Here is a 288,358-nt window from a genome sequence, read left to right on the forward strand (position 1 = left end):
AATCACTTAATTTATATGTGGGCTTATGGTCTATCAGTAAACTTTTTTTTTGGTAGTATTAATGAAGTTATGATATTTTCTATTAAAATATTTCAAATAAAATCAATCATTTACAGTGAAGCTTCTTGTGGTTAGAGAAATTAATGATAGTATCCCTGTATCTTAAACCATTCCTAACAATACTGAATTACAAAGTTTTATCTGATCACCGCTGTGCCAGATATAGAAACCATATTTATTTATTTTGAAACATTTGGTATCCTTTTTCCAAAAAAACGTACATATTACAATTTTTTATCCTAGATAAAACTTTTTACCAAAGCTTTGAGTGTTACAAAATAAGTGTCATCAAATGATCTTGTGTCATAAAGTGAATTTATGAAGAATGTTTACCTAGGTATCACAGATCGAATAGAATATGGACTTTCAACAACAACAACAAAAAACTAAAAGAAATAGGTTATTTTTTTTTATTTTCCTTTTCCTACGTCAATGTTTTTCAATGTGATATCCCACTCGAGAATATTGTTATGCTGTGAATGACGAGACACATTCAACCATCTTGTGTACTTGTAAGTTGGTACACTATTCTAGTCATCTAGATTTCATTTATATGGCACTCATGGGTGGAATTTATAGAGGATTAGATGGTATTTTTTGTAGAAAATTACACGCATATGTTTCCCTTGTAGAATAATAAATATAAATTTTGTAATTTAGTCGATAATGTTTGTAAACTTGTAATGTTATATGTTGTGTGCATTTCCATAGAAGCTTCGGAAAGCTTAATACAGATAAAAGAAAATTGGAAAGTTTTTAGGATAAATCTATATGTATTTTGTTTGGAAGATAAGACAAGTCACTAAGGATTCATTTGAAAAACGCTTTGGAAGATTATAATTGGAAACCTTCTTATTTGAATCGATCCATTCATTGTATTCAATTTAAAAAAAATTTGATTCCAAGAACTATGTGTTCGATAAGAATAAAATAAATAAAATTATCTTTGCATCTCTGCTTTTTCTGCCTTTGACATTTTCATTGAAAATGTCTTCAAAAATATGCAAAATGTGAAAACATGGTTGGAAACTAGAGGAAAGAAGGAAAGCATAGTTTAAAATGATCACACGGCCATATTATACCTAGAAAAATGAGGCTCTTTCTTATGGATAAAATTGTTAACGTTTTGAAATATTTCTTATAAAACAATTTATTTTAATGGTAAACTTTGATTACTTCCCATTAAAAACTATTTTAGTGGCTGAATGCAAAAGATTTTTGAATTTTATTTTAGTAATTTTCAAAAACAACTTTGGAATTAAAAGCTTACTTTTGAAATAGTTTTTTTACTAATTTTCACTTTATAAAATGTAAAATAATCCAACTTAACCTTTTATAATGTTTTAGAATAGATCAAGTTCAACTATCGTGCCTACATGTAAAGTTGAAGGTTTAATTTTCATTAAATATATACTATATAGAGTTTTTATATTCTATAGAAAGTCTATACATGATTGAAGGTACAAGTGAATATGCCTTCTTGCTTCGGTAGACAATTTCAAGCGTGTCAGAAAGTACGGAGAGTATTTTCATTTTCCCTTCTGATCTATTCACAATTTAAATTTTCACAGGACCAGTAAAAAGATCACTGAACCTCTGTGTATTTATCATATTAGTATACTTATGAATATTTCTACCTTCAATGTTTCTCGAACCACCCATCCATTTACATTGTGTTTATTGTTATATTTTAAATCCATTGTAATATGATAACTGAATTTTAATTAAAAGTTAAAACATTCATAGAAGATATATTTTGTATGTGATAGTATGGTGGTCGAGGGAAGGGGAGAAGGTTATACCGTTCCATCAACACTAAAACCAAAACAACATTAACATTTTGAGGAGTACAGAAAGGTATTTTGGTGACTCGTATAGTATATTGTATGTACTAAAGATTGGGGTCGTTTCTGATAAGAAACTGATAGATTTTCGGAAACCTCGGTGTTTTCTTAAAGGCTCACATTTTTGAGTTGGCAACACTATTTAGTTGATAATTGATTTGATAGTGAGCAGTTGCTTTGTGTTTAGTTTGGTTTGGCATTTCATGTGAATCTAAAAGTATAATGTGAATGGACTCACGCTAGAGCAATGCTTTCAAATAGTGGAAATTTTGAAATTTGAGTTGGATTTTTCGATAAAATTGTTAAAATTTCTCGTAATGAATTTGATAATTGTCCTTCAAGACCGTGCGATCTGATCCGTTGTTTATTTTCTTTGAGGATATGTTACCCGTCTTCGATGAAAATTACCCGTCTTCGATGATAAATCAGAGACGGTTGAACACTTGGAGCCTATTAAAATCCAGGCCGATTCAAATCTTCCGAATAATGGACCCCGACTGTTAAAGTCGGGAAAAAACCGACTTGTTTCTTTTTTTCTGGAATTGATAGTCGGGTTTTTAATTTTTTTAATTGTTTATTTTATTTGATGTTGTTACATCTTGTAGATATGGTTTCATTTCCTTGTTAGTAGATATTTTATCTATCGTGCGATACGATGATCGCAAAGAGGATATGGTTTTTAGTATTGTGTGTTGTGTAAGTTAGGTAAGAGATATTATGTGATGACCTCCTATGGTTTTATTATTATTTGTATATATTAACAATTTACACATTTATATCTAATTATTATTTTAACATACCTACATACATGTACATACACACAATGCGAAACTGTCGTACCTTAGATCTCAATTTAAACTTATACAGGGTGTTCTGTTATTGATAGCAGAAAATTATACCAGTAAATTAAGCTGACGAAGACAAATGGAAAAGCTCTTTATCAAATTTCGATCTGAGGCCTGATTGTGGAGATGTAGCTATGGCTTGGATGTAGCTTGAATTAATAGGTGTCTAATTAGAAAACTCATTTCTTTGAATGCAAAAACATATATTTTGGACAAAAAATACAAACTTTCAGATTAAAAAATGCTCTTGCATATTCTCAAAATTAATGGCAAGCTGAATCGATTTAAAAAAGTTTTAATTTCCTATGTAACCTAAATGTCGGATTTTTGGATCTATTCCACGTTTTTGTTACCCAAATCATAACGTGCGATAAGGAGCATAGTTCCAACAATGTGGGCAATCATTATTTCAGTTGCTTGCCTTATAGGAAATAAATCTTATTTTTATTTAATTGCTATCTCATAGATATATTCCATGAAACTGGTATGATGCATTTATCATCAAGGTACAACACTAGCCCTACATGTATAAAGTTGTATCCGTATTTTTCGTTCCGTTGAAATTTCACATGTAAACATTTATGTCCGTTTTATTTTGTTGTAGTTGATATGGAAAATTTTCTCTCAGCATCCATATCGTTCCGTTAGTTCTCATACATACAAACAGAATGTGTACACAGATTTTATTCACTTGGGTGGAGACTGTTTACGGATATTAAATAGTAGAATCAAGAAGCAAACATATAAATGCGTTCGTTATTTTTGCTGGAGTAAAATGTTTTACAGGTTGAATACGAATTTAAAATAAACAAATGAAAACAAACAATTGATTCAGTTAACTGTTTAAATACCATGTATAGACAGTATTGATTACACTGTCACATTACACATATACTTGTCACACATACATAACTGATACCCCCATATAATACATACTATGCAATTTACGCCTAATTTGCGCCCTCACGGGTAAACAGTGATGCTTATGAAAAAATGTTTCAAAAAAAAGTTTTAAACTTTTGTTCTATCTTTAACGGTTTACAAGATGGGTCCTACGGACCCAAGACCCGACCTATGTTGCTCATTTGCGAACTCGGCCTCACTTTTTACATCCTGAGTACGCTGTAAAAATTTCTGCTTGATATCTTTGTTCGTTTTTGAGTTATGGTGTCCACAGACGGGCGGACGGACGGAAGGACAACCGAAAATGGACTAATTAGGTGATTTTATGAACATCTATACCAAAATTTTGTTTGTAGCATCAATATTTTTAAACGTTACAAACTTGTAACTAAACTTAGTATACCTTGCATATTACATATATGCATGGTATAAAATTTCATTCAGTAAATTCATGTGCAATAAAATACGTGAATCCAATTAAAAATTGCTTTTTTTACATTTTAAAATGGAATATTTGTTTGTGTGAATGAGTGTCCTCTGGGCGACAATGGCTCGATGCAAATTATTTCAATTTGAATAGATGAGAGAATTATGATGGACTTTATTTCACTTTTTAACTACAGCCATTACTGTTCCGATTATAAACGGTATCTCAAAATTAATGCGACATTTAAACTACATTATTTACATCATCTGTGTTACAAAAAAGTGTGGAAAAAAGACTGATAGATTAGAATTTTACATCATAAAATGTGAAAACAGAGATAATTTAACACCGATTATAATAATACATCCGCGGTCTAAAGCTCCTTATCCCAGACCTTTTAACTTCTGCCGAGTTTATTAGCTTTTGGGAAAACTGTTTCGAACAAACATTCTGTACCTTCTCTATCATTTAGTATATCATTTTCTTCTTCTCTATCATTTAGAAACAGGTACAAATATATAAAGAGAACAATTTTAACCTGGCTCATTTTTTCCGAAAAATCTGGCTATGAAGATGAAAATTCGCTCTTATAAAATGTAAAGAGTGTCCGAAAATTAGCGCAAAATTTTCAGAATAGCATATCCGGTAAAATTTATAGCATATACATGGTAGAATTCTAATATCTTCGTGATATAAGTTTTTTTTGTCGAAATTATCCTACCACTTTAAAAATAAAGTACTTAAATAGTGATGATATAGATCTGAATTTTCTTCGACGAGGTGTGTTCTCTTTTAAATCCTGAACTAAAAAATGGGCTTTTCATCTCATATGATGTGCTTGACCATAATGTATTTTGAACCTTCAGTTCAGTTCACATCAGGCCTTACAACTATAATCATTTTAGATAACTATCATTAGATATAAATGTTGATACTTTTTTCTTGTATTTCTATTATTTTGGTAATGGAACAAGTTACTAAAATGGAACATATAGTTTTTATTTTGTGGATTTTATTACATTTTTTTATATTATGAAATTTGTTATTAACTAAATTGTTTCCTATTTTGTTTCTTTTTTATAACAATTGTATGATAATTTCAATATTTTAGGAGGTTGTTTTTTTGGCAATATATTATTAAAATTGAGTTTATAGTCTTTTGGCGAACATTCTTATCTAGAAAACCGCTGTTCTTTGTAAATTTTTTTCCACTATTGAATATGTAAGAAGATTCTTAAAAAAGTTATAAAGTTTCACGCCAATGAAACAATGATTTCACACCCCCTTTTGTCTCATGTTTTAAAGATATTTTTTATTCTTTTTTCTCATTTTTCCGATTAAAAGAAAAGTTTAAATCGCATGTAATAATTTAATGCGCTTTAGGGAAGAATGAATGTGCATGGTCCAATTAATCAATTTGTAAAATGATTTGATGCATTAAAATCACGTGGGAGTTATATCCATTGAAATTTATTCCATTTTACTATCCTTATCTGTCCTTGTTGTACATTATTGTATGACATTATTAATTAGAACATTTACATAATAATTATTATGCAAATTGAAACCCGTTGATAAATCGAACCGATCGTTCAATGCTTGTAAAAATCAGATAATTCTACAAATTGTGCTAATTACTGTCAAGAATTTTTAATATAATCGAAGATCCATCATTTGATGAACAGAGACGACTATAGTTAGAGTATTGATGATTGAAGCGATATCTATATTATCATATTTATAAGCCTCACTTAGTAGTTACGTGATACTGTAAAGCCAAAAATAACTCCTTACTTGACTACAAAACATGTGTTTGGTTAATATATATCTACCATGCCCCCCAATTTAATGCTCCCCCCCCCATAACTTTTCTTCAATTATTTTAATCGAATTAATGTGGCGTTATTCCACTTGATCAAAGTAAACCTTTCACTGTGTTGATCATGGACAAATTCTTATTAAACATATAAATACGATAGTAATAGCTCCTAAAGAATCTGAATTGATGTTTTCTCTTCGATTCCTTACTCAGAACAGAGGATGTTCGCGATAGCTACATGGAATATGCATAGAGTAATAGATTACCGATCAATAAACCAATAAATTTATCTATAGTCATTAAACTGAAATTATATATCCGAAATATTTATTATTATGAACATATTAATAAATTGAGAACATATCAATATTGAATACCTATTAATATATTAAAAATTACGTTGAATGTTCCATGTGCGATATTTTATATCTTTTAATAAGAAGGTTACCATCTACTCGTCAAATAAGATGGTTTTGTATTTCTTTCGTTTCTAACTACTCTAGAAATGGCTGGGGGGTATCATTCCTCTCATACGATTTTTCGGAAATGCCGACGTCTCGGAAACGAATCTCGAATCCATTCTGAATACATTTCTATCAGTAATCATCGCAAAGTCAAAGCTGTAGATTCTGCGTAAATTTTGAGCCAAAATTACTTTACTTAAAGATGTTCATTTATATTGGTATTTGTTTAAAATAAATTATTGTTTGTTTTTCACGAGTGAATGGAGACAATAGTATCTGTTACTCCCTTTTGGATCGGCATTTGGCTCTCGGAATGCGATAGTTATGAAACACGCCACAGGGTGGACCTGTTTTTAAGCATCGTTAAGTTTTCAACTAATAATAAATATATCTCATATAATTATAATTATTGATTTTAAATGTTTGTTTTTTGAATTTTGAAAATATTAAAATTTATGTTCATAAATTATACATTGATCGTGCAATAATTATCGTCATATCAATTATTTGAATGGAAATAATAATTAATAATGATAATTAGAGTATTGTTGTTGTTGTTTTTCTGTTTATGGAACACAAATTTTATTTTATGGGACCCATATTTTTTAATATATCAATAATTTTATTCATTGGTTTTTATAGATTAAAACAATAATTGTATAAATTTATTCTAAAACTATAGATTTTTGGGGAAATTATTATTTTAATAGTTATTATATTATTTTAATAGTTATTATAGTTTATCTTTTAATTGCTTTGGGGGGAAAATATTAGATTTAAAATACATTTTCAAATGTATGAGTTGCAAGTAATGGGAATGTTCTCATTGACCGAGCAGATAAGTAAAGTTGGTTTTTGAAAATCTTTAGTAGTATGCAACATATGAACGTTTAAAATTCCTAATTAAACAAAGAGAAAAATATATTTTAGTGACGTTATTGCACGGTATTATCATAGAAGCTAAAAATAAAACTTAATTTTGCTAAAAGGAGTTGGGCAAATCTTTGCATGCTTATAACTTCTCAGTTTTTCAGTTTTTTAATCAACATATAAAATTTGACATATAAAATTTACATGTAAAGAATTGGCGTCGATTTTATTGCCCCTGCCCATGACTACGCACACAACGAATACATTGCCTCGATGCCCGATTAATTAACCTTAAATAACATAATATTGGTTTATTGTAATAAAACAAACATTTTAAGTGTAAATGTTTTACATAATTTTGAAGTGTGAACATACCACTAGACTCTACACTAGAGTGATATAATAATCAATCAATTTGATCAACAATAAACAGCGTAAATATTTTGTTTTATATTATAAAATAAACATGACCATGTTTACACCCATGATTATCAATGAAAATATTGTCCATATAGTGTGCTGATCACTTATAATCCTTATCTACACGATGTTCAAACTTTCGATTCACAGAAAAATTGTAAATTTTCATTAATTTAAATTTTAGGACTACTAAGTTAATGACTTAAGGTGTTTCCCTACAATATTGTAAAAAAGTTTTGGTTTATTGCACGGTTCATACACATAAACCAAATACATGCTTTGTAGTCAAATAATGTGTTATTTTTAGTTTTACAGTACCACGCAACTACAAAAATATAAACTATATTGTGTGCAATTGCTGCTTATAAATTTGATAATATAGATATCTCTCCTCAATCATCAATTCTCTAACTATAGTCGTCTCTGTTCATCGAATGATTCATCTTCGATGAACTCATAATTAAATTAAAATTTTGTTTTTATATCATCGGCAACCTTATACTTTTAAGGTATTATTATAAACTACAAGACTGTTTAAATATTTGAGATATTTTTTTATCACACTCTCTAGATTTTTTGATATAGAAATATCCAATTAAAAAGGATAACCTATGTGATTCATAATTTTTTCAACCAACTTTGAACGATAAAATAATAATAAAAACCCTGATGACCTAAGAAATTTTGTGAGTTTTGGAAATTTTGTTAATAAAAAAAATAATGTATTTGTAAAGTTTTATTGAAATAACTAGTATTATTCAATCCTTGCATATCTCCTTTACATAACTATACTGGTAGTAAAACAATGGACCAAGGAGCTTTCTTTTTCAAAGTTTTTGTTTACATTTCGGACCTTAAATATATCAAGAAAAAGAAACCTGCTTAAAAAATGTACTTTCAAACTTTTTAAGTCTGATCTCTTTTGTAATAAAGTTAACCAGATTAACAAAGTTTTTTTAATCAGACTGAGTACCTACTACGATTTATAAAAAATTTGTACACACTGTATAAAATTTTCAACGACCATTTTATTAAACTAATAAAAATAATTAAATGTACACATAAACAATTATTCATTTTACAGTTTGACGTAAAATAATAAAACAACAAAATAACGTTGACGTTTTATGTCATAAGCAACACCTTTGTTTGTTTTAATAAACTTGTTTTTTTTATTAAAATATGTGTTCTAATAAAAATTCATATTATAATGGATGACGAAGTAAATGTTTTGTTGTTACAAAGATATGATTTTTACACCTGTGCTAAAATGCTACAAAAAAATGATGAGAAATTGTTCCATCAATACTGTGTTAGTTTTATGTTATAACACCAAAATTATAAAATGAGTGATATAAGTTGGGTTAGGGGACAGCGTACAATTGTTATTCCTGAAAGAAGACGTCTCCTCATTAGGAGCCAAAATTCTTGCACCATTTATATCTGTTTACGAACAGCAAATATTTCCTAACTGCATTTTCGAAACAACCTCAAAGATAGAGAGTCTTCTCATTGCAAGAACTGAGCAACGGCAGAGAAAATGAGCCATCGGTTCTTCCTTCTCTAGATTAACCGTTCAGAATTCATGAGTCGCAGAGCAAGGGCCTTGTAGTAGCCTGTACAATATTATACGTATAGAAGACCTCGGAAGGAAAGTATAATAATATTTTCGGAACGTCTTGATTTGTACCCCGACGAGGTCTATCTTGCAGTACCAAAAATATCTTCGTTGCTCTTCCAACGTTATATTTCTCTTTCTTAGAAAGCCTTCATTCCAAAATTGCTCGAAATTCATCACAACTGAATCGCTCGCAGCACTTTCATCTTTAAACTAATATTTGCAATAAATCATTCGTTTAATCTTAAATATGAAAAATTTTCAATTGTTTACATGTAAACAATATAGTAAATGTCAAATTAAATTTATTGAAAAATAACAGTTAATTAAACTTATTGCATTCGAAGTTAATATACATAATTATTTATTTAAATTTGTTAGAAAATAATATTAAATTTTCAATGTAAAACATATATACAATCCACAGATTTAGTCCATTCATACATAAAGTAGTATGTCGCTACTATGTTAACTCCCTGACATAAAACAAAAGCACGCAGCGAATTGAGCACTGCGGAAGGGAGGTAATATTTTCGAAATATCTCCAATAATTGAACTCCGACGATGACTATCTTGCAATACCGAAAGCACGTTCTTTCCACTTCCTTCCCGCTTCTCACTTATCTGAAATACCTTGCTATACGAAAAGGATACACCTGAATGTAAAATAATTCCTTAATTCCGATTACTTTGTATAATTCCTAGTTAGCTTGCGTCTCTAGAACACACCAATATCGGGTGTGAATTGTACCTTTCCGATAGCTCATTCGGAGAAAAATCTTATTAATTCAGTTAGTGGGATTTAACAAAGAAAATTATATCCAATGTTTAAAGAAAACTGCAAATCTGTGGCAGATTAGAAGTGTAAAATTACTATTTTTTGGAACGAAGAGATTCCTAAAAGATTTATCAAATATCTAATGTTTTAAAATTGAACATTGAAGTTATTGATTTTCCTTTCTTGAAAGAAATAGTGAACTAAACTATCGAGTCTTGTTCTTCTCTGCATATTAAAGCTCGTACATGCTCCGGATAGTAACATATACGTGAATAACCTCAATAATAGATTTTTCCAACTCATTGAGTAATTATGATGCAATATGAATATAATTTTTCCTACCCTATTGTAAATTAGTTTTAAAACTTATTCCTTCGTTGCATACATTTTATTATGTAATAGCTTTATACATTATTTACTTAATGTAACTATAAGTGTATGTATGCGTTTCAAATATATATTAATGACCGGAAGTGCATGAACTGTAACAATAATTCATTTATATAATCAATGTCACCATAACTATAATTTTCTTTCATATCAATTTGCATAAATTATTACACTTGGTAATTTTTAATTCATGTGATTCTTTCTTCTAAGTGTTTTTTCTTATCAAATAATATAGGTCAGGGCAAATCTGTTACGGTTTTCTTTCACTAACTTCCTAATATATACACAGGGAAATGTAAAATTATTTTTTAAAGTTTTAGGATGTGATAGTTTGAATTCATGTTACTTGAAATTTAATTCATTGAAAATTGGTTGATTTTTGAAATATCTAAGTTCTTTATGAACTGTTATGGTCTGTTTGGTCACTTTTTGAGAAATAAAACATTCCAGTATTCCAGTATTCCAGTATTAATAAACTTGTCTTTATTAATCTTTCAATTATTTTTGCTAGCCCCACCCTGAGGAACAATTAATCAAGTTTCAAGCTTTATAATCATACCAAAATTAAGAACTTTGCATCATAAAAACGAAAAACTTTTTTTGGTAAAAACACTTTTGCCATATTAATCTTTCAATTGGCAGACAAAAGAATCATAGCTTTTGTTCGCTTTGTTATGGGCTCATGATCTAGTGTGATTGTAAAAGCTTTGAAAATTATTGCGTCTGTTTTTAACCCCCGAACCAAAAAAAGGAGTGTTATATGTTTGACCGCTGTGTGTCTGTTTGTGGCATCGCCTAAACGGATGAACCGGTTTGAACTTTTTTTTTCCTATGAAAAGTAATTTAATATGGAGTGTTCTTAGCTATGTTTCAAGTGCGAGCTCATGGTTCCGTACCAGGAACAACTCAAAAATAGGCGATGATCCTTAAAATCGATTCACGGAACCCTTAATTGCACTAGCTTTGAACACTTTCCATTAAATAACCTTTCAAACAAAACCAAAAAAAATCAAAGTCGGTTCATCTTAGGCGCGACGATGCCACAGACAGACAGACACACACACATAATGGTACAACTTATAACACCCCTTTTTTTTAGTTCGGAGGTTAAAAAGAGACAATAATATAGAGTCAGAATTGATATCAAAGTGATAGATAAGCCGAAATGCTTCGACAACAAACCTACAAAACTGTAATTGTTTTAAAGTTTGAAACCAAACTATAGTTATACATAGTTATTGAAATAAATACCACAATACTCGAAATAAAATTGTATATTAAGAAATTCTTTTTAAAAAATACAATTAAAAAACATACAACGGACTTACATGTCGCTGAAATTTATTAAACAACGTTTTTGGCCGTGGAGCCAATTCATATAAGGACGAATTCTTGTTGACTTCGAGTTGCGACATAGTTATTGAAATAAGTACCACGATACTCGAATTAAAATTATATATTAAGAAATTCTATGGTATAACGAACATATTCTATGTATAACGGACTTACAGCGACATGTAAGTCCGTTGTATGTTTTTTAATTTTATTTTTCAAATAGAATTTCTTAACATACAATTTTATTTCGAGTATCGTGGTATTTATTTCAATAACTATGTCGAAATTCGAAGTCAACAAGAATTCATCCTTATATAGTTATACACTTAAGATGTTAAGAAAGACATAATGCGGTAACTAACAATATCGTATAACACTATTGAATTTGGGCACTAAAATGACGTAGATGACGACACGCTATAATATCATTCTTGAATACAATATTATTATATATTATTATAATATTATATTATATAATATTATATGTTGTGTCAGTGTGTCATAGACTGAATCATGTACTAATAATATTGTAACATGATTAGGTATGTATTGAGAGAAATAATAGAAGTGACATGTACGTATGTACCCACTAATACATATATAATATATTTTGAATACAATTGATTTAATGGAATGTCAAGTTGGATCAAAGACATTCTAATCAAACATTAGTGTTTAATGAGAATAATATGTGCATTATTAGTATTAAATCTATATAACATGCAATCTAACTTATATATAATTTGTTATATTTATACACTTATTTGTATCGAATCATAATCATGAAATATTAAAATTTACTCTGTTTGCTATTTTATGTCAAATGTGAATGAAACAAGTAATTAAAAACGATATGGAACCCTATAAACTCGCACTTGAAAGGTATCTAACTACCTTTTTTCAAACTGAACCGATTTTGAGGATTATCGTCTGTATTTTATGGTTGTCCCGGAAACGGAGCACTAAACTCGCATCTTAAACATAGCTTAGAACACCCCCCCTCCTTTTAATAACCTTTCAAACGAAAAAAAAATCAAAACCATACCATCCGTTTAGGCGTTACGATGCCACAGGCAGATACACAGTCAGACAGACACACATAGCATTCCAATTTATAAAACCCCTTTTTTGGTTCGGGGGTTAAAACTAGAATCACAAAAGATGACAGATTTAGAGAATCCAAGCAAAAGAATAGAAGTTCTATGTACTTTTTAAACTGGATCAATTCAATAACAAAACAAATGAAAACAAACAATTGACTGAGTTCATTGTTGAAATACCATGTATAGACAGTGTTGATTACGGAATCGTTTTTCACGTCATGTAAGTAAAGAGAGATAGCCAGCCTTACATACATGTCACACACACACAAGACTGATATTCCCATATAATATATACTATACAATATTACCTAATTTCCACCCACACGGGTAAACAGTGATGTTTTCGAAAAATGTTTCTAACAAAAGTTGTTAATAAGGAACATCTCTTACATTTAAACTTTTGTTCTATCTCTAACGGTTTACAAGATGGATCTTACGGACCCAAGACCCAATTGATCTATGCTGCTCATTTACGAACTCGACCTCACTTTTAACGACCTGGGCACGCTATAAAAATTTCAACTTGATGTCTTTTTTCGTTTTTTAGTTATCGTGATGACAGACGGACCGACAGACAGGCGTACAACCGGAAAAGGACTAATTAGGTGATTTTATGAACACCTGTACCAAAATTTGGTTCATAGCATTAGTATTTTAAAGCGTTATAAACTTGGGACTAAACTTAGTATACTTTGATATATTTCATATGGACGGTATAACAAATCAAAGTCCGTATTCTTCATCGAAACTTACTTTCTTCGCATTCCTGCATAAGTTTTAAAACTCTGGTAGACTGATAGGTTTTACAACTCTGTCTTGTCTACGATTATCTTAATTTAAGGGAATTTGATCGAAAATTTGTAAAAGTAAGTCATAGTAATATTGGTTCAAAACAATTTATCATCTAAACCATCAATAAAATAGACAAAATCTACAACTCTCCTCAGTCTAGCAAACAGCTTGGTAATATAAGAACAGCTTTTCATTAAATAATTATTTTTCAGCAGTATTAAATTGTCATTAAACTCTGATTCAAAATATAAAATATGTTTCGTGTCATATAAAAATTAATATATAATGAAAATACGTTTATATGGGACAACTTGTTTTTCATAAATCATTAATCAAATTATTAATAATGCCTTGAACTTGTTATAAGTCCTTATTATAACAATTATATTTTATTCAGGCTATAATACACCAAAATAAACAGGGAATTTATTGTTTAAAATAAATAATAATAATCATATTTCATTATTAAAAATTAGTTTTTTAATTTTTTTTTTTAGAATTTTTTTAATAACTTTTAATGAATAATGTCTTTTCTAAAAATTGTATGTAATAAATCCTATGTTTTTTTATTATTTAAAAAAAATATAAATTAACTGTTGTGTCCTATTTTTGTGAGATATTGGAAGAGGAATACTATCGAACACCGAAATATACAAAACTAACAGTTTATCAAAAGGTGCTCCCCCCCTGTAGTTGTGGAAAATAAATGTTGATGGAAAATAATTTCATAGTCGTCGTTTATTCCAGCGATGAATCAATTACTCCGATCCTGACTCAAATCAACTGTTGGTATTTTTTCTAAAATTAATTCTAGCCTACTCCGAAAAATTTCTCACAACGTATGGAATGAGATATTTACAATCAAAATGTGCATAATTAAAATGCTGGAGGTATGCCGAGTATTAAACAAGTGAAATTTATAAAATTTTAAACACCCCCGACAAATTTTTCGAGTACGGAACCCTCGCACTTGTAAAATAGATATAAACACTCTCCGTTAAATTTCCTTTCAATCGAAATCAAAAAAATTAAAATCTGTACATCCGTTTAGGCGCTACGATGCCACAGACACAAAAAGCGTTCAAACTTATAACACCGCCTTTTTTAGTTCGGGGGTTAAAAATAGATACTTTTCTATATATCTCGAAAATGGTTGTTTGCATTTTTTGGTTACAAAGAAAACGATTTTGGCCGTTCTTGCCAAAATATAAACACAATAAACAATTTTTAATACACTTGTGTGTGGGTGTAATGAATCGAGATATGTTATAGAAGAGACAATGTCTGCGTATTGTACACTGTTGTCACAAATAGTGCACGAATATAAGAGCATGTTTTTCTGGGCTTGACTATTACGAGTGAATTATCTTAAGAACATTTTTTCTTGCAATCAGTACTTTTTTTACACTGTGTATAAGGGTTAAAAACATGGGCAACCTTTTTGAGTAACAATTAGCTTTAGTAACCGTTAGTGAACTGAATTCTGAAACGAATATTCAGATAAATAAAAAAAATTTATTGATGCATCTCGTCAGTAAATGGAATATTAAACATTGGTCATAAAACCGGACGTGACTATATCTCATAAACACCTCTTTGAAAGTCACACCCCGTTCAGAGTACTATGGTAGATAGATATATTTACGTATGTCAACTGAATACTTTTTTCTCTTATTTTCTGTGCATAAAAATAATGTTTTTTTTTATTGCTATTCTATATGTATGACAGTTCGTAACCTAGTAGACTAGCTCTAACTAAGCCATACAGCTAGAGAAGAGATATTACGCCAAACTATAGTATTTCATTTTAATTTATGTCACCATGTTTAAAAATAAAACGAAATATAGTGAGCATATTTAACTTTTTTATGTAGAAAGTTATCGCTCTTGCCCTGAAAACAAGCTATCCATTAATAAAATGGAAATATTTGTGCGGTGGGTGCCACTTATAAGAGCATAAATTTACCAAACTGTAGATAACGTTAAAAAAATGACAATTTCTTAAAAATTTCTTTCATTAAAATCATAAGGGCATAATTTTTCGACGGTTCCAAATAACCGCTCTACTGATGTAAAATTTAGTTTTGTATCATCAATGAGATTTATTTTATACAATTGTTTGAAAATAATTGGTTTTTAAAAAATTTGCGTCCTCGGCGACCGACTTGGTCACTCGCTGTGACTATCATTTTCCGCCATTTATAATGTAATTTTGTAATTTTTTAATAGATTCCATACTTGCAACAAATGTCTTGAAATTTCGTATTAAGAAGAAATCGACTCTAGAAAGCAATTAATAGTTTTCTAACTAGAAATAGTGATTGATCTGGCTTCTCAGGGTAATATTCATCACATAGTTTATTTTTTAATACATTTATATATGGGTAGATAAATGTGAATTCAACCTTATAAAAAAATTATTTATAGATTGTTGGGTGGAGCAAAATAATGTTGTTCATTCATAATTTAATTAACACATCAATTAATTTACTATAGCGTACAATTTTTTATATTTTAAAGCCTATATTCGTAAATCGATTTATAGTTTTAACTTTTATTTATTGCTTAGTAAATAAAACATAAATACACAATGAACAAATCGGAAAAGCTTTATACGGTTCTGCTTCAAAATCAAGAGAAATATTAACTATTAAGTGATGTTTCGATCGAAAAGCGTTACAAACTTGGGACTAAACTTAGTATACCTTGCATATTACAATATGCATTGTATAAAATGGATATTTATGTAAAAATAATTTGACAATCATTTATACAAACTCCTTTTAATTACATTTTTATTTCTTTTAATTATTGGTTTTGTATTTGAGAAAAGGAAAAATATTTAAAAATAATAATAATAAATGAAATTTTTGAAAAAATATTTTTCCTCCTTTATTTAAAAAAATTGCTTTTAAAATATATTTATTCTATTAATTATAGGGGAAAATTATTAAATATTACTAACATATAGTTATATTAAGTATAAAATGTCAAACTGTTGAACACACTGCACTGGTTGGTTACATAAAGTGACAGATAATTTCAGGGTTATTAATACCATGCGGTTATTAATACCATTTCTTAAAAATATGTTTAAGTTTCCAAAATGGAAAATTATTTTCCAAAAAGAAAACATCTTAAATTACATTAAAAAAAACATCTTAAATGACGGGTGAATATGTATTTTATTTTGAGCAACGACTCTCAATCAAATTGAATTTATAATAAACCATTATTTAAAAAACATTTCATGAATAATAAAAATAGTTTTTTTATGACCAAAAATAAAAATACAAAAAAAAAATTATTTTATAGCGGAAAATATAAATTTTTATTACAGATATAATTAATAATTTTCATATATTTTTTGTACAACAGTTAAAAATATATTTACATATAAAAAAAAACAAAAATATATTTATTAAAAAACATGCAATAAATTTTAATTATTATAATTATTAAAAAATATAATAAAAATTTAAAAAACATTGTAACGAAATTTTTTTTTAAAAAGTGATATATTTAAATAAATAAAATTTAAAAATGGCGTGGGGTTATTGGAGTGCAACAACAATTCAGGATCGTGGTAGATCACCACGACGTGCAACACAAAATCAATATCAGTATCATCAAAATACAATTGTATCAAATGTGCCAGTGATTGAAGATAGACCGTCAATGAGTTCTCCATCCGGTGTAAATAGTAATAATAATTCAATGGATCCAGAAGATCAAACGCCTATTTATTCAAGAAGAGCGTCTTTAGAGGTAAATAAATATTCAGTATCCTTTAACTTTGATAAAATAGACGTTTAAATGACAAACATATTCAAAAAATTTCAAACAACAACAAATTTTAAGGTAAATTTTGTTAACAAATTTTAAGGTAAATTTTGTTGCTACAGATGGTGAAATTTTTCGAAACTGATACATGTCGAAAATGACATTCATTAAGTATCAACACCGATACTTAACAAACGTTCTTACCCTGGTACTTAAGGTAGTACGAGCGCCAAGGCAAGTTTAGATTTGTGGTTGAAATTGTACCTTATTTTCAACTTTGATGATGAATATTGTTATAACTTCATGAATGTAGACGAAAAATAAGAATAAAATTCTTCGATATCTGCCCTGTTTTTCGAAATATCGAAAGCGAAATAGTTTTAATTTGTGTCCCCACTACGGTGCTCATACATCCTTAATTAGTTGGGCAGAACTTCATATTATAAAAAAGATTTTTTATCCAAAATTGCTCTGGCGTTCATACATTCTGAAAAAATTTCAGTTTTCAATTTTGCACTGAAATAACACTCCTAGACAGTTGATAAGAATATAAAATTTTATTGAATTGTTCCTCGAAAACGACCTCTCAGTAAAATATGCAAAAACAATATGTTTTTATGAACATTGAACTCTGAACTCTGGTCAGACAGTTACATGAACGCTTTTTTGATATTAAATTACAGAGGTCTTTCTTCAATGAAAAACTTTCTTGTGAAACGAAATCTATCGAATAACCATTACTTCAATTTACATAGAAAAACAAATTTTATTCTTTAGAATATACAAAGTATATAAGAGAAAGGTTTTAAAAAGAAAAACAATTTTTCTAACATTAAATAAACATTGAAAATTTTTCAAATTTATATTCTCTAAAATAGATTATTAAGCGTTTTACATTATGTGTAGTTTAAAAGGAAAAAATAGCTAGTTTAACACTTTTTTTTTCCATCGTTTTATATTGCCTGTAGATTTATATATCAGGTTTCGTAGTAACAGACCATTCAACGAGTATATTGATTCGGCCAAAAATTTTCGTGAAATAGTTGGGTAATACGTGTAAATAAAGTTTTTTTGTAATTTGTGGATCACAATTAGCATACCAAATTCTTTAAAATTAAAAACAAATATTTTAATATTTTCACATTTTTTCCACGAATACTTCATTTTTATTTAATTCGAACAAATTCATTAAAATTAAAAACTAATAACTTTTTATTAACACAGTTTTTCTACGAATAATTCAAGTTTTTGTTAATTTGAATCCACTGATTCTGATTTCTGATTCATGCAACCATAATGTGCTACTGCGAAGTGTGGCAGGATAAAGCTAGTTTTTAGATTGTCATGAATAAATACGCGTTATTGAATGGACCACAAACATCCTCTTATCTTTATCTACTGAATCATAATCCTTTTTCTTTCATTATATCAAAAAATAAAATTTTCATCTTATCTCAGTTACTAACGTCATTGGGGATACATTTTGTTCAGTCATGTATATACGAACGCAGAAAAAAAGAACAGTATCAGGACAAAAAAAGGATGAGCTCTGAATACATTATTTAGTATATACAGGGTGGGTCATTTTAATCTATAATGGCTAATAACTCTTTTTGTAGTTAGCCAATAAAAAAAATAACTTAAACAAAAATTTTTGAGTTTGATGGGCGTTTTTTCTTTCGATCAAATGCAATAATGACATATTTTTATGTTACATTTCCTACGAAAGCTGACGTTTTTCGAAAAAAATTGTTTAAATGAAAAATGTTTGTTTTTTATGACGATCAACTTTCTAATTTAAAGTGTTATTCCATCTCTTACATTTTAAGATATAAATTGGCTATTAAAGAAACCCGAACAACTAGATCCAATCTGTTGTCAAAATATGATGTCAGTCATCAAACTCTGCAAATTTTGCTTAAGTTATTTTTTGATTTGTTAACTACAAAACGAGATATTAGCCATTGTAGATTAAAGTGACCCACCCTGTATTCATACTATATTTATATACTTTTTCAATAGTTGAACTTATTACGTCATGACACGCGTAGTTTTATTTGAGAGACAAGATGAACACTGATATGTGTTATAAGATAAGTGAAAATTTATTACAATGTACTCTTTTATATGTTACAGAATTTTATTAAATTCGCTAACTATTTGTATGGTTCTGTAAAAGGTTTTTCCATTGCGGTTTTATTATATATTTTGATATATAAAACTAATGTGAAAAATACGCCAACAACGATGTGTTATAAAGTTTTTATATGTTCAGAACAGCATTAGGAAAGTACATAAATTTGTATTATCTTAAAATATAAATAATATAAGTATATACGAAATAATTTACACAAATTTTTGAAATAGTAGGTACTATATGGGAATGTATGTGTGACATGTATGTATGTGTGAAAAAAACAAACGACTACGTAATCAACACAGTCTATACATGATATTTCAACAGTTAACTCAGTCAATTGTTTCTTTTCACTTGTTATTAGTTTAGATTTTGACAGTGATTTGGCTTATTTGATTGGTTGAAAATGATTAAACTCCTTTTTAGAGCTAATTTGATTGGTTGAAAATAAATTATCCCACGCAAAATAAGTGGGATAATTGTTTCGTATCTCACGGGCGTAGATAAAAATAATTAATTAGATGAATCAGAACCTAGTTTTGCTTTAATCAGAACCTAATAACCACGAATTTCTAGTTAATTTAATGAATAGATTCATAATATCTGTGTATAAATTATTCTCTTTGATGAAATAAAATCAATAAAGATACATAATTAACTAACTAATTAATAGAATTTATGATATGTTAGTTAATAGGTATCCTACGCATTGCTACCAAAGGCATTGCTCTAGGTAAGCGAATTAGTAGTCATATATAATTATCATACAATTACAATATAAAATATCTGTGTGGACTGTTTAGTTCTGTTATCACAGAGTTAATTAAAATATGTTTGTCATTTAAAAGCTTATTTTAGAGAGGTAAATAATAAAAGCATTGTTCACTAATTAAAAAGTCTCGTTTGTTTTCTATTTAAATTTTCAAAAATATACAGTGACTTTGAGGAAAATACTAATGAACGTCGAACGTTGAATTAACGTCTAAAAATCCTTCAAAAAATTCCTACGTATAGCGTGACTAAGATTATCGTATAATAAATTTTCGATCCGATTACAGGATAGCCAGAAATTCGAAAAAATTAAACTATTTACGAGCAAAATATTTTTCACTGTTTACAATGTTATTCAATTTTGTTAATTTTCTATCAAAATTTAAGAACAAGTATTCCGAGTTTTTATAAAGCTTTTTACCAAATTTCGATCTGACACTTAATTTCCAAGATAATTTACCAAATCAATTAATAAATTTATCCAATGACAGAACGCTTAGAAATAGAATGTTATGTTTATCGTGCTGGTTCGTTGCATTTAATTATCAAATTATCTGTTTTTTTTAATTTTTATGAAACCCTACTCAGTAAATGATATGGTATGTAATAAAACACAGGTTACTGAGTTGGGTTTAATAAAAATTTAAAAAAGTGAGATAGATAATATGATAATTAAATGCATTGGTATAAATTGGATATCCTTATACTTTTCTAAGTGCACTGTCATTGAATGAATTTATCTCGGAAATTAGATCTTAGATCGAGATTTGATAAATAACTTTTTCGTTCTTCTTTATAAGCTTAGTTTAGAAGTTAATACTATATACTCTTCGAGGCATATGTTTTTGTTGCCGAACTATCAGAAACAATTTAAAATTATTGAATATTTTTAACTCTTTTAAATTTTATTTAAAACTATAATTCACATCAGTTTAATCCAATATTGTTTTAAAAATTAATTTTCATCGAATATCAATCAACAAAAATAACAATTTATCATACACCTATTTTTTGTTTCTTCAAATATTATAAATAAACTGAATGTAACCAAAATGACATGAGATAAAATAATTTATTGAGGTATAATTAATTATCGTTATGTTTGAATTATCATTATTTCTTTTTTCTTTTTTTTAATAAAATAAATAAATAATATCGGTTTTGTATTTTTTTTATTTACATATTTTTTTTTTATATTTCACTTGGATTGTTTTTTAATTTAATTATAAATTGTTTTTGCGATGTAAATATTGAGTGTACCTAAAATCAGTTTTCAATAGCAAATTAGGAGTACAGCGAAAAAACAAAGCGTATCCATAGTTGCCATTGCAAACAAAGAGGGTTACTTTTGCCTCGAAGAACATATAGAAAAGTTTTCTTTTTCGAAGCAGCCACCGTTTTGTTGGTTCTGCCATGCTCACTTAAAAACAAAAAAGTTCCAAGTGACAATGAGGACCTGAATTTGTAAGAATATGAAAATATTTTGACGGACATGTGAAGAAGTTAGAAGTTAACATAAAGTTCTTAAATGGTGAAGTCAGGTTAAAAGTCTGAAAAATATAAAGGGAAGGAATTCTTCGAGACAAGACTATCATTATTTTACAATCAAATAGCTTCGTATTAGCCTAGGGCATTGCTAATTTAATACCAGTACATCTTGATACCATTCTGAAACACTATACAAATTTTCATGTACCATACCTTTCCGAGAAAGTTCTTCAAAAAATATTTTTATTCTCAATTTTTAAATCATATTCATACAAGCAGGTATCTTATTCAAAGGAAAGCATTTAAAATTTTCATATTAAATGATATTGGAAGTATTTGACGATGTTTATTTTTCATCATGTACGCAGGAAAATGAAAACTTGTTTTTTGCTTGTTAATAAAATTAAAACTAAAATGTTTTTCTTTACTCGGACGTTTTTATTTCATTAGTGTTTTTCTCATGTCACAAACATACGTTTCTGTTTTTTAAATAAATCCACTAAATTGTTTTTTTTTCTTTATCCTGAACAAACATTCGAGACTTTTTAAAATAAATAATGAATAAAAGGTACAGGGTGATTCATTAAAACAAAAATATTCATAATTTTTTTTTAATTGGACTAGATTTTTTATTAGTTTATAAACATAAGGCAAGGCAGATTAAAGATTAACTTATTCCGACTTGACGAAATCATTCGTGAGAGATTCGGCGTGATTTTTACTACACTCTGTTTATCACCTGCCCTTATTGCTACATACTAATACTCCAAGGATGTACGAACAAATTTGGCAAGCTAGATAAATTATACCCTAAAAAAGACATTTTTTGCATTTTCACAGCTGAACTGGTGCTAAAAACCTCGAAAGTCGAAAAACGGCTTTTTGCATTTATATAAAAAAAAAAAGCAATCAATCAGTTTTTCTTTTTTTTTTTCTTTTTAATAAATGTTTCTGCACCAGCTGGAAAAATGCAAAAATTCGAAAGCAAGTTTGATTCTTGGAATATTTCAAATTTGATTACGCATCCTGTACTTTAAAAAATATATACAAACTCTAATAATATATGACTGATCACAGTCAGATACTGGTTTACCATTTGCACGGCGCCCTTCATTGGAACTATTGGGTAGCGGTGGACCACAAGGATCACTTGCGGCCGTACTATGTGGTGGCCGACCACATTCTAGTGCGGGCGGTGGTGGAGGTGGTGGTTCATTGTCAGCGGGTAGCACACTAACACGTCGTTCATCCAGTCGTCATGGACCACATTCCTCGGCCGCATCATCAACAGCGGAATACGCTGTACCACATAGTACATCCCATTCGTACCATCATTATCATGGTGGTGCGGGAGGTGCTGGTGGTGGTGGTCTGTATGGTGAATGTACACATCATCAACAGCATCGTGCTAGTGTTGGTGATCTATCCGCATCAGATGATGAAGATAGTGAACCTGGATACGCGTCAGGTATTTCTTGGGGTATTTATATTTGATTGATGTACTTTTTTTTGTTAATTGTTGTGTTTAGTTTGTTTGGATGTTTGTTTGTTTGTCTATATATGGTTAGTATTAGGTATGTGCTTTGATGTTACTTTTGGAAAAACTTTCTATTAATTGCTTTTGTTCAAATTACGCCCAAATTGTTTTTTTTTCTCTGAAAGGGATCCGTAGAAATCGAGCATAAAAATCATTATGATAAGGTTACCACAAATGAAGTGGATCGCCATAACTATCAGAAACGTGAATCAACAGTTTAGGTAAAGTTGAACGTAAATTAAATTTGGTTTACTTAATTAAACTGTTATCAAAAGCCAACCATGACAAATCAGTCAATTGTTAGAACTTTGCAACAAAACTTTCAACAACCATGTATCGAATTTATTGAACATTATTTTTACTTTGATTTTTTTCAAGAATTAAGGAGGTATCCAAGGATTGAATAATACTTGGGATATAAAATAAAAATAAAACTTAATAAATACATTTTTTGATTAACAAAGTTTCCAAAAATCACAAGAAATTCCTAGGATATCGGGCTTTTTATTATTATTTTATCGTTCAAAGCTGGCTGAAAAAATAATTAATCATATTGGTTATCCTTTTCAATTGGATATTTCTATATCAAAAAATCTAGAGAGTGTGATAAAAACCAATCAAAATATTTAGACAATATTGTAGTTTATAATATTACCATAAAAATATAAAGTTAGAGTATTGATGATTGAAGAGCGATATTTATATTATCAAATCTATAAACAGCTCACAATATACTATATATTTTTGTAATTGCGTGGTATTGTAAAGCTAAAAATGACTCATTACTTGAGTACAAAGCATGTCTTTGGTTTATATGTATGTACCGTGCAATAAACCAAAACTTGTAACAACATTGTAAGCTTTCAATAACCTTTAATAAAGAATTCTTCATTTTTCATAATGATACCCAAAATATAACTAATAACCCAATAATTATCAAACAAAAGAAGTTCTTCAAACACTTGGACTTCCTAAAATATGACATAATCCAACAAAGAATTCCTCCACGATATATTTGTGCAAAATAAGAATTTACTGACTGCCTAACGGTATATGTTACGGCCAGTACACACGAAAATTTAGCAAGTCTTACTCTCTGGCAACAATTAGGATAGAAACCACCATCGTAAACTTTCGAACCATGTTCCATAAAGCTATGTGTCAAGCTTAACAATTTGTTTTTCTATGTGTTATTTCTACTTCTATCATCACCATTCGAGTAAGTTATTTTTTTTTCGCACAATACAACGATACCAATTGGATTGGTTGCTTGGTTGGTTTCTTTTCTTCAACTTGACTGTTGATTGTATTTTATGGTTACAAGAAAATAATTGGCACTTATTATTAACGTTCAACTTTTTTTTTCTTTTGTGTTAATATTGATAATTAATTGTCTTGATGACGTACACACAAATGAATTCTTCTTATTCTTCTACGATATTTATTAATTAAAAATGTTTTTCTTCCTATGGTTATTTTTTTCTCTTTTTATATCGAAATTTTGTTCAATTTCTATGTTAACTGAAGGAATTTTCTTTTATTGGAAACACACATATTTTGAATTCATTTCTTTTTTACGAAAAACGTGATCTCAATTAGTTGAAAAAATAAGATGGGTTTACATTTAAAATTGTTTTTTTTTTATGTATTGTCGTATCGATTGAGATGAAAGACATTTTTTTTATTCATTGAGGGAAAAGAGAAAATCTGAAGCATATTTCAAGATTTGACCATTGATCTCGGCTGCGTAGATGATCCCATGTGGGTGTTTTTTAGAAGTTCATATCTTTCAGTTAGTCACACTCTTTTGTGTGATAACCAATTTGACAGCAAACACTGGCTCTGTGTTTAGTTTACCTTGGGAGTTCATAATGAATAGACCACGCCCTGAGTAACGCCTACAAATTTTTTATTTTTATGAAGTATTTTTAGGAACGTTTATGAAATGTTTAATGCAACAAAGTTCCTTGACGCGACTTTCCATGAGAAGCATACTGGCATAAACCGTCACGTAACAATGTACATATGCCTTGTGTGTGTGTGTGTCCGTATAATCACCGGCAACCACGATCTGTTCACCTACTTTTTATTATTTTTATTTATTATAGTACGAAATTGGCTAAATTTGTGTACTATAATTATGTCCGCCTGAGAACACTGCCTTTTGACACCAACTAAATCTATTACTGTTCTGTCAAACGAACATCAATTTATAAATGTTAATATTTATTAAATTATTAAAACTAATTAGTTTATAACTTTATTTAGGTGAGCAATCAAAAACAGGTATTCTATGGGTATTTATTTAACGTATACATCTGTTTCAGTACAGCTTCGTAAGGATCTTCGTTCTTAACGGGGATCTCACGACCGAAATCTTTTTTAATTTCATGTAATTGTCTTCTTTGGCTTCCAAGATCGTGAGATATGATCCGTTAGATCATTTTCTTAAGGGATATGAAAAGTCATTTTAAATCCAACCGAAATTATATATAAACATTAATGGCATAAAATTTTCTTTCCAATAAAGATAGTTTTATTGACATTTAAAGTGTTTTTCTTTGTTTAATTTGAATTTAAAAGTTAGAACTGTTAGAATATTCAAACAAACGAACAGATAAACAAATTTATGTTTACGATAAATATGTTGTAATTGTAGTGTAGTGAACAGATGGTGGAAACGCAGTTAAATTATGTAACAAACGTATTCTTTATATGTGCTATGACTTTATATGCTCTTCCACCATATTTGTTAAATTTACTTTTTCGTGTTCAATATTGAGTATTTTAAAACTAAATCGATGTTTTTTTAAGCAACATGCGCGTTGTCAACGATACTGATATTAAAAAAAATGTTTTTCATTTAAATTAATTTTTTTCTCGGCTGATGTTTGACAAAAATATATTAAAAATTTTTTAATAAAATAATATTTTCAACAAGAAAGGAATATTAAAAAAAAATTACAAATGTGTTTAATCAACAAATTTTATCAATCGATGTATCAAACTAAACGAATGGTAAAAACAAAATTCATTTTTGTGACCTATAAACTTGATTGAATTGAACAAGTCATGGATGAAGTATCACAGATTATTATTATATGATGATGAAAATTCCAACCGTATTCGATTCATTTCGTTCTGTTCAGTCGAAATCCATTGTGTATTATATATAATATGTATATGTAGAAAAAAATCCCTTTTTTGTAATATTTATATCGCTAATCATTCAAATAACTTGTGGTCTGTCAATTTTTTAATATCATTTCAATATAAAAATAATAATAATATTCGATAATTCGTCGAAAATTGTTTTTATTTTTAATATTTTGACTTAATCAACATGGCGTGAATAAATCTTTTGTATTTAAAATAATAGGAACAATTATATCGTTTTTAATTTACATATGATCCTTTAACTGTGACTTCGCTTGCGTGAATGTGTACGCTTTTTCAATAGATTTAAAAGTAAAGACAAAATTTGCATTACAGTTTATTGACTACGAGTTCAAGCTTAGAAAATTAAAATGATGGAGAAAAGGGTATAATCGCAGTGCTTCAAATTCAATTGTAACTTGAAACATTATTTTCTGGAAAACCGTTTCCCTTTATCAATTTTTTTTTCTACCAATGAAATTTAATAGGATTCTTTAAAAAATTATAAAGTGTCACGCCAATTAGAGAATGATTTCACGCCAATTAGAGAATGATTTCACGCCAATCAAAAATATGGATAGAACAGTTTTAAGGCTTTTATGTCTGTTATGAGACATCGAAAATTTTCATATTACTACGAACAAGAAAGTACAAAGGAAGGGATTGAAAACTTATTATAAAAATCTTAAATGCAAAACTGCACCAACATACAGCTAAAGTGAAGGGCGTCACGCTAAACCTAATCATGCTCAAAACCAAGAAAAATTCAATACAATAGATTTTCAGTTTATATAAGATTATAATCTTATAATTTTCTGGTTCTGAAATTCGTTTCAATTGAATTATTTTTATGTGATATTTCATGGATATTTGTTTATTTAGATCTAATTGCGTTTAATCGTAAATAATCACGATTCTTCCACACAATGTATTTGAACAAAAGCAATTAATTTATCATATTTTCATGTAATTTCATAAAAGTTTCATATATCTCCTCATACAAATCATATTCTTGCACATTCATTCATCTAATCACAACTAATTAAAAATTTTTTTTTTTTCTTTTATTACAAATTATTTTTTAATTATTTAAATTATTTGAATTGTTTTTAAATAGTTTTTATTTTATTTAAATATTATTTGATCTTTTTGTTTAATTATTTATTTAAATGTGAGTGGGTTGTATTATTTTGTCATTTTAAAAACAAAAATTTTTTTTTTTATTTACTAAAATTATGTTTAATTTTATTTTATTGTTTTTAATTTTATGCGATTATGTTAAACATTTTTATCTATCATGTTTATAGTTTAGTACAGAGCAACCCAAAACTATTGCATTCGAGTGAAAGAGAAGATAAAATATAAGATTGAAATTAGTCAAAGGCAATTTATATTTTAACAACCATAATTGCAGATATATTCCAATCATCTTAGGATTTCACTTTGGAATGTCACGGAATAAGCTGAATTTTTTTACAAATTCTGCTTGTCGAATACCATAGTTTTGGTATACTCTGGTATATACTTTTGGTATAGTTGGCGTTACATGTTTTTATGTTTATTTTTCAAAATTTAATCTTTGAAACCAACATATAATTTACCGTAAAGACTTTCATACTCTTTTTAAGTATAAAAGACGTTTATTCTTCAATATTACATGGCTTAATTTACTCAAAGCTTTTATTTTATTAGAGGTTAAGTATTAAACGCTTTGACACGGCTTTTTCAAACTCATTAGCAAAAATTTCTTTATCAAAAAGAAAATACCCTATGTACAGTTTTTGGAGTGTATGTAAATATTTTCCACAATTGTTTAGGAAAAGCTTTGTTGAAAATAATGTATAATTTTAATTTTGAATATTTCTAGAAGCTTTTAAAAATTATTCATCTTCATATAAAAAGTCATGTAGAAAATAAATATATCTCTATTTAAACAGTTACTCTGATATTAATATCATACTGAGACCGTATATCGTTATTAATATTTGCATATGTTAAAAGCATATATATCTACGTTTTAGATACATATTTTTTACTATAACAAGTGAAAACAAACAATTGACTGAGTTAATTGTTGAAATACCATGTATAGACAGTGTTGATGACGCAATCGTTTGTTTTTCGACGTCACGTAAATAAAAAAAGATATCCACTTTTAAACATTAATACGTATATTAATACATACTATAAATTTTGCACCTATATAACGCCCTGTTTTGTAAACAGTGATGTTTACAAAAAAATGTTTTAAACAAAGGTTGTTTACTTTTTTATAAGGAACATTTTTTACTTTTAAACATTTATTCGATCTCTATATTTACTCATTTATGAACTCGACCTCACTTTTTACGTCCTGAGTACGCCATAAAAATTTCGTCTTGATATCCCTTTTTGTTTTTGAGTTATCGTGTTGACAAACAGACGGGCAGACGGACAGACAATCAGAAATGGACTAATTAGGTGATTCTATGAACACCTATACCAAATTTTTTTTCGTAGCATCAATATTTTTAAGCGTTACAAACTTGCAATTAAACTTAATATACTATGTATATTTCATATATACATGGTATAAAAAGTTGTGATACTAAAAGCTTCCATTTATCACACAAGATATGCTACTTTATATGTTTACTTTTGCTACTTTTAAATGTTAGGTACATGTATGTACCTAACATTTTTAAAATGAAAATGTCCAAACTGATAGTCAAAGATTAAAGTATATCTGTCATAACTGTCTAAGTTCGAAATAATAGTAAATGGTATAAACTTATTTGGACATTGTCCAAAAAATGTTTTTATTTATAATAATTTATCCCACCAGTAAACCGACTTTACAATTTTTTTTCACAATTAGATATATTACTAACTAAAAATTCGTTGGGAAAAACTTGGAAAGTTAAAAATGCTTTCGAAAAAGAAAAAACCACGTTTTTACTTGAACGTCTCGATTTATACCATTTACAATGTGTAGGCAAAGATAAATATCTCAAAATTACACATTTCTACCCAAAGTGGTCAAACTCGCCTTTAATCGAGGGTAGGTAAAGGGCTATGCTTGAGGTTAGGGTAACGGTTGAACTAGAGACTTGACTCTGATACTTATCTAGCCACCATGGCAACTGCTTGATGCTTGATTCCATTTAACAGATAAACACAAATCGAAAATTCGGTCTTCGATGATCTTACTTAATATATTCTATCTACATTTTTTTCGTGAATACCTAAATTTAATGTAAAGGTTATCTAGTAGATGGCTGAAATGGTAATATAAATGAAACTCATGTGTTCCATTCACGTTGATTCTAATTAAGTTAAATTTTTAATAATAGTAAAAAACTAAATTTATGTACCTAATAACATGCTTTAATGAGTATATCGAAGACTAATCCTGTGCTTAGTTATATATAATATGCATACATTTTTTAGTTAATTTTTTTTTTTACTAATTTTAATATATAGAAAGTTAAAAAAACAAATCACATTTTGATTCCTCGAAAATAAAAAGTAACAAAAACATTGAAATTTGTTAAAAATGAAATCATAAAGGAGTACCAGTGTCTAAGAACCACGGATTCTATTGATGTTGTACAAATTGTTACCGGAGATATGGACTCTAAATATAAAGGCTATATAGAGTGTCTCTTACCTGGAAACATCACTATTACATATTGATATGACAATTCATCAATATTTCTACTTCCACGAACAATAATGTTGATAATGGTTCAATACTGACAATATAAATCTTTCAAAAGACACTTAATTGTAAATGAAGTAGACTTTGAGGTTTTAAACTCTAAAGAAGTTAGAAAATACAAAGCAAAAAAAAAATCGTATTTTAATTTCATAATTGAGTATAATTTTTTTTCTCAAAAAAATATTGACATGGTATTAAATCAACTTTCTTGTATACAAATAAATATTATGTTTATAAATTACAAACAGTATGGTCCACAGAAATGTTCCCAACATGCGGTTCCACAATATAAAATTCATTCTATATTTAACTATCATATTAGTCAATTGAACGTGTTGTTGGAATAAACAATAATTGCACAAATATTTTTAAAAAAATGGTATGTGAATAGTCACAAATAAAATCATTTTCGTCATCATTGAAATATTTTTAAACTCGTTTTTTACGGTCTAACATTTTTATGAGACAATTTTAAGTGATGCGGATATTGATATTATATTGAATTTAAAATCAATTTTATAAAATTTAATTTCCTGTTCTTTCACTGATCTGATATAATGTTGTAAATATTTCATTTTATATAATAACTATATCGAATCGAAGTCAGTCTGTACGAAGTAGTAATATACTACACAGTCTTTTTATAACGCTTTGTACTTCTAGACGTGTAATTCTAGAATTTCTTTTATACTTCTTGGCGTATCTAGATTTTTATTTTGCTAATCGAGCAAAACTTTTATCATTTGTGTAATGACCCGAAAATTTTGACAAAAAAAGAACCATCTTAAAAAAATGAAGTTTCTATTTTTTTATTAAATTATATTAATAAATTTGTAAGAATCAAGAAACTAGTTGGTTTGAAATGATCGTCTTAACAACTAATTTAAAAAGTTATTTTTTGTACCACTATTCGAAACCAATGCGAAAATAATGTCAAATAATATAAACTTATGAAAATATTAATTTCATATCCTATATAACAATTTTTTACTCTGTCCTAATAATTATTTAAATTCAACACAAAAATGTCAATAAAGTTTAAAAATTTCATTAAATTTTCAATAGCTAATATTTTTGCTTGTCATTTGAATATCATAAATATGTATGAATACATTTGCAATTTCCCACATATCAACAGTGTTATGACGTGTGAGTTTGTATTATTGACATCAACAGTTATTTATTTTATTCTAATTTAGATCGACAAAGCAAATATAAAAATAAACAAACTTCCCTTTTTTGACTATGATGAGCGGGTTATTATTTTTAGTAGGTTTTATGGAACATCTAACAAATAAATATTATTTTTCGAGTCGAGAAATGTTTTTCCTTTTCAAGAACTTTTCTCAAGGGCAGATCTTTGTCATAGTTTAACACATGCATGCACTTAGATTTTTAAGTGGTGTATATCCGTGGAATACTCATTCTATCGACCTTTACCATAGACGTATTAAACCGTTGAAACATTCTTCTTTGTGATATAAATAATTATTACAAATTGGTGTCGATAATATAAAAATTTTACAATTTTAAAAATAGAAATAGAACGTCATTGGATGTTATTTCTAAATCATCAACATATTTAAATATAATCGTAATCTATATTGATTATATAATAATTTATTCAGCTATAAATACCACAATTATTTATATATTTAAGAAGATATTGTTCAAGTAACTACATAAAATAACTAACATGCGGTAGAATCTGAATTAAATAAGGTAGATAACTTTAACAATAGATATATGATAATTTATTTATAAAATGTTGTACTAGATGCGAGATTTGAATAAATTATTTTATTAATAGACTTAAAGGTACTTCGATATAGTAGGTGTAGACATCTTTGTGAATACGATGGTGACTACGGTATACCAGGCATGGGTAAACGTGGCTTAGAGAAGTCCCAAATTTAGTAGGATTACATACTTTGTTTATCGAAATTGGATAAAATTTGACTATGATAGAGCAAAATTAAATTTTTTGAATTCTGATGACTTCATGAAGTTCAAAAATTTGATTTTTTTGATAACACAGGCAAATTTGATCCGATTTTTCCAGAATTTTTTTTGAAACCCACTAACATTGGGTCATTCTTTTCAGCTGTAATGTCAGTTTTTCGCTACCTATCACTTATGCGCTTAATTTCGGGACCACGACTCCGTATTCTTGAAACCCATTAGAGCTAGGTTAATTTTGATCCCAAATTTGAAAAGTATGACCCAAATTTAGTAGGATTACATACTTTGTTTATCGAAATTGGATAAAATTTGAATATGATAGAGCAAAATTAAATTTTTTGAATTCTGGTGACGTCATAAAGTTCAAAAATTTGATTTTTTTGATCACACAGGCAAATTTGATCCGATTTTTCTAGAATTTTTTTTGATACCCACTAATTTTGGGTCATTCTTATCAGCTGTAATGTCAGTTTTTCGCTATCTATCACTTATGCGCTTCATTCCGGGACCACGACTCCACATTCTTGAAACCCATAAGAGCTAGGTTAATTTTGATCACAAATTTGAAAAGTATGACCCAAATTTAGTAGGATTACATACTTTATTTATTGAAATTGGATAAAATTTGACTATGATAGAGCAAAATTAAATTTTTTGAATTCTGATGACGTCATAAAGTTCAAAAATTTGATTTTTTTGATAACACAGGCAAATTTGATCCGATTTTTCTAGAATTTTTTTTGATACCCACTAATTTTGGGTCATTCTTTTCAGCTGTAATGTCAGTTTTTCGCTATCTATCACTTATGCGCTTAATTCCGGGACCACGACTCCACATTCTTGAAACCCATTAGAGCTAGGTTAATTTTGATCACAAATTTGAAAAGTATGACCCAAATTTAGTAGGATTACATACTTTGTTTATCGAAATTGGATAAAATTTGAATATGATAGAGCAAAATTAAATTTTTTGAATTCTGATGACGTCATAAAGTTCAAAAATTCCATTTTTTTGATAACACAGGCATATTTCATCCGATTTTATTGGAATTTTTTTTGAACCCCACTAATTTTGGGTCATTCTTTTCAGCTGTAATGTCAGTTTTTCGCTACCTATCACTTATGTGCTTAATTCCGGGACCACGACTCCACATTCTTGAAACCCATTAGAGCTAGGTTAATTTTGATCACAAATTTGAAAAGTATGACCCAAATTTAGTAGGATTACATACTTTGTTTATCGAAATTGGATAAAATTTGACTATGATAGAGCAAAATTAAATTTTTTGAATTCTGATGACGTCATAAAGTTCAAAAATTTGATTTTTTTGATAACACAGGCTAATTTGATCCGATTTTAATGGAATTTTTTTTGAAACCCACAAATTTTGGGTCATTCTTTTAAGCTGTAATGTCAGTTTTTCGCTACCTATCACTTATGCGCTTAATTCCGGGACCACGACTCCGTATTCTTGAAACCCATTAGAGCTAGGTTAATTTTGATCCCAAATTTGAAAAGTATGACCCAAATTTAGTAGGATTACATACTTTGTTTATCGAAATTGGATAAAATTTGAATATGATAGAGCAAAATTAAATTTTTTGAATTCTGATGACGTCATAAAGTTCAAAAATTCCATTTTTTTGATAACACAGGCAAGTTTCATCCGATTTCATTGGAATTTTTTTTGAAACCCACTAATTTTGGCACATTATTTTCACCTGTGGTGACAATTTTTCGCTACCTATAACTTTTGTGTTTCATTCCGGGACCAGGAAAAATTCTTATTAGAGCTAGATTAGTTTTGATCACAACTATGAACTTTTGTGCTTCTGAGAATTTGATACTTTATCATTTGTATAAATTTAAAAAGTTTATCAATTAAATGTACTCTTTAAGGTAAAATGACACGATTATGGCGACTCCCCAATTTTTCCTAAACTCTTATGTTAAATATTATCAGTAAACGAATTTACCATTGATACTTGGTAATATGTCATGATTATAAATTCGTCTAAATCATGATTATAAATTCGTCTCCGTAGAATTTAAAAAAATATTAAAAATATTACACACTTAAATAATATCATTTTTGTTTAATATATTCAACAACTAAATGAAATAAAAAAAACATATTTATGAAAAAAATAAAATAATTTGCATTCGTATAAATGCAAATGAATATAAAATTTTATTCAAGAATTATAAGATTTTCATTAAGTATTTCTTGTATATTTTTCCAGAGGCCATTTCTCTATTTTCTTTGTAATTTTTATCATAATAATAATAATAATAATAATAAAACGTCTATTTATTTAAATACGTTTTCTGAAAAGATAAAATAAAATATTATTATTTATAAGGGAAAGAATAAGAAAAGTAAGTAAGAGTGGCGTTGCGTTGGCGGAACGAGTTAGATATTATAATTTTATAAAATCTTAAAAAACGATATCTTTCGTACAACAAATATATAATATTATAATAATAACAATTTGCATATAGCTGCCAGTTTCATATTGAGCTAAAGATATGATGTTATTCACAAAAATTTTATATTTCTTACCGAATACGTTAATATAACCTAATAGAACTGTGATCGGTTTAGAAATTGGACCATTATTAAGCAGAAAATCGATCAAGACAAACAAAGGAGTTCGGTCAATTTAAGGCCGTTTTACTCAGAAGCTTTGCTAACCTAATCATTACACATCTTTATCCTATTTTCCAAATTTTTGGCTTGTTTTTTTAATAATGCTTATAACATCATTCCTTTGTATCAAAAACTGGGTAGCCTGAACTTATCACGTTGTACACCGTGATATTGTGGCTGTGGGGTTATCCTCGCTAGTCTCCCAATCTGCGTCTCCTAAGGCACTTTAATAGTCTCATGTTCACTAATCAAATTTGAGCCTTATTCAAATGAAAGTCCCTATATATATATATATATAATCAATATAAAAGTAAGGATGTTTGTATGTTTGTTTATTTGTTTGTTTGATACGCTTTCACGCAAAAACTACTGAATTGATTTGAATAAAATTTGAAAATAATATTGCTCATACATAATAATAACACATGAGCTATAATTTATACAGGGTGAAGGAGGTATAATCAATGGACATCTGGTCAACCAAGGTTATCAGACATACTTCTTACATTTTATACATTTATCTGTGTAAAAAATCGAAGAAGTGTGTATTTTTGATTATTACTTATTCATTGAAAAGAATAGTGGGCGAAGCCGAGGATAAAAGGTAGTTTTTTAAGTTTTTTCTCCCTACCGTTCTCAATTATATCGATCATGGCTTCAATTTCCACGAATAAATTACGATCTGGGCAAAGTAATTTGCGATAAATTGTTTAGCAGAAAGTCTACAAGGAACATTGTCTAGAGAAAATCGAGTTGTTTCTTTTTGATCGCCTATCAGTGTAAATAATTTTATTAAAATTTATTCATAATCACAATTTGAAAGATCTTCCTTTATTATCCATCATATCATTTGTGATGAGTTTTCAGTATATAAAATGAAAATGGAAATAGAATAGTTTAATCGTGATTATTATTATTACCCAGAAGTCGAAATGCCAACTAAATTATTAAAATTAATTCCTAGATCTATTTTATATTCCCTTGATTTTTGAAATTTATGAATTTTTATAATTGATGCTATTCCTTTCTATAATATACTTCTACCTTTTCTGATATACTCAATGAATTATGACTATTTTACAATTTGAAAAATTGAAAACTGTGCATATCTTTTAGCTGCGTAAAACAATCCCTTCAAGCATATGAAACCAAGCTATGAAGCAGTGGTTTTTACTTTTAAGCCGAGGGTTTTAACATAGTCATAACGAAGCTACATAATGTAGTTTTGGTCTGTCAGAACGATAAATAACGAAGTCCTATGGACTATTATAATTTTTATAAAATGTATGAAGAGAGATAGATTATTTCATTAATATTGATCGTTTAATATAAAAAAATACATTAACACACAATATAAATATTTTATTTAGAACAATATTTTTGCATGTCGCTTTTAATTAATTAAATGTTATTTAATAATTGAAATATTTTTATTACTCACAAGTGTTTTTTTAATATTTTATTTTTATTTTTTTTCAGGTAAGCATCAAATACTTTCATTTATCTGATCGACAATGAAAATTTTATTGTAAGTGGATTGAAAATTTTTTTTTTATTATTAATTTATTTCCATTTTTTAATTATGGATAATTTTTAAATACGTTTTTAATTAAAATTAGATAAAAGTATGTATCGGGAAATTCCATTCGAAGAGCTAAAGTGATTTTGTTTGTATCCTGATATTAAAACATTTTTTTTATGAAATAGAAAAACTATACTTTCTAAGCAGCCAAATACTTGAATTTAGGTATTGAGTTGATTCAACCTTATTTTAACTTTGATGATAAATTTTGTTATAACTTCATGAATGCAGACGAAAAATGTGAGTAAAATTTTTCAATATCTGATTTGGTTTTCGAAATTTCGAAAGGTAAATAACTAAACAAAATTTTCAATTTTCGATATTTTGAAAATTACTTCAGATATCAAAAAATTTTATTCTTTCTTTTCGTTTTATATTGTCAAGTTATAACATAATTCATCATCAAAATTGAAAAATATCTTTTTTAAATTTGTGTCAACACTACCGTGCCCATACACTCTTAATTAGTCGGGACCAATGGGATTTTTTTGTTTTCAATAATTGATTAAGATTTTAACTTAAATTTAAGTGGGGTTTTTTTTTTTTATTTCCACCGACTAGTGTTGGTTTTTATACATGAGACGAATATTATATATGAATACATTTGAAGTCATTTATTTATTTAAAAAATCGTGCTACTCAACTTAGAGTTTATTTAGACATACTCAAAATTTTATATAAAACAAAAATTGATCTGGCGCTCGTAAAGTCTTAAAGTATATTTGTGTAAGAAATTGAAAAACTTCTCTAAACAGTATTTCATTACTTTAAAATTTCATAGAATAAATATTACGAAAACTAAATCGAAATTCTTACAAAATTGATCATGATAAGAGAGATAGAACAAAATTTTCTTCTAAACAAATATTATAAGAAAATAATTGAAAATAGTATAGAAAAACTAAAGAAAATATCATCAGTTTCATTACATACGATATACGATCTTTGGTGTACGTACAAATAGAAAAGTATTCTTCTTTTTCTTCGATATATATTTTCAATATTTGTATGTATATAGTGAGTGACTCGAGGGACGTTTACATTCGGTAAACGTGTATAGTATGTGTATGTTACTACTCAATAGTAATAACATATTTGTGAGTAAAATAACAGATGATTGAACTATAAAAATTCGATGTTTATGTTGGTAGGTTGGTAACTCGTTGCTATATTCAGTATTTTTAAATCATAGATATTAATATATTGTATAGAATATTTAAAATTGCATTTGTAGTTTAAGATATTTCGATACCGTTAAAATTTAAAATTTTATTTATCAGTTAATCATCCTTTTATATAACTTTTGTGAAAAATTCATATCAATTTTCTGTACGGTTTATGAGAAATTAACAATTAAAGTCAGTGTTTTTAGAAAAAGAGATTTCTTATAAACCGCACAAAGAATCGATATAAAATTTCCCGAAAAACATATACAAAGATTATCAATTGATAAATACAATTTTAATTTTTTTGTCTCATTTTTATTTTCACACTTTATCAAACAGAATTCACTTGTTTTACCATTCTAAGTGTTATTACATTATATGTGAATCGGATGTAATGTTATAGGGAAAATACATAGAATGGTTTTAAGTTTTGAGTTTATTTTTGACTGAGATCGGATTTTCATTTTTATGCACAGTTTTTAGTAAGTTTTTAATTTTGGTATGGTTATGAGATGCTTAATTTGCGCGGTTCTGCTTCGAACTTCTGTTTTGGATAGATTCTGTTGGAAAGATTGTAAAACGATGGATATAAAAGAATGAATTTAGTCGATTTCATATTTTTTAATGCAAATTATTATTTTTAAACGGAAAAGGAAAAGTGTAAAAATCCATCCTTGAATTCAATAGCTTTTGAAATCAACTTAATTTATTGAACATTTAATAACTAATAAAACTTCTATGCTAGTCTATAAAATTCTCTAAAATATTATCAGTATATTTCTTTTGAGAAACCGGAATATATATCACACTTTCAAACGTCCAACTTAAAAATATACCAATATATTGACATATCTCGTAGATAGAAGAATTTTTATCTTTAATATATGTTTGTAAAAGGTAAATGTTGTAAGCTTCCTGTTCTAGGAAGAAATTTGTGATCGACATAACATATACTTTTTTTTTTCTAAAGTATATAAAGTAGATAAAATTATTTGCTATTTTACCATGTTTCCATGTTTTTATTTACTCGCTTTCTTGTATGTCTGGCCGGGTGGAATTTTGTAATTGATTTTAAACTATCTTCTCGATGAGGCAGAGACTTTTGGTACATTGGTACTAGTACATCCTTAAACGTTGCAACATTAGACCTTGTGTGTGTTTTATTGTAAAAATTATTGTATACCATATTATAGAATCTTATCTTAATACGAAAAAAAAAAGTATAGAATCCACGTGTCGAACTTATAATCAAATAAATAAGTTATGTGTGAGATATAAATAAAATACAAGCTGAAGCTAGGTATTGCCGAAATGATCCATTTTACGACTGTATCGAAAAAATCGAGCTTAAGTCCATTGGTAAATAAAATCAACGTTGCTTTCCAGTATACAAACATCGTTCGTACGCTTTTATTGTTCTAAAAAATAGACAATAATAATTTCTAAGAGTCACTCATAAATGACAAATTACAAAAGCTTGAGGCGCTCAGTTTAAAATATCAAAGACGCTTCGGTTCTTATCCCGCTTTGTTTGGAGCACCATTTTATATAAATTTTGATTTTGCAAGTAATTTCGATTATTACGAATTTTTGTAATTGAAAATAATAGGTACCCTAATATTTTACATGCTTGATTAAGTAATTCACATATTTTGTAATAAATGTATTTTATAATAATTGGTATTAGATTAATAAATATGATTGTGTACATTAATACTCTAAAACTATACGAAATATTTTACGTATGTTCCAAATCTAAAATCTAACTATAATGATAATATTTTAATTGTAGAAATATTATATTATATACATTTATGTGCCTCAATATATTTACAGCAAAACCTAATTTTCTTAATTCATGAGCTACATGTATAAGTCATTGTGTATTTACAATTAAAATAAAGCAAAACAAGGGAAAATTGTAGAATTTTAAAAACACTCGATATAAAAAAGGGTGGAGCTACCATCTAAACTTCATATTCTTTTTTTTTTTTTTATAAACATCACTGTTACCCGTGAGGTAGCAAATTAGACATGCTATAGTATGTCAATGAAAATTAGCTATTAAATGCGACTTAAAAATATGTCATTATTTTTAACCAAAAGTACAATTATCGATAAACTTAAAGCGTAGTTTCTTTAGATTAAATGCAATAATGACAAATTTTTAAGTTGCATTTCTTCTGAAAACTAGCGTTTTTCAAAAAAATGTTTTAAACAAAAATTGTTACTTTTATGAAGATCAATTTCTAATTTAAAGTGTTATTCTATCTCATACCGTTAAGAATACAAATTGGCAATTAAAACAACTCAAAGAACTGGATCCAATACGATATCAGAACATGATGCCTCCCATGAAACTCTACAACTTTTTTTAAAGTTATTTTTGGACTGGTTAATTACAAAACAAGCTACTAGCCATTGTAGATTAAAATAACCCATCCTGTATGTATTGATACACTGTCTTAGTATTTTACACTGTTGTCACAAATAGTTCACTAATATAAGAGTACCTATTTTTTTATGGAATTGACTACTGAAGATTATACTAGCTTATGTTAAACCAAATAAGAACACAAAGATTAAGAAGATGACTACTTAAGCTCATCCAAATAACAATACAAGAGATCGGACAAACCATCTTGAATACTGACCAATATATGTTGGCACAATAAACGATTTTCACTGTAATGCATCTACTCTGTCTCCAACATTATTTGAAATTGAAGAGGACTGCATATGGATAATATATAAACCAACTCACAAAATATAAACATATAGATAATTGATAAAGTTTGGGTTTATTATTATACTTAACTATTATTATAGCGTATATAGATTATATCACATACATATAATACACGAACGATATCGTTGGTACCTTTATATACTACATTGTAGATATATATTGGGGAAAAACTACTACTACTCTAAAAGTCAGACCTATTTCAATTTAGATGTTACTACTTATTATTTTGAGAAGAAACTTTTACTTCATTTGTATATTGTATGTTAAATGTATATACAGAATGTACCAGAAATATTATGTGCTATAATAGAAAATGTTGTTTTTAGCCCGTCAGCACTCTCGTTATCCGTCACAGCAAACTTTAGTTGCGTGATGAGATATTTGCTCACACGTTCTGCACATGCGTCAAATATTTCCGCGCGTTAAACATTCTTTAATTTTGTAAATCATAACCTCTACATAATTTTATATCAATTTATTATTTAATACACTAACTAATTAACAAGTTAAATTTAAAAAGAGCCTTCTCCAAACTGAACCAATTTTGAAGATCATTGCCTATTTTTTAGTTGTTCCGGGTACAGACCCCTAAACTCGCACTTGAAACATAGCTAAGAATGTCCGTTATCCCACATTTTACAGAATGTAATAACATTTTGAGTAGGTGTTAAGAATAGCTGTCCGCTTAAGAATTGCTAAATGTTGAATTTAAAATAAAAATAAAAAGTTAAAAATGAAATTTTATTTTGAAATATTTAGCGTTATTTCTTCGACACATAGTACACAATACATGGCTGGTACTAAAGGAATAAAATGGATTAGCCTTATTGGAATTTAATCAAATTACTATACAGTTCTGAAATTGAATAAAATGAAATTACCTCAAGATTTGATTTCATCTTGATTATTTTCATTATCAAAAACCTTTTTCAATTTTTTCTGCAAACTGTTTGTTTCACGATTATACATTTCTAAAAGAATTGGTTTTAAAAGCACGATGATTTGTATTCAAGACTTAAATTATTTATTGCATGGTTATATTTAAAATTGACGGATATCGGTTTTTAGGAAAAACGGGATACCCTTCACAATTTTGAAAGTAAACAACTCGTTTTCCAAGTGTCGAATATTTCAAGAACGAATAACCATTAATTATAAAGTCCACGCAATTAGAAGCGGCAAAGATCTCTTGAATAAAAACTTCTGATAATCGCGTGAATTTTCTGTTAGGTTAGACAACAAAATTAACCTCTTCAACAATTTCCAGAGGTGTATTTATTTAAGTATGACATTCAAACGGACATTTATCCTTAAAAGAAAGCATATTAATGTAATACACTCTGTAAGATAGTATGTAGTTTAGTAGTTTAGTAGATTTCGGTGGAGTATTTTGAAAATAAGAAGTTTAAAATGTAGTAGCAGTATTATATAAAAGATAGTATCACATTTATATATATTTGGTATGCAATAGTACACAAAAGTTGTATAGAAGTTTCCTTGAAACTATTATTTATACATAACTGTACTGTGCTTGCTGTCTCTTCGATTAAACTGCTACACACACACCATCAGACCGCAAGGTAGTGACAGATTTATGTGACTAATTTTTTCGTTGTGCCACGGAACGTACTGATTAGTGTTTCAGTGTTGAAAAAAAACTTTTTGACGTTTCCGCTTGTATGACCCATATGTCTAAGCCCTAATTATTACGCATCGAACATTCGAATTAAATGTTTGAAATAAAACTTCTTTAGTCACGCTTGACTTGGGGTGTAAACTGGAGAACAACAATATAACAACATCAATGTCATACTATATGACATTCATACTATATAAAATATTATTATCTACACAGAGACCCAGTAGCTTAGAGGTAGAACAGTGGACTCCGAAACCAGAGACCTGCGTTCGAAACCAGCTCATAGTTATTAAAAAGATCAACTTATCGAATTTTTTATTTTAATTTAATATCTTGTAAGATGGCACGGAAATCCTTGTGTGCGTCTTCGACTCAAAAACGAGGCAAAAAAACGAGAAAATCGGACACCTTGACTTACCTTCATCTAACGGTCTGTATGTATATATCGGCATAGTCACAGTATAGTTTATAATAAAACTTTTGTTTATGAGCATACTTTGTTATCGTATTGCGTTTAAATTACAGTATTACTTTGTTCGAAATCGAATACATTGAAAATATTGTATTGTTTTTGGTTTAGTAAATAACATACAAAGTAAACTTTGATTGAAAATAATAATTATTATACTATGAAACTTTATATTTAAAGTTATAATACTTGATATCGCTAATTATTTTCATTAGCAATTTACGCTTTAAGGTAAATTTAGTTCATATAATATTTACGCCTTATAAATGTTTTTGAAAATAGAGACTTTCATATTTTTATCTTGATGAGACATTCTTATAACCCGGCGATCGAAAATGTTATACGCGAGTACCAGTACCCTTTGATTTCATATTCGAACTAAATAAATGTTACACAAATTTTCACGATGCTTCAAATATTTACAGTCAAATATTAAATACCGATTTGACTAAAACCTCATTACTAGAGTTAAAAATAAATATATTTACAAATTTTAATACTAGTCTCGGATAGTAATAAAATACTATTAACTCGAAAAAAAATTCAAACATATAACTATAAATGATTTAAATATAAAAACTGTACTAATACAGAGTCTTTGGAAAAATATTGCTACAATTTTATTGATCACAATGTAGATAATCGAAGCTCAAGAATCAAAGCAAGATTAAAGTCTCAAAGGTGCAAGAATTAAAACTTTATCGTTTATAAAATAATGACTTCTTGAAAATTTATTTGTCCTTAAAAGCTCGCATTGTTTTTCACAAAAATCGATATTTTTTGTGGTTTTACTTCCATTAATTTAATTAATGGTTGTTATGGGCTGGTATTGTGCATGAAAGAGATGTGCTCAGCCTTTGAAGCCAGCCTCTCTTTGACGACCTATCCGACCTAAAGTCCGTCGACATCAAAGCTCTCCTGCTGTTCTTACAGCTCCAAATGGTTCATGGAATAGTGGCCGAGGATGGGTCAACTCTTTTTTCGGTATTACAATGGACCCTATGGTCTAAGTGTGTCTCACCCCAGATCAGCCACTCTAACCTAACCTAACGTAACCTACATTTAAACCTTACAAAGTAAAATTAAACCTTAAAGAAAATTTACTAATGTCGCTAATGTTTTCTGTAAACTATGCAGTTGAGCCACTGACTCGCCTTATATTATTTCAGTATCTTTTTCCGTACTTCCGGTATAAAACAGGAAAATATTTACAAAATATTATTTGTAAAATACGACATGCCGTTTGTATTATATAAATAAATACATATAAAATGTTTGGGTAAAAAATTCACAATAACTTTACGTGACTTTATATAATATTAAAAAGTATTTTAAGTATAGTTTTAGTTGAAACAAGTATTATAAATGAATAGTTTTTTTATATTCAAATATTCTTTTTTTGTTACAATAAAAATTTTTCTAAAATTGAAAAATGTTTTCAAAATACTTAACATTGTTACACGTTAATTTCAATTGTTCATATTTTTGTTATACTAATTTAGGTCATGAACTGTTTAAGTAATATTTATTTGTTATTAGCTTTTTCACGCGGTTTCGCTCGCAATATGTACCATTATCACGAGCATTTCAATTAATTCACTCAATGATTCATTTAGAGAACGTTTTTTACCTAAAAATTTATTCTTAGACTATCTCGAACATAGCAAAGACGATGCCACTGGTTGAAATACGATTCAAGAGATCCGAATCCGAAACCGATAAAATTAAGATGGTCGTATCTTGAAAGCTATTAGTTGTACGATGTTTTAAACGCATTTTCTGTTATTTTGGGGTCAAAAATATCTTAGAAATTGATTTTTATCCAAATTGGAGGCGAAAAATTTTTTTCGATTTTTTTGAATTTTTCTAAGGGGTACCCCTTAATAAAATCGTAAAAATTCGAAAAAATTATTTTGAATCCAATATTAACAAAAACATGGTTTTTAACTAATTCGAACCCAGCGAAAACAACCCCGCTGTTAAAAATACGATACAGTTGATGATTTTCGAGATATGAGCTTCATAGAGATCGAATCCGAAATCGAGAAAATTAAAATGGTCATATCTTGAAAGCTTTAAGTTGTACGATGTTTTAAACGCATGTTCTGTTATTTTGGGGTCAAAAATACCTTAGAAATTGATTTTCATCCAAATTGGATGCGAAAAATTTTTTGCGATTTTTTTGAAATTTTCTAAGGGGTACCCCTTAATAAAATCGTAAAAATTCGAAAAAATTATTTTGAATCCAATATTAACAAAAACATGGTTTTTAACTAATTCGAACCCAACGAAAACAACCCCGATATTTAAAATACGATACAGTTGATGATTTTCGAGATATGAGCTTCATAGAGATCGAATCCGAAATCGAGAAAATTAAAATGGACATATCTTGAAAGCTTTAAGTTGTACGATGTTTTAAACGCATTTTCTGTTATTTTGGGGTCAAAAATACTTTAGAAATTGATTTTCATCCAAATTGAAGGCGAAAAATTGTTTTCGATTTTTTTGAATTTTTCTAAGGGGTACCCCTTAATAAAATCGTAAAAATTCGAAAAAATTATTTTTAATCCAATATTAACAAAAACATGGTTTTTAACTAATTCGAACCCAACGAAAACAACCCCGATATTTAAAATACGATACAATTGATAGTTTTCAAGATATGAGCTTCATAGAGATCGAATCCGAAATCGAGAAAATTCAGATGGTCATGTCTTGAAAGCTTTAAGTTGTACGATGTTTAAAACGCATTTTCTGTTATTTTGGGGTCAAAAATACCTTAGAAATTGATTTTCATCCAAATTGGAGGCAAAAATTTGTTTCGATTTTTAAATTTTTCTAAGGGGTACCCCTTAATAAAATCGTAAAAATTCGAAAAAATTATTTTGAATCCAATATTAACAAAAACATGGTTTTTAACTAATTCGAACCCAGCGAAAACAACCCCGCTGTTTAAAATACGATACAATTGATGATTTTCGAGATATGAGCTTCATAGAGATCGTTTCAATTGATAATTTTCGGAATATTAGATATTTTGAATATCATTCAAAAGCACATTCCATATTTCGATGAGGGAAACTGAGTTAGCAATAGGACAAGAATTTTTCATATGCACTTGTTAAGATGTTTATTTAAAAAAAATTTATTTTAGAGATTTCACTCAAAAACTAGATCATTGATTTTGATGAAACTCTTAACGTTTTCAATAAAGGGTAACCGGCTTAAGTTAATCTACACAAACTTTATTATTACACAAAAATAAATTATTTATGTAGTTCACAAATTTGTTTTCGTTAGCTATCCAGAAATAAACTAAAATTACCATAATTTAAAACAAAATTTTTGTTTCATAATAAAACATAAAGTATTTTTTGCACGGTATATATTAAGTTTCAAATTATTATTGAAATTTACATTAACATATCGAAAAAATCATGAATTTTAAAATAAATTTTCCAACAAATATTAAATTACTGCTAGTAATTATTTTTTATGCAAAATAACACAGTGGCCATGCATAAAGTGTTTTTATATAATACTAGCTGTACCCCACTACATTTCGCTGTGGGACATTAGGGTTGCATGGAAATAGGTTAGAAGAATCTAGTAAATATAAAATTTAATACATTCTCTGTAAAAGAGCTCACAACTTTTTTAAACGTCTGAATTGATTTTCATGTAACTTACAGTTTTTTAATGTAATGTTCGAACTTCACATATATTCGTTGTGTGCGTAGTCATGGCAGGGACAATAAAATCGATGCCAGCGCTTTAAGTGAAAAATTTTGTAGTTAAAGGGGGCTGTTATGACTAATTTGCAATTCTTTACATGTTAATGTAATAGAAATGTCAAATTAAAATTATTGAAGAACACGAATTAATTAAACTTAATGCATTAAAAATTGTGAAAATAAGAAATCAAATTGAACAAATATTATTTTTCAAATATAAATTATCATAATTATTTATTTAAATTCGTGAGACAAGAATATTAAATTTTAAATGTAAGTCTTAAATGCAATCCATACAATTATATATGCATACATACAATTCTATAATTAAAGTAGTGTATCGTTACCATGGAAACGAAACTCACGCACAGAGCGAATAGCTTTATAAACATTGTTTCAAATTTTTCATACAATGACAAAATATACTTTCGATTTATAAAGAGACATTCTTAACATACTGCTTGCGAGAATAATAATTAGAAGAAAACATTAACAACTTCGATCTGTATTTGTCTAAAATTATTTACGTAGGATATCCATAAACAAAATTTCAACCCCACTTGCATCCCCAGGGGGTTAAAAATAGATGAAAATCACCCTCGAAACAGGTTATATATCGTTTAAAAATTTGAACTCAATCAATTCAGAACTTTTTGAGTTCATAAACAATACACAAACGGACATAACATTTTTATATAGATAGATTCTACACCAAAAATAGCATATAAATAAATTAATGATAGAATATGTAGTTTTTCACATGAATTAGGACATTAATTTATGGCACAATTATTTTAAAATTTTTATATTTTATGTAATAACAGCAACCAACAACAACAACATTTTAAATAAATTGTTTATGTACATTAAACAGAACATAGAAAATGTATAGAATACAGAAAACTTCAACTGTAATTTATATAACAATAACATAGTTCTATTCGAGTGAAATATATCACCATTTAATAATTTAATGTATTTTTAATATACAAAATGTATTATGTAATAATAGTGTACAGTTAGTATTATGTAATAATAGTGTAGAGTGTTATGTAAGAAGCAGATGTGTCACCCAGGAAAATCTACCATTGTAGCCTAATATTAGGAAATATTCCTCCTGATAAGTAAAACTAGAGAACAAATTCAGACCATAGGATTTCTTATAACACGTTAAGAGTTTAAATGAAACGTGCTGGAATGTGTGTTGTGGGTGTTTAAAAAATTGTCCGACTGTTATTTTAGGTGGCGTCCATACTAGGGAATCAAACGGGGTAACTTTAGGCCCAGTACATGAAAATTTATAAAAATTAAAATGGCGAGATTTTATAAATGTTTATTTTTATAAGACATACCTAAATATCAAGTAACCAACTTTCTTTTTCGGAAATCCTAAATGATAAACGATATTTGTAACAACCGAATCCATTTACGAATACTTGCTCATAGAAAATTTTTACTAAAAAAAATGTAATTTAAGAAGCTTCAAGCATCGGTTTTGTATCTTTATTTACGTTTGTAGTGAAATGAAAAGGCCATATCTATTTTAAATTTAAAATATTAACGATAGTCACTTTACATAAAAGTGAAAAATGTTTCATTGTAGAATTTGTTGTTATAAAAAAATGAATGAGAAAATCCTAGTTAAAATAATACATATTTATGTACTTATTGTTTTCATTAAAAAAAGCGGATTCCTGCTTTAAAACTGTGATTTGAAAACTATCTTAGAATGGCACTCAATCTTTAAAACGGGTTAATATTTACTGAAAGAAGACAGATTTTTGAAAATATCAATTGTGAGGATATTGGGCGATTTACCTTCTTCTGTTCTTTCGATTGTCAGACAAAATGATTTTTACAATTTTATTAAATTATATTCATATTGGAATATGGTCCTCAGACTTCCTGAAAAGGAATTTTCCGACGATAAGAATAATCGTAAAGAAAAAAGGTAGTAGAAGACTACAAGCCCATGGCGTCAGTTTTACGCTGTACAGGTAAGAATTTCGCCGTCATAGGTACAAATTGGAAGTTGCGATGAAGTATTTTTGTACGGCTTTTACAATAGGCTGTACGGAAGGCTTTACGAAAAAAGTGCCGTCCAAAAGTAGCGGTGCGGAAGTTGAAAAAAATTTTTGATTTCCTTTCAATTTCCTAAGCTCTACTTGATTTATTTCTGTATGACATTTATGTAATTCGTTTCGAATACTTATGTAGAGTTAGTTTCCAGCAACATCATACATATTTTATCGTGCAGAGGGAGACACCAAGTGGTGTTACATTCAATTCTCACCTGTACCGTGTAAAACTGACGCCATGACACTTAAAAATTCTTTTACATATAGGAGCACCTTCTTAACATGATTGCTGGTCGATCATTTCAACCGAACATTTTTAACATGGGCTTGTAGTCTATAAGATCTGTGATTTATGTCCTTAAAACTAAAAAAAAATTTTTTTAACTTTTTCGTAAAAATTATATATACTTATCGTATGTGGATGGAAATCGTTCCTTCTATTTCGGAATAGGCATTTTTGAAAAAGAAATTTCTTAATGTTTCTAAATTCATTTTTCATATAATCCGCTCTTATGTAATAAATAACCATATATTATGCTTTGAGGATATATATATATTGTTATCATTATTATGATTATGAAAAATATGTGGGCATGTTAGAGAATGAATTGTTATTATTTGCTGTGTTTACGAGAATTGTTAAAATAACAACAATTTGTTTTATAGAAATACACACAAAAAAATTCACTTTGTTTTTATTTGCTTCTCTCCAGATAGATGGATATTCATATCAAAAATATATGTTTTTTTTTTATTTGCTTTATTCTCTATAAACATTTTTGTTTCCATTGTTTTATGAAAAATTACTATTCTAAGGGTTTTCGAGATAAAAAAAAAAAAAAAACGATCGATACTAATGTTTAGACAATGTTGTTAAAATAGTGGAAGCGCAAAGCAGTTCGAGTATTCCAAATTAAAGCGCGGGATATAATAAACCAAGACATTCCAAGAAATTGTGTAGTCGACGAGCTTGCTGGAAATGGTACAATGCTGTCGAACAGAAGCATCCGGGAGTTACGTTCGTGAACTGCAAGCTGCACTTTAAAGAGCATATCTTAATAAGGGCTAATCTTAGATGGAGGTACGTACTTGTGGTACGACAAAACAAATATGGTCTGTGTACAATAGTTCCGAGGATCTTGTATCGTTTCTAAGGGCCTCTATTCGTTATTGCTGCTATTACAGGACACTGGGCGACAGGCATGCTGAACGCTTGGGTCTGACAGAGTTTCACGACTATTGCAGGAGCTACCACAGTGTGGAGGACGAGGAGATTTCTTCTCTTTTCTGTCACTATCCAGCTCTTGACATGGTGGGCTTATTTGAGCCAGCCTGTCTTTGACGACCTCTCTGACCTAAAATACATTGACGTCAGGAACATCCTGCTGTTCTTAAACAGCTCAAAATGATTCATGGAGTAGTGGTCGGTGATGGGCAAACCCTTTTTTGGTATCACAACGGAACCCATGATCTAAATGAGTCCCACTCCAGGACAGCCACTCTAACCTAACCTAAACCAAGACTCCGTAAAGTTTTGTACAAACCTTTATCATACAAATTATTTTTTATAAATACAAAATTTGATGTGTATCAGGCCTAACTGTTTTTAGCAAGCTTCGAAGCTACTAAATATATTTCCCCAGACCCAAAAACACTAGTAACAATAAAAAACTTTATCAATAATTTTCAATTGCATCTATTATGTTATTAATTAAATTCTTTTTTGGTATTTGTAAAAACGATATCAATAATATGACGCCGTTGAAACTCATCCAATGTTGAAATAAAAAGTGATTAAATTAGTTTACTTGTTGTTTGAATAAAATGTAATTGATATTGTTTATAGAATTTCATGAAATGTCCAATGTCCTTTTCTTCAGAAAATTAGTACTCTTTAAGGAGATATGCAAGGATCGAATAATACTAGGGATTTCAATAAAACTTTATAAATACATTTTTTATTAAGAAAGTTTATAAAAATCACAAAAAATTCCTAGATCATCGGGCTTTTTATTCGAGCTGAAAAAATGATAAATCATATATTTTACCCTTTTCAATTGGATATAGAAATATCAAAATATCTAAGGAGTGTGGTAAAAAACTATCTAAAATATTAAGACAATCTTGTAGTTTATAATAATACCATAAAAGTATAAGGTTGTCGGTGATATAACAACAAAACTTCAATTTAATCGAAGATCCATCATTTGATGAACAGAGATGACTATAGTTAGAGTATTAATGATTGAAGAGAAATATCTTTATTATCAAATTTATAAGCAGCACTTGCACACAATATATTATATATTTTTGTTTTGTTGCGTGGTTTTGTAAAGCTAAGAATAACTCATTAATTGACCTCAAAGCATGCATTTGGTTGATATGTATGTACCGTGGTGCAATAAACCAAAACTTTTTTACAATACTGTAGGTTTACAATCAGCTTAAGTCCTGTGTGTAAGATGTGTCAAAAAGATGTACAGGTAGAATTTTAAGACCGTCTAGACTGCATGAAAATTTTTATTTCGAGCCAACCGATGAATTCAACTTGTTTCATCAAGAAATAAAATTTAATTTAGGTTAAAAACATTTACATCAATACAGTTTTTCAAATACAGCAAACCGTATTTTCATTATATATCCATATATTCATATCCCATTTATAAATTAATTATTATTTTACATAATTGAACTATATTCAAAAGTGTTGTATATTTCAATTTCAAAATAAATACAAAATTTTTAGTTCAATTAAAAAATACAAAAAAACCTATTTACACTTTATACGCAAACTGATGTTTTTATTATGATGAAAGATTTAAATTTATACTGAATTGCACAATTTTTTTTCATCCAATTTTTAATAGATATTTATTACTAATAATTCGAAATATGGAATTTTCACGTACCTGGATATAGATTTTTAATATTCGTTTTTCCAAGAAATTTTTAACAGATGAAGAACAATTGAATTGGTTATTTTAAATGAGATATAGTCCATTTTTAATCTACCCGACTCTAATGTATCAGCAACGGGCATCTCGTTCTTTCGAGTCTGATATTATGTAGAATAATTTTTGCATCCACCACAGTGGACAGTTCTACCAACTACTAGGCAGATCTACCAACTTTAGGTATCTTTTTCATATCTACTACCTCTCAAGAAAACCAGTTTTAAGCCAACTTTTAGTCAAAATTTGTTGAAAACTGCCTACTTTTTAAATCATATCTGGCCCACCTGGTCCTGGTCTGGAAACACTGGTTCTCCAATTAATTTCAAGCTTGTCGTGTAGTTAAAAATTCGTTGCTCTCTCAATAAGAAATCCGCGGTGTGATTATTTGAGAAGTGGCAGCAAACACCATGCAGTTAATCCATATAAATGTATTCAATAAACTATTCTATCAGATACTATTCATTACTTTCGAACTGTTATTATTTGGATGGCTATTGGTACAAAAGAGCGAGGTGAAGGGTAGATCAACAAGGATAAACGAAACATTTGAGGGAGTAGGTTCTTTATTAATAGAACCATGAAATAATCTTGCCGAAGTATAATTTGAATATTTACTATTTGAAATCAACAATTTTTCTATCAAAAAGTATACACAAATTCATCAATTTATATATGCATTATGTAATGGCTATTACAATAAATGTTTGCCAGTACACAATTACTGTAATTTTGGCATCAATATGATCGAAGTCATTATTAATTAGAAACTATGTTGATTATAAACAAACATATTATCAATATTTATTAATGGTTATTACTGATATACACTACTAGGTATCTGTTTTCATACTGTATATAAAGAGTCATACGAGAGAGATAAAATATGTCAGAATAACGTAATGTGTCATTCATAAACTATGTCAAACTAAATTTCGCCATTATTAACCCCTCTAACCTTTTTCCATACTCTTCGACAACCTATAAATATACCATCATGAATTCAACCCCCCCCCCCATCCCGCATAGATATTTTATTTCGATTAATAGTACTTTAAACTGTGGAAAAATTAGTATTTTTCCTTGATGATCTGCGAACGTCACATTTCCTTAAACACCAACCTCCTCTCCCTAACAGTCAACCTTAGTAGCTCATTTGGCTAAAATGTATCGGATTCGATTCCTGCCTTTACAACAAGAAATTAATTTAATTAAAATTTGTGAAGGGCTGGTGTAGTGCATGGTTTATGCAGGAAGGAGATATACACAGCCTCTCAAAATAACTGAGGAGCTGATAAATGAAATTTTCACCAGAAAAGGTGAACACAGGTATCTCATTAGGCCATATGGCCTTAGTGTGTCTCTTGTGGGTGGGCAGTCCATTAAACAAATAAAAAAAATCAAACAAGATCAAACGTATGATGTCACTTTGTTTAATTAGGAATTTTAAACGGTCATAACTTGCATACTAGTAAAGATTTTTTAAAACTTCACTTTTCTATTCTTGAAATGAGAATTCTTCATCTGAAGTGATAAAAAAAATTTAGTCCGATCCCCTATTATCAAGTTGTCGCCCACTATACTTTAAATACTTAATCACTCTGTTGGGTTATTATATGTACTCATTTGATAATAATGAAAGGAGGGATGATGATAAAAATGAAAATTAAAGTGCTTTTGAAATGATTTTCTAAACCAATTTTATTTATTTTTCTATGTTTTTTTAATTCCAAATTAATATTTTGCATATAGTACACAATTTGTGAGCTCCGTCAGCACACCCAAATGCGAATTTTCATAAAATGCTGATTGAAATCGTTTGTCCATCATTTTCCCACGAAAATTTTGTTTGAACAAAACTTTTATGAAATATGTGTATATTTTCATCAACGTATATGACTTAAAGTGATTGTAAACCTACAGTATTGTAAACTAGTTTTGGTTTATTACACGGTACATGCAAATAAACCAAATACATGCTTTGTAGTCAAATAATGTGTTATTTTTAGCTTTACAATACCACGCAACTACAAAAATATATAATATATTGTGTGCAAGTGAGACTTATAAATTTGATCATATAGATATCGCTCTTCAATCATCAATACTCTAACTTTAATCGTATCTGTTCATCAAATGATGGATCTTCGATGACCTCATAATTAAACAAACTAAAATTTGGTTTTTGTATCATCAACAACCTTATATTTTTATGGTATTATTATAAACTACAAGATTTTCTAAATATTTTACATAGTTTTTTTATTACACTCTCTAGATTTTTTGATATAGAAATATCCAATTGAAAAGGATAACCTATATGATTCATCATTTTTTCAGCCAACTTTGAACGATAAAAAAATAATAAAAAACCCGTTGACCTAGGAATTTTTTGTGATTTTTGGAAACTTTGTTAATCAAAAAATGTATTTATAAAGTTTTATTGAAAACTCTAGTATTATTCAATCCTTGCATATCCCCTTAAAGTGCAATTTCCATCAGAACTTCGATTTCATACAACTTTTTTGCAATAATTAGTTATTACATAAACCTTCCATCAAACATCAATTAAATATTCATCAGTGTAAGTCTAATAAACATGTACCTACACACATATTACGTTGACGGTTTGATATACACTTTTATAAACGTTAATAAGTTTACTTGTCAATTATATAACAAAATTTCATTATAAAACTACTGTTAATGGTAGCAGAAAGTGTGGTTACGTTTACATTACGTTACATTCGGTCGTTAACTTTTACTTAACTTAAAATATGTGTGCTATTATTATTTTAACTTTAATATAAAGTACATCATACAATATTTTATATACATCATATTATGGCTTTTAGTTTACGACGTACCTACGTATTGGCGTGTGTGTTTGGAAAAGTAATTAGTTTTCCAGCTACGATACATCTACTCTAGCTAGCGTTTTTAACAAGAACGTTCATATTTGATGAACAACCTCTTGTTTACGACAACAGAAATACAAATCATCAATAGATAAAACAATTTCCAATGTTTGTTATTTTTTGTTTCTAAGGAATCAAAATTATGATTTTAAACCAAATTTTTTTTTGACAAAATTGGAAAGATCATATATAAGTTTTATAACAAGTTACAGACAGTTTAAAAGCTAAACTTTGCAAAAGAGAAACGAAAACGCCCGACAAAATATATATTCGTAAAAGATCGTGTGACGTCATAATGTTAATTAATAATTGTATACAGTGTATACTATTCAATTAACATTATTACGTCACAACGATGTTTTACGAAAATTTTTTTTGTCGGGAAAAATAAAAACAGTTTTGTTATAAAACTTGATATTTTTGATCTTTCCATTTTTGTCAACAACAAAAATTTGGGTTCAATATCTCATCTTTGGTTCAATTTTGAATACTTGGAAACAAAAAATAACAAACATCATTCTTATATATAAATTTTTTTTTCCACCAACGATTCTTCAAAAAATTATAGTTTCACGTCAATCAAAAATTTGTACATAAGAGCCTTAAATGAGTGATAATTTCGCATCAGACAACTAGTATCTATTAGTATTCTTAAAATTGCATATTTCAGAGCCACTTACCCCTAGACTGCTTCTAGGTACTCTATAAATGTTATTTTTAGGTGCGAATAAAACAACATTTATTATATAATATGGATGCATGCACATACATTCAACCACAATTCATATCATAGTCGGGTTCGTGACGACAAATTACTATTTTATATTATTTAAAAGTAGTAAAAAAAAGAAATAATCTGTTACACGGTAATCATTAAACGATTTTTATAAAATATGAATTAAATTTTTTAATCTCCACCTATTTTTTTTTTTAAATAAATTTAACCTGATTTTAATATTTTTATTTATTATAACTTTTTAATCTCGTATATCGAATTGACGTGCGAATTAAAAATATTATAGATTTAAAAAAAAAAAAATTTATTGCATTTATAAAAACATGTAGGCAAAGTAATAACATAATTGTGAGAACGAATCCGTCTGTCATCACGATTACTCAGAAACGAAAAAAGATATGAAACTGAAATATAGCGTGCTTAGGACGTAAAAAGTGAGGTCGAGTTCGTAAATGAGCAACATAGATCGGTTAGGTCTTGAATCCGTAGGACCCATCTCATAAACCGTTAGAGATAGAACAAAAGCTTAAATGTAAAAAATATTCCTTATTAAAAAAATAACCAACTTTTGTTTGAAACATTTTTTCGTAAATATCTCTGTTTACCCGTGAGAGTGCAAATTATGCGCAAATTGTATAATATGTATCATATGGGTATATCAGTTATATGTGTGTGACATGTATGTACGTGTAATGTGACAGAGTAATCAACACTGTCTATACATGGTATTTCAACAATTAACTCAGTCAATTGATTGTTTTCACTTGTTTAAATAGGTGACTTTATTATTTTTGATATCTACCTCATGCAAAGACTGTTCTACATATTTAAATATTTCGGCGTAAAGTAGCGATGATTTTATTTCTACACTTATTCAAATAAATACCGTTGATGTATTTCTAAAATATATTTTATTATTCTAAAGACTATTTACGTTGTTTGTTTGTTTTTTAGTCACTAATTTAGAAACAATCCATTTATTTTATACACGTAACTATGAACGAGTATGGTTTTTAATTAAATAAAAACTTTTCAAATTGGTTCAAAGTCTCTATATGTACACAGTCTGTGTTAGACGAGAAAGTCGAAGGTACCACGTATTACCCACTAACAAACTAATTCAATAAAAACAGTGGCCCCAAAACAGTCAATTAAATATGAATATACCGTATGTTAATCTGACTTTTTTCCATACAAATCTCTACAAAATACAGAATTTGGTTCTGTACTATAGAAAATACTCGATCGATCGACAAATGATCCAGATTTTTGGATATCGATAAATCGCAGTATATAAGGTAAAGTTGAACCCTATAAACGCAAAAAGGGGTTCATTTGATGATTGATTAGATATCAGTTGCTCACTTTATAGTAGTACAGTTTGCCACTCAATAATTCATTTTACCATGTATATGAAATATACCAAGGTATACTAAGTTTAGTCCCAAGTTTGTAACTCTTAAAAATATTGATACTATGAACAAAATTTTGGTATAAGTGTTCATAAAATCACCTAATTAGTCCATTTCCGGTTGTCTGTCTGTCAGTCTGTCATCACGATTACTCAAAAATGAAAACAGAGAAATTTTTATAGCGTGCTAAGGACGTAAAATGTTTAAAAGTAAAAAATGTTCCTTTAAAAAAAATAAACAACTTTTGTTTGAAACAAAACGTATATGTTGTAATGTGATAGATTTAGATATGCGTGTAATGTGATAGAGTAATCAACACTGTCTATACATGGTATTTCAATAATCGACTCATTCAATTGTTTGTTTTCACTTGTTTTTAACTAAAATACATTTGAGTTTAAACATCCCGGTATATAATGTTATTTCAACTGATGAAAGTTAAAGTTTTTAAAACCATAAAATAGTGAAAAGTTTTATTAGAAAAGTGCACAAACAAAATAGGATATGTGCCATCCAAACAAAACCAACTCGACGCTAGTTTAAATGAACTAACTGTTAGAAATATTGTTAAACTAGCTGTAAAAAGTTAATGAATATTTCATGTTTTTATTATTAATGTAAAATTAAAAAAAAAATTACATTATTTTTATTACCGTCACATAATTGACTTCGAAAATTATAAAATTAAAAAAAAAAATTTAATGAAATTTTATTAAACAATATTTAGTTCAAAAAACGGGTCAGGACTTTGATTCTGATGTCAATTTCACCAAATGTTGGAATTCTTTCGAACAATTTTTTCAGTTTACTCTTTTCTTTCTCTTTTTTGCTGAAATCTGGTAGTTGTTTTTATATGCTTGATAAATGAGGTATCGTCCTTGGCTCTCCTACGATTAAAATTTAGGTTGTAAACTAGATGGATCTAGTTTGATACCAATTGTTTCCTTGATTATTTGCTTTTTATAGAAAAATTGGTGGTAAGAGACTGATGGTTTGCAACCAGCCACATTTTTATGGAAAGACCTTTATTAATTAGTTTTATGGTTGGGAAACACAAACTTTTGTTAAACGGTTCGCCTGGCCTTGAAGTTTTTTAAGGAAATTTCAGAATAATCTTTCTAAAGTCTGGTTTGTTTTCGAAAATCTACATTCAATATTTTTATATTTTCTTTTTATAGAAACTAGCTTTGTTATTGAAAAATATTTCGAACAGCTCGTGGTTTTTTCATTAGAAACAACTTTCTTATTTAAATTTTTCTTCTATGACTTACCACTAAAAAGTGAGAGGTCCTTTTTCTGTGAAAAAGTTAGAACTTATACAGCCTCACTAGTTCGACCATCGAGCCACCGAGTTTTTTTAGTTTGAGTGCTAAACCAGGCCTAAATCCTGTGCCAGGATTGACCTTGACTTATTTTTATATGTATGATTTTAGTCAAACTTGCACGTGGAGCTCGGATGATAGTTTTTTTGATCATTTTATTACCATGCAGTCACAAATATGCCATCTGAGAGAGCATATAAAACCTTGACAAAATTACCACTCAAATGTTAACTGTCTCTTAATTCAATTAGAAAAATCCAGAAAACTTTTCTTCATTAAGAATAATGTACGCATTTAGAAGTATTCGATAGTACTGGCTCATTAATTCAATTAATATCACTCGCATTCTCTCCATACCCCAAAAAGTAGACAAGTTTTTCTTTTCTTTACATCATTTCATTTAATAGCCTCTCCTTGAATACACGCAATACAAGAAAAACACATCGCTACTTACATTAGTGTTATTTATTTATAAACATTGTTAGACCAATGAAGAAGAACTTTTTCATCCCCTTCACACGATATAACAAGGCATTTAGAAACATAACATTGATTAATGATGACGGATACAACGAAAAAAAACTGAAAGTGGTTAACGTTCGCCTAATATTTATGGACAACAATTGTACACACTCTCAGTCGTCATGTTCGAGGAGGACCATTATAGTAAATTCTAGCTTTAAAGAACCATAAACATACGAATATACATTTAGGTATAGGGGTTGAAAATATATTGAACTAGAAGCCAAACCCGGCGTTGGTCGGGTTAAATTTCTAGTACCAGAACACTCTAAAGTGTTTAGTTGTATATCACTTCAAAGTTAGAAACATTTTCAAAATTTAATTTCATTAATATCCTTTCCATTTACTCTCGCTTTGGTTTCTTTTTGGATTCTAACTCTGTGGTTTTTCAGAAAAGACTGACTCAAGTCGCTGAGAGAGCTTCCTTGTGTACCCTGAGATTGTTCTAGAGGCTTCTGGTAAAAAGAATGTTCGAGAAAAGGGTTTTATTCTATTCAATTAGCTTCTATTGTCCTTTTTCTTGTTAGAAAATCGTTTAATTTAATAAGTTTTATATCCAAATTCGTTTCCCAGAATTTATTCTAAAATATCTCATTGCTTCAGCAATTCTTTAGCAATTTTTCCCTTGAGTCAACCTAAACTGAATGTATAACACATCACCTTGAATGTTTTCCAAACTCTCGTTATTAAAAAGATATTCGTTCTTTATTAACCCATCAACTGTAAAGCAATCCATTCCTGTTTTTCTTCAGTTTCTTTGTTACATAACATACACACACACATCCAAAATTTCAGTGGTGTGAGAGAATGGTCCATGGTTGAAAGTGGTTTGCTTATAACATCAAATACATTAACTTCTTATATAATATTATAAATTTTTTATGTTTCTATATCATCCATCCATTCACTAAATATAAATTACATTTGAATTGAAATTTATGTTGTATTTCATTTCTAAATAATTGAATTTTTAGTGATCTAGAAGAAAGCACATTTAAAAAAAGAAGATTTCAAAACCTCACTTGATAAACATCTCTGTTTTAAAAGAGATATAAATATTGTTTATAACAAGTAAATAATTATTAAAATTCCCTGTATATACTGAGTTATCAATATTTCATCTTATATTCATCATAAATTGCCTAGCGCTGGAATAGCAGTTCAATCCTCTTGACATTTGCAACTTGACATTTGCGTGTAAGTATGTGAGTATGTGAATGTGTGAAAAGGGGCGCGTGTAAGTGCATTGGATCAATAAATTTGTACCTGATGCAACAAAAGTGCCTGTTACTCCTGGGACACCCTGTATAAGTATCTATTTATCGCACCATCAGTACATCGAAAATGGAGTATGTAAGCAATCTTTATTTTCTAACATGAAAAATTTCCATCGAAAATATTTTCAATACAAGAATCTTTTATTGAAAATTCATTTTTTCGTTTTTTTTTTTTTTTTTTTTTTTTTTTTATATTCAGAAAATTCAATACATAAATAATGTTATTCGAATATAATGTTGAATTGTTATCGAAAAACTTTTATCCTTCTATATCTTGTACAGTGTGTTCAAGAAATTTTTGAATTACCTTCGAATATAATCCGCTTGCTTCGGCATATAAAGATTTAAATTTTTGTCACGATCTTATCGAAATTTATAATAATTCACATTGAAAGTGTTTGATAAGTGGGATTCGATTGTTCCTGGAAATAGACTGATCATTGTTCCAAAATTTTTGTTTCTATTTATAAAGGACCCCGTAATATTAGATAGAAAAATTGCTTTGTGTGAAACTTTTCCTAACTCACCCAAAAAAGTCCTTTAGATAATTCTGATCAAAAACTTTCACGGCCACAAAACTTTTTTCTAGTAATTTTCGAGCTACGACTAATCAAAGCTACGCATACGTTATAGTTATATAGCCAGTAGCTCGAAAACTACTCGTTTACAAATTTTGTAGGTATGAGAGCTTTTGATCAGAACCACCCCAAGAACATTTTTGAGTGGGTTAGAAAAAGTTTCATAGAAAACCATTTTCCTATCTCATATTACGAGGTCCTTTCAGGTGTAACCTAATAAATCCATTCATTTATGAGTACAATAGTTTTGTCAATCAATAAAACCAGTTGAATTCTAACCACACTATTCATCTTAAGCCACCCTGCACATCTCTTTATATAAAGTAATAGATATTAAACTAGTAATCCTACCACCTATTATTAGAAAGGTTGCCTACAAGGTTATGTTATATTAATGTTTCTATCAACTCGCTTTCTTCTCATAAAAATGTTTATGGCATATTTTTATAAACCTTCAATTTATTCTGCATTCTTCATTGACCTCTGATTCGATAATAATATCTTCCTTATAATTTTTCACATTTTCATTTATGAAGTCTGCACATCGTGATTTTTCTGTGTGAAAACAGATGGCGACATAAAACTTAAATTACAAACTCGACATTTATTTAATGCAATAAAAAGCATAGTTATTATTTATTTACAATCTTTAAATAAAACTTTTCAGTTTATTTTTTTTTCTTCATTTTCTCTCATCACACACATACAAAAGAAAAATCTACACCATATTTTCAATAAAGAGCTTTTATGCTGTAATTAAATTTTTATCGTCAAATGCATTCATATTGAAAAAATTGTGTGTGAAAATTCTAAATAAGAAAATAATAATGTATTCAATATTAGATGAGTCTGCTGGTTTATTGTTCAGTTTTCTTTGTTTTCTTAGAAACTTTTCTTTATTATTATTCCAAAATATGTTAATTTTTTTTCTTGCTGTCTTGTTATTGTTACTCTATTGTTAATGTTACTTGGAAATTAGTGATCTGAATGAAATAAAAAAGTAAAAAAAGAATGTTTCGTTTTGTTTTGAGAAAAACAATAGAATCATTGGCAAAAATTTTAATTCGGAGTCGATCGCAGAATTTTTACCCTGTAAATTTTATGTAAATTCTCAATTTTTATTTTTTTTAATTTAAAATTTCGATTTTTAACTCGATATGGCACAGCAAAAATATTGATTGGAAAAACATTTTTCTTTAAATTAGTTGGGCCGTCACAAGACAAGTTAGCAACTAATTTATATTCGTTTAATTTAATTCTAAGTTATTAATAAAATTGTCGCCCTATTAGCTCAGTTGGCTAAGGAATGACAAATTCCGTCCGCGTTATGCTTAGGGTAGCGAGTTGTGATGGGCTGGTGTAGTACATGGTATATTCATGAAGGAGGTGCACTCAGCATCTGGTATTGAGGAGCTGATAAATGAAATTATCAGCAGAAAGATGTTAAAACACATATATGGTATCACAATGGCCTCTATAGCCTAAGTGTGTCCTTCATGGACAGCCAATATAACCTAACCTAACCTTACCTATGAATAAAATTAATGTTATGAATAAAATTATGGATAAAAATAATATTTCTTATGAGAAACATTTTTGGCATTGAAAGTATACCAAAAATTAAATTTTTCTCTATAATTAACAATTTGTTCTATCTATGTAAAATTTATAAATTTACATTATTTCATGCTCACTGAGTATTACCATTATTCTAGAGGTTTATAAAGAGCCTCATTAAATTATGTTGAATTTTTCGATATGAAAATAATAAATTCTGGGAATTGTTTTATATTCTAAACAATAAAATAGAAAATTAAATTTTATGCATGAAAATTCATTCTAAAAGTAGGTACTTATCATACAGTGTTATTGTCATGAATAAAATTAATTTACTCAAAGTTTAATTAATACAAATTAATTCGTTAATTTAATAATAATAAAATTATTAAATACAAACATAAGTTTCTCGTAAGCTCGTGAATTCATAATTATACACAAAAACATTTTCATTCGCATCTTCACATCTTCTTCAGAAGATAGAGATAGATGATTCCTTTTTAACAACAACTATTCTCTATAGTTATTGTTCACAAGTTATTATTTTCCACAAAATTTTCCAACCATTTTACACATGTATACCAAAATGATGGTATACTATATAATTATTTTATATTGAAATAATAGCTTAGAAAATATTTTAAACAGCGTTTGGCAAAAATTGAAAGTGGAATTTTTATTTGTAAAAAGTTTTTATCATAAGTCTAGGATCAGGGTTCATTTTTGCAACCCACTTTAGAAAAAATGAGACAAATTCGAAAGTTGTATGTCAAATTTGAGACAATTTACTGCGTCTTATCTTTTTTTCAAATTTGTGCCCTTTTTAAAATGTTGCTAAAATGGACCCTGTGTCCATTTTTTTTTTTGTAATATTTTGTATTAATTTTGTTTTTTTTTTTTTGTTACAGGTGAGTTTTCGTTCAAACTATTTCTAAAAAATATAATTATCTGGTAAGATACACAATTTTTTTTCCTTCCAATTTCAGTAGAAAAACTATTTATTATAAAGAAAAGCATCTTTGAGATTGATATTATTATACTGGAAATATTTCATATCGACGAAAATGATATTAAGATCGTAGTTTTCGTAGCAATCCTATCTCTTTAAGAGTTCATCGGGTCTAAAAAACGAAAATTGAACTTTCTTCTTAGAATGTTATCTTCTATATTTTTCGATTTTATTCACGACTAGAAAAAAAGTTGTTTTGAAAACTTCTAAAATGCTTTCAGAAACACTTTGTATCAATCCAAAATGTTTTGCGTTATTCTACAATAAATAAATGTTGATAATAGAGAGAGAGATGATGATAATAGTGAGAGGGATAGTCATATCATTCTAATAAAACACCTTTTATTACATATCGTTTGTTGCTTTGTGCTCTTCAACTTTGTTGCTGTCACATTTCAGAGTGATAAAAGTGTATTTATTATAAATGCTAAAGTAATACTAGCTTTACAGTGTGTTCTAAAACTTTTGGATTATTTGAGCAGAGAGATATAAAAGATCAAATTCCAAGCCGAAAGTTTCTTTGCAATTTTTAAATAAACTATTAAGAAGCTATGTTAAGTTAAAATAAGTACAATTTTGGAATAAGGCATTTTCGAAATCATCTTTCATTTTATTTGAATTTATATATAAAGTATTTAAAAAAATATTTGGCCTCCTGATATTACAATTCTTTTCGAAAAATTTAAGTCCCGTATCATTTCTCTAGACCTTTCCTAATCCTGGGAATTGGTCGATTTAAAAGAGTGATTTTCTTTTCTTGTTTTTTTCAAAAATGCACGTTTTGTTACTCAGCCGAATAACCAATGAAATCGTATCCAGTCATTCGATAAGGTTTTTTTATTCTCTACAACTTTCTCCTTTAACTTGTTTTTGTAGATTTTGTGTTGGTTCTGTGCCAGCTGGAAAAATGCCAAAAACGCTATCTTTCTTTGAATGTTTTGTTCTACACGGCAAAATTTTTTGCTTCTCGATAATTTTTTTTTTTTTTTTTTTTTGTAAATTTCCTAAAATTTTATCACCTTGTTTTCCTAATACGTCTCATTTTGGCCCACCCGGTATCTACAATAAACTTTTGATAATAATCATAATAGTGTTTTTGTTAGAAAATGTGTTATAACAACAACAGTTCAAAACATCTTTCAAAATTCACACGCTGTAGATACACCTTAGCGATGGAAAATTAATGGAAAAGATACAAAGGTGTGAAGTTAAAAGATTGTTATTTTAACAGTATGTGTCAGGATAGTCAAATTTGTTTTTGACATATAAAACACCTTTTGACAAACTTTATTTTTGAATTGATGTTAGTGATACATCTACTTTGATAAAACAAAAATCAGCTAAATTAATTTTGGAAACTATTATCTCACTTCAGAGTATGAAATCTTTAATTGATGTTTGCTTTTAGTTAAAATTTTTAACAGTTTTAATTAAAAAATTTAAAGAAACTTCCGGCATAAAATCAAGTGTAATCGATTCGCTTGTGGAATCGTTGCTCCTAAACGGATGAATTGATTTTAATTTTTTTTTTATTGGATAGTATTTGATCAACAGTATTCTTAGCTAAGTTTCAAATAAATCTACTCAGCTGTCTACACAACGGAATCCTAAACTCGCACTTGAAACATAAGTAAGATCCCTCTCGATCAAATCAACTTTCAAACAACAAAATCAAGCCAAAATTGATTCACCGGTTTAGGAGCATCGTACACAGATGCTCATACACATTAATTTTATAACACTTCCCTTTTTAAGCGGAGGTTAAAACTAATGGATTTGACAAGAAAAGATATAGGGATAGATTGAGAGAGTGACAAAAGTAAGTCACTCATGTTCCTGTTTTTGTCTTGAAGTGTACTAAAAATACTTTGTTATTTGCGAGTGAATTATAGACTTCAAACTTACTTGACCATTCACAGACCATAAGCAAAATGTATGTGTGGACTTTGCGGTATCTTCTTTCATATTCGATATTGGACACTTTTGTTAACCCCAGAAAATTGCCTTGTTTCCTTAGAAAATAAGGCGATTATTTTATGTCTTCTATCACTTGTAACATACTGTATATACGCAAAACTATATTTTTATTGGCTTAATGTAAAGTATAAAGCTTCTAAGAGCATTTTATGTTATCGTCAACCATCGCCGTAACTATAGTAAGTAAGTAACGTTTGAAGAAAATCTGTTTAATCTAAATATAGTAACTTATTTAAACACAATTTAAAAGAATATTGTTAAAAATAACAAGACATCATCCAACCTCTCATTTAAAAATAAATGCTGTTGCGGTTTTTACAAAACATTTATTTCGTTTTTTTTAAATGAACACAAACATTATTTTATTGTCTTTAAACTGCTTACCATGTCGTTTTTTCATTTTAATGGGCTTTTATTTATACATTTATATACATTGTTTTCGAATACTTACTAACGAATACTAGACCGTAAGCCTATAATAAAGCGAAACTTTGATTATTACTTCGGTACTTTTTGATGTACCATTTTCCGCTAATAATTATTGGGTGAATGAGTCCATAAACAAGAAAAGAAAGAATACAGTAGATTGCAGGCAAGGTATACAAATGAGTCGGACTTCGCTCTTCGGAATTTTATAGACTACTACAGCTAATTCCATAATATAGACCGACAACTAAGGTTTTGACTCGAAGGTAACCGTCGAATTAATGAAAATGAAAATTTTCAGATTTTTATTTGTTTGTCGATTATTTTAAAAGAAAATTATTTAGAACACATGTGCAAAAAATTCAAAAACTCGGTAGCTGTCGAAAAGGTTAAAAATTTTTTTTTATTTCTTGCTTGTTTTTCACGTCTTGTTTGGTCAATCAAAAAACTTTACATATACGACAGACAAACAAGCATCGTCAAAAATATGAAAATAAAAACCTCGATTTCCATAAATCGACACTCGAGGAGCAACAGTTTAAACTTTCATTTCATTATTACCAAATCTACCTTCGCCAATCCTGATAATGATATGATCAAATTAACTTTTTGAATAATTTAATTCTGAGTTCGGAGAAAAAAATTGAATTTAGTAGATCATTATGATACAAATTGAAGAAACCAAAATCCAACATTTTTTGATGGTCGGAAGGGGTCCAAAAAAAATGGTAAAGTGGCCTAATCCGGTCTTTCGCGTCAGACACCGTCGGATTGAGTTAAAAATAAAAAAGTGTTTAATAAGCTTACGCGCCGTAAAAAGGCGAAAAGAATGAGCTGAGAATGAACCCGATTGGTCCATCGATGCCCCCACAAATTGCAAAAAACCATCGATTTTGCTCGAAATTTCAAAACTTCATAGCTCTTGTTGTTTTAAAGATTCAAAGCTGAGATTTAAATGGATTGTAGCTTTTGTACCCATGAAGTATCACACACAATTTCAGCAAGATCGAATGTATACTTTTTGCAAACCGCAGCTGAATGCAAAAAACAGGGCTTTTGTAAAATGGCCCTAAAAAAGTTGTGGTGCGGTAACGCGCTATTTTTTTTACGCGATCATATGCTTCAATAGCTAAAGTAATACCTACTAAAGTGTCAACCTCTCATCTTAAGTAAAAGTTACTAAAATATTAATTTTAAATTACTATTATTTTAAATTATAACATTAAAAATAGGATGGGAGTAATGGGAGCAATTATTAAGACTATAATGTCACATAACTTCTGTCTCTTAATAATTGCTCCCATTACTTCCATCCTATTTTTAATGTTATAATTTAAAATAATAGTAATTTAAAATTAATATTTTAGTAACTTTTACTAAAGATGAGAGGTTGGCACTTTAGTAGGTATTACTTTAACTATTGAAGCATATGCTCGCGTAAAAAAAATAGCGCGTTACCGCACCACAACTTTTTTAGGGCCATTTTACAAAAGTCCTGTTTTTTGCATTCAGCTGCGGTTTGCAAAAAGTATATATTCGATCTTGCTGAAATTGTGTGTGATACTTCATGGGTACAAAAGCTACAATCCATTTAAATCTCAGCTTTGAATCTTTAAAACAACAAGAGCTATGAAGTTTTGAAATTTCGAGCAAAATCGATGGTTTTTTGCAATTTGTGGGGACATCGATGGACCAATCGGGTTCATTCTCAGCTCATTCTTTTCGCCTTTTTACGGCGCGTAAGCTTATTAAACACTTTTTTATTTTTAACTCAATCCGACGGTGTCTGACGCGAAAGACCGGATTAGGCCACTTTACCATTTTTTTTGGACCCCTTCCGACCATCAAAAAATGTTGGATTTTAGTTTCTTCAATTTGTATCATAATGATCTACTAAATTCAATTTTTTTCTCCGAACTCAGAATTATCTAAAAAATGACGCCATTTTTTTTTTATTTGATCACACTATAAACAGCAAAACATAGTCATGAAAATTTTGCTTCATATAGGCTCACGATCTATAACGATGCTTGGCTGTATAAAATAATGTTTTCTAATTAAATTAATATCATTGGATTTAAATAAAAAAGTTTTTTTTTTTCTTTTTTTTTCATTTTGTTGTATTTTTGTAATATTTTTTGTGTTTTATTTTTTATATAAAAGTAATCACAAAAATAGGCTTTCTTTCATTAATTAAGTGAAATATATTTTTTTGTTTATTTATAAAAATATAAACCAAAGAATTCATGCCAGTTACTGACATGTTTTAACGAATTCTATTTTGTTCTTTTCGATGAATAATTTTTGTTTACTTATTAATTAGTGAGCATTTATTTATTTACATGTAAAAAATCAAGTTTATTTTAAAAGAATTGTTCTGAAGAAACTTTTTAAAATAAAATTAATGCTTTTACTCTGAAAAATTGAAAATAATATTTTATAATGTTTTTTTTTTAAGTTTTGTATGTATGTTCGTGTTTCTTTGGTCTCAAACTTTTCAGAGCTGAATTAAGTCATATAGATTGATATAACGTGTAACGTCTGGTTTAAATCAAGAGTTGAAACAGGGCGGAAATAGATCTTCTTTTGGCAAACAGATCAAGAGGAATTTTAAAACGGTTTTTCGTATTACGGCTTAAATTAGACTATCATGACTTGATCTATATCAGTTTTTTTTTTATACAAGATTAAAGTTTTATTAAATATTACACCACAATATCACTTAATTTTCAGAAGTCCTAACAATTAAAATCAAGTATTTTTTTATTACACTCAACTCAGTATATAAAGAGTTCTTAAGCAATGAATTCTGTAGAATGTTATATTTATTTTTCTAAACTTTACAAATAACTTAACATTATATTAATATTAATTATTAGTTTCGCAATTTACAACTATCTTGAAATACTTCAGAATCAGAATATGAAATTAAACTCAATATTTGCTTTTAATTATAAAGCACTTTCATAACTTAATTTTCAAATTATACGATGTGTTGTTTATTATAAATTCTAATATCATAAACAAGGGTTGACATTTGAGATTTTGGAAAATTTCGTCGTTTTCTTTAAATGAAGAAATGCCACTATTTTAGTTTATGTGCTAGCAAAATTCAAAAACTGTTTTCAAAATTGTATGTAAAATAGATTATAAATTTCACTTATTATTCGGCTAGCCATTTGTAAAGCTTTTATTGCGTCGAACTAAGAAATAAAGCCTTCAAAGGGCGGGTATTCGATCCTAAGTAAGTGAGTGTATGCAAGCATTCGAGATTTCCCTTCTAAACTTTCAGAGTGATTTTGTTAGAACTTGGGGAACTTAGACGAAAATTTTTCGTTATATACCATAGTTTTCAAAATATGAATGCCTTGAAATTTAGAGGAAATTTCTGAAAGAAACATATACTTTTAACATAAATAAAGTTCCTTTTATTATAATTTTCTTTATAGAAAAATACTTGTCATGTTTTTAACTAATGAATATTATTTTTCCAATGCATTCTAAAAAATTAGCCTTGTTCAAAATCACCGTAGTTTCACATTCATTTTATTTTATCGATATTTTAAAATTATATTTCGAAATTAATGAAGAAAAGTTATTAATTTGCTATTCTAATTGATACTATGCTATTTTTGTTGACTATCCTAGTTATTTATGAAATGATTGACTACAATTGTTACTTTACTAAGTAAGCAGCATTAAGAGTTTAAAATTATATGTAATAACATTACAATACCTCATCTTCTACACACCTCCATCTTACATTACTTTACAATATTATAACTTTTAGTTTATTTTGTAGCCACATTATAAAACTATGTATACAGAAGTATTAATGCTGTCGCGAAAGACGAGGGAAATCAAAAGATTTGAAAATAACTAGAAGCAAAACGATTATAAGCATCCTGTCTTTCAATTATTATTAACCAAGGCAGAAGTCCCTTTATATTGAAACTTCACTCCCTTTATATTGAAACACAGTTTACATATTTAAACCTATCGAGAAAATATAATAATTTCTTTCTGTCAGATATTTTCCCATGAATATTTTTTTCTTGATTCAAGAAAGCCACAAGATTTTTTAACGTTTTCGAGCTACGAGTGATTAAAGCTACGAATATATTCTAGTTTTAGTATATGACTAGGAAAATGACTTTCTGTGAAACTGTTTTAAGCCACCCTCAAAATATTCTTCTGATGTTTTTGATCAAAAACTCTCATGGCCACAAAACTTTTTAACGACTAGTTTTCGAGCTACGGGCGATCAAAGCTACGCATGTATTATATTTATTGCTCCTATATGACTAGGAAAATGTCTTTTTGTGAAACTTTGCCAACCCGCCCCCAAAATGCTCTCACAGCCACAAAAATTTTTAGCGGGTAGTTTTCGAGCTACTCTTTCAAGCAAAATTGCAGAAACTAGGTGACGATATTTTTCAATTTTCGAAAATCATATAAAATAAGAGAGATGCCTATCTTGTCTTGCCTTATCTTGCGGCATCAATATAATAAGCATTATATTATATAACTAAAAGCGTTAACGACATAAGTTATTATTATAATGTATATGTAAAGTAACAATGGTTTTAGAAGAAAATAAGACTGTAAATTTCTATCCTAACCAAATGTCTTGCTTATTTCCTCTTAACTTGCTGCTTATGCTTTTGCTCATTAAATGCTAAGATGTTTCGTTACAATTCCACTATTCACTGTTCATTTACAGTCAAACTTTTTTCTTTTCTAAGCAGACGACATAGTTTTGTAATTCAATTCAAGTATCATTTAAATAAATTAGTTTAATAAATATGGTGGAAGCGCAAATAAATCAAATAAATATATATTTCACTATAAGAATGTATATGTTATATATTTTAATTGCGCTTCCACCATGTATTTATTAATTTTAAAGAGATTGTAATGTTATGAAGTAATGCAAAATAATCAATGAGGTGCCGGAACAATAATTTTTTAGTTGGAAATATGTGTCCGAAAATGGTCTTCTTTTTAGCTTAATACATATTTAAATCTTACACATTATTTTGTACTATATGTAGTCGAATTTTCAAAACAATGTATCGAAAAATTGGTGTTCATATGTTTTATGTTTTTTTTGGTGCAAATTTTTGTTATCAGTTTTTTTCTACCTTGAAAGATTGTTAGAGAGAGAATAAAACTTTTGGAAATTTTTACAGATACAGCAATAAAAGTTTACATAACAAAATATCAAATTAAGTGGGGAAATTCAAAAAACTTTCTAACGTCCGTCTGTCCGGATGGTAAACGTTTCCAGAAATACTTTGTTTATTCAAAATGCTTACTTTGACGTAGTTTTTAACACTTAAATCATAAAGAGGGGCTGTTATAAGTTTGACTGCTATGTGTGTGTGTGTGTCTGTCTGTCTATCTGTTTGCTTGTCTGCGTCATCGTAGTGCTTAAAGGGATGCACCGATTTTGATTTTTTTTGTGTTGTTTGAAAGGTAATTTAATGGAGAGTGTTCTTACCTATGTTTCCAATACAAGATTAGGGTTCCGTATCCGAAAAAACTAAAAAATAGTCTATGATTTTCAAAATCGGTTCAGCTTGGATAAGGCTTTAAGGAATAAGGTAATTTAATAAAGAGTGCTTAGATAAGTATCAAGTCATAGTTATAACGAGATAAATCTATTTATAGCGGTTTTACTGTAATTTTCCATTGTATATATTATATAGCTTGTTACACTTTAATGCATAAAGAACGCTTAACATTTTCAGTTATAGGTGGGTATATAGATTTGCCTTCTGGTTAGAAGGTACATTATAATACAATACCGTCGGTATGTTCTTTTTGTACAAAAGTGTAAATACATGATTTACACTAAATATTCTAATTATCCTTTTTTACTTACACTTAGTGTATTACACCATGCAAAAAAGAACAAAATTATATATATATATAACAACATTTGAATACAATGTTCTAAATTGTATTGTAATATCTTCAAACCTCTTAATACATTTTATACTGCGGTTACTTAAACGTGAAATAAACTAACGTCGTTTTTCTCACACAACATATTTTAACTCTTTCTACTCTACTATTAGTCGAAAGCATAGATCGTGAGCCCAAAGTAAACGAAATTTTTTATGAATATTTTTGTTTGACTTATGTTAAAATTAATTTTGGTAAAAAAGTTGGATTCAATTACGTTAAGACTTCATGTCGAGTATCTAATTCATGGCAATAAAACGGCTCTATTGAAAACTAGCGACCCGGACTCTACACGGCTGTAATGCTCATACTAAATATTCTACAGAATGTCTTTGTATACAAAATGTGTTTATTTACGACAGCTTATTAGAAAATTTCAGTGTTTGTCTTCTATATTATGCATTAATTTTACAAATAAACCTCCCTCTTAAATCACTCTATCTATTAAAAGAAACCGCATCAAAATCCATTGCGTAGCTTGAAAGATCTAAGCATACATAGGGATAAACAGCGGAAAGCGACTTTGTTTGATAGTAGGTAGTGAAGTTATTTACAACACAATATGTGAACAAAATTGATAGGAAGTTTGCAAATATCAAAAGTAGAAAATGCGACTCACTGTATATTTACTCTCCAAAATGCTTACAAAAAGAATCTTCGCAACATTGTGGGTTTACGGTCTTCCAAGTTCAAAACGTCGTCTACATTGACATATTATTAAGTTCTATAGTATATAATATGAAGTAAGCTTATTACATGCAGTTTGTGTATATTTAAATTATTTTATGCGATAATTATAATGCAATTATTTCAAAGTTTTTTTTCCAACTTAACTAGTTCTTAAATTGTTGTGTAATCTTCTGAAATTAAACAAGTTTATCATGTTTTTAATTGTCTTTTTTTAAGGGAGGATAATGTGTTTAATGTAACATAAGAAAGCATATTTAAACTAACTACATTTATAATTTTTCCTAGAAATTCAGGGGAAAAACTAGTTTAATTTTTATACCATGTATATATGAAATATATCAAGGTATACTAAGTTTAGTTCCAAGTTTTGGTATTCGCACCGTGTGTGAGTTTTATTGGAGGCGTTTCCATGGTAACGATACACTACTTTAATTATAGAATTGTATGGATGCATATATAATTGTAGGGATTGTATTTATGACTTACATTGAAAATTTAATATTATTGCCTCGCAAATTTAAATAAATAATTATAATAATTTACATTTGAAAAATAATATTTATGCAATTTGATTTCTTATTTTCACAATTTTTAATGCATTAATTTTAAATAATTAGTCTTTTTTAATAGTTTTAATTTGACATTTTCTATAACACTGGAAGCGCTGGTATCGATTTTATTGCCCATACCATGACTACGCACACAAAAAATAGGTGTTCATTAAATCACTTTAATAGTCCATTTTCGGTTATCCGTCCGTCTGTCCATCCCTTCGTAAAGACGATAACTAAAAAACATAAAGAGATATCAAACTGAAATTTTTATTATTCAAATAATTATTGTAGATTATACAATTCTTGAGATTGAAGAGTTCATTAATTTTAATACAAACAATTTTTTTCTATACAAATAAAGAAAACTTCGTGTTCGAAATCCCATTCAAAAACGCTATTCTCTAATTTATTATACTAAAAAAAAATAAAAATATTATATTTAATCGTGAGTGGCTGGCTCTCTCTCCGTCCATATCTAGGTTTTGTTGTTGATTTCGTCAACGAGTTTATCCTATACGCTATTCAATGTTTTTTATTTCTTTAGAATCTAAAAGTTATAAGAATTTTTCTTTTCAAATAGCATCATAAGTTTTATTATATATTTATGTATTTATATTTACTCCAGTTATCTTGTTTTTTCTGTACAATTCATTCTTTTCATCAAATGTATAAATATCTGTCTTAAGTGTAGAAAAGGAGCATGGGAGTGAAGGTTAGTTAATGTTTATCTAAAGAAAAAAGCAGTTGTATACATTCACCAATGATTAATAGGTTAAGTACTATTGGCTGTCTACGAAAGACACACTTAGGCTGTCGAGCCAATTGTGATACCATATGATGTGTTTAACTACCTTTTCCGCTGTTAATTTCATTGATCCGCTCCTCAACTATTTATGAGGCAGATTTCACCTTTAGACACTACACCAGCCCATCACAACTATTAATTAAATTTTGAACGGAATTGGTTACGCCTTAACCAACTAGGGCTGACACCAACGATTAATATATTAGGTAATTTCTAGTATCTCGATAACCGATACCAAAACAAAAGCCTGAATTTTCAGTTAATAGTATTTGATATGTCTTCTGTCAGAACCATTTTTCGGGTTAGAAATTGACGTTTAAAATTAAAATCATAAATTTTTTATCACGTCAATAATATATAATGATGACATTGTATGATACTATTCAATAACTCAAAATTAAAATATAAATTAGTCCAAGCAAAATAGCAATTGGTTATTAGTGTACTTTCTTCAAATTCTACTAAGAGCAGTTTCTTAACATAAAATTAAGACTTTTTGGGCTTTTGATGTATATATCTTAAATACCGAATACTAAATATGTAGTCCAATTATTATTTTAAACCACAAAAGACCAGTAAAAGCCTCTACAAGGGTTTTTAAGGACTTGTTGCTACATGAATTAATCTATTTTGTTGTTTTTGTTTATTTGAAAGGAAATTTAACAGGGAGTGTTATACTTAGCTACATTTCAAATGTGATTTTAGGATTCCATACCGGAAACAACTAAAAAAATGATAATCTTCAAAACCGGTTCAGTTTAGGGAAAACTAAACAGGAAAAATGTAATTAAATGAGTGTCTCTAGCTATGTTTCAGGTGCGTATCCGAAACATTTGTCGAGGATTTTAAAATTTTGTAAATTTCACTTGTATTGATAATTAATTCCGATCAAATTGTCTTATTTGCATAGACTAAACGTTTTAATATATTCAAAAGAACTAATTAATATAACATATCACACAAAAATAAATATTAAAACCATGATTCGAGAGCATAGCCATTATTTATAGAGGTATTTTCAATTAATTAATTTTGCGAATATATTTTAATGTTGGATTATTATATTATATTAATAAAATACACGCATTCACTCAATACATACGCTTTACACATAATGAATGATAAGGTCTATACAAATATTGTACATAAAATCATTTTATACAGGGTGTAATAAATTTTATTTCAATTCTTTATCATAAGTAATATTTAACTATGCCAAGAAAATTTTCTTTAAATCTGTGTATAATTGAATGATTTAAAATTAATAACATAAACAAAAGAATTCACAGATTGCAAACGTTATTTACGCATAGTGTGATATGTTCGTAATGTAGAAATGTTCAAATTATGAAAAAATAAATTTAAAAAAGATTAAGAGTTGTGTTTGCACACACGGTAGGAACTATACCTTTCTTACCTGGGTACATTATAAATGTAGCGCTTACATTTTTTATTTACAAGATATTTTTCTGAAAATTTAAGGTATTAATTTTGGAAGTCAATTACTTGTTTGATTCTTTAAAGAATTCGATTTTATAGCTGTTTTTAATTTTGTATGAAATTATTGTAGTATTAGTTTAAAAAAGACATACTTCTGATTTAGTAGTCAACCTAATATCTGAGTACATTACGTTTGGTTTGAGTAGAATATTTATTATGACATAAAATAAAAATTACATTGTACTTACTTTAAATTATCTCTGTTTTCTTTAACTTCTGATAAGTTTTTATTTTTTTAAATGATAAAACATAAAATTTTTGCAAAAAATACAAATTGACAGTTGTAAAAAATTTCTTGCATTTTCTTAAAAGTCATGGCAACCTGAATCGATTGAAAATTTTTTAGTTTCCTACGTAATCTAGATGTCGGTTTTTGGTATATATTATTTTGGTTTTTACTCCCAACCAGCAAACAAATTTAGTCGAATTTCTAATAAGTTTAATAAAAGCTTCAAGTGCGAGTTTGGAAAAATTGGCCACGGTCTTCAAAATGCTTAAAGGAAAAATGTTATTTAATGGAGAATGTACTCATATATGTTTCAAGTGCGATTTTTGGGTTTCGTAACTGAAAATTTTCACAGTGATTTTTTTATATTTTGTAACTTTCCCTTGTCGTAAGTTTTTGTACACTCCTGATGTTTGTTATTTCAAAGAAAACGCTGATCAATATTATTTCTGTATATATGAGTTATATCCCCATAATCAACACACACCCAGTATTGAACCATAATGCTATAATAGATATATAATTCGTAATTATTAATTAATTCCGAGATATATAATTTATTATACAATAATGAATGCTGTACATTTTATAAAATAATATGTGCAAACACAGCAGCAAATCTAGCATATATAAAACGTATCATATGATATAGGCACCCATATTTCATATAATAATAATTATATAATTCATATTAGGTATTTATTTGTATTAAAATATTATTTATTCATGTTAACTGTGTATGATTTTGTTTAAAATTAAAATTTGGTTCAAATCATATTATTGTATTATATTTTATTAAATTTGTATGAAATTGGTAGTGGCTAGCTTATTAGTAAAATATTAATGATTTCAATATGTTATATAATGAATAAACTATAATATTGTTTTCTAAAATTAGCCGAGATGCTTAAAAGATTAATTCATAATTATTATAATTAGATTAGATATTGTCTGATTAAATAGTGTTTAAAATGAAAGCCGTTGAGTTTCCGATTAAGAAAATTTATAATTCTTTTTTATGAAGCACTTATTATGGAAGAGGTACTGAAATCAGTATATTTTCACTCTGAAATTTTTTTTTTTAATTTGCTGTATCACATCCAAATTATATCCAATTTTGTTAAACCAAGTATGGAATTCCACTAAATTTGGGACACTCTTTTCAAATTTGGGTCCAACTAAACCTATCTCTATCAGGTCTCTAGAAAGTGTGGTTATGGATGCAAAATTTAGCACAAAGGAAAGTAAGCGAAAAATTAACATTACAGATAAAAAGCTTGACTCAAAATTAGTGGGTTTCAAAAACAATTCCATTCAGATCGGATAAAATTTGGCTGTGTTATCAATAAAATCGATTTTTTGAACTTAATGACGTCATCAAAATTCAAAAAGTTTAAATTTGGTGTACCACATCCAAATTATATCCAGTTTTGATAAACCATGCATGGAATTCCACTAATTTTGGGTCACACTTTTTAAATTTGTGGTCAAATTAAACCTATTTTTATCAGGTCTCAAGAAAGTGTGGCCATGGACGCTAAATATAGCACAAAGGTGAACTTTAGCGAAAAACTAACATCATAGCTGAAAAGTTTGACCCAAAATTAGCGGGAATCAAAAAAAATTCACTTCAGTTCGGATAAAATTTGGTTGTGTTATCAATAAAATCGATTTTTTAAACTTAATGACGACATCAAAACCTCAAAATTTCAATTTGCACTATCACCTACAAAATATATATAATTTTGATATATCAATGATAGAACCACACTAAATTTGGGTCACATTTTTTAAATTTATGATCAAATTAAACCTGACTTTATCATGTCTCAAGAAAGTTTAAGAAAGAACATATATTTTATCTTCCAATATAAAACTGAGTTGTTGTATTTATTTTAAAATTAACATAAAATTAAACAAACCAGCATGACTGCTTTAGGTTTGGATTAATTAAAACAATATTAAATAAAATGAAAAGAAAATTATTTTAAAATGAAAAGTTAAATCGTTGTATTAATTAAACATTTTGTTATTTATTGAAAACAGAAATAAAATCGATACGTATCAATAGCACTAGAAGTCCATATCTTGGTAATAATAGGGAGGTAAATACTTCAGTCGTAAAATATCAATACAGAAATATATGTATATTCAATTCAACTTTTCTAGTTCAAGTTTTTAATTAAAAATACTGTAAGTATGTATTACATTCGAGATAATGGTATTCGCTCCGTGTATGGGTTTTATTTTATTGAGCTACCATAGTAACGGCACACTACTTTATTAATATAATTGTATGATAGACATTAAAGTCCATGGATTGTATATAATGTTTTACAATGAAAATTTTATACTATTTTCGAACAAGTTTACATTTGAAAAATATTAGTTATGAAATTTCTTTTACTTTCGTTAGGTTAACTTCATTCGTACTCAGTAAATTAAAAAATCGTTACATAAGTGGGTAAAATTTTGCATTCTGAATTGAGAACTATCTTTATTTTGAATATTCAAAATTAGTTTAATTAGCAATTTTCCAGTAGCCATAGTAAAACTGCTTAAATAGAAAAGTACCATTTTTGGGCCATTAAAACTTGTATTTTAACTTGATTTTAAGTATTAAATAAACAAAATCAAATGATATTTTTTTTTTAAAAACCTTTACGATAAGTGTTTCAAAATCATCTGTCTGGCTTCTTGAATTATAAAATGAAAAACTTTTTTCTTTCAAAAAAAATCTTAAAAAGAAAAATAAATTCGATTATAAAAGAAAATTTATTTTGAAAATTAAAAGCATCTAAAGAGTATATTAAAAGATTATTTTTTCAAATAATATCCCGTTTTTTATATATATATATACAAATGAAAGTAATTTAAATTACGAAAAGAGAGATTAAATTAAACAGAGATAGCAAAATGGTAACTAAAACATGTACCAATTTAATAAATAGAAAAAAAAGCGGCGGATTAAAATAAAAAAGAAAACTTTTTTCATATTTACTTTTTATTTCAAGTTAAATAATATAAAGAAAATCTGACGCGAACAAAATCATAAACATAAAAATATGTTTTTGGGGTATTTTCACATCATAGGTTTCAATGTATAGCGTGCACTTAAACCGTAAAAATCCAATGGAAAATCAACACCGATTTTTCATCGGATCTAGCAAACTTAAATATTTTATTTTATACTTATTGTAATCTTAAGGAGGTAAATGAAGTTGGACTCTAAAGGAAGTCTAAAACAATTCTGAAAATTGTAGGGGGAGGAGTGACTTTCTAAAGTAGGCATATTTAACATTGGATGATGGGAAAACGATCGGAAAAGCTTAATAAATTATTGAAAACAACAAAAACCGTAAAAAGCCCGTTGTGTCCGACTAATTAAGGATGTATGAGCACGGTAGTCGGGACACAAATATAAAAATTATATATTTTCAAATTTAATGGTGAATTATGTTATAACTTGAAAATATAAGACGAAAAGTAAGAATACAATTTTTCGATATCTGGAGTGATTTTCAAAACATCGAAAAATGAAAATTTTGTTTAATTATTTAGCTTTCGATATTTCGTACCTAGTAGATTTCGAAAAATTTTATTCCTATTTTTCGTCTTAGTTTGAAAGTTGAAAATAAGGTACAAATTTCAACCACAAATCTAAACTTGGCTTGGCGCTCGTACTAACTTAGCATAGAGGTTAAAAAAAGTTTATTTTGTTGTTGATATTTTAAGATTGTTAATGTTAATGTCAAAATGTCACTTTTGTATGACATAAATAAATATATTTCTTTTTTTTTTATAATTTTCATGCACGAATCTATTAAAGTAAAGTATATCGTATCGGTTGAATGAAAGGAAAATATCACTGTCATAATGTTTTTAATACATGAATTGGTAAAAGTGAATTTTTTGATTGATTTTTCAACGATATTTTTTTCAATTACTTGAGTAATTTATTTTTAAAGTGGTTTGTTTTTGTTTTTAGGGTTCAGTAGAATAGGGTATTATCGTCAGTCAAAAATAAATCATGAAATTTGAAAAAAGTTAAATTTTATGTAAAAATATACTTAAATATTCTGATTTCGAGTCATAAAAGCAGTTTTCTTTTAAAATATTAAAATTAAACATCGTAATTTTTAAACTGTATATCACGTGACCTAATACGCGGGTAAGCTCTGCTGTGATGTCATAGCGGTATCAGTCATAAACCATCAGTTAGTTCAGTGTAGACAGCTGTATAATATATACATAGATAATTAGGATTTGTATTTATTATAATCAGATGTCTCTGAATATATCTGTCAAAATGATTTGTGTTATTTCGTATAGTGGTACCCATATTACGTCATCAAATTGGATGCCCGCGTTTTTGACAGTTTAAAAAAGGTTTAAAATTTAATTTAAGTTTTTGGCAAGAAAGCGTGTCTATTTTTCCGAAATAAATTTTTGATGGCTTTTTATTAGCAAAATCAACATTTTGAAGTACTTTTTCAAAAATAGTGGAATACCCTATTGTCGATGACTTATTTCTCAGTAATTAATAATAATACTGTTTAAATTGCTCACCCAACTATTAAATGAACACGATTTTTGTATTTTTCGGGTCAAACTTGCACTATGTATCAAGTTTAATCAAATTCTGAGTTAGGTGAAATGATAGGCGTTACCCTAATAACCCCGCCTCTCAAATTTTTGAAAATGATCTCTCAAAGTAAACAAAATGAAGTTTGCCCTAGACCATATGCTTTTGATAAAATAGATATGTTTTCTCGTAGAAATAGAAAAGGTCAGATAATATAATTTACATTTTGTGTTTTATCAATGTTAATATTGATTAACGTTACGTAATTTTCTGGTAAAAGATAACGGAAATGTCAAACAATATAATACTTTCATACTAATTACAGTTTGAAACAACCCAACCAACTCAGTTCACTCACAGTCAGCCAATAATGATGGCGACACCCAGGGAGTGGAGTTTAGTATATGTTATCTATTCGTATAATATTATTATATGGACTTTTCTTTTTATGCATTTTCATTTATTGTACGGTGTGATTTGTTACAGTTAATGTAGAATATTCTTACTGAACAACATAATTATATTTCTACAGAAAATAAATTGGCCGTACATTAGTCGGTGTGGTACTAAAATCGTGTGAGTGTGACCCCTGTAGTCCACACGATTAACTTCCCAGAGGTAACTAGTTCGCGACTAATCCAGGCGAACAAATCCAAACGAACATACGAACATACGCACATACGTACACACACACACGATTTTTCCACACAAAATTCTAATTTTCTATGAATCCATAAACAAAAGAATTTAAACAAATCTCGTTTATTTTGTTCCAAATTAACTTGTTTGAAAAAATACCAAAATGCTTAACGTGAATTATTTACAAAAACAATCACTAAAAGAAATAAAAACAATTAAACCAATTTATGTTATAAATTATAACCCCTTTATAATTCCGGTATGGCAAATGTATACCAAGAGCCAAGCGTGCCAAATTTTGGTCGTAAATTAACACTTACTCAATGCAAGTTGAATGTCTGCAAATGGTGGCTTAGAAAGTTATACCAGCTTTCATATAACAGAAATTCGTTCGTTTCAGAAATATCTGACTTAAAAATTATCATTGGTATTATATTTTGAGCAGCGTTAAAGGAATTTCTATCGGAATAAAAGAGAGCGCAATATCTTAAAGAAAGATAAGGCAGCTTAATAATAGTCCAATAAATTTTCCCTAGCTTGATTTGGCCAAATTTGCCAGACTTGGCTCTTGTTATAATAACTAATATTTATTCCATACAACACTCAAAATATAAATCATCCAGTAATAAATATACGACTGACGACCATTGAAGAAAAAGTATACTGAACGAACTAATTATCGTTAATTTCTGTGCTGACATAAAACACCACTGTGTTGTTTTTTTTCATTTAATGTTTGTAAGCTCTGAACTTTTTATGGCTGAGTGAGAAAGAAGAAAAGTATAGTGAAGTTGTGTAGTATATGTTTGTTTGAAAAGACTTCTTTGGACATTTGTAGTTAATATGTAAAATCATTATATGCACACAAAAAATTCATTTTACAGAATGATACAAAGAATTGGGTGTCGTATTTAGAACGTAAAATAATAACAAATTTTGGTTCCTCATTTTCTCGCTTGGTATCTTGAGATGAAAAGTATTGTAATGTTTACCAAAGGGAAAACATAAAAAAACTTTTCTCAACATTCCTCAAGTTTTAAGCTTTATAAGCATATTAAAATTAAGAACTGTGCATAACTGCAAATGAAAAACTTTTTTTTGGTAAAAACCCTGACATTGGTAGTTATTTTCTCATAAACCGTACAGAGATATGAATTTAATTTACATAAGACGTATTAAAGGATGATTAATTGATAATTCAAATTTTTGGTATCATTTTAATTTTTACGGTATCGAAATACCTTAATCAGTTGAGCTGCAGCAAAATCTGAATAAACTTTTTTTTTTGAAAGTCATTACCACGCTATGAATTTGCACATATAATTATTTATTTCTTATTGATGAAAACGTGAAATTTTTCGAGATGTGTCTTTATCGAGATTAATTACTTGAACAATTTGAAACCATTAATTTGGGACACTCTATAAGCATACATACACGTTTAAAAGTATTTTGTTATGTTATCAGAAGCAACATCTGTTTATCGTTTCATATCACTAGAGTACAAACTATTAGAGCATGCATGCAAAATTTTCGTAATAAAAGAATGTAAGTATGTATGTATGTATGTATGTATGTATGTATGTATGCTAGAAGCTACTACATATTATTACATAAATGAAAATTTAAATACTTTTCATGTATACACTATTTTTGTAAATTAAGTTTTATTAAAATATTTTATGAGCATATTTTGTAAATATTTATTAAATATACGAGAATAAAAAAACTTAAAGATTGAACGATAAAAGATTAAGTTTTCATGTTCTAAAAACTTAAATTACCCTTGACTGCTTATTTTTATTATCAAAACCGGACTATTTATTGTTTGGAAGAAAAAAGTTTTTTTTAATATTCTGGAAATAAAAAGTTTTACACAATATTTGGTTAATTTGGGTAATTTAATCCAATGGCCAACCAAATCAGACTTATTAGAAAGCTTCCTTATTAGGGATATTTTTGAATAATGAGGTTTACCTCCACGAATACTCCAGGTACTAAATTCAACGGTACATAAATATAAACCAAATACATGCTTTGTAGTCAATTAATGTGTTATTTTTAGCTTTACAATACCACGCAACTAAACAAAAATATAATATATATTGTGTGCAAATGCTGTTTATAAATTTGATAATATAGATATCGCTCTTCAATCATCAATACTCTAGTTGTAGTCGTCTCTGTTCATCGATTGACAGATCTTCGATGAACTCATAGTTAAATAAAAATTTTGATTTTATATCAGCGACAACTATATTTATTTTTATATTATTATAAACTACAAGATTGTCTGAATATTTTAGATAGTTTTTTATCACACTCTCTAGATTTATATAGAAATATCCTATTGAAATGGATAACCTATATGATTCATAATTTTTTCAGCCAACTTTGAACGATAAAATAATAATAAAAAGCCCGATGACCTAGGAATTTTTTGTGATTTTTGGAAACTTTGTTAATCAAAAAATGTATTCATAAAGTTTTATTGAAATAACTAGTATTATTCAATCCTTGCATATCTCCATAAGTAGACAGTGCGCAAAGTTTTGTTTTTACTATTTATCTCGCAATTTTCACGTTTTTTCTCCACACAAGCGCCTTTCTTGTGCCTTAACGTAAATATTAAAACAAAATTTAACCGAATTTTTCGAGCCATTTTTGAGTTTTTTGCTTAGCAACACATTTTACGATTTGCATTTTTATTTATATAATATAATTGAATATCGACTTATTTGCATTACATCATGTACTCTGTTAAACCTATGTAAATAACAATATATCCTACATTATTTACTTAAGTAGATGTAAAATTTCCTTCTATATTTTAAACCAATATAGAACCTATTTGTTTTAAATAATGTATTGTAATAAATTCAATCGACCATTGTCATTAATTTAGTAGAAAATGTATTTAATGTTGACTAGAATTAGTTCAATATACGTGTCCATATAATAAACAAGTGAGTGAAATATACGTACATTGATTGTGGATATATTTCAATAAACGCATAAATACACAGTTAGTGGTTTCAAACTGTTTGAGCGATCTCTCAAACATTAAAACTAGATATACAAAACACTAAAATTCAAGTTAATTTCAATTTTGCGCATACAAATTTTATATCGGGTGCTCTTTTTATACCATGTATATATGTAATATATATCAAGGTATACTAAGTTTAGTCCCAAGTTTGTAACGCGTAAAAATATTGATGCTAGGAACAAAATTTTGGTATAGTTGTTCATAACATCCCCTAATTAGTCCATTCTCGGTTGTCCGACCGCCTGTGAACACGATAACTCAAAAACGAAAAAAGATATCAAGCTGAAATGTTTACAGCGTACTCAGGACGTAAAAAGTGAGGTCGATTTCGTAAACAAGCAACATAGGTCAACTGGGTTTTGGTTCCGTAGGACCTATCTTGTAAACCTTTAGAGCTAGAACAAAAGTTTAAATGTAAAAAAATGTTCCCTTTCAAAAAAATAAACAACTTTTGTTTGAAACATTTTTATCTTAAACATCACTGTTTACCCGTGAGGGCGAAAATCAGGTGCAAACTGTATACTAGGTATTATTTGAGAATATCAGTTATGTATGTGTGACATGTATGTATGTGTAATGTGATAGAGTAATCAACACTGTCTATATATGGTATTTTAACAATTAACTCAGTCAATTGTTTGTTTTTACTTGTTAATATAACATCAGCAAAACAGTGGAGACCTCTAAATGGCAAAGATTTAAAAACTTCGAGCGAAAATATGGGAGTTAATCTCGCCAAATCCTATTATCACTTGAAATCCTGAAATCTTTCAATGCCAAGATGTATCATAACATGGAGCAAGCCGTGAAAATTAGGACTGTTAAAAGTGAATCCTTGCAGTTCTGTTAGTAGTTATCTACGCTTATTTAAACTTGAATTAGCTTTGGCTGCTGAGACTGAGCAACTTTAAGGCTTAAAAGTCCCATTTCGATATGTATTTCACTGATTATTTGAGCCCCTAAAGACTGCAAACCGAAATAAGAGAAAGTTCAGTTCATTCTTGAGACTTTAAATTCTTTTTCGGGTGTGACACAAGGATTAAACTAATCGAGTAAATAATTCCAAATTGATTGTTTATATTTTTGTTAGTATAATTTTACAATAAAATCTTTTTGTTTTAAACTGATCCCATTAGTATAATTAAAAATAATTATAATACTTTTCATACACAATAAATTATCAAAAATAAATCGTACCCTCTGAAAAAGAAAGGTTCAACTTTTCTCTCTGTAAGCCCATAATAATTCTATGATACATTCAGACATTATATGTCGTAGGTACAGTTAAAATGCTTTATAGACAAATACTTTAGATAATTTCGAGAAACGTTTTAAAAACATTTTACATCGTAAAATATTATGAATTATTCTCAAACTTTCTGAAACTGGTGAGTTCCGGTAGTCCCTAATATGACTATATCATATCTCGCTGCTTAGTAAATCTTTAAATCTCAAATTTTGAAGATACAGCCTCTTGAATTCCAACTTTTTGAATTCGAAATTGTGAATATTATTAATTACACTTTAATTACCATTCATTAATAAATAATTTATAATGAAAGAACATAGTTCTTACCGGTTTCCCCACGACACTTCTCGTTTTTTTTTTTTTTTATTTGTTTTATATTTAGGTAAATTTAACAGTTCTGAGCAGCTTATTTTAAAATAGTTGAATATTATAAAAAACATATCTCCGAACTTTGAGGTGGCAACCCTAGCAATGTGGCTTCGAAACAAAGGAATTTCAATTAAGGGTAGTTATGTGCGTTTAGGACAATTTCCACTGTATTCTTTGTTATACAGTCAATATGTGTCGTACATATATCATACAAAATATAAACCTCAAATTTAATACCAACTAAATAATATCCTAAAGTCTGTACAAACATAAAGTCAGTCAGTCAGTCAGAGTCAGTTGTACCAACCAAAACTAACCAAATATAACAACACAACACTCTAGAATTGAATTGACTGAATTCTTCCAGCCTTGTTTGCTGAGCCGCCTGCCTCATCATGTCTGCCTCTATGTACCTCTTGTGTTGGGTTTATAGTAAATGTTTGTACATATTATATAATTTTACTTGATACTAATCCAGAATCCAACATTTCTGTTATTGGATGAGGAGTGCTCACTTCAAGTGGGTGTTTGTGTTTACAAAATGGTCTGTGAAAATTGGTATTCATATTATATTTTACATTTAAAGGGTTTAAGTGGTAGTGCGTGTTATCTATAATTGTTTGTCTGTGATTCTGAAAAACAATTAGGTTTTCCAGAAATGGTTGATTTGAAAATTTAATAAATATTTAAGGTAATACAATCGCCAAGACAAGTTTAAACTTGTGGCTGAAATTATTTGTAACTTATTTTCCACTTTGATGATGAATTTTGTGAATGAAGACGATAAATATGAATTCAATTTTTCGATATCTGCCTTGGTTTTCGAAATACCGAAAGCTAAATAATTAAACAAAATTTTCAATTTTTGCTTTTCGTCTTATATTGTCAAGTTTTAACATAATTCACCATCAAAATTGAACCCACCGACTAGTTTTGGAGAAATCTATGAAAATATATCATTCATCTACCGTTTTCCCGGAAGACCGATCTTAAATATGCCTACTTTTGAAGACTTAGTCCAACTCTCGTACATCCTTAACAAACTCCTTAACAAGATTTGGCTTTCGACTTGGTTTCGCTCCTCAGTCTCTGAGCTGAATAAGCTTGGAAGTTTTCACCACTGGTAAGGAATGAGACCAATGAATTTTATTATGTACAAAGAACTGTAATGATTACATTCAATGGATTAAAAAGTAATATTTGACAATGAAACAAAGATATCATACTTCATCAATTTTAATCTAATAGTTAAGCCACTTTTCGGAAAACAAAATTAAATTTTCTTATATTTTAGAATACTAGCTCGACCCGTGGAGAATTCCGCACTGCGGTATCCGTGGCTAAAAACAGTGATGAAAATTAACAGTAACTTACTTTTATTTATTTATAGGCAATTTTATTACAGATATGATATGCAAATTACATAATGAACAAATTACATAATGAACTGTTCTTTCCTAAGCGGTACATTTTTAGACCGTGAGTCAATTTTTCGTCAGTAGCCAACACGTAAGCTTGAAAATGAGTGGTAAATCATAGAGTTTGATATCGCGTTCTTATGCATAAAACAAAGATAACAACACAGTAGTTTTGTATACTGTATAGCAAGCACATGGCCAGGCAGAGTTTGGTGCTTCTATTGACAGCGATCATACCACATAAAAGACAAGGCCTTGAATAAAGCGTGATCACTGTCAATAGACACACCAAACCTGTCTGGCTATGTGATATCTGTATAAACACTATTGTCTTATTTTCTTTGTATTATCTATTAGACCGTCCATAAAATTATTCGTACGTCCTATATATTATAAATGGCTAACGAGATGATCCTTGAAGGATAAAAAGCCTATCTATTCAATTGTCAAAATCACCTTAATAGAACACTCAGTACAATTACTGTCCATATAATAGTAATAAACATTAGTAGTATAAATGCTTTGGTAACAGAAGTAACATTTTATTATACAACATAGGTATATTCCTCCTATTGTGATGTTGTATACACAACACAAAATAATTCCAGCCCAGCTACGTACGTACTACTACCTACTACTAAACTGGATGAACTGGAACACAGGTGCAATGTTCTGGTTACTACACATTATGTAATTAAACAAAACATGTTTCAAATACTTCAAATTTAATGTTTTCTACAGTCACTAGTGATTCATAAAAAAAAAAAGTTTATGTACATATGTGATATGTGTGCGCTGTTTTTTTTTTTTTTTTTTTTTGAAAAATGTTTTAAATAAATGTCGTCTCGTTCTAAATACGGGAGGCGAATAAACCGTATGAGTTGGGTTTCTTTTTTAAATAAAAATTTTACCTTCATACAGCGACAATATTTATCTCTATAAATAAAATGCATAAAGGTTTAATAACACAGGCAATTTTGATCCGATCTTATTGGAATTTTTTTTGAAACCCACTAATTTTGGATCATTCTTTTCAGCTGAGATGTCAGTTTTTCGCTAGTTATCACTTAAGTGCTTAATTCCGGGACCAGACCTCCACATTCTTGAAACCGAATAGAGCTAGGTTAATTTTGATCATAAATTTGAAAAATATGGCCCAAATTTAGTAGAATTACATACTTGGTTTATCAAAATTGGATAAAATTTCGATGTAATAGAGCAAAATTAAATATTTTGATTTTTGATGACGTCATCAAGTTCGAAAATTCGATTTTTTTAATAACACAGGCAATTTTGATCCGATCTTATTGGAATTTTTTTTGAAATCCACTAATTTTGGGTCATTCTTTTCAGCTGTGATGTCAGTTTTTCGCTAGTTATCACTTATGTGCTTAATTCCGGGACCAGACCTCCACATTCTTGAAATCTAATAGAGCTAGATTAATTTTGATCATAAATTTGAAAAATATGGTCCAAATTTAGTAGGATTACATACTTTGTTTATCAAAATTGGATACAATTTCGATGTAATAGAGCAAAATTAAATATTTTGAATTTTGATGACGTCATCAAGTTCAAATTTCGATTTTTTTAATAATACAGGCAATTTTGATCCGATCTTATTGGAATTTTTTTTGAAACCCACTAATTTTGGGTCATTCTTTTCAGTTGTGATGTCAGTTTTTCGCTAGTTATCACTTATGTGCTTAATTTTGGGATCAGGCCTCCACATTCTTGAAACCTAATAGAGCTAGGTTAATTTTGATCATAAATTTGAAAAATATGGCCCAATTTTAGTAGAATTACATACTTGGTTTATCAAAATTGGATAAAATTTCGATGTAATAGAGCAAAATGAAATATTTTGAATTTTGATGACGTCATCAAGTTCAAAAATTCGATTTTTTTAAATAACACAGGCAATTTTGATCCAATCTTATTGGAATTTTTTTTTGAGACCCACTAATTTTGGGCCATTCTTTTCAGCTGTGATGTCAGTTTTTCGCTAGTTATCAATTATGTGCTTAATTCCGAAACCAGACCTCCACATTCTTGAAACCTATTAGTGCTAGGTATATTTTGACCACAAATTTGAAAAGTATGGCCCAAATTTAGTAGAATTACATACTTGGTTTATCAAAATTGGATAAAATTTCGATGTAATAGAGCAAAATTAAATATTTTGAATTTTGATGACGTCATCAAGTTCAAAAATTCGATTTTTTTAAATAACACAGGCAATTTTGATCCGATCTTATTGGAATTTTTTTTGAAAACCACTAATTTTGGGTCATTCTTTTCAGCTGTGATGTCAGTTTTTTGCTAGTTATCACTTATGTGCTTAATTCCGGGACCAGACCTCCACATTCTTGACTACTACCGTGGAAGCTAGAGTTGTTTTGTAAAAAATATTGATGTATTTCTGCTCTAAAAACAACGTTCTTGAGTTTGAGCATTTCCAAAGAAATATATCAATTTTATCAATTCCCATACCTTCGACAATTTCATACAAAAGTTTATTTCTTTTTTCGAACTTGATGATAGATGCTTCTAACCTTGAACAAATAAATTACACTAATTTCACTATAAACATCCCTTACACATAAAAGTGTGTAATAAATTTTCCACTACCGTTAAAATACGGACTTAGAGAATGCCCATATCATACGATGAAAATACATTTTATTGACACGATGCCAAAAGCTGATAAACAAAAACCATAGGGAAAATTTATGAAGTTATGTTTGTAGGTCCAGTGTGTGTTAGTGTGTCCTTCATCCATGCCAATAAAATAACATCGAGTTTTATCATCATCTCTTTTCAATTCATCATCAACTAGAACAGCACCAGCATGTGTTGAGACAGAAAGATGAACTAATAAATATTATTACAATCAAAAGAAAGTGTATAAAAAAAGAGATCAATTCATTCATTCTGATAAGGAAGGAACGGGGTCGGGGGGTGTGCATAGATATGAAACAATACGAATGAGAATTGATAATACCACCAGGAGGTAGATAGATGTATGATTCTCCAATTCAATATATTAATATTTTAACCCACTTTATAATCGTGTATATCCTCGGATATTCGATCCCATGTCCTCGGATATTCGATCCAAAATATACGCTACATGAAAGTTTCGTACGGCTTTAGGTTTTTTTCTGACATAAAATAACCAAAAAAACCGACTCGAAATTATGTTGCCAGAATTACTATGGGTTCAATTTTTGAATATACCTGCCCCCCCCCCTACGGTGACAGTCAAGTGTCGAAAAGACTCTTGATGATTTTTCCTGTGAAGTTCACCGTTTTTAAGTGATTCACAGTTTAATGATTGGAAAAAGCTTTTCAAAATCTTCATTGAACATCATTTAGAAAGTTATACAGAGTAATTACAGATTATTCGATTCTAAAGCCTCAATTTTTGATTCTTAAAAATTGTTTAATCCTTGAGACACAAGTAAGAATAAAAAGGGCAATGATTTAAAAGAACACAGTTGAATTTTAAACGGGTTTTCAATTAGTTTTATACGTTCTATTTAGTTCTTTGAGAAAATTTCGTATAACAATAGAAACGTTTTGTTCCACATTGTTAAAAAGAGGAGGTTTTCTTTTTTTTTCTCAATATTTCTAAAGCGTTTTTCTTTATGTTGTCGTTTTTTGTTTGTATTGAATATTATTCGAAATTTTTTTAGAAACTGACAGAAAAAGAATGAATTGTTATCTAACATACAGACAAAAAATGTTCCAAGGCTATAATAAAATCTAAATACATTACAAATTTAATCAACAACAGTATTCGAGCTGTCTAATGTCTGTTTAATTATTTGAGAAGATACCTATCATTTGCTAATTTCCCAAGCCATGATATACTGTGCCCCAAAAATAACATTGTATTTATTTTGAAAATTCTTTATTTATTCTTCCAAATCAGTTTCGTCCCCTTCAAAGTAATCCCCTCCCAATGCAATGCATTTATGCCAACGGATTTTCCAATCTTCGAAACACTGGTTGTAGTCACTTTCCGGGTGTGGTGTAAAAACCATGAATTGTTTTTCCACAATTCTGACCTTTTTTGGCGGATAGCGTTACGCAAATGACACATAACGTTCAAATAATATTCCAAGAGGTCTAAAGATTACGAATTGGTATCAAAGATTATCTATGCGCTCATAGTTTGTCTTATTTAGTGTTACCTTTGAAAATAGGATGACCAGGTGAGATAATTTTGTCACCCTTTCTTTGCTGCCTAATCACATCTCTTCATCAGGGAAATCAGAATCTTTGAAATTGATGTTAATATTTTCTAGCATCAATAAATTCACTATCGTCATACGACAATACCTTACCACTTCTATAAAATATTCATGTTTTAACACATTATCTTGGAAAAACATATCAATTTTCGTAATATTACAAGCACTCAAAATTATTTGATGAGAATGATTGACATTTGTATGTTAAAATATTTGAAGGGTTTATACTATATATATAATATATTATAAAATTTACAAAGACCTTCTCAAACATTATTATACTCAAACAAAAAGAGATTTTACTTTATCGAACAAAACTATTTCAATCTATTATCATCCTTTTTAAATGTTAATTAAATATCCATGATAGTTTATCATTTTCTGTGTGGGTATGTATTATTATATAATGTAAACCATATCATTATCATCCAGAGTAGGTGTTATCAATACTAATTCGTATATAGATCAGACGCCGTAAAACGGGACAGATCAAAATGACACATTTATGATGAAAGAACTTCATATAAATTAACTGTACAAATTAAGGGGGTATTCTGGTGCAAGTCTAAATTTTAGGCATTTTTCAACTCAAGATGAAATTATGTGAAAAACATATTTTCATATGATCTTTTATAACAATTTACAAGAGACAAAAAAAAATCAAAAATTCTTCGAATTACAGATCAGTAGAAAAACGCGTTTTAAGTTAGAGAAAGTAACTCGTATAATAATATTACTCACTTTGGATTAATCGGCGATCCCAGATCCATACATTGGACCTTCTTCTTCTTCGTATGCAACGTCCTTTCAAAGTTATTTCTACTAACAGAGCTGTTTTGCCTTCTTTTGAAGCAGCAAAAGCTCGCAGTTCAGAGCGATCAATTTGAACTTCGTTAGCGGAAAATCCGCTGTATCTCCGAAAATAATTCCAATTTTAAAAAATCTCATTTATGACAAATTCTTATGGGTCTAACCTTTAAAAAATGCAATCGAAAAAATCGATTTTTCAAATTTCTAGACCAGAAAGCCTTAAAACCTTAAAACCTATATTGAATTTATGTGATTGCAAAGAATATTTTGTGGACCCTCCTGGACTCACTGGCATACGGACATGCACAAGCACGCTTAAGTGAATTTAAACCACTGAAATTGTCTTTTTTTTTTATAAATCAAGTTATTTTCTTAGAAATCAGATCTTATTAAAACTCTCTTACCTCTTGTATCCCTCATGTATATCGTCTACATAATAGCGACGTAGAAACCTCGGAATTTCCGACAATCCAATCCAAAAAACGAGAATCACCTACAATTCACCTTTTATCATAATTTCAAGAAATTAGTTGAAAGCCAAAATCAATAATGAACACGAAATTTTAACAAAAATCCAAAATCAATTATCCTTCCATGGGACAAATTTTCCAAGCGATTTTTGCGGTAATTCATTTTGCGTCTTGTCTAACACTGTATTTATTACATGTAGGCATAGAAAATGGTCGTGTCGATCCGATCCCTTTTACAAGGGTAAACGTGTGAAATAGAGAAATTTACAGATGAGATATTCATTGAACAGTGAATAAATTTTCTATTGTAAATATATATGCGAATTATATATAGGAAAATGTGACTATGTTTGCACTATCATATACACAATCGGTAAATTGAGAGTGTATAGTTTTAGTAAGCAAAATTGATATGGGTTAGTGCTAATATAGTGAAACCAAAATATAGTTTAAATACAATTAAAAGTGGGACGTATCATTACTATTAAAATATTACAGATTATCCCTAATATAAGGCTTTAAAAATTATCCCATTGTAAAACGAAACACCGAATTCCGCCTGGCTCGATTTCTGCAAGATCTGCACGAATTTGTGAGAGATTACATATTGTTCATTTAACCATTGTTGGAACATTGTGAAATAACCTCAATCATTTTATTATCTAACTTTGAACGATAAAATAATAATAAAAAGCCCGATGACCTAGGAATTTTTTGTGATTTTTGGAAACTTTGTTAATCAATAAATGTATTTATAAAGTATTATTGAAATCCCTAGTTTTATTCAATCCTTGTATATCTCCTTAATTTTTACAAGCAAATAAAAATAGACAATAACATAGGTTAGGTTAGGTTATATTGGCTGTCGACAAGGGTCACACTTAGGCTATAGAGCCCATTGTTATACCATATATGTGTTTTACCACCTTTTTCACTGATAATTTCATTTATCAGCTCCTCAATTTCAGAGGCTGAGTGCACCTCCTTCATGCATATACGATGCACTACACCAGCCCATCACAACTATTTATTAATTTTGTTGCGACGGCGGGAATCGAACCCGCTACCCTAAGCATACCACGGACGGAGTTGGTTACGCCTTAACCAACTGAGTTAATAGGGCGACAATAACATAGTTTTACTGTAAATAAATTCATTCGATGATAGTATACTGACTTTAGTTCGAATGTTTATCTATCTTTACACATAGAAAGTCGAATGTATGTTTTCTACACAAATATTTCACAAAACTTCCTTCTTATCTTCAATACGTACTTTACTATCTTTTTCTTATTTTTCACTTACTTTATATTTTCATCTCATTTCAATGAAAACTCGAACCATTTTCTATGACTTGTGATTGTGTAGAATAATAAATATTTGTATGGAGAAGAAATTTGTTACAACTTGAATCTTATAATTTTCTTCTTTTTTTTTAAGTGACGTTCTTTTTTAACGTCAATTTTCAAGTATGCTTTTGTTTGGGAAACTCTTGTGAAAGTGATGTATTATAGTTTGAATTTAAATTTTGTTGAATTTATAACATTGTCTTTTAATTGACAATTTTATTTTAACATTTTCCACCACTTTCTGTATTAATATTTAAACAATTTAAAAACAAAAAGTATGTTGCATTTAAAATAAGTGCTACAGATTACGCGCCTGGCTGAAAGAGCGATTTTTTGTACCCCTCGAAAGATTTTTTTATCTACAATTTTAATAAAACTCAGTGTATAAGGTATTTTCACCCAAAAAGTACAAAAATTGGGTGCATTTGATGACTGGTCGAATAGTTTTTGAGATACGGACTAAAATCGATCCAAATATAGCAATATCTCAGAAACTCTGTATCCAATCATTAAATTAACCTGATTTTTATACTTTTTGGATCAAAACTATCCCATCCACCAAGTGTCATCAAATTCCAAAACAAAAATTTTTTTGCGATTTTCTCGATTTATCCCTTAAAAAAACTTGCAAAATATCGAGAAATTTTTTCATCTCCAATTTTGATAAAACTCAGCATATAACGTTGACCCAAAAAGTACAAAAATTGGGTGCATTTGAAAATTTGAATGTACATAACCAAGATTGCAAGACCGAGACTAATTTTGCACTTACCACCATTGAGCTGTTTTTGCGTAATTGAATAACAAACATACAAACTTTCACATTTATAATATCAGTAGGATTTGCTTGTAAATACAATACGAATTAAGTGACCGTATTTATTATAGTGACGCTTTTCATTTGTTTAATGACAATATACCATGGTTACACTTTTTTTTTACATGAGTAATGTTGTTAAAAAAAGTTATTCAATTATATGATTTTGACAGAATTGTTGTTTATTTCATATAAATAATTTTCTATACAACAAAAACATTTTTCTATACAAAATTCTCTGATCCACACCACCTTACAACACTCAAACCTTGGCTCCTGTCAACCAACCAACCGACCAACTAACTAACTAAACAATTCACCGACATCACACATTTTTCTATACAAATAATAATGGTTTTTTTTTCGGAAAAAAAAAGCAGGGAAAAATCATACATAATTCAATTTAAAATTCAATTATTTATATTTTCACCATAAAGCATTATTATTATAATTCTGAATGTGGAAAATTTACAACTATAGTGAAAGACAAATAAAGTCAGATTCAAGATCTAGTACCAGTGGACACTTCGATAAATCATTTGATTAAACCCAAAATTGGGAGATTGGTATCAAAGCCGTGTTCCCGCCAATAGAGGTTGATATAACTGATCTTGTTACTTTTTTTTCTGTGTAGATGAAGAATTTTAACCCGTCAATAGTCGCGTCAACCGTTGATTCACCATATTTCTTTCACAACTTTTTTTGACTTATTGAATACGACATATATTAAACTAACAAAAGTACACGAACAGGCCCGAATTTTTTTTGCTTACACCTGTGATGAGAGAAATTTTTACAATTTCTGAAGGACTTACAAATTGGGAGATTGGTATCATGGTCGTATTTCCGAAAGCCGATGTTGATCTTACTTTTCACTTGAGTGTATATTTTGCTTAGTAGGTTCTTTAGATTTTTGTTCTCTGTAAAGAAAGTATTTTAGACACGAAAAAATTCAGTATTAATCTTTCAAGGGAAAAATTGCTGAATTCGTGTTGACTAAGTTCAACATTGCGCACGTATATCTCGCATAACTCAAAAACTATTCGCCGTAAAATATTGAAATTTTGAATTATGGACTGTTGCATTTTGTTTCTCCGTCTACAGTTGACTATTCCTGAAGTCATGTTTTATGAACATCCGCAGTTTTTTTTTTATTTTAGCTGTTTTAATGACATCATATTTGATCCTTACTGTACTCTTTTTATCCTTTTTAATACCACATTAATTATTTTGTATAACAAAGTTGTGTTTTTCATGTGATATATTTTTTTCAAAAAAATTTTGTGTATTTTATTTTTTATTTTTGAAGTGTTAAATTATATTTTTTATCGTGGCTCATAAACAAATTATCGTTTGTATAGATGATGTATACGATAGAAATAAAAGGCGAAGGGGTGCCGTATACAAAATACAAAAATGTAAAAACTTCTTTTGTAGGTAATATTTAATCATATTAACCCCGAAAATATAGACTTATGCATTGTATCGAATGTCAATAGATAGAAAAGACTATGTGTTATAAATCCGGTTTTTAATCTGTAGGACACGTATGTTTTAGGAATATCTATTTGTTTCTCACTTCAATTCCACAATTTGTTTGATCAGGATATTTAATATGACATTACATAAAATTTCCTTATACTTACATTAAATTATCTCTATTATATTAATCTTCTAAAAATTCTAATAGTTTTTTAACTCTTAACTCTTTTTTTTTTGAATGAACAAACATAAATTTTGGACCAAAAATACAAATTGAGAGATTGTAAAATATTTTTACATCTTCTCAAACTTCATTGCAAGCTGAATCGATTAAAAAAGTTTTAAATTCTTTGGTAACCTACATGTCGAATTTTAGGGTCCATTTTATTTGTTGCACTTTTTTGTTATTACCTCTCAACCAGCATAGTTCCAAAATTAAATAATAATGGAGAGGAGTTATGACCTTAGTGATGGGTCTCTGTTTCTCGCGAGCTTTTTTTATTTATTTATATACTTTATTATAATTTGTATATTATTATACCCATGCGTATACCACCTAAATTGTGATAATGGTAAACAAAAAAACTAGACGAGAAGTATTTTATATAATTTTTTAGTCACGAAGGAATAATTTAATCGTCAAAGAAGGATTAAATATTGTGTACACCTGTATTATTTATTAAATAAAATGTTTGCTTTATCCTGTTGTAGCGTTTAGGGATGGGCGAATTATGTTTGTGATGTTTTAATTTAACAAGATCAGAACAAAAAAATTTGTTATTGTTGTAATTTTAAATCACTTTGAAGATCAACATGTTTTTTGGTAATACTGCAAAAAAGAGCTATTCACACGATAGTTTATTCCAATGCAACGTGCGTTGAAATTGGTGTTTGTGTGATCATAGCCTTGTACTTTACAGTAAGTTTATCTATTTCAAAAGTTTATATAATAAAACACATTGCGGTATTTATTGTATGATCTTCAGATTTTTATAAAAAGTCGTAATTTCACATAATACGTTTACCATTATGTAAACATTTTAATATTATAAAACTAGTTGGTGCCCGCAACTTTTATATTTGTCTTCGTCTCTCTTATTCGCCTACGATTTCGTCTCTTTTTACCTCTCTTACCGGGGTCAAGAATTCAATTATTGTTATTATTTTCTAGGTCTATACAGCTCTATGGTATTATCTCTATAGTATAAATGTAATTTTTTTCGAAGTTTGTCAGGTCAAACAAGTGACTTGTTTATAAAATCGACAAAAAAAACGATTTTTAACCTCCGAACTAAAAAAAGGGATGTTATAAGTTTGACCGCTATGTGTGTGTGTGTCTGTCTGTCTATAGCATCGTAGCGCCTAAACGGGTGAATCAATTTTAATTTTATTGCTTTTGGTTGAAAGGTAATTTAATGAAGAGTGTTCTTAGCTATGTTTCAAGTACGAATTTAGGATTTCGTACCCGAAAAAACTAAAAATTTGCGATGATCTTCCAGATCGACTCAGTTTGGAAAAGGCTTTAAGGAAAAAGGCAATTTAATGGAGAATGTTCTTAGATATGTTTCAAATGCAAGTTTAGGGTTCCGTAGCCGAAAAATTTGTCGGGGGTTTTTTAAATTTTGTAAATTTCACTTGTATTTACTTTTTGTTTTTTCTGCAAAAGTGATATTTTTTAAAAACTGTATTAATGAGCAAATTTCCAATATTTTCATAAATTTATACGATTCGATTTTAAAGCAAAATATCAGGTAAATTGTGCTGACGAATTTTTCTCAGATTTATGAAATCATAGTAACATTAAATCATACTAGAAAGAAAATATTTCCAAAGAAAAACCATTTCACGATTGAAATACTACTTTTAGTATTTTTCAAATTATAAACGCACATAATAAAAGCGCTGTTTGATTTTATAATATTCTAGATTAAATTTTTCGAAAATTCATATAAAATAATTAGTCTATTTAAGAAATGAACAATGTATTCCTGACGGACTAAACAATATCATAACTATGTTCTATGTTTCAATAGATCTATCTACACTTGCTTGTAATATTATAGAGTAAATATTTACATTTTATATGCAGCAATACTTTACTTTATATGTATGAACAAAAAATTACAATTTTCTCTACATAATCTTATCTCTATTATAATAGAATTAATTATCTTTTGTGTTATCATAATTCAGTGGCGTATAAACAGTTTTAATTTATATCGAGAAAATTTTTGAAATATTATTCATATTGAAATTTAAAACTTCAGCATGTTGAAATTTTTATATTCATTACATTTTAAGCTCTTCTTCAAGCAAACTTAAAGGTATTTTAAATTGCAGTAAATAAAAAATATATGTTTTTTAGATGCATGTATTTATTAGCTTGATCTTTGTATGTTGAAGAGCTTCATGTGTCGTGCGAAAGAGGAGTAAAGGGTTCAATGAAATGCAAAACTGAATTAAAGGAGTTCGGCCATTGCATAACAACAATTTTTTTATTGACTTTTTTATATAAATTTTTAAGAGTTAGTTATTAAAAACTTTTAAAATTAATTTTAATTTTTCTTTTGTTTCAGGTGAGTTTTCTTTCTATATATTGATCCCTTGTTAAGGTAATTAAATATTTTTCATTTCTTTCAAATTTAGTATTATTTTTTGTACATGGTACAGCTTTTGCGATAAATGTAATTTTGACCCAAACAGTAGAAAAATCGGGTGCATTTTATAACTGGTATCGCTTAAAAAAATTGCAAAAAATCGAGAAATTTTTTGTACCTCCAATTTCGATAAAACTCAGTATATAAGGTAATTTTGACCCAAAAAGTACAAAAATTGGGTGCATTTGATGACTGGTCGAATAGTTTTTGAGATACGGACTAAAATCGATCCAAATATTGCGATATCTCAGAAACTCTGCATCCAATCATTAAATTAACCTGATTTTTATCATTTTTGGATCAAAATAGCCCTTTCCGCCGAGTTTCATCAAATTCCAAAACAAAAATTTTTTTTTGCATTTTTCTTGATTTTTTCGAAGGGGTACCCCTTAAAAAAATTGCAAAAAATCGAGAAATTTTTTGTATCTCCAATTTCGATAAAACTCAGTATATAAGGTAATTTTGACCCAAAAAGTACAAAAATCGGGTGCATTTGATGACTGGTCGAATAGTTTTTGAGATACGGACTAAAATCGATCCAAATATTGCGATATCTCAGAAACTCTGCATCCAATCATTAAATTAACGTAATTTTTATAATTTTTGGATCAAAATTACCCCTTTCACCGAGTTTCATCAAATTCCAAATCAAAAATTTTTTTTGCGTTTTTCTCGATTTTTTCGAAGGGGTACCCCTTAAAAAAATTGCAAAAAATCGAGAAATTTTTTGTATCTCCAATTTCGATAAAACTCAGTATATAAGGTAATTTTGATCCAAAAAGTACAAAAATCGGGTGCATTTGATGACTGGTCGAATAGTTTTTGAGATACGGACTAAAATCGATCCAAATATTGCGATATCTCAGAAACTCTGCATCCAATCATTAAATTAACCTGATTTTTATCATTTTTTGGATCAAAATTATCCCTTCCACCGAGTTTCATCAAATTCCAAAACAATATTTTTTTTTGCGTTTTTCTCGATTTTTTCAAAAGGGTACGTACGCCTTAAAAAAATGGCAAAAAATCGAGCAATTTTATTTATTTCCAATTTCGATAAAATTCATTATATAAGGCAATTTTGACCCGAAAAGTACAAAAATCGGAGGCATTTGATGACTGGTCGAATAGTTCCTTTTTTCAATATTCAAAAGAGTAGACTGTATTCTTTTCCTATAAATCTCTTCTGTATTTCTGACATAAAATTTTTTCAGTTAAAATCGCCCGTTTTAAAATTAAAATATCAAAATACTTAAGTTAGTACGTCTTTGTTTCTCATTACAAAACAATTAACTCCGCCTTTAACACATATTTTCTCTCTAAAAATACAAACATGTATTTTTCACTTCCCCATAAAACATAGACAATAAAAACAAAAAAGGTTTTTTTTCTACTGTCTTTGCACACAAAATATTATGTTATTTAAAATATGTGTTTGAAAATTTAACCTATATTATTTAACCCGAATGTTTTTCTAAAAATAAGACATAAAAAAAATAAAACATCTCTTAATAAATATTGCAATATCTGTAACAACAACGTCAGTCGGTACGGTATATTTTTAGAAAATATAATATTTTTAATAATAATTTCTATATATCTCTCTCATGTAAAAGTATGGTTTTTATTATATTAAGTTTTAAATAAAATATTAGTGATTTATTATCAGTTCGTTTGGTTTAAGTGGGTGAGTTTTATCGGATATGTATGTATGTTAACTGGGTTCTTTTATTTTTTACTTTGCCTGAGTGAAAAGTAAGATTGTTAATTGTTTTATTTTATTAATACAATGAAATGATGATTTAACCCAGGCATGGGCAAATGTGACTCAGAGAAGTCCCTTAAACTTCTGTAACTGAATAATGAGCAAAACAGCGACAACCTAACAGGTGTCAACCAATAATACGAGTAACACAGGGAGAGAGCTTTTTTTTTTCTACCAATCTCATTTACTATTAGAGAAACTGAGATAGGTAAAAGAGTCGTATACACATCTCACTTCCTCCTCTATGAGCAAGTTTATGGCACTCAATAAAGTTATAACAATGGAGACTTCGACTTAAAATAACTCGCCCATGCCTGATTTAACCTCTAAATAAGATGTAACAACAGCTTTTACGAATAGTCGTGTATGCATGACTCATAGAAGTAATTATTTTTTACTTTTTAGTACAATAAAAGCTTGTCCCCATCATTTTTTATTTAAATTTTGTTTTTTAAACTAAAAAAAGGTATGTATATTAAATATTTTGGAAGCGTTGAGAAATCAGATCATGCTTACCATAAAAATGACATTCGATTTAAATACGTTATTCTTTTTCTTCTCAGCAAACCTTTTCATTTGATACCCATGTCCTGGGAGTGCATAAAAAATGACTAGCCCACCATCTTGGATTAAGAATCACGTCAACCATGCATCCAAATTTTCAGCTCATTCGGTTGACGATAACTGCATTAAAATTTTATGGCAAGATTTAACACGAGCATACATTGCAAGTTAAATAAAAGCTTGCAGAAATCGGTTTTTTGCAAATATTTCACTTCCTATTTAGCAAATCGTGTATGAGCCATTTGTAGGCATTTTTTTATATATCTTAATGTATTATTTGCCTTGAAAGTGTACCCCACCTTCCCAAATCCATTCGTTGAAATTTGTATGAAAATAAAAAATCAGTTGTTACAAGTGTTTTCTTGTTAAATAAAACCCCGGTTACATTTCACATTCACTAGGAAATTTGGAAAATTACAAAAAAAATTTTTTTTCAGAAAGTCATTGCTCATTGCCTCTTGCTGATGAGTAGGCCGAAAATTTCCAAATAGAAGACATTTTTTCAAATACGTTTGTATTTTGAATAAAGGAATATTTAATAATTAATAAAAAGAAAGCCGAGTACGCCGAAACACCGAAGTTTGTACCGAGAACGTTGGATTTTCAAAAAACGTATTTCAAACAAATATTTTTGGTATTTTCACGAGTATTTTAAATGATCTTATGTTCGTTTGTTAAGACACCTAAATGTTCGAAAACTGTTACAGATAATACAAAATGTTCAATACAAACAACTAGCTGGATTCGACAGGAATCCAAAAAAAATGCTTCAGAGCTACACAGAATTGTTTCCGGACTTGTATCTAATAGTGGCATGAAATATTTCAAAAACTTTAAATTCAAAATTGTCTGAAATTATCGACATCTCATTTAATCCGTATTTTGATAGGATTAAAAGTAATTCAAGTAACTGAATACCCAGATTACATACACCCTTTTTTATCAATAACCATATTCCCTCCTACATCTAAAACCATCTATAATGGTTTTTTTTATAAAAAGTTTTTAATAAAATTATATTTTCATAAATTTGAAATATGGATTGATATTATTCAAATAGAAAAATAGTGTGAAAAAGTTTTTTTTATGTTTGTTTGTGTAAAAGCTTATTTATTTATTCTGTTAACGTTGCTTTTCATCGGAAAATTTTTTCATATATTTGAAAATGATATCGATGGTATTTAAGGTACACTATCATCGTTCGTATATGGTAAAGCTTTTCACTACTACCTGTCTGGTAATAAAGTTCAATTTAAAAGATATTGGAAAAATATACGTAACATTTACCGGATGTCACCACCCCTTTCAAAAGTGAAATTAATTTTTGTCTGATAACAATAAAGAAAAATTAAACGTAAAGTATAAAATAAGATAAAAATAGATTCAACCCTAAATCTAGCCTGCTCATACATCCCTTATATGGAAACTTGGTTTGTGTTCTTTTCTATGCCATTGCTTATATGTTTATTTTCTATTAAAAACTTTTTGAACCGGCTCAGTTGCCGAGTGAGTTAAGGCGTCTTTCGAATCATGCGGGCATGTGGGCATGCATCCAGGCAGAGGCAGTGTGAACAAATTGGTACTTAAGAACGAAGTAACCGACTCCACCCACATCATAAAATTCATTGTATATTCGGATGTAGTTTAAAAAATAAATAAAGATAAAAAATAATGGTGGATGGTCTGATATAGACTTGGTCTGAGAAACAGAGGTTAAACCCCATTATTCCAAGTGAAAATTATCAAAAACTTCCAAAATATGTTTTTGATATTTCTCCATAACTGCAATGTATTTTATATCGATTTTCAATGATTTTTTCTTAAAAATTTTCATGGATACCAAATTTTAACCACAGGTTCTTAAGGTAAAAGTCTATATTGACTCTAGGTAAAAGTCTATAAAAAAATTTTGAGCCTCTGAATTAAACATTGTTGGCATGCTTATACATCCTTAAAAGTTTATATTTTATAAGTGTTATACCCATCGAAATCATGAAAAGAAAGTATGCATATCCTGGGTAGGAATTTCAACTAATTATAACAATATTTCCACCCAAACTACTGAAATCGAGTTTTATGTTCATGTACGACGAATAACACTCTGTTTGACGTCACAACACAATTTGACTGACATTAAGTAAAATAAATACCGTTTAGTTATTTTCGTTTTCTATATAACTATAATTTACGATGTTTTTCACTTCAACTAACATAATCTAAGATTGTTTGACAATTTTTATATAACAAAAATCTTTGTCTTTTATTACCTACACTATGTATGTACCTACGATCGAATTTTTCATCATTCTTTCGTATCATGTTTTTTGTTTTACGAAAATACTTTGAAAAACTATTTGTTGTAATAAACAAAAATCATTTCAAAATGCCTTTCATGACATAAATCTGTTAAAATTTAAGAGAAGAATTTTAATTTTATAATAAATAATATCATTACTTTTCTCGAAATAAAGTTAGGTTAGGTTAGGTTAGAGTGGCTGTCCTGGGGTGGGACACACTTAGACCATAGGGTCCGTTGTGATACCGTAAAAGGGTTGGCCCATCCCCGGCCACTACTTCATGAACCATTTGGAGCTGTTTAAGAACAGCCGGAGGACTTTGACGTCGACTGACTTTAGGTCGGAGAGGTCGTTAAAGAGAGGCTGGCTCAGGTAAGTCCATCTCCTCATGACAAGAGAAGGTGAGACATTATCTCCTTCTCTTCATCACCGTGTGCTCCTGCAGTAGTCGTGATACACTGCCATTCCTAAGCAAGTTATAATAAAGTCAAAATAAAGTTATTTAAGAGTCAAATCAAAATCAAAATCTTCCGAAATAGCTTTTTCAAACATTTATGTTTATGAATAGAAACTTTTCAAATTAATAAAAATTTAAGTCCAAAAGAAAGCAAAAACTTCACTTTTTTTTGTTTAACTATAAAAATTTGTTATAAATAATTAATGCTACAATTACCGCATGAATCCTCAAAATCCATTAGAGTACCACAATTCCAGCCTCGCTAAAACCTCTCCGTGTAGCCTACCGTAGCCTTTACTATGATCTCCCACTGGTACTGGCATAAAATAATTATCTTTAAAATTTTTAAAACATCAAAGTAGAATTTTCTTGCATTATACTGAAGTAAATATAATAATTTAATTTTTCTTCGTAGCACGATAATTTAATGAATGTCTTTCAAAACATTTATTGCGTGTAATTTATAAATAAATAAGCATTTATATTTATAAATTATTTGAAAACCTCGTTGCAACTCGTGCAAGATTCGACTCATTTATTTAACTCCATATAGAATGAACTTGTCTTCCCCTCTTTGCATCTCTTCAAATTGCCTTCTTAAAATTGGATATAGAAGAATACTTTAGTTACTAAGCAAAACATCTTCGTTTATACAAAATAACAATTCTTTTGACGTTTAATTATATACTTTCTAGGAAAAATGGAACTTTCTAGGATAGTTTTATACAGATGACATTGTATACAGAATGTTTGATTAACATCTAGGCATATGAATATAACGAGTATGACAGAATACATGCGTTAAGCAATGCATCTAAGTGAGAGGTATTATATACATGTGTTGAAGCTTCGATATGCGTTGAGGTAGTTGTAAGAAGCTTGGAGAGTGGAAGTTTCTGTGTTGAATAGATGAACTACAATAGATAAGCCACGATACAAGTCACTTTTGCAATTTCATATAATACCTATATAATACCTCTTACTTAGATGCATTGCTTCATGCATTTACTCTGTCATACTCGTGATATTTATATGCTTAGATGTAAATCGAACATCGTTAAATTAAAATCGGTTGATCCGTTTAGGCGCTACGATGCCACAGACAGACAAACACACAGACACACACACACACACAGCGGTCAAACTTATAATACCCCCTTTTTTTTAGTTCGGGGGTTATAAATCCTGATGATGCTTCTAATGAATGACTAATTTCAAAATTTGATTCATTAACTAAAACAAACAGGGACTGAATCTAAAAAAAAGTCACTAAAACATGTTACCCACCTATCTGTTGTCTATTTTCACTGATAACTAAAATTTAATTTTTATTTATTAATAATCTTTACATAATATTGATAATAAATAAACTGATATCAATAAATTCATAAATACATTTATTAATTTTGCTGTAATCATAATCGAACCGCAATATATAAAAACTATTTTAAAATTGAACATTAAACTAAATGATGTGAAAAGTTTTAATTTATGACAAAAAAATTCAACAAAAATTTTAGTGATTTAAGTATAGAAAAAATCGAATTTAGTGTAATATTTTGTTAATATTGAGTGTACGAAGTGTATTTTTTGATAATGTGTACTTTAAATTACTTGTGTTAAGGATTATTATTTATTAATAATCAATTTTTATAATGGGAACATGGACTGAAGTATATCAGGCAATTATGTTTTACGGATATCCTGCATTACCGTCCTTTGATATTTTTGGTTCGTATATATAAATGACACATGCATTCTTTATACGTGGATATTATATTTATCAATATTATTTTTTGAGATAAAATTTTACATTTTAATAACAGTTATCAAAAAATTGTAGATTTCTTAAAAATGGTAAAAAGAGGCCCCGTCATGTGTTAAAGTACTATAATTTAACATTGTATTTAGTATACTTGATAAATTTCAATGTTAAATCCACAAAATAACTATCTGTCAGGAAAAAATTCTTCAACCAAAACTTGTTTGTTTATAATGAACATTTCTTACAATTAGATTGAACCTTTTGTTCTATCTCTAACGGTTTACAAAAAACCCAATTGAGCTATGGTGCTCATTTACGAACTCGATCTCAATTTTTACGATGTGAGAACGCTTTAAAAATTTCAACTTGATATCTTTTATCGTTTTTGAGTAATCATGATGACAGACGGACAACCGGAAATGGACTAATGGTGGTTTTATGAACACCTATACCAAAATTTTGTTCATAGCATCAATATTTTAAAGCGTTAGAAACTTGAAACAAAACTTAATATACCTTGATATATTTCATATACATGATATAATTATTCCATTCGTTGTTGAGATATAATAACACAAAATTAAACAATTTTTGTTGTTGAACGGAGTATTGTGGTTGTGGCAGAAACAACTAAAATACAAATATTTCAAACAACTGATCCAACACGGTCTTGTGTATGTGAAGCAGTTGTGTGGTATAGTATTTATTTAAAATTATACCACGTTTCACAACTAGTTTATAATATACTTTTACCGCGCATGTAATCCAAAACTTTTAAACAATATTGATGAAAGTAGCAAGTAGTCCTTATTTTCTCCTATGCATTTTTAAGAAATTGCTGTCAAAATTTTACATGCCATAATATTGTCAATAATATATCTCGATGTTTGGAAAAATTATATATGGTAGATTTTCAATTGGGTTTTACATAATTTAAAATATTTACACAACGATATTACGTATTCATGGATAATAGAGTTAACAACGAAATAAAATATTTATTTATATTTATTTTTTATCGTAAAAATAAACCAATTTAAATATTCGTATTTGATCTACTGATAACCATAAATAATATATAATTTTTAAATTTCAACAGTTTTCTATAGTATTCTACTAACGAAACGATTATTGGGTTATTTTATACAAGGGACTCCTGACGCTATTCAAGAAGATTGTTGGAAATATTTCAATAACCGTTCAGAATGTTTAATAATCCACTTTGCTGGGTAATTTCAACTTTTCAAACAAAGACTACCGCGTTATAACACTCACTTTTTTGTCCTTACTCTTTTTTTGTTCACAATTTTATGACTTTTGATTTTTTGGTACAAAACCTTAATTTTTTTGAAAATAAAATTTACTCCATGATACTCGCTGATTATTCATCTTTCTATAGGTGAATTAATTTTTAAAATCGGTTTAGTAGTTAATTAAAAAATGACGTATTATCGTACAAACTATCATCCCTTTTTCACCAAAAAAATGGCATCCCCTATTTAATTCCCTATTTGATCAAGCTTCAAACAAACTTTCAATCGTCATTTTTACCCCTTTAAGGGATGAATTTCCAAATATTTAGTCTTGTTTGTGCAAAATTGTATGTTCCTAGATCCAGTGGTTTCAGCTATGCGTTGATCCATTAGTCAGATTATCGATCATCGTACGATTATTAAATATTTGAAGGACCGAGCTTTGCTCGGTATTTTTTTAGTTAAAAAAACACAAATTTTATCACTAATACAAGAACCGTTTAAAACTCCACATAAATACCAATTTGAATGTCCCGGTAATGCACTTTATTTCGTTAACTACGATATACACCAATAGATGTCAGCAAGAGTCATATTTTGCAGTGTGTGTTTCAGTTTTTCATAAAAAAAATGGATAAAACGACGTTGAAACCTAGCTAGATTGACTTTTCGTCCCAAAAAACCCCTGCATACTCATTTTCATGAAAATCGTTGGAGCCATTTCCAAGATCGTTATATATAAATACAAGAATTGCTCGTTTAAATATATAAAATAATGTTTATGATACAGTTTGAGGGTCAAAACGACTTCTTAGCGGATAAAACGACCGCTAACTTACCGCGAAATATGTTTTATGTATCAATTTTTTTCAAATAAAATCATCTCTTGCTACTTTATTTCACCTCATTTCATACTCATTTTACTCCTACCAAATTTTCGTTAAAAGAACTTCAAAGTATTTGAATCGTTCCAGAAAATAAATATAAATTCAAATATCGGTAAATATAATTTGCAAAGAAAATAATATTTACATTATTATAAATAAACTCATGCAATATTACAACATATACTTACAAATACTTCCACATTCACACACATGACTGACATATCGCGTACACCCCCTGTTGTGCTTTTATACCGGGGAAAATTATGTAATAAAAAGTATCGTTTTTTTTTTTTTATTTTATATATAATATGAAAGAGATATAATATGTAAACATTTACGTTTGCTGTTTGAAAAACGTACTTAAAAAAAATAAAAATGCCGACAATCAAAAAATATTCACAAACCATTCACGCGTCAATGTTTAAACACAGGAAGAGCCCACTTGAGTTTTTTTTTTAATGGCAGAATTTAAGGTTATTCGATTAGTATAAATAGCAGTAAAAATGATCACATTTTGATCACCTTGATCACAATAAGCCCAACCCCTGGGCCTGGGAGTGTATCACGACTAATGCAGGAGCTGTCACAGTAGAGAGGGTAGGAGACAAAGTCTTATCTACTTTGTCACTGCCCAGCTCTTGTCATGAGGAGATAGACTTACTATCCAGCCTCTCTTTAACGACCTCTCCGACCTAAAGTCCGTCGGCGTCAAAGCTCCTCTGCTGTTCTTAAACAGCTCCAAATGGTTCATGGAGTAGTAGCAATGGGCCAGCCCTTTTTCGGTATCACAACGGACCCTATGATCTAAGCGTGTCCCACCCTAGGATAGCCTTTCTAACCTAACCTACACAGCACCTTGTGGAATAACTGACGATTTGTTTTTGACACTTAACGATATTTTTAGAGTAATTTATTATATTTGCGTCACACAAAGTTCCTAGTTTACGATAGCTTTTGTATCTGATATCATTGAATAACCTTAAACGCAGAGAAAAAAAATTTTTAATACAAAAACTTTGTTATTTTTTTGTCTTATTTTTTCTTTTCGTAATAAAAATAACGTTCTGCGTTAGAAGTCAAATATAATATGAATAGCAGAAAAATAAAGCATACACACAGAAAAAAAAAGCTAGAAGCTGTTAATTAAAAAAGTTTCGCATAGATTATTATTGTTTTCCGTTGAATAGAGTGTAAAAGCGAAAAAAAAGCTCTATGCGAATGAAATCTCCTCTCATCTTTTTTTTTTTTTTTTTTGTACGAAAACTTTATAAAATACAACTTATTTTATTCATTTCTATATACATTTTAATGGGATTTCGTTCCCTATTATCACTTTTTCACACAATTAAACTTTTTGATCACATGTATAGAGGATTTTCTTTGATATGGAAAAGTTTAAACAATATATATTATGTATATATGGCTCCGGTTTTATTTTTCACGTACCCTTATCAGTCATCTTTTCGTACCTTGCCACTCAAAATTAAATATGTTTTAAAAGTTTATAGTTTTTAATTTTGATTTAAATGAGTTTTTAGGTAATCTGATCTTTGCCAAAAAAGTTGTTCCTACTAAATCAGATGTTTAGAAAATACGATTTAAACAGGATGCTCAAAAATTATATCAGAGAAGAGGTAGACAGATTGTGAAGTTTTAAGTAGAAAAATCATTAAGCATGTTTCAATCTGTGTAAGGTATACGAATTTTAGTCCCAAGTTTGTAACGCTTAAAAATATTGATATTACGAACAAAATTTTGATATAGATGTTCGTAAAATCACCTAATTAGTGCATTTACGGGTGTCCGTCTGTCTGTCGCCCGTAAACACAATAAATCAAAAACGAAAAAGGTATGTGAAAAAAAGCTGAAATTTTTATAGCGTGCTTGTAACTTAAAGATTGAGGTAAGTCCGTAGGACCCCTCTTGTAAATCGTTAGAGGTTCAAATGTAAAAATTATTCCTTATAAAGACATAAACAACTTTTTTTTGAAACATTTTTTTCGTAAACATCACACGTGAAGGTACAAATAAGGTTAGAAACATTATATAGTATGTATACAGATATGTTAATATTTCAAATTTATACGTTACACATATTATGTATGGGTTTGTTTGTTTATAGCATATAGTATATCCACTGAGGAGATGAGAAAAAAGATACTCTTATTACATTGTGTTAAAGAGTGGCTATCTTTCTTTACTTATATGACGTAAACAAACAAACGATTGCGTAATCAAAATGGTGTTTACATGGTATTTCAACAATAAACCCATTCAATTGTTTGTTCTCACTTGTTTTATACTATAATTTATTTTTACGCGAAAAGTGAAATATACTTTTAAAATCTCTAAATGAAACAAAAGGAAACACGTGTCATTAAGATATTTTATATATATTTTGGTAAAGAAAATCTATGTATTACATTCATTTTCAGCTGTTTATTAAGTTAATAAAACATTCAGAGATTTGTGTTTTCCATACATATTACAATTTCAAGAACGGAAAAATTTCAAAGATGTCATTATAATAGACATTCAGTACCAAACAAGTATTAAAGTATATGTAGTACTTTGAATGTAGAGTATCACATTACTATGAATGTGCAGGGTTTGATTGTCAATTTTAACTTTGTTGACAAAATAATCTCGAACAAGTTCGCAGATAGAAACAAATTTTTGTAAAAAATTTGTGTACTATATGAACAGCAATAGTGCGCATACTTAATGTTTTTTAACTCAAATGTATAAACGCGAGGTATTCCCGTAATCAATCTTCTGTATTCCCGTATCAAAGTCTTATACTCTAAATATAGTCCTTTCTGTTCAACAATGAAATTTAATAACTTTGAGTAATTATATCGCAAGAATGAATCGGTCAATTATTTTGGTATGAATGTTCAGTTAGTTTTTTGAAAATATCTTAAATCTAGTTTTTTTTTTTTATAAAATGAAAAAAATTGTTAAAAACTATAAAAAAAAAAACCTCTCCTTTGCTCCCCATGTTAATTATCCGAGCTTTAATTAAATTTATCTCGAATTCGAGACGGTCAATTGACTTCAAATTGTTATGGTAATTGTATTATTATATTTCTAATAAGTATACACAAATTTAGAATTAGAGGATCAATAACTCAAACTTTTTTTAACGTTGAAGCTCGTATTCAAAGTTAAATCGGGGTTAAATTTGATTATTAAATATGATTCTATTTTTCTTCCTACCGATTCGGCTAACTCGGTTTTTTTTTCGATTACTAGGATTGTATGGAAAAGAACATAAAGAATAATGCATTAGAATGTATGTACTTAACCGAGACTGTACACACAGCATTAAACAAGTGTTATTGTGAAACCATTGCGTTTTTAGAACCATAAAAATGAATCATATTAGATATATATACAAATAAACAATATTATTTTTGACTGTTTAGCGACAGCAATGTAGAAAGTGCGTATTTCCAATAATCGGGTGTTTCAATTAACGAGAACCTACTGTATACACGATTCCATTCTCGTTGAAATCCATTCACAATCGTAGGTTATTTGCCCAGCCCTGACAATGTGACATGCAGGAGTATTACATAGCGATAAGAACGTCACATATATAGTTTCAGTTTCTTTATATGTGTATTTAAGTTATATACCATTATTCCTTTATCTATATCATCTTCTACAGTTTTCCTCCATTTTCTTTTCAATATGTGTGTTTGTATGTGAATGAAACACATCATTCTAATGTCATTCACTTAATCCTTTTTACTTGAGAATATGAGAACATACACTTAACGAACAGGAAACGTGTAGGTATTAGTTTGTTAATTTTTACTTATGTTCGAAAACATAACGATCGCTCTCACAAAATGGGGGTAGTTTTTCCTGTGTATAAGCTGACATGTGATTAAATTAATAGGTTAGATTGTAGTCTTTATTCTTTTTATTTGCGAAAATCTGAATCTTACGAATTAAATAAGGAATTGGACTAATTTCTAGAAACATAAAGTTTATATTATATGAAACGAGAAACTCGTTGAGGGTTAATTTCCGATTCAAATTGCCTTACTTTTCTGAATTTTTTATATGCATAAAAAGGATGTCTTACTACAAAAACAATTTCTTTAATTTTAATAAATGGTCAAATTGTCGTTTTATGCTTTGAAGATAAGTATTCGACTGGTTAAGAACCAAAAAAATATTTACTTGCTATAAAAAATTATTTACTTGCTACCATGAAATTCTTGTATCTAGTACTTTTTTTCAGTGTGCCGAAAACAAAATAATTCTAGTTTTATGTTTCTCCCAAATAGATAGATCACGCCCCTGTGATCAATTTGACGCCCCTGTGATCAGGCTGACTGGTCAATCGAGTGGTTGAACCCATTTTAAATTTGATAGAACTTTAATTTACGATCTATTTATAATTTTCCCCTGACACAACCTACATTCTTGTGCTGACTAAATTAAATCTGAACCAGTATATAACTAAATAATTCAAATGTTGAAATCTATCCAATTAATAATGGTATCTTAATTTAAATAATTAATTTAAGGATAACAATTTTTAATTTCTGTTTAAAAAAACTTTCTTTGAGTGTCAGATCAACCTTAAAATTAATCCGTAACACTTAAACGTATAGCAAAAGTAATTGAAAATATTGATACAAATTTGTCCTCTGTTAAAATATACTTTTATTGAAAGTGAACAAATTGAAACATTTTCCTCTTCAAATTTGTCTAAGAGTTTTTCTTTTCATTGCGATGTAATATTACCTTCATTTATTTAAATGAAATTCATCAATAGAGAGTATCACCAATTTATACAACAACAAAAAAAGCCCCCAAAACATGTTCTATTATTCATTCAATACTTTTTATAAAGCAATTGAAATTTATACATTTTGTCCTGAATATCAAATTTGCTTACATAATAGATTGATTTTCAAATAAAGAAATGGATCATCTTATGAAGAAAATTGGGAATTCCTAATAGACCTTTCGTTTTTATACCGAAATATATTTTATGGAATTACATAAAAAATATTGCCTAATTTGAATATATGGTAAGGGTCACAGGGATAATATAGGCATTAAACTAGCGTACATTTTGTGGACTTTTTGTGGGCCATACAAATATTTTGACTTGAATAATTCCAAAATATACACTACCTTTATTCGCTCCGAGCGTGAATTTCGTTTCCATGACAACGATACACTACTTTAATTATAGAATTAATGGATGCATATATAATTGTGTGGATTGCATTGAAAACTTACATTTAAAATTTAATATTCTTGTTTCACAAATTTAAATAAATAATTACGATAATTAACATTTGAAAAATAATATTTGTACAATTTGATTTCTTATTTTCACAATTTTTAATGCATTAAGTTTAATTAATTAGTGTTTTTCAATCATTTTAATTTGACAGTTTCTATATCATTAACATGTAAAGAATTGCAAATTAGTCATAACAGCCCACTTTATCTCCAAAATTTTTCACTTAAAGCGCTGGCATCGATTTTATTATCCCTACCATGACTACGCACACAACGAATACGTTATAGTCAAATTATATTCGATATTTTTTGCCCTGATAGGTTAGGTTAGAGTGGTTGTCCTGAGGTGGGGCACACTTAGATCATTGGATCCGTTGTGATACCGAAAAAGGGTTGGCCCATCCCCGGCCAATACTCCATGAACAATTTCAAGGTGTTTAAGAACAGTAGGAATGCTTTGAGACGTCGACGGACTTTAGGTCGGAGAGCTCGTCAAAGAGAGACTGGCTCAAGTAAGTCCATCTTTTTCATGGCAAGAGCTGGGCAGTGACAGAGAAGGTGAGACATTGTCTTCTCCTCCTCACCACTGTGACAGCTCTTGCAGTAGTCGTGATTAATAAGACACTAATATTTAACGGCCCATTAAGTTTGATTCTAACGGACTCATTATCCAAAATGTTTTTCGATCCAAAAAATCTAACAAAAAACATTTACAGATTACGTACTACTTGTTTAATATAAATACAAACCCAAACACTGTTTTGTATACGTATTTTTTTTTCTATCTAAAAACTTTTAAATCTAAAATACAAACTTTGTGGAAATATTTTACATTTCAGTACCTGCTTACGCAGCACCTCCTAATACGAAAAACTTTGTTTTAAATATTTAACGTTATCTGTTTATTAAACAAAACTGTCGAGGTATTATCTTTCTTGTTGTTCATCGACTTCAAAACTAGAAGGAAGTTCTAGATTCTATTTATGTTTGTATGGTATAATTAGAATTAAAATAAGAGCAGGACATTGATTCTGACACCACTCACAATAATTGTTAATTTGATTTGATTCCTTTAATCGAAATTTCTAGCCTATTACCCTAATTTTCATTTGTTTTTACTTCGGTATATAAATAATTTTTCTTTAATCTGATTTCTTAACGATAATGATGGCTAAATCCTTTTTCTTTACATTTCTCGACTTTTTTTCCCAGCTTTTATTATTGCCTTCATGCAGATATACGAAAAAGTCATTTCGTAATTACGATTGTTTTAGTAAATATTTAACGACCTTTCCTTTTACGTCGGTTATATTTTTTTCCCAAAAATTCCTGTTATTTGTTTTGTTTTTTTTTTTTAACTAAATATGTTGTTGCGTAAGTTTTAGTTAACATAAAAAGAAAAACTTTATAATATCATCAATAAAGATATTAACTTCACAGTTGGTAGTAAAAATATTAGTTTTATACGCCCAAGTAAAAGTTATGAAAAACATAGTATCATAAATATAAATTAATTGGACATATTCTACGTACCGGTCCGTTAATTTTGACAGTACCTTTTTAACCATCCAATAAATTTTTTGGATTTATATTTCCAAATTGTTTTAATATATTTTTGTGGTTTAACTGTATGCTTCTCTTGTAACAATCGTAAATTTACTTCAAATAATTTAATCGAAAAAAATATTACAAATTTGTAAAATAAAAAGATAGGTCACGCGTTTATTGCATGTCTAGATTTTTTAATTAGATTTTTCTTACAAACACATAATATATACATGAAAAATAATCAATAAAATGTCTACAAGTCGTAAATGGGATACAAAATACTTAAATTTAATTAAAAAGTTTTATAAATTATAGTCTGGTTAATTATAACTTAAATATTGTTGAAAAAGAAGACGTATTACAAAAAGTTAAAAAAGTTCTTTTGTTTTTTAAATGGTGTTTTAAAATTTACAAAATCTCAACCATTTTGTATATAGCATGCATGTATATTATTTTAGTTTTTACAAATCACGTGAAAAGTAATATTGTTCGATAGACCAAAATTGAGCCAATTAAGACTTTCCGAAAATCTGGTGGCAATTATTTGATTTTGCATTTCCTACTGCAATGCCCAATATATCAACCTTTCTGATAATCCCTTATAATTTTTATGTAACTTTTGTCTGTGAAGCATCTAAAATGAGGAGCTTTATATTATACAAAAAAAAAACTATTGAGTTGCCCAACTGAAATTGATTCTCCTTGTCTTAAATCCCTGATCAATTAAAGACTAATTTTATTCAGTGAAACATGGAAACCTGTTGTCCACTTGCTTTTATAGTGAAAGATAGGTATCAAGCCAAAGACGAACTCTTGTTTGGTGAGTTACGAAATACCTTAATAGGTAGCTGGTTGTTTGCGCAAGAGACATACTACAGGCGAAAATATGTCTAACCACAAGACACTCTCTTGACAGGACACTATCTGTTGAACTATTAACTTCATAACATGGAGATCTCTGATGATCCCACTTGTAGGGTCTGTATGGAGAATTATGAAATCTACAGATTGCCATATTCAGAATGTTCTGGATCGATACTTTCGATTCATCTATCCTGGGAGGAGAACGGCGGAAAACCTGCGTGCTTTCTGTGTGGCGTCTGGCCTCGACAGAATCCTATAGCTTCATCTGATTAAAATAGCATATTTTATATGAAAACGCCTCACCTTCGGGAGACAGATTATTCTCAAGGAGCGCAAAAAGGCCCTTTGGTCTAGGAGCTAGGAACTCATTTGCGGTACGTTTTTTATTTTTTTTTTTAATTATTATTTATAATATTACATACGTATGATCATTATTAAGGTATTTTTTCCCTACAATCCAGTATACAATTGTTGGCCTATTAGTTATTACCCACTTTATACGTATTTACATAGATATTAAACTGCACTGCGTAGATACAATTCAAGTTTTTACTGCTTACTGTAGTGTATACTACTACAATTAATATTAAAAGTTTTGAAGATTTCTTAAGATTTTGCTTAAATCATGAAGGTTATAGGAAGGAGAACGATCGCTATAGAAAATATTGTCCCCGAAATATGGATAAAATAAGTGAGGCGCTGCGACCGCTAAGTAGTATCAATAAAAGCGGGCTGTTGTGCGCTAATTTGAGATGATATATCAATTTGTACATTATGCAACTAACTTCATCTACTTGTACTCATAAACAGCTAACTTCGCAGATACTACTTCTTGATGACAGCGCGGCTGGTGGCTGAAAAGTGAACTATAAATTCTACAAATTTTCAGGGACAGGCGCGCTAATGCTTTAACACGTAGCGATCGTTCTCCTTCTTTATAATCTTCATGGCTTAAATGATGAACTACATTAACCTAGTTTTTTTAATATAGTAAATGTTCTTTTTATTAATTAATGTGTGGTTGCTCATTTTTTATTAAACACCCTATATAATAACATTTAATTTACACGATAACACATTTAATTACGCACGTTTACACAACATATATATATAGGAGGTGAAACTAATATTTTATATAATGTTGTGTGTACACATAATAATAATATATTTTGTCTTGCTTATAATCTTAACTTTTAAACTCACACACTAAATATTTAAACATAAATTTATTTTCAACTTCCGTGTTATATAAAAGGAACTAACAAACTATAGAACCTACGGTACAAGTACAAGTTTGAATGTAGATAGTAGGTAGTAGGTACACGGGTACTCTCGTACACGTATATTTTAGTATTGTTTAGGGAAATTATATAACAAAGATGAATAGGAAATGGTGACATTTTGAATATATATTTGTGTATCTGTGAGTAGTATCAACAGTTAGTTGTGTGTTTGTTGTACTTAGATACTTGTATTATTGAATGGTTAGGTGTGTCGTACAAAATTTTTAATCCTGGGATTTTACTGCCAACTTTTAGTTTGATTCCATTTATTCTAGGATATGGCACGTATTTCTGTCGCGTGGTAAATTAGCTCCTGAGTCGATTTGGGCATTTTCATGGTAGGGCGGCTATTTTCGAGATAGAGGGGAAGTGGGAAATAAAATGAGAAAAAATTAACTAACGACCGCACAAATATTACGTAATGCTAGCAGACATATCCCTCCTTTCCTTCCGGACTAATATCAATCAAACCATGTTACCCTTTTTCGAACGTTTGAGAGGACGGGGGGGGGGGGGGGAATGTCTGCTAGCAGTATGTAACGTTTATGCGATCACTAGGAAGCTCTTCTTTGGTGAGAGCTTCTTTGGTAAAAGGCTGAAATTTTTCTCTAAGGTGGTTGTTACCTTTCGTTTTCAAGGCAAATTAAATCAAAAACCTTTTATTTCTCGTATATCACCAGATTTTATTGAAAAGTAAACTAAATCAAAGTTGATATTACTTGAAACTCAATTATTTGTACCATCAATATTTCACAAACTCTCTTTATATATTTATGTACATAAAATATAGAGATACCTAATAAAAGTTTCTAGAAAGTTCTAAATGTTAACTGCAAATAACACCTGTGCATCTCTAACATCGATTGAATTTACTGTATTATTGTAGAGTTTAGTAAATACCAAGTGTCCCATTTTAATATATTACCGCCAATATTTCATGATTGTTTTAAATCAACGTTTTAAAACACCTTTACGAAAGTTTTTTTCTGAGTAACTTAAATGTAACCTTGACCTTCAGATCAATAAATGTGATCTCCTTTTCATACCTGGTGAAATTTTTTCTTCAAAACGTTGCTTCTTTTAAGGAAAAAAAACTTAGTTCTCTATAAATTTTCTTATACAACTCACTTAAGGACAGATCATTTACGGATGATATTGACACTTAAGAAACAAATTCCACCAGAATTTAACAAAAAGTTAAGCTAATTTCATTTTCCTCAATCTGTTTTTATTTTTGTTAGACTAGGAAAGAAGTTTACTTATGCAAGAAACGGTTATTTCTATACTAATCGAGGCTATAATTGTAGATCTAGGATAATCTTGTGGAAAACTCAATGACATTGTTTACGAAATTAAAACTTTCCAGATAAAATATTTGCGAGACACCTAGTATTTCTAAACCTTCCTACAAACAGTCTATACAAGATTTGTTTGTTTGGCTCTGATAAATCTTCACCCTTTCTATAAAATACGTTAAGAAAGTTAGGTGTCGGACATTCTTTTTATTGTTTGCTGAACGTCCTTACAATTACTTTGTAAATCGATACATACAATACTTCTACTCTACTCAGTCAGACTCAATTTATTCGAAGTATTATTATTTTCTGAATAATAATAATAAAAGTAACTCGTCGAATAAAATCTGTTATTGTCTTCTTTTTTTAAAGTCGAATTCAATTCAATCTTCTTCAAGACATTTACATCGATTTGATCCTAAGTGTAAAAGTATTTGTTTATGAAAGTGTAACCAAAATTTGTTTGTAGCTAAAATCAAAAACTTTTTTAATTTCTTAGAAAAGAATTTCGTAATTCATGAAACTTATAGAATTTTGAAGTAAACATGTTTGTGGTTTTACACTTTTTTCTCAAAAATTAATAACCGCAAAGCGTTGTACATTGAATTGTAAGAATAATTCAGTACCTTAAGTTGCCCTACACTTATACATTTTCATATCAACTTTGATGATATTATACTCCGGTAGAAATGCATACAAGATGTAAGTTATAGACGACAAGTCGATATAGACGCCGAGCTTTCTTAAAACTTAGCGCATAAAGACGCCGAGCTTTCTTAAAACTTAGCGCATAACTTCCTACAACTAAGTATTCTTACTTAATACCACTTTTGATATAGTCATATTTAGTCCTTGAGCAGGAAGATTTATTTAGATTTCGTAGGAAGTAAAAACTACGAGATTTTCTGAAGGCATTTGAGGGTATGTTGAAAAACATACCGTATAAAAGTTCTTAATTTTTTATTATCTACAACTTATCTACATAATTATCTACATAAATGGTAGGAGGCCATTTTTCACAATAAATTGCAAAAGAAAAACGGTTTTAGCTCAACCTCTATTTCATCATTTCTAAGAGTTTCGAGTTTAATTGGTTTTTACTGTATTACTTACACCCCAAACTAACCTTTTCACCTAGTTTCTGCAAGCTGCGTCAACTTTTGTCGCTACAATCGATTGTTTACAAGTTACAGGGATTTAAACAATTAAATTGTTAATAACTTTTTTTTGTTCCACTTTTCGAAAAATCTTAGCACAGCTACTTAAAAAAACTGCCTTTTTTTGGTAAGTTTTCGTCTTAAACGGCTCCACGATGGATTTTGGATGTTCAACGTTTCTGAGACTACGCCTGCTCTACGAGTTTTTTTTCGATGAATATGTTCGCCTAAACACTTCCGACTGTGTTAAAACTGTGAGTTTTTTCTCTCCTTAAGAATTTTTTTATTACTTTTAGCATCCTAGACCGGCAATTATTACCCCGCCGTACTCTTTGTCCCGGCAATTTATTGCAAGTAAAAGATCACATCTTTCAATGCTTGTGAAATATTTTTCTTTGCATACGAGTTTCGAAAGGCGATTTTAAAGTTTGCCCAACCTGATGATTACTTTGTAGCAACAAACATAGTTTGAAAGATTTGAACCGTACAAATTATTCAAACTTATTTGTTTAAACAATTACCCATTGTTCAGTACGTAGAATATCAATTTGAACATAGAAAGTTTCTCAAACAATTCTTGCAACACAACTAATTAATTTAAACCATAATCAAAGTTAAATAGATAAATTATTCCTTACTAAATATATTTTGTGTGTTTATAACCGCACATAATATATATTGAAATTAAATTATAAACACAAATATCAAATATCCGTTACTGTTGTCTTCTTGTTGAAGGATGACATGTTTGATAATGTAAGTAAGTGTAAGGGTAGAGAGTTCAGTACTGGAAGGACAGAATTATTTCTAAAGTAAACCGTAAAACTAAATTTGTGTATAAACCTTGTACAAAACAGAATCTAATTCATAAACTCTATTTAGTAGTAATTTTGGTAAACATTGTTCATATATTAATTATATTGCTTTTGTGTTGTTATTCAACCAAAGTTGTAGAATTTGGTATATTGTTGTACAGTTGGATCGTAAGATTATGACAGGTTATGATGCATTTTTCGCTTCTATTTTGGATGGCCTGTGTAAAATATCTTTGACTAGTATGGGAGGGGAAGCATTTCTAAGACATTTCTTAAGTTTTCTGGTGGCTAGGTTAGTTGAAGACTTCTGAAGCGTACTTTTTTATCAAAGGAATTACAATCGATCAGACTAGTCACAGTCTCATATAATGCGATATAACTTGACGTGGCTTTTGCGGATAGGAAACTATCATACTATCACACGGCCCATTAAGATATCTGAAGACGCACCGCGCCCTACAGAAAGATCAATTTAGAGCTGTTCAAGAGAAACATTTCCCATAGACTGGTCTCAACAGTGGACGACCCTAGCCCTGTCTTCTTATAGCGGAGGCTGGGCAGTGAAAGAGGAAATGCATCGTTTTCTTTTCACTACAACATTTCCTGCAGTAGTCGAGGTGTTCTGTTAGACGTAAGCGTTTAGTATATCTGTCTTCCAGCCAGTGTCTTGTAACAGCTGCTACTATTTTGCATATAGAGGAGACTTTTGGAAAAGATGTTTTCCAAACGTCTCGCGATTTTGTTTTGCTCTGCCAAAAGGGTTGCAAAAAAGGTATTATTTTCTAAGAAATCATGCCAGTTTTCTTCTACTAAAAAATGTATCCTTATTTTAGTGTGAACTGAAGGAATTCAGTTCCCCCTTAATCAAGGAAAAAGTGAGGCATTCAAATGCGTCACTATCTTACGATCTAGATGTGTAGTGCATGGTGTCTTGTATGTTTATATGTATTATAAATGTTTTAGTTTGGTTTAAGGAGATGAGTATGTTCACAGATACTGGTTGGATAGAGGATTCTAAAACTAACGAAGGGAAAATTTAAAGCCAATTCTGGCATGTTCTAGCATGTATGCAGAAACCAAAAAATACGATGTTGATTCTTTATGCCACTCATAAAACACTTAAATATTTAAGCCAACCTAGTTAAGAATTATACTCCATTTAAATTGGGAGACCACGTTGCGCTCTGTTTGTTTATTTAAAGGTAATAGGGGATAATTCTGATGTTAAATTGGCCATATTACTCATAAAAATGTAAAACTAGACCGTGACAAAGAAAAACTTCGTTTGAAACAAATTTTAATCTGTTAGAAATAATAATATTTTCGATATAACCTTCAATATTTGAAGAACTCATTGTAAATATGCTTACATGACGGTTTAGCCATATAGAATATATACCCATTGTATTAATAAAACCATATTCTCCATCTTATAATTAAACCTTGATATTTAAACGTAGTGTTTAAATTAAATAATTCCATTCTGTAACTAGACAGACACATACATACAACACACACAATCCTTAAGAATTGTTCTAACGATGTCTTTGTATCTTGGCCGTAAAATGTCAACAATAGTGTAGAAGAAACAACACTTTAATTACCATAAAATATTATTCTTTATATGCTGCATACGATTTGGAAAATATGTACACAAAAAGCATATTAATTAGCTGAGGACTGGATGAATACTATCAGGATGAGGGCACTATTTTTGTTCTTTATGAGCAGTATTTTTCATTGTATTTCACAAGTCACTGTTGTGTAATCTTATTACCGGTTGTTAACTTTGAATATAAATAAATACCAGTTATTTTTCATTTTTACTAACAGTATGTTCCTAATTTAAAAGCATAGCAAGAAAAATAGTTTGAACTACCAAAGTTTTCTTTATAATTTTATAAAATTATTGTTAGTTTACAAAAACCGCGTAGAATAAAATAAAAAATTTGTTAAATTTTTCAATTTTATCATTCTGAGTTAAATTTCAAAAAGCTGAAATAACAAGCCGTTATATTTCTCATATATCAACGAAACTTTCTTCGAATATGAATGCAAATTCGTTCATGGCAGGTTTTATGATCTAATTAAGACCCTCAACAAGGCATAGGCCAAATTTACGACGGTTGTGAAGGTAAATACAATACCGTCACAATCTTAAGTAAATTTTCGAAATATAATGAAGTGAATAAATTTTATTACCATGAGGAATCGAAAATCTCGTACTTAACTCACACTTTACGAATTCAATACGAAGGAGTTTCGTTTTAAAGAATGCTTTTCATTTTGGCATCGAAAAAATATGTGACCTTTATTTATATTTGGTCAGAGATTTATAGTTTTTAAATTTTAATCTTAAATAATTTAAATATTAATTTTGTTTCTTTTTTGTTTCAGGTGAGTTTTCAACGGAATTTTGTTTTCAAATTGTCGTTTGTAAAATCTTAGAACTTTTAAATATGCAGTTTAATGTAAGTTACTTTTTTTTTGTCATAAATTATTCGATTAAACCTGAACGTAACGTTTAACTATTATATTTAGTTCGAATCGAACGTAGATTACGCTTATAATTTAATTGATTAAATTAAATTATTACGATCTTTCATTTCATGTACCCAATTGAAGTAAAATACTTTTAATCTGATCTGATTTTCTTTAAATTTTTGTTAATTTCTAACATCATAAATTGAAATTTCAATCTTTGATCTTCATACAACCTCAATTCCTTTTAAGTTTTGAATAAACATCATATACAGAATGTTCGATTTACATCTAGGCATATAAATATCACGAATATGACAGAATACATGCGTTAAGCAATCCATCTAAGTGAGAGATATTTTATACATGTGTTGAAGCTTTGATATGCGTTGAGATAGTTGTAAGACGCTTGGAGAGTGGGAGTTTATTAGTTGAATAGATGAACTTCAACAGATAAGCCACGATACAAGTCACTTTTACAATTTCATATAACACCTATAATACCTCTTACTTAGATGCATTGCTTAACGCATGTACTCGGTCATACTCGTGATATTTATATGCCTAGATGTAAATCGAACATTCTGTATATGAGATTAACCTTGTTTAGAGATTATATATACCCAAAAAACCATATTTAAAGATATTAATGAAAACTATACTAAAACTTGGATATGATGGGACTATTTAAATTAAATATTCTAGAAATTCTAAACTCAGATGAAACATTTCATTAATTTTCATAGAATATTTGATTACATAAAAGAATTATTGTAACCTGGGAAACCAGTAATGGATTTCTTACTACATAAATAAAAGAGGCATGTAGAGTAGATGAGGCGTCCTGATTCATTTTTGATATTTTTAATTGAGCACCTCAAGCTTTTACAAATAGTCGGATATGAGTGACTCATAGATAAAATTATTTTTTACTTTTTAGTACAATAAAAACTTGTCCCTTAAAAAGTATTTTTATTATAATTTTTATTTTTATAAATAAAAATTTCCGGTTTTTAATGGATAATCTGTTGAAATGCCTATCATTTAAATGCTTATTATTACGAGTTGTCAATTTTCAAGTGGAATTGAAACATATTCAAGTTGTATCGAAAAAAGGGCGTTACATATGTAGATGAAAAAGGTTTAATAAAGATGGGTTCATTCTATTTTATATGTGGAAAAAAATTTATCAAGAGTTCTTGACTTTTGCCTGACTATTTAAATGGTTGGTAAAGTTGGTAGAATGATCACTTGCTGTTATACTGGTTTATTTTTCATTCGAATTGTATAAATAAACCATCGTTGTATAGATTTTTACTCTAAAGTTCGATGAAGTTTATTCAACTTTTTTTATTAAAAATTCTATGAAAAGTTTTATTAAAAATTTATATAATATGTATATTTTTTCAAAATTAAAATTATGATTTTTTTATTATTCGATGAAGGTACGTTATGGGATGTTCGTTCAAATAATGTGACGCCTTCCAAGTTCAAGCTTTAAATACAACCAACCATATTTTAAAGAGTTACAAAAATGGAATATTTTACCTATTAAAAAAGTCTCTCCAATTATTTAAACATTTTAATTCTAAAATTGAAAACTATGGTAGTATCAGTACAATCTTAATTAATTAAAACTTGTTAAAAATATAAGATCGATAATTATCTGACACCAGATGCAAGGGAATTTGAAACGAATAAAGCTTCTTTTTTTTTTAATTAAACCACAAATTATTCATTTTATAACTCCCATAAATTTTTTTTTTTTATGAAGTAAACATACATAATAATACATTTAATAGTCCAAAGATATATTCGCACCGTGCGTGAATTTTATTCGAGGCGTTTCCATGGTAACGATACACTAATTATAGATTCATATATAATTGTATGGATTGCATTTATATGACTTTAATATTATTGTCTCACAAATTTAAATAAATTATTATGGTAATTAACATTTGAAAAATAATATTTGTGCAATTTGATTTCTTATTTTCACAATTTTTAATACATTAAGTTTATTTAATCGATTTTATTGTCCCTACCATGGCTACGCACACAACGACTAGTAAAGTTTCCATATATTGTAAGAACAAAACATAAAAAAAAGGAAATTTTAGTGAATATGATGTGTATGTCTAAAAAAAATAAAATCAGATTTTTCTTTTTATTTCGGTCATAAAATTTCCTTCATACATTTTTTTTTAAACATATGTATTTGAAATATACACAAAAATAGCATCAAACTATTTTGTTGTACTGAAAACAAAATGTTATAAATCATTTGAGGAAAAAACACTGACAAAATTTGTTGAGAAGAACTCAAATGACTTCTGTGCCCAAAAAATAAGTTGACATTGTATTTATTTTGAAAATTATTTATTTATTCTTCCAAATCAATTTCATCCCCTTCAAAGTAATCCCCTCCCGATGCAATGCACTTATGACAACGGATTTTCCAATCTTTGAAACACTGGTTGTAGTCACTTTCCGGGATTGCCTTCAGTTCCGTCTTCTCTGCGGCTTGAACCTCCTCTATCGTATCAAAACGATGTCTCCGGAGCGGTCTTTTAAGTTTGCTGAGCAGTCAAAAGTCGCACAGCGCCAGATCAGGTTAATACGGTGGTTGCGGAACGATATGGGTTGAGTTTTTGACGAAATGATCATGAATTATGAGTGCAGTATGGTATGGTGCATTATCGTAGTGTAAAAACCATGAATTATCTGTCCACAATTCCGGCCTTTTTAGGCGGGTAGCGTTACGCAAATGACGCATAACGATCAAATAATATTCCTTGTTGACTGTTTGGCCGGGCGGAAGGATTTCATAATGCACAACAATCGCGCGCAGTTTAAAATCAAATATCACCTTATTTTTTGGACACAGTATTATATTATCAGAACAGAAATTATATTACATGAATTTCCAGAAAAATTAATATTAATCGTAATAGTGCGCAGGTCTACGCCCATAAACTTACTGATTAAATCACCGTTGAGACTTTGGTTACGTATTCTTTATGTCCTGGAGGACATCATCTTGCATAAAAAGTTATGGTAGAAGGATTTTCTTTTCCACTGGGAAAAGTTTTGATTGTGCATGAAATTAAAATTATGAAAATATATGTAAACATATGAAAATCATTTCATCAGCCTCTGAAAATAAAGATTTGTTGGTTTTCAATGAACATTTTCCATGTTAGACTTAACATGGAAGTTAAAAAACAAAAGATTTAACATTTGGTTCTAGATTTTTACTCTCCGATGTCGTTTTTGTTTTGCTTGAGTCTGCTGCTATGAATGATAAATTGACTTTAAAAGAGTTACAACCATGGTATGGTGTATAACTTACTATATATGCCCCAAACCCAACATTTCTGGAATACCATCACCAACCAGTTTAAATTTTAGTACACAAACTTAAATTATATATATTTTACAAATGAATGGTAATAGTATATGTTATTCCCTGTAGATTTACAGGACGTTATTAATTTTAATCTAATTATATAGTCATGGAACTTGTAACTTCTCAACTCTCTTGAAACGTCTAAGTGAAGAAGAAGGCATTTGTATATAATCTATATTCTCACTAACATTTAGGGTTCCTTATCTGAGTTAGACAGAATATGTATTGTTGCTATAAAAACGATGACGAATTCCAAAATAGCCGCTAAATCAACTTAAATAAAAATTTTGATCATTATATAGAGTGTTTTTTTTTTAACTTGACATATACGTGAAACTCGAAAAGCAAGTTTAATCGAGGAAAACGCTTAATTGTAACGGAAAATGTAAGTTTAAAAGGCACACATCTTATACAAGTATTGACTTCGATCTAAGTTTTCAGGTTCAATTAAAATCTCGCTATAATGCATAACTGGTAAACATCAGAAATTGCTACCAAAAATCTACCTTTTTGGGCGTTTCTGCATTCAATTTGAACAAAAACAAAGCGCTTTTATTCAAATTTTTTTCGGAGAGTGTTTAGATTCCGAAGAAACAATTACACGAAATAACAATTGTGATATGAGAAAACAATTTTGGTGAAACACGTAAAAACCAAAATGTTTCTTCTTTAATCAGTAACTACTTTCTAATTAAAAGTGTTCGTCTGTCTATTACCAGTTATGGAGTCGAGTGAGCTTTTCATTGAGCCTGAAAACCTAGGTCATTTACAAAATACATAGTTTTATATTTTTTGACGGTGGTATCGACTCCTTCGTATGCGAGTTCGATTCGCACTTGACTGGTTTTATTATTGGTTAATTGAGATAAATTTCATTATATTTTTACATCAAAATTTTTTCCTGGTTTAATGTAATCTATTTTTGTCTGTATCAATTTATTAAAAAAGAATCGAACTTCATTGAATCGGTAATAAAAAATATTTATATATAAAACATTTTTGGAAGATATATTTAATCAGTGAATTTATAGATTTCACGAAAATTTTATCCAAACACTATATTCTATAAAAACATAATTTACAAAATTTTAAAAATACCCGTTGTAAAACAGTAAACATTTTTGCGTCGAATGTTAAAAATTGTTCGATTCGTGTTTTGCTCGGTGAAAATTATAAGATATAGGAATTTAATTCTTTTAATCTCTTGAAGGCTGTGTCAATTTTATCATTTATCAGATTTACAGGAATTGGCGATATTCAAAAAGCTGATTTTTATGAAACATTTCTATGAGCAATTGCAGTAAAATCATCCTTTAACTTTAAACAAACTCGCTCTAATTTCTTTTCCAACTTCGCTCTAATAATTTTTTCAAGTAGGATAGATTTTTCCCTTTGATTTTCTTAACATTTGAAAATTATGAAATAGATAAATTTTTTTGGACACTCATTACTAATGGAATTACTTGATGTTTCATCACGGGGTAACTATTTAAAGAATCCATGAATCCATCTTGTTCAAGTTTCATTAGAATTCTATAAAATTTTACTTTATTTAAGAATAATTCATTCATAAACTCGAAATCGAATTTTTAGTTGAAACTGTTTCTAAAGAATATTCTTAGACATGTGGTTATTGGACTAAAAGATCAAAAAAGTAAATAAATTTCTGTAGCTTAAAAAAATATATATATCATAAGAATAAAGATGTTGTTTTCGATATAAACAGATAATTCTACTGGAAGAACGATTTCGAAGATGAAAGTTATTTATTTATATTTTTTGTGTATTTTATTTATTAAGTTAAAGATTATACGGTATTTTTTTATATTATTCCAGGTAGGGTAAAGAACTGTGTGATTTTGAAAATGCTGTTAAATTTTCAAAATTATTTTTTTACAATTTTAAGAAACTACACAAAAAAGACATTTTAAGAAAATTACTTAATTTGTATTTTAAAGTGAATTAAATGTAAATGACATAATTACGATTAACTACAACTAGCTGAATTCAAACTCCAGTAAGATGCCGCCCATTCAGATATACGCCCACGCAGAATAAGAACTACCTATTTTCAGTGTCATTCTTTCAGTACCTCTAATTTTGGTGATTGGTAATTCTGATACAATTTCTCTCTCTATCTCCTGATACTCTTCTTTTCTGGTAAATTCAAAAGTAAAAGTTGCAAGTTGCTAGATTCGACAAATTTATTTAACTTAATTAAGTTTTTCAGTTTAAATCACAACTTAAATCAAAACTTAAATCAAAACTTAAAAATTCAGTTTATGGAATTTTCTTAAAATCCTTTTTAAATGTATTCTAAGATGATAAAAAATAATTTCAGAAAATTGATGAATTTTTGTTTTGCAGATTAGTATGCGCTTTCAAAATCGCACATCTCTCTGTCACAGCATAACATTATAGAAACAACTATATCTTCTTACTATCGTAGTTGAAGCTCTAAGCTTTGTATTTTATAATGCAGACGTTATATACAACGGTGATACACGTTGATCAAATCTGCAAACATGTCGTTTTTTTGGGGGTAAAAAGAATATAGTCGTTATCTAAGATATATTCCTAATAGGATTCACTAGAGATTGAGTCAGTTCTTCTCTTTTGTCAAGGACTTTCATGTAAAGTAAGGCTAAATGTGAGGTTAATTCACACTCTCACGGAGTGTTCTCTCTAGGTATACTCGTCAAAGTTTAGTGTAGTGGTGAAGCACTCACTATAATACGATCGCGAGCCGCTTTTCGTGGCCAACTCAGGTCGACGAAAACGATCTATGGTTTTCAGGGTATTTTTTTCTTCTGAAAAAACAAATCAATTTTCATTTAACTTTATGCGGTTAGGATACACTTTTTTCCGGTTTACTTCAACCCCACCCTCCTCCAAAACCGCCGACAAGTTTTGTCTGTCACTATTTTTCCCGATTTATAAAAATGGATACTTTGACTTACCATTGCTTCCAGACGGTTAGGGTCCACTTTTTTCCCAGATTTTACACACTCCCCTCTATCTCCGTTCAAATGGCCGTTCTGCCATGTATTTGTCCTATGATAGAAGGATTCTTTCCCGCGTCGAAACGAACCCATTTTTTAATCCATGCAAAAAATCAACCTAAATTATGTTTGTTCTTGTCTTCAAAACTTATATCAACTTTAGGTTTAGCATCTATTTCCCAGTGTGGTGCTTATGAGCGTTTGTGTGAGAAATCGTTTCTTCTTAACTAAAAAAACATTATTGTTTTTTATATTTATGTTTCCGGGTATCGTATCACATCGCCTGGATGTTTTTAGTGTATAATATGTGCTTTACCAGAAGTAAAGTATCCTGATTCCTTTTTTTTTACTCATCATAATATGAAAATAATCGTTAGGAAAGTTTTATTTTCAAATAATGTGTAAAATTTTGTTTACAAAAAAGTGTAACTATAAAAAAAAATATAATTTTTTGTATAGACAAAAAGTTATAAAGCTTTTCACATTAAGCGCATTCTTAAAATATGTTTGTACAGAGTGTCTTGGAATAACCGTTTCTAGTTTTAAAGAACAATTTTATTTTTTAAAGGTATCTCGTCTACAGGTAGTAATGACGCACGAGTGCGGAAAATTTTAGAACGAAACTTTCGTTGCGTTGTCTTAAGGGGCCATTGAAGATTCTGGAAACCTTAAAGTTTCAAAATACTCTCTGCACATTTTGGAGGACGCAAATTCTGTTTTTGCCCGATCGACTTAAAATCAGTCTACATAATTCCTGTTATTTTAGTCAAAAGTAGCCAGAATGATTTTTTTTAAAGTAAGCCGGTTAAGATATTGCAGCCTAAATTTTTTTTAATCAAATTTTTCGTCGTAATTCTAAGCGGTACAAACATGGAACAGAAATGAATAGGTATCATTTAAATGGTTTTGAGAAGTAGAAATATCGAATATTATTGTGAAAGAGATATTAAATCTTTCATTTCTGAAAACTATAAACACTTTTTCCAACACATCCTGTAAGATAGAACATTAAAACAGGATGTAATTATATTAATGATTCTATCCTATAATTAATATAAATAAGCTTTATTCATTTATTGTTGGATATAAATTTTGTGTAATTATTTTTTATATTACTGTAAGGGGTGGCTTTTGTGCTGATAGGATTATATTTATTATGAGAGGAAAAAGGTGGAGATACCAGTAGAGTGATGATGCGTGATATGAAAATATAATAAGGAGGGAAATCAAAAATTGTATAATTTTTAATTAGTAAACATTAACGTTAAAAAAATATTACATTTGTTTATTAATGTTATTTAAAAATACGTAATTTTTTATTATGAAATATTATTATTGATTTTTTTAGCTTTACTGTCTGTAATAAAATTCTTGGAAAAAAATTGGAATGTCTGTTAAAATTTTGTCTACCAAAAATTGTATAATTTAATTAAATCCCAAGGCATATTTCCTCTTTGATGTTTCCACAAATGGATTCTTTTTTATCCATGTATTTTTGAACATGCGCCTACTTTAAAACATTCTAAAACCTTTGAAGCTTCTCACCGATTACCACCTACCGATAGATAATTCGTTTGAAAAAATTGTTTGATGATTCCATGATTCTCTTTCTAAGAGAATTGTCTAACCTGCATACTACTAGTATGTAGCCCAATTAGAATCGACCTTCACCCATCTGTTTACCGAATGAAAGTTATTTTTTATGAAATATAAAATGTTAACAAATATCCCTGTAATGGGTTGCCTAAAAAAATGTGGTCCAGACTACTTTTAGTGAAAATATCAAGAGTAAAATTTTTTGAAATTTTTCAGACTTGAATATCTAACGAATATTGATCTACTCGAAAGTAAAAGCCATAAAGAATATGCAGCAGCTATGCTGTCTGCCTCTTTTCATTCACTATTTTCGCATTTATACAAGTTGTGAATAGTAATTACGTTCATCTGTTAATTCATTGCCTCACATATATAAATAAAGATAATTTTATTGCAAATACGGTGCTATATGATTGTCCACAAAATATCAGTCAAAAAATAAAGTTTACAAGCTTTCCAAGTTTTGATATTTTTATTAAAAGTTGTCTGGACCATATTTTTTAAGGCAACCCACAACAGGGATATTTGTAAATATTTTACATTTCATAAAAAATAACTTTCATTCGGTAAACAGATGGGTGAAGGTCGACCTTAATTCGGATCTTGTACTATACCAATCTCGCTTATTATCAAGGAGGAACAAGGATTAACTTCCACTCTAAACGTGAGACAAGGTAATACATGGTTATGGAGAAAAGTTCGTAAAAGTATTTGAATTTAATAATATTTAAAGATTTTTTTTAAGTGAACACACAAAGTTCGAGACAATGGACATTACTTATTTTTAGAATACAAGGCTACCAAACATACAGTTGCTCTAATACTTCAATATTAATAAATTATTTTTTTTTAAACAGTTAGTTATGATATTAATGCAGTATTATAAATTTTATAATTTTATTGTAGTGTTTGGAAGTTACAAATAATTTATTAAATATATATTTTATGATAAATTATTGTTCATTTCAGAAAATCTAATTGAATAGAAAATGCAATCTATAATATATAACTACAGCTTTGGACAATGTATAAAATTATTATACAGGATAGTAAAATTGAAACAAAATTGAAAATATAATTAGGACAAAGCAAACAGTATGAACTTTTTTGAGATGAATAAGTTCTTTGAGATTCATGAAAAATATAAATATCGAAATTATTAACCCAACAAAAATAACACATAGGTATACCATGTCTTAACGATTTCGTAATCAGTAAGTTTTGTAGGCTTGGGTTTATGGTATATCAGCATTTGCACTGAAAATAACAAAGCGATATTATTCACGTTACCTCCACCATTTCATTACATTTTATCATTAATAATTATACCAAGTGTTCAGTTTACATTTAGGCATAAGCCAGTATGACAGAACACATGCGTTAAGCAATGCATTTAAGAAAGAGGGGTTATAGACATGTGTTGAAGTTTCGATACACGTTGAGTTAGTTGTAAGACGCTTGGAGTTGTAAGACATACTTTTGCAATTTCATATAACATCTATATTACCTCTTACTTAGACACATTGCTTAACGCATGTACTTTGTCATACTCGTGGTAGACATCTATGCCTAAATGTAAGCTGAATATTGAATCTACACGTATATCCCTCATAAAATTTGTATAAATAATATTATAATAATCAAACCAAACCGCATTGAAGTAAATAACCATTGCTATCTGTGTATAATATTAATATAATAATAATATTATTATTTTAGTAGCAGTGAATATAAGTAACTACTTATATATTATAGATGTATTATATAACATTCATATATAATGCATATAAATAAGATACAAGTTGAACCCGAATTACTAATTATGATTAGGAACTTATTATACTTGACTATTGTGAATAATAAACTTCTAATAATATTCCAAATCAAGATAGTTTGATTTTATGTTGACACTGAATTTCGAAAAAAAATCTTTTTTACATCCTAAATTTGTATAATATTTTATAACACATGTATGCCATATTTTATTATTTAAGGCTTTAGTTTAAAACTTTGGAATAACTGGCCTTCGACCTCTGCCTTAGCTGGATCCTGCGACAATGGAACTCGGTGTGCTCGCATATAGCTCTAATAAATACCTATTCTCAATACCTGAATAATAATAAATAATACCTCAATACTGTTCAGAATTCTTAAAAAATATGGTGGAAGCGCAAATAAATACATTTGAATAGTAATATATAATGTAATATATAACTTATATGCGTTTCCACCATTTATTTCATGAGTTTTAATTTTTATTGCGGACCTCTCAAAAACATTTTGTAGTTTCTAGATCTTGCAGGCAAAAGTATTATTGAATCGTTTATGCATTTCTGGTAAACTCTGTACATATATATTTATATTATGTATCTGGTTTGATGGTACCATAGATTGACTCATGCCGCAGTCGGATTCCATTGTGCAAAGCTCGACAAGTATAAATATTTCTTTAAACGTATATACTCGATAGAGAACGTCGCACGTTCGGGTCTGGTTGTTAGGTGAGACAGATTTGTATGTGCATTAATATATCAGTGATATGCAATACATGCAAAATAGATGATAGTATTTACTAACTAATATAGGTATTATAATATATACTACTGGCATATACATAGCTTAGATTATTATTGTATTAACTTAATGGGTACGTTTTACATTAGTGTTTGAAGCGGTGTAGCGGTGTAGTTTCACTATCCCGAGTAGTGAAAATTACTACTCGGGATAAATTTTTGAAACTATGTTGCTTATCGCATTTGTTTGCTGGTTGGGAGTTAAAACTAACAAAACTGCAACCACACCAAAAATCGATATCTAGGTTACCTAGGAAACTAAGACTTATTCAATCGATTCAGGTGGCCATGAATTTTGAGAAAATCCAAAAATCTTTTTATAACTGTGACTGTGTATTATTGTTTAAATTTTATTTTATTATTTTAAAAAATTGACTTGTGAAAGTTATCAGAAGTTAAAGAAAATAGAGATAATACAATGTAATATATACAAGTAAGTACAATGATAATACAAGTAAGAACAATGCAATTTTTATCTTATGTCATAATAAATATCCTAATAAAACCAATACGTAATGTACTCACATATTGGGTTGACTACCAAATCAGAAGTATGTCTTCTTTATTTTATGAACACCATGAATGAAGGAGGAATTTTATTTTCATAAAAGATTAGTAATAGAGAACAATTTAGGTAATGTATATTTAGGAATAAAATCATATTTATATCAAATTTTTTTGCATTCATTATAATGAGTAAATTCCTAAATTATAATGAGTAAAAACAATCCTATATTGTTGTGTACCATTAAATATATCCCATAGGAAGTAGAAGAGAATTGAAAACAACAATGCAGTGTACTTTTAATGTTATATTGCTGATATTCTAACCTCAATATGTAATATACATACATTTATGTAGTATATATGTATAATGTATGTATATTATGTAGGTAATATTATCTATATATGATTCTTCCTCATTACTGAAATTTAGTTTAATATGGTAATTAGGTATACATATCTTTATATAATGTATTTCTACCTACCTACAAAGTGTAATAAAGAGCTATTTAATTAGCTTTCGTTTGTGAATTCAAATTCAGAGCTAAGTAAAACTGAAAACGGGTTGTAAAACTTTTAAAGAAGTAATATTCTAATTTTTTTTTAATATTTTGTTGACAATTGTACCCCTTTGCAAGATTTTACCTTACCCCCTTCAGACAAAAGAAATTTTTAGCTCAAGAATTAAGTACAGGAAAAAGTCTTAGGAGTACTTTTTACTTCCTAGAACATAGTAAAAGAACTATTATAAGTTGAGCTTTTGACAGAAATGTGTATTTTTGTCTCTGTATCAGGCAAACCTTCCTCTTTTAACGGTAAAATGTTGAAATTTAGAATTTAAGACTGTTATAAAATATAGTTGTGCACCTCGCGAAAATTGTCCCTTTTCAGATTTCAACATATATTTGACTACCCTCGAATTCATGTACTAGATTAGGAAGTAATTGTACAATTTGTTCATTTTTGCTTAATATCTTTTTTAATCTATCTCTATTTATTGTATATGTGAAAGTGAGGTTGTTTGTTTGTTAGTGACACTTTCACGCAAAAACTACTGAATGAATTTTATTGAAATTCTACTATAATATAGCTCATATATCAGACTAACTCTTGAGCTATAATTTATAATGATGTATTTTTAAAAAAAATTAATTAATATTATATATAGTCTGACATTTTGCTGCACCATCTATGAGCATCATTTTGAACAATAAATTAAAGATTTCTGTAAAAATGGTAATGTACAAATGGTAAAAATACAATTCATGCCCATCTGTTTTGATATACCAAAAGAATTATGACTATTTTTACATTAAATTTAAGAAAACTGAAAACTATACATATATCTTACCTGTGTTTAAGAATTCTTAGCCCTATCTTGAATGTTATGACAGGGGGATAAGTGAGAGCTAGAGAGGTGAAGGCTATATATATTACGGTGGTCTTTACCAGCCGGGTTTTAAGCTAGTAATTACATACTACTAACTATTTTTTCAATTTTAAAAATTTTCATGTTTAAATGAAATGTAATACAAACCTTCATTTCAAAATCAACACCTTTCATGTCATTAAATGAAAAATTACTTTGTATAAAAAAAAATTACTTCGGTTTACAAAAAAAATACTGGGAATGTTCGTTTAAAAGTTATCAATCATGTTGATGGAAGAATATAAGTAGATGTATTAGATATTATTGACAGAAATCAATATTTATTATCCTTAATATTTACGATATACTTTTTAGTAAATAAAAAGAATATAAACACGTACCACACATGTAACAAACATAAGTTGTTTACTACTTTTTTTTAATGATACTTTTTACTATTAAAAAGCTTTATTCTGAAACTTCTTAAAAAATAAGTTTGATAATTTTTACAATTTCTTCCCATTCTTTATTAGAATTCACCAAAGAAAAAACACAGTGGATCATGTTCGTGATGCAATAAGTGTTAAATATAAAGTCTTTGAAGAATATAAACTTTCATATTTATGCTTGTGGTATGTAAGTCGCCGTGTTATGTGTTTAATATTGTTAATTTTAGCTCACTTTATGTGCAGCTTGTATTTTAAAAAGATTTTCACACACTCTGAAATTGCTGACAGTAATGAACTCAAACCTATTTGGTCAAAAATTTAATAACTAAAAAGTCTATATTTTTTTAAAATAGAAATTACTTCTTACATCCTGTAAAATAACTATTAAAGAAATTCAGAGTCTAAAATATTCTGATTAGTGATTCAAATTTTATCGTTTTCAAAGATTTTAAAATGTTTTTTATTCAAATTCATATAACGAACAAAAGAATTTTAATAACAATCAATTAAAATGTTATGTTCCTTAATTTTCCACTTTTTTAACCAAAAATACTTTGGGAATGGGACCGTTTTTATTTTATGTAAAATAAACTTGACATAATCAATCAAACATTTAATAAAACATTACACAAAAACAGAAAACGTTTGATATTTAAATAGGATATGTACAGGCAAGCTCTCCGGGAATGATAGAGACTGCAAAGTTATTTTGCTCATCGATATCATAAACCCTAACATAAAATAAAAAATAGAAAACTTAGGATAGAGAAAAAAAGGGGGATCGTTTTTCTCTCTGATAAACTTGTCAAAATTGATGTTCGCCGTGTGCTTAAATCAATGGTTTTGAATGTTATTAACATAGTTTTTTACAAAAATTATTCATTTTGCCCGGCACATCCATCTTAATCGGTACTAACCAAAATATGAAACAATACAAAAAAAAAATACCGCATTATGATATTTAAATTAATTTTGGAAAAATGTTTACAATGATTTAAAAGTACATATATTATATTTTCCATCACATTTTCTATATACATTTTTTTATTCTCTGTAAAAAGACTTGTATACTCTATTAAATACAATATGTCTCAGGAAGATAACATCAGATATAAAGACTTGGACTTTTTGGCCATAGATTGTACACTAGTTTAAGGTAATATAAAAATCAGGTATTTTAATCATTCATGCGGTTGCGCCGCCACGAGTGTGTCCAGCGTTCTAACAAAATATTTGCTAGTTTTTGTGAAAGGAAACGCTTCACTAACGAAAATTTTCTTATGTAGGAAGCTGTCTAAGGAAACATGAATGATGCGCTATTTATTAGAAAAAGTTTTTGTTTCACAAAAATACAAAGCGCTTCCATGTCTATGATTATTAACAACTTTACAACCTATCCTGTAACATTCTGTCTACCTCTACGGGAAGAGGTTATTCTGGACATTTGCCAATATATATGTTTTAGTGTTTACTGACCGAAAACTTTTATATATCTTTTCGTGTATGTTTGTAAGTTTTTAAATAAATGAAACAAATATTCAACAAACAGTAAACTTAACCAACTTTTTTAACTATAAACGGAGAAAAAATTGTTTTCTCTAGGTCACATACACACATACATACATACTACCTACAAATAAATCCAACTTACAAAGATTAATATGGAGACTAGTTTCAACCTTATTAGAGTTAACATCTATTTGTGAAATAAATAAAAGTGACATAACAATCAAAATTATTAATTATTAAAAACATATTTTTATACAACTAAAATAAATACTTAAAATACTAGTTTGAGTTCAACTAACACATTCTGCTCACCAATGGTGAGTAGAAAGACATATGTGAAAGATCTAATATTAATATCGTGTAAAAAATATATATATTGCATTCATCTCCATAATGTCTAATCATATCCAAACAAACACCCAATCTACATCAACAACATCCACCATGAATAATCAACAAACAACATCACAAAATAAAATATCATACGCCAGGACCGTATCAAAAAATTTTATCCCCACTTATCCAAAAAAAGATCAAGCTATTGTAATTAATGCAATTGAGAATACACCTTTAGAAGAGTATATAAACGTACTAAGCCAACATATAAACCCCAACAAAATATTATACATTTCCAGAATATCAGGAAACCGAATATGTATATATCTGAAATCCAAACAAGACGCGAACCATCTAACGGAAAATATAAAATCAATTAAAATAAACAATACAATTATAACAATAAAAAGCTACGTCACACCATCTCATCGTTTAGTTCTATGGGTACTACCTACGATGCCGAATAACATTATCTTAAATAAACTGGAATCACTAGGCATAAAACCGCTATCAAGCATATACAATATCTCTGCTGGATTTAACAATCCGAACCTAAACCATATTCAAACATTCAGGCGTTTTCTATTCATAAGTGCAGACCATCCTGAAATCCCTCAAACATTAGAAATATCTTATGAAAATGAAACATACAATATTTACACATCAATTGATGAGATTAGATGCGCGAACTGCAACAAATTCGGACATACAACCGAATCATGCAAAAAACCTAAACCCCACGTAGAAGACAGCACTGTAAACTTAAATAATCAAAATTCAAACGTTAATACACCACAAACAAATGACACAACTAATATACAACAAATAGAAATTAATACACAACAACCTACAACACCCAACAACACTGATTTACAAATACAAACTAACACTACTTCACCAAAAAGTATTTCAAATGAAATGAACAAAAAAAGACTACATTCTAGTAGTCATGATTCAGAAACCGATACTAAATCTTTCCCTGAAATAATATCTATTCCCCAAAAAAAACAATCAATCGAACAACACAATAAATTATTAACAAAATCTCAACAATCTACAACACATGAGACAGAATTACAACTAACTACACCATCACCTCTGAAATCAGTTCAACCCTCAAAATCCGATACATGCCCAGAAACACAATCAACAGAATCCAACATCGCTACAAATTATACAAAAACAAACAAAAAACATACACTATTGGAAAACATAGAAATGTTTAAGCAACCAATGCTGAACGAACCCAGCAAATACATTTTGGACTATGAAACTTTTAAAAATTTTATCACAGACACCCACACCAAACAAAAAATAGCCTCAATTGTAAAAAAGTACAATACAAACCCAGAGCATATAATAAACTTAATCGACACACTGTACACATTTACACCGAAAAATCGATCTGTAAAAATGGCGATGACAAAATTAAAAAACAGACTACTAAAAATTAATGACAATTCGACTGACTCGGACAGCTCCACCTAACAGCGAAAAATGTCATACACAGCTAACGGTGAAACATATTCTTCTAGATTGCACTAAATATCAACAAATAAGAAATGAAGTAAATCTTCCAAATCATCTTCAACAGCTTCTTGGAGACAGCCAACACAACATCAAACTGCTACACAAATTCTTAAAAAAATCAAATCTTATTAACAAAATATAAAAGTAAAAAGTAATATCTGGACTTACCTATAATTATAGCCAATAATAGACAATTTCAAATACATACCAAATCATGTAAATAAATAGATTCTAAGTTTATATTTTACACTGTGTAATGACCATGATGTTAACACAGTATAAAAAAAAAAAAAAAAAAAAAAAAAAAAAAAGATTAATATAAAAATTTTTCTTTTCTTGAGAAATTGTTATTAAAAGTTGTGTAAGGTTTTTTTTTTCAATTATTTTTTAAAGGTTAATGTGCGCCTTAAAGCCCTTTTCAAAAAATGTAAGTGAAAAAGCTATAGTATTATATTTTATACGAAATATTCTGTTAATATAGTTACCTCACTACAACTACAATACCTTAACCAGAGTCATTTCTGTTCAACAATAAAATTGATTAACTTTGTATTATTATATTCCAACAAGGAAACGATCAATAATTTTGGTCTTTATTTTTTTAAACTCAGAACAAATACATCAATTTTCCGTTCGTGTTTGAAAATTTCTGACAAATTTTTTTCTAGAATTAAAAATCTTGTCGAAAACACAATCTCTATTATGATCTCCGTGTAAATGATCCGATTATATAAGTTCGACACGGTCAGTCGACTTCAAATTTTTATGGTAATTATATTATCCTTAATAATTACAAACCAAATTTAGAATTTTCTGATAATATGCCCATTACAACCACATTAAGGTTTTATATAAGGTGAAATATGAAAGGAAAGCAAATTTATTGTATTCATATAAATGATCAAATATTGTTAAGTGTAAATTGGCAAATATAATAACAATAATATTTCTATAAGTAAAATTTATGAGACTGGTTCTACCACTTTAAAACGATATGAAATGAAAATTTATTTGCTATCTCTATCACACTTATCAATATTTCAATATAAATAAATCAAATTTAAATGTCATTATTATTAGAAAAGTATATAATTTGATTTATATATTCGTATTCAAAAACGTTATTTAAACATAACTAGATATACCTATATATCCATATTTCTCTTTCTTCCCTGACCCCTCTCATTTATTTCGTTGGTTGTTTGAAGTATTTATTATTTCGTTGAATGTTCGACATTCTTGCGTTGGAAGTTAAACTTCCACCTAAAAGAGTAGGCTTGCATGGAATATTTTCACCAATACATTAAATTAAAGTCTTTGAATAAGTGTGGAATAGTAGTTTAATGCAAGTGAAATTTATAAAATCTTAAAAATCCCCGACAAACGGCTACGAATCCCTAAACTCGCACTGGAAACACAGCTAAGAACACTGTCCATTAAATCTCTTTTCAAACGGTACAATACAAATCGGTTCATTCGTTTAGACGCTACAATGAGGCAAATGGGGTTTTCGGGAGTTGAAAATACAAGAGTGTAAGAAATTAAGAAAGTGAATAAACAAACATTTAGCTTATTTCAAAATATGATAAGAAGTGTTTTTCAAAATATCTTTAGAATCGATCCAAAATAAAAGGTTTTCGTCCAGAATTTTAAGCGTTATCACAACCAATCGTTAAATGAACACCATCAAGTTTTCTTCGAATTCGGTAGTTTTTAGGCGTGTCAAAATATCGTATCGTAAAGAGCAGTTGATTTTAGATCAACTCTCGAAAACAATTGTTTTTTGGGAAAAATGACCACAACTTTGAGCCTCTCCCGAACCTCTTGCTTAGAATTTTTTTTCCAAATAACATCAATAACAAAATTTGGAAAATTTCGATAAAAGTGAAAAATGTCATCCCAATAATGGATGATTCATTTTACCGTGTTTTTTGAGTGAATTAAGATTTTTGAACTTACATTCGAAATGCAAAATTCAATATAGCTCGAGAAAGATCGTCCACTGGATGATTGGGAGAAGAGTTTATGAATAACATAATCGTTTCGACATTTCTTCAGGATCGTTCCGAAATGAAAACGTTGCTGGGAGAAAAAAGGAGCGCAATTTTATATCTCGGTTTTACTTATTTTTACAAATTTCTCACCCCGATTCATTCTTGTTACTTATAACCAGAAAGATCGTAGGTATAACAAAACTATAAAATTGAATATTCAACGTGTTTTTTGTCTCATCATTTAATTTTTTTTTTTAAATCAATCGTAGTAATTTCAATACACAGATACAATATCTACACCGACAATAAATACTGTTTTTTATTATCTCATTTATTTTATTACAGCCATAAATGATTTTCTAAGTGATTGATAAAATTAACTTCGAAAGATAGATACGATTTATTATATTCGAGTTTCATATATAATACATAATATATTTTTTATACGATTTTTATGTTTCAAATTACATTAATTGGTTCACATATATTATTTTACCTCTGCATACAATGCTATAGTCGTATCATTTCGGCTGGTCCATTTATTTGTAAACACACGTTAAACAACTTTTTTTCAACAAGTGTCATCCTGATTTTCCCATCGCTTCCACTATATTTGATATACATTAATCTATAATGGATAATTGCTCGTTTTGTACCAATCAAAAAATAACTTTTAGAGTTTGATGGAGAAGACATCATGTTCGGATATCAGATTGGACCAAGTTCTTCGGGTTGCTATAATAGCCAATTAAGATTCTAAACGGGACACTTTCTCATAAAAAACTAACTATTCAAGCTCGTTCAAGCTACTACAGATAGTCTCATGTATGAGTGACTCGAACAAAATTGTTTTCTACTTTTTAGGCCAAGAAAAGCTTGCCCTTTAAAAAGTAATTTTTTAGTTAAATTTTTATTTACAATCTATTTTGGTTTCATTATCTTACTATCTGATTCAATTTACCAATAAGTTTGATTCTGCATTAAATCTGCATAAAAAAGTTTACATATGAAAATTTCCAACTAGATTTTTCTTCATAATCAATGAAAATATTTGGTTACTAGATCACTATGCTATATATTCTCCATCATTTAGTACACATGTTTAGCATAATGAGATCCAACAAAACAACATACTTACATTTAAATTGTCTATATCACCGTATCACGTATTTACGTACTGCTGAATGTTGTTTTGGGTAAAATTTGTTGGCAAGCTATAGCACATACTATTCTTGTTTGTGTTGGAATGAGACAGACAACATTCGGTGTAAATCTTGTTTGAATATTAACAAGGCGTATTCCGTAGTACATGTTAAGTACACAATCACTATTACATTTAAATTATTTTGTTGAATATCCGATGTTGGATACCTTCGGATACCATATCCTACAAATTTTAAGATCGAACTTGTTGAAATTTTTGTAACTATGTTCCTTATCGAACGATATTTGTTTGCTGGTTGGAAGTTAAAACCAAAAAATCTGCAACAGGCACCAAAACCCGACATCTAGGTTACCTAGGAAACTAAAACTTTTTCAGTCGATCCAGGTTGCCATGAATTTTGAGAAAATGCAAAAATATTTTTATAACTGTCAATTTGTATTTTTTGTCAAAATTTTATGTTTTATAATTTTAAAAAATTGAGTTGTTAAAGTTATCAGAAGTTAAAGAAAACATTTTCCACATAAGTGGAAAAAGTAAGAAGACTATCGTTAATTTAACAACGGGTTTCCCTTCTCGTATTCATAATATACGACTACAGAAAACAAGCTTTAGTTTAGATAATGATGCCTATAACATCATATAATCATCATATCAAACCGAAAATTTCCTCAATAACCTACTAGGACAGATGCCAAAATTATCTTTAAAAACTGCTTTATACAATTTTTATCTATAAAGTGATTTACGTTGTTTTTAAAAAAAAAAAAAGTCTTGTGTCTATGCGACATATTTCCGTGCTTTCCATTCTTAAATTGGCACAAAAAATTTAGATACTATTCATGATTATAACAAAGTGGTTAAAAATTGAAACCATCTTAAATTAACCTAAAAGTATATTTTTTTCTAAACACATTGCTAGCGAATATTTTCGATAAAATTTTTTTTAAATATGCATTCTGATAGCTCTTTAAGAATAAATCTAAAATCTTCACGAACACGAAAACTTCAAGCTTTAGGACTTGAGATATGGTATCTAAAATGCAAGCAAAGGCAATAAAACTGAAATGTCGTAATAAACCCATCTCATTCTCTAAGCTCTTGCCGACAAACTACTGCTTTTTCTGTTTCTTAGAAAACTTACAGTGAAGATGTCGAAAATTTAATTCCAATGCATACTTGTTTATGTTTTCATTCGGAGGCGTTTTGAAAACGTTATCCCCTTCCCAAGGATTTCTATATAACGCAAAATATCAACGCCTCTTAAAAAGTATTAACTGGCAGTGAAATAAGGCAACAGTGCAACAAGGCTTTTAAAGGAACTGCCACAATGAGCAAGGAAGAAGAAACAATGAGTCGTCATATTCTTTAACATTGTCCATCTCTTGTCGACCTCGAAAACTTGACGACTTCTTGGAGTCGAAGTTTGTCGACATCAAATCTCTTCGACTCCTTGTGAGGCGATCTTTGGTTATCACGATGGATTTTATGATCTAAGTGTGTTCCTGGACAGCAACTAAAACCAAGCCTATCCATGACATATTTAAAAATTTTTACGAGCCATGCGGTATGTAAATGAAATGTCAGCTTGGCTAAGATAAGGGTTCAAACAGCAACCAAATGTCGTAAATCTTCATAATTTTTTTTACGTCATAATTTATGAATTGAATTTCAATCTTGTGTTTGGTGTTATGTTTTTTATATATAAGTCTAGGGCCATACGTAGTATTTGACAATTATATCAGAACTGCAAGTTCAAACAAAACATAATCCATACTATCAAGAAGCAAAAAATTTGGTCTGGTGGAAGAAAAAATTCTAAAAAAGATTACGCTGTTTGCATTTTTTCAGCTGGTGCAGAACATAACCTAAAAAAATCGAAAAAAATTTTCGCATTTATAAAAATAAAAAGTGATAAAAGAAATTTTTTGTCGCCGCACATGAAAACACAATCATTTACGAAGAATTTAAGCCCCGGATCGTTTCTCTAAGGCAACTCAAACCTGGGCAATGATTGATTTTCCAAAAATGCTCGTTTTCTACTCGTCAGGTAGCCTTTTGTGTTAATTACTAAAAGTTATAATAAAGATTGAACCGTTTACAGCAAAAACAGAAAACGTCCAGTGTCATTAGGTAGATTTTTCTATTCTCTAAAAGTTTCTCGCACCAGCTGGAAACATTAAAAAAAAAGCTATCTTTCTTAAAATTTCTTGCAACAAACTCTCAAATTTCCAACCATTCTAAAATGACTATCAAATATAACGCTTGAAGCTCTAGACCAATAATGTGATTACTTCTTAGGTGATGTTAGTACTCTTGTTGTTGTGGTTTCAAAAAGGCAACCACAACGAATTAATAATGTAACAAAAACAAATGATATTTTCCTGATGAACAAAAACTCGCATGGATAACCAACCACCTCTGTGTATACTAACTACTATTTAGAATATAATATCGAGTTGACTGATGTCGAAAATGAACGAACTATGGTGGCGCCGGGTCAAGGTCAGGTCAGGGTTATATCAGACGGGGCGTGTCAACTATCGCCTACATGCATGTATACTGTGTGAGTGTGTTTATTATCATCGTGGTGTGCGCCTACATAGAGGATTATCTATCCTAGTGTATTCCTATAATATGGTTGGTGGTGACTACCTCCTTCGATAACTATTCACTTTATGGAAAGTTATTGTCTTCACATCGAAAGTCGAAATAGAAAATTTTGTAATATCGTGTCTTTTTTATTTCTTAACAAAAAAGTATCGTAAAACAAAACCCAGTTTTTAACCCCCAACTAAAAAAAGGGGTAGGTGCTATAAGTTTGACCGCTGTGTGTGTGTGTGTGTCTGCTTGTCTGTGTTGTTTTGTTTGAAAAGTAATTTAATGGAGCATGTTCTTAGCTATGTTTCATCATAGATTTATATTAACTTTTTTCCTCAGTTTAGGATTGTACTCTGTACTCTAGAGTACAATGGGCAAACGTGGCTAAGAGAAGCCACTAAGACTTCTGTAACTAACATACGAGTAAGACAGTGATACGCTAACCAGTGTCAGCCAATAATACGAGTAAGACATAGAGACAACATTTTTTTTCTACCTATCTCATTACTATTAGAGAAACGTAGATAGGTGAAGAATCGTATACCTGTCTCGCTCCCTCCGCCTCTATGAGCAATGCGGACTTGCATAAAGAGACACACAATAAACTTTATGGCACACAATAAACTTATAACAATGGTAACTTTGACGTAAAATAACTCGCCTGCTCTAGAGTTCATATCCACCACGTATTAGTACTTATTGTGGTGTCATGAGGTGGTGTGAACATTATTCAGAAATAAGTACAAGCACTCAACAACAACGAAACAATAATAACACCTTGAATGAAAACGTTTATGACATCATATAAGAATACAGTACTTGTCGTAATCTTATTATTTGATATAGAGACAGACGGCTGGATGGCGAACGAATCTCTTTCTATTATATAATTTTAAAATATGTTCTCTTTGCTAGGAAAAAGGTGTTGCTTCTTTTTGTTGCCAGCCGTATTACATTTCGTTAATATATTTCAGCTTTGTTATAAATACTACTTAATCAGTTTAATAATAGTGAATAGTTTTACACCTATATAATAATAATGGGGTTTAACCTCCGTTTCTCTGGCTTATGCCTATAACAGAGGCCACCCGCATCATTATTTGTTAATCTTTATTTATTTAACTACATTCGTATATATACAATTACATTTTATGATGTGGGTGGAATCGGTTACTTCGTTCTTATCCAAGCGACGACAATGTGATCAATTCTACCGCCTCCATTAATTATAATTTGTTCACACTGCCGCTGCTTGAATTCGAACCCGCAACTTCCCAGTGAGTAGCCAAACGATCAAAGACAACTGAGCCTTAGACCGCTCGACCACCGAGCCGGCTTAATTATATTAATAGGTGTAAAGAGGAGGGGCTTAAAGGGCTTAAAAGAAGGCAGTTTCAGTTTTCGACTAACATGAGGCAAATTTCAGTGTGATGATTATTTCAAGAGATACAGGATTTTAAATATGGATGTGTCAATATTTTTTGCTTGGGAATATCTTGGTCCAAAAGGCTCGTACGGGAATTTTTTATTTCTCCTTTTCCAGAAAAGTAAACAATCTTTCGAGTAGTCTTAACAAATTTGTTGTAAAATTTTGGTTCGCTTGTAAACTTCAATTTTAGCAACCTTCCAACCCTTCGTACAAAGTAGGAAGGGGTGATACAAATTTTTGAGGATTAACTGATTCCAAAAGTTTTTAAATGAGCTTTTGCGGATTTAAATTGGATTATTTTTCGCAAAGATGGAATTGTTTGAAATCATCGTAAAAGTTTGTGTTTTTAAAATTGTTTTTAAATAATTTTGATGAGAATAATTCAAGGCGAGATATAGAGTCTTCTAATAAAATATTTTCAGGACACTCCATATATATAGTCAATTCACAGTATATATTTCTTATATTTGATTTCAATTCAAAAACACAATAATAGTACAAGTAAAATAGTTTTATTATATCAAAAACATTTAAATTACAAAACTGTTGACCCGTATATTTTAAATAAATGTTCAATTCCATTCCATTCCTATAGTCTATTGATTATATTACTTACTTTGTACTTGTGTGTACTCACTTACTATTATTATAAGTTTAACAACAGAAGAGATGCTAGCTTTAGCAGTGTACACTTGAATGCATTCGAACTATAAACTCACAATTATATGTTCATAAAGCTAGAATACCAAACAAGAAGAAAATACTATCAAATTAATTGTGATATGCCCATTGGCTTTATATTAATTATGTAAAATTATTGTAACCAGTCTGGTTAACAAATTCCAATTGGTGAAATATAGAAATAATGGTCGTTTAAATACGTGCGATGATAGTGCCAGAAGCATTTTTCAGTACATAAATAATTGCAAAAGTTATAAACAATTAAAGATGAAAAAAAAGGTATTTCTTTTTTCGCCAATACTTCATAAAATATTACTATTTAAGAAATTTAAAAAAAGCTTCTATGAGCGGAGGAGATTTCCAATAAAAAACTACCACTCCCGGAAGTCTATCTCCATTATTTATAATTTTAATTTAACGCTTAAAATAGGTTCTTTGGTTTTGCGTCATTTTTAGATTGTTGTAATATCGCCAAGAACGAGTATCTCACACTAAATAAATTTTTAGGATATTAAATATTAATTTAAAAATTTAATCCAATTAGTCTACAGAACGGATGACAAAAATACGTTGTTATAGAACAAAACAAGCCAAGAAACATAGCGTTTTTTGTCTACGGCTAAATTAACCGAAAAAATTCGCAAAAATAAAAAAACGGTTTTTTACGATTAAAAAAAGAAGTTGACGTGCAATGCAAAAAAATTAAATGGGGATCTCAAAAGATCCCCAAAAAAAAACCTATCGATGGACGTCTGGTAAGTCCGATTTGGATGCGTAGGTGTCGAGAAAATTTGAAAAAATAATCGAAAATAGTCGTTTTTACATTTGATTATAACGTTTTTTCTTTTTCGATTTTAAAGTTAATATTTAGTGAAGTTATGAGTAATAGGTTCACAAATCTTTAGTTTTTTTTTTGGCAAAAAATTTTGAAAATTTTACTAATTTTCGCAATTTTTTTAAAAAGGACACCTTTTATAAAAACTTTCCTCTTGGTCGTGGGACAACGGTAAAATTATGTACAAAAATTTTATATTTTAAAACAATTTCGAAAATGCCTCGAAAACTACTCATTAAATCGGCCTTTACGATAATTACAGAGTGATCCATTAGGTTTTTCGCATACATATTACATTGTGCATAGTAAATTTCTCTTTTCTTTTATTTTCATTCCTGTATTTTTACAAATGGACACATAATACATAAACCACAAAAACAGACTAAAACTAGATCATATTTGCCTTGATAACTATGACATGTTTATATTCGAACACATTTAATTCTATGTTGAACATAGAAAGTGTGAAATCAAACAAAAGGAATATATGATACCAACCACATCTTATTCTATAAAGGTGGTAAAAGATGTCATTAATATACAAACATGTCGTTATCATACGAGGATAGGATGTTAGAATTAATAATGGGTAATTATGAATGATTTTACAAATTGGAATGCATCCTTATGTGGATTGGCGAAAACATTTGCTTCATAAAGAACTGAGTTGATAGACTTTGAACTCTCCTTAAAGCCATTAAGATTTATATAATTATAAAATTACGAAAAATAATAAATAATCGTGTTTTGTATTTTCCGCTTTTTTGTCTGCTTTCCTCTTGTATTTCGATCGGTAGAAATTTTGTATTTATAAATTAATATAATTACCGTTGAGATAAAGTAATGAAAACCGCAGGACGTAAGTAAATACGGTAGTTGCCTGATGCCGAATTTGACTTGATATCATGACAAAATTTGAAAGTGAAATTAAAATTGATTAAAAATGAAGAAGTTATAAGCTTTTAGCAAAACAAAGTTGGTGATATCGGACAATGACGCCACCCACTAACCTTCACTTTTCTGCCCGTGTATTAAGAATTCTTCACCTGAAATGATAAAAAAAATAACCAACAAGCCTATTGGTCAGGAGTTCCGTAAATTATCCCCTACATACACAAAAAAAAAAATCAATAATTTTTATTCCCTGATTATATTCTTGTAATTAGAATCATTTATTTGAACCCATCGCAATTAAATGCTAATAGTTAACAACTACTGTTACACACATACATACATTTTCACAAAACAAATAGAAGGTGTGGTTGCAAACTAATTTAGCACGTCCGCGAGATAATAGACGCGCAAATCTCACAATGATTCGTTCGTTTGGTATGGTCGATGCACAATGTATAATGAGGTTTTGGTTTTCTATATATACGTATAAAGTACCTACATATTATATCTAGTCTTTCGTATCCAAATAATATCTATGAATAATTTTCTTCAATATTCCATGCTCGATGTCCTGTTAGAGCCTTCTTAAATTAATACAACTTTGGGTTGCAAAGCAGTATTTTAACATTAATTTGTCATTAAAAATGATAATCAAATAATGCAAATAACCACGGCAATCGATTGGTTGCAAAGTAGTTTCTAACTGGTTTGTTTTGCTAAAAGGAGATAGATAGTCAACCTTTGAATGCAATCTTTGATTGCTTATAACTTATTCGTTTTTTAATCAATTTTAATTTCACTTTGAAATTTTGTCATGGTATCAAGTCAAGTTTTACATTTTAATGGGTAATATAGCCAAATCGACATCAGGATTATCCCTTATTAGAAGGAAACGTAAAGGCAGATCCTCTGGCACTATGCAGTTCTTGCTATGAGAAGACTTACAAACATTAGTAGATCATTCTTTGATTATCAATTCGAGTTTTCTCTGATGTACTTAAACAGCTTGAAATAGTTCAACGAGTAATTGCTACTTCGCGGATATTCGCTGCCTTAAATACAGTTTTTATAATGGAAACTTTGCTGATATTCGTCTAAAATCTTTAGTCAACGTTTTCACTCATTGCCAGTTACTTTATTATTTTCGATTTAACAACAATTCAATCAATTATCCCCCTCCCTCAACTATGAAAATTCATAAAAGATAAACGTATATATTTTCTCACCTCCGTGCGGAAACGGTCAACTTACTGCCCACTGTGTCAAAGTGAAAAAAGAAGAAAGTTGTCACTTTCCGCATCCGTCGTACACACTTCGGGAGCAAGTAAAGAATGTCTCAAAGGGCGAGGGCCTCGGGCGATTGTGTAATATAATTTTACATTTTTTCGGTGGGTTTACTATCATCTCATTTTTATATATTGTATTTGTATGTTTTACCATAATTACTGTACTATGTATATATACTATAACTAGCGTTAGACAATGCCGCTAGGTGAATAGTCTACATGCATATGCATATCTCATAAAATTTCATCTCATTTTCATTTAATGAGATGAAATAATAAGAAAAATAGAGACTGTACAATGTTCAGATTAGCAATGATTTTATACCGTGCAGATTAGTAACTATTATCATCGTTAATTATTCTTCTACAAGACACCTTCGAATTTATAAATCCGAGCAAAAAGTCCCAGCTCGTATTTTACGGTACGAAGAAGTGGCTATTATTTGTTAGGGTTCTGTACCCGAAGGGTAACCAACGGATTCCTATTACTAAGATTCTGTCCGTCTGTAAGCTTATTTGGTAAGGAGCAAAAATTTTTTTCCAATTTTACTTATTTTATTTGTACTTCCCTATTCCTCAATTTCGAAAATTGTCGCTCTGCCATAAACCTATGTGTCCTATGAGAGAAAAAGGCCGCACATCAATTCAAACTCAGGAGCTTAGTTACCACACGGCAGAAACTTAGGGTTCATATAATTTTTGACGTGCCATATCTTACACAATATTTTGCCAATTAATTATCTTGCACTAAATATATTTATCCTCTAAATTTAATTTACTTCATCAATCAATAATGATAATGGTAATTAACATTATATCATCATCATAGATATGTTCGCTGTTTGTTGCTTTGTTTGCTATTAATTCTTATTCCGTATACACTCTCTGTATATTAATTGAAAATTTGAAATATTTTAGTTAATGACACCATAATAATAGGTCTTCCATTAAGAGTGTTTAATAAGTTGGATATGAGTTGGATTTGGACGGTATCATCTATGATATTGTTTGTGTTTATTTTTAAGGACACTGGATCCTTACGTTTCGCTGACGTGCGATATTGTCTGATTGATTTAATATTTGTTACCAAGTATGAATAGTCAACTTACATTTACGATTTGAGATAAATCACGTTATAGACAGTTAGCTGAAACTGAGCATTCGTTTTGAAAAAAGTTTGCATCATGCGTTGCTCCATGAGTTTTGGCCAATATTAACTATACATGACGCTAACCAGTGACTGTCTATAGACAACTGTTATAGACAGTTAGCTGAAACTGAGCATTCGTTTTGAAAAAACTTTGCATCATGCGTTGCTCCATGAGTTTTGGCCAATATTAACTACATGACACTAACCAGTGACTGCCCCCATTTGTCTGATCATACGAATCACACAAAATGGCCTAAAATACAATTTTCAAGTAAAAAAAAAAATTAATAATATCTCCCACATAAGTCATTGAATTTAAGTTTAAACTTTAGACACTCTTTATGGAAAACAATTTATAATACAGTATTAAACATTTTATTGAAAGATGATTATGACTGATGGCCCATATATTATTATATGTATATATTGTTAATTAACTTGATTAAAATATTTGGAACTTAATTATATTTTACATTAAATGGGAAAACATATTAACAAATTACTACTCATTTCTATGGTAAGCCTCAAAAGTCTCGCATTAGAAAAACACAGTAATGTAGAGGTGTAACTAATATAAAATGACTGTGCGTTAAACTTTAACAACTTAACCTCCTCAACTTTCAATGATTCAAAAATCAGAAGTGATTTGAAATAGAAAACAAATAAGTCAACTTTAAACAGTACAAATGAAAGTTTTATTTGTATTTTACATGAAAACAAAAGCACATTTTGCTTGCCTTTTGATCAGTAAACTTTGTCTTCATATAATTAGATACCAATATCAAAAAACCTGAAAGATGGTCCAAGATACATTATCAGCAAGTTACTACACTTTACCCTATAATAAATAATTCATATTATATTTTGATTAATTCTGTGATTATTTATTTAAAATTTGTTTATTTGTAAAGTATTCCATCATAAAACACGATATGGTAATGTATTCTAACATAATGATGATGTAAATATTATTAAATCAGTAAGATTAAATTATCTTGTATTTCTCTTTTTGTTATTGTTATTTGATGCTAATTTAATTACCATCCACTTCACTTCTTTTCACCTAGCAACAATACAACGTGTTTTATTCTTACTTTTATACATTTTATTAACCCCCGAATCAAAAAAAGGGATATTATAAGATAGATCACTATGTGTGTGTGTGTCTATCTGTCTGTCAGTGGCATCGTAGCGCCTAAACGGATGTACCGATTCTGATTTTTTTTGTTTTGTTTGAACGGTAATTTAATGGAGAGTGTTCTTAGCTATGTTTCAAGTGCGAAGAGCGAGTTTGGGATTCCGTACCCGAAACAACTAAAAAATAGGCCATGATAATCAAAATTGGTTCAGTTTGGAGAAGGCTCTAAGGAAAAAGAATGTTCTTAGATATGTTTCATGTACAAGTTTGAGGTTCCGCACCCGAAAAATTTGTCGGGTATTTTTAAAGTTTTGTAAATTTTACTTGTATGATGTACTTGTACATCATTGATTCAGAAATTCCAAAACTCAAAATGCATGCAAATTGTGTAATAATGTATTTGAAGCTATGTATTCTATCAAGAAATTTTTTCAGTAAAAACCTTTTCGTAAATGTTTCAAAATAAAAACTAGCTTAAACTATTCAGCTCTCAAAACAACAGGAAATGTTTTCGATTAGTTTTTAGTCATCAAAGCAAACTGGTGAGAACACCGAGAAAAATTAAAAGAGCATCATGAAACCCATTAGGATTCACCCAACAGAAGAGGTTGTGATGACACTTTTAAAATGAGTAATTAAAACAACTTTAAAATGAGTAAATGATTTAGTTCCTCAAAATTAATTAAAATATTAATAAGATAAGTATATTAATAATCTCTTAAAGAAATGAATACCACTTTCGTACCTGTTTTGGCTACTATTCCGAAACCTTTCTAATTTTTGATTCTCACATATCAAAAACGAAATACTAGAGATTTTATTTTGCTTGTCTGCTTCTAAACGGAAATTTGGCAATTTCTTTTATAAGCAGCAAGGCTTATTCTTAAACAGAAAATGTATATTTAGTCATGTCGCAAAATTTTCGATATTTTTTGTAACTGCATGTTATTAATAACACTTTAAAATATAATATTTAATCTTTAAATTCTTCTCATGAGCCTAAATAAGTAGGTATTATCTAGACATGCATCTTAAGAATTATATCACCTCAGTATGACAATCTGGAACTAAAAAAAATTAAAAATTAATAAATTGAAGAGAAACATTTTTCAATATTTTTTTTTTAAAAATACTTATAGATTTTATTATATATGTTTATAACGTTATGTTTTTTAAAGTATTACTATAATCGCATGGAATATGTGAGTGCGATTATTTATTTAATACAAAAAAAAAATTTAACTCTCCTCTACCATTCCGTTTTTACGCGTTTTATTTTTTTATTATCTTTTTTGTGTAGGATGTTTCATGAGAAATATCACTCGGATTTCAAAAATTGATCTTGTTCGATATTATTCAGCTTCCTAAGGATGTCAAGACAACGTGTACACAAATTTTTACTTGTTGAAAATAACTTCAAAAAATGTACGCCGGATATGACTATTAAGAAAATCATTTTCCCTTGCGTCAAGTAAAGCCATAGTAAAAGGTTTAAATTTTTTTCATCAGTCGCTGAATATATAGATGGATTGAGAATAGGGAATAATCCTGATGTCGAATTATCCATATTACCCATAAAAATGTAAAAATGTAAAACAAGATTTAATACCATGACAAAATTTGTAAGTGAAATTAAAATTGATTAAAAAACGAAGAAGTTATAAGCAATCAAAGATTGCATTTACAGGTTTTCCATCTTCTTTTAGCAAAACAAAGTTTTATATGTAATCTCTAGGGCGTTACCCGTATGACGTCACTAGTAATAGATTGGCTGATAAGTCCCCGGTCTGACACATAGATGGCGTCGCTAGTATTAAATGCATATTATTTTTATATAGTACCAACCTTCAAATGATTCGTGTCAAAATTTGACGTCTGTAAGTCAATTAGTTTGTGAGATAGAGCGTCTTTTGTGAAGCAACTTTTGTTATTGTGAAAAAAATGGAAAAAATGGAATTTCGTGTTTTGATAAAATACTGTTTTCTGAAGGGAAAAAATACAGAGTCCGGAAACTCATTATCAAGCCAAGTTTTTGCTTCCACTGTATTTTTTCCCTTCAGAAAACAGTATTTTATCAAAACACGAAATTCCTTTTTTTCCATTTTTTTCACAATAACAAAAGTTGCTTCACAAAAGACGCTCTATCTCACAAACTAATTGACTTACAGACGTCAAATTTTGACACGAATCATTTGAAGGTTGGTACTATATAAAAATAATATGCATTTAATACTAGCGACGCCATTTATGTGTCAGACCGGGGACTTATCAGCCAACCTGTTATGTATCTTCCTCTTTGTTTAATTAGGAATTTTAAACGTTTTTATCTTGCATACTAGTAAAGATTTTTCAAAATCGACTTCACTTTTCTATTCGTGATGTAAGAATTCTTCATCTGAAGTAATAAAAAAAATTTTGTCCGATCCCCTATTATATTAATCTTAACGGCCTGGAAACTGTCCGTGCAATTTCCTCAAACAATATCTACTGGAACACATTGTACATTTATTTACGTCAAATAAAAAACGCTTATAGCAAGTACATAAATACACACACTTTGGAGATTAAATTTATATTATAAAAAAAAAATATTTTTTTGACAGGGTATCCCGCAAAATTAATGCAGAGTGTATTTCTTGACTATTGTCTATATTAGCAGCTGTAAATTTCCAAAGTTGTCGATATTTAACATGTAAAGGATAGGAATCCATACTATTTAGACGACATTTTTCAAAATATCTAGTTCACGTTTTTGCTATAAAAAGTAACTTTGCAAGCAAAACTATATATATGTAAATAAGTAAATTAAAAAAGTGCTTTGAGCCTAAATAGAAATTCACTGTTTAGTTTACGAAAAAACAATAAACAAAGATTACTTTTTGGCGAATTTTTAGTCTAAACCAAAAGTGAACTGTATTCGTGAGACACCCTCTTTGTATAGACAAATTACACTCAGGAATAAAAAACACCTCTAGACATTATTTTTTGTATAATGTAATTGATTTTATTTTTTTGCGTACATAGTGCCTACTTACATGAAAATAAAGTAAAAAAAGCGAAAGAAAATTGAATTATATATACGATAATGTATTTTTTTAATTTTAATTTTATTTATTATATATTTTTAAGTGTAGGCTTTGTATTTACTTTTAAAAAATGTTAAATTGTTTTTGGAAAAATTTGATATTAACTTTGATTTTCTTTTTTGTTACAGTTTTTCCAAATGTTCCAGCCGCACCAGGAATGCCCTGTCAGGGTGAAGATAGTAAGTTCAATTTTTGATTATATACTTGTCTATTTTATAAGTCTGTTTTAATTCGAATGTTTAAAGTCTCAATCAGTAGAGAAGGACATTCATTTTTGAAACCTTGAATCCAAGATCCAAGGATACCGAAGCATACTGGCCCTAGAGAATGTTATAGTCTAGGGACCCCGGTATGTGTTAATCCGGCACTGAGTAACAATAATTAATATAAATTATTTAAATCACAAATGTATGTAATAAATAAACTACTCGTTTGTTCGCTCGTAATTGAGCAAACACGATTTGATTGACCACACACATACAGTTATACAGAACCAGATATCACATCCATATATAAATTGTAACATGAACCCTTTAAATAAAATAACGGTATACGTATAAATCTAAATGAGTTATTAATTACTAATTGAATGTGAATTAGATAAACATGTTTAGTTTAAATTCATATGTGTAGTTTATTTTTAATATTTGTAGCATTCCAAAGCCAAAGGAGGTTTAACCCACTGTAGGCCGGTATGCACACAGGAGTGTGAATAGAAATAACAATTACCATTAAAAATTATCCTTCTTATTCACAATAATGTCCCTAATGGCTTGAAAAAATATACCCAAATAAAAGTAGTTCCCCTTAAGAAAATTTTAAAAACTCGAAACAAAAATTTGACCTTGACGAAAACGTTGCCACAAGCGAAGATCTTTCTCAAATTTTCTAATAAGTCTTTGTAGTAACCATCTTTATGTCGACAAAATTGTAATATGATATTTGAAAATTTTATGCAGAGAACTGGAATGTTTTAAATATAGAAAATCAATTTTAATAAATGTTTCGATTCTATATAATGATGTATATGCCATAAATGCATAGAACATCTATTTATCCTACTATTTATGCAATCTATTTCTGATCTATTTGTGTTTACAGATGTAAATGAATTATTGTTTGAATATTATAAACGAATAGTAACTTATTTCGATCCATTTAATTTCCATGATATGAAAATCAAACATTCTTTATTAAAATCTAATTAATTTCGACTTTCGTAATCATTTGTCTGACTAAAAATGATATTCCTATATGATATTATAATTTTATCGCGCAAGAGGGGGGATATACGAATTCAATTTTCTTTTACAGAACCGGATATCTCAAAAAGTGTTACTTTTCATTATATTTTATTAATTTTAAAGTCCCTGTTCAAGAAACAATAATCTTTTCTGAAAGAGGTTTAATAAATGACGATACATCGCAATATTTCAAACATAGTTTATTTAATTTGCTTCATTTTATATTAAGAATTAAAACTATCAATTTTCTGGAAACTGTACAAAAATTTTATAAGAAAACAATTTTTGTACTACTTTAAAATTCGTTCGAAAGTTTTATATGGTACACTTTGTAAGGTTCAATCAATCACGATGAATTTTATGAAATAACAATAAATAATGATAATATTGCATAACAATATTTATTTATTTCATAAATAAGTTTTACTAGCTGGACAAAATATTTATTATTTTTAAACAAATTAATCAAATAACATTTAACTCAAAATTATAATTTGAGTTAATAAAATTATGTTAAAATGGATTTCTTTTATATATAAAATGCAACATTTATCATGTTTCGGTGAGACATTTCATTCAAAATGCCAACATTTTTCTTTGCAATTCCAAATAAGGCTATAATGAATATTTTTATAGTGTTCAATTATAAATGGCCGAAATAAAGTTAGCTTCACAATAAATCACTACAAACACTAATAATTTTATTTCAGAATATCTTTTCGAATTCGCTGAATACGAATTTAGAATTACTATTTATCCTAAAATGATCAAAAAATCGAAAAATTGAGTATCAACAACTTCGTACTTTTGTTTCTAACCAAAGTAAGTACTCTTTTCATCCTCAGAGAGACCTAGGTTCCTTTAAATTTTGGAGGATACATCCGAACGTCATATTCAGAATGTATAGCTTCTAAAATAACCATTAACCGTTTTCGAGATATTGGATAAGATATGTCTATTAAAATATCAGCTGACGCATTATCACAGGGGGTTTAAAAATTATACACACCTAGGACTGCTTCACTTTTTCAAACCAAAAATTTAGTTGCCGTGAATCGAGTACTGTAAAAAAAATCTACATTTGGCAAGAAAAGGCACTCACTTTTTCATTAAATAAACTTTCAAATTCGTATTCAGCGATCCAGGAAGTTTTAGAATAGATATTTTAATTTTGGTTTGTTTTTGTTTTCAGGGAGTATTTATAGACGTGGAGCACGACGATGGCGTAAATTATATCGTGTGAATGGGCATATATTTCAAGCGAAACGATTCAACCGACGGGCATTTTGTGCATTCTGTCAAGACCGTATTTGGGGGCTGGGTCGACAAGGTTTCAAATGTATACAATGCAAATTGCTTGTCCATAAAAAATGTCACAAACTCGTGCAAAAACCGTGTACAAACGAACAAATCGAGCCAATCGTTCGTGACGAACATAATGGTGAAGCTCAATCCACGTTGGGCACACCGAACACAGAATTACTCCCAGATTTAAAAGAATTCCCAGCACCACCGCCAGATATTACCGGCGAATCGGTTGCGGTTGAAGATCCATCCAAACAGAACGACAGTGAATTGGAACCGGGGACACAACGACAATATTCCTTAATTGATTTCGATTTAATTCGGGTGATTGGACGTGGCAGCTATGCGAAAGTATTAATGGTTGAATTGAAGAAAACACGACGAATCTATGCTATGAAAGTGATAAAGAAAGCGTTGGTCACTGACGATGAGGATATTGATTGGGTACAAACGGAGAAACATGTTTTTGAGACAGCATCAAATCATCCATTTTTAGTTGGTTTACATTCGTGTTTCCAAACACCAAGTCGCTTGTTTTTTGTTATTGAATTTGTACGAGGTGGTGATTTAATGTTTCACATGCAACGGCAACGACGTTTACCTGAAGAACATGCACGATTTTATGCTGCGGAAATTAGTTTAGCATTGAATTTTCTCCATGATAAAGGAATTATTTATAGAGATTTAAAATTGGATAACGTATTATTGGATCACGAAGGACATATTAAATTGACAGATTATGGTACGTTTTCAATACTTTTTTTTATCCTAATCGCAAGTAGGAGAAAGTGTCCTAATAATCCCATTAAGAAAAAATTTATAAGGATCATTTTACTATGAGTCATCATTATATAACACTTTCCCCTACTGAATGACCTTAGACATATGTAATTTCCTAAGCAGTGGCCGATATGGATTTATCAAGCACTGTCTCTAAGAGAATTCTCGCCACGATATCAATAATCACAGAACTCTAGGTCTCAGTTCTGAATTTAGCAAAGGTGTTAATGCTCCTAAGAATATATGACTCCTTATCTTAAAAACTAAATCATTTCATTTGTCTTCCCCTGTAGAAACCACTCATTTTTAACTGTTCTCACTTTATTGAATTTTTTGTTTTTAGGAATGTGCAAAGAAGGTATTCGACCTGGTGATACAACATCCACATTTTGTGGTACACCTAATTATATTGCACCAGAAATATTACGAGGTGAAGATTATGGTTTTAGTGTAGATTGGTGGGCTTTAGGTGTATTATTATATGAAATGTTAGCGGGTCGATCACCGTTTGATATAGCTGGTGCCTCAGAAAATCCTGATCAAAATACTGAAGATTATTTATTCCAGGTAATTATCGATAAAAAAATTAATTATTACATTTACGTATTAAATTTGTACGCATTTTCCAGGTTATATTAGAAAAAACTATTCGAATTCCAAGATCACTAAGTGTAAAAGCAGCTTCAGTACTTAAGGGCTTCCTTAATAAAAATCCAGCCGATCGTCTAGGATGTCATAGAGAAAAAGCATTTATGGATATTGTAAATCATCCGTTCTTCAAATCCGTTGATTGGGAAATGGTACGTTTAATTAATTTTCAAAACATTTTTCTTATATTATCACATAAAAAAACAAAACAATTTTTACTTTTGTTTTTAAACCAATAAAAAAAATCAAAAATTATTTGAGCTTGGAAAACTTGTTGTAGTTACGTCAAAAGCAGGTACCTCCACCATACATGCCTATTGAGGAAGAAGTTAAAGATGATACACTGTTAATAGTGAAGAATTTTGACCCACAATTTACACGTGAACCAGTCGAATTAACTCCAGATGATCCGTAAGTTGCTCCACATAAATATAATATGGGAGCAACAACCCAAAACAAAAACTTTCCTGCTCGGCTTCTATTTATACAAATTTAAAGCAATATTACATTTTTTGAACTTACATATAGTTGCTTGCTTTCGTTTAGAGTGAAAGAGCATCGTTTTTTTGTTTCCATCCAATTTTTGTTCATTTTTTTTACAAATTCTAAAATTTTATATGAACGATATTTTAGTGAGAGTAATTTTTATGTGTCAATCTTTTTAAACAACCTATATAACTATTAATAATGGGCTCATTCAGTTTAATTAAGATTATTCTGACGCATCATCAAAGATGTCTACAAATTGCAAATTAAATCTGACCACGAATGGCTCATTTTTGGATTCTGCATATTATGAAACAAAAAATCTCAAATTTTGAGAAGAGTGGAAAATAAAGATTGAGACATGAAAATTGAGTAAATCGCTAAAACAAAAGAAAAATAGAATATTAGCAAGCATCCTAATGCTATAGCATGGCTTTTTATATTTTTTATTATAGCTAGAGCAGAAGCAGGTAACACCTCCATACAAACCAAAAATGGATTCTGATCGAGATTTATCAAACTTCCCACCTGAGTTTACTGATGAACCTGTGCATCTTACCCCGGATGATCCGTATGTATTAATTAGTTTAACAAATTTTATTTTATTTTTTTACAAATATAGGTATTCAAAATTTCGAAAAATGTTCAATTTATTTAAAACAACAAATATACACTTTTGGTTTGATTAAAAAAGTCAATGCCGAATTACTTTTAAAGTTTTTTCGATTTTTTTGGAAACTTTGAATTCGGCATTGATTTAATTTATTTTCGTACACTTTCCATTATTTTTACCTTAGCTGCTTAGAATTTCAAATTTGTTTGCTAAACGTTCCTATTTTTTCCAATTCTTTTTTTATAATTTTACTCACAGATGGGGTTTTTTTACCAGAAACAAATCTACCATAAGGTATTCCCCCTCGAATCCAAAAAACAATAATTATGAATTTTAGCAAAATTTAACATAAAATTATTTTTTCGTTCGACTTCTGTGAAATCTAATCAGAAGGAACATATTTTTGATTTGAAATATTCATGTATGTCTTATCTTATATGACGCAAAAGTACAGGTGTAACGATAAAAAACACTAAATGGCAGATCCCTCCGTGGCTAAATAAAAATTCACTTTCAAAAAACGGTTATTACAAAGATTCTAAATTTTCTGAATTAAACCCTCTCTGCATTTGAATACAAGGTGTCCAAAACTATCTCATTAAAAACATATAGAGCCGATAGAGATGTAGAGGATCAAAATTCTAAGAAGAAAATTTCTTTGCAAACAAAGCTAATAAGCACAGAGTTAAACGAAGCCCTTCAAAGAATAATTTCACTTAAATTGTTTTTTATTTTGGAGATATGCATCGGTAAATGCACATAAACTTGGCCCAGCTCTAATGAAATCGACCAAAAATTTGTAATCTATGAAAAATATGCTTAAAGGCAATTCATAATAATCGATAAATTCTCAAAATTACAAGAGATAATAAACGAAACTCTATCTCGTTGAGGATACATCGATTTCAAAAACTACGCAGGAACTATCTTCTTAGATGTTTTTCCTTTATATCACTCAGCGCCTGTAGTGCGATAATTTTAGGACACTTTTAATTAAATTTAATGAAAATTTTAAGGAATAATTACAATATTATTTTTAATATTTCAGGCGAGTAATTGAAAAGATCGATCAGTCAGAATTCGAAGGATTTGAATATGTAAATCCATTATTAATGTCATTGGAGGATTGTGTGTGACAACACGCCTGTCCGCTACATTATCGTGGTCCTCCAGGTGCTCCACCACCACCATTTATAACAACTCCTTTATCAACACCATCATCAATTACACCATCATATTTAGTTCAATCAAATTCACCACCATATATGACACCGATAACACCGCACAATATGGCCCCCTCATTTGCAGCAACACCGTTAAATCCACCATCAGTGTCACCGCTAATGGCACCTCCTATGTTTGATACACCCTTACCGCCACCACCGCCAGCACCCAATTTTCCGGACGATGGTCCCGATTACGATGATGTTACAGATGATATGAGTGTCTTGCAAATAGATGTCAAACCTCCACGTACATTGTTGCAACATATGTTTTGCCTTCCTCTAAACTAATTCAAATTGTTTAAAAAAAATATATTAAAAAATTTAGATAACAAAAAAAATGATACTTCTCAAATACTTCGAAAAAAAAAAGAAAAGCCATTTTCCTATATAAAATATAAATTTTTGTTAAGTTTTACTTTTTATAAATAATGTTATTCCAAGGCACAGTAAGTTCTAAGCTGAAATTCTTAAATATTGAAGCTAGCAAAGTTGCAGGTTACTGTTTTGAAGCAAACTTTGCTTATTCAATTTTTTAAACCCCTTAAATCAAACATAAGTCCGTTATTTCTAGACTCAAACGAGGATTCGGAAAGAAATGGTCCAGGAATTTACTGCATTATGTATTAAGAAAAATTAAGACCCAAAGACAAAAAAATGTAGCTCATTTGATGAGTACTTTTCTAGATATCTCTAGAATCACGCAAAACAAAAGCATTTCGAACAGGATTTTAGGTGATATCTCAAAAACTACCCACTTAATCGTTAAATCCATCAGATTCTTGTATTTTTTAGGTCAAAATTACTCTATTTAGCAAGTTTCATCCAATTCCGAAACAAAAAAACTTTTAGTGATTTTCTCAAGTTTTACAAAGGGGTACGTACTCCTTAAGAAAATTGAATAAAGTTAGAAAAGTTTGTTGTTCTCAATTTTGATAAAAATCATGTTCTAGTGTAATTTTGACCCAAAAAATTCAAAAATCAAATCCATTTGACAATTTTGCGTGTAGTTTCTGAAATTTTTCCAAAAAACTTATACGAAGGGTAATATCCCGGAGCAATTCGTCAATATCTAGTAGACAACGAAAAAAACTAGAAAGTTGGAGCAAAAAACCTACAAAATTATTAGATTCTAATTTAAAATGTATATTGCCCTTTCAAAAAATTTTCTGTATCTCAATTCTAATTTTAAGAACAGTTTAACCATCTGATCCACTTATCGTTATTACGATTGTAACCAACGTTGTCTCGGTTGCTACGACGAAGTCCTAAGTGGATCAGTAAACCATTCAGCATAGAACTTAACTGCACCTTTGTTCCAAAGTAGAGAGGAGATATTTAATGCAAGAACGCTGTGTAGCATTGTTTTGTTTCATTTATCTGTTATTCTTTTGTAAGCAATTTTAAAAAGAATCTAAAAGAAAATATTTTTCATTGTCTTAGATAGATAGCATATCAAAACAAAAAACTAACCTAATTAAAAATATTGCACTAAGCGAAAACAAAAAAAACCTACTATGGTTTACATAATATAACAGAAAATATTGTTAAAAAAATCATAGATTTAACCCTAATACTAGAAAAAAAACCGAGATGGATGAGTTTTTTGATAATCATCCTGTTTAAAAATAAGGTTTGGTAAGTATTTTTTATTGTATAATGGTACTAAAATATTGTAAGAGCGAATTTTATGTGAAGTTGTGGAATATTTTTATATTATGTTATCATTCCGAAATATGGGTCGGGAAGCACGGCTTAATTTTGCCCATCACATGTCCGTGGGCAAAAATTATCCAAGGGAGAGGGGCTCAAATTTTTATTCACCACGTTAGGTCATAAAGTAAATGTCAATAAAAACAAGAAACTCTTTTTTCGAGTAAGAGATCATTTTATTACGTCCAAAATATGATATTCAGTCACTATTTTTCTAGTTAAATCTGAAGAAAAAACTACAAAACTCCGTGCGCATTGATCTCTACACCGCGATGTAAATTGGGCGTAGCTAAACCACTTAGTCGATCTTCAGACATTTTCGATCTTATGAGACGATGCTAAGTTGAAAAGGGACGTTCATTCGTTGCTATTAGCACAGGCAAAACTTTCAGAACGCAAAGCATTTTGTGGACATTTGGAAACGCATCTTCATTTCGAATATCGAGTACTTTGAGTGAATTTTTGACGTCCTGACCATCAATGCATTTTCGATTATTCAAAAATGGATCCTGTAAATGTGTTAGAAACAAATTGATGTACAGTATTTGCGTGTCGTGCGCACGGGCATAACCTATCCTATATATTTTGATATTTTCGACTAAATGCTATGCGTTGATTTTTAGATTATTATCAAAAATTTACCTTTTAGGTTCTAAACTTAAGAAAATGTATTAATAACACTCAATCAACTCGTAAATAAAAGTTGAATAGTGTGACTTTGATTATAATTGTCCTATTTCTGGCTCTAGATATCCTAGATCTAGATTATTTGATTTTACGGCGCCGAATAAATTTCTTTTTCGTTGGTGCTAAATCTTCCACATAATTATATAAAATTCGCTCATTAAAACAAAACACAATCTGTCAATTAATCAATGTTATTTATACAGAAAATAAAGTGTGCTATCTACGGTACAAAGATGGTACCCCCGTCTCATGTCATTCCATAAACACATTCCATGGATACCTTTAATTAGTCTTTTAATTTATATTATGTACATCATAGCTGAAGTAAAAATAACAAAAAATCTTTGCCTATATAAAAAAAAAGACACTTTAAAATATATTTAACAAAAAACAAAGAAAATTTAATAATTGAAAATTATTAAAACGAAAAAAAAAATTACATAAAAATTAATAAAATAATAATTTTATATAATTGAAAAAAATACAATCGATATGAAAGAAAAAAAATGATATTTTCTAACTTTCTAATGTTAATTTGATTTTTCTCCCTTCCATAAATTACCATACAAAGTATTTTGTCATTTTTTTGTACTCCCCGTGTTAGTCGGATCAATGAAGATGGTTATTTCTGAATTATCAAGAACGCTATTTAAGTTAAAAAAGAGTTATTATTCGAAATGAGAGTATTACGACTAGCATTAAAATAGATTTTTGCAAAGTAAAATTTCATTGCATCTTCGAAACGTCACTTTTATTAAAATCCCAACGTTCAAGATTGAGAAATTTTCGTATTACTTCGTCTAATGGTCTTCGGGTCCCCAGTCTCAAAATAATGTTTAAGACATTTAACATCCCCATATATCGGTAACCAATTTTTCCCAGAAAAGATAAAATTTCGACATATGGTGTGCTAGATGGCTCGAGATCGCTCTGTTTGATTACCGAGCGCTTTATCGGCCAAGAAGCAGGCATTTGTATTAATAAAAACGTTCAGTATTTGATTATCCGGAAGAATTAAGACCTTATCCAAGCATTCTCATAAAATAAGCGTGAGAGAATCTCTCTACCAGCCGTTCTGAAGGGTTAAACAAATATTTTATCAGTTGTAATATTTTCTAACTCGAAGAATATCTTGTAATAAACACTACTTTCGGAAATTCGTAACAAAATCGCTGGTGTTCTTCGAAAATTAAACAAATTGTTTGATGAATTTCATAACTTCATTGATTCTAAACTATGTGTCATCAGTATTGAACTATTTTTGTGTATTTACCAATATTTAATTTAATTTGTAAGTTTAAAATAACGCAGCTACTTTTTTAATTATTATATTTCATCATTTTGTAATAATTTATTCTGTCAATCATTTTTTTATAATAATTTTGTTTGTAAAAGTATTATTCCTAGATAAAAAAATTCCAAAATAGTACAAGAAAAATTGGTTTATTCTGGAAAATAACAAATTATTTTCAATTGAAGTTTTATTTAATGCTAACATTTAGTCTATTGTTAAATGCTAATTTTATAATAATCAGGTAGTGACAAACCCTTGGTAATCGCAGAATATTGGATCGATTCAATTTTATTGCTTTCACCGTAATGATGTTTCATTGCTGGATATTTAAGCGTGTATCTTCAAGCAGACAAGTTGTTATTCCGACCGGCCTTTGTCTCTTCTCTCGCTTGGTAATCAAGAACAGTCCTAACACCTATTTTTCTCTACATTAGTGTTCAAATCCGAAAATTATTTCTTGGGACCCAGAAAAAAAATTAAAATTGATTGGTAAGTTGAAGATGACATTCATATAAGAAGATAATTGAATCATTTTATCGGACATTCAAGAGAGCCGAGTGTCTGTCATCCAAAACTCAGAAAATTGTAATTTCCAGGGTGTTGGACGAAGAACAGGTTTGGCGTTTTTTCGAATGTCAAACAAAATGATTTTTAAATTTTTTATTCAGTATCTTTTTATTTAAATAGCATCATTAACCGATATTCATCAATTTTAAGCTTGTAATAACAAATTTTCCGAGCTTCTTGAAGAAAAAGTCTCCGAATATGAAAATTTCCGGGCAGGTTAAAGTTATTAAGCACGACCTAGACGATACGAATTATTATCCTTATATTCTTAAATCCTAGAAAAAATGTGTATTAATTTCAAATGAAAAGTAATTTTTTCTTCCGGAATAACCTTAATTTTGATCAATTTTTCTGGTACTTAAAGCAAATATGTATATTTAGAAGTATATAAAAAAAAGTATATTCAAAAATAATATATTTCTCTTCAAAAAAAACAAACTACTCCTAAAAAAACTAAACTACTGTTCTTATTGATAAGGGACGTTGTATAAAATAAATAAAAAACTTAAATTTTTATATTATCAAAACTACTAAAGTAAAAAATCACACACACAGCGCTGCAGTGCTTTAAAGCCACATTTTTTCTGAAATATACTTATTAACTACCTTAAAAATAACTTGATATACAATTTCTTGAAAATTTAAACAAAAATAAATTAAAAAAAAACTATACATATTTAAGCTTTCAAAAAAATACAAAAATTAATTCCAAAATAAATAGGTTTATATACTTTATTTTTATGTAGCTAATTATTGTAATCTTTATAATAAAATATAAGCTGATCTATTATTATTATTAAACTATATTTAAAATAAATTTGGTGTTTTTATTATAGTAATTTTATTATTTTCAGAAATTCATAGTTCGTGAGCATAATTTGATAGAAACTAAAGAAATTCTTGTCGGACAGTCATTTTTATGTAGTTTTCATATTTTTGTGAAGAGGTATGTATATTACATTATTGTAAAAGGTATGTATATTACATTATTGATAAATTTAATATGTCCAAGGTAGAGTAGTGGCTAGCTCAGGCGCCTCCGGTTAAGGAATACGTCGGTTCGTATCTAGCATTGCTCGGATTATTTTTTAACAAAAATTGATTTTATACTGTATAAAATAATCATTATTATTCATTCATATTTATTTAAGGTGAAATATGTACAAATATATAAAATAAAATAAAATATCCTTTTTATCAATTTTTATGGTTTAATTATTATTATTTAATATTATACCTACCTTTATCTATTATCCTTTACATAGATTTCAGGAATATCAAACAGAACCTACATTTTTAATAAAATATAACTACAATTATTCATTTATAGGTAAGTTTATTGGAAAGAGGTAAGTAAAGCGAAATACGGAATGAGTAAGTTTAATAAGAAAGGTGAGATAAAGAAAATAAGTACTAAGTTTAAGAAAACAAATTTATATTACATTATTGATTTACAAAATATGTCATTGGTGGAGTAGTGGTTAGCTCTGTCGCCTCCGATTATAGAGTACCTCGGTTCGCATATAGCATTGTTGCGAATAATTTTTTTTAAGATTGCTTTATGACTAACATAATTACTTTTTTCCTTTTTTTGTGAAATAACATGTTCTCCTATTTCAAAATCTTATAAAAATTTCATTTAACTTAATAAATTTTAGCATTTACAACAAAAAAGCAACTTTAGCTCCGCGATCTTAGCACCTCATGTGCGGAATTTCGATTGACCAATTATATCATCTGAAAGGTCAGAAATTGGTCATAAAAGGTCAGTTGGTCTCATTAATTGGTCAGCATCAGAAAATTTTTTATTAAAGATTGAAAAAACTCGATCTATGCGCGATCGGGAAGCATTCGCTGATAATTGGTCAGCTAATATAAATAATTGGTCAGTTTAATTTTATATTCAAAAAATAATATAATTTCGAAAAAATTTTCAATTTTTTCAACATTTGTACTAGGAGAACATAAGTGGGAATTAGTAGTTCCTGATAAGGAGAAAGATGAGTAAGTGTTTTCACCCCGAAAGTCTAAAATTTTATTTTGGCAGAAAGTTATTGGTCTGCCCACTAGTGGTCACACTCACCAAACACGGGTGTGCAGACCACTAACTTTCTGACTTACGAGGTGACAACAATTACCTTACTATCAGGTACTACTTATTCCGTTCGCCCATGATGTTCTCCTAGTAGAAATGTGAAAAAAATTGAAGTTTTTGAACGAAAAAAAACTAATTTTTTCATCATTTGTACTAGGCAAACATGTTGTGGTGGAAATTTGAAAAAAAAATGAAAATAAAAATCATAATTTGCTTAAAAGATTTAATGAACTTTTTTTAATATATGTCCTCACCTAGTTTCGAACCAAGGGATTATTTATTCGAAGTCAGATACGCTAACCATTATACCATTAGGGCTCTGTTATTCGTATTAATAAATAATTATATTGATATTTTCGACTTTCTTAAATTATAACAAAAAGTAAAACTCATTTTCGGAAAATTTTGAGTAGTATTATTACAAAAAAAAAAATGGCAAACGAAATACTTACCTATCGTGAAGTTCGAAATACTCACCTATTTTTAACTGAAATAATATTGTATAGCTACAGAGAGATGGGGAAAAATAAAATAAAAACAGGGTTTGAGTTTTCAACTTTATTTAAATGAAATCAAAATACATAAAAACTATTTACGAATTACTTGCACATAATTCCATATAGTTAATTTCATCTCACCATTATTATTCATTCATATTTATTTTAGGTGAAATATGTACAAATATGTGAATATAATAAAATATCCTTTTTATCAATTTTTCTGGTTTAATTACTAATATTCTATATTTTTTCCTACCTATATTCTATATCTTTTATCTTTTGCATCGATTTCATCGATAGCACCAACATCGAAATTAATTTTAGTTCAACAGGTTTACCATAGATGGCACTGTCACCGAAATTAATAGTCAGTTCAACAGGATTACCATAGATGGCATTACAATCGAAATTAATAGTTAGTTCAACAGGTTTACTATAGATTCACTGTCACCGAAATTAATAGTCAGTTCAATAGGATTATCATAGATGGCATTACAATCGAAATTAATAGTTACTTCAACAAGTTTACCATAGATGTCACTTCTGTCGAAATTAAAAGTTAGTTCAATATGTTTACCATAGATGGCACGTGATGTATTTTGCTACCTGGTTTGCTACGTGATGTATAATGTTATAATTAACTTATTACTTACCTTTACTTAATAATTTTGTTCTGAAAGAAAAAATGGGTTAGAAAAAATATATATATAATTTAAATTGTAAAAAGAGTGGAAAATTCGCACCAGGGTACGAACCATCATACCTTGGTTTCATAGGCAAGTGCCATACCCACACAGCTACCTGGCCTATATATATGTAACGATATATTTAACTTAATAGTTACTTATCTTTACTAAATAATAGAATAATTAATAAAGAATATGTATGATCTTTAAAGAATGAGACATTTATGATTATTTAAATTCCCACCTCCTGACAGAATTGTGATTTATGACATATGTATAACTGACGTTATTTATAGCAATGGGGCGGGTTATATATATAATTTAAACTAAAAAAAGAGTAGGAAATTTTTAACATCATGAAAAATTTAATTTAAAAGTAAAAATGATAACCACACCAGTATAAGACCCAGCGTACCTTCGTTTCACAGGCAAGTGCTATACCCACACAGCCAGCCAGCTTATTGATAAATACACAATTAAATTAATACTTACCTTTACTAAATAATTAATTTATAATTTTGTCTGAAACAAAAAATAGGATAGGAAATTTAAAAAATAAAAGAAAATGAAAAATATATAACGATTTTTATTTATTTATAAAAAAAAAATGTTTTTTAGCTTAATATTATGGGTCCTGAAGGGGTATATTTTAACAAAATACATAATACAGCCCACATAAATGCTCTTTTTAATTTGAATAGCTGAAAAGTAAGATTTATAAAGGTGTTTTAAAAAAATATATACATAAATGGTAATTTTTCATTTTATTTATTAAAAATAAGAAAATAATAATGATATAAATATTATTTTTAGCACTAAATTATTTTATGGAATGTTTGTTACGTAAAAACAACCGAGAAAATGTTTATTATTTTCACAATTTTTCTCAATATAATGTGGCAATTTGAATTCAATGGAAGAAATTTAAAAAAAAAAAAATATTTTATTCAGTTTACTCGTAAATTTTAATCAAAAAAAGACTGTATCAAATTAAGGGATCAGCTTCATTTAGACGTACAGTAACGGTTTTATTGATGTGGAAGACACATGTTGTGGTCTATGACATTAAAGAAAATGTGGCTTCTTTTTGTTTTGACTCAACGTCAGAGTTTTACATCGCTTGAAGAATTATGTTGCTGAACCCTAATGCTTATCTATTTAGAAGAGTATCCATACATCAATTTTAAAAAAGGTTTAAAAACTGACACTTTCGCAATGAGCCATATTTTTCCGGGGAATAATTATGATGATAAATATGCCTCAAGTATAAAAACTGTTTTATATCTACGAAAATTCTTTTAAATATGGTGTTCTATTTCACGCGTCTCTTAAAAGGCAATAGTTTTACTCTCCTAATAGATAAACGTTAGTATAAAAATAGATGATTAAAGATTTTCAGTACCTACATGGTATTTTAACATAAAATTGATAAGGCCAGAAAATTTAAGTTTGTTTCATAACATGTAGTAAGACAGATCAGTAAATATAGAGCTGCAAAAATTTTGTATTCAGTCTTTTTTTTAGGTTCGATAATTTCCATACAAATGTCAAGTTTACAAAATAATTAATCTTTATTTATGAAAAAAAATAATATATATATAATTTAGAAAAAAAATACAATTGTGGGTTGTTCGATTTTAACAAATATTTCTAGAACACCCCGGAAAATAATACAATTTATTCAGGAGAAAAATATACATCTTTTATTTGTGCATGTCTATTGTTTATTGGTTAAGTAGGATGAGCCTAAAATCTCTTAAAACAAAAAGAAAAAAAAAGGTTGTCGAAAACAATCTCGTTTTGGATTTAATTTTAAACTCATCCTTATAAAAAAGGCTTTTTTAAAATCAATACAATATCTTTGAGTTATCTTTATTCACGATTAAGGTTTTAAAAACCTTCATGCGAACGCAATTTCTTGCATTGGATTTAAAAGAACCTTTAAAAATAGGAATCAAAGCAATATATATAAAAAGAAAATTTACAAAAATTTATTCAAAATTTTGATTTATTTGACTAAAGTAATTGGACTTGAATGAATTTTAGCACAAAAATTAATTGATCAAAATTTCTTGTCAACAAAAAACACATGCAATTTTGAAAATTAATTAATCAAAAAAAAAAAAAATTGTTTATTTCTATTTAAATCACAATATTTTTAAATTCTTACGATTAAAAAAAAAAGCACATTATTTTATTAGAATTTTTTTTTAATTAAACAAATTATTTTTAAATACACATTTTTTTATTGTCACATTAAAATATAAAAAATTGAAAATTCAAATTTATACCCATCTAAGCAGGAAGTGCAAGAAGTTACTTATTATAAAGGTAGTTGTTCTCTGAAATCATTAATACTAAAATTTCGCCGGATCGCCCTTTTTTCGTAGAAGAAATCAAAACTCCCGCTCTGAAATGGATGTCACATATTACGTCTCATGATCCAATATCATGAATTAATATTTATACACCGCATGTATCAAATTTTTAGGAACCCGAGTCAAATAATTGTTTCTCGATTTTAATTCGAGAAAAAATGGACAAAAACATTAACAAAATAAAAGCTACAAAAAAACTTCTTTTAACAAATTCGCCCCAATTTCAAGCATTTTTTAGGGAACGTGATTATTTAACAATTTTTTATGCAGATCAGATTATCTAGGTTTGGCGTGTCCGAAGAAAATTCTCTATAAATTCAAGAGAATTAATTGTTCGCAGAACAAATACCTTAAATTTGATTCATTTAAAAAATAATAATTAATAATCATTGTTTTATTATTAGATGAAAAATTTGAAAATTCAAAATTTTCGTTTTCATTTAAGGAGGGAGGAAGTTATAGAATAAGTTCTTTATTTTTCTTTTTTAATTTAAATAAATTCACACTTTATCACTAATAATTGGAAGGTTCAAGACCTTAAAAGTTATATCACAAACGCAGTTTTTTTTTTAAGAAAATAATATAAAAGCTATTTTTTTACTGTGAACGATAATATTTCAAGCGCCATGATTTAATACCTAGAAGAAATTCGACAAAAAATTATTCTTAAAAAATTAGGGTGGCTCTGTATATTTTCACTGTGTAATCTTTGCGCATTGGAATTGAGCAACTGAAGTCCAAAATCTTACGAAAAAATCGATTTTTATTTTTTTTCAGGCAAATAACATTCCAAAATAGGAGAATTAAGGCGTCGTTGTAGTTAAATAGGAGACAGCTTCGCGCAAAAAGGTTGGTTAGCATTCATAATTTATGGGTCTTTGAAACAAGAGCAGAACTTGACTATCCTATATTTTTAGGTTTAAAATTTGTGAGGCTGATTTCAAGGTAGTGTCTTTTGTCTCTACGAATATTTTCAAAGCCGGATATTTCTTCAGAGTCACAATTTCCATTTTCCAAGATGTCGTTTTGTTAAAAGTATGAAATGATTTTTGAATGCTTTACTCGATTATTCCCTTCTCAAATTTCAAATTAAAAATTTTCGTAGAGGACAAAGTTCTTAGACACCTTGACAGAACCTTCTCAAATTTCCAGTCGTTCTGAAATAACTGACAAATAATAAGCCCGGTAATAAAAATGTTTATGGAGTGCTTTTCCTTATTGAAAGTATTTCGCCTAAGAAAATTAAAATTGAGCATAAAGTTGAAAGGGTTCCTAATTTAATGACTATGGAAGAAGAACCCAAAAAAATTTAATAAATCATGGAGCTTCTTTTCTCTTAACAAAATTGTTATCAAATATCACTTTATATAAATTATTATATCAACAAATATTATTTAAAAAAATTAATTAAGACAATATAATAACCTAAAAAATTCAATTCACCATTAATTAACATGAAATTAATTATAAATTCCACCCCTGGGTGTGCGGTAAGCCTTAATTTATTGTGGCGGAATTAATATATTAATACAAATACTTCTTTCTAAAGCCTTGAACAAAATAATGTTATAAGCTAAAAATATTATTTAAATTAATTAGATAAAATAGAAATTTTGGGAGGGAAAATCAGTCAGATAAGTTTAAAAAAAAATTAGCTGCAGTATAATTTTTAGGTCGATGAAACCTGCACTTGGAAGTATTAGGCATAATTCAATAAATATCTTGCCGCCATTTAGAAATATGCTCCCTAAAATAAAATGGCCTGAGCCTATCTCTACGATTAAACAATAATACAGGGGATCATCAAAATCGAAAAAATCATAAAATATGTTTCCAATTTGAATAAAAATCATTCTGTTGTATACATTCCAAGTTTTTTTTCCGATAGTTCTCCATTTTGTGGCCACTTTGTAATAGGGGGGGCAAGAAATCAGATTTTATTTCAAGTATTTTTTAATTCGCCGATGCACAAGATTTGCATAATACTTGAATGGAAAGTTCTCCAAACTTGAAATGAAAAATAAGAAAAGTTAAAATTGATGTTCAAGGAAACAAAAAACAATTTTCATCTTGATGAAAATTAATATCCTAATAAAAAATTTTTTGGTAACTTTTGAATTGAAATCCTATAAAGAATCCATTTTAAAAACAGCCTGTTGATTAAAATAATGCCCAAAAACAATACCTTAAAAAAATTTATATACAAGAACAATGCTTTTCTAAAAAAATTCGTTTAAAAATTTTGTTCAAGGCTTTAAATAATATTTCAAAAAAAATTATTAAAATAAAGACTAGCTCTTACCAGAAGCTAAAATATAATAATTAATAAAGTACGCTACAAAAATAGCAAAAAAAAACAACACCTTTTTTCTTCTAGCACAAATGAGAAAAAATTAAGCTGAAAAAATAATATAATACTTTTCTTTTTCAAAAAATGGAAATATTTCTGTGTAGAAATCTGTTAACTGCTCACATAAACTGAAATTCGATCACTTCGAACGACATTTTTATATTTAACAAATAAAAAAACAAACAATTACATATGAAAAACAAAATTTTCTTTAATTTTCCTAGAACGACTAGTGATGTATTCTTTACAAACAAATTTTTCCTATTTACATATCATTTTCTTTAGGGCTTACAAGTTAGGGCACAAAAAAACAAAACATATATACATTTGTCATGGTAAATCCATATTTTAAAAAATTCAAGGCAATTTTTTTTTTTTACAGTTAACAGTTTCCCAAAAAGAAAAAAATATCGTTAAAATTTTGTAAAAAGATGGTATTTTTAACTCCCACCCTCCCCCGGAATACAAACTTTTTTCCATAATATTCACATTGACTAAGGAAATATAAAAAAAAATAATAATATAGGAACACGTATTTCTATCTCTTTCTCTCTATTTTTCTTTTTACAATATTTTAAAATATATTTTTTCTCTCTTTTTAATAATAATATCATTCTTTATCTTTTTCTTAACGCAGTGCGAAAATTCGTCCCAATTTACAAAAAAATAATAATTATATAATTTTAGAAAGTAAAACTTTCAATTTTTAAACTCTAAAATGAATTTTTTTGGAATGTATTCGAGCATATTTAATTCATCTCAATTGAGAAATTTTATCATCTTTTTCAGCGCTCTTTCTTCTTAAGCGTAAAAAAAATTGAAACTTTACTTTCTAAAATCAATTCATCATAAATTTTTTTAGAAATATATAAAAACAAAAATCAATTTTTTAAAAATTTGTCGTCGAATGTGATCGATTGACTTTTTTGCCAATTAATCGTGACGTTAATTTATTTGTCGATGATCGTAATTGCCGTGTAGACGTTGTCGAATTATTATTATTAATATTATTATTATTATTGTTCGATTCAGAATGATTTTGATTTAGAATATTCGGTGCAAATGTTTTTAAACATTTTGCAGCTTCCATTAATTGTTTTGATAATATTTCATTTTTTAACTTTTCAGCATTTAATTCGCGACGTAATTGTGCTTTGGTTTTATTACCAAACGGACATAAATATCGATGTTGCATTATGCATAGTGCTGAAGGTCGTAATTCGGGATTAGGGTCAATCATTTGCTGTAAAAAAAATTGAAGTTTTATTTATGGAACACCAATTTAAAATTGGGTATTTTCTTATGAAATTTTAATCACTGGATAAAAGTTTAAAGCAACTTATAGAAAATCATTCACTGTTTAGAATTTAATAACCACTAACTAGTTAAATTTATTTAAACCTTCACATGTTTGGTGGCATCTGTCACACAATTTCAAATACTATAACTCTTAATTTCTTGCACCGACAATATTGTAGTTATAATTATATGTTGTTTAAATAGACATTCAGATCAATCGTGTGGCCGATGTAGAGAAGATAGAAAGGCAGCTTCAAAGTTAGGCATGTCACATTTTGGCGTAGCTACGCTGTATAATTTTACAATTTTTTTTCGATTTGTATATCAGAGTTTGAACTTGCTGCAAATTGGTTCAGTTTATGCAAAAAGGGGGAGATTTCATAAGTAGTCTTATGTTTTTGAAAAAAAGGAAGATTTGAGTATTTTAATAATACGTATATCCGTTGAGTTAAAACATGCAGTTAAATATATAATGCCTTAATACCTAGGGGTATAAAAATCTTATCTGAATGGTGGGCGTATTTCCGTTTGGGCTCCATTTAAAACATGAGCAGTCCTTGATTCTAAAATGTTTGTAATATATTTTAAAAAGTTTTAAAATAAAGTTCAAGTCGGTGATTTTTCTCCATTTGTGTGATTCGTATTTATGAAAAGAAGCTTTAATTTTCAGATAACCATTATAAGTTAATTGGAAATGAAATTCGAATACATTTAAGAATTAACCACAAAGATAATTGACTTACCTTAAGTAAATCATTAAAATCTCGACTGTATGGTAATTCTTTAAGATGACCTTCACGAATTTCATGCCATGATTCTCCATTTTTTGGTAGAGGACCACCGCCAGCTGCCTCGTACATAGTTAAACCTATAGAAGAACAAATTTGTTATAAATAATAATTAAATTATAATTTTAAAATAGGGAAAATATCAAAATCTCTTTTCTGCTAGTTTTCTTTAAAAGAAAAAAAATAGTTTTAAAAGTACAGTACAAGCCTCATTTAAAGTCATCAATTGTTAATTCGGATTATTGTAATTTTTTTATCAAAAATTATTATTATTAAAGATCTTACCTAGTGCAAAAATATCTGCTTTTGTCAAATGTGTATAATCTTCTTGTAAAATTTCCTTCGGTAAATATCGACTATCGCCTTCTTCCACTTGTGGATTTGTTGTTGAAGTTACATGCCCTAAATCACCAATTTTATATGTAATTTCTTCTTCCGTTGAAGATAACGATTCATCCAATTCATCAAAGCCATCATCGGCGGAATCATAACACAGTAGTGAATGTGTACGCATTTCTTTGGATACAAACACATTTGCTGGTTTCATATCCATATGTACCAGTTGCATGGAATGTATATAGCGTAAACCTTCCACCAGATGATGTAGAAGACGACGTAGCTCTGTTTCTGTGAAGCGTGTACCAGCACGTTCATGCTCGGCGATTGCATCAGCTAGTGAGCCACCATTACAGAATTCATTTTGGATAATCATATGGTCATCTTCAGCCCAAGCACTGTAGTATCGAACAACATGCTGATGTTTACCAAGTACAGCGTGGGCATATACTTCATTTAATGCTGTTTTCCTAGAAAATTGATATTAAATATTGCAATCAATATAATTCCAAGCAGAGAACTTTCTCGATTTTAAAAGCAGAAAATGGCGAAAGATTTGTATAAATATAATAATAAACTAATCGAAATCGTTATGAAATTTAGTTGTAGGGTTTAAACATCAAATTTCCAGTCTTGTTTGACAGATAATGAATCGAATAATAGAGATGATAATCAGTTATGAAGAAATTGTCTGAAATCAGCCCGAAAAATTGCTCTTCATGTAAGATTTAAGATTAGGGAAATTCCAGGAAATTGTGAACTGTCACTGCCCACCTTCTCTGTCACTGCCCACCTCTTGTCATGAAGAGATGGACTTACTTGAGCCAGCTTCTCTTTGACGACCTCTCCGACCTAAAGTCAGTCGACGTCAAAACCCTCCTGCTGTTCTTAAACAGCTCCAAATGGTTCATGGAATAGTGGCCGGGGATGGGCCAACCCGTTAACGGTATCACAACGAACCCTATGGTCTAAATGTGTCCCACCCGAGGACAGCCACTCTAACCTAACCTAAAATTTAAGACGTTATCTAAGAAATAAAACAAATGAATTCGAATTTTCTAAATTTGTAAAATAATAAAAGCTAAAAAATTTCATTCTTGAACAGTTTTCTTCGATAATCTCCGGATTGAAATGTTCTTCTGTGAAAATATTAGTACTTACTCATTTACACTGCCTGCAACGGGTTTTAGACTTTTCTTAATTGCGTAAACACATCCATCCAATCGATTTATACATTTATAAACCGATCCAAATTCACCGGTACCGATTAATTCAACTTCTACAAATTCTTCATGATATCGTGAAATATTATTCTCCTAGAAAAGAAATCGATTTATTTGATTTCAAGCAGAATAATTTACAGTACTTCTTAAAAACTCAAAATTTCTTTTATGCAAATTTTCGTAATCAAATAGAAGTAAGAATAACTACAAATTCTAGATTTAGAAAACTTATTTTATGGAATAACTTAGAATTTCTGTCCATTTTATCCTTATTTCAAATAAATTTCGTGCTATTGACGCTTCTAAATATTTTGAAAAGGAGTTAAACATTTAAAAACAGTACAAATTATCCAAATTATTTGGTTTAAATGTTGAAATTTTTAATTTTAATTTATGAATCGTTAAAAAAATAGCTTAAATTTGAAAACAAACAAACCTGTAATGCTAATCGTTTTGTAGGTTGCTCAATTTCGTAATCACTATTATCGGATTCAATATCACATCTTGTAGTTGCCGTAATTTGAATTGGAGAATCCACAGATCTGATCGATCTTGTACGTTTCTTTGTATTATTCAAATAATCTGAAAGAAACAAATATTAAAAGTTATACAAAAACGACAATTTTGGAATGAATAAAAAATGTTTGAAAAACGTACTGTCAGGTGTAAACGGGTTAACATTTGCTAATGGTTTTTCCAATTTACATGGCACAGCTCTAGGAACATTTTCACCAAATAATCTTGCTCGGGATGCATTTATCGAACTACATTTTTCTAATAATGTTTTTGGTGTCGCTGGACTGTCAAATAATCGTAAGGCACGCACTTTCTTATATGGTGGACTAAACGTAACATTTGCACGATTTGTTCCAGAACTAATTGGTGTTGAAGACGATGCGATTTCTATTTCGCTATTAAAATTTAATTTTCGTGGCATCGGTACTGTAAATGATGGTGAAGGACTTCGACATTCTAATGAAACATCAAAACTCCCCGTCATGTCCATATCGCATCCAGATGATCCGGTTATATTAAAATCGTTATCACGAATTTTAAGTTGTGATTCACAAACACCATCGAAATTAGATTTCCATCCGTCCATTGTACACGGATTTATAACTTAAATATCACAAAATTCACGAACGTATCACTTTTATAAATTCAACATTTAATTATTTAAATAATAAAACAAAAACAGTTATAAAATACACAAAAAAAACATTGAACAAAACTTTTGTTAAAACATACACGCGTTACTCACTGAAAAATTCAATACGATATGGCGGATGACGCAGGACACCTGCCCATCAGTAACCAATCACAATACTGGTTAAATACGTTAGGGACTTATTTATCATATAAGATTGAATTTGATTGGTATTCTTAGAAAAAAAACAAACTGAAAACTTTTGAATTTCCTTTTTAAAATTTTATTGAATCTTTAATTATTTTTAGAACTAAAATAATGTACATTAATTATAAAATTTATTTTACATTTTTTAGAAATCTAAATAATTGATCAAAAACGTCATTTTGTTTTATATTTATATTGAAATGATTTAAATTTGCTTCAATAGAAGTTCGAATGTGTACTAATAGATGGATCTGTTTTCTGTGATAACTTTTTAAACGATTTTTTAAATGTAAAAATCTTTTCCAAATTTTTCCAAAATGATTAAATTATGAAATAAGTTTGCCTAAGATATAAATATATTAATTTTAAATTTACGTAAATATTACTACATTTTAGCAGATGGCATAGAAGAAATATTCTATGAAGTTCTTATAAAAAAGGTAAATATTTATTACTTTATGAACTCAATTCCGGCAGGTGAGTGATGATGGTATGTTGATGAGGGGTTGACCTGAACACAAAACTTTTCGAATAATAGACTGTTCCTCACCCTTCGTCTTTCAAAAGCTATGAAGGGTTGCAATTACCAAATTTTATTCGAATAACATATTAAAAATTAAATATTTATAAAAAAAAGAATTTAGTATCAATTTTGTCGGAATATATATGCAACCATATAGCAGCGAAATAAAGTTATCATGAAGCAGATGCAAGGATGGAATTGCAGCACAGGTTTGGGAATTTCTCTACTAGTATAGTAGCTAAAATTCCAATTTTTATAATAAATACATTGTACACGATAAATTTTAGTACAATTTATCACCGGGACATTTCTTCGATCCGATTTCCCCTTAATGAGTTGAGCTATTGTTAATTATAATGTTTAATTTTTTGAATTTTTAGAACATTTAGAACAAGTGACAATTCGGACGGATTTTTTTATTTTGCTTTGATTTCTTTATCTATTTTTGATAGAGACATCTGTGTTAGTTTCGAGCTAAGAATCATATATCACATGATACTGAAGAACTCAACCGTGTAGTTATTATGGTATTTGGTACATCAGTGGCTAGAGGGACTAGAGTAATAGCGAAAAATTTAAGAAAATAACTCCATTTAAAATCAGGAATTCATTTTTAGCTAAACATGTAAATAATATATACATCTCTGCGGTCGCTAATGACCTAGTTGTTAAAAAGCAACCTTAAATAAAAATAAATAATCAGGAATTAGAATTGTAGAGGTATAGAAAAATATATTCATGAAAATGTTAAAAGAACGTTGAGTTGAAAGGAAACTACATTTGATTCTAGTGACCCCGCAATAAATATACGTAGCAAAAAGGTATATGTCTCTTAGAATATGATAATCCTTTATATTACTTTGATCAAACGAAAAATAATGACATATTTTCCTATTATTCGACGTTCAAGTTGCGTGTATTGCCTATAATAAAACTAGTAATGTCTATTGCCTATAATCATTTTTCAAAATATCATTCGATTTATTAGGCAATATACATTACATAGATGTATGATTTTTGTATAGAAAATCAGTTAATGTCGCTGGTTGAAAGTCTAATAACTCGAAAAAGAGATATAATTTTTTCTTAAAAAATGGTCACTTTATTCAGAACCATATAAGCTGTGGTATTTCGTTTACTTGATATCATTTGAAATAAAACCAGATTTTCATGAAATTTTAAACACTCAATTTCCAATAATTCCAGTTAAAATGGATTGTTCAAAAAACAAACATTTAAACAATACATTTGCAATCATTATAACACAATAGAAATTGTTTTATTCGAATAATTTCTTAATTCTACAACTATAAAAATAGACTAGATAAAATTTTCTAGAATATTCGATCGAAAGTAAACATTTCTGTTGTATATATGCAACCAACATATCATTACAGACATGACACTTGCATATATAAAAACCTATAATTATTCTCTAATGTCATTTACTATTAGAATAGTCCAAGTATTCTGTGAAAAAATACCCTTAACTTGGGTAAAATTTAAACTCCAAGGAACTAATTATTTAATAATTAGGAATAAGTAACTTGCATTTTGATAGTTTTTTTATCAAAAGTTTGTTTTTTTGCTTTTTTTAACTCTTAACTAATTGAAACTCCAGAGAAAACAATAACGTTTGGTTCCTACAAATTGATAAGGTGTGTGGTTTTTGAAAGACCCCGCCGTGATCAAATTCAAAATACAGGGAATTGATTATCTAATATCAAAGAAATTTTCTGATGAAAATAATTGCTATTACGATATTGGAGCCAGAGTGCTATAAAAGAATCTCACAGAGCAAAGGAAATATAGCCTTGTGGTAATGAGCAACAAAGGTAGAAAGGGTCTTAAATACCACATTGGTATATAATAATAATAACATATATAAAATAGGGGTATCGAAAATGGGTCCCTAGAATCTAGCCTAAGGGGTCCTCCTTTGCTCTCCTTGAGAACAACCCTCGGGTAAGAGGTGTTGTTTTAAGCAGATGAAGCTATAGGATTCTGAAGCCCACAGGGAATGCTGGATCCATCTTTTCGGTCCCAAACATTCTATACCTAACACCCTGAAGATTTCTGTAGGTGCAAATAAACATTTCATCATTCTCTGTACAGGCCATAAATGTAGGATCATCAGAGACAATGGTATAGATGAATTTAATTATAGTATTTCTAATTGCTTCAAGTCTTGGACTTTAATTAAAAATGGCCTTAAGGTGTTGCAAATTAATTAACTTGATAAGTACATTTAACGGTAAATAGTAATATCTTTAATTGTCCTGAGTATGTAATTATGCGAAGAAAATGGAAAATAGATACTAACAGTTTATGCAAATGTTAATGTTGCGTGCAAGCATTATAGCATCATTCGATTCGTATTTTAAATGTTTTTGATATTATACACATAAAAACGTAAAGTTACTTACTCCTTATACACATATATTATTAACTAGCTTGATACCCGCCCGCTTCACTGATTCTCAAAGTAAAAACCATCGCTTTATAGCCTCCACCTCTCTTGTTCTCACTTATTCGCCTTTCATAACACTCGAAGTGATTGTTTTACACAGCTAAAATATTAACATAATTTTCAATTTTTTTTTTCGATTACTATGATTTCTAGAATAAAGTATCGAAGGGCTTTTTAGCACATGAAAAATTGCTAAAGTTATAAACAATTACAGATGAAACGGTATTTCATTTTTCGAAAATTTTTCATAAAATATTAATGATTAAGTTAGTACAAGCACCAACGCAATTTTAGACTTAAGGTAGAAATTATTTTCGAGCTTTTAGCCATAATAGATTAAAATGGTCCACTCTGTACCTATAGTATACAGTATTAAAAAAAATAAAATAAAATTACGAGTTGATTGCGCACATGATTTGGCTGACTATTACAGTAAATCTGTCTATAGAGAGTAAACTGTAAATCACAGTATGACGTATTAGTAAATTGAACACAAAGCTTAATAAAGCTTGAAGCTTTATTCTGATGAGATTAAATTGGATATAATATAATTAATGTAATAATCGGTTAGTGTCATGAAAATTATAAATGGATTTTGGGCTGTTATGTAACCATAAATTATATATTTTAATTTATTGATATTAGAGAGAAAATGTAATTTGGTCATCAATGATTCAAAAAATACTTTTACTATTTTGGGAAAATCATTTTTCCAATCGACAACTGATACGTTTAAAACAATAAGAACTACGATTACAGAGTTCAACTGGGTTTCAGAAGACGTTAAATGAATAAATGAAGATTAAAAAATCATAGTAATTTATAATAATTCTGTTCAGATGTATGAATGAACTGTCCAGTAAAAAATAGCCCATTCTTTTAAGGCTGTTGTCTCCGTAAAATATTGTAAAAATGTTCTTTACTACTTCAACAGCAATAATATGTATGTATACAGATACACAGTCAAATAAAATATTCTTTTTAACTCTAATGTACAATTATGAGGTATTCTGTATGATAAATGATAATAGACATCTGTGATTCTGTATATAATAGACATCTCCTTTACACTACTTATATTCTAGATATAATTGCGTTTCTGTTATACAATAAATTTAAATAACTTTGAGTAATTATATCTTAAGAATGAAGCGGTCAATAATTTTGTTTTTTTTTTTTTTAAACTCAGAACAAATACACGAATGTTCAGTTAGTTTTTGAAAATATCTTAAATCTAGTTTTTTTTCTAGAATTAAAAAACTTCTAAAAAACACAAGGTATCAATTTCCAATCGACTTCCAAATTTTTATGGTAAATGTATTATTATATTCTAAATAAGTATACCTACACAAGTTTAGAATTTTCTGTCGATATCCCATAGCGAGACAACAACCTTAATAGTCTAGTTATTCCACAAACTACTGCTGTTTTTCTTTGAGATTTATGCCTGCTTGTGATTACGTTGTTATTAAAGATTTTCCTATTTGCATCTAAAAATAGATAACTGAGTTGTGACTGATAAAGTTTGATCACAACTCTAAAGGTTGTATGACGGGTGTTTTGAAAAGTTTTGACTAATTATTGTTTACACGTAATACCTATAATAAGTATCATAAACAAATTTTAAACAAATACGTGTCGTATTTTTCAGAAGATAATTTTTAGATAGTAACAAAGTCAGTAAATAACAAAAAATTGTCAAAAAACTAAAAATGATGACAAGTGTTATTTTTATAATTAAACAAAAATAATTTAATATTACTGTTTACTAATTAATTACTTAATATTGTGTAATATTTAGTACTTACTAGGCCTAAAAATTTCACTAATTCATCAATATTTAAGCATAAACACATACTTAGCTAATGAAATTAGTGGTAATGTCCTGGAAGGATACAAGGTACTTTGAATCAATCTACAGTTTAGTTACTAGAAAGCTAGCAACCGAGAGAATAATTATCCATGTGTATTAGTTTTCAAGTAAAACAGAACTATAAAAATTAAACCCTAAATTACTTAATACTTTGGTAAAAAAAGTATGGAACTCTTTGTATGGAATACATTACGCCCTAACTGTTGCATGGACGACGGATGGACGGACGGAGGAATAGCGAAGGCTTAATAAGTACTAAACTCTAATCTACTATATTAAAAAATCAATTTTTTTTATCATAACTATTGAGCCCTTGCACTGTTTTCAAAAGTTGAACCTTGAACCAAATTCACACTATTTCATGATCACTATTCACTACAATAACAAAAAAATATAAGAAATTTTGTTACCTAAAACGGAACCTCTAAAAATAAACAAATACAATATATTGATAAAAAAAACAATTATAATTTCAAAATAATAAGACTAATGAATCAGGGACAGTTGGGGAGCTGATGAATGTAAGTATATCGATGAATTCTGGATCAATTTTTTTTGTTATTTACTTCAATCAAAAAACTGGATTTTTCGTTTGGATCTGACAAAGTATTTAACGGAAAACTTACATGAAGGTTTTCTATTCTAATTTTAACATAAACCAAAATTTGTGTGCTTCAATGAAGCTCAAAAAAACTTAAAAAATTGGCAAAATGGTAGTTGAAGTCTTTAGCATTTTCAAAGACATAATATACAAAATTTTTTTGGAAATACGATCCCGGAATATGATTCTACGGAAAAAGTTACATTAAAAACTGGCATCATATTAAAACATTAGTGCAAAGTACAAAATTTAGTTTTCGATATAAAAATTCTTGAAAAGAACTTTCTTCTTCTTTTTTAACTTTTCTAGAATTCTCATAAATGTGAAATTATCTCTTAAGAGGAAATTCGCTTAGCTAGCACAGCTCCTGCGTTAAGACTTTTTCTTTTATAAATTTGAGCAACCTGAATATTTTTAGAATATATTTAACATATTGTGGAATCAAATTGCCTATATTTAAAATCTTTTTGGATGAAAAAAGTTCTCTATATATAAAAAATTTTCAGGCGTTGTTGAGGGTTTTACTGACAAAGAAAATTCAGGTGCTGAAGAGAACACAGGTCCCGAAAATTAAATTTAAAAATTAAAAATATAAAAGTTACGTTGAGAAACTGTTCGTCTAAGAATTTAAGTAAACAAAACTTCTTAGTTGCTTGGACTACAGCCTTTGTGCGTAAAAATACTAGTAGTATCTATCACATGAGTTTTGTGTTGCGTAGTACACATAAAATTTTTTAGATATTAATTTTATCAGAAAAAAAAATGATGAGAAAATTTTATATTTTTGTCTAACTAATATTTATTTATTTAATTTAATAAAAAATTAAATACATTTATTATTATCTTAAAATAAAACTGTTGGAAAATTTTTGTTAATAAACATTTTTGTTTTCACTTTCATAACGATAAAATTTATATAAATTCACTAAAAAAAGTTTATAGAAAGTAGTTTTCATTAAAATTTTTTATCGTTTTTTTGGATTAAAAAAAAAACATGGGTGTGATTGAAAATACTGGAAAAACAATTTTTATAACAAAAAATGATGAATTAAAAAGTATTCATGAGAATATTATTCAAAATTATTCATCATATGATTCATTTTATACATGTAATATTAGTGAAATTATTGAAAAATTTAATTTAATTAAAAAGAAGCTTCCATATTTAACAAATTTAAATTATGGTTAGTATGCAAACTTTTTTATTTGTAGATATATATTTTATAAGAGCCTAAATGGCCGAGTGGTCTAAGGAGTTAGTCTTTGAATGCGTGGACTATTTAGACTTAGGTTGCGGGTTCGAAACCAGGCAGCGGCAGTGTGAACAATTTATAATTAATGGGAGTGCAGAATTGATCACATTGTCGTCGCTTGGATAACAACGAAGTAACCGATTCCACCCACATCAAAAATGTAATTGTAAATATGAATGTAACTTAATAAATAAAGATTAACAAATAATGATGTGAGTGGCCTCTGTGATAAGGCGTATGCCATAAAAACGGAGGTTAAACCCCCATTATTATTATTATTTATTAGTAGATATTATTATAAAATTTTTAGAGGATAAATTTTGAAAAAAATCAAATCATTTTTAAATTAAACTGTAATTGAATATAAAAACTATTGACCCAGAAAACTATTAAATTCAGTTTTTGTTAGTTAACATAAAAAGAGTTCGTAAAAGATTGATAATAAAAATTAGGTGAAAATCGGGAAATTGTGTAAATAAAAGCTATTAGATCACGAAGCCATTTCGTTCAGAAAATTTCGAAGGTTGAGGTTAATAAAATTTGTATTTTTCCATATATTTTTTATTTTTCAAAACTTGGTCAAACCTTTATAGCCTGATAGAGATTTTATAACCTGAAGATACATGAAATCAGGTTCGATAACCGGAGATCTAGGAAAAATTTTCAAAGAATAGCTGCTTTTTGCGTCAAAGTATAAGAATCTGCAGAATCTGTACTATATTTTAAATTTTCCTAAAAAAAGCGTGTTTTTCCGTTTTCGAAATATAAGTGTGGGAATTCTTAAAATAATCATTCTGTATAGATATTTTTAGCAACCCTGTTCTGGAACGAATTAACTCGAAAGCCTCATTATTGACATATTAAAAATAATTGTTTCTTTGTCCAATCAAAATATTTTAAACTTAATTTTAATTAATCAATATTTAGCAAATTATCTGTATGTATAAATTCACCAAAAGAAAATTTATAGCTATTATTATACGAATTAGATCTTAATAATATCGGTATAAATTATTTCTACTCGACTAATTACGAAAATAGATTACTTATATACAAAACATGTACAATTATTTCTTCGACTTTATAAGACACGAGTTTAATGATAAATATATTATTGTCATGGAATCCTTTTGTTCCCACATTAAAGTGAGAGAAGCGACAGAAAATGCATTTTTTACCTTTTTACAATGTATTTCAAAAGTTAACATTTTTAGATTCTGATCGAAAAGAACCGATCATTTTAGTATGTGCTTATAGATCAAGCAAAATCCGTCATTGAGCATGAGTAACTTTCGAATGGAAAATTTTTGTAGGATTCCGTTCGAAAAATGGTCCTGCACGTAAAAGTGCGATTTTCACCAATCGACAGAAAACAAAGTCAAAGATACAGAAAATTTCGAATGATATCATTACCTACATCCTACATAACCCTCCGAAACTCGTTTTTCCGATTTTCCGGGAGTTTTTCGAACTTTTCTGTTATTTATGCTTAAGGACAGATTTTATCGGATCTAGCCTTAAAATAAACTCTCAAAAATGTATCCAGCGGTGGTATCGTTATTATAACCTTCCGTTTTTTTAAAGATTTAGAGCGATTTTCATCAATCGGTTCAAAATAAAGTCAAATTGAAGAAAAGTTCGATAAATTTCACTACCTACATCGCAATCCTTTGGAAAATCGAAATAACCGTTTTCCGATTTTCTGGGGATTTTCCGGGGGGTTGTTATTCCGAAGCGATTCGGTCAATTTTATTCATTTGTTTAAAACAATTAGTTTAAATAATATCCTGCCAGGTTATTCATCGGTAACCTGTTCTTTTACGTTCAGGAGCATTTTTAAACAGGATCCTGCAAAAAATTTACATGCGAAAATTATTTATACTCAAGAACGGATTTTACCGGGTCTAGTCTTTCCAACGCTCGTATCATAGCAAAATCATCTGAGTTATTATAACCTACTGTATTTTTAAAGATTTTTGTAATAATATATTTATACAATTTTTCATTTAAAGCTACCCGATATAATGATGAAAAATTTATAATAAATTTATTAAAAAGTGAACACAATGTGAAATTTGAATGTACTACACGAAATGAAATTGAGGAAATCTTAAAATTAAATGTTGAATCGGATAATATCGTATTTTCACATCCAATTAAATCAATTTCACATTTACGTTATGCAAATCAACAGAAAATCAAATATTATGTATTTGATTCGATATGTGAATTGGAAAAAATTTCTAGTATACATTTTCATTTATCGAAGCAAGCGAAATTAATATTACAAATTAATGTAAATCCTGAATCAAATAAATATGGATGCGAAACAATTGAAGGTAAGCGAAATTTAAAAAAAAAATATTATTTAAAAACTTTTTTGTTTAGGGAAAACTTTTTGGTTAAATGTAAAAAAAATTAGATATTATTTATTTTTTTTCACTTTTAGAGAAATTTTTTTGGTATAAGATAAAAAAAAATTACGGTTGTTATATCTACTGAGTCCCGTGTTTTATTGTGTCATATGCCTACCCCTACTATCACAAGAAGCTGGGCGATTAACTAGATTCAAAAGCTTCTAATAGAACTGCAAAAAAACATCGAACCATGAATATCTTCGAAAAAATCTACTGCTATGATCATGGCATTTAATGATTGGTTTTTTGAATAAAAAACTATCATCAATTTTTGTATTTTACTTCAATTTTTTATCATAAATAATATTGAACTTCGCCAAGAAAATTTTTTGATGAATAATGAAAAAATGAATAAAATATACAAAAGAATTCGCAGATTACAAACGATATGTAGGCATCTTGTGCTATGTTCGTGACATAGAAATGTCAAAATACAAAAACCTACGTATAAAATTTACGAAAATTTTTTCCTCGGGCGTTTTCGTTTCTCTTTTGAGTTATTGCAATGTGAGCATCGTAAAATTTCAAAATTAGTTGTTTCAATTTTTGCACTAACTTTCCAGTAGATTGTTTAATATATTATTTATGCAAAAAATGCATAAAACCTTTTTTGTAGATAATGTTATTTTCTACAATAATTCTCTCGGCACTTTTTTCGCTAAAATAAATAGTGTCGGAGTTATAAAAAAACAACTTTAAACCAAGATAGCGGCCTCTCCCCAAGGGGTAGTATCCCGCCATTTCAAATTTAAACTTAACTTTGATCATCATAACCGTAACCAAAAAGCCAGGCTTTCTCCAAAAAAATGCGATTTAAAAATTTAGGATGACTGTACTGTTTCTAGCTTGTCTACACGTGTCTTTTATTATTGATAAATAAAAAAAATGTTTATATTATTATCCGGTTTAACAGGTCACACGAGCCATGTGAAAAAATTTTCTGAGCTAAAAAACAAACGATAACGCAATGTTTGGATGACTACGAGTTCAAGGAATTAATTCACTCTTTTTTCAAGATCATAATATCCACATGATTATTTATTTAAAATTTTATTTTAAGCTTTATTTCCGGAGCAATAACAATAGTCAGTGGAGTATTTAGAAATAAATAATCTCTCTGAAACGGACACAGAAGTTCGAAGATATTAACCCAATTCATATCTGTTATAATTCTATTTTAATTGCCATGGGTTGTCGCATGGAAAAATGATTTTCCCATTATTCTTGTGAAAGATTTAATTTTTTTTTCGATTTTATTTTAATTTTAAGCGGTTTGGATCCATATATGTAAAAATACATTAATTGCTTGTTTTTTGTAAATTTTTTTAGTTTGTTTAACTTGTCTTTTTAAGGTTTATTCAGAGAGCTATTTAAAAAACTAAATTTTTTTTGCAAATGTTAGAAAATACTATACCAACATTTTTCTGGTAATAGCGCCACTGTCCAAACTTTTGGTATAAATAGATAAAAAAATTTGTTAAATTTTTTTTTTAGCACGCGTTTATAAGTTTGATCTTAACCTTCGATCTTAATAACTTCACGCGATTTTTAATTTGAACTAATGATCTTAGCAACAGGGATGCAAACTCACATAATTTGATCTTTTAGGTCGGAATTATAAATCGGATGTTCAAAATATGGAATTTGATTAAATTTGTTCGAGTTTTTACTTTTTAGGGAGCTGCCCCTCCCTGTCCCGTTTTACCTACACAGTCTACACTTACAAAATACAAGTTTTTGGAAAAAAATTTTTACTTTAAAATTCGATAAGATTTTAAAATTGTAATTTCCATTTTTTTAGAATCAATGGAAGTTTTAAAATTTGCTAGAAAATCAAAGTTAAATGTAGTTGGTATTTATTTTAATTTACAATATGAATGTAAGAATCCCGAATTATTTGAAAAATCGTTTCAATTAGCCAAACAAATATTTGAATATGGGAAAACAATTGGATATCATTTTACATTGTTACATGTTGGTAAGTAAAATAGATTAGTAATGGACAAAATTTGATTCAAAGGATAACCGTCAGTGTTTTTAACTTTATTTAATTTACTTTAGGCGAGATAATTGAAGATCTTGATCAATATGACAATATAATTGGTAATGGAATCCAAACATACTTTCAAAATTATCCAAATTTAGAAATTGTGGCGGAAATTAGCCGATATTTAATCACAACAGCATTTATATTAAATACAACATTAATTGGAAAACGGAAAACTAGAGAAACTGATGTCGAAAATACCCATTATTGTATTAACGAAGGCCGATATATTAGTTTTTATGGATTCTTCTTTAACGATTCAATTCCAGTGCCAAAAGTTTTAAAGGTAAGTTTTTGTGGACTTTATTTCACAGCTATATTTTAAATAGCCAACTTTCGCCAACATAGAATGGAAGGAAATGTTTTTTAAACGCGGGTTCTTTAAAGATATGTGGACCATTCCAGGATAAGAAATCGATTACTAATTTCCCAATGAATAAAATAATGTTTTCTTTTTTTTTTAGAGTTCATCTACTTTTGACGAAGTTTATCCAAGTACCTTATGGGGTGGTACATGTGATTCTATCGATATTTTGTATAAAGATATTTATTTACCCAGTCTTAATGTAGGGGATTGGATACAATTTGAAAAAATGGGATCAAATCGTATGTGTTATTATACAGGATTTAATGGGTTCGAGAAAACGGTAGTGATCAAGTTCCTGGATGAGAACACGTATAATCATTTGGAGAAAGTTAATAGAAATTTGTTACATGATTATAATTTTAATAAATTAGAAAATTTCTAAAATTCCATCAAGTATATTTTGATTTAATTCATTTGTATTTTGATCGGTAAAAAAAATTTGATCAGAGTGCAAATTGTACATTTCCGTTGTTTTTCCTTTCTTCCATTGCCGTCCGTAATTTATTTTATAAAAAATAGTAAATATTAATAAAATGAGCATAATTTAAGTTGAGGTTAATTGAAGTTTAAAGTTACAAGTTATATTATAACTTGAAGGCTATAAATATGAACTAGTAAGTATAACAGGATAAGTTCTCAAATGAAAAGTTGCTCGATTTAGCGAAACCTGTTTTAGAATCGTTTATTTTCACATTTTAGAGTCGTAAATAAAGTTTTGTACGATAAGGGTCGCACTCACATGAAGAACTTTTTATAAAAATGGATGACTACTTTGCCTCTATTTGAATCCACGCTTGAGTTATGTTATGCCCGGCTTCTGCTTATTTGATACATCCACTATATAAATGTATTGCCTAAAATTTTCAGTTTGTCATCTAAAAACAAATTCCTTTGTGATGTTGTAAATAACATATCTACTTTTCACTCAATCAAAGAGAATTATTAAAACCATAAATAAATTTAAATTCTAAATCTAAATAATATTGACGCTAGTTTAATCTACCTGTTGCTTTTCGTGTTCTTAGATGCTGTGTTTGTTCTAGGAAAATTATCGATACACTTTCGATCAAATAAACTGTACTGTTATACAAAAATTTATGGGCAGAAAAGCAGGATGAAGCACAGAAACGAATAGTTAATGGAAAAATGAAATAGAGACTTTAAGAGTTTTTCTCAGTGAAAGGGCCATGATTTCGCTATTTTTACCTATATGTATAAAATTTAGCACAGAAAATTTGCTTACCCCATTTTTACAATTCCTTTCTCCAAAGTTTTATGACATGTTTCCTGATGACTTGTTAAAAATACCATTTTAGTCATTCTGTATGGAGGGATGGATTTGTTCAGTGTTGTCAGATTACTTCAAAACGAAAGTAATACCTTCTTTTTGAAAATTCTAAACATAAACCTGTGAACTTTCCGGTTAAATTATTGCGTAAGGTATTTCCAGCATAAGTTCACTTGTCGACAGATTTGGCCTATTTCTTCATAGCCTCAGAATAATTTTTTGGTCGTTTAAATGGCGAGATAATCAGATGAATAGTTCGCGATTTCCACATACAAAGCATGTAAAACTGACTGTCCTTCAAGCTATTTTTAATGATATTCAAAAATTTTCTCGACATAATTGAAAAAAAAAGTAGAAGAGTTGAAATCCTGAAAAGAATGTTTACAGAATAAAAATAAAAAAAATTTTTTTGAGATATTAATTTCCGAAATTCAAGTAATTAATTTTGAAGTTAATTGGTCAAAATTGGGAAAGTGGAAAGAAGGCACAATTAATTATCTCGTGTTTTAAACAGTCAAAATTTCTAAAATTTCGGATTTAGTAAGCCAAGTTCTAAAGTTTGATTTCTCGTTAAATTCAGTCGAAAAAAATTGTCACCATGGCTTTAGCATAGGAATTGCAAATATCATACTGGAAATACCCTTAACTTGAAAATGTTTCGCTTTTGTCAAAATTTCTCAAAATTTGAATAAGAATTTGTATGATTTGATTCGTCTATTTAATATTTTTTATGTATTCTAAGGAAAATCTCTTAAAGACAGGTGAAAATCCAAGGTTACAAGAAATTTTTTCAGAAAAACTCGGAAATCTTTTGTCATTATAAAAATATGTCTCAAACAAAAATTGAATTTTGTTTTATAAAACATAAGAATGTCTTTGCTCTATAAATTGGTCTTATAAACTGAAAAATTATTTTCAATCCACTTCCAAGCTGAAAAAACTGAAAATTACGAAATAGTGATTCAATTCAAGGTAATATGAATTCCATTATGAGGTCATACTTTTTATAAGCTTCGCTAGCTAATTATAAGAACCTAGCGTACTAGCTAACTACTACTTATAAGTAGTAGTTTCAGTTATACATAGGAAATGTCCCCAATTATAATTTATAATCAATAAATTATAATTATTTGTCTAGTTTATTTATAAATAATAATTAAAAATGATAAGAACTATCACTTAAAAATTGTTATCTATATCTCTTAAAAATTGTTAAATAATTAAAAAATCATCTTAAAATAATTTCATTTATACTATTAAAATCTAAAAGAAGGCCAATAACTTCCAAAAATAAAAATGGACAGCGAAAGTTTGTTAAATACGAATGAAATTAATATTGTTCGAGGGAAATATCAAATTGAAGATGTTTGTCGAAAAATTGTTAATAATTATCGAAATATGGATGAATTATTCGGAGTAATGGATTTAAGTGAAGTTGTGCGTAGATTTTTACGTTTAAAGGAAATCATGCCACGAGTTGAACAATTTTATGGTAAGATTTTTGTAGAGGAATGGAAATTATATTTACAGAAAAAATCTATCTAAGAATACAATAACGCAAGTTCATGTCGAAATCAAAATTATTAATTTTTATCAAAAAGTTTTATGTACCAGTTAAAACCAAGTTCGTTTTCATAGAGAAAATAAATATTTTTGCATTCTAAATATTGTTAAAAAAATTTATCGAAGCCATTTTAACAGAATATTTATTTTTATTTCTGTTTTTGGATGTAGCAATGAAATGTAATCCCAATGAAAATATCTGTAAAGTTTTGGCTGCTGTTGGATGTAATTTCGAATGTGCATCAACGCATGAAATTAATCGATTGTTAAATTTAAATATTGATCAAGATCGAATTATATTTGCAAATCCATCAAAACCAGTATCACAAGTAGAATATGTTGCAAAACATCAAGTTATGAAAATGGTTTTTGATTCGGAAATGGAATTACATAAAATCCATGAAATTTTTCCAAACGCTGAACTTGTTTTACGTTTTCGATGTGATGCAAAAAAAGCGGATTTTATGTTGGGCGAAAAATATGGATGCAATCCAGTTTTAGGTAAGAAAATTTTGATATTTATTTGATATAGCAAAAATTAATTGAATTGTGATATCTAGTTAATATACTGTTGGGTAATAGTTAATATATTTAAATTTTTATAGATGCTCCAAGATTATTAAAATTAGCTAAAGAATTACAGTTAAATGTAATTGGAGTCTCATTTCATGTGGGTTGCGGATGTAAAGAGCCAGAAGTATACGGACGTGCAATAAAATTTGCTAGAGACATATTCAATTCTGCATTAGAAATTGGGTTTTCTATGAACTTTTTAGATATTGGTAAGTTTTTGAAATATTAAAAAATTTTCATTGATAGCCTTTTTTCCTCTCATCAATATCCTCTTTTTTTTGCTAGGGGGTGGTTTCCCAGGACATTCTTCTGTAGATGTTAAACCAATAACAGATATTGTAAACAGTGCATTAAGTACATATTTCCCAGAAGATAATGTACGGATTATATCCGAATTTGGACAGTATTATGTAACAGCGGCGTGCACTCTCACTTCATGTATTTTGGGAAAACGGAAAATTCAAGACGAAATTACTACAGAGAAAATAATGTATTTTATTAATGATTCTGTAATGCGAAATTTTATAATTTCATTATGTGATGTTTATGTTCCCACTCCAAGACCATTATTTCTGGTAAGTAACAAATAAATAATCAAGAACTGCAGACACGGATTTTTCGATTCAAAATGTGTGTTGAATCTATCTCGTTTTCATTCCCAAAATTCATTTGAGAGATAGCTCATTTTTATTGAAATGATTTGTACAAATAGGTGCCTACAGGCTTAAACAAATGAATTAACCAGATTCCTTATTGCGACCTTCTTTATCGAGTATAGTATACGTCAATATTTATCTCTGCCCACTGTAAGTATTTATTGACTTTCTGAAGTGTATATTCACGTATTTACGCCAATGATATTATATAATAAGGAATCTAGTTGTTACGCGGATTAAACTATTACCTGCCTTTGTCGGGAATTTTAATTTATAAAAAGGATTTTCGGAATTCGTACTCTCACAGCATCTGTATTAATTTTCACTGAATTTTGAAGTGAAAACTTCTATAGGCGCGTTGTAATATATGTAAAAGTATTTAATAATATTTGGTAGAGTAAAATCTTATGGTTTCGCGTCAGCAACATGCTATGAATTTAGATTGCTACAAATATAACACCGTAACCTACAGAAACTAAAACTTTTTGAAATCGAAAAACGCCACCTATGTAATAATAATTAAAGCAGTACAATTAACTATCAACTAAGTGATTCTGATCTTTGGTAACTACTGATAACTGTTCATAGATGGCGTTTGATATAAAATTTAAAAAACATGATAAATTTTATGATTTGTTTATATTTTTATTACCGACTGGTTTTGGAGAAATCTATGAAAACATAGCATCCATCTGCCGTTTAATTCCCATAAGACCAATGTTAAATATGCTTACTTTTGAAGTTATTTTTTGTATTTAAATAATTGTACACTCTCCCCCCTCCCTTAAAATTTTCATAATTGATTTAGACTTAGTCCAACTTCTTATAAAAAAAATTAAGTCTTAATAGCCTTTTATCCATAATTGCCCTGGCGCTCGTACATCCTTAATTCTATAGAATGTCATTAAAAGATCAGGCTTTTATTAGTTTAAAATCAAAGAGGAAAGAAACATTGAAAATTAACATAAAACCTTTTCCCAAGAATTTTTCATCAAGTTTACCTAATACAATTTCCCTAATGTTGTATAAACTCTTTGAATAATTGTTTGTTAAATGTTACTTAGAATTCTGCATCAACAAAGCAATACAAATCAACAATCTGGGGTTGCACAATGGAATCAAAAGATAAAATTCATGACAACATTTTATTACCGGAATTAAATTGTGCTGATTATATAATATTCGAAAATATGGGTGCATATTCACAATCATGTGAATCAATTTTCTGTGGATATTCGAAAACTTTGGTTTATACAATTGTCGATGAATTCACATATGAAATGATAAAAAATCATGAAATCTTTAAGACGAATTCAAATTTGGTTGAATTTAAATTAAATAATTTATTTAATTAGGTTATCAAATGTAATCTTGTAAATTAATTAGTTCAATTACACTTAATTGAACTAATCCGATTAATTAATTATGTATATTATTTTAGTAATAAATATTTATAGATTTAAATTTTAAATTTATTTATTTAAGACCTCTGTCAAGTTAGCCACATTACCGATATTTTTATATCATGTATATGTATATGAAATATATCAAGGTATACTAAGTTTAGTCCCAAGTTTGTAACGCTTAAAAATATTATTGCTACGAACAAAATTTTGAGGTATTCATAAAATCATCTAATTAGTCCATTACCGGTTGTGTGTCTGTCCGTCTGTTAAAACGAAAAGAGATATCAAGATGAAACTTTTATAGCGCACTCAGGGCGTAAAAAGTAAGGTTGATCTCGACCTAGGTATTGGGTCTTGTAAAGCGTTAGAGATAGAACAAAAGTTTAAATGTAAAAATTGTTCATTATAAAAAATTTTTACCTTTTGTTTAAAACATTTTTTCGTAAACATCACTGTTTATCAGTGAGGGCGCAAATTAGGTGGAAATAATATAGTATGTATTATATAAGTATATCAGTTAAGTAAATGTGGCTATGTAAGAGTGGCTACCTTTCTTTACTTACATGACGTAAAAATATGAACGATTGTGTAATCCACACTGTCTATACATGGTATTTCAACAATTAACTCAATTGTTTGTTTTCACTTGTTGTGGAGTAGATTTACGTTGGAAAATGTAGTTTGATGCAGTAGGTTAATTGTAAGCCAACTTTTAATTCTTACCTTAGAATTTGCAGAAAAGGGTACGAGACAGTGGCAGTGAGTGAAGGGTACAAAAGCAGCCATTGCTACCGGGCTACACAAGATACATAGGGAGCCCACACGGTGTATACGAATTGGTTAGCCTGATCTGGCAGTTCGATAGGCCATAGTCTTAGGCCAGATTAGTATTAGCTCCGATCGTTAATGGCAATTTAATAAACAAAAATGTAATGTTAGACGATAAATTATGAAACTTGATCGTTAGCTTTTACCCCCCAGCATCAGATTTCGGAATTATACAGCTTTTTAGTCCAGCGAATAAGAGAAAAATTGAACAGACTTCATGCAAATAAATTTGATTTTCAATTCACAATTCCGACTCGAAACTTGTTTCGGTAGGCAACAATTTTTTTGGAATATTGTAAACATAATTCAAAGAGAGGGTCCTAGTGGGAACTTTTGTGGCACACCGATTCTGACACGGTAATGCGATCAAACACTTAAATATTTTGGTTTATATAGCAAGTCATATGACGTACTTATGGCTATGACGTATTGTCACTAGGAGGTGTAAAAAACAAATTATAAATCAGGTGATTTGTTTGTTAACACACCTATAATTAGACAAAAATTTTATAAAAATAAGATTAAGTAGATAATAAAAATTCCGGTGTGTTATTTTGATAAAAATACGTAATATCTTTTAAAATTCACTAGAATTAAAATAAACGTCACTATTTTTGCCCTTTTTCCAGTAACTAAATTTGAATCTTCAAAAGAAATAAGGTCTTTTGCATCTATGGTCGATCACTATTGATTTTGTGATTTTCCGAGACTTACAGTAAGTTTATGTTTGAAACCATTTTAGAGAGAGTATAAGGTTTTGTAGAGCAGTGCTTCACAAATTGGTCCATATGGACCCCCTGGAAGTCCCTTAAATTTTTGTATCAAAACTAATTTGTTTTGATAATTTACAAAAAATTTTATTTTAATAATAATATCTAGTTTCTCCCAAAGTTTGAGATAGATAGATATTTACTTGCACTCACTTCTTGAATGTAAATATCATCAAAGCATGGTTGTATTAAATATAAGTTACCACAAAGGTAACTATTAGTAAATTCGTGCTTTGCATAATTTATTGGTTAAATATGAATTCGATGTCTAGGTTATTGCTATCAACATCTAAAAATGTTTTTTTATGTTAACCCTTCATCTGGTAAAACGACATTTCGTGGTTCCAGTAATTCTAAAATATCACACTCTTTGTGAATTTGGACATCGTAATATTCTGATCTCAATGGAATGTAGCTACAAGCGTTTGTGCATTACATTTATCGCTGCAATTAAGTAAATGGAAATCAGAACGCGCTACATCAAACATTAAATAAAAGGATGATAATTAAGTGGTCAAAGTCTTAGAGGTCATTATTGAGGGGAAAAGTATTACTTGTATCGCCAATTATTAAAATGATTGTAAAAAAAAAAGAAGCTAAGTACACATTTTGAATTTTTGAAAAATATTTTTGTAGTTTTTGGCCACATTTAAGTGAAAAAGTCTTAAAAACTCGATTTTAAGAAAAATGTGTTATTTTTTCAATCAACGAAGCTCCTGCGCTTCAAATTTTACTTTTTTTTGGGTTTATTGAAGACCTTTGAACTTCGACGGATTAAATTTCGGAGGAGGCCTATTTTTTTATACCACCCTTCCCCCATCATTGAGTATTATTGGATCATCAGGAAATGAATCAAAATTCATAATTAGTCTAATAAACCATAACGGCAAATATCTTACTAAATAGGAACTTGTTCCTAATATTCAAAATGACAGATTAAATATTTTTCTTGTTAAAATGGTAGACTAGTCTCTTTTTAAAGTTTTTGAAAAATAAAAAAGGGAACGTGCTTGTAATAAAATCAATCAATGATAAGGTCGAAAACCGAGAAAAAAGATCGAGACTAAACCTGGAACGGACTAAACTCGCAATACTCGGCTCCTGGCCTTTTCAAACTACAACGATTTTGCTGTACCATTAATGGCAATGCCCTTAAATATTACATAATATACTTGTCTATTTGTATACTCTGTAAAAGTGTAAAACTAACTGGAAATAACTAGAAACTAAAAACTCCAGCGTTTGAAAAAAGATGATGAAATTTTTCCAAAAAAAGTATTTTTCCAAAAATAGATCCTTTACATTACAAACTTTTACCTATGCCAAAAATAAGTAATTGTTACTTATTTACATTTTTAGTTATTTTTTTAAAAGTTTACCCAATTAATCTTGGTCAATAATAATAAAAAAAAATTGTTTTTCATCGTCAAAAATAGATTTAAATTTTTACTTTTGCCAAAAATAACTTATTGTTACTATCAGTTACGTTGTTACCTATTTACATTTTTCGTTATTTTTTAAAAAAAGTTTACTCACTTAATCCGGGTCAATAAGTAAAAAAAATTGTTTTTCTTGTAGGCGTTATTTGTTTTATTATTTGCTTGGGGTAATTAAAAATGATAAGCATTGTCCCCTGCAGAATTTTTTTTATATAAATTAAAACTAATGATAGAAATAGTTCATTCTTAACTACAAAGAAACTACACGAAGATCGAAAAAAAACTCCGAAAATAAAATAATCAAAAATGGGTGTCAAATGCTTGTTAAACGCGAATGAAATAAGCGTTGTTCGTGGAAAATATCAAGTTGACGATATTTGTCGGAGAATTGTTAATAATTATTACGATATGGATGAATTATTCGGCGTAATGGATTTAAGTGAAGTTGTGCGTAGGTTTTTACGATTAAAAGAAATCATGCCACGAGTTGAACAATTTTATGGTAAGATTTTTGTAGAGGCACGAAAATTCGATTTACAGAAAAAATTTATCTTAGAATAATATAACGCAACTTCATGTCGAAATAAAAATTATTAATTTTTATCAGAAAGCTTTATGTACCAGTAAAAACCAAGTTCGTTTTCATAGAGAAAATAAATATTTTTACATTCTAAATATTGTTAGAAAAATTTATCGAAGTCATTTTAGTAGAATGTTTAATTTTATTTCTGTTTTTGGATATAGCAATGAAATGTAATCCCAATGAAAACATCTTAAAAGTTTTGGCTGCTGTTGGATGTAATTTTGAGTGTGCATCAATGAATGAAATTAATCGATTATTAAATTTAAATATTGATCAAAATCGAATTATATTTGCAAATCCATCGAAACCAATCTCACATTTAGAATATGTTGCAAAACATCAAGTTATGAAAATGGTTTTTGATTCGGAAATGGAATTATATAAAATTCATAAATTATTTCCAAATGCTGAACTTGTTTTACGTTTTCGATGTGATGCAAAAAAAGCTGATTTTATGTTGGGTGAAAAATATGGATGTAATCCAATTCGAGGTGAGAAAGTTTGCTTGTTTTTAGAAAAGAAAATATATTTGGTCATAGAACCTTCAATATGGAGCGAAATATTTGTAATATATTCCATTTCGAAACTGAAAGATGGTTTTATGAATTTGAAAGAAATTTAAAAATATTTATAATGTTTTAGATGCTCCAAGATTGTTGAAAATTGCGAAAGAATTAGATTTAAATGTAATTGGCGTATCATTCCATGTGGGTTGTGGATGCAAAGAGCCGGAAGTATACGGACGTGCGATAAAATTTGCTCGAGATATATTCAATTTTGCTTTAAAAATTGGTTATGCGTTCAAATTTTTAGATATTGGTAAGTTCTTAATCTTTTTATATGCATATAAATTTTATTTATCCCTAGAAAAAGCAAACTAACTTTTTAAAACTTTTTTTTAGGTGGAGGTTTTCCAGGCGAGTTATCGACAGATGTTAAACCATTAACGGATATTGTAAACGAAGCGTTAAATATGCATTTCCCAGAAGACAATATTCGAGTTATATCCGAGTTTGGACAGTATTATGTAGCAGGCGCATGTACTCTTACTTCAAATATTTTGGGAAAACGAAAAATTCAAGACGGGAATACGGAGAAAATAATGTATTTTATTAATGATTCTGTACACCGTAATTTTGTAAATAAAGTATGTGATATCGCAATAGCCGTTCCACGACCTCTATTCCCGGTAAGTAAAAAAAATGTACATTTTTTCCTAACTTGAAATGAATGTAAAGAATGGATAATACCAAGCAAATAGATATACAAAGCTACAATATATTAACTACACAGTCTGATCTTAGCTCTGAGCTTTTGTATGCGACACAAAATATATTTCACTGCCCACCTTAACAGAATTTTAATCTGCAAGAAATAATTAAGTCTGTTTGTTATGTTTCTTAGAATTCTGCGTCAACAACCGAATACAAATCAACAGTCTGGGGATGTACAATAGAATCAAATGATAAAATTCATGAAAATATTATGTTACCGGAATTAAATTGTGGTGATTATTTAGCATTCGAAGGCATGGGTGCATATACGCAAGCATGTGAATCAAACTTCTGTGGATTTTCGAAAACTCTGGTATATACGATTATAGATGAATTTACTTATGGACTAATAAAAAATGATGAAATATTTAAAACTAATTCGAATTTGGTTGAATTTAAATTAAATTATTGTTAATTAATTATTATACTTAGGTTAAAATAAATTATTTTTTTAAAATAAATAATATAAAACAAAATATCTTCTTTTCTTTTTAAAACCTCCATGAAGTTAATTTCTACGAATCAAGTTTTTACTTTTTATTATACAGTGCGATCATTTTAAAACTTTTGAAATGATGTGATTATTGTTTTGAATGAAAACACGACAGTTTAGATATCGAGTGAAAAGTTCAAAAAAGGTACCTAGAGAATTTAAAGTTTCATTCCTTCACTCCTTGCCATCACATGGCAAAATTCCTACTCACAAAACTAAAAGAACGTACATGAGTTTTTTTTTTTTTTTTTTTTGTAGATTGATGCCTTTTCCTTTGTTGAGGAGTTTACATAATAGATATTTTATAATAAGCTAAAATTTCATAACTATTGTTCAATTCTAAGAAATATTATCATATAATATTAATTTCATATTTTATATATTTACATGACAGAAAAGTATTAAATCAGTCTTGAAAATAAAAATCTGAAATTGTGTGATATGTTTAAAAACTATGAAATTTTTAATTTATAAAATTTTCCAAGTAAAAAACTCTAGAAAATAGAAATCTAGGATAAAAGTTATCAAACAAACAACTTGTCGAAGAAAAAAAGAAAATTATTCACCATATAGTTTCAATGAAAAATTAAAAATAATCACACATTTTTGCGGAGGTGATAAGGAAAGAATTGTACGTATAAAACAACTACAGTATTGTGGTTGTAACAGAAACAAAAATAGTATTTTGATTGTAAGCAGCTGATTACACACAGAGTATTGTGTGTGTGTGGAGGCTCTAATTTCACCACAAGTTTATATACTATTATCGTGCATATAATTCAAAACATTTTGACAAAATTGTAGCGGAGCAAAATACTCTCTTAGGATCATATTCACTATGATCCTGAATCACTGATTATCATTAATAGCAACTGATGGAACATTTTTGTAAATACCATTGATGAAAGGTATAATACACTATTGAATATCTTAAACAATTTTCTTATATATGCAACCGTAATGCACATCTAATACACGAGTTGCTAGACAGAAAAATACTAACGTACAAAAATTACATTAAAAAAAACAAGTGAAAACATACAATTGACTGAGTTAATTGTTAAAATATCATTTATAGACAGTGGTGATTACTCTGTCACATTACACATACAATTTGCGCATAATTTGCGCTCTCATGGGTAAACAGTGATGTTTACGAAAAAATTCAGTTTTTTTTTATAAGGAACATTTTTTATATTTAAACTTTTGTTCTATCTCTAACGGTTTACAAGATGGGTCCTACGGACGCAAAGCCCATTTGACCTATGTTCGCTCATTTACGAACTGGAACTAACTTTTTATGTCCTTAGTACGCTATAAAATTTCAGCTTGATATCTCTTTTCGTTTTTGAGTAATCGTGATGACAGACGGACAGACGACAGACAGGCAGACAGACAGACGGAAATGGACTAATTAGGTGATTTTATGAATAGCTAAATCAAATTTTGTTCATAGCATCAATATTTTTAAGCGTTACAAACTTATGACTAAACTTAGTATACCTTTGTATATTTCATATACATGGTATAATAAATATATTTTTCTTATAAAAGAGATTTATTATATAATTGAAATACATGCTCCGAATATTATCAATGAAGTATTTTCGAATGAAAATGAGCTTGACACTTTTTACTATAAAAGTCTTAAGCGCTTGTGTGGTATAGAGAAAATAGAGACGCGCGTCACATTTTCTCTCCGTTCGAAATATATTCATAGAATAATATTATTTCGCATAATATACAAACAGAAGACTGTATGCAGTAGTGTTCGAACAGGTTGTTTTGTCAAAAACAGTTTCGAAGTGTGGTTGGTGTGTTTTAAAGAAGTGTGGTTGTTTACGCGTTTAAATTCAATTAAAAGATCTTAAATAAAATATGTTAAATTTGTGCAAAATTAAAAGTAAAAATTTATATTTTTTGTAATTTAATTTATAAGTGTTGTACAGTCATGTTCATAAAAAGTAAACATTCGATTAATTATTATAATCATATTCATTAAAAATATGAACAGTAAAAAATTAAAAAATTTTTATAAATTATTTATTAAATCTCAGTTTTGATAAATAGGTACCTTTTAGTAATAATTTTTTATTCGAAGCGTAGTCAGAGTCGATTGTGGTGCATGGATCTACGTACAAATTGATTTTCATCGATTTCATAAGAAAATGGTACAATGTGTTCCAGAATTATTAATGCGAAAAGTAAGAGAGAAAACTTTTTTTTTAAACATGGCTTTTAAAAAGTTTTAAATTTTAAAGTTATTTACCAAAAATTATGTGTATGAAAATATTTAAGATAACGGTTAACCAATTTGAATGAAAAAATTCTGTTAGAACTTTGCTAGGCGAAATTTTAGTTTTTGAGATATCAAATCCTAAATATTTAGTCAAAACTTTTATACTTTGTAAAAAAATGTCATTCCAATCAAATTTCTAGAATAAAAGTTAGAAAAATTTCAAGTTTGTAATTTTGATAAAACTGATAAATTAAATTCGACCGCTTTGAACATATTTTGTGAGTTTCAAAACATGCCAATAAAACCGTTTGTATTTAGAAATAAACTAATATAGATTAAAGAGTACAAAATAATTTTTTAATGTAGCTATTTAATAGAAAAAAACGTGAGATAAGGTCACTTTAAGAACACAAATCAAGGTCTTTTTCGGCTCTATTATAAAATATTTTGTACTTTTTTTCGATTAATTCATGTTTTTTAATGTAGTAATATAAAATTCTATACTGTTTTTATTTTTTCATAATAATTTGAAAGCTACATACAGTTTAAAAAAAACTTTTCATAAGAAGAAACGAAAACGCCCGTAGAAAAAATTTTCGTAATAAATCGCATGCCGTAATAAGTATGTAGTAATATTTATACATAGGCTTTTGTATTTTAACATTTCTACAACACGAACATAGCATACTGTGCCCAATTAACGTTTATAATCTGTGAATTCTTTTGTATATTTTATTCATTTTAATTAACTGTTATTTACAAATAGCTTTTAAAAAAGTTTTCTTGGCGAATTTCAATATTATATATTTATGATCAAAAATTGAAATAAAACTCAAAAATTGACTATTACTTTTTAGTCTACAACCTGATTAAAAGTGAATTGTAAGATTCATTTTCATTGATAAGTAGTGTACTTTTACCAAACATTTTCTCAAAAGATCATTTTAAAGAAATGTTTTTACTGATGGAGTTATTTTATTTGTGTATTTTGTATTTGACATATTGGCAATAATCAATTATGTCAAGTTTGTGTAATCATAATCCTATATGAAAATATTTACCTTTAGGTATATTAGTATATACGCTTGTATATAGGCCATATCTGTTACAATCTAGTTATAATAATTGCATAAAATTTCCTTTAATTAAAAAAATTTAATTTTAAATATTAATAGGAAAATTTTTTTTTTTAATCAATCAAAATTTATATTTCTAAAATCAATTTTATCTTTTATTAATTGATATGATATTTGATAGCTTCGATTTGATATTGTCTATGATACGATATAAAAACCCGTAGAAAAATGAATGATACTATCACTACAAAGTATAACTACGCAACGGATTTTGATGCGTTTTTGTAATAGATAGATGTCGAATTGGCCGTATTACCCATAAAAATGTAAAACTAGACTTGATCCCATGAGAAAATTTGAAAGTGACATTAAAATTAAAATTAAAAAACGAAGAAGTTATAAGCAATCAAAGATTGCATTCAAAGGTTGCCCATCTCCTTTTAGCAAAACAATGTTTTATTATTATTTCTCTATGGCGATATCCACGTATGACGTCACTAGTGGGTATATTCCCCTTTGTTTAATTAGGAATTTTAAACGTTCATATCTTGCATTCTAGTAAAAATTTTTTAAAACCAACTTCATTTTTCTATTCGTGAAGTAAGAATTCTTCATCTGAAGTGATCAAAAATTTATTCCGATCCCCTATTTGTATTTACAGTTTGACAAGTAATTCGTAAAGCCTTTCTTTGCTACCCTTTACTTGACCAATTTATACAAATGCAAGAAGTTTAGCGTAAGATCAAAATTTGACGTACATGCCTTTTAGGAATTTTTTTAAAACTTTTGAGAAGAGAGATTTTCGAACATCGCACGTTCAATCCAACAATATATCTAATGTTGATTAAAATCAATTTTCAAAGTATCATCGCGCGTCATTGAGCGTTAAAGTTGTTCGTTAACATAGCTAACTATCCCATTATTTTAGCTAATTAATTAGTGTACAATAAATTAATAATATCCCTACTACATGATAATATTTTCTATACTCAAATTGATTAGTTCGATACAATATGAATTTATGATATTAATCATATTAGCGTATCAGTCAGAAAACCCACCTACATATTTGTTAAATTTGAGCTTTAAATAAAATTGAGTTTGGTTGCGATATTCATGCGGTACTGAAAGTTTGCTGTACGAACATATACAGTAGACTCTTGGTAATACAGCCCCTGGCTAATCCGGTGGTCCTTGTAATCCGAACAATTCTTTTATATTAAAAGATGCTAAATAGATACATATTATACGGAATATAACATATAGAATCTTATCATTAGAATTGTGATTTGTCGGATTACAAGGTACTCTTTTGTAAAAAATTCCGGATTATAGGGGGGTCTTAGACAGTACTCTATAATCCGATAAATTCGATAGTCCGACACTGCCCCGCAAAACGTTTGCCGGATTACCGGGGGTCCACTGGTATATATATTTTATAATTTATCATTATGAGACTAATCATGAAAGATCCTTATAGCTAATTTCAACACCATTTATCTTAAAAGCACGCTTTCCCGGCTACAAGTGTATTCAGAAATTTTCATGATCTTCAAGATATCTACGATTTGATAAAGTCCTGCTGGTATAACATGAATCACCATGTATAAAAGTGTACACATAAATAGTAAATTCGAAAAGTTTGAAAAGTTTTATATAACTTTTCTTGTAAGGAATTCCTTTATCGTTTATTAATTAAATTTCATAAACATATAATTTTAATAATTCATACCTACTTGGACCTTTTTTATAGTTAATATAGAGGAGGTTGGGTAGAAAACACCACCGCTCCCTAAGAAACAATCTATATTCAAACTATTGGAGATTTGTATAACGTTGGAATAGTTTTAGTTTCTTTATTTTAGTGTTGTTACATTGTCATGACTTTTTTTGTATATTTTTTTCGAATTATTTAATATATCACGGCATTTAATATTTCATAAGCTACTGGGTGTGTAATTCCTGGAACAAACACAGCTTTTGAAACAGATATTAATAAGTTTGTTGAACAAAACATCAAAGCGAGAAAACTTTTATTATTATACTAGAGGAAAACAATAACAAACTTTAACACGTATCGTTATCATATCATCGTTCAGATTGTACATATATTTATCTATCTATCATATACGATATAATGAATAATGATATGGCTCGGTGGAAATGGAAAGATTTCGTTAACTTATTCAATCATTTTTTGTAGATAATTTTCATTTAATAATGAATTTATTTTTAACCAAATTCAAAAAGAGAGGAGGTTTCTTAATTTGAAACTAATTTTTATATGAGTAAAGAGCCGAAAATAGTACAATCAATCGCCTTGATAATAACTTTCAATTGTAGTTTTCATTATTCTAAAAAAAGGAAAAAGTTTTAAATATCTTAAAGTCAAGGGTGGAATTCTCGAAAGGCTTTTGACAAAGTTACATCAAACCATTTTTACTTCGTTTTCGCATTCAAAGAGTTTTTGTTTTCGTATTCGTTTATTATTAAACCCATATGCTAAATTTGAGCAAATTTTTGAAAAATATGACCCAAAATTATTAGGATTACATACTTGATTGATCAAAATTGGATAAAATTTCCGTGTGGCAGAGTAAAATCAAATATTTTGGATTTTTATGACGTCATAAAGTTCAAAAATCAAATTTTTGAATAATTTGGACAAATTTTATCGTATTCGAATGAACTTTTTGTTGAATCCCACTAATTTTGGGTCATATTTTTCATTTTTTGTAGTAGTAATTCATTTATATTAGCCCTTATACCAAATGTGGAAACTACGATACTGCATTTTCGAAATTATTGAAGATATGCTATATTTGATCAAATTTTTGAAAAATATGGCCCAAAATTACTAGGATTACATACTCGTTTGATAAAAATTGGATAAAATTTGCGTGTGGTAGAGCAAAATCAAATTTTTTGGATTTTTATGACGTCATAAAGTTCAAAAAATCAATTTTTTGAATAATTTGGCCAAATTTTATCATATTCAAATGAATATTTTTTTGAATCCCACTAATTTTGGGTCATATATTTCATTTTTCGTAGTAGTTATTCATTTATAATAGCCCTTATACCAAATGTGGAAACCACGATATTTCAGTTTCGAAATTTTTTGAAGATAGTTTTGAGAATTTTCATGGAATAAAGCAGTAATGAAATTTTCGTGGAATAATAATTTGTGTAAGGAAATTATGATTGATAGAAAAATTATGATTTATTGTAATATATTTATTGTATGTTTTAAATTTTAGTGCATTTTTTCAAGTCAGTTATTAAAAAGTATATTGTTTGAAGCTGAAGATCGCATCATTAAAAATTAGAACTTTTCATATTCATTTCATCAAACATAAATTAATAAAACTTTATTATTTATTGTTACGAAAATAAAACGTTTTATCGATTTAATAAACGTTTTTAATAAAATGATCAGATAAGTGTTCTATATAGTAAAAGTTAATTTATGTTCGACGTACTTTCCAAAACTATTTTTACTGTAGATATTTAAACAAGTAGGTTCTTGTGAAATTACCTACCGATCAAAATTGTGTTTTAACCTGTGAAAAGGTGAAAAGCCTATTCTTATTTACATATATACATATAGTGTGTTTAAGGTGAAATGGTACCGGTTTGGATAACTAAATAGGAGAGGAAAGCCATTATCTTAATACTCCTTATCTCTAAATCTTATCTATATATATATAGGAGACTTTCTATAGATCTATATAGATAGTCACTCATCACGATATCTCTGGAACTATAAGACCTAGAGACTTGAAATTTGGCGGGAATATTCCTTTTGCCAAGTAGAGGTCAGCTAAGAACGGATTTTACGAAATTCCACCCACAAGGGGGGTTGCGGGGGTGTTCATGAATAAAAAATTGATATTTTTAAATTATGGCTTTTAATAGTTCAAAAATTGGTCAGAATGTTTTAAATTACATTTAGAAATTTTTTTAACCTTCGGAGGGTAGAAAGGTGTAGCAAGAAAGTGGGAAGGAAATATCGAATATTTACAAATATACCTAAGTGGGGTATCAAATAAAAGAGCATGACGTGTACATTACAAAAATGTTATCCAACGCGAGGAAATGTGGAGGGAGGGGTGCAAGTGGGAATGTTGCCCAGCAAAGCGGGTATATTTTACGCCACGCAAAGCGGGCGGGTAACAGCTAGTTCTAAATAAACATAATTTGTATGTTACTAGAAATTTAAATGTACGAATGCAGCAACACTGTATTGGCACTATTTAGGAAACATGGTATAATTTTGACTTCCGTCGGTGAACGCTTGCTCCAAGTGCCCAGTGGAGAAGAGCGGCTTGATTACAGCACTGATTATACATGCTTAGTGCTATCTTTCACATGTTTTTATATAAATAAGTTTCGATACCAAAACGAAAGTGTTACCACAAAACCGAAATTTTGTGTGTCAATTACTGAGTATTTAATACGCCTTCAATAGAAATTTTAAGTCGGTTTGGAAAAAAACCGACAAAGGCTGATTAATCGAAAAATAAAATTGCAAATCTTTAGAATCATTTTCATTTTTTCGGTATCGAAATACCTTAAAGACTTTGGACTGTAACTTATAAGGCTATAACTTATAAACGTATATTAAAAACTATAATTTTAGAGATGAACAAGCTATTGTTTTAAACGTCAATTTTTTAGTTTAGATGCTTTTATAACGTGTAGTAAATTATTATCTTATAAGTGAAAAGTTTTTAAATAAAGTTCTTTCCTACATTCTAAAACATACTTCTTAATGCTTTCTCCTCTATAAACCATATTTTAAGGTGACTACGATGCTTACAGATATGTTCAGAAAACAGTACCAGAAGTAGGAATGTTCATTGTAAATCAATTTCGGATAAAAGGCTTGTTTTTTTTTTTTTATATATATTAAGGTGGGCTAAGTCTAAATAAATTCTAAAAATTTTTTGATATTATTAATTTAATTCGAATTTAATAACCAAACTCATGATAACTTTTTCGACGTCTTGAATCCTACATAGTCTCCTTAAAAGTTCGTAAAATAATCATACATATACCTACGTAGGTGATAACGTATAAAAGTTGTTTTTAAAACAAAGTAGTTTCGTTACCTCCCATTTGAAATTAAAACCATTTAAGCACATTATATTATTGTCAAGCCAGGCATTCCTAACTATCCTACAGGATATTAAAATGTTATATTATGAACAATAATATAACGAGTAATGATTACTCTCTCAAAGAGTGTGTTTCGTGTATATCATTCCTGCATATACGTGTACCTTTTTAACATTAATTTATTTTCATTAAAGTAGCAAAACCTTTGAAGTTTTCATAATTTTGTTTTGAAAAAAATACTTTATGGAAAGCCGAGATTAATATTTAATCTTATAAAATCATTAGTGAAACCTTTTTCAATAAAAGGAAATTTTTTTATTTTTACTCAACCAATCAACAGCTCTTCAAGTAAATTGTGCATGCCTCATAAATGTAGGGGAAGGTATTCTATCGTTTCGATTCGAATTTTAAGAACTATTAAATATTTCTCAAAACGGATCGTTTTACTGACCTTGTAAGAAAAGGTAGGTAAGGTAATCCCATTGCATTTTTTTACCAAACAGTTCACTTAAAATATTAATTGTTTTTTTACATGGCATCAACGATTAGTATGAAAACAAAAATCACTGGTAAAAGCATCTAAATTTACCTATTATAATTTTATACACAAAATAGGAATCATTTTAACGTATATAAAGGGGATCATTTTACCCGTAAAGACATATTTGAATATCGTCATAAAAGCAAACCTTAAAATTTATTATATGCATATTAAAATGTGTTATAATATTATTAAAAGTCAACAGAAACACCAGCCGGAAAAAATTAGTACAAAAAAGGAAATTTAACCTTGACATTTGTCTTACCATAGATCATAAGCACTAAAATTAATATTTTTGATACGAAACCCAAAATAGCTTATACATCACCATAAGCCTGTTGAATAGGCTACTTAATTTTCAAGCGGTCACTCATCCGAGATCTAAGTGTACTCAATGTTGCTTTACTTCAGTGATCGGGCGAAAAACATTTAATTTGATATGTTGTGGGGCGTAAAGATGATGCGAGTTCCATCATTTTTGTTCACCCAAAAAGTGCTAAGCGTGCCTACAGAAGTTTTTACTTAAAAAATTAAAATCGGTTAATCCGTAGGGATTCAAAAAACCTACATACAAATACACACCTCAATTAAACAAATTAAACTCATAACACCTCTCTCTGGTTGTGCCGGGGGGTTAAAAAGGATAAAAATGATTCTATTTTTAGATATTTAACTAGTCATACGATGTGGTTGTACCTAATTGTTTAAAGAGTTATATACTAATATTTAAATATCTAATTTTCAAATTAAATTATTTTCCACAAAATAAATGCCACCTACGATTAAATAAAATGATATTATTTTTGCATCATGATTATATATAAAATCATTTTCATTAACTTTCATGGTTTGGAAAATGAAAATACATTTTGATATTGGTATAATATGTATAACTTATACGAAGTATAAATGTCGGTTAGTATGAAATAGTAAAATCTAGTCTAGTCTAACTAAAATCTAACCTGGTATGGGTATCGGAACACAGGGACATTCTAGGAAATGCGAAGCCGACGAGCTTGCCAGAAATGCCACGATGCTACCGGACACAAGCATCAATAAATATCCGAGAGTTCCATTTGCGAACTGGAAGTTGCTCCTCAAATAGGATATCTTAAAAAGGGCCAATCTTAGATGGAGGGAGGAACGAACTTGTGGTACTACAAGACAGATATGGTTTGAGTACAATCTCAGGCGTTCGGAAGATCTTATATTACTTTCAAGGGCCTTTGTTCGCAAAGTTGTTGCGGCTATTACAGGATACTGGTTGGGCGGAAGGCATGCTGAACGCCTGGACCTGGCAGTGTATCACGACTACTGCAGGAGCTGTCACAGTGGTGAGGAGGAGGAGACAATGTCTCATCTTCACCTGGAGTTCGTCGACGTCAAAGCTCTCCTGCTGTTCTTATACAGCTTCCAATGGTTCATGGAGTAGTGGCCGGGGATGGGCCTATGGTCTAAGTGTTTCCCATCCCAGGACAGCCACTCTAAAATAACCTAACCTAACTAAAATCTAGTTCTCGGTTTCTTCGAAAGATGTTGATAGGAATCTAATGCGATAGCAATTACCTAAATGAAGACAAAGTTTAGCTACTAGATATCATTTTTTGTTTTACTCTTCATATTTGTAAAATACCAACAGAAATGATGCGTTTTTTTTTTTTTTTTGGTACGGATTGATACCAATAATTTTAAATATATAAATAGGCAATGTAATATTGATTTATCAATTATATGGAAAATTAATTTCAAATTATATTTAAACATTCGATCGACTAATTTAATTATATACGAATAAATATATATATACATATATTTTCGTTAATTTTCGATTTTCGTTTACATAACTCATTTTTGAATTTTAAATTAATTAAGTTCTTTTTATATAACTTCAACATTTAATTTTAGGGGAGAGTGTTGAAACTTATTAACGGATCACCTTCAGTTTCTTTAGATAGATAAGATATTGTTTACTTAGTATAGAGGACCAAAAATCGTGTTTTATACTTTAAATCACATTTTTATATTTTGGTTTTAAACATAACAAAAAGTTAGGACGTAAAATTGAAAAGAAGCGCCTATATGTATCTTGGATCAAAAAGTCTTGTATCAGTAACCATGAATATAGTTACTTGCTTAAACTATTTTTTACTATCATTTCACGTACCATGAGTCAATAAAATAATAATTTCAGGCTGTTATTACATGCTTAGAGTAGCTAAAATACAGAAAGCTTTTAAAGAATTTGATATGCAATGTAAATATCAAGCGATTATTAAATTCTTATAATTAAATGTAAATAAACAATAAAAATAAACCGAAAATTGAATAAAACATTTCAGAGAGAAAAATTTCCACAACTTTTAAAACGCAAAATAAAAAATATTTTATGACAAAAAAATACAGACTTTTTTTAAAAAAAAAAGTAAACATACATAAACCATTTTGAAATAATACGGTAGACAATAAAAAGTCGATTAAATATTAATAAAATTTATGTGAAATAAAATATTATTTTTATTTAAATATATTAAAATAAAATTATGTTATTGAATGATAATAAAATATAGAGATTTATTTATTTGATTTGTAAATGAAAAAAAAAGGTATTGTATTCTTTTTGAGTGCAACACAGAGTTATTGCCAGAGGTAGCAAATTAATCAATAATAAATCTCATTTATTAAAAAATATAGGCAATATTATAACATAAATGGCCGAAGTTTTGTTTTAAAAACTGTTAATAGGTGGGCATAATAAGTTTTTTTTAATCGGGAAGTACTCTTTTGAACTTCGGGGAGAATGCACTTTATTTTTTTGAATTGAAATTACTTTCCTCTTGCTCGAAACACACTGTTGCGTTAATACTCTTTCAACAGAAGGCTCAAGGATGAGAAAGCAGAGCTTTTTTATCATTAGTCAGTCAAAGGTTATCAGTCCAACCCAAATTCATATCTAGGTTGCTATCAGTGTCATTTAGGTTGAATTTACGTTGAAAAAGAAATGTTTTGAGAAAGACATTAAAAAAGAAATGCTTTGAGTTCTTACAAACCCTATTTTAATAATTAAATGTTAATTAATCATAAAATTTAGTAGAATATTAAATGTTTATCTATATCTATCTCATATATAATTAATACTTATTGAGTCTGAAGTTGCAAGTATTTCTGTTAGACGGCACTTTTTTAGGTTCTGCACTCAGAATAATATTTTATGTAGTGCCAAATATAACTGTATTTTAAAATATATCGTAGTCAAAGTGGCTTCTAGAATATTTCTACGTTTTTTATTTTATCCTCTACATTCGACTATTTTATTTAAAACGAATTTCTTCAGGTAAGTAGTACAGACGAAGCAAAGATTTATTGTAATTTAATCATTTTCTTTTTTTATGTAGTGAAATCTGTTTAAAATAATAGCCTTCAACATTCTGACTGAAACGAATTAGGAACGGAATGTTTTAATTATTCTTAGGAGCGAATGTATTTAGTTTATGTTGCTCCTGAACTTTTTTGTAGTTAGTAATCAAAATCCATAAATGGATGAGTTTTGTCTATCGTAAAACTAACCATCAACAATACAAGTAGTCAAATTTTTTCAGAATTTGGAAAAAATATTACAAAGCGAATTAAATTCGATAAATTATCCCAAAAATGGATATTTTGTTCGTAGTGACATCTTGAATATCAAAAAAAGTTAATTTTTCTCATCCAAATTTTAAACAATTTTAACAAACCAAGTTCAATAATTAGGTGAAGTTGGAGTACCTACCTTTGTCACCCGAGAACGTGTTTACTACTGCGAATTCCGGCAAAAAATCTGTAAAAAATTTAAAAAACATATTAAAACGTTAATCATTTTTCGCGTCTTTCTAGCAATATAAATTAAAATTATCAGACAGTTTTGCCGTTACTAACAACGCGATATATATTTATTATAATGTAAAAAAATTCTGATTTTAGCATGGTTGTAATTTTAATATATTTTTATAATTGAAGAATTTTAATTTGGCAAGCAGAAATTTCGCTCATTCTGCGTTAATTAACGCAATTATTCGTACATGCAAGACATACTTTATCTCTCCCTAAGTTTAATAAATAAATAATTTCCCGAAATTCAATTATCCTAAAATAATCTCTCGTAAACGTTCCCAGTTCTCGTACGGTTACATTATGCCAAAAAAAAGGTTTGGGGTACTTGGTTATGTAACCAAAATCATTAAAAATGTTTTATACATATGCTATGAATAGTTTTCACTGTATCTGATTTGATTTTTATTTATTTCCATTTGATTAAAAAAAAATACAAATGTATTTTAAAATTGAATTTTTCCTACTTATTTCCGAAAGAATTACCGCTTATTGCTTACAATGCTGCTTACATGATGATAGTAACTTTATTAATCTTTTCACCTTCATTTCTCTTTCTTTTAGATTCTTCTTTGAAAACTTATTTCATTTGCCTATGACTTTTATCTTTGTCGATTGACTAATAATAAAAACGGGTTTGAAAAGTACTATTTCGAAATTAATTCAGGATAAAGAGTATTATTATACCATGCATATATGTAATATACAAGGTATACTAAGTTTAGTCCCAAGTTTGTAACGCTTTAAAATATTGATGCTACGAACAAAATTTTGGTATAGGTGTTCATACAATCACCTAATTAGTCCATTTCCGGTTGTTTATCCGTCTGTCCGTCTGTCTGCCAACACGATAACTAAAAAACGAAAAGAGAAAAATAAAAAGTGAGGTCAAGTTCGTAAATGAGCAACAAAGCACAATTGGGTCTTGGGCCCGTAGGACCCATCTTGTAAACCGTTAGAGATAGAACAAAAGTTTAAATGTAAAAAATGTTCCTTATAAAAATCAAAACAGCTTTTGTTTGATACATTTTTTCGTAAACATCACTGTTTACCCGTGAGGGTGCAAATTAGGAGTAAATTGTATAGTAGGTATTGTATGGGAATATCAGCTATATTAGTTATGAATGTGTGACATGTATGTATGTGTAATGTGACAGAGTAATCAACACTGTCTATGCATGGTATTTCAACAATTAACTCAATCAATTGTTTGGTTGCACTTGTTATATATTAAAATCGAGAAAAGTTGTGTTTCGAAATTTGATAAAACTTGGTAATTTTGATTCAACAAAATTCAAAAAAATATATAAGTGAAATTTGTACTATTTTGTAACTTTTGTTGCAAGGAACAAAAAAAGAAAGAATTATTTTCGTGTTATATAACCATAATGAGGCCATGCTTATATAATTTAAGAAAATTAATTAGCTTTTTTTTTATTAAGGGAAAATTAAGAAAATACATGAAAAACTTTCTAGAAATGTTTAAATATATTATTCTAATTAAAAAAATGATTAATTACATTTAAAGAAAGGGGAAACATAATTTTTTTTTAAAATAAAAATTTTCGAAAAAAAAAACATGTGAAAAGTTTTTAATGTAATTAACACTCGTCTGGAAAAATTGATAAAGTTTGGTTCTACATTAATAAAATTTAAATACGGTTAAATAAATATTTACTTTCAATATTCCTAGAAATTATTTTCTATGTTTGTGAAAGGAATTTGTGTTTTTTTGGATAAAGTTTTTAGTACCTAATGAAAAGTTTTTGGTGGTAGAGTTCATGTAAAACTTTTATTAAACTCGCGTAGATAGTAGTTTTATATTATAAAATATTACACAGTGCAGTAGTAATTTTAGTAAGCAAAAATTAAAATTTCACTTTATGCTTTTGTGAGTTTATTTTACATTTAAGGTAGTTCCCTCGTTAAAGACAATCCCATAGAAACACTCTGATATTCGTGCACTATTTGTGACAACAGTTAACAATACTAAGGCATTCCATCTATAGAAAGACTCAATACACACTCACAAATTTTTTGCTTATCTTTTCAACAAATCCTGCAACAAAAAAGTTAAAAAACAAGTGAAAACAAACAATTGACTGAGTTAATTGTTGAAATACCATGCATAGACAGTGTTGATTACTCTATCACATTATACATACATAAATGTCACACATACATAACTGATATTCCCATATAATACATACTATACAATTTACGCCTAATTTGCGCCCTCACGAGTAAACAGTGATGTTTACGAAAAAATGTTTCAAACAAAAGTTTGTTATTTTTTATAAGGAATATTTTTTACATTTAAACTTTTGTTCTATCTCTAACGGTTTACAAAATGAGTCTTACGAACCCAAGACCCAATTGACCTATGTTGCTCATTTACGAACTCCTCCTCACTTTTTCCGTCCTGAGTACGCTGTAAATTTAAGCTTGATATCTTTTTTCGTTTTTGAGTTATTGAGTTAACAGACGGACGGATGGACGGACAGCCGGAAATGAACTAATTTGGTGATTTTATGAACACCTATACCAAAATTTTGTGCGTAGCATCAATATTTTTAATCGTTACAAACTTGGGACTAAACTTAGTATACCTTGCATATTACATATATGCATGGTATAAAAATGGAGCGATAAAGAAAAAACTCATTTTATCGTAGAAAAGTATGGTATGCTAGATTACAATTATTGCAAATATTTTATTGACAGATATTGGTAAAACTAAAGTCATCACGCTTTTTTTACGAAAAAATGAATTTTTTTCACTCTTTTTCATTTCAGAGATTCTAATTTTTATGTTTTTGATGCATTTTAAGAGAAAAAACGAAAGAAAAGAAAATGAATTCAAAAAAATTTTTGGTTTTATAATTCATCTGATAAACTTTCATATCCTGTACAGTGTAGTACATATTTGTATATGAATACATAGATTATCAACTGATGTAGTTTTTCTAGAGAATAATAGAGTTATAATTTAAGTCTTGTAAAATTTTTATTAAAATCCACAAAATTATTTTGAATAAAATGCAAAATATATTCCCATAATATATATACAAGAATTTATAGAAAAACTAATATGATATATTCAAATAATATGGAAATGAAATTCATATATGAATCATACAAAAATTTGTCCAGTGTGAAGCAAAAACACAACATGGAAGGTTCTAAAGAACTTTTTTTTTATAGGCTGTTACAAAATTCTCAATTTTAGATATTAATACTTTATAGATAATCAGTTTCTAGCTTTGATTAAAGTTATAATATGACCATAATTTGACACAGACTCGCAGTTACAAATACACAGTCACAGTGCAAAAACCGAAAAAAAAAATTCGTATTCGTCCCAAAATTTGGCGTTGAACTTTCAAAGTGACATCATTACGTATATGTTTCTTAATTTCGCATAGCTCAAAAGCTATTAAACTTAGAATGTTGACACATTGGAATCTGTATAGTCGAAATGTTCTGATTACTGGAAAATTGTATGGAACTATTCATTATAAATAAAATAAAGCATTAAAAATCACCATTGGAAGGTATGTATTTAAGCGAGACTGTATACACACAGCTTTAAGTACTTGTTATTAAGATACTACTGAAGAATTATATTAGATGTATGTACAAAAGAACAATATCATTTTTGAACTATTGGTAGACAGCGGAGTGGAAAGTGTGGACGGATCTTTTTTTTTCAATTGTCAAGACTTTACTGTATTTTGTGCATCTCAGATGCACAAAACAGGAAGCAATATATAATAGATTTTACCTTTTCACTAAAAACTTCCCTTTCACAAGTACCAATTGAATGAAATTATATAAAGCTTAGTATTAGTTTTGATAATTTAAATATTAAGTCTTGATTTAAAAGCGGAGAAATTTGCTCGAAAGTATCTACTTGTTAGATTGTTTTAAATGAAATAGATAAGTTATTATATATTATTAATAAATATTATATTCCTTGATAAGTACCTATCTATAAACTTTTAATATTCAATATCGAACACGGAAAATTTATGGTGTATAAATCATAAAATCAGAAATAGTTGAGAGCATGGAAACTTAAACATCTGTTTTGAAATATGTAAGTACAATGTAGTACCCATTGTAGTATCGTTTAAAATTTGTTCTAAACTTGTATATAAATAGTGTTTTTTATAGGCTCCGATCTTGGCAGCACTTTTTTATTAGATAACCGATTTGACAGCAGGAAGTTGCTTTGTGCTTAGTTTGTTTTGGGATTTCATAATAGACACACACTAGAGAAACGCTTGCAAATTGTTGAAATTTTTTATTTTTATGAAAATTTGTGAAATTATTTATTAACTTCACGTAATGTATCTCGTAATTGATCTCCAAGATCATGTGATCTAATCCCATTAGATTATTTTCTTTGGAGATATATAACTTGGCTACGCCGATAAACCAGAGACGATTGAACACTCGGAATACAACGTTCGGTGAGTTATTGGCGAAATATGAGCACAATTTCTGCGAAAAGTCTGTTAAGATTGAATATCCACAGCTATCCGCGGAGTCAAAGGTAGCACGGGACTGCCGTACGTCCTTAAATGAGCTGGCGAAACAAATGAATGTAAACTTGGTATGGGTAGCGTGACACAGGGACATTCCAGGAAATTGCGAAGCCAACGAGCTCATCAGAAAATGGCACTATGCTGCCGGATAAGCATCAATAAATATCTGGTAGCTCCATTTGCAAGCTGCAAGTAGCTCCTCAAAGGAAGGAGGATATTATAAAAAGGGCCTTAGATGGAGGGAGGAACGTACTTGTGGTACTACAAGACAGATATAGTCTGAGTACAATCGCAGGCGTTCCGAAGATCTTATATCACTTTCAAGGGCCTCTATTCGCAAAGTTGTTGCGGCTATTACAGGATACTGGTTGGGCGACAGGCATGCTAAACCCCAGGGCCTGGCAGTGTATCACGATTAGTGCAGGAGCTGTCACAGTGGTGAGGAGGAGGAGACAATGTCTCATCTTCATCCTTTCTTTGACGACCTCCCCGACCTGGAGTCCGTCGACGTCAAAGCTCTCCTGCTGTTCTTAAACAAAATGGTTCATGGAGTAGTGGCCGGGGATGGGCCAACCCTCTTTCGGTATCACAACGGACTCTATGGTCTAAGTGTGTCCCACCTCAGGACAGCCACTCTAACCTAACCTAACCATCCGCGGAGGATACATGTCCTTTATCTTATTCAAACATTAATGGTATAAAATTATTTTTCCAATATAACTACCGATAACATATGCATAGGAGTAAGCACCCAGAACAAAATTATATTGAAACAAATTCCTTAAAAAATAGGTTTTTCTTTTTTCTTTTTTTGTTATTTACTATATCAATTGTATTTTCGTAACAAGATTGTATTTACGAGTAATCGTATTATACAAACAATAAAATTGAATTAATCTTTTAATTTAATTAAGGGAAAAATGTTTGTGTTTTTTTTATATTCCTTTCTATAAATGAGTATGTAAACGGTAAAAAAATAATCATCTTTGAGTTGAAGCTTTTAGAAACCATTAAATAAAAAAAAAATAAAAATAAATCTTTCTCATTTAAATTGGCACAATGACTTTTACATACACAATAAACAAATCAAAAATTTGTAGCGCAGGAGCTGCGTTAGCTAAGCGAATTCCTTCAGAGATTGAAAAAATAATCTATTTTTCTTGAAATCGAATATTGAATTTTTAATTTTTCAAAAATTTTATTTCAAAAACTATGCGCCTAGAGAAAAATTATAAGAGTATTTTTATACCACGTATATGAAATATACTAAGGTATACTAAGTTTAGTCCCAAGTTTGTAACGCTTAAGAATATTGATACTATGAACAAAATTTTGGTATAGGTGTTCATAAAATCACCTAATTGTCTGTCTGTCTGCCGTCTATCTGTCCGTCTGTCATCGCGATTACTCAAAAACGAAAAGAGATATCAAGCAAAATTTTTATATCGTGCTTAGGATGTAAAAAGTGAGGTCAAGTTTTTAAATGAGCAACATAGGTCAATTGGATCTTGGGTTCGTAGGACCCATCTTGTAAACCGTTAGAGATAGAACAAAAGTTTCCATTCGGAAATCCATCCATTTTCCTCGGAAATTCGCTAAAAACATTCGTTAAATCGTTATTTATCCAAGTAAACAAGATAGGGAATTATTGGAGTGTGCTATAAATGATTTTTTTAGGGACTCTATTAATTGATCTGAGTGGCTTTCATTTGAGAGTCCCGACACATTTTGCAGACTAGAAACTGGTCTGTAATGAATCACATATAGACTAAAGCTCTGTACTTAATTCTGTTATTAATTAATTACTGATGTATTTTGTATAATAATTAGTTGAGAGCTATAGAGAACAATACCTACATGTTAATTATTTAAATTAGTACTTCGTTTAATGATAATAATTGCATTTTACAGCTCTGGTATTAATTAATTGATATTGATTATTTTAATAAAGTTTGGTTATTACAAATTAAATAATAATATAATTAGTGCAATAAGGGCAAGCAAATGTGGATTTTGACACGGTATGTAGGAGAAGGTTAAGTATCGAATATTCATAACAGCGTTGCCAACCCAAAATCTGTCTAGGTGATAGATATATGATTTAAAAAGTTGGTAGTTTCCAGCATTCTGTTTTAAAGTTGGTAGATATAATCTTAGAACTAGTAACTTTGAGTTACTCAAAGTTGGTACTTAACCAACTATCCATTCTAACGATATTGAAAGTTGGTAGATATCTGCCTAGAAGTTGGCAACGTTGATTCACAAGGAAATTGTGTTGTTTTATAGCATTGTTATTCCTACTTTTGGATTTTTTTCGAGTATTTAAATATACATAAAGAGTATTTCATAGTACCTATATTATGGCATAATGTAACTAACACACCCTATTGTACTTATAATTACTCCTTCTTCGCTCCATAGTATCCCAAGTTCACTCAAGGGAATATAATGAAGGTGATTGAAATATTACAGCTTCAACTGGAATTTTGACTGACCAGAGTAAAGAAAAGAAAATTTTTCTTCCCGTTTATACTTCGCGAATCAATAGTACATTATGTTGTTAGAATCATGGTATATTACTTATCCTTGCGTGTTCGAAATTTTTCAAGGTCATTATCACCCAAAAATTTATCTTGTTTAAAACTGTAATATGCTTTATAAGACATATTTGATTGACAAAACAATATGCTTTGATCAACTTGTAAATAGACAGTCAGAATAAACAAAATTATTTACTTTTTACCTAAAATAGTTTTTAGTTTATTCAAAAACAAAACCACATTGGCAATCAGTCTTCAGCCTACATTCATTCTGATAAATTAACCCTCATTTCAATATAAGCACTGTTCAGTCCAGTAAATAAAACAGCATTTGATAGTATATAAGTTTAAAATTTATACTTTGAGCTTATACACAAAATTTCATTATTTATGCAATAATACTGCGTTTATTTTGAATGAAGGGGAATTATACTATACAAATTGTGAAGTAAATGTGCGACCACTGCCACTAGCTCTGTTTTGCATCCAAATAGTACGAAGATAAAGTGCTATAAACAATGATACACATAATTTTAATTTAATTAACCTAAATGTTAATTATACAGAGTGTTTACAAAAAATCCGTACAATGCTCCAGATATAGCATAGAACAAAAAATAAGTTGATTCAGCTAAACATGCCTTAGAATCAAGTTGTTTCGTTCCTTAGCTCCATCAATTTTGGTTCGTTAAAAGAGTCCTAAACAGAGTCAATACAACGTTGACTCTGGTTGAAATCGGGATATTATCAATTCTGACTTGGCAATTTGACAAAAACTTGGATGCAATAGGGAATATATTGATGATTTTTTTGGTCATAGTAAAAGCTCCTTCATGTAACGAACAGGAGAAAAAAATTCTCTAGCAAAACAGAATTGAACACGGATTCGTATGTCAAACTTATACGACGTCAAATACTATACCCGATTTTTCTCTCTAATATCTGTCTAATTAGCAGTTTAAAATTTGAAACCATAAAACCCTACGTTTTTTTTATTTGAGCTTTTTTGTTGGATAAAACAATGTTAACATACGCGTTTGTTGATAAGTTACAAAAAGAATTTCAAAATGTCAACTTTAGGACTACCTTCTTTACAAAACGAAGAACCTTGATACTTTGTGCTATACAATATCTGGTAGACCATTGTACAGAGTTTTTGGTAACACCCTGCATCCGGCATAAGCGCTTTGAATATTATTTTAATGCTTATTTCCAAAGAAAATGGATATTATGCAGAATGGAAAATAATTATATTATAATTAGGTCTATTATGTTTGTGTTGGTAATTTTGGATGAATATTAAAGGTAGGTAAAACAAATTGTGCATACATAGCAACTTTTCGAATACCTACTTACTCTTACGACCACGTAAGAACGTTATATATATCGTGACGTTAATACCTATTGCATAAATACCGTATAGAGTGAGTCAAGAAATGTGGCTATACAATTATAAAAGTATGGATTAAACTTTAGTCGCTTCACCGTAAAATGATGACAGTTTGGATTATATTAGATTTGAGCTAGGAGTTAGAAGATCTGTTGTATTGGGACCAGTTTGATCTATTGTATCTACTTTGTTTCATAGGTGCTTCAGAAGTCCTACAGCTTTAATAAATTCTAGGATGATGATAGGTCGGGGTGTACCCATTTCTAGTTTTCGTTTCGGATATGATCAAATATCAATTTTATGAATGAAGAAAAATTTGCGACAATTTCGCGTGATCAAAACAGTCTTTTCTATGGGCATTTCCAGGTTTTGTCCCAAAGGAAGAAAGGAGAACTAGGGTAATTTTTCCTCCCCTCTCCTTGATATGCATTTTTGTTGGATCATGATGAATTATTCCATGATAGAAACTGACTTCCGTGGACCTGATTTTGTTAGTTATTTGCATTCGTTTTACAATGTTCTGCCAATCAAAAGTTTTAAAATAAACACTAGTCTCACAAAAAATCAAAGAACAGTGAATGGACAAATAAGATTAATAAGAACAGTGAAAATTAGATAACGAATATTTTTTTGTTTTATTAACGCAGTTTAACTGTAAAATCCTCTTCATTTTAGTCAATACTTGACCGAGTTATAATATATTATGTTTGCCACAAGAATCCATATTAATTTGTATTTTGCTAGAAAGAGAAGCAAAGAAATCTTTGATGACTTTTATTTTGGTTATTTTTATACTTATTTTTTAAATAAATTTTTTATTAAAATGAAAAAAGGCAAGATTATTGAGGCACCGGTAGTTGACTAATATATTCACTGATAAACAAAATGAACAAATGACAAAAATACAAGCTTTGACATAAAACAAATGATAAAATATTAGCTTTGACAAAATGAATTTGAATAAAATTTGTCATGCAGAAAATGTCCAACTGTATGAAATCATGATTTTTGATTGGAAATCTGTTCTGCTATCATTATTATTTCATTCAGTGCATTGAATTTCTGTGTTTTTTTTTTCTATGTTTCTATGTTTTATAATATAAAGCTTTGCTTTACAACAAGCACTCAAGCATTCTTAGCGTAACCATGGAGTGGAGTTACGTGGAGTGATAATAACGAACGTACTATTATTATATTTGAAACACTTTGTGAATACTTCAACTAAAATATTAATAATTTTCGATTAAAATGAAAATTAGTTAGTAGCTCGTAGATTATAAATTGCATTACATTTATATAACAACCTACCTTTTGTTATAGGTTGAACATTGTTGGAAAATTGACACTGATAAAAGAAATATTATCTCTGGTATACGATGAACACGAGTGTTTTAGAACTATATACTTTTATGTTAGTTTCATTCATAGATATTTATTATAAGTAATAGAGAATTTTAGCTAAAAATGTTTTGGAACTGAAAATTTACGTTATTCTAGTTGATATTACATTTGAGCATAGAGTTATCTACAATAGCCGTTTAGCGAAATTTAGTAAATAGATTAAATTTTTTAAATAAAAAAATTTTAAAATTCACTAATAATTGCGAAAAGAACATAGTTCCTACCGGGTTTCGCATGATATCTTTCGCCTTTTTTTCATATTATGAATGGAAGATCAAGGACTATCATATATTATTATCGTTAAGGCGTAACCAATTCCGTCCGCGGTATGCTTAGAGTAGCGGGTTCGATTCCCGCCGTCGCAACAAAATTAATTTAATTACTAGTTATGATGGGATGGTGTAGTGCATGGTATATGCATGAAAGAGGTGCACTCAGCCTCTGAAAATGAGGAGCTGATAAATGAAATTATCAGCGGAAAAGTGGTAAAACATATATATGGTATCACAAGGGGCACTATAGCCTAAGTGTGTCCTTCGAGGACAGCCAATATAACCTAACCTAACCTAACCTGACCTATCGTATATTAAAACCGTGAACCGGAATCGTGAGTCGATGATTGTGAATAAAAGTTGTTGAAGACGCGTAAACACTTGACTTTCATAATGTATATTGTTTTTATCTACGTCCGTGAGATAAGAAGTACTTTTCTCACTCAGTATGCGTGGGAGAAAAATTTCATTGCCGCACTAATATTGTAATGAATTCATTCCTACACTTCAAATTACTGTCAAAATGTAAACTAATAACAAGTTACTATAGCAACTTATTTAATTTTCTGCTTTTTATTTTCACGTTTTAGAGCCGTAGATAAAGTTTTGTACGATACACGTATGATAATGCATTATTAACAAATTTCGCAGGCGTATTTTTATACGATTAGCTTTAAGCAATCTAGGTGTATAGTTTATATTTGTGATCCAAAATGAACAATTCCCTTTGCAGTATTTCATGTACTAAATGGTTTAAATATTATGTAAAATGCTCTATATCTTATCTGAAAGATACGTATGTTAACATTTAGCTAACATAACATCTCAAGTTGTTACTGTCAAAACGGATAATCTCTCACTCAAAGAATAACTGTTAAGTTTTTATTGTTCGTTTCTTTACAGACAATATTTTCGCATAAAGCTTAAGGTGCTTTTGAAATGATTATTACTATTTGAAAATATATTAGTCTTTAAAATAATTTCACAGAAGTTTATTATTTTAGTCTGTAAGAAATAATTTTAGTCTATAAAAAATTTAAATCTCATTAGGTTGTCGGAAAAAGGATAAAAAAAAACCGTAAGTAAGAAGTTTAAAGAAATAATTCTTGTAGAAATTATTAATTCTTGACAAAAATTATACACAGCTTTAGGGATCGAACTTTCCCCTTGCCCAAACCAAGCAGTGCACAATGTATCTGCAAGAGATTTGCTGATACTAAAAATTAAGATTTCAAACACCATGAAAATCGAAATGTTACAGTTGGCACTTTATCAGCGATAAGAGATCAAAATCGCATGTTACTAGGTCCGATATCGGACGATAAGAAAGGCGTGTTCCAATTTTTTCAACTCGTTGATGACTACTGATCAACAAACCTCAGTTTACCATGTATGCATTAGCATTATTTTCCGAGTCTAATATATTATTTTACTAGAGTGATACCCACCCGCTTCGCTGGGTTTAAAACTAAAGATTGATAAAGATTGCTTTCGCTTATACCCTTTCTATAACACTCGAAATAATGGTAAGGATTATTTTACACAAGTAAAATATATGTATGGTTTTCTATTTTTTTAAATGTATAATAGTCGTAATTATTCATTGAGTATATCAGAGAAGATGGCCGTGAAATATTTTATATTGACTATTTTTACTGAAATCTGTAATTTATGGTAATGTCAAATTAAATTAATTTTTAAATTTTTAAATTTTTAAATTTTTTTATTAATATATCTTTATAAATTATAGTTCATGTGTCATTCTGATATATCAGCTATATTGCTATACAGTTTCATTAAAAACAATTCGCTAATTTTAGCGTGAAAGCGTAACAAACAAACAAACAAAGAAACATGCTTACTTTCGCATTTATAATAGAGATAGAGATTCATACTTAGAAATAATAAAACATTCAGTTTGAATTGGAGAATTCGGAATATGTTTTTGAGGCAAAAAATCCTATTTCTACTACTATGTATAATATTTTACAAACTTTCTGTATCTATAAAATTTTATAAGTATTATCTTATACCTGAAGTATCTACCGATTGCACAAAATGAAATAACTTATCTCGGTATTGTTCGAGAAAATAATATGCACAAATGCAGAACGTTAAAATTTCAATGTTTTCATTCGTTTTATAAAATTACACCTTAAGGTATGTTTTGAATACATTTCATTTGGGAAATTCTATCGAATATTTGATATTTTCAATTTTGGAAATATCAATAATAATATAATATTGAATGACGTAAGATCAAGATATATAATGGTGTTTTCTGATTGCTAGTTTCTCATTTTTATTAAATAAAGAAAGTTTTATTTCATTCATGCCGAAAATCGAAAAAAATATCTTAAATAAATTTTCAGTACATAGTCGGTGTGGTACTGAAGTCGTGTGAGTGTGACCCCTGTAGTCCATACGACTAACTTTCCAGAGGGGAGAAAATCATTAAAAAAAGGTCTTGTTAGCCTTTATAGATTATTCTTCGAACATGTACTGCAGCTTATGCTGGAACGATCATTATCTCCATGGATAAATGATGTGTTTTATCCACTTTTCAGATTCTTTTTATTCAGTTTTTTCCAGTTTTTTAATTACCATTAAAAAACGTCTCAACTTATTCTGCTTTTTCATTTCTTAAATATGCGATTACGCGTCGAATAAGCGCAGTCACGTGTTAATATCCAAACTGGTTCGCGAGATAATCGAGGCGAAAGAATCCGAACGAACATACGCACATACGTACACACACACACATACAAACATCACATTGAAAATGTTTGATTCGGATATTGCGGCTTTGAAACCGCGAAAATATGTAAAACTGGATTTTCAAAATCAGCCCCATTACATTAACTTCCTCTGGGAAGACAACAGAAACATGGAGGAATATTAATATGTAGGGATTGTGAATGTACCCCCGACCCAAAAAGAGGGGTATTATAAATTTAACAAGTGTATCTGTGTATCTATGTATCTATTTGTGGCATCGTAGATCCTAAACGAATGAACCGATTAAAATTTTTTTTTTTTTTGTTTGTTTGTTTCAAAGGTGACATGATCGTTACAAAAAAAAACCCGCATTTGTCGGGGGTTTTTTAAGTTTTGAAAATTTTACTTGTTGAATATAGATATGCTAAGGATGTAATAATTCATCATATAAAGTGTTTGATTGTGAAGTGAGGCAATGAAACAACGTCGATTAATGTCAACATAGGCGAACAAGACTAAAGAAAATGTGAAATTTGATTAAAATAAGAGAACATAAATTGTGAAAGAAATGTATGTTTTTTTTTAAACCGAAAAAACAAAATTGATAATCGGTGGTTCAAATTAAGCGGAATGTGATCAATAACTTGCTTGTGTATGTCGGAATGTACGTCAAATTACTGGAATTACTATTTGAACTCATTTACATTCAAATAATGTTCTTAAATGTTTTCTATGTAATTTAACAATGTTTAAGTTGTTAAAAATACAATTTAAAATTCATTTGAAAATGCAATTGATATAATTTTCTTAAAAGCTTTTTTTAAATAATTTTCTTAAATGTATATTAATGGTAAAAATAATGAGGAAAAAATTGATGGATTTTTTTATAAGAAGTTGGACTAAAAAATACCCGCTGTGTCCGTCTAATTAAGGATGTATGAGCACGGTAGTGGGGGCACAAACTTAAAAAAATGTATATTTAAATTTTGTTGGTGAACTTTGTTATAACTTGACAATATAAGACCAAATTAGGAATCCAATTTTTCGATATCCGGCTCGTACTACCTTAATCAGAAAGCTATTTGTCTGGTTTTTGGAGATCATAGTCACCACGACATGTTATGAAATCAATTTTTTTATATGAAAATACCTAGTATGGGGAAACGAAAAAAGAGAGTAAGTAAGTAACCATGATAGGTATGCGGTTCATAATAAAATGTATGTACGTAAAAAAAAATTCTTAACGCAGGAGCTGCGTTAGTTAAGAGAAATCCCGCAAAGATTAAAAAAATAACACGTTTTTCTTAAAATTAAAATTGCATTTTTATTTTCCAAGAATTTTTTTTCGAAAATTAAGAGTCTTAAGAAAAAATTACAAAAGTACTTTTTTGCTTAAAACTGATCAAAAAATATTTTTTACTTTGAAAAAAATCAAACTTTTGTACTTTGCGCACACCCATACTTCTTGTTTATTGGTCGATTTTTCTAATTAACGAACCTGACCTTTCAAATAACATATCCCTTCTTGATACTAAATTTTATTCAAATCGGATTTAAATTGCGATCGCTAGAGAGATTATAGACACATAAACGTATTCGTTGTGTGCGCAGAGACAATAAAATCGATGCCAAAGCTTAGAGTGAAAAATTTTGGCGATAAACGAAGCTGTTATGACTAATTTACAGTTCTTTACATGTTAATCTTATAGAAAATGTCAAATTAAAATTATTGAAAAACACAAATTAATTAAACCTAATGCATTAAAAATTGTGAAAATAAGAAATCAAATTGCACAAATATTATTTTTCAAATGTTAATTATCATAATTATTTATTTAAATTTGTGAGACAATAATATTAAATTTTTCTATAATTAAAGTAGTGTATCGTTACCATGGAAACGCCTCCAATAAAACTCACGTTTGGTGCGAATAGATATATATATATATATATATATATATATATATATATATATATATATATATATATATAAATTTTTACGATGGTCATTTTTGACATCTATTAGGTAAGATCGATGAATATTTAAAGAAATTTTTTCAAAATTCCTTCATCAATACAAAATCAATAGCTCCATTTATGTCGGCAATTCGATAATAATATTATTAGAACAGATTCTACATGTTCATATAAATAAATAGATGAATGCATGTATTACAAGTAAAGTTTTATTATATACGTTTTTCTATATGTAACTGTCAGCTTTTCAATTTATTCAAATATAAGGAACGACAAACAAAAACCACTGTAACCTCACTGTACGACTGTATTAACAGTATAGTCAGCTGAATGGAAACCGATGCCGGTTTTGATATATTCGAAGAAATCTAAATTAAATTTTCTTTAACGTCCATGTCTGCTTATGTGTGGATATTTATTAATTAAAAACATAATCAACTAGTCAATAGTAATTATATTTAAATTTATCATTTGCAGTTTTTCCTCGAAAAAAGTTTTATTTAAAACAGAGTAGGTATGGGAGAGAAGTGTACGATTTTGAAAATAAAATAGCATAAACTTTTCAAAATTATCTCTTTATCACCTTAAAATTCTTAAAAAAGCATTTAAGAAAATTAAAAGACTTGTAGGGCGATTTTCCAAAAATGTTGTTCCAACATAAGATGATGAAAAAATGAACAGGAAATAAAAACATCTTGATTGAAGTTTGAAGTCCACTTTTTAGGGGTAATTGGTTACTGTCGTAACTTTTTTTTCGTCTACATTCATGAAGTTATAACAAAATTGATCGTCAAAGTTAAAAATAAAACATAAATAGTTTTACAGTGCGGTCAAAATCGTACACTTTCTGTCTAATCCATAAATTATAAAATTTCCTGAATGATTTATTTAAACATGTTTTTTTCCGTACTAAATTTTCTAGGACAGCGTCTTGAAAGAATCATCAAGTATATAAGAATTATCGCCCGGATTCTAACATAGTGAGCGATGGGCTGCTATTGGGTTTACTTGAAATAAAATAAATGTATATTTGAATAAAATATCCCACAGATTATAATACTTAAAGAAGTAAACAGAAATTTCATATGTAAATAAGAAATTTGTATACATATATTTTGAGCTTATAGTTCAAATGTAAATTTGAAATGTATGCATGAAATGAAATATTTTGAGCTTACGAGATTAGAAGAATCTATTACAATTTACAATAACAGTACCTGTTAATTATTAAAGTTATATATGCTGGATTATTCAATCGAAATGGTAAATATGATTTCCATTAAATATTAAGAATGAACGAGGGGCAATTTTGGAAAACAGACAATTTTTATGGTATATTATGTTATAACTTGTTTAACCACAAGTCTAAACTAGCCTTGGCGCGCGTACTACTTTAAGTACGAAGTTGGATCTAAACTCACTTAATCGATTTTGTGCCCACTGAATCGATTTTTAGTTAAGGGTATGGTTAGGGTCGACTTCAAAGCTCATTTGCTAGCAAGAAAATTATTACTGGAGTTGGTTCAATTTTTTAAACTAAATTTTAAAATGGAAGTTACATATTGATAACATATATGTAAAATCCCAAAGACGTTTTTTTTATTATTTTCCATACATGTAAAATTTGGATGTGATACGCATAAAATTATTTTTAGTAAACACATCGCATACACATTCATTCACATTCATGCAAATATTTTGTATGGGGAATTTTTGTACCTAGGATTAAAATTTACAATTTATACCAAGAGCCAAGCCTACCAAATTTGGGTAGTAAATTGGACTTGTGGCATTAGTAAATACCAACAGAGTAGTCAGTAAACACTAACTCTTCGCTTAATTGAATTTCCGGAAATGGGGGCTTTGGGAGCTATGCCATCTTTAATATAACTAAAAATTCATTGTTTCAATAATATCTGACGTCTTCAAACTACCATTGGTTTCTATAGTTTGAATAGCTTTTAGATTACCCCAGAAGTTTCTTGGAATGAGTTCTAATTTTACTGACCATACACAATAGACAAAAAATTGGTTGAAACATGTACAAAAAATAACTTCCTTATCAACTGAAATAGCAGAGAAAACTGTTCCAAGAAGATTTGGGTGGTGGCTTTAGTAGTTGCGTATCGTTAAATATAACAAAATAATTGATAAACAGATGGATTTTAAAGGAAATTATTTCAAATTCCTTAAAAATAGTTAGTTTTTGTTGTTTTTGTTCAAATTCCATAATAATGAACAAATTCTAAAGAGTGGTTATAAAGGCAATTTTTTAAGAGGGTCAAATCTTTGAGTTGGCAACACAATTTCGTTTGATAATCGATTTGACAGAAGACAGATGCTTTGAACAAATTTAAATATATATATTTTTTCAATTTTGATGGTTAATTATGTTATTACTTGACAATATAAGACGAAAAGTAAGAGTAAAATTTTTCGATATTTGGAGTAATTTTCAAAATATCGTAATCGATTTGACAGAAGACAGATGCTTTGTGTCTAGTTCTGATGCTTTGTGTTTCTTTATGATAAACAAACTAACTCCAGAACAACTCTTGCAAATTGTTGTAATTTTTTTATGAAATCTTAACAGGCCTCCGAGATAGTGAGATCTGACCCCATTAGATAATTTTTTTGGGGGATATGTCACTTATCTACGCTGGTAAACACGTTGAACACTTGGAATACAATATTCGGTGAGTTATTGGGGATATAAGACTGCAATTACTCCAAAAATTCCAGACCGAAATCATATTCAAACATAAATGGTATAAAATTATCTTTTCAATTAAGTTAGTTTCATTAATATTAAAAGTATTTTGATTAGTTTTATTTTAATGTTACCTGGTTAATCATTTTTTCGGTTGCTTGCAATGTTTTGAAAAAAAATTGCAAGGTGATCCATGGTACAACACTCTACCTACTATGTAAAATGAAAATTCATGCAGTAGAATGCTAATGATTTTTCATGATTTTATAATATGACTTAAATTGTATGTACAAAATTATATATAATTTTCAAACCTTGTATGTATGTATAGTATCTCACACCCTCGAATACTGTGTCTATTTACGCTTCTTTCGTCTTTCCATTACCTCGACTGTCAGAAAACGTGACAGTTTTTGATATTTGTATATTTGAATAGAGATTCATTTATATAATTTTCTAGAACAGCGTCTGCTCAAAATCCTGTGTCTCAAAGATTTTCAGTAAATTATAAAACCTTGAAACCAGAAAATTTGCATACATATACAAATAATTAAAACTAAAAAAGGTATGCATATCAAATATAATGTGGAAGCGATGAGAAAATCAATGGAGTAAATACGGATGAAAATTATTCCAGTACGCTTGAAATGTTTTTCTTTTAGAGGCTGACTCATTTTTCGGGCTAGAAACTGCTTTAAATGAAAGAACTTATGCTGATGGGTAAAGCAACTATTATTTTTTCAACAGGTTTTATTTAGTTTAAAATAATATTTACATTTCAATAAAATCTGAAGGCTTCAAAAAAATATGGTATGAAAACTGTTCTTTTTTTTAATGGAAATTATTGATTTTCCGTAAAAATTTGATTATTTTTTTGAATTTGTGTGTAGGAGAAAAAAGCTTTACTTTTTTTTCACCTCATCTTATAAAATAAACATATTTTCTTTTTATCGTATTCCCATGACTACAATTACAACTACACGATATAAAAATTCGATTATACCTCTCATGAAATCATATTATAATTCGTTATTGCAATGATCCTATAAAAAATTATTTTATTTAACGAAAACATATGTCGAAAATAATTCAACGGTGAAGAAATTGTTTAAAATAGTGGAAAAAAATTCGATTTCGAAGGGCACATTTAACATATCTGATCTCTTGAACTTATAAGCATTCAAGGACTGTTACAAGTGAAAATAAATTCAGTGATTAAGTTAAAAATAATATTTTTATTAAATTCTGAAAGTTTGCGATTACGTTACATCAACGAAGTACAAAAGACGAAGTAGGTACTAGATGTTACAATAGTCCTAAATCCAAATGGTTTCGACAAGTTTCAATAGTAGCTTCAATGAAAACCCCCACTTAAAAAGTTTGTAATCTATATTTGTACATTAAAAGCATTAGATTCAAATGAGAAGACATTTTCTCAGATCGAAAATTATATTTTTAGATTTTTCAAATAAGGTTCGCCAATCCATTCTGTATCAAAATATAACTTTAAAAAAATACCGAATAAATTCGATTTAAAAAATTTATGACCACTATAAATACTTTTAAAGAACGTATTTGAAATAATTTTGGGGTTTATTTTCGCCTGTATGATTGTAAATAATTTCCTTTTCGAATAAATAAATATGGAAAATATAATATTTATTACCCCTTTAAAATCATAACATTTCAATTTTATTCATAAGTTTTCATTGGAATATATCAACTCTAGTGGCTCAAAACCATAAAATATTATACATAACGGGGGGGATATGCTAGTCTGTAAGTGGATGCGATATGATGAATGAGAGAGAAGACTGTCAGTTAGTTCTTATGTGTCCTTGTCATATTCATATGTCATAATCATATGATGCATAGAGATTTTGTGTAATCTAAGCAATATCTAGCCAATGACATATAGATTAGACAAGGACACATAGGAACTAACTGGCAGTCTTTTTGTTCATTCATCATATCGCAAATTTTGGGTCATGGTGTTCTCTATGTACAATATTCTACGGGTAAACCGTAGTGGCACTGAGTATTCTATCAAAACAAAGTGGCATTGAGCAAAAGAGTGTAGATATGAGTGCACAAATATATACAGTGGAACTTGGTTAAGTGATACCTGGATGAGTAAGAAACCTCCATAACTGGAACTCATGCTGAGATCCCAACACTTTGGCACTGAATTACTTCTGTTAGTGGGACGAAGGAAGCCTCTATATTTGGGTTTCTTTCTTTCGATTTTATCGATAAAGTTACCTCTATAATTGAGACAGCGAGTGAATTTTATATGCATTAACCTCTGTTACTGAGAACTTAGATAACATCGTTTTCTGGAATTTTGAGCCTCCTCAATGACCCTTAATTTTAGTTTTGCTTTACTATCATATGGATGTTTATTTGAAAAATGCCGAAACGAAGGCTCAAATCGTTATCAATGAAAAATATAAAATTATGAAAGTGGGAAAGCTCTATGTAGAATAATTCAGAATTAAGATAAAATTTAATCACAATGTTCTGAAGGACAATGAAAACTAAAACGTGTACGTTTGTCAGAATATTCTGAACTTGAACAGGGTTTGCTACTTCGTAACAAAAAAAGTTCCGGTTAGTGGCCCGATGATTAAAAAAAGAATCCCTTTAGTTTAAAAAAAGAAACCCTCTGTAAATGAGACAGATATTTATTTACACGTGGATATCTAAGAGACTGGGTAAGAGGAATACCTCTTTAAGTGAGACAAACATGCAGGTCCCTAGATGTCTCATTTAACCAGGTTACACCGTATATCTCTTCGCAATGTCACTTTTGTTTGATAGAACTCTACTCCCCTTTATCTAGGGAAAATAGAAGCTAGGGACAAAACAACTAAATCATTAAAAATAACAAATGTTTTTAATTTAAAATAAAAGATAAAAAGTTCTTAAATTTATTTTGTCCGTGAAGATCAATGAATAGAAATTTACCATTTCAAGATGATTTCATAAGATACCCGTGAAATTAGTTTCTAATACAATCACGAAATACAATTATACCGTTTTTTTTTTGTTTTTGTTTCAGACTTTACAATTCTCATTCTAATTAGTCACATATACACAATAAATGCATGTGAAATTGGATATTTTCGTTGTAACAGTACAGATATTTGTGTGGCACAACGGAAAAATTGTGACACACAACAAGATTGCCCAGATGGCAGTGATGAATGGAATTGTGGTAAGTATAGATAGACAATAAGTAAATATGTAAATATTGATTGAAATAATAATTTAATATTCATAAATAAACATTTGTATATGTAATTTATTTATGTTTATTTAAACTATTAAAAACAGATTATATTTTATCATATGTGGACAGAGTGTATCAGGCGATATTTTGGAACAGTAGAAATATAGTAATCCAAGTCACATTTTAATGTTTGTGTGAAAATAAAAACAATTCGTTTTGAAATTAAGAACAAAAAATAATGATTTAATCTGGTTAATAATAGGTCTGTTAATAAAGATGAAATAAATTCCGTTCGCGGTATGCCAAGGATGGCGGATTCGATTCCCGCCATCACAACAAAAATTAATTTAATTAATAGTTGTATAATGGGCTGATGTAGTGCATGGTATATGCATGAAGAAAGTGTACTCTGCCTCCGAAAATAATTGAGGAGCTGATAAATGAAATTGTCAGTGGAAAAGGTGGTTAAACACATATATGGTATCACCACGGGCTCTATAGCCTAAGTGTGTACTCCATGGGCAGCCAATATAACCTAACCTAACCTAACTGGTTAATATTTATAAAAATATTTCCTGGCATGTTCAAATAATGGGGAAACAATATTCTAATAAATTATAAAACGACATTCCATTATTCGTTTTGTACTTGGATCAGTGTGATTCTATTATCGCCAACTCTCTTGTAGAACTTTTAAACTGGCTCAACATACTATTCTTAAATGTAGACAAAATGTTGGTTGCTCGAAAAGCATGAATATTTGTTGACCGAATTACGTCGGTTACCTATAAATATTTGAATTATTTTCGTTATCAAAATCTCTTGGAAATCATAACAAGATGGCAATCATAGCTTCCATCATCTGTGTAGTTTATCTGCCCATCGATCGATTTCATTTTTTAATCATGGTTAAAGAGATAATTTTATATTCTTTCAAATGAGGTATCACAAGGTAGGGAAGCCATCTGAAATTTCAAAGTTGGGGTGGGTGAGGGTGAAGGTCTGAAACCTAAAATCCTCTAGGTTCCATTTTTGAACTTCCCCGTCGATATCTAAATCGACGTGTTTTCACTCAAAATAATAATCAAATTAGATCAAGAGTTATTAACGCTGGATACCTATCATCTTTTGTGTAGTCTTCCTCAAGAACGAATCGATCGATTTTATTTTTTTAATCATGTTTGAATAGAGAATTTTATGTTTTTTCAAATGATGTATAACAAGGTAGGGGGTGCTATTTGAAATTTCAAAGTTGAGGTGGCTAGGGGTCAAGGGATGAAACTTAAACTACTCTTTGTATTATTCTTGAACTTTCTCAACGATATCTAAATCGACGTGTTTTCACTCAGAACAAAAATCACATCAGATCAAGAGTTATTAAAGGTGGATACTTTTGAAATTAATACACTGTAGGTATATATATAGTTTAATTAAAGTTATGCAATAGTTATAACAGGATTATAATTGTCCATGTAAGTGATTATATTATTGTAAATAAATCCTTGCATCCGCCTACCTGTCTTAATGATGAAGTAGAGAAGTAAACGTTATGCGAAATAATTACTGACGCAGCAGTAGAGCTTTCATAAAATGTTTGACATTATACAAGCAATAACACAAAATGTTAAATAGAGGAGTTCGAATATTCGAATATGTTTACAAATTTTAAAGCACTGCTGTAAAAGATTAATGATGGTGCTCGAAATATTAAATTAACATCGAAAATATTAATTATAAATTATCTTATATCTTTCACGACCATAAACTTGAGGTTTGACGTCATATGACCTTGATTTTGTTTTTAAAATTATTCTATTCCACAATTTTGAATTCATAAAGCTATACTCTTGTATATATCTCTATTTGCATGAAATGGTTTTTACAGTAAGTCGGATTTGAATTGCTGAAAACGAATATCGCGACAGAATCGGACACCAGGGAGCTGATGCTCTAGGCACAAGGTCCCTAGCGACCCTAAAAATTCCCGAGTTACGAGTTTGGACCTATTATATAACGAATTTTGCGTAGACTGCAGGAAACAACAAAGATACCGTTTACCCTGGGCATCAAGTACCTCGAAGATCAATTTTGAAACGATATTTATGACCCCAAAAACTCCCGTGTAACAAGTTTGAATTCATTTTCATCACTATTTACTGAATTGTGAATTTAGTATATTAACGGTTAATTTGAATTGCAATTATAAAAAGCAATTTAAATTATTGCAAGTTGCATATTTTTAATTTTTTTAAAATCAATTTAGATCACAAAATTTCCATTTATCTGAAGTTCGAGAAAAAACGATTATCTTCCAGAACGCATAATCTCTAAGTACGATGTGGGAGCACACATAATGTTAACAAATTTTGGAATATCTCTGTACATTTTCAACATAACTTTTTTTTTAAATTTTGAATTTATAGGGGACAGATACTTGGATCAATTTTGGGATCATTATTATCGAAAACGTCCTGGAGCTGAAAATGATGTTCAACGTAAATGTGGTAAGATTATTATGTCTATGGTGATAAAATACACGACTTTGCGTAGGTACTATAAAGAAATTTTTTATTTCAGAATGGAATTATACAGGGCAAGTTTGTTCATGTAAAGCCTCGGATATTTTATGCCAAAATTTAGGTTTAACATCAATCCCTTTGGATCTATCTCCAGATTCCAATATTGATTTGCTGTGAGTAATAAGTCCAGAATCGTTAAATATGTCTTAATGTTATGTGAATTTTTGTAGGGATTTAACAGGAAATATATTTAGAATGGTAACACCGTCCTTGATGTCAACTGTGCGCAGTGCTAAAAATCTGTAAGTATGAAAAATTATTTGTCAAGTGTGATAGAATTTAGAAAGGGATTCGTAGAGCTCAAATAAAAATGGAATTAAGTTAAATTTAAAAGTTATTAAAAGTTCAATGTTCCATATAGTTTTTGAGTTATCATGTGCATGGTAAGACGAGCAGATGAAAGATCATCGGACAGATAAAAATTATAAATCACAGAAAGTTGAAGAAGTGATCGTAGTAAACCTTCCCTGATAATGCTACAATTAAAAGAAATGCATTACATGCATCATTACTTGAACTATTTTTATTGTCAAAATATCCAGCCCCTTAAAAGAGATACATCCACCAATCAGAAAGCTTCTAAATCTTGAAAAAGGGTGATAAATAAACTTTTATACAAGCTCAAAAAATCCTGGATCGATTTGTGCTGTCTTTAAGGATTTAATAGCGACTGACATATTTTACTGAAGTAGTTTAGAACCGTTAACGCATTTTCGACGAAAATGCTCATTTTCCCGAAATTTTAAGAACATCATACGCTATGAGTTTAAACAAAATTAAATTTGGGTGTTAAATCTGGTCAAATTTTGAACCATAAAACGGAATCCTTTTGTAATATATATGAAATAACAAATTTCGTTATAATTCGGTTACGTTAAAATACACGTTGATCTGAACATTTATTTCATTTCAAAAACATAAAAAGAGAAATATGTAATCTTGATAATTTATCACGTTTTCTATGCTTGTTGGAGCAAGCTTGGTCGTTCTGTTGATGGCGCAACTTGCTTATTTGACATAAAATATAATTGTAGAAGTAAAAATTCATTTATTTTATTCCCGTTAGTAGATTACTGTACAATATGTTTTTCGAATAATGTACATTTTTACTCAAAAATAAATGAAATAAATTCTGTACCTTACATGTAAGCGGTTGTAGCTCCAATGATTAGCCATATATTAAATGAATATCATACTTATCTTAAACTCATTCATTTTACTTCAAAAATGATATTTGCTCAATTCGAGCAAAAAACGAATAAAAATATGGTGGAAGCATTGGGTACATAGAAATTGGTGGCAAATAAACTTTGTTCAAAGTATGGAATTACGCCTCCACTAATTTGACCGTTCACGAATATAAGAAATATAATAGGGAGTCCATAAATAATGAAGAAAAAATTCCATTCTCTTTACCGTTTTGTGCAGTTGATAGGTACGTTTGGTAAGGGAGCATCTATAAATTACGGGGCTCGGTCAAGAGAAGTAAGAAATTAGTTCAAAAGATACACTGAGCTACGCCAGGAGATGGTGGTAATAAATTCAAGTCTTTTATATTTTATGAACGCCCTGTTCTTACAATACCGTAATGCAAGTGTTACAGAAAATAAAAAATTATTTTTTGACTTGATAGAAAAACTACGTTCCATCCGAGGGAGGGGGATCATAGTAAAGGTTTTAGCTGGCTAGATGGAGAGAGAGGAGGATTCCAAAGAGGCGGGACTTGAACCATGTATTTTTCAACCCTTTCGTTATTAGCAAATTGCTTGTTATTTTATTCACGGCTTGTAGCTTTTACACATTTGATGCTTGAAATAGCTTCTTAAGTTTTTCTTCTAGACAATACTATAAATAAACTTCTGGTCTGGATTAAATACCGGCAGTCGGTATTGGTAAAATCACTATAAATTTTAAAGAAAACACCAATAGAATTACTAGACGATTGAAAGATAATATTTATTAGACAAATCATTCATACGTTTGAACAGTATTGTCATAAATTTCTATAGTTTCTTGATATTAATCTTTTTATCCAATGCTTGCTGAAATACAGTTTAAGTCTGTTATCGTAGTCCAATTTTAAGATAACGGTTGTCGTATGGAAAAATGATGTTCCCAATACAGTCTAGACTGAAAACTATAAAGCCACAATGGAAATTTTTTGATTGGTTCAAAACTTTTCATTCAAACAGTACACCATATACAAACATGCATGGTCTAATATAACATATTACATCTAATTCTGCTCGTAATACCTATATTTGTGTACAAGATTTCCTCTATTGTTTTAAGGTTTAATTATTTTTTGTATTTTTTATTTTCTTTAAATAAATATTTTTTTATTTTATTTACAGTGTATTACGGCATTGTTCTATAGAAAACATCTACCCTGGAGCGTTTCATTATGTAAGCGGTTTACAAACGCTGTAAGTATATTATTTACCGGTGCAATTAAAATAAACCATAGTTACACAGGTGTATATTGATTCTAAGATTATACCGTCCACAGGTGAATTTTAATTCGAATTTAATTTATATTTTATCGTATAAAACTGGTATCGTCAAGGAAAATTGATTTGAAGGATGGATTTTGAATATTTCTTTTCCTATTGAAATTACAGGCAGGAATTCGGTTGCTTTACAAGCGCGTATCTCGCGTTAATTATTGCAAAATACAATTTTCTGACTTATCTATAGAGCTTTCTCCTACATAATGAGTGTTTTAGAGATTCATAGCTTAAAATGAGAATCGAGAGGTGTAGTGGGACACCCGGTAGGAAATATATTCCTTTCGTTTTATATATTTTAGTTTCCTAGGTAACCTAGATGTCGGTTTTTGGTGCCATTAATGTTTGAATTTGATTTCGGTCACGTGGACGAACTTTCCTGCGTTTTTTACACTCGTTACTCTGGCCTGAGTTAATTCATTATGAAATAACAAACCAAACTAAACACAAATCAACTATCTGCTGTCAAATCGATTATCAAAAAAATAGTGTTAGCAACTCAAAAATGTGAACTTCTAAAAAACACACCCTTTACATGTAATAAGCTTTATAGGTCGTACGTAACCCTTGGTGTAGAAGCTAAACACATACTAACTAATAATTTATTTATTTATTCATACAGGCTTCATAGAAAATGATCAACTAACGTATATTTTAATAACATTCTGTAAAATCTAATAATTTTGATATATTCATTATTTTTGCATCACTTTAATCTAATTCTACCTCAAAAACCAATTTTACTTTGACAATTTATTTTTTCAAAAATGCATATTTTTTCTGCTATAGTACTTGCATTTGTTGATGAAATTATTATGTTTTTTATAGTATGTTTTACTGTTCTAGTAATATATTCTTTGATGGCAAATCAAATAATATGTCACTCGAATGTGGCTTGTAGGATCTATAGAGAAGATCTTTTTATAGAATTGTTTTATATAAATATTATATTTTATTTAAAATAAATTAAAGCGAGAAATTTCTAGGAAACTCTTTCTTTTCAAGTATGAAATAAATAGTAAAAGATTTTCTACTGATTCCATCTTTACAATTTGCAAAGATCGAATACCTATACGCAATGTATAGGTATTCGAAATGCACAGATCAAATATAAAAGCTGTAAGATGTCGTTTTCGAGAAATTTCCTAAAATAAACAACAATTTTCAGATACAAAACTCCTAACTTCTCGAGTTTTATTTCGTTTTGGTTTTTTACCTGTCATGTTTTCAATCACACCATTTAGATACCTTTTAGGCACGCTTATGCGTTTTATGATTCCTCTATTCACTAAAAAAATAAATTAAAACTTACAAGTGAAAACAAACACTTGACTGAGTTAATTGTTGAAATACCATGTATAGAAAAGGTTGAATATCAGTGCTTGCATTATTTTTTATAAATTAGAAAAATTAACACAATTATGGCTGCCTTTCGGCCGCCATTTATTAGGTTTTCGAAAATTTTCGTAAGTTATTTCTAGAATTTTTTGTTTTTCGAGAATGTTTCACAAGACCACTAGTTAAAGCTAATTGCAAATTTTCAACTGCTTATCCATTATAGTTTTGGTAGAGATGGACACCAAAGTTTTATCCTAATTTACGCCCTCGCGGGTAGGCAATGATGTTTACGAAAAAATTGTTTATTTTTTTTAAGAAACATTTTTTACATTCCAACTTTTGTTATATCTCTAACAGTTTACAAGATGGGTCTTAAAGATCCAAGACCCAATCGATCTATATAGGCTATGTTGCTCATTTACAAACTCGACCTAATTTTTTACGTCATAAGCAGGCTATAAAAATTTCTTTTTGTTATTTATAGTTAGACGACAGACAGTCAGACAGCCGACCGACTCTTTGGATGATTTTGTGAACACCTACCTATACCAAAAATTTGTTCGTAGCATCAATATTTCTTAGCGTTACAAACTTGGGACTAAACTTAGTATACCCTGATATATTCCATATAAACATGGTATATAAAAACATTTATTAAGACATTTTTCTTGAGAGTAGGGTTTTTTTTTGCTCCCGGTACAAGTGTACTAGATAACTGGTATTAAAAGTTGAATTTGATTGATTATACGTATTTCTACGTACTTTCCAAAGATGATTAAATACATATTTAAGTAAATACACCGAAGTGTAATCTCATCCATCATTATCGAATTAGTTTATTTATAAGTAATTTTTTTTTTATTACATTATTTTATCATCTCAAAAAGGTTATTAAATTTAAACAAAAATTAATGGTTTAATTAATTCTAAATGGATCAGCCACCTAGAACAAACGTTACGTCAGCCACATCCTAAAAATATCAATTACAAAGACGCCAATTAAAGGCCCTTCGAGAATTTCGAGATGAAGCTCTCCTGTATTTGCCTGGGTGCTTTGTGTTGTCGTTGGCTCGGCTATAAAAGTAAGCTCAGCGACACATCATAAGTATCACATCCACACTCTCGTGCTTTGCCCAACTTACAAAATGGCACCAAAGACGCCGATTAAAGGCCCTTCGAGAATCTCGAGATGAAGTTCGCCTGTATTCATCTTTGTGCTTTGTGTTGTCGTTGGCTGGATTACAATAAATCGATTTTTAAGTGAAGTCGAACTGGCGAAACAAGGACAGGAAAGACATCATAAGTATCACATCCGCACTCTCGTGCTTTGCCCAACTCTGTGCTATTTCTCGAGAAAGTAGAGGAAGCTTTTAAATTTATTGATTCGAATGCCTTCCATTACACTAACTTTATTTTATTTCACTAAACAAATTTTTCAATAAATTTTTGTCAATTTTCAGATATTTGGATCAAAATGAATTGATTACATTACCAAGTAACATGTTTTCACCAGATAATCAACTAGAAATTTTGTAAGTTTTAATTCAATTTTTTATTATTGACTTTTATGTACTTTTATACTTTTTAATCTTCAATTAGATTAGCGAAGTTTTTGTTTTAATAAACTGACTGCATTTTTAAATTAAATTTTAAGATACTGAGTATAGAGAGAACAAAGAGCAGATAATACAAAATGAAATTCTCATATCGTATAAAACTTGGAAAATGTTATTGCGTTTGTTAAGTGTACAGGTAGATTTATCTGATTTTACTGTGCCCTTAGAGGTTCATCAGATTCATCGTTAAATGTTCAAAAAATATAGTGACCAAATTGGGTTTAGATATGTTTTAAGCGACGAAATGGAGGATGGTCCCAATTGAATCTGTATTTTTTCTAATCATGCCAATTTCTCTGATTTCCAAGCTCTCTGAATTACTCGAAAACCATAAAGCTTATCGTATTTTAACCGACGGCATCGTTTTCGCTGCATTCAAATGAGTCTAAAACCAAGTTTTTGTTACATTTGGTTTCAATTTAATTTTTTTGAATTTTTGTGATTTTCTTAAGGGGTACCCCTTAGTAAAATTCGAAAAATATTTTCTCCCTCCAATTTGGATGGAAATCATTTTCTAAGCTAATTTTGACCCAAAAATAACAAAAAATGGGTTTATAACGACGAACAACTTATGGTTTTCAAGATATGACCTTGATAATTTTCCAGATTTCGGAATCGAGCACTGTGAAGCTCATATCTCGAAAACCAAAAATCGCAACGTATTTTAACTAAAGGGATCGTTTTCGCTGGTTTCAAATTAGTCTAAAACCAAGTTATTGTTACATTTGGTTTCAATTTAATTTTTTCGAATTTTTGCGATTTTCTTAAGGGGTACCCCTTAGTAAAATTCGAAAAAATCGAAAAATATTTTCTCCCTCCAATTTGAATGGAAATCATTTTCTAAGCTAATTTTGACCCCAAAATAACAAAAAATGGGTTTATAACGACGTACAACTTATAGTTTTCAAGATATAACCTTGATAATTTTCCCGATTTCGGAATCGAGCACTGTGAAGCTCATATCTCGAAAACCATAAATCGGAACGTATTTTAACTAACGGGATCGTTTTCGCTGGGTTCAAATTAGTCTAAAACCAAGTTTTTGTTACATTTGGTTTCAATTTAATTTTTTTGAATTTTTGCGATTTTCTTAAGGGTACCCCTTAGTAAAATTCGAAAAGATCGAAAAATATTTTCTCCCTCCAATTTGAATGGAAATCATTTTCTAAGCTAATTTTAACCTGAAAATAACGAAAAATGGGTTTATAACGACGTACAACTTATGTATTTCAAGATATGACCTTGATTATTTTCCCGATTTCGGAATCGAGCACTGTGAAGCTCATATCTCGAAAACCATAAATCGCAACGTATTTTAACTAACGGGATCGTTTTCGTTGGGCTCAAATTAGTCTAAAACCAAGCTTTTGTTACATTTGGTTTCAATTTAATTTTTTTGAATTTTTGCGATTTTCTTAGGTAAGGGGTAAAATTCGAAAAAATATTTTCTCCCTCCAATTTGAATGGAAATCATTTTCTAAGCTAATTTTGACCCGAAAATAACGAAAAATGGGTTTATAATGACGTACAAATTATGGTTTTCAAGATACGAATGTCAAAATGTTCCCGATTTCGGATTTGAACTCCATGTAGCTCATGCATCAAAAACTATAAATCAAAAATAATTTTTCCTTCCAATTTGAATGAAACTTATAGTCGTAAGTCACAAAGATAATCGATATTGACCACCTTCCCTTTACTTATTATATCTTATCATAAAAGAAAATGATAGGATGCTTTTCACCTACGGATATAAAATTGTTGCTACACGTATTTACGTTTGGTTGAATACATAAAGTATAATATAGATATTTTATTGTTTATTTCTAGTGATATTAAATAAATATATCTGGGAAATATCCTTTTTTTTTTAACAAAACGATATAAGTTTGTATCACATATACGATATCTCTTATTTTTATTTATTTTGTTTCTTATTCTCCCTTTTTTCGCCAACAATATAAGAGGCTTGGTTGTATCGCTTGACATATCATTACAACTCGATCACATGTCTCGAAACCTTTTATATATATGTAAAAAAACCTTTATCAATAGCGCAAACTATTGTATACTGCAGTTAAATTGTTATATTTACTTTAACACAAGAAAATGTAAAGGTCATGCGGGAAATGTTTTTTGATTTGGAAAATTTGTTCCATATTTGTAAACAATTAAAGTAAAGGCTACTCGATATGTTCCTTAATATAGAATTTATTTTAAAATTGTATTCGGTGCCTACTTATGTGAATGCAGTTTTCCACCAGACGATTGATGGTAAAAAACTAGCTTTCAATTACCTACAAACTTATTTGCAGCCAAAATTTGTCTCTTTGTGCGGGAGGATACAAAAATTAAGTAAGTGACCTCTCCTCGCGCAATTACAGCTCCTAATTGAAGCCGTATCAAAACATAATCTACAGATTTGACTATTAATAAGAATGTTGGAAGAAAAAGTATATCTTTTTATCAATTATTATATTTTTCGATTCCTTGTAAGAAGGCCTCTCTCTGGATAGATGTGAAGAATTTATTTTTATATTCTCGTAATGCTATCTTAGTAGGCTTATCCCAATATTTCGAAAAGGGGTCTATTTTGGCAAATAAATTTCTGAGAGTGCTATTGTCTCTATTTCTGACCTCTAAAATTGTACAAGTCAATAAATAATCACTTTGTCAAATTGCCCCCACCATCTTAACAATAGCAATTTTAGAATTGTCGCCTTTTCCAAATGAAAATTTCTCTATTACATGGTAAGAAATTTTTTGTGGATGCAACTATGTCAGTATCAGTGTCAACGCCATACTGTGTACTGTTGTCAGGGAATAGTAACATTAGGAATAGTTATGGCGGTATGGGCGAAGGGTCATACTGGTTTGGGTCTCTATACAATATCAGCATTGTAGTAAACGCCATGCTTTTCTTGCCGTGTACTTATCACACTTGTCCAGCCAGCGAAGCAATTTCAATTTATTTCCATTTCAAGTTGAAATCGCATAAAATCATTATGACATTTTGGCAACATGAAACTTGAAAAAAAATCAATTTTTTATAGAAAGAAGGACTGTAAGCCTAATTATTTTACTTTGAATTAAAAATGCTTGTTTTTCAAATAGTTTGGCTGTAGTAAACTTATATATTTTTACAAATCGGTAATGTCGTAGAAAGAATAACTTTATTTGTTGATTTATTTTTTACCTTATTGCCGGCCTTGAAATTTAGACATCTCATATCGATTTCGTATCCAAAACTTTATGCTAATTTTGTGTTTTATTTACTTTTTTTTCAGAGTATTAAATGGAAATCAGATAGAATTTCTACCGAATGATGTATTCGCCGAGTTACATAATTTACGTGAGCTGTAAGTTAATATATATAATTTTTTTTCGTGAATATGAATTATATTTTAGTGGTTATTTTTAGGGATTTAAGGAATAATCATTTACAGAGTATTCATAGTAAAATTTTGGAACCTTTACAAAGTATTAATATTCTGTAAGTATTATAAATTTAAGAATTGTGGTTAAACTCTTAGCACTTATCATTCAGTGATCGAAAAAACTGCAATTAAATTCCTAAAATCGTGATTTTAGCCTCAGTCGGATATTTTTAAAACCATTTTTCTTTGCAGTTATTTAAATGAGAATCATATTCAACATTTGAATTTTAATTCGTTTCCAAAAATTCCATTGCGGATATTATCGTTGCAAAACAACCGCTTAACACAATTAATTCCTGGTGTTTTTAGAAATTTAACCGAGCTACAACATTTGTAAGTATATGTTTTTATAAATTTTATTATTTCTGACCTAAAACGTTTTAAATTTCCATGCTTCCATAGCAAAACAGATTATTATTATTTCAACTCTTTGCTCTTGTTGTTCTAACGTAGAATTAATTCCGTAACAAATTTTCTGTAATATTTATAAAAATTGAGAAGCTCCAGGAAGCTCAGAAGCTTAAAAATGGAGTACCTTTTAACATAGCTGTCATTATTTTGTTAAATCCTAGTTACAAATTCCTGAAGAAAACTTTTATCAAACCTAATCTACGTGAGAGATTACACCCTCAAACTGTCTATACTAATGCAGACTAAGTTTTTTCTCCCACGAGACAATTTGACTACAAAAACATACAACAAAGGCTCATCAAAAAAATTGTACACAATTATCATTTCACATCAAAAATAAATTGCTTATGCCCTAAATTTTTGTTTCATTTAACAGCAAAAAAAACTAGAAGAACAAAAAAAAATCTAATTTTTCATTATATTAGTATTCTCTAATGGGTCTGTTGTTTCCAACTATAAACATGTTGTAGCGTATGTAATAATGTTTATAAATTAATTGACATTTGGAAAAACATTTTCCCATTGAAAATGAAGTGAAAGTTTTCCATTGATTAAATATTATTGAGAGAAATAAATATTGTTATATTTTTCTGAATGAAAAATATGTTCCTATCAGAAAATTTAATTTATTATGAAACATTTATTTTGTGTTTGTATCGAAATATAGTACAGAATGTTCAAATTTATTCAGCCATATAAATTTTTACAGATTCATTTATTGTCCAATGAATTCAACATAATTTTAATATACTTGCTGTAGTGATATAGAAACAGGCTCATAAATGAAATTTGTATTTTCCACAAATACTGCCTTTTCAAATTAACTGTTGCAAGAATTCTTCAAGTTGTTCATGATAAAACACAAACGAAAAAAGAATTTCTTGATGCAATAAATGTTTTCTTAATTAAGAATATGTTCGCGAACATTCTAAATGCGTGCATTCTAAATGGAAGACAAACAAATGAAAACAAACAATTGACTGAGTAAATTGTTGAAATACCCGGTATAGAAAGTGTTAAATACCAGTGCTTGCATTTTATTTTTATTAAATTAGAAAAGTTTAAAAAACCAACAGAATTATTTATCATTTGGCCGTCAGTTTTGTCCTAATTTGCTCCGTCGCGGGTTAACAATTATGTTATCCCTGAGTCCTACGGACGGGTCCTAAAAACCCAAGACCTAATCGACTTATTCTGTTTGATATGTTTTAATTTTCGAGTTATTAGGTTCACTGACAGACGGGCGGACAAAGAAAATTGATGAATTAGGCTAATTTTTTGAATACATCCAACAAAATTTTGTTCGTATCATCAATATTTCGAAGCGTTAAAAACTTGGGACTAAAACAATATACTTTGATATATCGTTCGTTTATACAAAAGGTAAAGGTTCGTTTATACAAGGTTCGTTTATAAAAATTTTCTTGAAGTGTGAACAAATTTTCATAACGCCAGAAAATTTCTTGAACAAAGGAAATCATTTTTTCTGTGTAATTTTGTCACTAGAATTTTTTCAAATTGAAAATGTTTTTGATATACCTTGTATATAAAAAAGTATATTAATGTAAATACATTTTTGTTCGCTTTATTAATCCAAGGTTTTTCATGTCAGTAAGAGAAATGAATACTTTCGTAGAATAATTATGACGTTGGTAAACGATGTCGTGTCACTATGAATATAATCAAACACACAGATTGTTATTTTTTAGTTCTAGAAAAACTAGAAGAGAAAAAAAAACATAGAAAAACGTTTAAATGATTAAACTGTAAACGGTAGCATTTCTAAGCTCTATGTATACATTCACTTTGTTTACATTTTGTTATAGAGGATCGAGGCACTCTTCCAAGTAAAGATACGAAAGCACGAGTAGCACATTAAATTCTATATCTTTGCTCTTATATAGAATGTTCTAGAATATAAACTTTTTCTAAAATTGCACAAACTTAGAAAAAAAACTGATTTAAAAGAACTGATGAGGTACGATAAATTGGGAAATTTGTACTTCAAAATAATTATATATTAGATATTCCCATATAATACATACTATACAATTTGCGCCTAATTTGCGCCCTCGTGGGTAAACAAAACAGTGATGTTTACGAAAAAATGTTTCAAACAAAAGTTGTTTTATAAAAGAACATTTTTTACATTTAAACTTTTGTTCTATCTCTAACGGTTTATATAAGATGGGTCCTACAGACCCAAGACCCAAATGACCTATGATGCTCATTTTCGAACTTGACCTCACTTTTTACTCCCTAAGGTTTATAATTTTTACGTTTTATGTTGCTATTTAACCTACATTTCTAGACACAAACTTCTGAAAGCTTTATTAAAATATCCTCGAACATTCTGTACCTAAATACAAAATTGTTTTAAATGTTTTTTTTTTATCTGAGTATACAAAATTGTATTTCTCGTGTTTATATATATTTTCGAAAGTGTTCAATGCACAGTCAAGGAAAAAGAAATCAATTTAAATAGTTTTCAAAAACTGAAATAAAACTGAATTATTTACTTAACTATATTATTTATTCAATGAAGTTAAAACCCCATTCATTATTAAATTCACTATTCAATTTTATTTCTAATTAAGAATAGCGTAGATATAATGCCTGACGTCTTTATTTCGATTCTTTGAAAATCTTGTGGTAGAGTGTGATCCTTTGCCTGTATAAGTATGAATTTATGGCAAGATACTGTTAAGTTTATGAAATTATTAACCTCAATAATTTTCTCCTTCTTGATCTTAATTTCTTGGCACCCTCCCCTTGGACCAAAATCAAATAAGTATTCAATTTTCAAAGAAAAACTTTTTGTTTACTCTATAAGGCTAACATACGATATTTATACAATAAATTTTCCACGAAAAACATATGAAAAACGACCTATATACTACTAAACATGATTTATTATTCAATAATAAACAATAGTATATTGCTTTAAAAGTTAGATAAAGCCTAGAAAATACTATAGTAAATCATTTTCCACTTCGAGTTCTTTTATGAAATATATGAAGATATTGCAAGATTTATGAATGCCATCATTTTTACAAACACTTAGTATAAAAGAAATCAATTAATTTTAATATATGGTAAACAAATGACTAGTCTAGTCATTTCATTAAATCTCTATGCATTTTTTTTTTTTTAATTATAAACGATGTCAATTTCATGCATTAAATGATGTCAATTTTATGCATGAAGAAAATAATATTTATAAGCTTTTTTTAATTACACTGTTTTCAGTGAAGATAGAATCGATCATTTTATCAACTGGTTTTATTAATGTTTGTATACAGGGTGAACAACTTAAGTTGGCTACATAAGGAAAACTTTTTTAATAAACGATGGTCATTTTTGACATCTATTACGTAGGATCGATGAACATTTGAAGAAATTTTTACGAAAAAAGTTATTCTTTATAATCTGCTTTCAAAAATATTAACATTCAGCTATTCACTTTTGACATCGAATGTACAGAGTGTTCACCACAAATTGGGAAAGTTCGATAAGAATGTTAATGGTTATTACAAACAATACACAGGTGAAACTAAATAAAAGCCTCCAAAATGGGAAATTATATTTCATAGAAATAAATCATAAAGTAAATTTCAAGTTTTGTGTTTCTTTTCCTTCTCAATCTCGTTTCTCGTACAGTTCCTTTCTCGTCATGGACATATCTAGGTATATCCATGGACTTATCCAGCTAGGTATTCAGCGCGAAGACAATCAACCTCCCAAATCAATTTTTCTTACAAATTGACCTTAATACATCGTTCGAAAAAGAAAATGATGAGTCTTTCAAACAGTATAAATATGGGAAAATACAGTTCTTTTACAAATATTTCTAATTTTTATTGTATTTTACAGATACTTATCGGAGAATCAAATTCATACAATTCGAAATGGAACTTTTAAAAATTTACAACAATTGTCAGCTTTGTAAGTACCTTCTTACTGTTTTTAAACTTTAAATGTGTTTCTAGCTATCAAGTTGGCACAATGATGTACATTTCTAGAAATATAAATACTTACAGAATACCAACTACATAAAAGTTTTTTGTTATTTTCAGATATTTCAATGATAATTTCTTGGAGCTCATTGAAGAAGATGCATTCAGTGATTTAACAAATTTATCGTCACTGTAAGTTTGATTGATTTTTCTTTTCAATTTTCTTATCATTTAATAAAATATATAAAGGTTATTTTATTCCTTGAAAAATACTTGATGAAAATAATATTGTTTAAATCAAATGTTGTTGCCAGATTTGACTTGATTTTCGAACCTTTTGAATCAAAATTGTCTTAGAAAATGATCTTCAGTAGATTGTACGTTCAATTGGAACTGATTTTCTTATTTTTGGGTCAATAATTGGCTTTCAAATTGTGTAAAATAATTTTAAACTTTTTTTACATTTTTCAAGGATTAAATATGACAATTTTCTTTGAATTTTCGTGATGAATTCTATGTTATTCGAGTGAAAATCAGTTTTCTTTTTTCTTTATACAATATCAAATATACTATCTCCGAAACTAATTCCAGCAACAAAATTAAATTATCTTTAGAACAAAATTTATATAGTTTTATCTGCATTTATTTTCAAAAATCCATATTTCATTTTAAATAGGAAAAACACCATAATTTAAATTGGAAAATGTTTTTACCGACTCCTCCCATTTAAATAAAATTCTCATCAAATTATGAAAATCATTTTATTGGAAATAACTAATTAATTAAAATACTAATTAAATAATGATAATTTTTAATTTTCTGATAGAAAGTTTTCATTTTCACTCCGGATATCTAAATATAAAATTTCATTCATTTATGTTAGGAGAGTAAAATCAAAATTAGTTTGTCGGATAAAAATAGAAATATGAAAATAAGAAACAAAGGTAATTAATTTTCCAAGAATTTATAAACATCAGACCATTTTTACTGTAAATTTTAATATTAATCGATGATATACAGTGGTGGGAAAAAGTTCGAAAACTCTCAAAAATTACTTTCAAACAGTTCAATAATTAAAGTAACAAAAAACTAGTAAAACAGACTATTTTTAAATCATTATTTCGAAAATCGTCAGCTTTCGGAGGAAATGAAACTTAAAAATATGTCATTATGGCATTTAATCGAACGAAAACACGCTAACTACGGAAAATGCATAAGTCAAAATTTGTGAAGGACGATAGAGGACATTCGCCTGTGTCCATGACTTTGACCAACATTTATCGATAAACTTTAAATTTGAATTATTCCTCGAGTTCGAGTACCTGAATCAGAAAATTAATTGCTGCCTTCCAAAGGTAATATTCACTTGTGTAATTTATATTTTATATTTGATTTTGATCAGTTTAAAAATACTGTCATATGCGGGTACATTAAAATAATTATTATTAATTGCGGCTTACTTTGAAATTATTTGATAATCATATAAAATGCATGCATATGAAATGCATCATAAATTAAATGTGAACCAATATCATAGCCTGAATGACATCGTATCATATATATCTAATTCCTAAACGATTAAGTTTTCATTTAAAATAAGTTTTATTTTTATTCAAAATAACGAGCCTCATCATTAAAGTCATATTCCCCCCTCATTTAATGTTTCTTATTGTTCGATAAGTCAAAATACGAAATGTCTTCAAACAAGACTGCTTAAAAACATGATTTTGTAGTATAAAAAGGGGATTGAATTGAATTGTGGTATCAAAAGATGCATCTTTCACTCTACCTTAACACACATTTCAATTTTCAACTCTCTTAGAGGAACAACGGGAGTGTGCAAATCTTAAAAACCAAGAAAAAACATGATTTTGTGATATGAAAAAGGAGATGGAGGTGCTGGAAAATTTACACCTCCAAAAGAAAAAATCTTCACCATCCTCTCAGATAGTGCCACCAACAGTTCAAGTTTCAAGCGGATACAGTATACAGAAGCGGACTTACCTATTTTTCGATCCTTCGGAACGCTTGCCTCAGCTCTCAACTTTTTTTTAGACTTTGTAAATCTAACCAAAACTCTTTAACCAAAAGTTTGTCTACTTTTTCAATTAACAAAGGACTCCTCCATGATCTGCGATTAAATTACTCATCGATTATTTTAAAGAAAATTTAATAGCATGTTTATCGTCCCTTATTAGCACATATCTACACCTTGAGTTGATATGGGTTGACACCATGGATAATTTACTATCATTACTGTTGTTAAGTCAGTAGAAATTTGTACGAGAAAACGTACAAACATTTATCTTTTAGAAATATGTATGTAATTTCATTGCGAGTATAACGCCAATATTTAAATCTGAAAGCCTGATGTATTGTTATTTCCTATCAAACTTTTGCACACACATCACCTTATTGACGAAATTTTGCTGAAGTCATCAAATTAGAATATACAGATAAACAAACACACGTGTAGTTCAGTTCAATAAACAGAAATACAGAATGTATCATTAAAAATGTAGAAAGAAATTGAAAAAAAAAAACAAGCATGGTTGGATTAAGGTGCCACCATGAACACTTTCGAAAATTTAAATAATTTTGAATTCGATAACTGGCTCAATTGGTTTAGACAAATTCAAATAGTTATAAAACATAAACTCAAAACAAAAACAACAAAATTGTACAAAAAACAAAAATAAAAAAACAGAATCAATATTCAAAGATCAACAGCTCGTCCATAACACAACCAATATCAAATTCTCAGATGATGAGATTAATCTATTAAACAAAGGATTGAACTTTTCAATCCAGAAAAACGAATGTCCGTCCGAAAATATAGCTGTGGATATTGAAACAGGAATCAAAGCATTAGATGAATAATGCAGACATACACTTTCGAAAATAACACCCTATTTGTACATCATGACAATTATTCAGGAGTAGTGATCACTTACCACAAACTGAACGAAAAGCATGCGGTTCTCTTGGGTATTTTTGAGCACAATATGAAACTAATTTTTCATGGTCACTTAGGACTAACATATTGCAAGCCATAGTCGATATTCAAGTCGTAAAACATGGGAAAGTAAATAGGATTTTCAAAAAACTTCATGCTTCAGTGTCTGGATAATGTTGGGAAGCATTTATATGATGCCCTTTTCAAGTATTTGTAAATGTTAAGGGTTTAACGAGACCATGCTCAATCAAGTCAGCATATGATCGTACTGCACCTTGTACTAAGTTACACATATTATGAAATAGCCAAACAAAGTTACAATAAAATTCCTTTGATCCATTTGATTAATTTTCAATAACTTCAAATTGCACACTGTATATGTTTATTTGAACAACTTCTTCAATTGATTCACTTCCACAAACATGATATTGTCTTCTTTAGTCTACTACATACTTCTCATCCGTACATTCTAGGATGTTAAAACCGCCAAACAAAACGATTCTATGTAGTGTACCACTCTCATAATATGCATGATTTAACACAGTAATATCATCACACAACAATATTATAATTTCGTTTATATTATTATCATTATTATTACCATGCCCTAGTTAGTATTGTTGTTTTATTTTATACCAAACGGGATGGGAGCTGTATACTGAAGCTAGTGATGATGATGTCCTTAGGAAGGTTTTTATAATAAAGACATAATCAAATATTGTACATACATACATATGCAATTTAACCTCAAATATATACATGACATGATGGAAATCTTTTAAATTAAACAACAGTGACGTTACGTTTACACAAAAGTTTAAGAACTTTAGGGTATTTATATTATGAAATATTGATGTTTATTTATGTTTAAAGTCATGCTTCTGCAATTTATTGCTTGAATCAGAAGCAATGTTTTTCGAGAATCGATCATGATGCCTGTAAACAGCGTCACCAATTCTACCAACTTTGAGTATTCAGTTGGTAGATTACCAACTTTGAGTAATTCAAAGTAACTAGATCTCAGATCTAAGCTTAGATCATATATTTTCAAAGGATCTAAGATCTTAAGATTAACTTTTAAGCAGAATTTTGCTAAAAACTACCAACTTTTTAAATCATATCTACCACTTAGAGACAGATTTTGGATTTACGCTGCCTGCAAATGTCCATTTCATACGCTCTTTTTGTTTCTCACTGGTCCGCAAACATATATTTGTGTCTCAGGCTGGGACGAAGAAATGTTATTTTGAAAACGCTGTAAAAAGAAATATCATCATTTTCCAAATTATTTTTTAAATTTCTCCACACAAATACCAATTTATATGTCCCCGTAATTTACTTTATTTCGTTATCTACAATATACGTAGATCACGCTAGCTACCTATCAACCAAAACTGAGAAAGCCACACGGACCTCATACTATACTCAATTTTTTTCAGTATCAAATTTTCTTAAATGCTATTTAATCCAGTTTAAGGTGAAAAATAATTAGGAAAAATTGACTGGATCACTTTTTATAGCCTCCTCAAAATCGCAAATTTCTCTGACACACCCTGTGTACTTTCTCATGTAAGCATTATTTCCGCCGAGATAAAATTTGAGCGTTTTCTAATTTGATATATTCCGCCACTGAAATAGAACCAATACAATTCTAATCCATTCCACTTAAAATAAACGAGCAATGCTCATACGGAGACATTCGCAGACAGCAATATTCAAATTTTTACAGCTAAAATAACATGATATCTAGAAATAATACTCATTCTTATTCTTAAATTATGAATAGAAATGTGATATAAAAAAATCTTCTTAAAAAATACATGATTCAATAAAATGTCAATAAAAGAATTTTATTCTGATAAAAAAATAAAAAATAGAAAAAATGTTCCGTTTAAATAGCGTATTAATTTAGTATTTATACAACTAGCATCTTGTTTTTATTACAGGATAACGATTTACAGTTAAAATTAATATGGTCGTGGTTTTTCTAAATTATCATTGTCTGCATTCCTAGAATCACAGCTTATCACACTTCCAATTTGTTTTGAATGTTCAGTTAAACTTTCTTTATAAAAAATTGGAATTATTTTAGGTATATGTTTCACAAATTTCAATTGAGCAACTCCCGATTCTTTAGATCCTGCTATCTTTACAGTTGCTAGTTTAAGAGACGGTCAACGACCATTTTCCTCATCAATGAAAGATTCTTTTGCTGAAATTTGTGGAGACATTCGTTGTAAAGCAGGTCTTGTTCCCGTACCGCAAACAGTCACAGGTCGACTAGATAATTTCGGTTTTATTAAATATTCATCGAATACATTCGTTGTTGAACGCGCTTTCTTTTTAATTAACTTTGCTCTCTGACTATAAACAGGTATCCTCGATTTTTTTTGACATACACAGAATTCTGAGGTTTCATCATTTATGCTAGAAATATTTTGAACTGGACAAACATGTGCACAATCAGTTTGAGTCGCAGTTGTATAAAATTTCTTAAATTGTGGTTGATATCGATTGTAACCATGTTTTGCCCATTTTTTAGCAATGCTAACAATATCAACTTTGTAATCAGCCGAATCTTTTATTGAACTTTTCGAATTTGTTGGTGTAAGTTGATGTGATAGACTAGGATCTGCTTTTGGGGACATAATTATATTCGATTGACATTCGGAATCAAACATAATTGTTTCCATATCTTTACTAAAATATTTTGGAACGTGTCGCTTTTGAAATAACTGTTTATAATATTCTGCTTCATTTTGCTGTCGGCACCAACGATCTCGAAAATCTAACGCTGAAGATTGACGATATATTGGTTTATATGGGCGTTTTATTGCGCGATATACTTTAACAGAACCATCCGCTTTGTTTGAGTATAAAGGTTCAACTTTAATACTTTGATCACAACAAATTGTTAAGCTTGTAAAACAACGTCGAATAATTGCGATTGGGGGTTTACGTGTACTCGTAACGGGTGATATCGATTGATTTAAGAATAACGCATCCATACAACAAGAGTTATAATAGTTCATACTTGTAAAGTGTGATTCACGATTATGAAACGGAGAAAGCCAATTATCGGGATAATAAGTGGATGGTAATGTATCTTTACGCTTTAAATACATTGGTAACGTATTTGCCAATGGCTGTAACCAGCTATCAGCATACGTTTTCTCAATACCATATGTTACGATAAGCGAATTATCCGCTTCATTTACGTTCTCATCGTTATACATCGCTGAGAATTTTTTCGATACACAATCATGTAAATATTTTTTTTGTTCGATATCACTGATAAATTCACTTCCATTGAATTGCCGTTTAAGTAAGAAGAAACGTTTATCAATTGATTTATTATCCATATAACTTTTGCATCTATGATTCACATCGTCAGTGATATCGGTCTCTACGTTATCATTTACTATATTACCATCAAAATCGATGTGTATTTCATGGCCCTGTGAATTGACGTTCGAAACATAGTAGCTATTATCCTTACAATTGTCGCCGTGAATAAAGGGCCTGTAGTTAATAATTGAGCTTGATTTTGTTGTACAAGAGCAACATGTAACTTGCTCAAAACAAATCATCGATGATAACAATGATATTTTTGTCAAATCGTCTAAATCACAAACATATTGTCCGATACGATCTAGATTGATAGTAATATCATCCAACATAGAAATTTCTGTACTAAATTCAACACCATTTCGAATACAAACCCGAGTGTATTTTGGATGTTCGTAAGTACAAATTAAAATCACGGAAACAAATGTTTCGAATTTGATACTTTCATCATTATCGATCGATGACGATGATTCATCATCTTCGAAAATAGCCTTTTTAATTTTTTCAGTATTTAACGCTATTAATAATTCTTGATATTCATCATCAGTAAAATCGATAACAATTTCGTTTTGTTCAATTTCGAACCATGTTGTAATTCGTGTTCCATCTGGAAACAAAACATTCATGGTGCCATTTTCTCCATGTAAAAAAGTGGTCGTGCCATCTTCCCGTTCAATGTAAACTTCGTTGTGAGATAAATCAGTTGTAATATCAACGAACAGTTTTTGAGATATACCACACACTTTATTATTTCGGATAGTAGTATAATCACCTTCCGGTGTTAAGACATTGTATTCTGGGATAGGAGTACGATCGGGGCAGTTTTTAAATAGTTTCGACGCAATTCGATAACAATATTTTTGTTTTTTTAAATACATTCGTCGAGTGTATGGTATTCGTAGTGAATATTGGTTGCTTATTAAATGCTTTTTTATGTGGATTTTCTGTTTTAAGTTTTTTCGAAACTTAAAACTCATGGTTGTCATACGATTATGATGTATTTTTTTTAAGTTAGGCTTTAAACTAATAGGCTTAAAACCGTCAACCAAACAGCTATAAATAGTGGAATCGGAACATAAAATTTTCATCATACCACCTTTATAAAATATTAACAATTGTCCGTTACTTAGAAAACATCGACTCAATTCATCGAAATCTTTTTGCGGAGGTAAAAATGTCTGTTTTATGTAGTAAGGCATAAATTCATCCGTACTTTGAACGGTTTTAACACACAAACCATTTGGCCATGAGCAATTAAGATTAAAATATAGGGGAATAGTAGGTTCTTGAAATCTTGTTGTAACATTTTTCCATTTTTCAAAATTCTGTTTCGAATTTTCATTTTTTTGGGATGTTTTGATTACTCTATTTACTAGTGAATACTTTAATATTGGTTTGAGTACAAGTTTTTTTACAATACCTCGAACATTTACGGTTATGAATGGCTTAATTCGTTTGATATATCTATATGTATGTAACTTGGAAGAATGTATTTTAAAGCATGGATATCGATTAGTTCGAGCTTCTTCTAACTGAGCAAGAAATTTCATTTTACGTTTTAAAAATAAACTTTCATTCACCGACTTTGGTTGTAAGGCTTGAATATCTTCCTGTTGTAAAAATGCATGTAAACGTTTTTCCTCGGCCATACGTTGTCGAAATCTATTATTAATTTCTGCTTGTTTATCATCTGGAGAGGGTTTTGATGTTTGGAATGTATCTTCTTTCTCTTGTTTAGATTCATTTTCGTATATTTTATTTTCGGGGTCATGATTTTTGAGTGTTTTATTTTCGAATACATCATCGAGCTGTTCAACTTTTAAAGTATCATAAGTATTTTCGCTTTCTGTTTCAAATATTGTGGCTTCAGAATCAAATTCAAATAAATCATGTTCTAAATTTTTATTTTTCTGAAACTCATCTTGCTTTTCTGGCTTAACTGGTAACATTGGTTTCGGATTCGGATGAGATGTTGTTGTAGGAACTGGTTCATTTGTTACAATCTCGGTTATTTTTGGCAGTTTTTGCCCTGATGGTATTGAAACAGACGGTAGTACATCGGAAATGGAACTTAATAAATTACGCTTAATCACTGATGATTTACTTTCATTGGAATCATCTCCATCACATTTTAACTGCAATTCTTTCGGTGTAGAAAAAGACATTATTGCGCCATTAGCGACTGTTATATGAAACTTAAACTCTTTTGACATCGATGATGTAGGATCTGGTGTTGCTATTGAATACAGATATAACGAATGACCATGTTTATGGATTTCAATGTTTAAGGTTTTCTCTTCAGCAAATGTCTTTTGTACAGTTTCAACTTTAATAAAACTTTGATCACTAGACTGAAAATATTGTGTCTGTCCATTAAATTGTATACGACTTGTCCCTAAATCATATCCAATAAATTCATAAGGTATGTTTTCATCAGATGGATAAACAGGTAATGTAATCTTATGAAATGGGGAATCTGGAGGATATGCTGGGAATAAATTTGACTCTATTTGTTGTTGTGTTGATAGTTTTCCTGGACTTCTATCAACAGTTGAACTCCTTCTCTTATTTTGTTCTTTCGATTTTTTTTTCTTCTTGTATGTGGCATTTGAAGATGCTTCCGATTTCCGAGTTTGTGTTTTTGTTATCATAGTGTCTAATTCCTCTTGCTTTTGTTTATACATGACATCTTTAATTGATCCTGGTAATAAATAGTCCGTTACCTCTGGAACAATTCGTAATGATTCATTAAAAAGTGTATCCGGTGCAATTTTTAATAATTCCTCATTAAATTTTTGCATATGTAAACGCTTCGCTTCGTTTTTCTCTTCAATTTTACAAAGGTGTTTATAGGTAGATTCATATTCCTTTATCCAATATTGATGTTCATTATAAACGTAATTTACAAAATCTCGAAAACATACTCCTGTAGGAAGAAAAACTTCCCAATCCTCTTTTATAATACCATTTTTTGGATACGAATTATGAAATTGTAATAATAAAACGTCAGTAAATTCAAAATGATGGTAATCGATGCAATTATATTTTAATGATGCGTCGTACAATTTTTGAAGCATTACGGAACAAGTTAAACGTTCATAAGATGTACAATTTTTTGTATCGAAAATATTAGGAACCGGTTTTACTTCGGAATCGAAACGGCTAAATAATTTTGCTAAATCATTTGAGAATAATATATCATTTAAAGTAACATTTTTCGAACAGTAATTTTTCATTAAAGGATTAAGCTTTTCAACTGAACCAAGATTAAATTGTTTTCCAGTTAAGCTACACGTATCGTTTTCATTATCATTCCTCGATGATTCGGTATCAATGTTTGTAATCTCCGATGGCTTTTTATTTGATGTACAAACCATTTTCTCAAAAACCTTTACATGTAGATAATGCCAAAGAACATCTTTATTAATTGTTTTATTTGGCGTTTCTTGCAAAAGCTTTGTTATATGACAATCATATAAAACAGCTTCGTCTTTCGGTAGATAAGGAATTGAACGCCATAATGATGGAACTATATGGTAATATAAGACGTTAAGTGTAATTTCTTCCAAATTTAAATCCTTTATATGAAAAGATTTGTATTTAATATCGTTGCCATGTTCAATCGTAACAGGTTTTGTTTTAATACGTGCTTCGTATTTCGAAGTTGGTAATAACATTGCAGTTTCATTAGCTATTTTTTCATACATTCGTAAATATTTCGTTTTAAATTTACCATAATATGGCAAAATTGTTTTAGAAGTTTTTGACGATGAAATACTTTCTTGCTCATCTGAAACGATTGTTAGAATATCAGTTCCATCAAAATTAGATCGTCGTGGTGAATCCATCATGGAGACTACTTGTTCTAACATACAATTTAATATAATCGGTATCGTAATACATTCACTGGGAATAATCTTTAACAATCCATTATAAACTTTAAATTTGCTGGAGTGTTGGGTTTGAAGTTCTTGTGTACGAAATATTCGCATATTTTTCATAAACGCTGCATATTGTCGGAGTATATCTTCAATTTCATAAATAGCATACGAAAGGTCGTTATACAACGAAATTTGATCTACATTCGAAACCTTTTTTTTGCTATCAAATGTATAAGTAGGTGTTTTAAATGTAACAAAAGCTGTATTTTCCAATTTTGCATAATATTTTGGTATCTTAATAAGTTCAGCGTAATTATGCCAAAAATTCGAAATTTCATTAACACGTCGTACAAAATTTAAAGAATTGACTCGATCTATTTTAAACTCTGAAACATTATCCAAAGTATCATTATCTCGTCGCATTTGAATAATTCCAATAACAGGAATATCATTATTGATTAATTCAATGATTAATTTTGGATCGTAGAACATTGATAATACTACATATAAATTTGGACCAGATTTTGGAGAATCATCAATATCATCCCATTTTTTCCATTCTTCGTCATGTTTTTGTAATTTTGTACTTGTTTCCTTTTTCGGTTCTGTATCTGTAAGATTTGAATTATTCAACAATATCGTAGGTTTACCTTGAGATTTTATGGAGTGGGCAATACATCGTTTTGGATCGCCTAACATTTCTGAGAATTCTTCTTTGATTTCCAATTTCAAACGACGTTTTTTCTCCATCAATGTTATATGGTTGAATTTTAAGCGTAATATTTCTAATTTGATTAATTTTGCAAGTATGTCTACAGGTAGTTCGGGTATGGATTTTTTGTCGATACCTCCATGTGCGGTTCTTCTATGGAAAAATTTCGTTGCTTCTTCTGACGCTGCTGGGTAGATATGCCGCAATTCGGGATGTAAATCGTCATTAGGTGTGCCATTACGATGTAATGAATTGATTAAACTATTATAAGAAACAATGTTTATGCAGGCACGTTGGCCTTGTGCAGCGGTTTCATTGAATAAATCCAAATATTTGATATGGTCACCATTAAATTCCACTAAAAATATCACGTGACAAGACCATGTGTAGGCATTTAGGGCTCTTGAACTGACATATTGTTTCCAGTCTATACGCATCGTCAACGATTCACTATGTTTAGATTTATCTGTTTTACTCGACTTTGCACTTCGAGTACCAGCCTTTGATGCCATTTTAGATGCCATTTTTGGAAAATTATCTCCTATGGATAATTCAAAAATAAAAAGGGTATAAAAATGATAAAAGATTAATCGATTTCTATGGAAATTTCAAGTAATTTTGTGATGGATAGATTCATTCATTGATGTTTCTATTTAATTTAGATTGCTAACAAATAACTGAATATTTTGGGCTCGAAAATTGTTCTTTTTGGTTTCAGATATTTAACCGGTAATCGTATTAAGAAATTGACAAAAATAATTTTCCAAGGCCTACAAAATCTTGAATATGTGTAAGTATTCATTCTCTAAAATTTTTAATTTAATAATGCTTATAGATTCTTGATTTATAGCTATTTTGATGAATTTCCATTGTGCCGAGCTGCTCGACATGTACGAGTTTGCAGTCCAAAAGGTGATGGAATATCCAGTCATTATCATTTATTGGATAATACACTCTTACGAGGAAGGTAAGTGCAAGAACCACTTTTTTGGTAACAAAAAATTTTTTTTGTAGGTCAAAGTCACGGTGAATGTCTTCTATTGTCCTTGACAACTTTCGGCTAGAGCATTTTTCCGTAGTTAGCGTGTTATTCTATCTCTTACTGTTTGGGATCTAAAAAGGCTATTAAAGCAACTCGAAGAACTAGATCCAATCTGATGTCAGAACATGATGTCTCCCATCAAACTTTGCAACTTTGGTTTAGGGTATTTTTTGATTGGTTAACTACAAAACGAGATATTTAGGTGTATAGATTTAAATTGCTCACCCTATAGAATCTAATTGAGATACTTTTCAAAAATGGATGTAATACCCTAATCTCAAGTGTGAGACTATTCTTAACAGCTACTCAAAATTTTATTTCATTCTGTAAAAAAGTAAGTTTGCGGATATTCTATCTAAAGAGATATTACTAGAAATAAGAGTTATCAGATGGTTTTAAAAAATAGTTGATTATAATACACAATTTATACATCATATCCGATAAATATGATCGTAAATTATGACAAGAGTTCTCAATGCAGCTTATATATACTAATATCTATACCATCGATAATACTATAGTTTGAATAGACTGGGAGACACTAGCGCAAATTTTCAAATCATTTGTAACAAGTATAGACTGTACGCCGCTCTCAACAATTTTTAAAATCCCTCGAAATAACATTTCTCACCTACTCTAAATAATAAAAAAGAATCGGCCTGTAACAAATAAAATAAAGCCTTTTTAACTAGGTTTTGAATTGTTCGGTGTCCTTGTTCCTTTGTCCATGATTTTCGTTTTAATAATTACGTAATACGAAAATTTTAACGATCGCCTTACTTCTAATAAATGACTTGAGGTTTTATGTCAGTGTCTCCGAATCTATAATTCTTTGTACATTATAAAAGTGTGACATCTCGCTCCCTCGGGATTATATTTTATTATACATTTGACACGGACATTATCATTTGAAACATATACAACGTACATATGTAAAAAAAAAGAGAATCGTACGCTGTAAAGTTTAGACTGCCACAAAATGCCTAAAAATTGGAACCTGTAATATTGGAAAGTTGTTGGTTTGGTTTTTGGAAACAAACTGTGTGTATCAGTAGTCACTCAAAAACTACTCAAGGTTGAAACTTAGAGTAAAAAATTGATTTGCCAGTTTCTGTGACACCCACTGAAATTGCCACGGATTGTCACTTCTCGTATAAAATTTTATTCGATAACTCGAAGAAATACTCTTTCAATCGTTAAAGGGATTTGATTTTTGTATTTTTTAGGTCAAAATTACTCTAGAATATGATTCTTTAAACAATTCGGCCACAAATAAATTTCACCGATTTTTTGGAATTTTCTTACCCCTTTGAAAAAATCGAGAGAATCACATAAAATTATTTGTTTTGGAATTTGGTAAAACTTGGTGAATTGTGGGTAATTTTAACTCAAAAAGAACAAAAATTTGATTCATTTCATGATTTGATGAGCAATTTTTGAGATACCGTCTAAAATATTGTTCACAAAGCTTTTATATCGAAGAAATCTTTGAGATATTTCGAAAAATATTCATCAAATGATCTGAATTTCTATGGATTTTTGGTCCTAATTACTCTAAACAATGCAAAGAAACGAACATTTGATTCATTTTGGGATTGATCGACAAATTTCTGTAGTATCAAGTAAATCGCTTAATGAAATCCTGGATAACACTTCTTTGCACTTCTCAAAATCGAGAAATCGAATTTTTGAGATCTTCTATTTTTGTTACCGTTCAACTATATTATAAAAGGCTGAAAGCTTACAAGTTATTTACTAATTTCACTGATTGCCACGCTTGAGATCCGGGGTTGTTTTACATACGTTTATAATATCATCAACTAATTGGGAGAAATCGTTGCTACTCATTACTACCTCAACAAACAAGAAGTGGCAAATATACAATTATTTTTTGTCCCTTTTTTTCACAGTGTATGGATAATGGCGATGTTTGCAGTTGTTGGAAATGTATTAGTATTATTAGGCAGATTTTTAGCACGTGAACCAAATGCAATACATTCGTTGTATATTCGAAATTTAGCATTGTCCGATTTACTGATGGGTGTTTATTTATTTTTAATTGCAATTGCTGATCAACGCTATCGTGATTGTTATATTGACTATGAAGAAATATGGCGTCACAGTATACAGTGTAATTTTTGTGGTGAGTAATAATATGATTTTTATAGATATTCAAAAACTTACTCGCTTTTTTCTACACGTTTAATATTCGTAAGCATTCATAACTTTGTTACGATGGATTTGTTAAATGATTTGCTAAGTATTGTGAAATATATTGTATTTCCCGCTACAGTACCTATTACAAAAATATATTGCATATACTTAATCAAACTATATTAAAATTAAATGTGAATTAACAAGCGTAATTTCAAATATTGACATCCAATTCAATATTTGCACAAAATCTAGTTATTTTCATTGATTTGATCTCAATTCTAGTAATAATTGAGTTTTCGACTAAATTATTTTGTTTATATCTATATCAAACTTATTCCCCAATTTTCAACGAAATCGGATTATTTGGTTGAAAATTCTATTTTATTTGAAACCAATAATGAATAGAATGAGCTTATATCGATGACTTTATGTTGTATGAACATATTGAGAAAATCACTAATAGCGCAAGCTGCAGGCTTAAATCTTACAAAAAGCAGCTGTGATCTATGGAATGGGTCGATTTTATGAATAGAGTTGACTATTGTTTGTTAGACAGCCCATTCATACGTTTTAACAGTATTGTTGTAACTTACTATGGTTTCTTAATACCCATATATTTATTCAATGACTGTTGAAAACCATTTGAGGTCTGTTACCGTAGTTCTATTCTTAGCTACCGACTATTGTTTGCCAAAACAATTTTTCTCAATTCGTTTGAATAAGTTTTTAGAGAGTTATTAATAATTTACGCATTCAAAATAATTATTTAATGTCCTTAAAGCAAAATATAAATCGAAAATTATGTTTAACAAATTTGATATGACATTTTCCAAAACCAATGGATGCATAGATAGATATAGATCAATTACAAATCCATATTTCCAACTAAATGAACAATTTTATCAAACGAGTTAGATTTTACTGACTCATTCATAGTCACAATATACAGGGTGAACCGTCAAGTACAGACAAGTTTATGAAATATTAAATGTTCAACATAAAGACGAGCATTTTTTAGACCTTAAGCATTTGATATAAACCGAGAGAACATCTAAAATCACTTTGAGTTTGTTAGTAATAACTGAAGATTAGATTGAATACTTCAAATAAGAAAGTTTTTCCTAATAAAAAGGCAAATCATTTTTCGTACACCGAAAAGATTAAGTATAAATTATACTATTTAAAGAATAATAATTTTTCCTGTGAATCACTCATACTGGAGTATTTGAACGCCTTCAGTTTTTACAAATAGCCAAGTATGAGTGACTAATAGGAAAATTATTTTTTAACCCCCGAACCAAAAAAGGGGTATTATCAGTTTGACCGCTGTGTGTGTGTGTGTGTCTGTCAGTCAGTCTGTCTGTCTGTAATGGAGAATATTCTTAGCTATGTTTCAAATGGTTCAGTTTGGAAAAGGCTCTAAGGAAAGGGTATTTTAATGGAGAGTGTTCTTAGATATGTTTCAAGTGCGAGCTTAGGGTTGCGTATGCGAAAAAAAGTCGGGAGTTTTTAAAATTTTGTAACTTTCACTTGTTTTACATTTTTTTTCATGACAAATTTTTGTGTGCGTTTTAGTTGCCCTTTTCAACTTATCGATTAAAATTTTCCACCCTGTAAAATAATAATACAGACAATAATTTAATATCGAGTACTGTAATAATGTATTATGTATCCATTAACAATATTGTAACGCCTGAATACACTAGCAAGACTTATGATAATAATGTAATAATGTAATAAATTATTACATTTAATTGTATAAAATCATTTTAACTAATATTACCTATACTTGCAAATAATAAATTGATGGAAAGTTAATAGACACCTTGTTCTGAACTTAATAAAAAAAAAAGCGAGCATTCATAAGCTAAGGGGCTTAATTACAGTCTCTTTAGAACCCCTTCTCCCTAAATGAAGCCTACTGTAGCTTTTACTATGCAAACAATTCCATGAGCTAAAGACTTAAAAAAAAAACAACACAATTTTTTATACCGGCACAATTATGGTGGCCTTTCGGCCATTATTTGTTAAAGAAAATTAGATATGTTTACGAAAAAATGTTTCAAACAAAAGTTGTTCAACTACGTTGTTCATCAATTTTTAGGCCTGAGCACGCTATCAAAATTTCAGCTTGATATCTCTTTTCGTTTTTGAGTTATCGTGTTCACACATAGACGGACGGACAGATAGACAGACAGACAGACCGGAAATAGATTATTTAGGTAATTTTATGAAAGCTCATACCAAAATTTTGTTCGTAGCATCAATATTCTTAAGCGTTACAAACTTGGGACTAAACTTACTATACCTTCATATATATTTCAGGACATAAGTAAGATATAACAGGGTATAAGCAATTTTAGCAGGTTTTTTCAGGAGTACAATCCACAAGTATCTGGTATTCTTTTGTAAATGTTTTTAATGCCTTTTGATAGGAATTTGTTTGAGATTTTTGGATTGGGTAAAGTTGACTCTTGATGATTCCCTCGTAAATATTTGACTACACTTTTATTCACGAAAATTGTTTTCTTAATACCTTTTTCCTATTACATTCTGTACGATTGCTGATAAAAAAATATCCATATAGTATTTTGTTACAAAAGATTAATAGGATTAAATAAAAATCCGATACAATAATAATAAAATGGAGATGAAGAAAAAAAAAGAAAGATTAAATCACTTCTTGTGTTGTTATTATTTAAGAAAAAAAAAGGTTATTGAAACTTTTATAAGGGTTGATTTGGGGGTGGTTTTTCTAGTTTAACCACACTTATTGTATACCATATATATTTTAATAGGCTATCGCTAGTGTAATAAAAATTAATTAGAATATATATTATATTAAATAGGGCAGAATAATAAAAATGTCAGATAAAAAAAAAAATATTTAAATATGTGTGTTAATAAATAGGCATATTAATTAGGATTATCGTAGTAAATATTATAAATATACCAAGCAAAAATTTAACGACTCTTCTAATCAATGTCGATTCTATAAGTGTATGACTCGAAAAAAATTCTGCTTCAGTTCATTTTCAAGAGAACTTGAACACCTTATTGAAAATGTTACAGCTTTTAGTATCACTTACACTGAATAGTTAAAACGTTCGCAAATAAAAAACTGAAAGAAGTTAATTTTCCCTAAAACTTTGTAACAAGGCACATTTAAGAGTTTAAAGTAGTCCGGCTATTTGAGTAAGTACGGTGTGATTCATTTTTTGACGGTAAATGATAGTTCAAAGTCACTTTATCACAATAAACACAGTTTTGGGGTCATTTTCGGGGCAAAACTTTGAATTATTTCATTTTAAAATTGTGATATTTAACACAATACCTTATGGAAGAACTCACAATCCTGTACGAAAATTAATCGGTGATCATGAAGAAATTTGATCACAGATTCCCTTTATGCAAGAAAAACTTTACCATAGGGCGCTTTCCAATAAGAAAGCATAAAAAAACTTTATTTTTGACGCTTTTACGATATTTTTGAGCATTTTATTACATTTTCGTCATATAAATTGCCTAGTTTACAATATTTTAAGACCATTTTATTACATTTACGTCATACAAATTGCCTAGCCGACTACATAGTTAACTACACTACAGCCGGTTAAATTGAAGCGTTTGGGATGCTAGGAAGTCTTACTAAGGGCGCGATTTACTCTTGAGGCGGAACTGCAATTTAATAAAAGCAGTTATTATTATGGGGAACCAATTATTAAGAGCTGATTTTCATGCCCTTACAAACCGAACAACATACGAACCGAAGAAATGGGTAATTATTTTGTATACACATTTTATGCCGTTAAATTTTTGCTGCTCCAAACGTAATAAAACACACTTATTATATTTTCAAATTAGAATTTTCATTTAAAAAAGTTTGACAACAGAAAAACATAAAATACAAAAAAATATTGCCATAAAAAAATAAAATAATTTCAAAATTAATAAATAAATAAAATAAATACATTTGGCCTGTGTTAAAATGTCTTTTTTTTTTTGTATACATCCCCTTTTTTCCACACATAGCATTTATTATACACTCCCAGGAAATTTGTGAAATTTGTATCTGTATTTTTTCTTTATTCTATTTTATTTACATGGAAAATGATATTATTATGAAAATGAAAAAAGAAAAATACAACGAAATTATTAGCAAGTTGACTTGAGAGAGTTTCACAACTGTTTTACTGTTTAGATTTACTGTGGCTTTATGTATAGAGTGGTCGCTATCAAAAGGCTACTCGAATATATATAATAAAATCTGATTAGGTTTTATTAAAAAAACACGTCCGTGGTTTTAAGATTTGTAAATGTTTATAGCTGTGAGGAGGCCAAAAATGAATTGCGTTGTTCTTGCAGTGGAAGACTCTGGCAAAAAAAGTGACGCACCTTGGAAAAGGGAAAAAAAGGATAAAAAAGGGAAAAAGAGTAAATTTTACGTGCCATATTTTATTGGTAGATCCTTAGACGATTCCCAAAAATTGTGTGAATCGAAGATTTTTCATAATAAAGCATTGTCAATTTATTGAGTTAATAACTTTAATTTTGATTGATTTCAAAGAACTTCGTCGAGTATGGTTTTAACAAAAAAGCATTTTTTTTATCATTGTATATTGTCTAACCAGGAATAAAACAAAAATTTTCCCGTTGTCAAATTTTTTTTTGTCTACACCGAAAACGGAATTTTTTTTCCAAGGACACCCAATATAATAGATATGGTTGAATTTCGAACTTGTAATAACAAAGAGAGTTAAAATTTGCTATGCTACGCCATATTATTATAATATTCTAGCTATAAAACAAGCCATTTTCTCCATCAAAAAATATGTTGGTACATAATAGAGTTAGATATTATTTTGACAAAATGCCAAAATCGTTTTCGGCATATTCGTTTGGTATAATCTAATTCTATTGTATTATAATAATATTATATCCCTTACAATCCAACCCCTCAACCATGACTCCAAAACTTGGGGTGTATTATTTTTGAAATATTATTTTATATTATCTTAAAGCAGCAAATAAAAAAAAAGGAAAATTTTTTGATTTAGGTTTTACATATTTAAGTTTTATAATGTATGCATGTAATAGAATAACGCCTGGTTAGAAAAAATATAGAATGATCACGAAAATACTCCAAAAATTCAATAATAATTGTAACTTACACAGTAATATGCACATTTAAAAGGGATTTTTGGGTAATGTACACATTTATATGGGGCGTTTCGTGTAATACGGCACTATTTTAAGTGCTCTCAGGAGTTTTCAAGCCCGGTTACGAGGCACGTAGCGAGGTGAGGCTGCCTCGTAGCCTCGGTGAAACACTAATTAGTACTGACGTCGAAAGTATGATCCGAATTTCTGATCGTGATTGAAATATGCACTTGCATCTCTATCAAAATTTCCACTGTCTGTAAGACTTTTTCATAAAAATTTCTGATAGTGTGGGCTGAATGACAGACCTTCTTATAGTGTGCGATCACCCTTAATCTTACCTGTATTTTATTTTAAGTGTTTTTGAAAGGTATAACATATAAATATCAAGCTATAACATTTTATGTTTAAATATTTTTATAAAATTTTAAAAAATTGCAAAAATAATTTTATATAAATATTTTTTTAGTAGAAAAATATATAGAAAAGGATGAAAGGAAGAATATAGAAACGAGTGACATACTAGAGAAACTTTAAGCCAGGCAATTTTGTCCGTTTTTTTCCTATACATTATGATTTTCTACACTGGAAAATTTCCAAAATAATGTTCTCTTCTTTAAGAAATGCTTTTAACTTCTTCCAATTTTTCTAGAAAATTGCAATGACAGTAAAACATACTAAATTAAATTACTAGTAATATATTTTTATTTACTAAGGAAAAATGTGTATAAGGTGAAATAAAATATATATAAAGGTTTTCTTCTCGGAAAATAGCTTGATAAATTTTTTATTGAAACAAAAAACGTAGAATGGAATTTTTTTTCCTTTTTATATTTGGTAAATTTTATATTCTGTAAATATATTAAAAAATAAAAATATGTTGCAATATATCAGAAAATTTCGATAACGCGACTGAATAAGAAGTGTGTAAAGCGATAACTTGATGATTCGACAGTCCAAATCCCAAATAAGAGATAATCCTGATGTCGAATTGGCCATATTATCCATAAAAATGTAAAACTAGACTGGATACAATGTCAAAATTTGAAAGTGAAGTTAAATTTGATTAAAAAACGAAGTTAGAAGCATTCAAAGATTGCCCGTCTCCTTTTAACAAAACAAAGTTTTATATGTAATCTCTATGGCGATACTCATGTATAACGTCACTATAGTGGATATCTTCCTCTTTGTTTAATTAGAAATTTTAAACGTCCACGTCTTGCATACTAGTAAAGATTTTTAAAATCTAACTTCTCTTTTCTGCTCGTCCAGTGAGAATTCTTCCCTGAAGTGAAAAAATTTATTCCGATCCCATATTGTAACATTGTATGGCTTATGGTTTTTTTGGCCAAATCAATCATGGTTGCAATATCGAAGAATGAGCAGCATTATCGAAGAATTGGCTATAAATGCCTTTGGTTATATTTATCGTTTTAAAGTCCTGTTTTCGAAAAGAATACTAAAAATTCGAAGATTATCATGTGTCCAAAAACCATATCATTTTATATAATATCATTTGGAACATCCGATCGATTAAAATTGATCGTATAAGTAATTTAATTTTTTCTTTTTTTACAGGCTTCTTAAGTACCCTTTCATGTGAATCCAGTGTCCTTATTCTCAGCATTGTAACATGGGATCGTTTAGTAAGTGTAACACGTCCATTAGCACGACTTCAACAATCCAGACGCAAAGCTATTATACACATGATCTCATTATGGTCAATTGCAACAACAATTGCATTAGCACCATTAACAGGACTTGCAAATCAATATTTTGGTACGGAATTCTATGGTAATAATGGTGTATGTTTATCATTACATATACATGATCCATTTACAAAGGTAAACATTAACACATTTTACAAAATATTTTATGTAATATGTAATCAATTATGCAAACACATGTATAATCATGTAATATAAATTGCATAACAAAACAAAGAGTAAAAAGATGAAAAATTATACAAGTATTGTTGTGTAGGCAGTGAACAATACATTACTGTAAATTGATTTTTGAAAAGAAAAATTATGAATAGTTTGTATAATTTAAATGAAGGCAATGAATAATACATCATTGTTATTTGTTTGCATATATTATCTTCATTTTTAAGGAATTTTCTTCATAATAATTTATAAGAAAATTTTTATAGTTTTGTTTTATGATTTCATTTATCTTGCTACGTTCGTATATGTAGTTTTACATCTACAGTTAGTCCTCACTTTAATCAATATAACAGAGTATTTCAGATTTTCAAAATTTTTCGGTGTTATCTGATGATAACCTTTGATCTTGTTTCAAGTTCGTTGGAATGACCTTGCTTTTTTCATGGTCCTATTGAGTAATTAGGCAGATCCTTAAGTAGTATTAGCGTCCCTCGAAATCATGATCCGCCCCTGGCAACTATATAGTACACATACTCCTAAACTCTTCAAAAGTTGATAAAGCTTGTAATAAACTTAAAATATACTTCGTATTTCAGGTATTTCGATACCAAAAAAAATGAAAACGATCCTAAAAATTTTATTTATCAATTAATCATCCTTTTATACGTCTTTTGTGAAAAATTCATATAGCTTCTCTCAACGGTTTATGAGAAATTAACTATCAAAGTTAGTGTTTTTACCAAAAAAAAAGTTTTTCATTTTTATGGACAGTTCATAATGTTGGTATGACTATAAAGCTTAAAACTTGAGGAATATTGATAAAAGTTTTTTTATGTAAATGGTAAAACATTTTTAAAAACACTTACTGACTAAAATAACCATAATTTATTACGACTTCATATTTCACCATTTAAAAATTGCTCTTTTTAATAATTAATTTATCGTAGACCGTACAGAGAGTCCACTTGCTATTTATACAGAACGCGTATTAAATACTCATGAATTTAAAACACAAAATATCAGTTTTTTGGTAACTCTTTCATTTTGGTATCGAAGCGTCTTAAATTTCATAGCTATCAATTGATTTCAGGGCTGGGAATATTCAGCTACAATGTTCATTTTAATAAATACGATAGCATTAATATTTATCATATATTCGTACAGTCGAATGTTACAAGAAATTCGTATAAGTGGTGTGGCATTGCGTAGTACACAAGAAACGCATGAACGTGCTGTAGCATTACGTTTCAGCGTCATTGTTTTAACAGATTGTTTATGTTGGGTTCCTGTTATATTTGTTAAAATTACTGCTTTATCAGGTAAAAAAGAAAAACTAAAACAATTTTGGATTAACAAAAATTAATATGAATTTTTCTCGAATTTTAATTAATTTTTAGGTGTTCATATATCGGAGGAGCTGTATGGTTGGCTAGCAATATTTGTTTTACCAATTAATTCAGCTTTAAATCCAGTTTTGTATACGCTAACTACTTCAATGTTTAAGCAACAGGTAAAACGAATTCGAAATATTTTTGTTTTTTTTATTAAAATCCGATTCCAACAACTCGAATCTCATAATGTGAAATTTATAAAATTTAAAAAACCCACGACAAATTTTTCGAGTACGGAGTCCTAAACTCGCACTTGAAACATAGTTCCGTTTAGGCGCTACGATGCCACAGACAGACAGACAGACAGACATAGCGGTCAAACTTATAACACCCCTTTTTTGTCGTTCGGGGGTTAAAAAAGGGGTCTTTCTGTCTGTCTGTGGCATCGTAGCGCCGTTTTATCTATACTTTTAGTTTCACAAAAGCAATATACATTACACAAAGAGTAAACCAATTGCCTATATTAGAAACAGTAAAGTTTTGCCATCTATTAAATTTATGTAAAACTATTATAGAATTTGCAAATATTCCGTTTGATACTAGCAATATGTTTTGTATAGAATATCTATTGAGATATGAATACAGTATAGAGGTCATTAAGAACAACCGGTTGCCTATCTAACAACATTGCATATTGTGCTGCCATCTATTTACATTTGGATGGTATTACGTTGTTTCAGATAAGAAAAATGTTGGTGTCGTTTCCATGTAAAAGTATACATGGCAGAACAGAAAATGATCAAAGTGGTTTTGATTCTGCGTTAAGTTATACTTTACCGCATGGTGGCGATAATCGGCGTAATTTAATTAAGTACAGGGTAAGTTTTGAAAAACGTACAGAGAATACTTCGATACGATCAAGTCGCTCAAATAATTCGAATCGATATTATTAAAATTATACAAATTTTAATAAATGTCTGTACATTTTTCATTTCATAAGATTATGAAATACATTTTCAAAATGACAATTATTTCATACTTTCAATTGTTTTTAATTATCTATGTGGTGACGTCAATAAGTAGATGCTTTCTTTTTAGTTTCAAATGGGATTTTGACGTAATATAGCATAAATAACTCCAGTTTGTGTCCGGATAATATTTTAGATTTTTCTAAAATTTCCATACTTACCCATAATGCTTAACGGGATGTGGAAGAGTAGAAGCTTGGCACACAGCCTTATGTGTTCTTTAAAATCGAAAAAATTTTCGTGTTATTGTAACTGAGACTTAAATTTTATATATTATTTCTCTTGCCTGTTTTTTGCTGCCCACGTGATATCTTCTTCAATCATTTATCAAATTTCACGATTCGCCAAATTCCCCTCATTTTAAAGCTTACCATGCTGGCTAAAGACGTAAAATACACTCATGTTCTAACAACACACCGCTTAGATAAAAACAGGATTGAGAAATTATATTAAGATTTAATTTTGTTCATTATGTAATTTGTATATCATATTTGTAATAAATGTTGCCTATACACAATAAATAGAAAGTATATATAAGCTCAAGTTTTAGCTTTTTTAAGGATTAGGGTAAAGTTGTGTGCTTAGCAAAGTTAAAATTCAACTTTGATTCCATGTAAAGGGAAAGCATCTAAGAAGTTATTCATAAATTATGTCACACTTTAAAACGAGGAACTGGGATTTATTAAATATGACAAATGTTACGGCTTTTTTGAAAGAGATTTGGGGATAATTTATGTGACTTAATTTCTGGATGGCTTCCTAATTAATATTTTTAAAATATAAATGTTTTTAATGTTACAAATATACACAAAAAAAATGTACTAATCGGTTAAAAAATTATGAAACAATTGTTAGAATATTTTATTTTAATAAAACAAAATTTTTTTGTAGATAATAGTTTTTTTATTTCAACCTTTTTTTTTTTAATTTTTAACACAATACAAAATTTTTAACTCCTCTACTCACAAATTCCATAATTTTTAAAAAATATGTATGTTTCAGAGTGCACAAAAAAGCAATTTGACATCAAATCTGAAAATTTGGAAACGAGGCTTTACAACAGCTGTTTAGAAAAAAAGAATGATTGTGATTATCAAAAGCAATTAAAGTCAATTAAAATATTTGAAAAAAATTTGTTTTTTATTTATGTAGAACTAGTTTTTTATTTATATTTGGGTCAATTTTGATAAAGAAGTACTAGTGACAGTAGGAGTGGCAAAAAAGTAAAATATTACTATAAGCAAACTATACTTATTTCAGTTATGGAATTGTAAAGCTTCAAAGCCCGTTCAAAAAAAGCTTAGTTGCGCAATGGGAATGTTCTAAAAATCTAATCATCCATTTAGGAAATATTCAAAATATTCTGTTTTAACAGGTTTTTTTTTTTTTTGGATAAGTCAATGAGTTTATCAATTTTCTCCTTGAAAAAATTCGAAAAATGGGAAAAAAATTCTGGATTATCAAAAAGAACATTTTTTTATTTTTGGGGTCAATATCACTCAAGAAAATGATTTTTACTTAATCGAAGACAAACAAATACGGTTTTTTGTAATTTTCTTGAGGGAAATGAGCGAAATACCTTTGAAAACTCGAAAAAATATTCTTTCGGATTTGGATGAAATTTGATATATAGGTAAGGTAATTTCTAATCAAAAATTACAAAAATCGGGTTTATTTAACGATTGTGTTAGAAATTTCTTTAGATATAAGTCTAAAGTCTTGAGTAAAAAGCTTTTTTTCGTATCGATTCTCGAGATATATGGGAGAATGCATATCAAATTGTTAGATGCTGGATTTATATATTGTTTTGGGTCCTGATTACTTTGAATAATGAATAGACACCAAAATCTTGTTTGCCAATTTAGATAAATTGAACATATGTTTACAAAACCATATAGTAGACACTAACGCAGCCTAAATACTGGTTTTAAACCCCCCCCAGCTCGATTTGGGGAGGCTGTTAAATGATCAGCCATATAAACCGTAAAAAAAACATTAATGTTTGTATGTGGCAAGTTTATAATGTTTGGTAATGTGTAAAGTTTATACTAAAATAAGTATAAAAATGAACTGTTATTGAATTTGCACTATCTGTAAATAAACTATTCTCCCACAAAGTCGATTATTATTTTTAGATATTGTAAAAGACGTTAAAGTTATTAGACCATGTAAAAAGTTTTTCAAAATTCATAAATAATAATATCTTCGTACTTACACATTTTATACACTTACTTTCTTATTTTGGTATTAAAAATATTTCTTGAAATGATTTTAAATAAATTTCTTATAGAATTTAACGGGATACGGAGAAAACTCACAAAATTTTTTGAAATACCATTCAGCTTTCAACATAATCAAGTATAAAATTGAAAATTTTTATTATAAGTTAAGTAAGAACAGAATTAATTCACTCTAACCTAACCTAACCTAATTGATTATACAGATATTTAACTAACCTAACCCTTGTGGCCTTGAAAACCTTACCTACTTTTTTATTATTTATCCCCTCATCGCATTGGTAACTGATATAAGAGATCAACATTTCTTGGATTTTGATTTTTTTCTGGTTAATACAATTAAAAATTACTTTGTAAGGTAAGTTAAAAGGAAAGTATAACCTCAAATGTTTATGCCAAAGGTTAACCCAACATAGTTCAATTCAGCAAAAATGAAATTATGTCGAGGTATTTTTAGTGGTGGTTTGTGACCTCTTTCTTCTTGTTGGATACAATGATAACTATCTGGAAAACTTGGGAAATAATTTTATATTCCTTCCGCCACGGTGATGAAAAAAAACTTACCTCATGTGTGTCGTTTATAAGAACACTGAACAGTTATAGAAATTGAAGATTTATTCACTGCTGTAAAGTGATGTATGTTGATCAGCTAAGGCTAAGGTTACATGAGCGTCAGTTTTAAGTCAATGTTTTTCCCCACGTACATTGATTTAAAAGCACGTTTGTGCTTTAACGTTCGTTGAAATTGACGTTCGTGTGAGCATTTACCTGAATTTATTGCTAAAATGTGAGTCGAAATAAACGCAAGGGTGGCGCTTCTAGTAACCTTGATCTAAATATGATTTCCATGGGAAGAGGATTATACTTATCGCAATAAAACACACATATTTTTTTTAATAATAAACGTAATATATTTTTATTCAATGGAGGAAGAGGGGAGGGGGTAATAATTATGATAATTTTTACATGAAAGATGGTCATTTTAAAAAAAAATCATGATAATAAAAGTAAAAATAAACAATAAATAATAATAACGAATTTTCTAAGTTCTCGTCGACAAATCAGAAATACAATTGATTTTTCTGATTATACAAAGAGAACTCGTATGAATATTTTTATTATTCCCGGAACTATTTAAAAATAACAAACTCAATTCCAGTCAAAAATGTAGGAACTGTTTTTTGTTTAAGAGGTCATATTATCAAGTTCATTTTTTGAGTTTGAATTTTTCGAGTTCTTGAATCATAAAAATATTCAGTTTAAGGGAATTCTCAGACTAAATAAATTGGTAGAATATTATGGCAAATAGAAATCGTAAAAAAAACTTTTCAGCTGGATCAGAATACAACAAAAGAAGCTAAAATTCACAATATCTAGAACTTTTGCTGTATTACCATTTATTTTTCATTATTGAATCTTATATAATACCATTTTTTTGGGAAAGTGCTAGGCTGAGAATTGTCCTAATAAAGCGGACCACCTATGTCCAATATTTTTGTCATCATTTGTGCTTCGAACACCAAATCATCACATGAAAACGGATATTTGCTTTCAAAAAATATTAAAAATCGATTATCTAGAAAAATCTTGACGAAATTAAAATGCTTACTATGTATGTCATCTCGTTCTTGTTTTCATATCAAATGGACAAAAATATTGAACGTCTATGGATCGCTTAATATTCATACATAATATATTTCTACAGAAAATTAAAAGCTAAAGAAGTCAAAGATTAATGAATTTGTTGTATAAACAAATGGAATTTCTAAATATATTTTTTGTACAGGGTCTTTTTTCTTAAGTAATTTTATAAACGGTGTCTTAAAGAGAACCGAAATTTTAATAAAGAATAAAAAACACTGTTTTTGGTCAACGCTGAAATAAAAAGTTCGGTTTATATTTTGAAAATTAATAGTTAAATGTGTAAATAAACAATGAAATAAAAAATAAAAGTCTTTAGACTATCTTGATGTCTTTTTTAAGTATCTATTTCTCATATTCTATTATTGATTAAAAAGTGAATGTTTTTTTCCATTTTTAAAAATTCCGGTTCTAATTTATTGAAGCACCCTTTATAAAAAAAAAAAAAGCTAAATTATCATGCTTTGTCGTCAAAACATCATAATACAATGAAATAATACTTAGTAATAACTTTTTTTGTTGTTGTTGTAAAGTTATGTAATTAGCTTGTGTAATATCAACTTAAACGATGTTTAATATCATATAATTTTTTGTTTTGTATCAGCTGACATTTAATAAAAAATTAGGAAATTTTATGCTTGTCATTCAAGAAGAATAAAGGAATTAGTAATCGATGATTTTTTGCTGAATTTTGTTTGTTTGATGATATGCACATCTATTATAGATGCCGATGGATGTTTGAGTCATCATTTTTTTAAATATTCTATTATTTATTTCTATTGTTATCCAATAAAAATATTTTATATAATCTCTTAAAACTTATGAAGGGCAATATTACTCAAGTGGCTCCCATTTATAATATTAAATTATCAAAATTTAACATAACTTTCGTTTACCTCATTTTTGACTATTACTAAATTTATTTTGAAGTGAAAATTTCAAGAGGAAAATGTGGCTTTCTTTTTTTTCTAAGTTGATACTACCAATCATCTAATTACAAATTTTCGTTCTTAAAAAATATACACTCAAAAAAACAATAAATGACAAAAGTTTTGAATACTTTGTAAAAGAATTAAAATTAAAATACATAATTAATTAATACATAATTGTTTTTGTCGTATACTTAAATATAATACATTATACCAAGCTACTTAAGTTTTATGTTTTTCTTTAAATTTTGGCGCGTAAAAATACATTAAAATAATTTTTTTTTTGTTTTATGAAGATAAATAATAAAATAAATTGAGAATAATAATAAAAAAATCACAAAATATTTTAGAAATAAAAAATAATATTTTTTATTTATTTTTATTATAAAAAAATAGGTAGGAATTATTATTTTTTTAATAATAATAAAAATTTAATACTGTATTTAATATGTTTTCTGTCGATTTTCTATTTATCCATTTTGTGCAAGGAGTTCACGAGACAAGACTATTTAATGGGGTGTATGATTTGTGTTGTACAGGATGTCACAAGAAAATAATTAAATATTCCGGAATAAAGTAGCTACCATTCAAGCTAAATTTGTATATAAAATTTAGTAAACAAACATAAAATAATAAATAAATTAGTTAATGTTGACAAACAAAACAAATAAAGATTGGTAGGGTCGAAAAATTTTTTTTTTAAACCAGTGCGCTTTAGATCACACGATTGAAGTCAAATTTCTTTAGCTCCATGTTTTAGTGTTAATACATGTTACAAATATACAGGTTTCGAACGCTGGTCTCCGGTATCACAGTCCAGTGTTCTGCCACTAAGCTACTGGGCCTCTGTGTAAATGTATAATATTGTATATACTTATAACACGACAATGATGTTGTCATGTCACCATCTCAATTTGATTACACTTTTCGTAACAAGCTTGATCACACATTTTCGTAACATTCTGATCATACATTTTCCAGTTTACCCTCCAAGTCAAGCGTGTCTAAAGAAGTTTTGCTTCAAAAATTACACATTGTGCCTAGAGCACGTATAGCCTAGTAGATTAAAGTTCTTGGCATGAATCAAAGATACCAGGATCAACTCCTGATATGTGTGCATTTTTTTCAACTCTCTTTAATTAGGTACCAATCGTTTAATGATTAAATCTTGGTTTATCTGATGTCTGAAATGGCTTAATTACTCAAATCTAAAGATCTGACCCAATTTTGAAGATAAGTTTGAATTCCTAAAATAGCGACAGTTATATACTTCAGTTTTAATTTACGCACGGTTGGCTCTTCACTTCGAATTATTAAAATTTTCTTGTAAGTGCCATCCTGTACTAGTAAATATGTAGTAATACTATACATAATTTAAAATTCAAAAAAATGTGACAGAGAAGAAGAATAAAAAAAAAGATAAAAGGAAAGTCAAATACAAGTTTAAAATACATACGAGTTTATTTTACAGGCGACGCGGCGAAAAAAATTAACTATATTTGTTCATTGTTTAGAAAGTAATAATTGTGTATTTATTTACTATTTATTGTTGTGAATATTGGTGCGATTTCAAGGTAATTAATATCAAATATACATATTCATCGAGTTTAGTCACATGCTAGCATGATTATCGCTCACGTCATGAATCGCAATAGACTTTGAACGCGTTATTTCTCTTGGAGAAAGCTGATAAACATTTATTTAGGAGAAAGCGAGTAATATAAGTGAAAAATACACGCCTCCTATCTTAAGAAATAACGCCTTGTCTATCTTAGGAACCAATCGATTGATTCCATTTTTTTTTTCATGATTCAAGAGAGCCCGTTTAAATGAGGTATCACAAGGTAGGGATGCTATTTGAAAATTCAAAGTTTGGTGAGTGGGGGTGAAAGTATGAAGCCTAAAATTTTCTTGGAACTAATTTTGAAATTCCCCGTCGATATTTTAATTCAATACAATAATCACATCAGGTCAAGAGTCATTAAGAGTGGATACCTACCATCTTCTGTGTAGCCTATCTTAAGAACCAATCGATCGATTTCATTTTTTATCATAGTTGAATATAGAATTTTATGCCCTTTAAAATGATGTATAACAAGGTGGGTGCCATTTGAAATTTTATAGTTAGGGTGCCTAAGATAAAGTAGTGAAACCGAAAATCTAAATCCAAATCGACGTATTTTCACTCAAAACAATAATCATATTAGGTCAAGAGTTATTAAGGGTGGATGCTTTTGAAATGAACACACTGTATAACGATTATTCTAAATATCTTAACCAGCGCTTGCTGCTTTTCACCCATCGAATATAAAACGCACCAAAAGAAGTAAAAATATGCTCAAGAAAATGCTAAATCTCCGCAAAAAATTGAAAGTAGATTAGTCGTTTTCTGAGATTAGCTGCGTTATTGTCTTTAAAGTTGATTATGTTTCAAATAAATTGCATTAAAAAGCAAATTATTTTAATTTTGATTATCAAAACTTGCTACATTGCGAATGTATCATATTCGTGTGAGATAAATCATATAATCACGCTAGCATGTGAATAAACACGTGCGATTATTATTATTTTTTGAATAATGTAATAACTTTTACAATTATTAATATTAAGGTATTTGATATTTTCACTACTAGGTTTTCGTTTTCATTTTTTTTTTCATATTGTATGTAAAAATAATTCTTTATAATTTTTTTTATTCAAATATTAATTTTTGAATAAATTATTTATTTTGACAGTTTGAATAATAAAAAAAAATTATAAATTGAATAACTTCATTAATTATATGGACAAAAAGATTTTTTTTTAAATAGAAATTAATTTATTGACATTTTTTTTTACATACAGATAATAAAAATTGTGATGATGAAATTGATTTGATTGAGTTAATTAATGAGTTTAGTAGTGGGGAGGAGGTTGATTTAATTTTGCATTTTAAGTACAGAATGTTTTAGTAATAAAAAATTAATAAAAACGAAAATACAGATGTTAAATGCTTCAATGCTATTGTCTTTTTGCAATTTTCATGTTCGTTCGCTGTAACCTTCAGTGTTTTATTTTTTATTTAGTCAACCCTAGTGGCTCAGTTGGTATGCTCAGTTTCGATTTCCGCCGTCAAAAAAAGTTAATTTAAGTAATAGTTGAGATGGGCTGGTGTAGAGCATGGTATATGCATGCACACAGCCTCTCAAAATAATTGAGGAGCTGATAAATGAAATTATCAGCGGAAAAGGTGGTAAAACACACATGTAGCCTAAGTGTGCCTTTCGTGAGCAACCAATATAACCTAACCCAACCAATTTTTATAAAAAGCACTTGAGTGTTTAAAGTTTTGTATAGTCATTTTTAGGCGTTTTAAGTGTGTTTAAATTTAAAAAGAAAAATTAAAGCGTTATAATCGCTTTTGAAATAAAACAATACAAAGACTTACAAAGTTACTGAAAAACTTTGAACAGAATTAGTCTACCTTGAATAACGGAGATGCCCTCAAAATAAATGAGAAGGAAATAGGTATTACAATGGACCTTAAGGCTTAAGTGTATTTAGGTCGGACAGTCTTGGAAACAGCATTGCCAACCCAAAATCTGTCTAGGAGGAAGATATGATTTGAAAAGTTGGTATTTTTCAGTAAATCCTGCTTAAAAGTTGGTAGATCTAATCTTAGATCTAGTGATCTAGTTACTTTGAGTTACTTATAGTTCGTAATCTACCAACTTTTTATCCTTAGATACTCAACGTTGGTATCTACCTAAAAGTTGATAGAGTTGGCAACGCTGCTCGGCAATCTACCCTTGCTAATGTCGTTGAGGTCGCAAAGCTTCCTGAAGAGATGATATCGATTTTAATCCAAATAGGGCAGAGTTAATGATGTTTAGATACCATTGTGACCACGGTGTCTGACAGGCTTAAGAAATTTACCGCGAGAAATAGGGAAGAGCAGATATTTAATCATCCCTGACATGTTTTTGACGTTTTCATACAAACAAAATAATATTTGCACAATAATTTTTGCAGGGCTGACATCTCAGCAGTAATTTGAGTTAACAAAAGAGTTAGTTTTGTTGCAATACCAACCAAAAACAAAAACAAACAATTTCATAATTAAATTTTTTTTTTTTGAAAGTCACCTATTATGTTAATAATAAAACGTTTGGTATGAAATTACATCTTCAATTTCGTGTAATTGGAATTACAGGAAATAGTAATAATTCTCAACTAACTAAAAACTCCTACAGTTGTGTAATTCACATCGCATCATTGTTGGTTATTTGTAAATGATGAGTATTAATTACAACAATATGTTAATTGTTATAACACCTCTCCTTCACGGAAAGGGAAAAAATAGAATGTGTTTTGCTTTTTTTTAAGTTGGTTAATGTAATAAGTTATTATGCCATCATCGCGAGGAGGTGGAGTTTATTATTACGATTTATTATGTGTTCGTAGCTTCTTCACAATGTAGATAATATGCATATCTTCAAAAACAATCAGGAAATGTTTCACATTCTCTAGCCATTGTTTTTAGATTTATTTAAAAAAAAAAATGTTTAATTAAAAATATGTACCATTCACACGATAGTTTCTCTTAATAACGTGAGTCGTCAATCTTCCTCTCGGTCGGAATTATTTACTCTCAATTTCATCTCGATCAGTTATGTCAGAGATTTTGTCTACGTCAGAGATCTTGTCTACGTCAGTTATGTCAGTTCTCATAGATGAATTCTATTTCATGATAGTTAAATCTTTTTACCTGCCATTTACTTCGAATATTATACGATAGAAAACACCGATCTTAACGCAACTTAAAGAGATATTCTGGCCTAGAAGCCTAAATTGTAAGCATTCTTCGAATTATACTGAAAAAAAAAGACGACACCCTCGCTAACATGATGCAAGACCTTGTTGTGGTACTTCAGAAAAAGCAACGTTTACAAAATAACGTCGAAATGAAACTAAAAAATTTTGTTTACCCCTTTTTTCGAACTTTTCGAATTTTTTAAAAATACTCAAAATTGAAAATTTTGAAATCCAAGGTTCAGGCAATAGACAGATTTATGAAGAAGATTCTCACCAAATTTCAAAGGAATCGGTCGAGTTATATGAGTTCTCAGAGGTGAATTCAAACTCGAATTACTTTGGATTATTAATCGATTCCAGATACATACATTGGGCCTTCTTTTACTTCATATGCAATGTCTTGCAAAGTTATTTCTGCTAACCGAGCTGTTTTGCCTTCTTTTGAAGCAGCAGAAGCTCGCAGTACAGAGCGATCAATTCGAACTTCACTATCAGATAATCCGCCCCGAAAATAATTCGAATTTTGAAAAATCCGCCTTAAATTATTTTTGCACGTTTAGGAGGAAGTGAGGGGAAGGAATATTTCGGTGAAGCAGAAAGATAAAAGTGCAAAGTTAATCTTGGAGAAAATAACTTAAAAAATAAGGTTATGAAACCGGCATACGTTACCCACCCATGTCATGTTTGCTCCTGCGCAGATGGAAAGACGAACATGTAAGACGTTTCTCCGTGTGACCGAATATGTAAGACGTTTCTTAAAAAGAATGAAATTACAAAAAAAGAAAACCATTGAAGCATTTATACATCTGATTTCGAAGAAAATTCAACTTATATACATATAAAATTCGCTTGGCACGGTTTGTATATTTATTAAACTGAACTTAAAAGTTAAACATACCTCTTATAATACATACAAAAGTTGTAGTGTTTGTATGTTTATAAAAGGAACAAAAAATGTTGACTAGAGTCATATTTCATTGACAGAAACGAAATTATTGAAGTAGAAACTTCTCAAATAAATTTAAACACCAATTATTTTAAAACCAAAAATGTGTTATCTCATATAAGATGTCCAGGAAATCGTATAGATATTCACAGGATGATAATATGATTTACTAAATACGTACTCCTGAAGATTTTCGTAGACTCTCGATTAATAAAGTCTAGTCTTGAGTTCATATTTTAATCATAATATATCATTCCTTGAATATTGACATATTTCACTGAAACGTCCTGTATAACAAATACCATTGATGAATGAAACAGAATTTTATCTTTCAACAAAACTGGTTTGTTTTGTTGGTGGTACATTTTTTTTGTTTAAAAATAAACCAAACAAAACGGTGATTTGTTGAAAATGGATATTTTGACATATGCTAATCAATATAAAATGCCTAGTGTTTGGATAAACCGTTATTTTAAATCTATCTCTCTTGAGGTTAGGTTATTTCCTTTTTACGATGTTATTAATCAGTTTCCTGCTTAATTATAATGATTTTGAAAATAATATAAAAACTTGTTGAGAATATAAATTATAATTTATTGGTATTTTGCACTCGCAAGTTGGAAAGATTCATCCTATTAAATCCATTTTATGGAAGTAATGACGTGGTCGAAGTTTTTAGTAAAAATACTCTTGTCATATCAAGAATCCCCTTGTAGGTGTTTGAAAATTAGTGGGTCTTTTCCAAATTGAGACAGGGCTTAGTTATAAAAAAAATTCAATGTTCCAATGCTCTTTATTACATCACAATTGATTTTTTATAGCGATGAGCACCAAGACCAAAATATGACTAAGTTGACTGTCTTTATCTTACGCACTAAGACCTTGAACTATGTTCTGGGTCTTACACAGGTCTTGGTCCTGCTCTTATTAGCTGCTTCTGTCTAGCGTACTTGGTGTTGTAGCTACACATATGCAAGACCAAAAAAGATTTGCAAGACCGAGACCAATGTGTAAGACAAAAATGGTAAGTCCGTTACTCTAAATTTCTGAAACAAGGATTTTAGTCTTGGTCTTAGTCTCATTCATGTCTAGTTTCTTACAACTTTTTTAAAAGTTAAGCAAAGCATTAGTTCGAGATACAAACACTTTTAATTTCAGTCATGACGATTAAAACCCCTAAAAATTATTCCATTTGATGTTTTTCTCATCTTCTCTGCCACTGCCCAGTTCTTGCCGCGAGGAGGTGGACTCACTTGAGCCAACCTTTCTTTGACGATCTCTCCGACCAGAGGTCCGTATTAGTCAAAGCACTCCTGTTGTTCTTAAACAGCTCCAAATGGTTCAAAGAGTAGTGGCCGGGAATGAGCCAACCCTTTTTCGCTATCACGACGGATCCTATGGTCTAAAAGTGTCCCACCCCAGAGCAGACAATCTAACCTAACCTATCTCTAATTTTGAAAATCAGGTACTACCAGAAACAGTTATATCTAATTTCAACATGCTCTAAATCACCGTTAGTTTCAAAAACTACCACTATTTTCAGTATTAGTGAAATTTCATCCATCAATACATATTTATTCAGGTTTTTTTTTTATTTTTATTTACTTTAAATTTTATGTGATTTATTATTTTTTTTAAATATTGCTCTTAACAGGTAGAAAATTCTCTGTAAAATGCACCAATTTGATATGTAGTATTTTTTTTCCTTATTAAATTGCCTTAAATTTTAAGAATAGTTGTGTCATACCTTCAAATGTGAAAGGCTGTACCAAAAGTTTATTATTGCCACAGTAAGTTAACGTTAAATGCTTCCCCTACCTACCGTTTAATTTATCCCGGATTTTCCCAAGCTGTCTTTGAAGTTTCAAATTTCAAAAATGAGGGCGGACTATATTTGAGTACTTCCCTTTTACATTTTGAAGTATATGCCATTAACTAATCGATTATATATTATGTAATAGATAATATAGTATCAGTATATAATAGAGAACAAGAGTTTTATAATATAATGATGTGGGTGGTTTTTTGATAATAGATGTATATATACATTTCACTAAGATTTTTTTTAGGCACTTTCTTTTTAATAATATTTTTTTTTATAACATAAAAATTATCAATTTAAAATAGCACTTTTTTTTATCATTCTTTTAATAAACTTGGAACATTTTTCTTAAAAAAAAAAAGAAATTATTTCTTTATTGACTAAGTTTTTTGTGTTCTTTTTCTCTCGAAACACAAATCGCGACAATTTAAGCGCATTATCAATTTAATTTGAGCACAAAAAAAAACAGTCTTTCTCCATTTATTATTATTATGTAACACGATTATATAATAATATAATACACATTTTTTTAACAAATATAATTTGAGCAATTTTTATAACAAAAATTGTCTAACTGTTGTTTTATCCAAATCGAAAATCAATCAATCGATTTTTTTTTTAAATAAAAGGAAATTATTTTTTTAAATAACATTTTTTTTTAAAGACAACATCAATATCATAGAGGTTAATGACGTTGTTTCCGGTGTAATTTAATGTTAGATTATTTTATTTCTTGTTTCTGAGTATTGTGTTTGAATTATTTTGTTTTTGTTTGATTTGAGATTAAGATTGAAATTATTATGAGTTTTTTCAACTTTTTATAGTTAACGTCTTCATGTTATTCTAACTTTTTTTTCCATTTCAAGTAAAATTTTATTTTCATTAAATTTACCAATATTTTTTGTTCATCTAGTTGTTCTGTTCCTTTCTTTATTATTTCCTAGCATTCTTGATAACGTCAAACAAGTTAGTCGGCTATTTTCATAACCTAAAACGAGATTTCTTTCTCTGATGTTGTCTAGTCTGATATTTTGTCTGTTTGTTTGTTCAGCTAGTGTTTTTGCTTCTTTCTTTATTATTTTCTAGCATACTTGATGACGTCAAACAAGTTATTAGGCTATTTTCATAACCTAGCAAATTTGTACATAGAAGTTTCTTTCTCTGATGTTATCTAGCGGCGATCACTCCAAAACAGATTCTTATTTTTACCTATTCCATATCATTTTCCGTTCAACTAGTGTTTCTGATTCTTTCTTTATTATTTCCAAGTATTCTTGATGACGTCAAACAAGTTATTAGGCTATTTTCATAACCTAACTTTTCACATCTAGGTTTCTTTCTCTGACGTTGGCTAGCTTCAATCACTCCAAATAAGATTATTATTTTTGTAATTTTTTATTTCTGTTATTTCTGCCAAGACATCAAAACTCATTTAATTGTAATTTCTAATTCATTGTTACTTTTTATTTGCAAAAATCTCAAACATAACCTTAAAATTATTTGACATTTACTCATAATATCAACAAGTAACCTTTTATTTAAAAAAAATATATGATCAATTGAGATGTCTTTTTTAAAAAAAAAATGAACATTTCACATTTTTAACTTCCCACATAATGTTAAAGTTCAGTCACATGCATAACCTTTCACATAAAACATTCTTTGTCCTTAAGATTTATATTAATACAATTTGTTTACCCTCTAATATCTTAAATGCATCTTTTTCTTTTTTATATAAACATTTAAAATTAACTAAAATAAAAAACTATGAAAGAAATGTTATATAAACATCAGTCAGAATTAATTAAAGAGTTTTTTTTTTTGTTTTCACTTTTTGTTTTTTTAATTAGGAATATTTATATATATTTATTTTAAAGTTTATATCACAATTCCATTTCTTCGTAATTATTACTATTAAATGTTTCAGTGAAAAACTCTGTTTTTCTTCATTTTTCATCGTACGACGTAACATTTTGTCATCTTCGACTTGATGTATTATAATTAATAATATTATTATTTATATCGGAATAATAATGAGAGAAAAATCCTAATTGTTTTAATGTATTCATTGCACGCGGTATTAATTTTTCTTTATAACGCCAGATTGCTGTGTCCATTACACTATTTTCACGAAATTGTTCACAGGATTTTTTTAATGTTTTCACACAATCTGCACGATAATGTTGTAGCTGAGCGTCGGTTGTATCGATTGGGTATGATGTGCAACCGGATCCTAGACATGCTAGTGGGAAATGATTGTGGAGTGTAAGAACACGTTCTGGATTATGGAAACATTTAACATATTGATTCGGTTTCGTAAAATGTCGACTTCGGTATACATGTTGAAGCATATGCATATATTTTGGAACTCCCTTAAACCAGCCATGAGAGTGGAGCAAATCATCCAGGAAGTATACATTCCGGACATTGTATGATGCTCTTGTAAGATTCCGTATTTGGAGTGATTTTGGAATTACAATATCCATTAATTCTCTCCATGTTAGCACATTTAAGGGCATTATTACTTCATCGATATCCAAAAGTACAATATACTCGTAGGTATACAAGTTCTTATATAAGCAATCGTTATAGGGAATAATTTCGTTCTGACGTTTGTGGTTTGTTTTTTTGGTTAAATACAAATGTTGGAATGCTGGTATATTCGGTTGTCCTCCAGGTAAAGTTAAAGGAGTAACTTGAACTTTACCCAGCTGTTCGTAATGTTTTAAAACCTTTGAAATATTTGGATGTACTTGTAATTCGTAGAAGAATATTTTGTCTGCTCCAAGAATACTTAACATTTCAATCCATTCGACTAAGCGAACGGATAAATCGTCGTGTAAGAAGTCTAAACCTTTAACGCAAACCGCGAAATCCTTTTTCTTACCATTCTCGGGTTTATTATAAATGACACGAAGGTTAT

General features: G+C 28.9%; 7 protein-coding genes across 8 annotated transcripts in view; 5 read left to right on the forward strand and 2 right to left on the reverse strand.

Annotated features, from left to right (window-relative positions):
- The first annotated feature begins 17,222 nt into the window (after positions 1 to 17,222).
- Positions 17,223 to 161,206, forward strand: LOC123299555 (atypical protein kinase C). 2 transcript variants are annotated; one of them, XM_044881780.1, is made up of 8 exons: positions 17,223 to 17,436; positions 22,925 to 23,315; positions 154,226 to 154,276; positions 156,534 to 157,388; positions 157,770 to 157,993; positions 158,056 to 158,226; positions 158,355 to 158,485; positions 160,222 to 161,206. In XM_044881780.1, the coding sequence occupies exons 1-8, from the start codon at positions 17,347 to 17,349 to the stop codon at positions 160,307 to 160,309; spliced, it is 2,001 nt and encodes a 666-aa protein (XP_044737715.1). In that variant the 5' UTR covers positions 17,223 to 17,346; the 3' UTR covers positions 160,310 to 161,206. The 2 variants fall into 2 exon arrangements, with proteins under 2 accessions (XP_044737715.1, XP_044737714.1); XM_044881779.1 differs by lacking the exon at positions 158,355 to 158,485 and adding an exon at positions 159,016 to 159,131 and having other exon boundaries at positions 160,222 to 161,205.
- Positions 161,207 to 173,540: 12,334 nt separating this feature from the next.
- Positions 173,541 to 177,577, reverse strand: LOC123300020 (wee1-like protein kinase). Its single transcript, XM_044882475.1, has 6 exons — positions 176,970 to 177,577; positions 176,749 to 176,894; positions 176,251 to 176,405; positions 175,039 to 175,559; positions 174,709 to 174,833; positions 173,541 to 173,909 (listed from the first exon to the last, which is right to left on the reverse strand). Exons 1-6 carry the CDS (start codon positions 177,412 to 177,414, stop codon positions 173,556 to 173,558), a joined length of 1,746 nt encoding a protein of 581 aa, XP_044738410.1. The 5' UTR covers positions 177,415 to 177,577; the 3' UTR covers positions 173,541 to 173,555.
- Positions 177,578 to 188,739: 11,162 nt separating this feature from the next.
- LOC123300557 (antizyme inhibitor 2-like) lies at positions 188,740 to 190,672 on the forward strand. The gene is made up of 4 exons (XM_044883144.1): positions 188,740 to 188,785; positions 188,865 to 189,136; positions 189,315 to 189,497; positions 190,658 to 190,672. The coding sequence occupies exons 1-4, from the start codon at positions 188,740 to 188,742 to the stop codon at positions 190,670 to 190,672; spliced, it is 516 nt and encodes a 171-aa protein (XP_044739079.1).
- Positions 190,673 to 191,798: 1,126 nt separating this feature from the next.
- On the forward strand, positions 191,799 to 194,652 carry LOC123300558 (ornithine decarboxylase 1-like). Its single transcript, XM_044883145.1, has 5 exons — positions 191,799 to 191,997; positions 192,240 to 192,569; positions 192,674 to 192,850; positions 192,927 to 193,216; positions 194,362 to 194,652. Exons 1-5 carry the CDS (start codon positions 191,802 to 191,804, stop codon positions 194,650 to 194,652), a joined length of 1,284 nt encoding a protein of 427 aa, XP_044739080.1. The 5' UTR covers positions 191,799 to 191,801.
- Positions 194,653 to 198,000: 3,348 nt separating this feature from the next.
- Positions 198,001 to 200,012, forward strand: LOC123300559 (ornithine decarboxylase 1-like). The gene is made up of 5 exons (XM_044883146.1): positions 198,001 to 198,242; positions 198,485 to 198,814; positions 198,966 to 199,142; positions 199,226 to 199,512; positions 199,728 to 200,012. The coding sequence occupies exons 1-5, from the start codon at positions 198,047 to 198,049 to the stop codon at positions 200,010 to 200,012; spliced, it is 1,275 nt and encodes a 424-aa protein (XP_044739081.1). The 5' UTR covers positions 198,001 to 198,046.
- Positions 200,013 to 202,189: 2,177 nt separating this feature from the next.
- Positions 202,190 to 272,991, forward strand: LOC123300561 (relaxin receptor 2). The gene is made up of 19 exons (XM_044883147.1): positions 202,190 to 202,294; positions 233,551 to 233,706; positions 236,145 to 236,225; positions 236,299 to 236,413; positions 236,471 to 236,542; positions 238,655 to 238,726; positions 241,606 to 241,677; positions 245,049 to 245,120; positions 245,183 to 245,254; positions 245,391 to 245,531; positions 249,483 to 249,554; positions 249,686 to 249,757; positions 261,181 to 261,252; positions 261,313 to 261,429; positions 263,415 to 263,647; positions 270,400 to 270,665; positions 271,798 to 272,026; positions 272,105 to 272,217; positions 272,779 to 272,991. The coding sequence occupies exons 1-19, from the start codon at positions 202,267 to 202,269 to the stop codon at positions 272,989 to 272,991; spliced, it is 2,268 nt and encodes a 755-aa protein (XP_044739082.1). The 5' UTR covers positions 202,190 to 202,266.
- A 14,420-nt stretch (positions 272,992 to 287,411) lies between these two features.
- The window catches only part of LOC123300562, a 19,829-nt gene continuing 18,882 nt past the window's right edge, over positions 287,412 to 288,358 (reverse strand). Inside the window, exon 2 of the mRNA XM_044883148.1 lies at positions 287,412 to 288,358. This exon is cut by the window's right edge and continues 812 nt beyond it. Coding sequence (XP_044739083.1) covers positions 287,412 to 288,358 — 947 coding nt within the window.

Source organism: Chrysoperla carnea, chromosome 5 (genome assembly GCF_905475395.1).
Source record: "Chrysoperla carnea chromosome 5, inChrCarn1.1, whole genome shotgun sequence".
NCBI classification, from domain to species: domain Eukaryota; kingdom Metazoa; phylum Arthropoda; class Insecta; order Neuroptera; family Chrysopidae; genus Chrysoperla; species Chrysoperla carnea.

Coding starts and splice junctions, on each gene's coding strand:
- LOC123300559 (XM_044883146.1), top strand. CDS start 198,047: ATGGGTGTCAAATGCTTGTTAAACGCGAATGAAATAAGCGTTGTTCGT. Junction 198,815..198,965: donor TGGATGTAATCCAATTCGAG/GTGAGAAAGTTT, acceptor ATAATGTTTTAG/ATGCTCCAAGATTGTTGAAA. Junction 199,513..199,727: donor TTCCACGACCTCTATTCCCG/GTAAGTAAAAAA, acceptor TATGTTTCTTAG/AATTCTGCGTCAACAACCGA.
- LOC123300557 (XM_044883144.1), top strand. CDS start 188,740: ATGGGAAAACAATTGGATATCATTTTACATTGTTACATGTTGGTAA. Junction 188,786..188,864: donor ACATTGTTACATGTTGGTAA/GTAAAATAGATT, acceptor AATTTACTTTAG/GCGAGATAATTGAAGATCTT. Junction 189,137..189,314: donor CAGTGCCAAAAGTTTTAAAG/GTAAGTTTTTGT, acceptor TTTTTTTTTTAG/AGTTCATCTACTTTTGACGA.
- LOC123300020 (XM_044882475.1), bottom strand. CDS start 177,414: ATGGACGGATGGAAATCTAATTTCGATGGTGTTTGTGAATCACAACTT. Junction 176,895..176,969: donor TAACCCGTTTACACCTGACA/GTACGTTTTTCA, acceptor TGTTTCTTTCAG/ATTATTTGAATAATACAAAG. Junction 176,406..176,748: donor CAAAACGATTAGCATTACAG/GTTTGTTTGTTT, acceptor TTTCTTTTCTAG/GAGAATAATATTTCACGATA.
- LOC123300558 (XM_044883145.1), top strand. CDS start 191,802: ATGGACAGCGAAAGTTTGTTAAATACGAATGAAATTAATATTGTTCGA. Junction 192,570..192,673: donor TGGATGCAATCCAGTTTTAG/GTAAGAAAATTT, acceptor AAATTTTTATAG/ATGCTCCAAGATTATTAAAA. Junction 192,851..192,926: donor TATGAACTTTTTAGATATTG/GTAAGTTTTTGA, acceptor TTTTTTTGCTAG/GGGGTGGTTTCCCAGGACAT.
- LOC123299555 (XM_044881780.1), top strand. CDS start 17,347: ATGAGTTCTCCATCCGGTGTAAATAGTAATAATAATTCAATGGATCCA. Junction 157,389..157,769: donor TATTAAATTGACAGATTATG/GTACGTTTTCAA, acceptor TTTTGTTTTTAG/GAATGTGCAAAGAAGGTATT. Junction 157,994..158,055: donor CTGAAGATTATTTATTCCAG/GTAATTATCGAT, acceptor CGCATTTTCCAG/GTTATATTAGAAAAAACTAT.
- LOC123300561 (XM_044883147.1), top strand. CDS start 202,267: ATGTGTTCCAGAATTATTAATGCGAAAA. Junction 236,226..236,298: donor TGATGTTCAACGTAAATGTG/GTAAGATTATTA, acceptor TTTTTATTTCAG/AATGGAATTATACAGGGCAA. Junction 245,121..245,182: donor TTACATAATTTACGTGAGCT/GTAAGTTAATAT, acceptor GGTTATTTTTAG/GGATTTAAGGAATAATCATT.